This window comes from Eulemur rufifrons, chromosome 13, assembly GCF_041146395.1.
Source record: "Eulemur rufifrons isolate Redbay chromosome 13, OSU_ERuf_1, whole genome shotgun sequence".
In the NCBI taxonomy this organism is placed as follows: domain Eukaryota; kingdom Metazoa; phylum Chordata; class Mammalia; order Primates; family Lemuridae; genus Eulemur; species Eulemur rufifrons.
Genome location: NC_090995.1, coordinates 13,183,579 through 13,471,936, shown reverse-complemented (window position 1 = coordinate 13,471,936; position 288,358 = coordinate 13,183,579). Strand labels below are relative to the sequence as shown.

The 288,358-nt window shown below is 44.0% G+C and overlaps 4 protein-coding genes across 55 annotated transcripts; 1 reads left to right on the top strand and 3 right to left on the bottom strand.

Moving 5' to 3' along the window:
• Positions 1 to 56,788: 56,788 nt before the first annotated feature.
• Positions 56,789 to 135,194, bottom strand: SCD5 (stearoyl-CoA desaturase 5). The gene is made up of 5 exons (XM_069485566.1): positions 134,960 to 135,194; positions 92,612 to 92,742; positions 83,517 to 83,722; positions 60,828 to 61,060; positions 56,789 to 56,979 (listed from the first exon to the last, which is right to left on the bottom strand). Exons 1-5 carry the CDS (start codon positions 135,192 to 135,194, stop codon positions 56,789 to 56,791), a joined length of 996 nt encoding a protein of 331 aa, XP_069341667.1.
• A 9,950-nt stretch (positions 135,195 to 145,144) lies between these two features.
• SEC31A (SEC31 homolog A, COPII coat complex component) lies at positions 145,145 to 203,105 on the bottom strand. Of its 50 annotated transcripts, none has more exons than XM_069485372.1 (29): positions 202,584 to 202,981; positions 195,391 to 195,473; positions 194,506 to 194,629; positions 193,025 to 193,223; positions 191,294 to 191,389; positions 190,246 to 190,386; positions 188,546 to 188,688; positions 187,557 to 187,656; positions 187,207 to 187,368; positions 186,838 to 186,990; positions 183,859 to 184,092; positions 182,824 to 182,898; positions 180,748 to 180,786; positions 180,179 to 180,256; positions 177,775 to 177,850; positions 177,126 to 177,304; positions 175,768 to 175,894; positions 174,426 to 174,571; positions 172,965 to 173,138; positions 170,670 to 170,843; positions 167,779 to 167,871; positions 166,854 to 166,977; positions 164,799 to 165,140; positions 156,312 to 156,350; positions 154,341 to 154,399; positions 153,032 to 153,295; positions 150,541 to 150,660; positions 147,392 to 147,463; positions 145,145 to 145,404 (listed from the first exon to the last, which is right to left on the bottom strand). In XM_069485372.1, exons 2-29 carry the CDS (start codon positions 195,467 to 195,469, stop codon positions 145,225 to 145,227), a joined length of 3,792 nt encoding a protein of 1,263 aa, XP_069341473.1. In that variant the 5' UTR covers positions 195,470 to 195,473; positions 202,584 to 202,981; the 3' UTR covers positions 145,145 to 145,224. The 50 variants fall into 50 exon arrangements, with proteins under 50 accessions (XP_069341473.1, XP_069341472.1, XP_069341479.1 ...); XM_069485371.1 differs by having other exon boundaries at positions 195,391 to 195,470; XM_069485378.1 differs by having other exon boundaries at positions 164,844 to 165,140; positions 195,391 to 195,470.
• A 10,342-nt stretch (positions 203,106 to 213,447) lies between these two features.
• On the top strand, positions 213,448 to 232,454 carry THAP9 (THAP domain containing 9). Its single transcript, XM_069485565.1, has 5 exons — positions 213,448 to 213,527; positions 219,552 to 219,747; positions 221,568 to 221,871; positions 223,059 to 223,209; positions 230,450 to 232,454. The coding sequence occupies exons 1-5, from the start codon at positions 213,448 to 213,450 to the stop codon at positions 232,422 to 232,424; spliced, it is 2,706 nt and encodes a 901-aa protein (XP_069341666.1). The 3' UTR covers positions 232,425 to 232,454.
• Positions 232,455 to 238,910: 6,456 nt separating this feature from the next.
• On the bottom strand, positions 238,911 to 274,425 carry LIN54 (lin-54 DREAM MuvB core complex component). Of its 3 annotated transcripts, none has more exons than XM_069485563.1 (12): positions 274,375 to 274,425; positions 269,732 to 269,855; positions 262,212 to 262,354; positions 254,789 to 255,005; positions 249,477 to 249,550; positions 249,125 to 249,322; positions 248,171 to 248,262; positions 247,236 to 247,307; positions 246,343 to 246,445; positions 246,030 to 246,167; positions 241,495 to 241,697; positions 238,911 to 239,302 (listed from the first exon to the last, which is right to left on the bottom strand). In XM_069485563.1, the coding sequence occupies exons 1-12, from the start codon at positions 274,393 to 274,395 to the stop codon at positions 239,101 to 239,103; spliced, it is 1,587 nt and encodes a 528-aa protein (XP_069341664.1). In that variant the 5' UTR covers positions 274,396 to 274,425; the 3' UTR covers positions 238,911 to 239,100. The 3 variants fall into 3 exon arrangements, with proteins under 3 accessions (XP_069341664.1, XP_069341662.1, XP_069341663.1); XM_069485561.1 differs by having other exon boundaries at positions 273,712 to 274,422; XM_069485562.1 differs by lacking the exons at positions 262,212 to 262,354; positions 269,732 to 269,855 and having other exon boundaries at positions 273,712 to 274,422.
• Positions 274,426 to 288,358: the final 13,933 nt, after the last annotated feature.

Sequence of the window (288,358 nt, the reverse complement as noted above, 5' to 3'; positions counted from 1 at the left end):
GGTTTGCAGATGGTGCGTCACGGGGCTTCTGGCCTCCACCACTGCCTGGGCCAGGTCCCACAATCAATCTCCTCTTATGTATCTACACGGATCCTGTTGGTTCTGTTTCTCTGCAAGACCCGATTCCACAATCAGCAGTAGAGGTGGCGGCACAGTTGGCCGATGGAATTAAGCGGGCAGAGTTGTCACAAATCCCACCGACTTGCAAGCGTGCTGCTGCGAGGATCGGCACGCTCGCTCACTCTCCTTGAAGAGACTAGGAAACATTTTCGCAGAAAGTGGTGACTGGCATGAACTCGAACTCTGAGCTGCTCCGCACACTGTCCCTGGCTACTGTGCCCCTCAGTGGCTCTCCAAAGGCCCCAGTGTCATTCCCAGAGCAAGGATGCATCGGCTTTGTTCCTGAATAACCTCTACCAGGCAGTCCTCTCCCAGCTGTCCCTTGCACAGTGCACATGCCAAGCTCCCATCCCCGTGAAGGTGGGTCACACAGCGAAGCCCTCTTCGTCTCCCAGCGGGTAGTGAGCGGCAGGGGCAGAGGTGAGCATCGTCATCCCTAGGTACACACACGAGGTCTCTCCTAAGTTCCTGTGTTCCCTTCACCATAACTAGACCAACAGCCTCCTGCCCACAGTGTTTCTAGATGATGAGTGAATTCAAGAACTATTCTGGAGGTAGGAGGTGAAAGTAGAAAGAATGCTGGAGGCATTTCATTCTCGAAAACACAGCTGAGACACGGCCTGCAGTGCACACACACCTTTGGATGAATAGGAACCTTTTCATTTATTTCACTGAGGGAATTTATGTGTTTGGAATAAAGTCAATCTGGGCTTGGTAGAGGAGAAAAAAAATTATTGCACTGATAGCAACTGTAGATTTTGTTATAAAAGAGAGGTATGTAAATGCAAATGCATTCTGGGGATGCAATCAATGCTAAAATTGAGTAATAAAACCAGAAGGGCCTGCACTGTTTCCGAAGTCTAGTTCAGGGATTTTTCTCTACTCCAAGTGGCCACAAACCAGAAAATCTAATTAAAGATTGGGAGGAGGGAGAGACAGGAGATTTACCAGAGATAAAGATTTATGAAAACTCGATAATCAGGACAAAGAAAGTGGTGAGACTAGCTCTAATTAAAGGATAGCATTCCATTGTTGGTTTTTCACTGTTTAACAAAGATAAAAGAGATACACAATCCTTTTTCTCAGGCAGAAAAATGCTTAACAGCTTCTGATTACAGTTATGAAATGACACTTTCCACCGTGGACAGACATTAGTCTGTTTTCCCAAGTCCCCACAGGACAAGTCCCAAACTCAGCTCCAGGGAGGCCATAGGGTCACATGTACACAGGTGCCGCCTTGTGAGCAGGCAGGGCGGCAGTGGTTCCAGCCATTGCGCCCTGGGCTCTAAAATCACCCTTGCCCATGGCCTGGTAGGGAAGGAAGTGGAGACAAGCCACAAAGCCCATTTCTTAGGCAAAGGAAAAAGAACTTATACAGGGATTGAGGCAGAGGAGACAAGGGCAACTATATTTGAATCCAAAGGAAGCATAAAAATAAGCAGAGTGAATCTCTTCTGGCAATCGATGCTAGACCCTAGCTGCTACGCTGGCCTGCGACTTAGAGTGGTCAAGAGTATTGTGTAGCCTTTGGAATCAACCTCCCTGGAAAGTATTGCCTGGGGAAATAATAACAATGATAAAATAATGACCACAACGGTGATAATGAGATACTGGTAGCAGTTGATACAGTATGTACCTAATATTCTGCCAAGTACTTCACCTGGATTCTCATTTATCTCTCGTAGTAACTCTACAAGGAAGAGAATATTCTCATTGCCAGTTTACAAATGAGAACATAAAAGCCTACGGAGATTTAATATCTTGCTCAGGGACACACAGCTAGTGCTGGAATCCAAGCTCTTGGACTGTTATTGCCACATTCTGCTCAACTTCATTATCCTTTAGGACACTCACCACTTACAAAAACCTCTCAATTAATTATAATGCTTAGACGATGTCCTAATTAATTAAATTTAGATGGCTTTGCTTTTGATCCTTACTGATAATCTTTCTAAAATCTATCTTGCCTTCAGTAAAGACAACACACTGAGCATAATTATGGCTTTCGCTGGTGACCGAGGGTCTTCTGTGGAGAATCATGATCTTGTCTCTTCTGGGATGTCTTCCTGATGTAATTCTTATCTGTCTTTCTAGAACCAATTCCACTGTTGGCCAATCTAGGAAGGGTTCCCCTCACTACCCAGACCTGGGGTTTTTTTGTGTGTTTTTTTTTTTTTTTTGGTTTATTTTTTATTTTTTTACAAAAATTTGCCCATAGCTCCTATTTTTTTTTACGACAGAGAGTAAACCTTAGGTATTTCAGAATCAGACGTCTGGATGTTGTGGTGCCTTTGTCACGTGTCATCTGGGCTCACCTGAACTGTGTTTCCCAGAATGTCCTTACCTGTACATTTCTGGGGAGAGTGGACGCAACAGACATTTTCACACGAGATTTGGACATGAAAAGAAAACAGCAGCCATCAAAAAGAATGTTATTTTGAAATAACATTTAGATGCCCAGAGACGGCAGCTTTAGACTGTTTAACCAGCTCTGCAGCTGCGTAAGTTCAAATCCCTGCAACCAGCGTGTGTGTATGTGTGTGTGGTGTGTGTGGTGTGTGTGGTGTGTGTGGTATGTGTGTGTGTGTGTGTGTGTGGTGTGTGTGTGGTGTGTGTGTGGGGTGTGGGGTGTGTGTGTGGGGTGTGTGTGTGTGTGTGGTGTGTGTGTGGTGTGTGTGTGTGGTGTGTGTGGTGTGTGTGGTGTGTGTGGTATGTGTGTGTGTGTGTGTGTGTGGTGTGTGTGTGGGGTGTGGTGTGTGTGTGTGGTGTGTGTGTGTGGTGTGTGTGGTGTGTGTGTGTGTGTGGTGTGTGTGTGGTGTGTGTGTGTGTGGTTGTGTGTGTGTGTGTGGTGTGTGTGTGTGTGGTGTGTGTGTGTGTGTGGTGGGTGTGTGTGTGTGGTGGGTGTGTGTGTGGTGGGTGTGTGTGTGGTGTGTGTGTGTGTGGTGTGTGTGTGTGTGTGGTGGGTGTGTGTGTGGTGTGTGTGTGTGTGTGGTGGGTGTGTGTGTGGTGGGTGTGTGTGTGGTGTGTGTGTGTGTGGTGTGTGTGTGTGTGTGGTGGGTGTGTGTGTGGTGTGTGTGTGTGTGTGGTGTGTGTGTGTGTGTGGTGGGTGTGTGTGTGGTGTGTGTGTGTGTGGTGTGTGTGTGTGTGTGGTGGGTGTGTGTGTGTGGTGGGTGTGTGTGTGGTGTGTGTGTGTGTGTGGTGGGTGTGTGTGTGGTGGGTGTGTGTGTGGTGTGTGTGTGTGTGGTGTGTGTGGTGGGTGTGTGTGTGGTGTGTGTGTGTGTGTGGTGTGTGTGTGGGGTGTGTGCGTGCCCATCTACGGTTCTGCTCCTCTCTTTGAACCCGGACTGACACTGACAGGGAGGGCTTGAAAGCTTGGATCCAGTGAAAAGCTCACCTTGGGATGGTAAGGCCTCATCCTGGTAATTTATTCATATCCACAAGCCAGACGCGAGGAAAGAAGAACGCAAGGAAAAGAAAGGGCCAGCGGGAGTGAAAAGGGGTCAGGGGAGCAGGAAAAATGAAAGCAGTTTGTGCTAATGTGAGGCCTATTTTGTGCCAGGCCCTAGGCCCGGTGCTAGAAACACAGAGCTCGATGATAACCTTAGACCTGACTCTGTGGGGGAGGAGGGCTCTTGGAGAGCGACCTGTAACAGCGTAAGTGCTACATAATTGCAACAGGGAAGAGGAAGTCATTAATTTCATCCGAGGGCCCGGGGAAGGCTCTGCAGAAGAGGCAGCCCTACGGCAGGGCTTCTAGAACTTGCGCAGGCATCAGAACCACCCGCAGGGGCTACGAAAGCAGACTGCTGGGTCCCACCCTTGAACTTCTGCTGCAGCAGGTGTGGGGTGGGGACCCAGAGTTTGCATTTCTAGCAAGTTCCCCTGCGATGCTGCTGGCCTGGGGGCCGCACTTTGAGAACCGCAGCTCCGGCGCAGGAAGGTGGGGAAGGGCGCGGCGGGCACCGGTCCGGACGGCCCAGGTGGGGGTCCGGGCAGGGGGGGGACAGCAGTTGGGGGGGGTATGCAGAGGAGGAGGAGGGAGCGGGAGCACAGAGAGCTGCTCCCAGCCGGGCCAGGGGGAGGCAGGCGAGCGGGGCAGGCCGGAGAGAGTTCGGTTATGGAAGCCGAGGAGAAGTTTCTAGAAGGAAGGGGTGGTCGGCTGCCTCGAATGCCGCCGGAGGTGGAGGCGAGGGCCGGAGGGAAGCCAACGAGTAGACCGGTCGGAGCAGGCCCGGTGGGGCCTGGGGACACACGCGGAGGACGAGGCGGCGGCGGGCGGGCAGCTTTCTCCCTCCTTCCCTCCTGTCTTCTCTGCTGTGACAAAAATGCCTGAACCCACGGCCGAGAGAAGCCCGGCCGCGAGACACGGGAAGGTGCGCGGTCGTGAGCAAAAGGGGACTCAGCAGAGGTCGAGGGGAGTTGGCCTTTGGAAACAGATCCGAACACGCTTTACCGCCCGGGAGAGCAGCGGAGGGAGGGAGGGAGGAGAACGCGGGGCCCGGGGGAGCACGGGGAGCACGGCCACCCTCGGCCACGGACGCACGGGCTGCGGCGGGGAGTGGGGTCTCCACGTGCTCTGTGAAGGTCAACGGCAAAGATGTCCTCTTGGGAGAGGGGGAGGGGAAGGAGGGGGGAGGGGAGGGGAGGGGAGGGGGAGGGGAGGAGGGGGAGGGGAGGGGGAGGGGAGGGGAGGAGGGGGAGCGGAGGGGGAGGGGAGGAAAGGGGGAGGGGGAGGGCGGGGGAGGGAAGGAGGGAGGGCAGGGGAGGGGAGGAAAGGGGGAGGGAAGGAGGGAGGGCAGGGGAGGGGAGGAAAGGGGGAGGGAGGGGGAGGGCAGGGGAGGAGGGAGGGAGGGGGAGGGGAAGGAGGGGGAAGGGGGAGGGGAGGGGAGGGAATGAGGGAGGGCAGGGGGAAGGGGAAGGGGGAGGGGAGGGGAGGGAAGCAGAGGAAAGGGAGGAGAGACTATCGTCGTGCAAGCCAAGGGAAGAAAAGCTGCAGGACAAAGAGGTGGTCAGCAACGTGAAATGTCCCGCGAGCTCAGCAAGGACCAGAACTGGGAGGGGGACACTGGATCCGGCAACTCAGACCCAGGTCACTGGTGACACTGGCAGGAAGGGTCTGAGTGGAGCTCTGGGTCGACGACCAGATGACGACTGGGCGGAGGAAGACATGGGAGGAGCTTTGGCTGTGAACAGACGGAGTTCAGAGAAGAGCTGGAACCACAGGTCTCTTTCCTGAAGCAGCAGCAGCGACACGGAGCAATGGGTTTGCACGGGCCGAGGCCTAACGCCGGTGAGACGTGAGCAAGACGAGGACGAGGTAACACGTTTGCTCATCACGCCGGCAAGCTTTCAGTACAAATGACACTGCTGGTGAGAACGTGCAGACCTGTCTGCAGGCATCGAGTAGGCAGGAAGATGCAGCCCAGGCCACACTCAGGGATAAATCGGTGGTTTTAGATATTTTTATTAGCGTAGAGAAAGAAAGGAGGGAAGGAAGGAAAAAAGATGCATTCTCGTCATGAATTTAGAACAAAAAAACACATAAGGAAGCTATGAGGGGGAGAAAAGTAAAAGTACCAATCAACGAATTAAAAAAAGAGCAAAATTAACATAAATGAATCCTCCAGCTACTTCTTAAACCACTGCCTCCACCACAGAAAACTAACATATCACATGTCTTAAAAAAATATGGCAAAGTTGTGTTAGAAAGTATCCACCGTCTATATTTGTGCTGATTGGGGGGGCGTGTATAGAGGTACACACATACATCTACAAATATATATATATATATATATATATAAACTTTATTTTTTTGAGACAGGGGCTCGCTCTGTCGCCCAACCTAGAATGCGGTGGCATCGTCATAGCTCATCATAAATGGAAAAGCTAATTTTAATGCTAAATAAATTATTCTAGAATTTGGAAAAATATGGAAGCTACCCAAACATTTTTGAAGACAGATCACTTCTGATGCCAAAAACTGATAAGCATATCTCCAAAAAAAGAAAACTATGGGCTAATTTTATTTCTGAGTAAAAATAAAAGAGATCAACTCTCACAGTTTTGAACTGAGGCAGTTTTACAATTCTTTAACAGATTTTTAATTTTTTTTTTTTTTTTTACATAGCCACAGTCTATGCCTTTAAACAAACAAACAATCAACAAAAACAAGACATCGATTATTACTGTCCTCGTATCTTATGGGTAGTTTTATCTGTTGGTACTTTGGAAATACCTCTTTTGGCCCCATGATCTCGGTATATGGATTGCTCATCAGGCAGCCTCCCCAAAACACGCCAGTAAATACTGTGATAATATTTCTAAAGGACCACAGTTTAAGGAGTATTTAGCCAAATTTGCAAAAACCAGGGAAGATTAAGTCCAAAGCACATTCAGACTCTCAATGAATTATAAAGTCACAAAAATGTTCTCTGATCAATTAAAGAATGTAAATCAGGAAAAAAGTTCCCTATCGGCACAGGTTTCGATACCAACAAATCTGGTTTGTTTTAGAAGACCATCTGGAACTTTCACATTACTGAATTTAGTTACATATTCAAAACCTAAGTTGGTGCCTTACCCCTAATCCCCTTTAAAACCTTGGTTTTGGCGAGGGTAGTTCTGCCAGGCAAGCTACTTTATAGAACTAGAACTGTCACAGTTAGTGAGAAATTGCTATTCTAAGGAATGAAATCATAATACATAAGAAGAATAAGCCACCACAACTGAGTATGAGTTACTTCAGAATGGTGAGGATGGGTCAGGAATTTCATTAATATATGCATTTTTTAAAGAAAGGAAAATATCACTTATATATTTAAAAGGTATTGAGAAAGATTCTACACACATTCCATATTGTTTTTAAAAAGCAACTTTAAGAAGATTGGGAATAGAAGGCTATTTCCTTGACATCATTTTTAAAAAGATCTATCCAAAACAGCCAGAGACTGGGTGTGGTGGCTCACACCTATAATCCCAGCACTTTGGGAGGCCAAGGCAGGAGGATTGCTTGAGGCCAGGAGTTTGAGACCAGCCTGAGCACAAAGCAAGGTCCTCATCTCTACAAAAAATTTAGAAATTAGCCAGGTGTGTTGGTGTGCAACTGTAGTCCCAGCTACTCAGGAGGCTGAGGCAGGAGGATCGCTTGAGCCCAGAAGTTTGAGGCTACAATGAGCTATGAATGTGGCACTACACTCTAGCCTGGGTGACAGAGTGAGACCTTGTCTCTTAAAAAAATATAAATAAAATGAATAGCCAGTACCATTCTTAACTGTGAAACCATACAGACGTATTCCCTTTAAAATCAGGAATAAATTAAGGGTGGATTCTGTCAGTGTTTATTCAGCAATGTCCTGGAAGTTTTGGACAATATGGTGACACATGAACTAGAAATAATAGGTATGATACTATAAAGCAGAAGGCCAAAATCATGTTTCCAGGTGATAGGCTTGTTTACCAAGCACGCCTTCATCTCATACCTGCAAAAGGTTTAAATGAAAATCTATTAGATTTAACAAGAGAGCCGAGCAAAGTGGCTGGATACAAAACAAACATCTAAAAATCAATAGCTTTCCTGGGCACTAGCAGTAACAATTACAAGATATAACAGAAAAAAGAACCTGTTCCCAACGTGCAAGATCAAACACATGGAAGGAGAACTTTGCTAAGAGATAAAAAGACAACCCAGAGAAGTGGAAAGACAGTAAAAAGCTGTCAGTTCCGCACAAATCACAGTTTATCTCTAAATGAGGTCCAGGGATCACTGCCTCAAAAATCCTCTCAGTTGCTTATTAGAATGCAGGTTTCTGTGCTTCAGCTCAGCTTGCAGAATCAGAAGGGAGGGAGGGGAAGTTTTCAAGAAACCTCTTCTTTACATGCTCCCCAGGTGATTCTAACACACATTAAAGTTTAGAAACCACAGCTTTATGTCGGTTTCGTAAAATTCCAACTTCATCGGGAATGAGAGCAATGAGGGAGGCTGCCCTAACGTAGCATGTTAAATATATCATCCACTAAACATAAAGGGTATGAGAAACATCAGTCATAAAAGGAATGTAGTCTTGTACAAAAATCAACAGATCAACAGCACAGAATAAATAGTCCCAAGACAAGCTTCTACGTAAGTCACAGAAGTACAATTATTTCTCTGTCAATTACTGCATCACCAGAAAACCACTACATCCTTTTTCACTCAGCGTGGAGAATTTGTTTGGAATGTCTGATGCCACGTGGTTGTCTTAGTCTGTTTTCTGCTGTTATAACAGAATTCCACAAACTGGGTAATTTATAAAGCATAAAAGTGTACAGGCCGGGCACGGTGGCTCACGCCTGTAATCCCAGCACTTTGGGAGGCCGAGGTGGGGGGATCGCTTGAGGCCAGGAGTTTGAGACCAGCCTGAGCAACGTAGCAAGTCCCTGTCTCTTAAAAACAAAAATAAAAACAAAAAACTAACAGCAGCAACAAAAGTAAATATTGATACATTTGCGCACATAAGGCTAAACTTCTATAAAATTAAAAGATGGGAAAATACTTGTAAGCAATATGTATTTCTACTCACACAAAATAGTAAGTGTAGTGGGTTTAACTGTACTAGGAGAAAAATAAACTATAACCTAAGAGAGTTTATCCCAGAAAATATATAGCTATTATTATTATCAACATATTACAGTACATAATGAGTCGAAGAGACACCTTAGGGTAACTCAAAGGATGTTGAAAAGACATCTGATAAAATTCAGTGCTCATGCTTTACAAAATATCTAGGAAAACTAGGAATTGAAGGATTCAGTAATGAGTTTGTCTCTCTCAAACCATCAGCCAGTATCATTCTTTGGTGTGAAAGGAGAGCTTTCCTAGTAAGCAAAGCTGGGATAAATGACTGCTATTGCCATGAGTAATGACACTGTTTTGGCAGTTTCTAACCAATCAACAAGATAAAGGACAGAAATAAGGGGTCTAGTTATTAGAAATACAAAAATGGAATTATTATCTGCAACAGTAAGACCAGAGAATTGATTAAAGTATTATTGGAATTAATGAGTGTTCATATAATGAGTTGGATAAAAGATGAAAAGCCAAACAGCTTTTAATTATACAGGAAAAAAAAGGAAACAGATTTACAATAGCAACAAAACCCATAAAATACTGAGGACTATCTGTAATAAGAAATGCGCATGAACAAGCCCCACAAAACTCTACCAAGAGACACAGAAACTTGAATAAATGTTCCTGGAGGGTACATTAGAATCCTGCGAAGAAAGCCACTCTTGCCAAATTAATTTAGAGATATCACAGAATTCAATAGGATAACTTAAAGAGATTAATTTGGAATTTGATAGTGTTTCTAACATTCACCTGGAATAAGTAACTGTGGAAACACACACCTACGTATCTGAGTCTCTTTTTAAAATCTACTTAACAATCTTGAAGAAAGTTAGTTTTATTTGGAGATACACAAAATAAGTCATTCAATGTCTCCACCCTGTTCTTTGAGCATTTTATTACTTGGGAGGCTTCAAAACGGAGGGGTGTTTTCTTAAAAAGGTTTTGCTTTATTTTCCCCTTGAGCATTAATATTATTATTACTGTTTGCACTTTATTTCTTTTTATCCTGGCTAATTTCCTTTAGGGAAATGTTAAATAACTGCAAAGCTTTGCAAGGATTCAAAGAAGGACCCATTGAAACCTTTTAATTTACATAGTAAAGTCCATTTCCAGCCTAGCAGTGGTGGCTCATGTCTGCAATCCCAGCACTCTGGGAGGCTGAGGCGGGAGGATCGCTTGAGACCAGGAGTTCAAGACCAGCCTGGGTAATAGGGAGATCTCATCTCTACAAAAAAGTAAAAAAAAATTTTTTTTTTGTAGAGATGAAGTCCATTTTTATACTGACACAAAGATAGGCTGATGTGTTGTTGTGTGCTGTGTTACTGACAAAAATTTTATGTAGTTATGGCGTACAATGTTTTGATATATATGTATACATTGTGGAATAGCTAAATCAAACTAATGAATGTATGCATTACCTCACATACTTATTTTTCTGTAATGAGAACACTTAAAATCTACTGTCTTACCAATTTTCAAGTATACGTTATTTTGTTACTAACTCTAGTCACCATGTTGTATTATACGATAGATCCTCCCGAACTTATTCCTCCAACACAGGTTGATTAGAATCCCAGCTCTGTCTCTTTACCAGCTGTCTGACTCTAGGCAATTTATTTAATCGAGATGCACTCCAATTTATTTATTTATTTATTTATTTTGAGACAGAGTCTCACTCTGTTGCCCAGGCTAGAGTGCCGTGGCGTCAGCCTCGCTCACAGCAACCTCAAACTCCTGAGCTCAAGCGATCCTCCTGTCTCAGCCTCCCGAGTAGCTGGGACTACAGGCATGCACCACCATGCCCGGCTAATTTTTTTTCTATATATATTTTTAGCTGTCCATATAATTTCTTTCTATTTTTAGTAGAGATGGGGTCTCGCTCTTGCTCAGGCTGGTCTCGAACTCCTGAGCTCAAACGATCCGCCCACCTCGGCCTCCCTGAGTGCTAGGATTACAGGCGTGACCACCGTGCCCGGCCCAATTTATTTATTTTTAAAAAGCAGATTAACGTACCTACCTCAAATATTTGTTATGAGGATGCAGACACGTAATTATTACCTTGCTTGGTGCACACTTTTAGGTTAAGTATGAAATGTACGATTTCCTTAAGTACTAAGCTTGACAGTTGATAATCTCTGATATTTCACTTTGACACTTCTTGTTTTATTTTTATTGTGAGGGTACATCCTCATTCTTTCAAACAAATGGTTTGCCTTGTGATTATCTTTCAAAATTCTTTTACAGCAATTTTTGTGAAACCATGGATAAGTCGAAAATTCATGTTATTTTCAAATATGAGTTCTGTCGTTGAACCAACGCCGCACAGATAGCTCGAAATATCAATGAAGTGTTTGGGAAGGATGTGGCCAATGAACGCACAGTACGTCAATGTTTGAGAAGTTCCATTCTGGTGAGTTTCATCTTGGAAGTGAGCCAGGTGGGCGACCAGAGACCAAGGTGAATAATGATGAGCTGAAAGCTGTAGTGGAAGCGACCCCATCTCAACCTGTGTGTGAATTAGCAGCAAGGTTTGACATTACTGTTCCAACAATATTGGACCATTTGAAACAAACTGGTAAAGAAGCTGGATAGACGGGCAACACATGAATTAAACAAGCGTGAGAAGAGAAATCGTCTTGAAGCTTGCCTTTCTTTGCTGTCATGACATAAAGGCGAACCATTTCTACACGGTATCGTTACGTGTGATGGAAAATGGATTCCTTCTGATAATCTCAAGCGTTTGGCACAATGGTTGGATAAAGATGAAGTGCTGAAACACAGTCCAAAACCAAATATTCATCATAAAAAGCTAATGGTGTCTGGCGGTCCAGCGCTGATATTATCCACTACAGCTTCATGAAACGTGGTCAATAGATCACAGCAGGTGTCTACTGCAACCAGTAGACAAAATGATGAGGATGCTTGCGATTAAGCAGCCGAGATTGGTCAACGGAGACAGGCCAATCTTCTTGCAAGACAACGCTCCCCCATGTCGCACAAACACCAACACTCAAACTACAGAGGCTGGACTTGGAAACTCTGTCATCCACCGTATTCACCAGACCTTGCACGAACTGAATTCTTCCAGGCTTTGGACCACTTCTTGCAAGGAAAAACATTCAATTCTCAACAAGCTGTGGAAAATGCCTTTTGCAATTTCATCGCCACTCGCTCTCCAGGCTTCTTCTCTGCTGCGTAAGCAAGCTACTGTTCAGATGGCAAAACTGTGTCGACAGTGTAGGTGCATACTTTTATTAATTATACTGCATCTTGTTTGAGATATAATAAACTACACTTTTGATTGGAAATCAGACATTTCATATTTAATAACATAATAGAAGCTTAGTATGATTTAAGTCATATACTTCCTAAGCTTCTATTTCTTTCTCTGTATTTCCCAAGACAGTTTGCCTATATAATATTTAGCCCTTATTTGATTCAATCTCAGAACATGCTTAGATCATGGTTAGTTGCCCACACGTGTGTCTGCCACGCTAGAGAGACCAGGCGATGTTTCCTTCACCCACATGTCTGCACAGCGCCTTGTCCAAAGCTCTCATTTCAGATGCCCATTGACGTGAAAGAAAAGAAAGAGGAATAGAGAGGGAGAAAGGAAAGGAAGAGGACTGTGGCTATAATAATGCCATGTTTGCGCTGTATTTTATTTCATTATGTCTTAAACGTAATAAAATCTGAGTATTTTAGAAGAGGCGCTGAATTAGTACAGAGAGGTGAATGGACATGCACAAATCAAACTAAATCAGCGAGGGGCCAAAAGCAAACCACAAACCAATTTCTGCACATTTATTGCATTCCCGCAGCGTATTGAAAGGATCGCGGGGTTCTGGCTCTTAATTCAACAGTGATCGTCTACCTACCCACAGTTTATAGTGAAGATATCTTGATAGACTAAAACAGCTGAAGTCTCACGTATTTTAAAAATCAAGAAATACAGACTGACGGTCCTGCAATAGTAATAGTAGCCCTGCCTTGCTCTGCAATATTACTCTGTTTTACCGCACAGGGTCCGGACTCCAAGGCTGTATTTACGTGCAGCGGGGTGGAATCACAGCCACCAGAAGAGAAAGTTCTTTATATATTTATTCTTTACTTACACATACAGAACAAGTGCAATTTTCCTAAATGTCTAACTGCAATGCTTATAATAATTTTAATATTATCAAGTTCACAGTCTGAGTCTTTAATGAGAAGACACCGATGGAAAAAAAAATAGCATCTAAGAAAGCCCTCTGTGAACTATAATCAAATGCAAAGACACAGGAAGAAGCGAGTGTTTAGGAGGAGGGAGGCTTTATGAAAAAGGTGGGCCTCAAAACAATGGGCAAATGTAAATAAACAACTGGCCAGGGAGGGCATTTCAGTGTGGGGACCGTGGAACTGAAAGTAGGAAGGGACGAGGCTAGGGAGAGTGGGCAGCAAAAGTCTTAACACGAGAGAAGAACCGGATGAAAAGTGTGGGCAGGTAAAATGGGTTCAGATCACACCTGGCCTTGAACACCAGGACCAGCAGCTTGGATGTGGGTCTGTGAATGAGAAGAGGATCAGGAGGGCTCCCGGGCAGGGAGGAGCCATAAGAAAGGGAAGTGTGGGGACAAGGACAGGAGGCTAAGCGTGAGGCCCCAGTGCCCCAGAGGCAGGAGGCTGGAAACCAGTGTGGAAACCACAGCAGTGTCTGCACACAAGAAATCACAATCACTTAATCATCATCTTAGAGAGCCCTTCCTTTCTTTAATGTCTTTTAGGGTGACAAATGCAGAGTTATTTCTTTTTTTTCTTTTTTTTTGAGACAGAGTCTCACTCTGTTGCCCGGGCTAGAGTGCCGTGGCATCAGCCTAGCTCACAGCAACCTCAAACTCCTGGGCTCAAGCGATCCTCCTGCCTCAGCCTCCCGAGTAGCTGGGACTACAGGCATGAGCCACCATGCCTGCCTAATTTTTTCTATATGTTTTTAGTTGTCCAGCTAATTTCTTTCTATTTTTAGTAGAGACCGGGTCTCGCTCTTGCTCAGGCTGGTCTCGAACTCCTGAGCTCAAACAATCCACCTGCTTTGGACTCCCAGAGTGCTGGGATTACAGGCGTGAGCCATCGCGCCCGGCCCAGAGTTATATGCAAATAGCAAGCGGTAGAACAAGAGAGCAGACAGCAGCCCCAGGCCGGGTCAGTTCCAGCCCTGGCCTTCTTGGAACCGTGTACTTTCCAACACGGTGATCAGCATCATAGATGCAGGTGAAAGACGCACTAGCGGGGCTGCAAAAAAAATGTGAAAAAGAAAGGAATGACCACCAGTTAAGAGAGGAAAAGACACAGTACTGAAAGGACTTCACTATGTGTCCAGTGGCAAGACACTGTGGGCTGAATATGACCTTTGCGTAAACAGCACTTTGCAAACCCTTTCACGTGCTATACTAGCGACTGGTGTGTGTTAGCACTTACTATGGGCCAGGCTCAACTACCGCTCACAACCACCCTGGCAGGTAGCGCTGTCGTCCACTCTTACAGATGCACAAAGGTCATCACCTGCCCCGTGTCACACAGCCAGGACTGGGCCCAGGCAGCTTAACTCCAGGACCTGTGCGTCTCACACCGCACTCTGCTGCTGCTCCACCTGCCTGCTCTTCAAAGCAACCTATGGGGCAGGTAAGGCGAATCTTATTATTTGTTCTTACCTGCCAGGACCCATCCCACGTACTGAGTGTGCAATGGCGGATGGGCCACAACCCCTATTCTCAAGTACAGTAGACAGACAAGACTATCCACATTTCACGCATGAAAAATGGAAACTCTAAGCTTAAGTAAATAACTTAACCAGGCACACACCCAAGAGAGAGGGGAAACCAGGTCCGGACTTAAATGCTGATGTCACAGCTGCGAATCTAATGCTTATTCCAAGCAATAATGAGCAACTTCTTTTTCTGGCCTACTCTACAAAAACAAAAGAAAACAATTACTTCAAAACCCAAACCATCTAGTCTAGCCAAACTTCTACAAGAAGAGCCTGATCTTGCAAGACGAAAACATCAAACTGATGCAAAGAGCACAGGCTCCCACCGCCCATACAGCACATACTGGTTCCACAGTGGAAAAATGCACCATTTCCAACATGAAATGTCCTGTCACCAATAACTATTTTTCCTGAAGTTATTTCAGATGCTTTGGGTAAACCTCTCACCTGGGGCCACTTCTCTCAGGGAAAACCCTGTGGGCCGAGAAGCTAAAGATCGCCCCAGCCGGTACCCTGAAGTTCTTCACCATGGTTTTCCCTCCATAGCACGCGTACCATCCACTACGCCATGTCCTTATTCACCTATTTCTGGTCTGTCTTCCCCACCTATTTTGTTCACTGCTCTATCGCCAGCACCGAGATCATGCCCGCACATAATAGTGCCTCAATAAATCACACTTGAATGAATGAATGAGTTGAGTGAGTAAGTGATAAAGGCCAATCAGGACTAGGATATCTGTGAGGTTTGTTAACACAGCAGGGAGAGTCCTCCTCAGGAGGGAGCTGTCTCAAGGTGCTCAGTCTTAGGGGGACAGAAAACGCCAGCCAGGCCTCGACCCAGTCTGTATCTGCTCTTTGTCTTCACCGTCCCCTTCTTCGAGTGGCCATTCCTTCTGCTCCCGTAAGACTCAGCTTGGGTGTCACCACCTCTGGGATGTCCCGCTGATGTCTCTCCCCCTATCCAGGGCAGCTGCCCGTTCAGCCTGCAGAGCCGCCAGCCAAATAAACCTCTTTTCTTTATAAATTAGTCAGCCGCAGATATTCCTTTATAGCAACACAAAAATGGACTAAGATACACTCCATAAATGTCTTTCGGATATATAAATGGAAAGCACTCGACATGAGAGTTGGAAGAGCCTGTATTTTTCCTTCTTTGAAGCTCACCCCTGTCATATACAAACCTACACCTTGGCCCCACTGAGCAAGTGGGCCCTGTTTCTTTTTCTTTTTTTTTTTTGAGACAGAGTCTCGCTCTGTTGCCCAGGCTAGAGTGCCGTGGCATCAGCCTCGCTCACAGCAACCTCCGACTCCTGGGCTCAAGCGATCCTCCTGCCTCAGCCTCCCGAGTAGCTGGGACTACAGGCATGCGCCACCATGCCCGGCTAATTTTTTTTTTCTATGTATTTCTTTTTAGTTGTCTGATTAATTTCTTTCTATTCTTTAGCAGAGAAGGGGTCTCGCTCTTGCTCAGGCTGGTCTCGAACTCCTGAGCTCAGACGATCCTCCCGCTTCAGCCTCCCAGACTGCTAGGATGACAGGTGTGAGCCACCGCGCCTGAGTGGGCCCTGTTTCTAAGGCAACAGGTGGGAAAACAGCTCAGTCCCCAACACCAAAGATAAGCCAGAATTTTCCTCTTTAAAATAAGCTAGGGGTCCACTGGCCTTCACGTGTCCATTTCCTGCCCATCTGCCCGTAAGCACACCTGAGACGCCATGACAGAACATGGAAGGACATGGGCTGCCTTGCCGGCCTGTGACGTCACCCAGTCAGTAGAGCATGACGGAATCACAGACCGTGTCTAGTGTCTGGGCCCCACACCCAGACATTCGGATTTAGCAGATCTGGGGTGCACCTGGAGTCTGACAGCTCTTCAGGTGGTTTTATTGCGTAGCCAGGGTTGGGAACCTCTGCCCCCCTGGCTCACCTGCCCTTTGCTCCTGGCTTGTGGTGCTGTCCAAGGTAGCAACTCGTCAAGAACTTTGTCACTCCAGTGGCAGCCCAAGCCGGCCACGGGCAAGGGTCAGTGGTCTGCCTGAACAACCCAGCGGAGGGGGCTGTACCTTAGGACAGTGTAAGAAGCCAAATCACACAGGTAATTGGACTAGAGGAAACCACACCTTCATATTCAATCTAAAACTGTGCTGTCCAATAGCCACGCAAGGCTACTCAAATTTGATTTCATCAAAATTAAAAATTCAGTCCAGAAGAGGATAGATATTAATAGGTACTGTCACCTTGATGGGCCAGATGGTCACTGTCCCAGTTACTTAACTCTTTGGTGGCAGCACAGACGCAGTCACAAGTAACATGTAAGCAACGGGTGTGGCTGTGTCCCAACAAAACGACACTTGCAAAATCGTTTGCTAACCCCAGCCCTGCAAGGCTCGAAGACAAAACAAAAATTACCTAATATGATTTCTATACACAAGGAGACAACGATTTAATTGGAAAGACAAGGTAAATACGCAACAAGGAAGCAAACCAGGAGCCGGGTGAAACCAAAGTGAGCCTTAAGGCACAACATCAGAGTTGTGTTACGTCTGCCTGGACAAACATGTTGAGAACTCACGTAAAATATTCACAGACCAAAAGTGGAATGGAGTCTCGTCCTTCTGTGATGGCTGTGGTCATGCTAAGCCTCTAAGAAATAAATTATGTGATTTCCAAAGGGCTTTTCTGGCCTTAGACACTCAAAAGGGGAATAGTTGTTATCCAGAACAATCAATCCCAAACAAACACAGTTACGAATAAGAAGGAAAAAAAAGTCACCCTGAGCCAGGGACCATGCTAGAGACCTCACAAATATTGTCAAATAGCTAACACAAAGCGCCATTTCTGAGCTGCTGTTTATGGCTAAGTGGACATTCCCTTGTTCACTGGCCTGAGCTTAAAAGGTCATCGTGTGCCACTGTTTGATCACAACCGTGTCCTTTCTGCAGATCGGTTAATGGGAAATTTCTGTCCTCATTTCATATGCATACATACACAACTGAAATCTGGGTACAAAATGACAGCCTACTCCTTTTCATACACATCAGTTTTTATATCACGTATACTGAAATTAAAATAGAGAAACACCAATCAAAGTGTCATGGAAAAGATCATCAGCTTTCTCAAGAACAATTCTATTAGCTGCTAAAATTACAGGGAGAGAAATATGGTTCTTGTGAACACTGTGCTGTCATTGAGAAGACAGGAAAAATTTTCAAAATGCCACACTTTTGAAGTCTAGGGTAGATGGGAACATGATACCATAGAGGAAGAAAAACTATGGCCCAAAAGTTAATTCTGCTGCTACTGCGTATAGGTATATTTTAGTTGTTTGTGTTTCTATATAAATACACTTTAAGTTTCAGTGAAAACTAGAATTTAGAAATTCCAGGAGATATGTTTCCATTAAGAAACTCCAGGATAATTACATTACAGAATGCCTCTAATTTTAATTTACAAATACTCCAAGTCCAGTAAAAATATTTCTATGTGGATGGCTTTACAATGGTATCAACATTTCTCAATTAACACCCTATTCATTAATAAATCAATAGAATGAAAATAATTTGGAAGACGATTAGCCAGCACAGTTAAAAAAATATAACACCCATTTTAGGTGCAGAGTTTTAATTTATGCTTTAGAAATTCCAATTATTGCCATTTAAAATATTTCTTTGGCAGCTAAGTCATCATAATTGTAAAAAAAACAGAAATCAACTTTGTTAAATAAATGAAAAGTCTATTTTTGGAGACATTTATGTTTATATTTGATTATCATTATAATTCATTATATTAATAATTGTTTCAGAGTTAAATAATACCATTTAACCACAGGCCAATTTCTCCTACTGCCATAGTTAAACACGATTACTTCTTAAGCTTTGTCTACACTTGTCTAACAGCACTACCCAACTTTCAAGGTTTTTTCAAAGATAGTTCATCTCGTCCCTTTGTATTCCACAGATAGAGTCTGGGTCACTGTCCTCACAGATGGAAGATTCTGGAGCCTTGAACAAAATCTGAACAGCTTAAGGATTTTTAGTGTATCAGACGCAGCTTTTGTACTTTAATTTTAAAGAAGAAAAGCAAGCACGCTGGCAAGCTGTTGCCTCTTTTATCTTACCTGACTAAGTCTATGGACAAGTGCTAGCCTATATTTAGTCTGTCCTTTAAGGAAAACTGAAATCCACTTCCAAAATGAAATTAGTTTTACTTTCTAGATTGCACTGGAAAAAAAAAAAATTTCTAGCCTCACTTTTGAGACATTTCCTTTTATATGAAATTCTTAAAGCAACATTGTTTCCCATTTATAGTATTAAACATATGTCATTTTAGGCAGGAAGTGATTCTGAAAAGACAATTTAGGTTGTAGTAAACCGTAGGGGGCTCATGAGACGGACACATCTAGATCGTTTGCCACTATTTGCTACAAACCAGGATGCAGAAGTTAGGAAGGGGTTAGGAGGAAGACGGCTCTGGAGACGGAATCTGTGCACAGTCACCGGGACACTCACGTTTCTCTGGGCCCCAGGCTGCCTTTCCAAGGGCAGGAGCGGTCAGAGACCACAGGCTGGCAGCAGTGAGGTCTCCTGTAGCCCGAATGTGCAGTGACTCCCCTCTCACTCATCGGGCCGCCTCCTACGCAGAAGGTAACTGCTGTCCGCTTATTTGTGCACCTGTGCGATGCTGTGCAACGCTGGAGCCTCACAGGTCTGCAGATGTCCCTGGATGTCGCGACATCACACTGTGTGAGCAGTGGCACGCGTGGGCTGTCACCAGGCTGCCCAGGGTCAGATTCGGTCTCTGCTTCTTCCTGGGACGTGGGCACTGTGGCATGATGGCAGCACCGAAATCAAAGGACCAGGAGACACAAGACAATCGGGTAAGCACTCGACGATGTCACTCGTTGTGACTGGCTATTCGGTACGTCTCACATCAGTGCTTTCCGGAGTGGTCTCAAGCCTAGTTTCGTAGGCTGTATTTTACATCATGATCCAGTATACACACCTACACTTGCACAATCGTCACACAAATAATGCACACGCATATCTAATGCTTGCTGTGCACACACGGGGCAGCGCAGAGTCAGGATTGGAACCCCGCGGTCCCGTGTCTCTAGTGAGTGCTCTTGGCCACTCCACTCCACTGCCTCGCGGCCTTGCACTTGCTACGCACGGAGGAACCAAAAGTCTCACCACCCACTAGTAACTCTCACCAAGCAGGATGCATAGTGACCACTTCTGTTCTATTATACATTGTGTTTCATTAAGAAAAGCTGATCCTAACTTGTTACATTGATTTCATGACCCCAGGCATGCAGTTTGAAGAATACCATAATAAGTGCTCCATGAAAAACCTTTCAGAAAAGACTAACAATAATAAAAAAGTTAAGTAAGTGTGTGTACCTCATCTCAGAAGCTTTAGCATGCTATTGTGCATTATAAATCTCCAAATGAAAAAAAAATTATATGAAGCATTTCCTAAATTTGCTCAAGCATCCTGTTACCTTGTGGGATGGACACTCATTTGGGAAGTGTCACCCTTGGGTGTTAATACCTTCAGGACAGAGACAAAGTTCATCTGCTAATTCACACAGGCTGGGCTGAATGAGAGGATCTGGGTTTGGAACCCAAGGGAAGGGAACCAGACAAGAGGGCCCAACAGAGGCAAAGGCTTGGCTGCCCCTGCAGTGAGGGGTATCCACTGGTCAGACTTTTTCACAGGGGCTCTGTGACTGGCATCAAGGGAGAAGGGGACAGTTGTGTATCACTACCTACTTCCTACCTTTCTCCAAATCTCCCCACCTTCCCCCCCTTGAAAAATGGCAAAGTGCAGAAACCGACTCTAAAAACAAATCATCTACAATGTACAAAAGAGCAGATAATGCTCAGAGGCATGGACACAGACACGAGGCCAAGCATCTGAACAACTGGGTGATGCTTCTTTTGGGGGCCAGCAGACATGTGGAAATGACAGAGGGAAACCGTTTTTAGAGCGGAGTTGGACTTCAGCAGAAAGCACCTTCTTCACAGTAACAGCACAAGCGCTTTTGCATAGCAACAGCATGGCAGAGTCAAATCTTAATTCTCATCTCAATCAGTGCTGATTCCCACCTTCTAATTAAGGCATACTTGCCATCCAGTGCTGAATCTCTAGGAAATGGGTGGCGAGAATTTAGAGCTGAGCCGTCCAGTATGATAGCCACCAGCCCTGTGTGGCTATTGAAATTAATTAAAGCCAAATAAAATTTAAAATTCAGTTCCTCAGTTTTACCAGCCACATTTCAAGTGCAGATTGGGCAGATTATAGAGGATGCCCAGTACTGCAAAAAGTGCTCCTGGTCAGCACTGATCTACAAAAGGCTATGTCTAGATGCGAAAAAAGAAACTGTTCCTTTCTCACTTGGGAAAAGAATTCTAAGCCCTACCTACCAGAGCTGGCTTGACTCAGAATAGCGTCGGGTTGAATTTGCAGGCTGCTGCCAAAGATTCTACTATTATCTCAAAATATCGTTCCAACTGTTCTATCTAAAATCTCTTTGCATTATGACTTTCCATTGCCACGAGTTATCTTTCAAAATCCAAACATACCAGCCAATGATATTTGGTGATAACAATAACTTCTTAACGTTCCAATAATTTATGAGCTAGTTTGAAAGTGCTCAGAGCAACTTGCGAAAAAAAATATAAGGATACACGGCATCCTTAGCTCCAAGAATTAAAGTTTATATTAGAGACATATTTCTGTTGTGACCCTTAGGAAAAAGAAAATATTTATGACACACCTGGGTCTAGTCCTACCCTTTTCACGAACTTAGACCCACATTCAGTAACACTTGGACTTTGTATCATGTTTTGGGCATTTTAGCACAAAGCTCATTTGACCCTCGCAAGAACCTAATCACACTGAGTGCTGCAGATTTATCTCCGGGAAGGGGGAGACTGACAGGTAATACATTATCTGGTCAGTGTTTGTCTTGCTTAATTGGTTACTGAACTGATCCCAAATGGCCAGATTACAGTGAAACCAAATGGCTAAGACTGCAGGGGCCAGCTAGCTTTTCCTCCCTCGTGGCTCCAGGCTGCCCTGCTAATCTGGCCACTGTACTGCAGAGCTAAGGGTCATCTGGAAACAAAGCAAGAGGACAGACAAGAGTGTGAAGCAAAGTCCCTTCCCTCTTGATAATCGCAAAGCAGGTAGAGTGAGCACAAAAACCACTGCAAGGTCACCGTGAACATGATTGTGGTAGTTTTGTAACAAAGGCTAAATACAAGGCATTATTGTGTTCACACACACACACACACACACACACACAATTGCTCCATAGAGCAAACCATCTCCCCACTAAAGCAACATGTAAGAGGCATTTGGTGAGAAACACACGCATTAAGCAACTGCTATGAAGACATTCTAATGCTGATTTAAATACTCCGAACAGATTGCACTCAGCAAATGGCAGCTTATCATAAACATACATTTTTCAACTACTTGAACATGCTTGCCCAATGTCATAACATTTATCAACGATTCATTGTTGTTAGCTAAACTTCTCTACCCTTTTATTTACCATGTCCAGTTTATGAGCTTCCAACGTGGGGGGCATGCAAAACATTTATTCAATAACGTATAAATAAAGGACACACCATTAAAATTCCTATGCTTACGCCTTGAAGATTAAACTCACATTTCTAGTTCATTAAGAGATGACAGCTATAATCTGGGAAACGTGATGTCTCTAGGACACACGAGAAAAAGTTTGGGATTTAATGCATGAGCGCTGAGACTGTAAAATTCTTTGATCTGCAAATATCACATACATGGGCCTAACAATTTTTCCTGGAAGTAAAAACTTTAGTAGGTCAACTTATTAACTGCCACCATGGAGTTTATACATCCACACCCGACTATCCTTTCGACGAACCACAGGCCAGAGTGGAGCTACAGCCATGCACCAGTAAAATCTGTCTTTAATTCAAGCAAAAAGTGAAGCAGCAGAGACTAATACCGCCGTTTAGGCTTTGTTGCTGTAACAGATCCAAGAGCTGTTTTGTTTTGTTTTGCAACATGTCATTAGTCTTTGTGGTTCCCAAACAGGCCCGCGCATGTGGGCAGGCGGAATGGGCTCACTGGGGGAGACGGGCTTGTACCCCACCAGGGCGACGTTCTCACAATGAGTCCCAATCCCGGCTCAGCTGGAATAAACCTGATAAAAGCATCAGGGCCAAGTCTGGGCTACGATAAAGTGCTGTGGAGACAGGGGTCAGCAGAGGAAAGGGATGAGTAGAGAGGGAGGAAATATGAAGTTAAAATGGGAAAACCCTCATTCTGCATTTGATTCATTAAAGAAGGGGAAAACCGCTCCACAAGGGCTCTCTCCATAACCCAAAGCTAATCCCTTTGTTATTGCAATGCACGACCACAGCGGCTCGGCCACCCACCCTCCGTGGCCTCCCCCCCCCGAAACCCGAGAATCCCATTTCTTCCCAGGAATGCACCCCGAAAGGAGAGCAAGACCGTGCACTTGGAGCGGACGGCGGCGCACGGGGCAGAGCGAGTTGGCGCCTCCTTCCCGGGTCCCCACGCCCCAGCGCGCCGGGCTTGGCTGACGGCAAAGCGCGCGGCGACCGGCACGGCGACCGCGAGGTCAAACTGGGGTCGCCCCTCACCGGGGTCCGCCGGGTGACGGGAGGATGGGCGGCGCGGGGCGGGGGACACCTGTCCGCGGCGGGCGCGGGCGCAGCCGGCGGGTGACACTGCGGTGGCGGCGGCGGCGGCGGCCACGGGGCGCGCGGCGCGGGGTTCCGGGGCCCGCTCGGGGGCGCGCGCCCGCAGAGGGCTCCGGCGGGCGGGCCCGCGCCCCGGCGTCCCCGGGAGGGGGCCGGAGCCGAGCAGGGCCCCGCGGCCGGGGGTCCCCGCGCCAGAACCCCACGGCAGCGCCCCGGGCCCGGTCTCCGCCGCCGCCGGGCCGGGCGGGGGAGGGGGCGCCGCGCCTACCTGCTCGGGCGCGGCGGGGCCGCGGTCGCCTGGCGGGGCCGGGACCGGCGGCGGTGTGGCGGTGGCGGTGGCGGTGGCGGCGGCCGCGGGGGGAGGGCGCTTCCTTCAGGAAGGGGTGGGATCTGCCCGCCCGGCCCCCGCCCGCCGCGCCGCTGGCCCGCCCCGGCCCCGGGGTCCCCGCCGCGAGGCCGCCGGGGGGAGCCGGTCCCCGAGTCCCGGACTTACGCCGCCCCCCGGGGGCCCCCGGCAGTCACCGGGCTCGCGGCCGGGCGGGGACCGGCGAACCGCCCCCGCACGAAGCCCCCGCGGACGCGTGTGCCCGGCGCCGCCGCCGCCCGGAGGGAGGACGGGTCGGAGGCCCCGCCCGGCCGGTGCTCGTTCCCGGCCTGCGGGGTCCCGCGACCGGCTCCGCGCTGGCCGCCCACCCAGGGTCCCCGCGCCGAGCGGCTCGGACCCACTTTCCCGCCGCCGCCCACCGCTCCCGCCCGGGGCCCCGCCCGGGTCCCTCCGAAACCCGTTTTCTCCGGCATGTGAACAGCCGCCCGACCCCAGCCCCCAGGCGACCGCGAGGCCCCCGGCACCGTGTCAGTGACCCCTAGCGGCGCCGCGGGCCGACGCCGTTTTCACCGCACGCCCATCACTCACTCGGGTTCCCGCGCGGGTCCCGGCGCCCCACGGCGGGCTCTTTCACCAGCTGCCTTCGTCGGGCCGACCTCCTTCCTTTCGGGGGGCTTCCTTCCCCCCAACCCGTCTCCCACACACTGTTACTTCTCCAAGCGCACGTTTCCAAGCGTCTTCTCCAACTGAACTATTCAAATCCTACAATTCAACGTTCGGTTCCAGAACTCTCCCTTCCCCCCACGTCCTGTGATCACCGTCCGCGCACATGTGCATTGATTTCTTGTTTGTTTCCTCCCGGCTGCTAGACTGTGAGCTGCCTGAGGCCAGGCATCCGGCCAGCTCCCGTTTTCCCTGCCTTAATACATGGGACTGTCACCAATCCCATTAAAACAGCAAAAACGGAGAACTGAAAATCGAGACTCCAGAATCTAGTCTCGAATTCTCTGCGAGTGTATGCTACATTTTGTGGGGGATCGGCCTATGTGTATTTTTCTGGGGTGCGTAGCTATCACTTTCATCAGACTCTCAAAGGGGTTTTGCTCCCCCGGAGTTTGAGAATGGCTGGAGGCCCATTCATGAACCCCCACCTCCGATGCTACCCCCCCAAACTCCCTATCCCCTGGTCCCCATGAAATTCGTTTCTCTCTGCAGTGACTGCAAGAGCCCACTAGCTAGATCTCCTTCCAGTTCATTCTTTTGAAACTTCTAGATCCATCTAGAGACTTGGTGCTCTCTCTCCACCCTGTGCATCTAAATCACCAGTGGGGGCTTTAAAAAAATAGAAGTGCCTGGGTCCACCTCAGACCCCCAAGTCAGAGCCTGATTGGAAGTTTGGGGCAAGCAGGACATGGGCATTTTCACAAACAGCCACCGGTGATTCTGACAAGCTCACGCCCTGTGGCTGCCTTTTTTTGGGAATAGGGTCCCCAATTGTAAAATGTTCTGACTTTCACTTTTCTCTGTGGGAGGATTGAGAACTCTTGCACCATGTTTAATTTACTTGCACATTTTCATTTTCACTTACAGCCAGACCTGCTTTTCCTAGGAAACCAACTTGAGTTTGTGAGGACAGCAGGCTCAGGGCCATTCGCCAGCAGCACTGAATCACTGCCACCGTGATCTCCCAAATGTCCCTCCAAACAAACCCAAGAAGTGACACGAATTACATTCCTGGAAGCGATATGAACAGCAGCCGAAATAGGATGTCAAAATGCTGGCCATGAAGGAGAGTTGGTTGCTATGAGCAGATTCTGTTAATGTCATGAGAGTTCTAGTGAAGATTCCAGAGAGAACAGATAAACAAAGCACAAGCTTATCTGTGCCTTTCTTTTATAGGTCTTGGTATTCCACCCGTTAAAATACGCTGTCCACCATGTACTCAGGATGACCTCTGATCTTTTAAATCATATATGGGTGTAAGACTGAGATACTATTCCAGAACAGGTTGTCTTTTTAAAAAATGCATATAAAGATTCAGCCTGTACCTTTAAAGGATCTGTTGACAGTGTTCCAACATGCTTCAGGCTGTAAGCAAAGGGCCAAGCACAGAGTTAGGGACTCAGCGTGCAAGAAACAGGGCTTAAGGCCCAGAGACAGATGCCAAACACAGACTTTGTGGAGTAGAAAGGGGATCCATGCTCAGGGGCATCATCATTCTATAGGACCACAACGAGGCATCCCAATTTTGACCCCATGTTGCTCTACACGTCTGCCGACCTGACTCTAGCAAATAGCTCAAGTGTCCATCCATCTGAGTAGGGGGGGTGGTTTCCTAATGTAAGTGAATTTGTTATCTCACTGAAACAACTGCGGAACATTTAGAATTACAAAGAAATTTTATATTCTTGCTCATTTCCCTTCTCTTAGGCAGCCTATTTGTTGTGGTTATGATTCAGATCACTTCCTTTATTCATTTGGGGGGAAAAAAAATGGAATCGAGAAACACAGCTCATAAATAACACTGCCAGAGATGCTGGAAATCCCTGCTGCTGGTCAAATTGCAACGAATCCTGTACTAATAAAAATCTCTGTATAACGAAGTTATTGCCAACCCTTATCTGACAACCGGCAATTCAAGTGGTCTCTGATAAAACAACAAAATCATACAAAGTCATTGACATGGCCATTGACATTGATATTTGCCCAAATCTACCCGTTAAAGAAAACCTTGTAAGGGGCGATTGGCAAGAGAATGAGACTACATCTGGTAACAGGATGTTACGTGGGAGATATTATTTCATCCCCATTTTGACGGAGGCCGCAGAAAATGGTTGTCAACTTTTCTCACATTCCAAGTGAAGTGCTGGGTTGCCAGGGAGGATTTGCAAAGGGGGGTTCCCTTAACTTCTTACTCACCTTAAGGTCTAAAAGGGTTGAAGTTGAGGCTGACCAGATGGCTGTGGATCAGAGAAGGGTTTCTGGGAGAAGTCGGGTGTTCTAAAAAGCCCGTCCTCTGCACCCAGGGCAAAGAGGGCGTTTCTTTCACCTTAAGTCTGATGAGAGGGAATTCAGGCAGACTTCTTGGAGAGCTCAGCACATGTCCCCTGGTTTGGGGAATACCGTGGACTGGTGTCCGTCTCATGCCTGAGAAATCCTAAAGGACCAGCACTGGCAACAGTGGGCTGAACCTTGGGTGGGGACTGTGGGGTGGGGGAGTGATTTCCTGCCACAGAAGACCAGTCAAGAGAGTGACGGAGTGTGCAGTTGACTTGGATCCCACCCAAGAGGACTGCTTGGAAAGACAAAGAGACCTTGGCCAGAAGAAGCCAGAGGTTTGCCTACAGATGCCCAGGGCCCAGGAGAAGAATCTAAAGCATCCAGTGAGGGAAAAATGAACTTGCCTGTGCCGAGGGAATGAGTGGGGGTGGGGGAGGCCCCCCTGCCAGGTGACAGTAGTGAGCGTGGTCTGACAAACTCATCAAAGCGCCCATGAAACAAAGTCTCAGCTGGAAAGCTCTGCCGTGGCGAGCTCCATGGTAGCTGGAGCCAGCCCAGACCTCTCTGGCTCCTTAGCTCCCTCTTCCCCCTCTGTGATCCTAGAGGAGCTGGGCGGCCTAGTGAGGGGACAAGAGGGGACAGGTGCCAGGCTGGAAGAAATCACAGGAAGCCTACCATCATCCCTCTTTCACACTGAAGGGTGGAAGGTTTTTAAAAAAAAATTTACTGTACCAGACATATTCATTACTGAAACAAGACTGTATTTTTTTTGCTAAAAGTAATCAGAGGCCTTTTTAGTATTTGAGAATCACCTACAAAGTCACACAAAGCCTATGCATTCATTCATCTAAGGGGTGGGAAAACTAGTCCCCCAGAGCATATTTGAACAGCTGTGATGGAAGAGAATGAAGCTGTTTTCTGACTGTCCCCATGAGTTCAGCTGGGTCCATGTATCAGCTGTGCATTCAGATATAACGCATTCCATATTCTACCTTAAAACCTCTGAGGGTGTCTCCTTCTGGCACTTACCTGAATTAGTAGTAAGTGATGTGTCAAGAAATCCCCTTTGTGTGCACACAAATTATGATTTAAATTTTCCAACAAGAAAGTAGAGATAAGGATACTGGATTACAAGAACCGAGAATCGAAATGGTGATTTAACCTTCTATTAAATAGCCGTCCGCGGCAGTTTCCTCATCTCTAAAGGGCTCGGACAAGATGATCGCCAAGCTCTCTGTCGTCAGAAAATTCTACCTGGAGAGGCGCACCACAGATCAAAGACCACCCTTTCAGACCCTGCTGCACCAGGAGAGCAGCGTATCTGCCATGAGGGTACCGCAGGGGGTCGGAGCGATAAGGAAAAAGTATTTGCCAAATGAGGGACTGACAAGTGCTAGATATTACCCTTGCCACCTTCCTCCTTCAGTGGGACAGCAGAGTCACAAAGCTGTCAGTGACTGGTGTTCGGAGGGAAAGCTTCACATAAAAACCAGATTCTGAAATGCCCCGTTAACTCCATTTTCTCTATTTTAACTAAGAGATTATTGTTTGCTGCAAGAGAATAAGCCAGAAGAGTGTGAACAATTTTTATTTCAATCAATCCTGTCCTTGAACTGTTTGCCAACATGCATTAAGATTATGGAGGGCATCCATTATTTACGTGATTAAAAAAAAAAAAAATTCTAGAAAGCAACGTCTGAGCCCCACCGAGGCTTTGCAAAGCCTTTTGGGCTCCTGCAGTCCAGCCACCATCTGTCTTGTTCCTGCCCCGCACCTCAAGGGCAGTAGAGATCAAGCAAAGCCCTGGGAGCTCAGGGCGCCTCCTAAAGCTCGGGGCATGTGTATGCCCCACCTGGGGGACCAGAGCTTACCATGGGCACAGAAGACCATCTCAGCAGCTGGCTCTTCCACACAAACAGCAATCAATGCGGGGGACCAACCACGTAGCTAAGCATAGCACCTCCCGACTCAAGCAGACAGGGAACGGCTGATTCATTCTCACAAGTCCCACCCACCATCACTGAGATTAAGCTGGAACCTAACTCAGTACACACTGTAGGGAAGAGGTCACAGGTAGCCCTAGAGGTGTACCAAACTTGCCAGAACCAGTCTAGAATAGGCCAAACCCTTCCTTTCCCAGGGCCATTGCACTCCCTGCTCTCATGCCTGGAAAGTTCTTCCCTTGGCCCTTCATGAGGCCAACTGCCTTTCTCTGGTCAGATCTCAGCTTCATCGTTCCCTGCCTGCCCAGGCTAAGACAGCTGCTCCCGTGTTGGTTTCCTTCACAGCACTTATCACAATCTGTGATTGTCTTGTTTATATATTTGTGGACTTAATTTAGTGTTGGTTTCTTCTGTCAAAATACAGGCTCAACAAGGTTAGGAGGCGGTCTACCTGTTCAGAGTTTTATTCTTGCTGAGGCTGGTTTCGAACTCCTGAGCTCAAATGATCCACCCACCTCAGCCTCCCAGAGTGCCAGGATTACAGGCATGAGCCCCTGCGCCCGGCCTGCTCAAAGTTTTTATAACATGATAGTTAAAAGCACAAACTCTGAAGAGAGGCCGCTGAGGGCTCAATCCCAGACCAGCTTATGGGCTGAATTGTGTCTTCCCAAAATTCACTTGTTGAAGTCCTAACACCCAGTAGCTCAGACTGTGACTGCTTCTGTCCAAAAGGCCTTTTCAAAAGATGATTAAGTTAAAATGAAGCCACAAAGGTGGGCTCTAATCTAATCTGATTGGTGTCCTTATAAGAATAGGAAGTTAGACATGCAGAGATGCCAGGGATGGGTGTGCACTGAGGAAGAGGCTGTGGGAGGGTGGCCCTCTGCATGCCAAGGACAGGCATCATAGGAAACCATTTCTGCTGGCACCTTGATCTTGAACTTCCCGCCTCCAGAACTGTGAGAAGATAAATTTCTGTTTAAGCCACCCAGTCTATGCTATCGTGTTATGGCGGCCCTGGCAAACTCAGACATCCACCTGGCTCACTGTGGGACCTTAGGTGAGTTCATTAACCACTCTGTGCCTCTGCTTCCATCACCGTACGGTGGGGACAATGATAACACCTGGTTCATAGAATTATGTGAGAACTAAATGAGTTAACCCCGTACAAGTAACTTGGACCAGTGGCCGGCACATGTATGCACTACACGAGTGATGGCATTATGTCTGTGCGTGTTCCGTGTAAATGTGTTATCTCTGCAGGTCTTTTATTCATTGTCATTCTTTTATCCAACAAATATTTACTATGTGCCCAGCAGGGAGCTAGACACCCTCAGCTGCCCACTTGATACCCATCTCAGCACGCCTCCACCCCCCTTTTTCTTGCCAACAAAACCTCACGTTGGTTCAGAGACGCAGTGTGGCCACCCCAGCACCGAGACGTTCTTAACAACTCTACTCCCGCGCGCTCCGCACCAAGTCCCCAGTCTTTCTTGCACAGGGGGGTCGGTGCCACGTGCCTGGGTCGGCCCGCTGGGCAGCCAGAAGCAGCTTCTCAAGAGGAGCTGGAGCTAAGAACTCACTGACGCCGTCCTTCCTGTGGGGAGGGGGGGGTGTGACCCGATCCCAGAGCTGCTGCAACATCTGGGGACCCTGAGAGGAGGAGGCTGAGGACGGACAACAGGCTCAGGATGGTGTCCCAGAAACACAGGAGGTCCTGAGGCTGAGGACATCGTGCAGCTGTGGCACCAAGCTGAGAATCGCTACTTTCACACATCTTGTTACAAGGGGTCTTTAAACGTCTCTGTGTAACTGTTTTTTTAAAAGCAGCTTTATTGAGGTATAATGTAATTCGGACACCAGGAAATACATCCCCGTGTTAAGTGTACAGTTGTTTTTTTTTTTTCATTTTTTTTTTTTTTTTTTAAATTTTTAAAGACAGAGTCTTGCTATGTTGCCGAGGCTAGCCTCGAACTCCTGGGAGCAAGGGATCCTCCTGCCTCAGCCTCCCCGAGCAGCTGGGACTACAGGCACGTGGAACCACGCCTGGCCAAGTGCATGATTTTAGTAAGTTAACAGTTGTGCAACCACCACGACAATCCATCAGCCTGGAGAGATTTTAGAACATTTCCATCAGCCTGAAAAGGTTCCTCTTGCCAGTTTGCAGTGAATCCCTGCTCTCACAGCCCCAGGCAACCGCTAATCTGCTTTCTGTCTCTATAGGTTTGCCTTTCCTGGACATTTCATAAGGCAGTTTTTTTTTGTTTGTTTGTTTTTTTGGTAGTATTACGTATTCCTAACGGCTACTCATGGCATACGGATTTGCAACTGGTAATGCATGCCACACTCAGGAGACGGTGAAAATAAAGGAGAAAGGGTAGCCAACCACACAGAATGGTGGAAAGAGCCCAGGCTTGTCCCAGCTAGTCTCCTAACCAGCTGTTGGCCTTTTGTAAATTTTTAAACGTCTCAGAGTTGATTTTTTTCCTCCATGAAATGAAGGGATCCTGATGAATGATTTTTAAGCTCCCTTCTAGCCCTAAGATCCTAAGCTATTTCCTTAAGAAATGAAAGCAATGTCTGAGTTATTTCAGATGAAACTCTTTGTCATTCAGCAAAAACTTAAGACCACCCCACCCTTCTATAAGTCGAAACAGTCACGTGAAGGTGGATAATTCTAAATAGGAGAACCGAGGGTGTTAGGAAAAGTCTATCCAAGAAAGAGATCAGAAAGGTTATTTATGCAGAAGAAAGTGAATGAATTGTTACAAAAGGGTCATGTCTCTTTGGCCCTCTTGTCAGAAGCGAGGATGAAGAACGCTGAGCACATGTTCTATTTATATATCAATTTACACATTTTAGTGGCTATGTATGAACATTTCCTTTGCAAAAGGAATGCTATGAATTGGAGTGTTGGAGACCATTTTATAATTGTAGAGAAATAGGATCATGTTTATCCTTAAAAGTCTATTAGTTACTACCAATTTTAAAACGGTGCAATAATGGTATTGTGGCTATGGCTAAGAAAGAGTCCCTGCGACTGTCCTGTATCCTGACTGTAAAGATAGTACATGAATTATGTACATGTGTTAAAATTCATGGAACTATACATACTGCAAAAAAATGGCAGTTTTATGGTATGTTAATTTAAAAACTAAAATAAAAAGAGATCTTATCTTTTACAGATACATACTGAAATATTCATGGGTGAAATGATACACTATCTAGTTTTTGCTTCCAAATAATGAAGTACTGGGGTGTAGATGAAAGGAGACTGGCCATGGGTTGGTCATCGTTGAACCTGGGTTCACTGTGCCCTCCAGGGGCTCATTATGTTCTCTTTCCTCTTTCTGCATGTGTTCAAAGATTTTCATTATAAAACGTTAAAAATAGGCCGGGCTCGGTGGCTCATGCCTATAATCCTGGCACTCAGGGAGGCTGAGGCTGGTGGATCATTTGAGCTCAGGAGTTCAAAACCAGCTCTGAGCAAGAGCGAGACCCCGCCTCTACTAAAAGATAAAAAGAAATTAGCTGGACAACTGAAAAATATAGAGAAAAAATTAGCTGGGCATGGTGGCGCATGCCTGTAGTCCCAGCTACCTGGGAGGCTGAGGCAGGAGGATGGCTTGAGCCCAGGAGTGTGAGGTTGCTGTGAGCTAGGCTGACGCCACGGCACTCTAGCTGGGCAACAGAGCAAGACTCTGTCTCAAAACAACAACAAAAAAAAAAATTAAAAAAAAAGTTCATAATAAAAAGTGTTGAGCAAGAATAAAGTTTCGTCCTGCTTCCATGCTTAAAAGCAGCTTATTTCTGATTTCTAGACCGATGGCTCTCTCTAACGTAAGGCGCTGCCTACATGGGCAAAGTGACAGGAAGAATATATCATCTCTCTATAGAACTTATGCACATTTCATGATAGAAAAAAGGATTCTGTACTATGTGTATGAGCCAGCTGGGCTGACCACATTTTAAAAATTACACTAAATCAGAACTAATAGCTACCATTTATTGAACACTTGCTTGTGATAATCATCAAATTAATCCTTCCCATAAAAGATCTCAAATCTTTACACCTTCCCTAGGAGATACTGTTCTCATTTTACAAAGGAAGAAACCACGCCTCGGAGAGGACAGATTAGCAGCTAGCATTAGTATATCTAGCAGAGCGACGTTAGAATGCAAGTCCAGATCTATTTCCAGCGACGGTGCCCTTCACCGCTGGGCGGTCCGGCTTTGGACACCGTTCCGAGCAGGATGCCTTTTCCAGGTTCTGCACGCCCATCCCCACTTCCGCCTACTTTTCTTCTGGCAGCTTCTATCTTCAGGGGCCTCCCCAAGTCTCCTGGATTTGCTCTGCCCAAGTTTGGCGAGCCAAACGTGTGCAGAGTTTATGTCCCCAAAAGCCAGGGACTATCTGGCACAGAAGTCCCAAAGTCCAGCTCCCTTGGCTAGACTGGGACAAGCTCTGAGGTCTGATTAGCACTCCACGGCTCCCTGGGAGAGGAAGCAGAAGCTTCACTCGAAATCTCAGCCTTGCTCAGCTTTTCCCACTTCCCTGCCCTACATTCCACTCCCGGTTCCTCCAGGGAGTCCTTCCCTGGTAAACCCCGTGCTCATGAATCCCCGTCTCAGGGAATGTTTCTGGGGAGCCCAACCAAAGACCACTTCTTCTGCCTGTTTAGTTGCAGATTCCTTGCTAAAAATTCCTCTTCTTCTTCTTCTTTCCCCAGGAAACATTTGTGAGAATGCTTCTGTGTTTGCATACATGTAAGTTCACGTATTATGTTTGCGTATGCAGTTACTGTAGTGACCGGAAATAGAAATGCCAAAAGAGGGACAAATAAGACCTTCTGTGAAGATCACCTTGACCCACAATGAGAGGCTAGAAAATGTGCCTTTCCTGCCTCCACTCAAGTCCTCTACTTTATAAAACAGGACAATAATAACAACTACCTCCCCTTGTTATTAAGAGAATTATATTACAGATATAAACCCCTAGAACGTGATAAGGATTTAATAAATGATCATTATTGCAATGAGGGGAGCTTCAGATTTCCTTCCCTGAATGTCTTTAGTAATGACATTGGGGCCAGAGAGATTGCAAGGAAGCTGGAGTACCCAGGTGCTGCTGGGGCACACGTGCATCCTCTAGGAAGAAATCTAGGCCGGGAGAGGCAGCTCACGCCTGTAATCCCAGCACTCTGGGAGGCCGAGGCGGGCGGATCGCTCGAGGTCAGGAGTTCGAGACCAGCCTGAGCAAGAGCGAGACCCCGTCTCTACTAAAAATAGAAAGAAATTAGCTGGACAACTAAAAATATATAGAAAAAATTAGCCGGGCGTGGTGGTGCATGCCTGCAGTCCCAGCTACTTAGGAGGCTGAGGCAGGAGGATCGCTTGAGCCCAGGAGTTTGAGGTTGCTGTGAGCTAGGCTGACGCCATGGCACTCTAGCCAGGGCATAAGAGGGAGACTCTGTCTCAAAAAAAAAAAAAAAACCAAACACAAACACCAAAAAAAAAAAAATTATGCAAAGATGTTCAGTGCAACCACATTTGTTAAAAAAAAAAAAAAAAAAGAAAAAAGAAAGAATGAGAAAAAGAAACAATGAATATCCATAGTAGGACACTTTAAGTAATTTAATATCTAATCAATTAAGATATTTGGAGCACTTAAAACTGAGAAAGTCCCAGTAGCAGCGTGGGGAAAATAATTATGATGAACTGTTAAGTGAAAAAGAAAGATCTTTATCTGAAGGATGACTACAACCTTGTAAAAGTTGTATAAATATATACAAACAAGGACTAGCAGAGGTTATCAACAAGTGAAAACAGGTTATTTTATTGCAGTGATAACATTGTGGATAAGTTTTTTTATTTTAGCTTTCTACTAGTATCGCTATAATATTTTGTGTGTGTGAAGTTAAATCATGTTTTTAAATAAAAGAGAGCGGCCAATCTTCAACTGTAGAACTGTCACGTTTTTATAGAAAAATGGTCTCTCAAGGTCTGTTGTAGCCCGGGAGTCTGGCATCACCAACTTCTAGAACAGCATCTGAGACTCCCAGAACAGGTCAGAAGCAATTGCTTGTGCTTAACGTCTGTCTATGTTGTCAAAACCCAACGGAAAGGCCGGGCGCGGTGGCTCACGCCTGTAATCCTAGCACTCTGGGAGGCCGAGGCGGGTGGATCGCTCAAGGTCAGGAGTTCCAGACCAGCCTGAGCAAGAGCAAGACCCCGTCTCTACTAAAAAAATAGAAAGAAATTATATGGACAACTAAAAATCTATATAGAAAAAATTAGCCGGGCATGGTGGCGCATGCCTGTAGTCCCAGCTACTCGGGAGGCTGAGGCAGGAGGATCGCTTGAGCCCAGGAGTTTGAGGTTGCTGTGAGCGAGGCTGACGCCACAGCACTCACTCTAGCCTGGGCAACAAAGTGAGACTCTGTCTCAAAAAAAAAAAAAAAACCCAACGGAAAAATAAAAGTCACACGAAGACAGAATCAATACCAGTTGTGAAAAGGTTGACCCCTAACTATAAAAGTACTTTCTAAACATTTGCTGAATATCTGCCCTATGCCAGTCACTCTTCTAAGTACTGAGGACACACAGAGGAACAGGACAAAGTCCTCGCCCTCAAGGACGTTCAAAGCCCAAGAGGAAAGGGAGACAGCAAATAAACAGCCACAGCAAAATCTAGTAAGTACCAAGACAGGGCAGGGAACGGGTACTGTGGGCTGAGAGTTAGGGCGTGTTGGGTGCAATGACTAGGAATTACTGCAAACTGGCTGAAACCAAGGAGGGCTTATTATAAGGATGTGGGGAAAGCCACGTGACCAGGCCAGCTTGAAAGGCAGGGCGTCCAAGCAGATGCTACATGGAGCAGAGCTGAATTGCTGCAGCCTAACCCTGACCGAGTCTCGAAACTGTGAGCAAACAAATGGTGGTTTCAAGCCGCCAAGTTTTTGAGTAGATCACTGCATGGCAACACATAAGTGAAACAGCTCCCAAAGTTGAAGCTGCTTTTCTGCTGGAGGTAGGGGGAGAGCTCTCTTGCCCCTGGGGCGAGAGCAAGAAACTTACTCTTCCAGTTTCTAAGCCCTTCTGAGTTGGGTAAGAGAATTCCTGAGTTCTCTGACTTTTAAGTGTCTCATTCTCAAGAATCCCCTCTCTTTGACAACTGACCAGTGTTTCTAGACGGTTCTCACGGTCTTTGCCTCTGCTCTCCTGCAGAGTACGCTGGCTAAACATCCAAGGCACCGCCCAAGAAAGTGCGGGAGGGAAGCCGCCGTGGCCTATCTTGTTTAAGGAGTCTCCATCACAGCTCCCTGGGTGTGTCTTTAGCCCCAGAGATGCACCAGGGCTCCGTGAAATTAGAACCCCACATGCGCTGCTCTGGTAGACAGGGCTGGCCCCTCCGACGGCCACACTCAGTACTCGACTGACGTCCAAAGTGCCCTGTTAATGCCCAGCAAGCTCCCCCAAACCTTCATGAGCTTGTTGCAAAGCAGCGCAGTCTCCCTACCTGGGTTGTTGCTTCCCAGGCCTTTCAATTTCTCCTGCTCGCTGCCCCAGCTCCCCGCTCTCAGCATGGCCATCCGGCATCTTCCATGGAGAGCTCTCTTCTGCTGCAGTGGCTGCCGTGGTGCAGTTTCCTCTCCTGGCTCTGCAGGGCTGCAGCGGGCAGCGCATTTCCAGGGAATCCCGAGGCTGCGGGGGCACGTGGGAAAATCGCTTCCAACAGTCCCTGCCTTCAGGTGGGGCGACGTGCGTACGCACGCGGGGTGGTAATGGATAGTTTAGGACGCAAGAACCACTCAGGAGGCACTTAACTGTCTAGAAGACAGCTGAGGTTATCTCCTGATTCCCAATCCACCCCTCTCCTACCCTCATTCTAGACTCGCCAAGGCTGGGACTGAAGCACTTAGTGGAAAACTCCGGCAAGCTGAGTCGGTCGTCTGCACACCTGAGCCTCCTAACGACGCTGGGCTAGGCACACGCCGACCTGAAATAGCCCAGTGGTGGAGGGGAGAGTCTTGAGCAAACTGGCACCACTAATCATCCACATTGGCACATTTTTGAGAGTAAAGGCGTTTGCTATTGATAATTATGTCACGGCAATAGTTACAGACTGGGACAGTTCCAGATAAACTAGGACACATGGTCACCCCATATTCGGGAGGTGGGATGGGGGAGTGGAGGGGTGAGGCAAGACAGCGTTAAGAAGGAAACAGTATCCTAAAATGTATCTCCTATGTCCTTTGGGAGCTTTTAGACCAATGGTTCTCACATTAAAATTGTAAGGGGAGCTTTTACGATAATATCAGTGGCCAGGCATGGTGGTGCTTGCCCGTAGTCCCAGCTACTTGGGGAGGCTGAGGCAGGGGGATCCCTTGAGCCCAAGAGTTCAAGGCTGCAGTGAGCTATGATGGTGCCATTGCACTCCAGACTGGGCAACAGGGAGAGACCCTGTCTCTTAAAAAAGAAAAAAAAAGGCCGGGCGCGGTGGCTCACGCCTGTAATCCTAGCACTCTGGGAGGCCGAGGTGGGCGGATCGTTTGAGCTCAGGAGTTCGAGACCAGCCTGAGCAAGAGCGAGACCCCATCTCTACTAAAAATAGAAAGGAATTATATGGACAGCTAAAAATATATATAGAAAAAATTAGCCGGGCATGGTGGTGCATGCCTGTAGTCCCAGCTACTCGGGAGGCTGAGGCAGGAGGATCGCTTGAGCCCAGGAGTTTGAGGTTGCTGTGAGCGAGGCTGACGCCACGGCACTCACTCTAGCCTGGGCAACAGAGTGAGACTCTGTCTCAAAAAAAAAAAAAAAAAAAATCAAGCCCTAGACCCCAGCCTAGGCCAATCGCAGGAGAGCCTGTGAGGGTAAGGTCTGGGCACGAGTATGTTTTGAATGCCCCCAGGTGATTTTAATGTACAGTCCAGGCTGAGAACCATCGCTTGGAACCCTAGGGAGAGCACTTGAACTCATATGGGTGCAGGCTGAGCGGTCCATTTAGAGCCAGAGGCCTCAAACGTACCTGTAGGATTTGACACATTTGACACACGATTTAGATTGTCTTGCATTGCATAGGACAGAAAACCCTGGAGATCAGGAGATTTATTACTTCCTGGAATATGGAGGCTTAAGGTAGGGCGGGTCCAGGCTTGCTTAGTTCAGGGGCTCGACCTCATCAAGGTCCTACGTTCTTCTGTCCTTTCCCTCTGTCACTCTAACTTGTTGGCTGTTCTCTAGGCTGGTTTCTCGCATGGTCACACACTCCTAGGTCTCCACACTCCCAGGCATCAGACGCAGCACGGGGTCTGGCAGGCCTGTCCCGTCCCCGTGTCTTTCCAGCAGCTGGAAGACTCTCCCAGAAGCCTCTCCTCTCCTCCCTTCCCTCCATCCCCAGCAGACTTCATCTCCTGTTTCGTTAGCCAGAACTGGGCTATCTGCCCACCCCTAAAACAAAAACTGGCCAAGAAAATAAGACCACTGTGATTGGCTTGGACGGCTCAGGGCTTACCGCTGAGCTGGGAGAGGGTCCTGTTCCCCGAGGGAGGGGCGCATGGAAAATGTGTCGGCAAGGAGGGACGGCGTGTAGGACGTAGCAGCGTGTGCAGCCCCAGCCAGCGGTGCCAGGAGTCCAGCCCATTTGCACACGGAAATACCCACCCTAACGGGGTTGCTTCGGGGATCAAACAAGACAGTACATGCAAAAGTGCTATATGCTAAGTACTATTTTTATTTATTTTTATTTTTATTTTTTTTTTGAGACAGAGTCTCACTCTGTTGCCCAGGCTAGAGTGAGTGCTGTGGCGTCAGCCTAGCTCACAGCAACCTCAAACTCCTGGGCTCAAGCGATCCTCCTGTCTCAGCCTCCCGAGTAGCTGGGACTACAGGCATGCACCACCATGCCCGGCTAATTTTTTCTCTATATATTTTTAGCTGTCCATATAATTTCTTTCTATTTTTAGTAGAGACGGGGTCTCGCTCTTGCTCAGGCTGGTCTCGAACTCCTGAGCTCAAACGATCCGCCCACCTCGGCCTCCCAGAGTGCTAGGATTACAGGCGTGAGCCACCGCGCCCGGCCCTAAGTACTATTTTTAAATGATTTTTTTTTTTTAATTTTCATTTTACAGAAGGGAAAAAACGAAGGCACGGGAGAATGAAACGTTGTCAAGGTTACCCCAGCTGTCCTCGTCAAAAGCAAGCTGACTTCCTGGCCTGTGTTCTCCGCAGATGACCAGCGCTACTTAAAATGCTCTTCAAGCTCTTCCTATGATCTGGTTGCCTGAGGCTTAGTCACGGGGTCTTCCAGAAGGGGCATGAGAATGAAGGACGATGTAAATATAACATAGAAGCTGGGAAAAAAAAACCTATTGTAAAATTAAAAGTTTATTTTAAAAAATTTGGTATGGTTTTGCTAACATGTGTTATTAGTTCCATTAGTCCTGCTACTAATCACTACTAACTGCCACTGTTAACTATTCCTGTTGTTGTGTTGCTTAAATAAATAGTATTCATGTCACAGAAAGTAAATGATATAGACTAGTATGCACTTTCAACCAAGTGCTTATTTTACATATTTTCTTGTGAAAGTAATAAAACATGTATAATTAATATATGTTATATTATTATGGGTTTGCTGGTCTGTTATGGCTATGTCTGGAACAGCTCTTTAATCAAATGTTAATAATCATAAACTCTCCGAGTCAAGAAGAATCTAAGAAGACATGACATTTGGATGCAATGTCATATCCTGGGTGGAACTCTGGAAGTGAGAAAGGACGTTAGGGACAGACTAAAGCAATCTGAATAAGCTATGGACTTCAGTTAATAATAGTGTGTCAAGATTGGTTCATTCTTTGTGCCAATGTACCCTCCTAACGTAACATGCTAACAATGGGGAAATTGGGCGTGGTGTCTCTGGACTATTTTTGCAATTTTTCTGTAAATCTACAACTATTCTAAAATTACAAGGTCATTAACAATTAATACAAAAATAAAATAGAAGCTGAATGGGATACTGTTGGAGAAATGCCACTCACGGTGTGTAGAGAGAGGAAGGAGGAAGGGATCAACATACAGTATTTGCTTCGGCAAAAGGAGAAGAAGAAACATTCAGCTAGGGATGGAGTCAAAAACCAAAAGGAGACCCTGAAACTATATGCAGATATCAAAGGACCCCTGGCAGAAGTAGGAGAAGAAGGACACGATTGCTTCGTATCTGTCAAGCTTGGAAAGGGTTCAATGCCCATGCTCTTGCATGAAGGGGGGTTTTGATTCCTAGAAGTTGATTTGTCAAAACACAGATGCCACCTTAGGCTGCTCTGCCGTTTCTAGGGCAGCTTGGCATCTTATGTTAAAGCCTTCAACAGCTTGGGGAGTCTTTGCAGAGAGGCTGCAGGACCGAGATGTCAATGAAGCTGAGATTCTGTTGAATCGTTTTGGAAATCACTTAGTTCTTTGCAAATGTGTGTATTGCTTCCCTTCCCCTCCCTCCCCACATGAAAAATCTTTTCTCCAGTCCCAGTGGTTTGTGATTTCGGTGTGGGCATAATGACAGATCTGAGAATTTTGAAACCCAGACCACGAAACGAAATACTCTGTTGGTAAGCCACAGTGCCGACGACACTGGAAACCAAGCAACTACATGTACCAATGTTGACTCTCTGCTTGGACCTTACTCTGCCATCCCTAGATTTCCAATTTACAGTTAGAACACTAAGCCTGGACAATAGAGCAACTGAGACATTCTTGGTAAATGTGTTCAAATAAGCAGAACTACCCTTGAGCAAGATGACCAAGAGGGGCATGTTTCTTTGGGGGCCTACCCACTTTCTCTTGTTTGTCTCTGTTCTCCGCTTCTGTTCCCTTTTATCGATGAAATAGTAAGAGTTCTCAGCCTCCAGCATCCCAGAGTCCTTCTCTCTGCAGCTCCTGTCCCACTCACCTCCCACCTGGCTCCAAAACGATCTGCCCCAGCCCGCACTCCATTCCCTTTCGGCATGGCTGACCCAAGCTGGGGGTTAGGAGGGGCTGAGTGAGCAAAGCAATGTTCTTTTAAGGCATGAATGACTGAAGATATTCACCTTTGAAGTGAGATACTTTTAACCCCAATAAAACTGTAATTGGTGGAATTTCAGGCAGTGACACAGAGAAAAGAAGTGAGAAAAATCTGGGGCCACTGTGGATGTCACCACACAGGCCACCACAAACTCGGCCTCTTTAACGTCAGTTCTAGTATCCACTCCTCGCCTGCAAGAGGCGAAAGCACAGCAAGGGGAAACTCTTCCAAACTCACGAGCCACCTCCCTGAGGGCTCTGCCTCCCTTTTCCCTCCTGTCTTCCTCTTTGCTTGTCCACAAATCACGTGGATCTCTGGGCTGTGTCCTTAGTGAAACCAACATGGATTTTTTTTTTTTAATTAAAAAAAAAATTTTTGAGACAGAGTCTCGCTCTGTTGCCCAGGCTAGAGTGCCATGGCGTCAGCCTAGCTCACAGCAACCTCCAACTCCTGGGCTCAAGCGATCCTCCTGCCTCAGTCTCCCGAGTAGCTGGGACTACAGGCATGGGCCACTACAGCCAGCCAATTTTTTCTACATATTTTTAGTTGTCCAGTTAATTTCTTTTGATTTTTTTAGTAGAGATGGGTTCTTGCTCTTGCTCAGGCTGGTCTTGAACTCCTGACCTCGAGCGATCCTCCCGTCTCGGCCTCCCAGAGTGCTAGGATTACAGGCATGAGCCACCGCGCCAGGCCCATTTTCTTCTTCAAATTTTTCGTAACCGGTGGCTATGACTTTAATAATCAGAACAAAATTAAGTGCTCATCTAATGGATGCTTCTAGAAGGCTCACACCCATATCTGTACATCTGATTGCTTTAAATCCTATTTGAACAGGTACCTCTATTGGTGTTTAACCAGTATTGCCCGTCAAAATGTTTGTCTTTCCAAGCACACCTATGGTTTGTTTTTATTGAGGTTTTTTTTTTTTTTTATCTCTTTGCTTAGTTTTCTATCAAAAGACAATCTTCAATAAGGTAAAATACTTTCAAGTTTGCTCTAGTACCATGGAGTTCTAAACATTTCGTAATTCTCCCTTCCAACGATGTTGACATTTAAAACTAGTTGGTGGCTCTAGTCTAGTTTGCCGACAGCAAACCACACTCGCTCCGTGCCAGGCTCTGCTCTAAGCTCCTTGGATACATTGGCTTGTGCCAGAACCCCCTTCCTTCTCCCAAATTTCCACTTTGGATGATAAATTAAGTGTCACTCTGCCTGTGAGATCCCACGATTATCCACATTTTTTAAATGAGAAAACGAAGGAACAGAGAAATTCAGGAACCTGCCCAAGTCCACACAGGGAAGTAAGTGCCGGAGCCAGGATTTGAACCCGAGGCTCCGCGGTCCACACTTTCTCAGCTGCTACACCACGCTACCTCGCCCTTGAGTCTGAGAGGAGAACACGGACAGGTATAAATACTACAAGGGAAATATAACTTTTTTTCCTAAGTGATTACTGATTAAGTTCTTCAGGTGCTAAAGCCTATTTTGCATCCCACAAGCAAGCGTGCTAGAAAGTAAGACAGATTTAAGGGATTCCCTTACACCCCCCCAAAATGGGACATGGAATGACTCTTAGGTGACAGGCAGGCAAGGACATTAGGCGTCAGGCAAGGACATGGCTGGAAAATCAAAAGGCTGAAGGGACCGATAACCCCAGTACACAGATCAAACCGATCCCTGACTTAACACCCTTCGTCACCTCCTCTGCCCCGAGGACCGAGCCTAACTGTTCTCACAGGGACTCAAGACCACGCCTGTCTTTCCAGGCTGAAGGACTTGCTTTGTGTGTCGGGGACATCTCATCCTTTCTTTGGGCCCTTCCTGCACGCGCTGTTCCTTCTGCCCGAAGAGTTCTCCTTTTCCCACCACCTGTGCCAAGAAAGCTGTGAGCAAAGTCCCACTTGCTCAGCGAGGTGTTTCCTGGTCCCCACGCCAGGGACCCCCGGGAGGTCAGGTCCCTGGGTCTGCCTGCCCCCCCTTCAGGACACTACGGCTCGGGGGCAGCACACGGGGGGGCCTCTGGGGGTGTTTGTCGACGGGATTCCTGCCTGCCGGACAGACGAAGGGAAATGGGAGACTCATCCTCTTCCTCACACGCATATCTTTTGGCTGAAGAAGTTTACAGTTGATGAAAGCAGCAAACAAGAACATGCAAATCACAACACTACAAAATGAACAGACTGGTATGAATGCCGTGGCTGGAGCTGTACTGCTTATTTAGTTAAAAACAAAGTCAGGCTCACGCCTGTAATCCTAGCACTCTGGGAGGCCGAGGCAGGAGGATCACTTGAGGTGAGGAGCTCGAGACCAGCCTGAGCAAGAGCGAGACCCCCGTCTCTACTAAAAATAGAAAGAAATTAGCTGGACAACTAAAAATGTATAGAAAAAATTAGCCGGGCATGGTGGCGCATGCCTGTAGTCCCAGCTACTCGGGAGGCTGAGGCAGGAGGATTGCTTGGGCCCAGGAGTTTGAGGTTGCTGCGATCTAGGCTCACGCCATGGCACTCACTCTAGCCCGGGCGACAGAGCGAGACGCTGTCTCTAAATAAATAAATAAATAAAAATAAAAACAAAGTTACTTCCAATTATTTCTCTTTGAGGGAATCACTAATTTTCTGACGTGACCGAACTGTAAGACGTGTCTTGGATTTGCGAATCCCTCTCTTAGGGGGCGAGGGTTTGTGAGCGGCCAGTCTGTTTCTATTACTATATCCCAATCCTCCTGCTTAGATGAGGAGAAAAGTGCTTCTGGCTGGGATGGGGACAATACGATGGCCACACCGCCAGGCTGACCTTGGTTATTCTATGCAGACACATCCAATAATAATCCCAAACCACGTCCGCTAAGTGACAAGGTCGAATGGCAAAGCTGGGCTGGCTCAGCACCCCGGACGTCCCTCTTCTCCTTCCTGCGGTGGAGGGAGCGTAATTTCTGGCCTCGCTTATTTGGGTGACCAGAATTGGCTTAGTGATGCTATTTTAACAGCTCAGAGGTTTCTCTTATGCCAACGGATTGGGTTTCTTTGTGTCGTCGGTGCTATTGTTACACTCACGCCCGCGTCCCCAGCCCTTTTCAGATTTTCCGCTGTTTGCACACAGGTTTCCTTCTGCGCTGGAGTCCCTTGCCGAGATGTCTCTGTCCTGCAAGCAGATGGAAACCAGGCTGACACAGGAGAACCGAGTCTCCTTTTTCTCGGAGTGAGCTCGAGGTTCCTCGGCAGTTTGGGTTATGAATCAATTTCCCGGTGTTTGGCGGCACAGCTGACACCCACAGCCACACGGCGACACCGAACAGAGCTGTGACAAAACCCTCAGAGATTCCTCCCGTCCGAGGCTCCCCTCTGTGCGGCCACCTGCTGCTCCCTTGGTGGGCTTGTTATTTTTAAACGAGAAGGAATTATCTTATGGGTTAGATTTTCCGAGGTAGCAGTTTCACTGAGGTTGTTATCCTTTTTTTAAAAAACGGGTTTGTTATTTTGGAACGAGACAGAAGCAGCGGGAATTCCACAAAAAAATAACCGTGAAAGGAGAAAAGTGAGGCTCAAAGCACACACCGAAATTTAGAAATCGTTCACACGTTTACCATCAGATCTCGATGCCGAGATATTGGGGCACGATCGCCAATTAATCTTTCCAGTTGCTTTGTCTGAGCCTATCTTTGAACGCTGGCTCTATGGGAACAGTTGTCAAGGAAACCTGCACGGGGTGGCTCTTCTGTGAGTTCATCCGGCTGGTCCCTGACTCTGCAGCATGGGTGTGCGGTGGGCTTTTCTGGAGCTTATTATAGTTTTGTCTTCATTAATATGAATAATCACCAGAGTCACTTGGTGATTCGGGGACATTCTTTTATAGCTTGTGGTGAAGTGTTGAAAAACCGAGGCTGTCGTTTTGTTTGCCAGCTGGGTTTTCACTGACGCGCCTCCTAACAAAATTCACTAGCGTTGCATGCAATTTTGCCACCGCCAAAGACTTTTGTCTGTGCATTTAAAATAATCTCCTAATAAAAGTGTGAGTCATGAAAACCGCTTAGCTTTTCAATTCTGCAAAGATGAAAATCGTCATCTAGATACGATCCATAGTCTCTATTTCCCCACAGATATCAATATAAGACGGGAGGATTAAGAGAATCCTCACCCTCTCGGTGTGAATCTTTAAATGTCTCAGCACAACTTTCAGATTTCCATTTGCTTAAGCCATTGTCTTCCGACGTAAAGGTCGTAAACAGATAATTTCTCGTTTTGTTTAGGGAAAATCCACAGTGGTCTATTATTTGGCTCTATTCTAAATTCAGCTATTCTCTAAAGTCATCTTTTAAATGAAATGAGGTACATGGAAAAATAATTTTGTTTCCAATATAGTAAGAAATTAGCCGATCATCTTCCATAGCTCAGCAACTTTGTACTAATACCTGTGAGCTGTTAAGTTCAAAGTTAAAGTGAAATAGCTTAGTTCTAGCTCCATCCATCTGTCCATCAATCCATCTACCCTCCATATATCCCACTCATTCAACCAACATTTACTTAGAGGAACGCCTCCAGTGATACGAAGTGTCACTTTAATTAAAGACCATGTGATATATCAGATTGAACCGACTGCTATATTTGAGCTTCCTGCTGTTGTTAAGAAGTTATGTTTCTCTGGACATGCATGTACACACACACACACACACACACACACACACAGTTTCATTCCGTAGCTTTTGTGAGTGGATGTCACTCAGCTAATCGACACAGCTCACGTCACGGTGACGTCTTAAAAGGGCCTCTACTGAGACAGTGGCTGGCACAGGAGCAGGGCTGGCTGAATGCCAGTCCACCAAGGGGCCTCGGTGGGGGGCATTTTGATGTCACCGTTCTCAGGTCTTGCCCTCAGCTCCACAGGCTCCGAAATATGACGCTGTCGGTCCCCCTTGAGGAAACACCACTGCGGCCTTGCTCACAAGAGACTGAAGAGCAGAACAAAAGGCTGCCGGATTCACGACAATGACGAATGCAACTGACGTGTGGATATAATACTCAGTGGCTCTCATCCTATAGGGGAAATCAAATTGTAATAGAAGAGTGTGTGCTGGGCATGAATCAGAGCAGTTAGGGGTGGCCCAAAATACGTAAGTGGAAGTCCCTGGGTGGGAAGGGGAGCAGGAAGAGAAGTCTTTACGAGAGCCGTCACCGGGAAGGCGTTCCTATGTGTGTGCCTTTCCTTCTCCTCTCTCCTTCGTTCAGCCTGGCAGCCAGCTTGGATCATGGACCAGTGTAAGGACGGAAACCAAGGCTGGGGGGTGGCGGGGCCGGGTGGAGCGGAAGACGGAGGAGTCTGATATCGTGGAGTCACTATTCTATCCTGACCCACCTACATAAGAAACCTCTGTATTATTTAAGCCACTTTCCTGGGTATTTCACGTACAACCGATCCTAACTGATACAGGTGAGCGGTTCACACAGACGTAACCGTCTCCTGGAAGTGGAGGACGTAAGACAGTGAATTGCTTCGAGTACAGGGGGAACGTCCGTGGGCTCTGGGTGGAAGGAACAGTGAGAGAGAAATGGCAGTTACGGGACTACATACGTGTCGGGGCGAGAGGGCCAAAAGGATTCATCTATTCATTACGTGAAAGAACCAAGAACTGACACGATAAGAATAAATCTTAGCATTTTTGAAGTTCCAGAACTTCAAGTTCAGCCATACTTCCCCTTCCTCACCTCCTTACCTAAAATGCTACCTGGACAACAGGACCAGATTCTCTGAACCCCAAAGAAAATACACGGTTTGATAAGAAGTATGTTTTTGTCAACAGGTCAGAATCCTTGGAATTAGAATGGCCCTAGAAAATGCGGGCTGTGTGTTCGGGTTCTGTGTGACATAGTCACTTTTAATAACTAAGATAATTTTGTGTTTAGGATTTGCTGGCGTGAGTGCCACCTTGAGAGAATTAGAAAATACGTGGAGCCCTGCAAAAAGAGGACTAAAAATGACTAACCTAGATGTTTCCCCAAAGCGATTAGGCGTCCCATGTCCTAACCTGAGCGGTTCGGAACCACCCGCCTGCGGAGCACCGGCTCCTAACTAATCTCCCTCTGCAGAGCACAGATCCGGGCCGGGAGGGCCACCAGCCCTGGGAACAAGTTTGCATTCCACGGTTAATGAATAGACTTTGAACCTTTCTGGTGCTATTTTTGCCTCACTGCTTCAACGACTTCGGATGTTTTCCTCCAACTGATTGGGATTAAATGTGCTTTTCTAAGTTCCTGTTGAGGGAAGCCAGAGACCTGCACTTCTCATCACTGTCACTGCTTGTGCTCCAGGGTCCAGCGGCTTCTCCCGCCCTCTCCCGCTTTGCCTGCGGTCCCAGGAGCCCATGGCCCGGCCCGAATGAGCTGGTGTGGGTGCGGGTGTGGGCGATGGGGCGTGCTGGGGGGGGGGACCCCGGGGGCCACAAGAACTGTGGTCTCTGCATTCCACTTCCCTTTGTCACAAACATGGACAGGGCGGCCCAGAAGGGTCCAGGGGCTTCTCCTCCCCAGGACACGTTAACCCATGTGAGATTTCATGAAATGAGCATCGGGGTGCAGCAGTCAGGGGCCTGACAGGGAAGACGGCACAATCAAACCGGGTAACTTGGGGAAAGTTTAATAAGCCACGTGCGAGTTGGATTCTCCAGGAAACAGATGCCGGGGTGAGTTAGGAGTGTGGAGTTAGGATTCACTGGGGTTGTGTCTGTGGACGATAAGAGGGGGAGGAAGAGGAAGGAGCAGGAAAGCCGTCAGCTGCAGATGCAGACGGATACCTGGGGGAAAAGGAGAGGGGGACGCAGGACTGGGCAGGGGAGCCCCAGAGCGCCAGGCAGATGGGACAAAGTCTTAGCCAACCCAGCACGAGGCTGGAGGTGGAGACTGCCAGGTAGAGGGGTCCCTGCTGTCCCGCAGAAGCGGTCAGGCCCCCGGGCCCTATTCAGTCATTCGCTGGGGCTGCTCACAAAGAGTGTGGCCAGACAGCAGCAGCTACAACAGCAAAACAGACCTCGAAGGCGGAAAGCAGTCAATTAACCCCTGTCTTGCTGCTGAACGACAAGTTCTCTCTGGAAAGGAGACGAAAGAGGCGCCCTCCCTGACTGCCATGTGGCTCCTCGCAGACGCAGGGGCAGGGCAGACAGCAACAGCTGCGACAGGGCAGAGCTGGGAAGAGGGCCCCCGTTCCCCTCACTAAACAGACTGTCACCGAGGGCTGTAGCCGCCCTGCAGAGACGGAGTTGGGGGGGACACAACCCCTGTTCTTGGCATAATGTGGGCCCCTCGGCCTCCTGGGGCACGGAGCAGGCTGGGGGGTCGGTCAAGCACAGCCAGCACATGGCACAGCCTTGGAGGTGGGACAGAGTCTCTAAGGGAGACAGAGACCCCAGCCTGGAGACGGCAGGAGTCAGGAGAGACGTTTCTTTGTCTTGCAGAGCTGCTCCCCAGCGAGTCACCTCCCAGCTTCCAGACAGTTCCTCTCCACCCCCTCAGTAACTCCACTTGCCAAAGCAAGGGCCTTAGGAACAAATGACACACACACGCACAGAGAGAGAGAGAGGAGGGAGGGAGTGGGGGGTGCCGCTTCAGAATCGGGGTGCTCACTCACACACTCGGGCACCTGCACACACCCTGCTCTACTTTCCTAGGTCTCACATGTGAGGGTGAGAGGTGATAAAGGGACCAGAATTGGAAACCAGTGACATTCCTGAGACTACTTACGCATGTGGTCCAAATGTCCTGATGCTTTGCAGTGGCCTGTGGCCATCTGGACACTTGGCCCCGAAGGTCTTGTCACGTCCTACCGAGGGCTCCTCTCTGTCACCAGCTCACTTTCTCCAGCTGCTGTAGGCATTTGTCTTGCGATGCTACTTCACAGACAGTCAGAGCCACAGCAAACGTTCGTTCTGCTTCTGAGGAATGGACAATGCCCGGCAAATTACTCTTGGCAGCGAGCAGTTAAGGTAATTTTTTAATGACACAAATAGGATTCAGCCAACGGTGTTTCCAAACAGGCCTGCTGGCGCTGACCTGGGAGCGGAAAGACAGTTTCTCTCCTAACTTAGTTTGACTGAGTGAGACATTTGATTTGAGCCTCTATTAAAGGGAAATAATATATTAAATTGTTTTGATGATGCGTGGCCTATTTTCAGTGAAAGAATGTAACTCTTTTTGTCTATAACGCTGACCCTTTCCCTCTTCTACCCCCCAGTTAATAAGTTCCAGGCCACTTTCTTAAGTGAAGGCTCAGGACTTACTAAGTCACTTACTCTTCTACAACGTTTGCAAAAGTAATTGGTAAAACATGTTTAAATGATGTGAGTGTTGGGGTAGGTTTAATTCCCTTGCAGGTGAATTTGTTTCCTTCTTAAGGGTCAGAAACAATATCCATTTCCCCGCTGTGCTTAATCCCACGCACTTGCCATAGTGGGAGCTGAGTAAATGCTTGTTGATTGTTCAAAAGAAAGGTGAGACATTCTCTGGTGCTGTTTTCTATTAGGAAGTTGACATGATGCTCATTCTGCAGGGCAGCCCTCCCTGCGGAATCAACACCTGCAGAAGAAATACTGTAGTCCAGGGTGGAGAGGAAGATGTAGTTGGCATAACACTCAATAAGGGGGTGGGGAACCAGGAAAGGGCAGAAGGCATTGTCTGCCTTTGTCTTCTGATAGACTTGTCTGGGATTTGGAAACTCCTACATTATATTTTTAGTCCATAAAACAGTAGAAGGAAGTTTAAAATAAGACTTTTCCAATTTTCCGTCTATGTTATAACAGTTTGCCAAGGGCTGCTGTAACAGATGTCACAAACTGGGTGGCTGACACAACAGGAATTTAAGATCAAGGTGTCAGTAGGATTGTTTCTTCTGAGGCCTTTCTCCCTGGCCTGGTGGAGATGTCTGCGTCTCCCAGGGACTTCACACAGTCTTCCCTGTGTGTCTGTGTCCTAATCTCCTCTTCTTAAGAGGTCACCTGTCAGACTGGATGAGAGCCCATTCTAATGACCTCGTTTTAACTTGATTACCGCTTTAAAGACCTTATCTCCAAATGCAGTTGCATTCTGAGGTACTGGGGATTTAGGATTTTAGCATAAAAATTTGGGAGCACAAAATTCAGTCCATAATACTGTCCTTGCCGGCTTCCCTTCTTAGCATACTCTTGTGGCTCAGTGGGGGACCCAGGGAGGAAGGCTCAGTCTTCTAGTCCTGCCCTCTCGAAGTGGCCGTGTGGTCGCACAGGCCTGACAGTTAGGTGTGCGGAGCACGTGGGCTTCTTGACAGTTGTGTGAGCCCTTTTACAAGTTGACGCCTGCTCTCAAGGCCTGCTTTTTGGAACCTCATGAGACCAACCTGGCTCAACTTTTATGTGAGTTGTGAGTTGTCTTTCAGTTGCCACGGACGCCCAGGTGGAAGGTCACGTGACCTGAGCACACCCAGATGAGCCAAGCGTGCAACCGTGGGCGGAACCTAAGGGCTTGGGCCGAGCGGCGCAGGGACTGAATTAAGGAGCGGACACTGCACGGCAGGATGCCGGATCGAATCACATGGCGCCTGGGCATCACCCCATGGCAGGATCCAGTCCGATCGTGCCTGCTGGAGTCACCTCATTGCAAGATCCAATCAGATCGTGCTTCTTCACCCCATGCTTATAAAACCAGCCCGGCGCTTTTGTTCGGGGATGCATCCGTTAGGAACTGCCCCACTGTGCTCCTTCCTGGTGCCACGTCATAAAAAACCCTCCGCTGTAACCAGCTTAGCTGTGTCTGAGAACTCGCTATCTGCCAAGTGAACAAATCCCTCTGTTGGGGAGGTAACATTATCAAAGAAAACCTGTGATAAACCCTTCTGTAAAGTTGGGAATTGTCTTCTGATTTATTCACTTCTAAAAGTTTGGGTTTCTAGGTCAACAGTTTTCTAAAAGAAGAGCCTACCCGTATTCACAAATAGCAACAGCTCAACAAAAACTTGGGATGTCCTGCTGTATGCTAAGCTCTCTGCTGGGAGCTTAGGATACAACTGTGGGCATGACAAATGCGGGCACTGCCTGCCTGGGGGTTCCCATTTCACAGGGGAAAGACACAGTGATGTTAAGTAGAGTTTATTTCTACATTGCAGTACATTGCATCCATCCATCCCTCCATCCTTCCATCCATCCATCCTTCCATCCGTCCATCCATTTTTTCATTCAGTAACTATTTAGTGAGCACCTGCCCCCTCTCAGGCCTTGCTGTGTGGGCTGGGAAAACACTGGTGAATAAGACAGTCATGGTCTGCACAGCTCTTAAGTGTGAGATGTGAATTCCTAGCATATTGTTTTATAGATACAGCTCAATGGATTGATAAAATTGAGCCCAATGTGGTCAACATTAGGTGTAGTTTGGGAAAATACCATTCTGATGAAGTTCATTTATTTCTTTCATTTTTTTTTTTTTTCTGGTTATTCTTTCTGAAAATAGTACGCTGAGCAAAGCTTCGGAGGTTTGAGGTGTTATTTGCAGACTGGTCTGCGGAGGTTCTACAGTCCCGTCAGCGGGCTCTCAGATCTGACACGCTTTCCTTTGATTTCCTTTTTGATGCAAAAGAAATTTTTAAAATGCACTACAATCAGTGGCATAGAAATTGCAATAAGGGATGTTCTTCTCAATTAGAAGTAACCCGTAAGTACTGTATATTCACCATCCAGGCGCATTCATCTATTTAGAGCTGGAAAGAAGTGAGATGGGGGTTAGGAAAAAAATAGATAAATATGCATACTTTCAAAAGAGTAATTATATTTTTACACCTCTTCAAGCTGTCCTATTTTCTCTTTCTCCTTTTTATGTGGCTGTGCTGAATTTAAAGCAAATGGAAAAACAACAGACTGAATGTTACAACAAATGACATTGTATCAAACAGATTAACCAAGACAAGTTTGTTGGGGAGGTTTTAATTATCTGAGCTTTGTGCACACTCAGCCGAATTCTGGAATTCTAACGTGGAGCCGGGAGCTTTGGCAGCCAAATCATTATGGCATGTGATCGTGACTGACCTTATTTTGAAGTGACTTATTATTTCTAAGTATTATAATGCTGCAATTTCCTGAACACAGCAATGTTCATTTTATGGACATCTTTCAGATGGGAATTAAAAAAAACAAAACAATACAAAGCAAAACACAAAAGCTAAACTGTTTAGAAATATCTAGCCATTAAAATGACAGGCTATGACTATCCACCAGCTCCATGATTATATTACCACTTACTACTGTTTACATAAATGTCAACATAGGGCCAGTTTGCCGAACAACACTCTAGTCTTAAGCCTCTTCCCCCACCCCCCGCATCCCTCCCCCACGTTTTTTTTTTTTTTTTTATAAGGATGCAAAGCTAGGATAGCTTCTGGCCATATCTTTTGCTTGAGTAAAGCAGAATCTAGCACTTTCTAAGCTTGTTTACTATTGATTCCTGTAATTTTTTTTCTTTTTTCCCTTTGTAGAGACAGGGGTCTTGCTATGTTGCCCAGGCTGGTCTCAAACTCCTGGTCTCAAGCCTCCTACCTTGGCCTCCCAAAGTGCTAGTGTTAGCGGCCTCCAAGTGGAGGTGTTTCCAAGTTCTTGGTGAACATCAGGAAAAGAATTTCAGGACATACCACGTAAGCCAAGAAACTGACAGTTTTTTTTTTTAATTGAAAGTAAAAGTGCCGTTGCAGAGGGGAAAGGAGGCAGGCTGGGGAAAAGAGCTGCTGCCCTAGGAGGAAGTGGTTTTCAGTCTTTTGGAGTCTTATTAATTGAGGGGAGGAATATTCAAGGCTAAGGGGTTGGCTTTTACTAAGAATTTGGGTAGTAATTTCTAGAATTGGGTTCCCTGCTATTTTTATACTATGGTTATCTTGGAACTGTCATGGCAATTTCAAAGGCAGAGAAATTTTAAAACCGCAATGTAAATGATATTGCAATTAGTCAAAGTTCTTAGACAGGTGACAGGGACAGCTGACAAGTGTCCTGAAGCCAGTTCTTACCTGTGGTTATCAGCCCTGGTAGCTAGCTTCTGCCTGAGGGATGTTGACTACACCCAATCTTCAAGGCCCCGCATCCTGTTTCAGCTCCGTCTCCTAATTTCCTACTCTTACCACTAGGATTACAGGCGTGAGCCACAGTGCCTGGCCCATTCCTGTAGCTTTTGATCAAAGAAGAGATCTAAGCAATCATTGGCTCTTGCGCTTAGGTATTATAGATACAGGAGCAGAAGTCTGCATGTTTTTCCTTAGGCATATTTTTCCTTTCCAACAAACAGAACAAAGTAACAATCGAAATATTCCTGGGTTGTGAAGATGTGGGCCAGAGTCACGTAAGGTAGAAACAAAACCACATCAAACGGCCTGTTGGCTTCAATGTTTGAGGACTGACCCAAGCCCCAGGCTTTAAATGGACAGAGAGGTGGCGAACGGGGCCCCATATAACATCGCTTAAAGATTCTGCACATAAAGGCAAAATCAAGGGCTTCACTTGTAACAGTGATTTGAAATCATCCGGGCCGAAGTATCACTTTGAGATCCTTTTTCCTCATGGCCGGCTGTGGTGCAACTGTGTACACATCCCGACCGTGTGTTACAAATAGCTCAGTCTGGCAGCAGCTGAGAGAACAGTGCAAACACGTGTGCTCATTGGCCGGCACGTCTGAAATAAGCACTTTGTGATGCCACAAACCTAAGTGCCCTTGAGTTGGCTCTAACAGGACTGTTCTTGTGTTCGTGGGCAGCAACTGCAGGGCCAGGAAGGAACTTACGTGGGTCTTCCGCATTCCTCTGCAGCAGGTGTGCGGGCCTGTTTGCGGGCACTGGCTCCATTCCATCTCACTTTGAGACACTGGCTGTCGCTGGCTCATCCCCCGCCAACGGTCTCAGCACGTACCTGGTAAGGGGCGCCCCCCCGCACCTGGCCCCCCAACAGCACAGGGGTCTTTGGCTCTGCCAGTGCTTCTAGCAGAAAAGCAGCGTCTGAGATTTCTCTTAATGACAACAGGAAAGGTTGCTTCCTAGAGCAGTGAAACCCGCGAGGGGGAGGGGGACGTCCAGTTAGCAGACACAGAGCTGCGAGCAATTTGCACAGGTGGTTGAAGGCAACGTCGTCTTTTTTCCATGGTAAACGCAGGTCAGGGCGTGTAGGGGAGGGGACTCTCTCGGGGCAAAGTTCCCCGGGAGTCCCGGAGGAGGTCACGGCGGGCAGGACGCGGCTGACTGCTGTTCCAGATGGGCAGTCGAGGCACCGTGCGAGGGGGAAGGGACGGGAAGGAGGCTGCGTCTCCAGGGCCCACAGCAGCCGCCGGGCGGTGGGGCGGCCGCACCGCAGACACCGGAGCCCGGGCTGGCCTCTCGCTGCGCATGCGGAGTCGGGACGTTCCCAGGGTGGGGTGTGGGCACACGGCAGGGGACAGGGGAAGGAGTTTCCAGTTCATTTATGGCACATCCTTGACGCAGAGGAAGGGGAAGGAAAGAATATTGACTAACACCCTGAGCTAAAAATGGGGAAATTAAAAAAATAAAAAGCATTATAAAGGTTATTTCTTTCCTTCCTTGTTTTTCACACGAGCCGCCACTGAGAACACAACAAGCTTTCGGTCTCCTCCGTAACTGGGGACAGGAGAGACACGAATACGCGAAGCTCCCAGATAATCCCCAAAGCTCATTCTGATCCGTGGGCCTCAGCCTCTTCTCCCCTCTCCACCCATCTTCCGTCCCAGCTCTCCACGAGGAGAAGGGGAAACTGAGGAAACGACACTGCGGGCCAGACTCGTCCTCGGACAGAGGCGTGAGGAGGGCCGCGGCCCCGAGGGTCACGCAGAAGGTGGGACCGTGCGCGACACGCTGCTGCAAGGGGGCTCTTCGAACAGAGGGGGCAAGTCCTCAAAAATGCCCGAGCTGGACAGGAAACACCATCCAATCAGGTTCCTGGACGGTGAAACGGAAGCTCTGAGAGGTTAGGGCCATCCGGGTAGTTGGCGGCGAGGCCAGGCCGGAAGCGGGCGCACCTCACTTCCGGTCCACGTGTCTCTGCGCCACACCCACTTCCGGCGTGCATCTGAGAGGCGCCATAGTCCTCAGCCCGCGTCGCTGTCGTGCGCCGGGCTCTGTGATGACGCCTCCGGGCGCATCCAGTGCACGCAAGCGCCCGTGTCCCCACCTTGCGGGCGAGGACAGCGAGGCTGGGAGATGCTTAAGGTTCTGGATTTATTTGGACCAGCTGGGGAATAGCCTCCTTTTGTGAGATTCCAAATAGCTGTTCCAAATGTCATCTTTTCCACTAGTGGACAAGTAAGTTTCGTGCTTCTGGGAGCCAGAGGTTCACATAAACATTCCCAACACGGCCATTGGACGCCACGCCGATACAGACTCATTTGGGGCTGTAACTACGCTCCCCCAACCCTCCACACAAAGCCTTAGCAACGTGGAACTGGAATATGAAGCAGCTGAACAATGCCACCGTTGTGTCCAAAGCATCCTTATAGGGTGAAATCGGGTCTGGCACCCACCGATAGCTGGAATCCCACTCGGAATCCCAGGCAGGCTAAGGGGCACAGCTGCTTTAGGGCAAAAGGTGGGCAGAGACGTAAAGGGTGCAGAGGCAGGGCTGAGAGAGAACACGAGTCCATCTCCCCCACCTCGGGTCACCACTGGTGGGGCCTGCTGGGCCTGAGGGGGCAAGATGTCCTTCATGCTCTTTTGAGTGACATGTAGGAGTAGAGGTTCCTATTTGTCAGCTAGCAGCAGTGCAAGTGACAGAGTTGGAGAGTGAGAAACGGGGAACGATACCACTGGGTGTTCTGCATTCCAGATTAAGCTCGCAGGCGTCCCCCTGGTTATGCCTAAGACAGATGGGATGGGATGGGAGAGGCCTGGTCTTAGGGGCTCCTGTTAGCCCCGGGCCCGAATCACATGTGTCATACGGTAATCATAAAGCGTCGAGCACTCTTGAGAGAACATTCTCTAAATAGCATTGAAGTATCTGGACAAGAAAACCAACGAATTCATAATCATTTATTGTAAATCACTCACAGTTTACACGTCATTAATGGCAAAATAACACTGTTAAACACCTGCTGGATGAAGAACTTCAGTATGACAATTTCCAATTGGCATCATTTCTTTTTCTAAAATTTAAAAATTTAAATTTTAAGTCCTACATCTTTCTGGAAAATATCTGTCTTCAAAGTGCACCAATACCAACACTATAAGGCCTTTCTTTCGCTCTAACGTCTAACACAGAAAGCACGCTGTCGCATTAATTCAACATGCTCTTCACAAGGCAACTTAACACACAAAATTTTTTTATAATTCAGAAGCTACATCATGATCACTCGCTATTTTGTTGCAAAATCAATAAAAGCTGCATGCAGGTGAAATGGTAGACAGGGAGTTCTAGATAACTGTCGGTTATTAAGTTCTGACGGCGCGATGTGGAAAATTAAGACGCTTATTTAGCAGAAGTAGCTAAAGTACATGCATCAGTGGCTGGGATCAATTAGAATATAAATTAGGTGTCTAAACATTTAAATGAGAGCTTAATTTGATGTCTGGCATGTCTGAGTTATTCACCTTTAAAATGACAATAGCAAAGAGAACAAAATCAAACAAGGCATTGATTTATAGGGTGGGCGGGTCATGGGACTCAGGACACAAAACTCTGAAGCCAAGACGGTGGAGCATTAACAAGCTGGTAACAGGGCAAAAAAGGAAAAAAAAAAAAAAATACAAGAGCCATTTCCTGTATTCTCATTAAGTTTTCAATTCTCTTAAACAAACAAAACACACGCACACAATAATCGCAAACAGAAACATTCTTTAGGCACGACATAGCCCCTCTTCTGTCTTCCACCCTGCCTCTCTGCTCCTTCAGATAGTGTGTTTCAAAGCAATGCTGGGTTAATCGGTAGAAAACAAAACAAATGCTCTCCTGAATCCCACTGAAAGAATATTAAATTCCTTCATCCTGTCAGGGTTAACATCATGTACAAGCACATGATAATGTATGTTTGACATATTGTAGCTACAGCAATTAAGTCGTATGTCCACACTCTAAATGTTAAATCATAGTAATAGTGACTTAAAAATCGTTTTTCATTGATAGTTGTATTTTGACATTTTGAGACAAACGAAAGAAATTCCCAAACCACATAGATTCCGTTCTCTCCCTACCTACGAACCCCTCCCCACGATCCGATGAACAAGAGAACCACAGTAACGAGAGCCGTGAGCCGTGGTGCCCGCGGCTGACGAGTGGGCTGGCTGTTCCCGGTTCAGGCGCTGCCATCCCCAGTCCTGGCTTTCCGGGCTTCGATCATCGTCTTGGTCGCCCGTTTGCGGTCAGTGGCCAGTCCCAGCCAACACATGAAGTCAATGAACCAGGTGGTTGGGTTGAAATTTAAGCCAAATTCACTTGCAGAGTAGTCAAAGGGAAAGGTGTGATGGTAATTGTGGAAACCTTCACCTGGAAGACAAAGCGGGCATTGAAATGACTCAGTCGCCGCCTCTCAGCACAGATCTTTCCACCACCCAGGTTTTTAAGCGTCTACCACGTGCATGACATTGTGCCAGGCCTTACGGGGAGCACAAGGCTGGTTCCTGCTCTCAGGAAGCATTTGGTATACTTAGCTGGCTAGACACACTACCTGTGAACACGAAAATAGTAGTAAAGTTATCAGTATAAAGTCACAAGATTAATTTGCCTGCGTGAATTATAGATACAATACCATGATTTCAGGGCTGTACTTAAGCTAAATGCTAAATGGCTGATCACAGATCACCATTGTGATGCATGCTCATAAAAGGAAGATAGTCTCTGTGTGCTGGGGTGATTAAAAAAGACTTTTGGGGAAGGCTCAGAAAAATGAGAATTGTTCAGATAGGTAAGTAAATTAAAGAATTGGATCTTTAAATATCCAAAATCTACCTACATATTATTCTACCCACCCCAGTAAGTAGCTTTTACTACTGTCCTTTCTTTTCTTAGGTATATTCATGGGAGCTCTCAAGGCTTCTTTGATTTGACTTTTAAAAATTCTTTTATTTATTATTAAACTTGACAAACAAACTTTGTATATATTTATCATGTATAATATGTTGTTTTGAAATACATAGACATTGCGGAATGGCTAAACTGAGCTAACTGATATGTATATTACCTCATTTTTTTTTTTTTTTTTGTGCTACGAACACTTAAAATCTACTCTCTCAGCGATTTTCAAGAATACAATACATTGTTACTAGCTGAAGTCACCATATTGTACCATGTCTAACTGAAAATTTGTATCCTTTCACTAACCACCATTCTATGGGTTCAACTTTTTTAGATTCCACCTATAAGTGACATCATGCAATATTTGTCTTTTGTGCCTGACTGATTACACTTAGCATAATGTCCTCCAGGTTCATCCATGTTGTTGCAAACGACAGGATTTCCTTCTCTTTAAAGGCTGAAGAGTATTCCATTGTGTCTACGTGACACATTTCCTGTATCCTTTCATCCATCGATGGGCACTTAGGTTGATTCCGTATCTTGGCTACTGTGAATAGTGCTGCAGTAAACATCGGAGTACTAATGAGTCCATTTCCTTTGGCTATATACCCAGTAATGGGATTGCTGGATCGTGTGGTAGTTGTAGTTGTAGTTTTGGGGGGCACCTCCATATTGTTTTCCATAATGGCTGTCCCCATTTCTATTCCTGCCAACAGTGTGTAAGGGGTCCCTTTTCTCTACGTCCTCTCTAACACTTGTTATCTTTTGTCTTTTTGATAATGCTCATTCTAACAGGTGGGAGGTGATAGCTCACTGGTTTTAATTTGCATTTCTCTAACGATTAGTTCATTTGATTTTTAAAAAGTTTCATTGAGATATAATTCACTTACCATACAATCCGCCCATTTAAAATATACAATGTAACGGCTTTTTTAGTAGATTTCATGGAGCTGTACATCCATCACCACAATGAATTTTTTTTTTTTTTTTTTTTTTTTTTGAGGCAGAGTCCTGCTCTGTCACCTTGGCTAGAGTGCCGTGGTGTCAGCCTAGCTCACAGCAACTTCAAACTCCTGGGCTCAAGCGATCCTCCTGCCTCAGCCTCCCGAGCAGCTGGGACTACAGGCATGTGCCACCATGCCCGGCTAATTTTTTTCTATATATTTTTGGTTGTCCAGCTAATTTCTTTCTATTTTTAGTAGAGACAGAGTCTTGCTCTTGCTCAGACTGGTCTCGAACTCCTGAGCTCAAACGATCTGCCTGCCTCAGCCTCCCACAGTGCTAGGATGACAGGCATGAGCCACGGCGCCCGGCCCACAATGAATTTTATAACATTTTCGTTACTCTCCAAAAGTCCCTCTTTAGCTATCACCCCAGCTCCCTCCCAACCCCTCCCAGCCAGGTTTTCTGGGCAGTTAATATAATGAAATCACTACAATAGTCTGTGTAACCGGCTTCCTTCACTTTGCATAATGTTTGCATTCGTGTTGTAGCAAGTGTCAGAACTTCATTCCTTTTTATTGCCGAACAGTGTTTCTTTATAAAGATATACTACGCTGTCTTTATCTGTCTATGAATTGACGGACATTCAGGTTGTCTCACTTTTTAGCTATTATGAATAACGTTGCTATGAACATGCGTATACTAGCTTTTGTGTGGACATATGTTTTCATTTCGCTTGGGTGTAAATCCAGGACTGGAGTTGCTGGTTCACACAGCAGCTGTCTGTAACTGAGGAACTGCCAGGCTCTTTTCTTCCTCCTTAAGGGGCTCCTGGTCACCACACAGTTCTCGTAGTGACCGTATTTTGAAGGATTTTACTCTACAGCGAGTCCATCGAGATGGATCCATTTGTGGTCTGCAATTTTCTTTTTCATTCAGGTCATCCCTACCCTGCCCCCACCCCATCATGTTCAGTGTTTCTCCTGGATTAAAATGTAGGACAGAGAAGTTTCTTCCCCCTGTTTTCCGAAACAGGCCACGGATGTACTCCCCACTCTCCAGCACAGTTGGGGCAGCAAGAGCCTTCCAGGGACCTTTCTGAAGCAAACTCACTGGGAGTCCAGTGCTGACTTGGACAGACTTAAAACCAACATCCGGCTCTTCAGGGCTGAGGTCATGGCCACGCGCCTTGGGTTTCCTGGTCCATCCATCCCTATATAAGATGGTGGTGTCCGTCTTGCCCCTGCTTCTGTCTACTGTCAGAATCAACACTGGACGTGGCTCTCCTTCTAGAAGATGAAGGGTTGGGAAACTGCTCTTCCTCTTTCCCAAGGCATTTGCTCCCTGCTTATAAAACTAAATGTGCTGCCCATCCCACCTTGTACTGCTGTTGTCAATGCAAGTCGACGAGAACTTTAGGATCCCTGGGGGCTTAATAAACAGATGATCCTAAGGAAGCAGCCGCAGAATCTCATCGCTGCGTGACACAGACACTGTTTCTACTTAAGAGTAGGAACTTTCCTTCCTGGGTTTGATCTCTGTGCTCAAGGCTCAGCTTACCAAGAAGCCCGAGTTGCTTCTCTAAAGGGACAGCTAATATTTATTAATCACTTACTGCCTGCCAGGGGCAGTGCCAAGTGCTTTAGCGGATGTCAACTCCCATAATCCTCATGCCTCTCAACTGCTGTGATGATCCCATTTCAAAATGGGGACGTAAACACACAGAAGGGACGAGCAACTTGCTGAAGGCCGTGGGGCCAGCAATAAAAGTGCACCCAGAAGGTTTATTTCACGCTAAGCACTGCTACAAACACTCGTCTAGCCCTGCAACGACTCCAGGAGGCAGTAAGTGCTGCTCTTATGCCCGCTTTGCAGATAAGGACGCAGAAAGTTGGGCAGCCGGATAACTTGCCCAGAGATAAGCAGAGGAACCAGGATTCAACCAAACTCGCTGGACGTCACAGGTCCCCCTCTTAGCTGTTTTGTGGCCCCATGAGATGCCAAGTCTCACTTCTTCCCATCATCTCTCTGTTTAAAGGCCTTTTATCCTTAAAGTCTGCCAAATGTCTGGACAGCTGAGGCTGGAAAGGTCAGGGCAGTCTGAGAGAACATTTGCATGGTGATACTAAATAGCTGCCAATTATCGACCCCCCACTGCGGGCCGGGCGCTGCACCAAGCAGCTCACGTATTCCCGGGAAGCAGGCATTGCAGTTCCCATTTCACAGATAGGAAAACTGACTTGTCCAAAGGCCAGGACTCTAAGGCCAAAGCCGAAGTCCAGTCCCCTCCACCCACTGACCAGTTCCACAAGACCCTCGAGAAGCGGAGAACAAATGGGCTGCCGTCCTCCCCACGGGCTCTCGCCCCCCCTGCTCACCAATGGCGCCCAGAGTGACGAGTGGGTTCTGCCGAGGGCTGATGTGCCTGTCGTAGGGCCGGTTCCCGTACATGTGGGCGGCGCTGTTGACCAGCCAGGTGACGTTGAGGGAGATGGTGTAGCGAAGGATGGACGCCAGGAAGTAGGAGTTCCACAGGCTCTCCCCCCAGACGTACCAGGGCACCAGCGTGGGCACCACGAAGCACATGAGCACCACGGAGGCCTTGTAGTACCTGGAAGGCAGGACACCACGTCACCAGGGGACACCTGCTGACGGCAAGGGGCGGGCGGAGCAAGCTACAGGGACAGTCAGAGACAGCCCAGGGAGGAATGGTGCCAGCCAGCGCCTTCAGCTCTTTCAATATAAGGAGAAGCCTCTGTGTGTCACTCTGTGGGGGTCACAAACCCATGTACCTGCACGGGCCGGGCAGGTAGAAGGGACAGGTGGGACGCTACAGGAGGTGCTGGGCCCTGCTGCATGCTTCAGAAGAATTCCAATATAACCAACATTGTGCTGGCTAAACCCAGGTACCTTAGAGCTGCGTTGATCCTACCAGCCACCAGTCTGAGATCGCTCCTAGAGATTGCTTTCATCAATCAACCTGATAGTCTGGTTTTCTTGGATCATTTCAAGAAATAATCAGTGTTTCTTGAATAATGGTAGGCACATGAGTTTTTACTGACTTGGCTTGGTAGAATGATAGATAGCCCCCCCCACCTACCAAAATATATGTTCTCTGTCCATCAGAGATTACATTCCAAACCAGCCTAAAAAATAAATAGTAATTACAGAAACAGGCACGGCCCTATTAAAAGTAATCATTAGGAAGCAAACCATTCGTAGTTTGATTTCTGGACCTCAGCATCTGGCAAACATTTACTGAGCACCTACTAGGTGCCAGGCCCTGAGCGTTACTGATACATGAGCTAAGTGCTGGGGACACAAAGACAAATTAGGAGCAGTCCCTGCCCCAGGGTTCAGCCCCGTGTGGACCACCTTGTCACCAGGCAGGATTGCCTCCACGTGGGGACAGGAGAAGGGCCGGGATGTGAAAGTGTCCGAAGCCACCTAATCATAGCTAGTGCCTACCTGGCCTCCCATAGCCTGAGAAGCTTCCAGAAGGCCTCTGTTAAGGTGCATGTGTGTCAGCTGGTAGGCACAGTGTGAGGGCCTGGAATTTGGTAGATTAAAGACTTGGGCTTGAGTCCAGATCTGACTGCAGCTGTGGAACACGCCGCTCTCCATTCCTTCACTCTCCTGTGCACAGTCACACGGTCCCTACAAAAGCGGAGCAGGAGGCCAGGGCTGTGTCTGTCAGGGCACGCTGGGACGTGAGTTCAGGTGGCCGGCACGGGCACGTGGGAGGGAAGAAACGGGACGGAGGGAAAGCCCAGCCCAGCCCATCATGCTATTATTCTGCCTTGCAAATGAAATCGTGTATGTCAGTGCGCTTTGGAGATTTCTAGCTGTACATAAGTGTTGGTTCCCTTATCGATAATTACTTCACTATTAACCCACCAACTGCCACTTTCCAGGCACTGGGATACAGGATGGCCGAATTTTTACTGCAAAGTGGGTGCCTGGGAGGTCTGGTGAGTGGGCTGTGTTTGGAGGGACAAAGACTGAAGACAACTAAGGGACTTGTACATGGTCTTAGGCTCTCCAGAGTCGCGTGCAGAAGGGTTTCAGGGAGTGCTCTCGGGGCACATCTGTAGGGAAGGGAGGAAGGCACCGTCGGGCGGAGGGAGAAGGTCACCCTCAATGCGTTTCAGCTGATCCGATGGGACACTCTGGGTTGGATGAGCTTAAGAGTCATCTGAAATGGAAAGGTCTCCCCGCGTCGTTCAGCCACTGGCCTCAGGGTGCCCCCCCTGGGAGGACAAATGCTTGGATGAAGCAGCTCCCTATGGGCAAAGGCGATTCCCAGAAAGGACCCTAACCCTAACCCTAACCCTGGCAGAGGTCTAGACATCTGGCATATTCTGGTAGGCAAGACAGACGATAAACAATAAAAATAAACAAAATACAGAACATGTGAGTGGTATGTGCTGAGAAGAAAAAATTAAAGCAGAGAAGGAGAGTACGATACACTAAAGGCAGGTGCTGAGGTTGTAAAGAGGATGTGTAGGGAAGGCCTTGCTAACACTAGGGTTGTTGAATAAGAATTTGAAGGAAGTGAGCATGTAGCCACGTGGCTAAGTGGGGGCCGGAGAAGCCACAACCAGGAAAGCCCTGGGGACATTCGGGGACATTCAGGGACGGGCAGGGGGGCCAGAGCAGAGCGCAAGAGGGAGTGTTGGAGGACACAAGGCAGCCAGGTCTGCAGGGGCTCGGGGGAGGTGCGTGATCCAGGCGGGAGAGGACAGTGGCTTGAGCAGGACCGTTGTGGGGGTGGTGAGAAATGGTCCAATTCTGGATGCATCGCCAAAGTAGAGGGACAGGACTTAACAGACTGGATCTTGGAGACAGAGGGTGGAGTCAAGGGTGACACTAAGGGTGGAGATGGCCTTGGCGGACACGGGAAGAATGGAGGAGGGGGAGGAGGGGCTTTGGACGTGGTAAGGGGGAGATGCCCACTAAGCACTCAGACGGCGCTGCCAGGCAGGGCACGTCGACACGCAGGCCTGGAGCTCAGAGGTGCTCCGGAGAGAGGGGGCGACGGGAGTGGAAATTTGGACTCATCAGCATATTCATGATGTTGCTTGCATACAGGTTCCCATTTGAGTTCCACAGTAGCCCTGTGAAGTAGTTTTTTTGTTTGTTTGTTTGTTTTTTGAGACAGAGTCTCGCTCTGTTGCTCGGGCTAGAGTGCTATGGCGTCAGCCTCGCTCACAGCAACCTCAGACTCCTGGGCTCAAGCGATCCTCCTGCCTCAGCCTCCCGAGTAGCTGGGACTACAGGCATGCACCACCACGGCCGGCTAATTTTTTCTATATATTTTTAGTTGTCCAGCTAATTTCTTTCTATTTTCAGTAGAGACGGGGTCTTGCTCTTGCTCAGGCTGGCCTCGAACTCCTGAGCTCAAGCGATCCACCCACCTCGGCCTCCCAGAGTGCTGGGATTATAGGCATGAGCCACCGCGCCCGGCCTGTTTTTATAATCTCTCCTTTGCAGGACCTTTGCAGAGGTGCAGAGGGGTCACGGGCCTTCCCAGGGACACACTGGTTAAACGGAGCACAGCAGGGTCCAAACTCAGTTCTTGAACCCCAGTTGTCTGCTGACTGAAGTATAACCTGCTGCTCACGCAGCCAGCTGGGACGCGTTGCAGGGGAGAGGTAAACTCACCCAGAGATAAACTGGGTTGGCGTGTCTAGCCCAGCCCTTGCCCCACGAGCGGCACATATTTAAGTAAAAGTATTGTCACCTCAAGGCCGGAAGTAGACAAATCCACTCCAGCTAGACTGGGCTTCTTCCTGTTCCCTGACTGCACTGCATTCTCTCTGTCCCCTGTTTCTACAGCACCGTTCCCCAGCCCTCGCTGGCTTCACTCTCCCCAGAATCAGTCTAAATGTCGCTTCCCTGCACAGGACAATGCCTATTGTCCTCGTCCCTCCTCCCTCCGTGTTCACACCTGATAGTGCTTGACAGTCACCTCCCTCCCCTCCATCTCCATCCTTTCTTGCTGGAACGTCCCGATTTGTTCAGGAGTCCAGCTGTCCTCCTTGTCCCTGTCCCTGTCCCTCCCCAGGGCACAGTCCTGATGCGTTTAAGGCAACTGAGGGGATCTCATTCACTTTGTGAACCATTAATTCAGGAATGCGCATGTGACACTGCTGTGGCCAATAAGATATAAGGGGAAAAATGGCTATAATTTTAAAAAGAGGAAAATAACAAACGTTGGCAAGGACGTAGAGAAATTGGAACCCTCATTCATTGCCGGTAGGAACAGGCAATGGTACGGCCACTGCGGAAAACAGTTTGGTGGTTAAACATCACGTTACCATGTAACCCAGCAATGCCACTCCTAGGTGCGGGTCCAAAAGAATGGAAAGCAGGAACCCGAACAGAAGTTTGTGCACCTGTCTTCACAGTAACAATCCTCACGGCCGGGCGCGGTGGCTCACGCCTGTAATCCTAGCACTCTGGGAGGCCGAGGTGGGCGGATCGTTTGAGCTCAGGAGTTCGAGACCAGCCTGAGCAAGAGCGAGACCCCATCTCTACTGAAAATAGAAAGAAATTATATGGACAGCTAAAAATATATATAGAAAAAATTAGCCGGGCATGGTGGTGCATGCCTGTAGTCCCAGCTACTCGGGAGGCTGAGACAGGAGGATCGCTTGAGCTCAGGAGTTTGAGGTTGCTGTGAGCTAGGCAGACGCCACGGCACTCACTCTAGCCTGGGCAACAGAGTGAGACTCTGTCTCAAAAAAAAAAAAAACAATCCTCACGAGAGTCAAAAGGTAGAAACAACCATCAATAGATGAATCGACGAACAAAATGCTGTGTATATAGACAATAGGATACTATTCAGCCATCAAGAGGAATGACATTTTGATATATGCTACAACATAGATGGACCTTGAAAAGATTATTAGTAAAATAAACCAGACAAAGAAGGACAAACACCGTGTGATCATGCTCATATACGGCACCCAGAACAGGCAGATTCACAGGGAGAGAAAGGAGAACAGATGTCACCGTGAGCTGGGGTGGGGGTGGGGGTGGGGGTGGGGAAGTTGTTGTTTAATGGGAACAGGGTTTCTGTCGGGAATTTTGAGAAAGTTTTGTGCACAGTGGTGACGGTTTTGCAACATTGTGAACACACTTAATGTCACAGAATTGTAGGCTTATATATGGCTAAAATGATACGTTATGTTTTACAGCAATAAAGAAGAAAGATACAAGGAAATCTTTTCCCCATCAATAGACAGAGCACGAGGGCAGAAACAGTTTCTCTGTCCCGCAGAGACACCAGCCCGGCTCTGGCCACCCGTGTCTACGACGGGGACGAAGCCCGAGAACCAAAGCGGCTCCTCAGGCTGAGAGGGCAGAACGAGGGAAAGGAGTTGCTTTATCCCTGATGTCTGACTTTGGGATGTGAGGGGGTTTCTATTGTCGGAGCCGGTTGCGTCAAGATTTTCTGCAGAGTAGCATCCTAGTGCCCTGCAGCAGACACTGTGATGCGTCACCCAGGTCCCCTCTTGGGCTTAAAGGACTTATTCTCCAGTTGCTGCAGTGCTGTCCCTGGTACAGAGCCACCTTGCCCCCGGGTCATGCCCATCCCCTGAGCACTGCACATCCAGGGACCCACCGGTCGGGGGAGGGTCCGTTGCCCAGGCTGAGTCCCTACAGGGGTGGCTGATGCCTCTACTGAGAGTGATCAAAGCCCAGCTGCCGTCCCTCCTTCCTCAGGTGCGGATCCCCAAGGGCCCGGCCGGCAAGCGTCCCACAAGGTAGTGTCCACCTCAGAGTCAGCTTCGGGGGTCACAGATCTGTGGCTGGGATGCCCTGGGGGGCTGGTGGAGTCCCCCAGAAAGTCAGACTCTCCAGGACACTCCCACGCGGTCTGCACTCCTAAGTATTTGTGGAATGACTAAATCAATGATGCTTTGGTTAATAAGTGATGAGTTCTTGGCTTCTCAGTAAAATAAACACACCACAGTGACTTCAGCAGGCAAGGAGTGTGAGAGGTAAAATCCCAGAGTGTCTCCAGAACAATCCCAGTCAATGCACAGCCTGCTTCTAGGGTCTTATCTCTTGGATCGGCGCCAACGTAGGATTGTGTCCACAAAGCCAACCACGTCCTTAAAGACAGGGTCAGGATCCAACCTGTTAGGCAGCAACAGATTTCACTGTGAGGCTTCCTACCCCCAGTTTACACGAACGATTTCTGAGCACAAGCTTTTAGATCATTCTCTGAGCTGCCAAATACGGTGACGTTTTGACAATATTGAAGATTAACGGCCACAGTAACAGGTTCGGTCTTGGTGCGGACTGTGAGTGGCTTCCTCCCTGGCTTGTGGTGAACACTCAGGTCCTGGCCTGGGAGGAGACTGCTAAAGTCATCGACAGGGAAAAGCCAAGAGGAAGGATGAGAGAGGCTGGGGGGTGGCTTCCAACCCCAGAATGAGCCAAAGACTCCAGTGGATCCCCTGCACAGATCTGAAAGCAAACTCTGGAACCAGACCTGAGACCGAAATGCTGTGGTCAGAAAGCACAAAAGCAGAAGCGCTCACACTCACTGCACGGTCATTCTAGAGCAGCTCTCTGCAGCCTGTAAGGTTAAACGGACAGGTCTACGACACAAGCTGCAAACCCTTCTGCTCCCCACCGCCCCACAAGCTCTCACCACACCACCACCACGATTGGAAGATGCTTGCAGCACTTAGCTCAGGACAAGGAGTCCACTTTTACACAACCAAACGCCATCGCACACAACCACGCCCCAATCCAAGTAAGCTTTGGCAACGGTACACAGTTGTACATACGGCGTTAACCTTAAAACTTCAACCCTTTGAAGAATATCCTCATTCCAATAGACTGGATCAGAAAAGAGAGAACCGAAACCGTAAGAATGGCCTTGAGACCAAAAATGTGGTCTACAGAGAAGAAAGGATTTGGGATTTCTTTTTTTTTTTTTTTTTCCTCTCTCCTCCAAAGCTGGGTGTGATAAGCAGCTTAAAACTCTTATTTTTCTTTAGATGAAAAAGAATTTGTTATTCTCCGTCTGCGAGCATTTTCCTACTGCTTTGCTAACCCCAAGCACGGCAGCCCAGAGCTGGTGGCTTGTGAGATCTTCAGAGTGGAATCCATTAGAGCAGGAAGGGAGGGGAAATGATCTACCAAGTTCCTGGGGGGGCGGGCTGAGGAATGTGAAAAGAAGCAAACACCACAACAGGCGACACAGAAATGAGACAGAAATCACAGCCCCACAAATGCTCTGGAATGATGAGCGAGGAGCTGTCACCGGCATTTTGATTAAGCGTGTTTGGTTTTTGTGATTTCACTTAAAGCCTCTCCAAAATTCATGTTCTCTACAATTCTGCACCTTGTAGGGGACCAGGGAAAGTCCTGTGGATGCTCCCCAACATTCAGATACGCCCTGGCAGTCCGTGCGTGGAACGAACATTCCCTCTACCTTCCTCAGTCCCTTTCGGCACTGCCCACAGGAAGGTGGAACAGGCATGCATTTCGATGCCCATCTGAAGGTGGAAGCCCATTTATGGGGTGGCTCCGTGGAGTTTTGCAGAAAATCTTCCAGACTGTTCGAATTTTTAAGTTGAAAATGGCCTTTGCCTCTCCTGTGTACAGTGTCATTAAAGTGAAGCCTGCATTTGTGATTGCTGTGTTTGAAGCCTTCTCTGAAAGCCATAATTAGACCACTCCAGATCTGGCTTTGACCTTCCGATAGTCTTTTTTTTTTTTTTGAGACAGAGTGTCGCTTTGTTGCCCAGGCTAGAGTGAGTGCCGTGGCGTCAGCCTAGCTCACAGCAACCTCAAACGCCTGGGCTTAAGCAATCCTACTGCCTCAGCCTCCCGAGTAGCTGGGACTACAGGCATGCGCCACCATGCCCGGCTAATTTTTTTTTTCTATATATATTTTAGTTGTCCAGATAATTTCTTTCTATTTTTAGTAGAGACGAGGTCTCGCTCATTGCTCAGGCTGGTCTCGAACTCCTGACCTTGAGCGATCCACCCGCCTCGGCCTCCCAGAGTGCTAGGATTACAGGCGTGAGCCACCGCGCCCGGCCCCTTCTGATAGTCTTGACATCACTTACCCTGTGCTGTTGCACGATAACCTTTCCTGTAAAAGAAAACCTTTTAATCGGACCATGTGGATGTATAATCTGCACCTTCTGGATGCATTTTCTTCCCAATGAGGAAGCAGAGAGGGGCAAACCCTGGCTCCGCAAAAGCATCTTCTTCAGAACCTTGCAACACAGCAAGGAAAAGACATATTTTTCTTTTCTCTTTGCCTTTGGCTTTACTTGCTTTCGAGGTCTGAATGTGGAGGTTAGTTGCATCCACCCACTTGAAGTTAATTTGTCTTTGTACAAGCAGGTTACGTTAATTCACTAAGCCGAGGTTCAAAAGATAAATACCATCATTTCAGAATTTCAACACAAAGAGCCTTACTTCTACCTCATTAAGAATGAAGTGCTTAGAGCAAATACCCAGGCATGCTGGTTGCTAAGACGGGTGCAGGGAACAGTAAAAAGGGCTTTTCTACTTTTCCAAAGCTTCGCTGCCATCGTAGTGGACAGCAAGTTCTTTGCGGGCAGGGCTTTGTCTACAGGTCCTTGTACACAAAATGTACCTTCACACGGCGGGTGCCTAGGAAGCCGCTGGATTGTTGAACTTCGCTGGAAGGAATTGAGGGTGAGGATCTATTGTCTTTGGTGAAATGAATTTGGTCAGTTCCCCCTCCCAGTTGCTTGGTACTTAGCACTTCACTACTCCTTGCAATGGAACTTTAAGTTGATCAGACAGGTGTCATTCTGGGTCTCTCTCTAGGACTTTTTGTCTTTGTCTCTCTCTTTCTCTGTCCTCCCTCCCTCCCTTCCTAGGTATCCATTGTTCTCAATAAGTTCTATGAACAACGGACCAACTCCTGAGGGTATATAGAATCGAGTGACTAAAGTGAACAATTAAAATCATTTGCAAAATAATTTTTTAACAAAGTGGCTGCGTTTCCACTTTCTGTCCCCCTTAAAACTATATCCACCTTCACCCTCCTGCTCTGAGGCCAACTGGTCTCTGCAGGAAAAACATAGAACCACTTTGCTTAATCTGGGACCCACGCAATTGTATGCAAACATTTTTGTGTATTTCCACTTTTTTGAGGCCCAAAGTCTACGGCTTTCATCAAATTCTCAGAGACAGTCGATCCCCAAAGGAAGGAAAGCCCAGTGCGTTTTGAGGGTAGCCACTGTTTTCTTTGATCATGCTGTGATGTTCTTTGTTTACTTTAGAATCTGGCCTAGGATTTAAGCAAGAAAATTTAATTCAATTTAAAGAGTGGTCTTTTCAAAAATGACGTGGTCATACCTACTTTCTCTGGCAGTACAATTAAAAAAAAATGACAGTGACACTAGATAGTAGTGTGTGTTTGAGTGTGTGGGTTACATGTGTGTATGTGAGCACTTCCCTGATGGTTTTAGCCTACATATATGTGGATCTTGTGCTGAAAAGACAATGGACAGAATAGAACCCTCCACTCCACTCAAGGAGCTAAGTCTAATTCCAAAACTCTAACGGCTCCATCAATAACAAGCTTCTCCCCAGCATGCATCAGCCTCTATGTGGGCAAAGAGCCAATGGCGTCATTTCAGCCACCTTCGTCATCAATGTCACCTGACGCAGCTGCATTGGTTAGGAGGGCTGACCGTTTTTTCTCATTGAGGGCAAAAATGAACAGGCTGATATAATAGTTTCCTCATTTTGCATGTAAAAGACACGGCCCCCAGGCATGACACGGCCCCCAGGCATGACAGGCACTTTCTGAAGATCACACGGGTCCCATTCCTATAGTCAAGCAGCCTTGTTCTTCCAAAGCTCAAAAATCAGCTCAAAATTGATTTCCTCTGGAAAGCCCACCCTGCTAGTTCCTTAACTGTGCTTATTGCACCATGTGATGTCCCTTCAGTAAAACCGTGCTGTAAAGACTCAACAAGACGTCATGTTAGATAACTGAGTTTTCCTCCTAGCTGACGGTGTACATGTTCAATTATCCAAACTTTTTTTTATTGCATGTGGCAATCATGACTCAGTTTCCTGCCTTCTAAATGAAAGATTATGAAACAAAACTTGACCTTCGCTGATAGTGATGAGCACCTTAGCCTGGCTTTCCAGAAGGCAGGGCTTGAGGCAAAGGCTTATGTGCTACTATTTTATAACAGAAAAGTCTTTTTTTATGTAGGTTATAGCTACATTTATTGCATGGGAAACTAACACTGAGAAATGTTTTATTAGTTCATTAAATATTAAATGTTAATATGTTAATAATATAAAGCTCTTATAGTATATAGATCACATATAAAATATATAAGTGTATTTGTTTATAATATAAAATTAATATTAAATCTATCAATTCATTCAAATAATAATAAACCTATAATATACTAACATGAATAACATTTTTATGAAAAATAACCATATTTTTCCATGCAACAAAAAAATTTCGTGTGAAGAATGGCATCGTTCGACATGTGTGCAAATCTCTCGAATGTCTGGCTTTCTAGAAGCAGCTGGATTCTCACATCTGCTTCTGCAGTCAGGCAGTTGCAATATGCTGTTTTGGTTGAAGTCTGCAAAGAAAATCTGCCTCGCACAGATGTGCGGTTGGAGAAGAGAGGAACTCAGACCTCTGAAAGGGTCTTGGGGACCCCCCCACCCCCCACCAAGTCTCTGGATGACGTTTTCAGAACTGCCGACCTCAGCTTCCCAGAGGTGAGTTTCGAAGAGTGAACAAGAGCCGGCTCGGTGGAGAACTCAACAAGAATATTCTAAGTCAGTGCTTTTCAAAAACGTCACCGAGCATTCAAATCACTTGGAGTGTGGGATGGGGCTTGGGATGCCGGGTGACACTGATGCCCAGGGTCCTGGAACTACACTTTGAGGGACGAGGATCTGAGCCAAAGAAAGAGTACAAGCAAAGGCTCAGTGTCACGAAACAGCCCGACGTGTGCGGGGGAACGGCGTTAGCAGAGGGTGAAGTACAGGGCACAAGTACCGAGAGACACAGTAACCATGGCCAAGCCACAGAGAACAGTTGCCACTTTCCCCAAGGGGACGTTATTAAAAGGTTTTGCGTAGAAGACGACTCTGACTCACAAGCAGGCGTAATTTCTTATTTGGAATAATGCAGAACTGCAGTAAAATATAAAACATACAAAGTCAGTAGGCAAGAGAGTGAAGCGGAGGCAGAAGAAAGATATTATTCCCTGCGAATGTCATGACAGCATAACTCAGCAGAAAGAGCACCCACTTTGCACTAAGACAACTGCTTCCAGAGTTCACTTCTGCCATTTATAAAACGTAACTGAGTCCACTTCTCAGAGCCTCAGATTCCACCACGTATAAAAGGCACAAGAGATAAGAATTTTATGTGCACATCAAACGTGGGTACCCAATACACTAAAATCAATATGATAAAGAATATTATAGAAATAATTTAAAAAACCTGGCAGCTATTATTATCATTCTAAGATTAGACGCAGACTTATAATGAGTTTATTAGAATTTTGTATTTTCAAGAGCAATAAGATTCTGAATGAGCATCTGGGGAGAATCCTAAAACTAAATGTTTTGCCTGTTTCTACGCAAGATAATGTCAGATCAAAATTTCCCATAGCCATAGAGGAGGTGGGGCCACATTAGACAGAATTAGAAGAGGAAGACCTCAGGCCTCCGGTTCATCATCTCTCTTCTAACACACCTTGCACCCACACTTTTCATACAAAATTTGAACGATGCAAATCTGAGCTCCTCCACCTGCTTCTCTTTTTCCTGTTAGTTGGTGCAGGTAATAAGAAAAGAATACATTTGCATATTAAATAGAACCATCACCGTTTCAAAAACTTCTCCCTGCCTGAGAAGTTCTTGCATTAGAAGGTGCTTCCTAATTTCTGTTCCTCTTTTTCTCTGGGAGCACTTGACCTTCAGGATCCAGAAACCCCCTCACCACCACCTGGGATTCTGCGACTCGTAACATTCCGTTCTTGCCCTGACGTGTTGGCTGTTACAGTCAGTTATGTTATGCTATGTTGCCCTCTCAATCCATTGTAGCAAAGATTGACTTTCTGATTGTTGGCAAGTGAAAGTTGTCCTTATCACAAAAATCCAGTTTCTTATCAGGGAATAACTAGTTGGGCAGAATTTTAAAGTCTGTATCATACATATATATACACACAGATATATGTACATATATATTTTTTAAAGAGAAATAAACAGGCTTTCGAGTTCTGGCCAACTAAGAACCATACAGACGGTTTTTCTAAATCTCTTGATAGTTAGGACATCTGAGTAATTGTTTTTCTCCTCTTTAAAATGGAAGACTGATTAAGCGCAGGCTCAGACGAGAAAGCCAAATGGCAGAAGAGATGGTACACTTCAGATGAGTCAATGAGCCTGTTTTGACAAATCACATCTCAGCGGTGAGGTTCTTTCCATCTGTGTGGCAGGCTCGTTATTGTTTGATAGGAAAATGGGCGGAGTGAGGAGAAGTGGGTGGCCTGGACAGAGAGCCGGTGCAAATCCAATCTCTGATAAGAACTGTCCTCAGTTGGTAAGTTGACAGCGATTTCTCTGTTCTCTCTTTTACCAGGAATTCATCCTCTTTAATCTTTGTAATTTTAGTATTTTAGCCTAAGAAGTTGACTCTTAGAACATCCTTTGCAATGAGGTGTCCTTTCGCCAGGAAGTTAGCCTATGCTAACTTTTAATTTTTTTTTAAATATTTTTGATCCCATGAAAACATTTCTTTAGGAAAAGCAAGGAGAGAGAAGGCGAACTTTCAGTTTCCAAGGCTGGGTCACATCCAATATCTAGACATTGGTTCTCCGCGGGGACCCCGCTGCCTCCTGCCCGCATGCCTTTGGGCAACGACCTGGATGACATCCTTTCCAGGTTGGTGGCTCTCAGTGGCAGTTCGCAACTGGTCTGGCCAACTCAACAGTTCCTGCTGGTAGCCTAGGGTGTCTAGGGAGGGAAGGCCAGGTGTGTGGGCATCCACTCACGGTCCCTCTCTCTGTCAGTGATTTCTGTTGACAATAACAGCAAAAATTATAGAACTGTCTAGAAATCAACCAAACAGGAAACACGTAAGACCTGTACATAGAGAATTTTTAACATTTACTGAAATACATAAAAGAAGTCTCCACAGAGGGATGAACTCTGTTTCTGGAGAATGAGAGCGGTCCGAAGGCCCCCACCCTGCGGGTTACACAGAACTGTCACTTCCACGCAGATGTCTCCACGTACCTTGTTCTACAGGTCCCTCTGCTCTTGCGAACTCCCTCTGTTCTTAATGTCATCATCTACTGCAGTGTGTCACTTTCATATATGGATGGAGGTCTCTGGCTATTTCTTAAGCGTGTGCCTTTTCTTCCCAATTAAATTGTAAGATTCAGGCTGGGCGCGGTGGCTCACCCCTGTAATCTTAGCACTTTGGGAGGCTGAGGCAGGAGGATCACTTGAGCCCAGGAGTTGGAGACTGCAGTGAGCTATGATGAGGCCACTGCACTCCAGCCTGGGCAACAGAGCGAGATCCTGTCTCCAAAAAAAGTTGTCAGATTTATAAAAGCGAGGGCTATCTCTTTTCTTTAGCCTCTGTATCTTTTATACCCCTTAGTGTACAAATGCCTCTACTTACACATTTTCATTTAAGGCAGTTTGCAGGTCTGAACAAAGCAGGTGGGAAAGGGCACTAATTCTGCCCACCCCCAGGAGATGGTATTAGTGGCCGTAAGTGACCCTTTGGCCACACGTTGTGTTTTAGTCAGAGGTGTGTCAGCTGGGCTTGTGCTCAGTTCTGAGATATTTCATGAACCGCAATAACATCATCAGTTTGAAAAGTGTCCACACAGTGAGTGTCTTTCCAATGCTGTTAAAAAGAGGCACAAGATTAGGATGCAAACAAAAGTAGAAATAGATTTTTCAAAACTGGAAGTCCTGAGAGAACACAAGATGTCGCAGGGTACTCCTGGCACAGCAGGCAATATTTCTGAGGCTGAACAGTGAATAATGATCAAAAAGGAATGGGGATTGGTAAAACGAAAAAAGAAACTTTGAGGTTTTGGCTAAATGTTAGCAGCAGTGAACGATGTCCCCGGGCCGAAACTTTGTTGATTCTGGTGAAAGCCAAGAGGTTATGAGGGAACCCAAGAAAGGTGCAAGGGATGTTGGTGACACGTTGGCTTTTAGCCAAAGGTGGCTCCACCGGTTGCAAGTTGCCGGGTTCAGGAACCTTCCAAATCAGTGAACCATCAATTGGTTGGCGAGGTGGCAATAAGGGTATCATAGACATTGGAGGCCTACGTGGGAAAATATTCACTAGAATGTAAGGAAGAGAAGAGAACTCCTGGTTTTAAAGCTTTGACAGGACTACTTATGTTTTTATATAGAAAATGCATCTGGAAACTGGTAGATTAAACTCCTTTGGTCACTATGGACTCATAAAAAATGGACATATGAACAGCATTTTAGAACCTAAAGTTTTCAAAAGTGGGATATCTTTTATATAATACTGTGTGTATCATTAATAACACAAACATTTATTGCAGGCCGGGCGCAGTGGCTCACGCCTGTAATCCTAGCACTCTGGGAGGCCGAGGTGGGTGGATCACTTGAGGTCAGGAGTTCGAGACCAGCCTGAGCAAGAGCAAGACCCCGTCCCTACTAAAAATAGAAACAAATGATCTGGCCAACTAAAAATATATATAGAAAAAAATTAGCCGGGCATGGTGGCGCATGCCTGTAGTCCCAGCTACTCAGGAGGCTGAGGCAGGAGGATCGCTTAAGCCCAGGAGTTTGAGGTTGCTGTGAGCTAGGCTGACGCCAAGGCACTCTAGCCCGGGCAACAGAGTGAGACTCTGTCTCAAAAAAAAAAAAAAAATTTATTGCATATCTGCTCTATGCTTTCAAACATATTAACTAATTTATTCACCCAATAATTTTGTGAGGTAGGCCGGGTGTGGTAAATCATGCCTGTAATCCCAGCACTTTGGGAGGCTTAGGTGGGAGGATTGCTCACTTGAGGCCAAGAGTTCAAGAGCAGCCTGGGCAACATAGCAAGATCCCATCTCTACAAAAAATTTTTAAAAAAACAGTAATAGTTTTGTAAGGTAGATATCATCACTATCGCCATTTTATAGATATGGAAATAAAATCTCAGAGGGAGAATGGCACAATCAAGATCATTTGATTCCAAAGCCCTATTTTACCTCTCCATAGCTGCCTCTTTGTGTTAACTAACTGCATCAATAAATAACCCACAGGTAGGACAGATTATACTTTTGCCTGTGCTTCACACAGTTTTAAAAAAATATGGCTTGGTTTTTGAATCCACAACTGTTACTTTATATAATGTTATTACCAAGTTCACTGTTGTGTGTCTCTCTTCTGACCATCACAATACCTCCAGGGATGTGGAAAGAACATGTGACATCAGGCAGACCTTTCTGGAGTGGTCTCAGTGAGTATTTAACAAAGCTAAGAAGAACAATCCAGAAGTGTGACTGTTCGGTATACATCCTTGGTGCTAGTCACAAAGCATCTCCTACTCTGCCTCTTGGTTGAGGGTCCTTCCCTGTCCCTGGACGTGCTTTGTACTGATAAAGAATAAAGAATACAGCTAAGCGTTCAGCCCAGGTTTGTTCAGCAGGGGTTTGATTTCTCCAGTGCTCCCGGGGAAATTGTGTCAATAACAAAACCTTGTATCTCTCAACCTAATCATGTCTTGACACATCCAGTAGGCTCTAACACGGTGAGACAGGCACCGAGGAATCAGAATACATTATGTCAGGGGAAAAGCTCCCTGGTAGCTCTGACATGACAGCCCACACAAGACTCATCTAAATATTCATTTTGGGTAATGGAACAGCCATCAACAAATTCATGACTTACGACAATATTTTCACTCCGACTGTCAAGTGACGAGGGGGTCCCGGAATACGTTGCCGTCAGCGGTTTGCATCAGTGAGAGAGGAAATGTACTTACATTGCACAAATATGTATGAATCACACGCTTTCTGATTTAAAAAGGGACTCAGCCTCATTTTATATTTTCACAAAATCCCTTTCACAAGGACATTAGCCTGCACATCATTTCATAGCAAGAACTACAAGCTGGACAGCAAATGATGGATTTGTTTCTAGTTAACCAGTCCATTTCTTATTTTATTTTATTTTTTAATTTTATTTATTGATTTTTTTTTTTTTTTTGAGACAGAGTCTCACTCTGTTGCCCGGGCAAGAGTGCCATGGCATCAGCCTCGCTCACAGCAACCTCAAACTCCTGGGCTTAAGCGATCCTTCTGCCTCAGCCCCAAGTAGCTGGGACTACAGGCATGCGCCACCATGCCCGGCTAATTTTTTCTATATATATTTTTAGTTGGCCAGATCATTTCTTTCTATTTTTAGTAGAGACGGGGTCTTGCTTTCGCTCAGGCTGGTCTCGAACTCCTGACCTCGGGCGATCCACCCACCTCGGCCTCTCAGAGTGCTAGGATTACAGGTGTGAGCCACCGTGCCTGGCCTATTTTATTTTAATTTTGAGACAGAGTCACACTCTGTTTCCCAGGCTACAGTGCTGTGGCATCAGCCTAGCTCACAGCAACCTCAAACTCGTGGGCTCAAGCGATCCTCCTGCCTCAGCCTCCCGAGTAGCTGGGACTACAGGCATGGGCCACCACGCCGGGCTAATTTTTTTCTATATATATTTTTAGCTCTCCGGATAATTTCTTTCCATTTTTAGTAGAGATGGGGGGTCTCACTCTTGCTCAGGCTGGTCTCGAACTCCTGACCTCGAGGGATCCTCCCTCCTCGGCCTCCCAGAGTGCTAGGATTACAGGCGTGAGCCACCGTGCCCGGCCTTGAAGGACTTTTTACTCCAAGAAAATATCCAAGGTGGATAAGAAGACTATTCCCTGCATAGTCTAGGAAAAGAGCCAGGAATTGATAATATCTAAATATTAGTGAGCATGATATCTCCTTGCACCAAAATTTCCTTTGTAAAATTTAACCTTGTTTTAACTTCTATATAAATATTTAAATTTTACATAACGACTAGCTAAGAATCAGCTGCTATCAGCTTTGCTGGTAAAGTAGTATTTTGCTAGAGAAAGAATAATTTAGTGCAAACACAGGCTAGTCTTCTTTTGACTTGGTTAGTGAAGACGCTGAGGAGCCAGGCTATTTAGAATTCAAGTCCAGAATCCAGGTGCCACCATTTACATAGTGGAGTTATTGAAAGGATCAGAGATAATGTGTGTAAAGACATAATGTAAGTACACAGTAGGCAGTTAATAAATGGCAGCTGTTACTGGCTCCTCAAGCGAATCAAAGATGCATGAAGATGCCTCTATTGCCATCAGCAATGACATTAAGATAATACTTTACAAGCAGCAGTTCCAGAATCCACTGACACCTGTTGATTAATACATTTACCACACTAGTGAGTGAGGGACTTGGGTTCCAGAAGTGTGAGAAACTGTCTCCTCATCTTGCCAGGGGAATTTCTTACACATAGAAATGGGTGGTTAAATCTGGGGAAAGAAAAATGGCTGCTGATGCAGCTGATGTATTTTTACACACACACACACACACAGGCACACACACACATGCGCACACAAACACACAGGCAAATTCTCCCAAAGTTCTAGCATGAAAAGTACCTCTTACAGAGGCAAACAAATGACATTTTGATTTGGAAATTTTTAAAAAATCAAAACAAACTGTTGAATTATGTACCATACCGATTTCTCCCCTGCCCAAAGTTTTAACCACTAAAATAGGGAAATTTCGGTGTCGATGCTGCAACCTCAGTATTGAATCATCTCTGTCCCGCCTCCCAGAATGTAATTCAGCTGTGTAGCTGCAGAAATCAAATTCCCTTTAGACAGGCCAAAAGCTTGATAATAGTAGTTAAAGGACATTTTACCTCTTCCATTTACTTTTAACAAAAGGGATCTAATTAAACACAGTTCATGCCTCCTTAATTGATTTTATCAAGTCCTGATACCTAAAAGATTCGGAATTTTAATTTTTGACAGCTACAGCTGGATGCTGGGAGAATTATTCAGAGAAAAAAAATTATTTCATTCTCAGAATTGTTACGGAGCCAGGATAAAATGCAGTGGCTTGAGATAAGGGCAGAGTATTGAGACTCCAGGGTGCAGGCTGCTAACCAAGCATAGACTGCCCCTTAAAAATGGAAGATACAATTCAGAGAGAAGAAATATTTACATTCATAAGGAATGTTTGCAAAGAATAAATCAAAGCAAGATGATGAAGTGAGGAGGACAAAAAACCCTCATCTCCCAGCCAAAAACAAAAACAAACACAGAAAGAGTCTGGCTGAGCAATAGCTTTTGTTCCCTTATAAAACCGAGAGCAAGAACATCGTGGCGTCGGGAACACAGTGTGACAGATGAGGACACCGTCTCGGTGCAGAGAGGGGGCACAAGAAAAGGAACGAAGCTCCCTGGCAGGTGAAAAGGCAGAGACTGCAGGGAGAGAAAGAGGGAAATAGACAAGAGGGGGTGAACCCCAAGCAGATTGACGGGAGGGAGACGGAATAATGGGAGAGATTGGAGGGGGAAGAGCACAGAGCCCGGCCAGGCAGTGGGCAGACGCGTGGTGGAACTTCCTCCTCCCACATGCCCAGACCCCAATCGGGCAGCTCCGGAAAGCTAGAGCAAGCACCTTCCAGAATCTTCTTCTCATCTTCACTATTCCATCCTCAGCACCTGGAACAGCGCCTGGCATACAGTGGGCACTCAAAACACAGTGGTTGAATGAGTGAGTGATACACGGAGAAGAGAGAAAGCGGCTGATTGACGTGAGAAAATGCCACATGCCTCGTGGCATCCAGTGAAGCTGTGAGTTGGCAAAAAGGACGCCCGGGAGCTGGGCTCTCTGACAGCATGGCGGAGCGATGCCTCCCTGGGGCCAAGTCTGGTTCCCCTGTTGCAGGATCCGTCACCAGACCACGGGGAACTGAGGGGCGAGGGAGCAGCACAGCGTGGTTGTGCTGAAAAGCCCCCGTCTCCCCAAGTCTGTCCCCAAATCCCAACCACAGATGCTGGAGTGTCTCCCCCACCGTTGCTTCTGGCCCCTTCACCTCCCAGTGCCTGCCTTGCAGCCAAACGCGAGGTCGCGCAGGTAGCTCCTTGCGAGGTGGCGCTCAGCTGCGGTGTCTGCGTCAGGGCACCGAGGGGGCGAAGGGGGAGGCTCTGAACCCTCAGTTTCTGTCTCTGGCACCTGTTTGAGGAAACTCTCCAGGTGACACTTAGCTGATCTGTGTGCACAAACATCACACCCTGGGAGTGCAGGGGAGTCGGCTCCAAACCCAGGTCACCTCCCACCAGGACTGCTGCCCTCAGAAAACCACACCGGAGCAGGGGACTCGGCCCAGCAGAGGGGTGACACCGGAATGACGCAGCGCTAGGACCCAGGCACAGCTGGGCACCCTTCTCTGTGACTTGGGAAGTTCCGCTCAGCCCAGGGTGGCAAGGACCGGGACCTGATGTGACGATGCCACTAACACCGGGATCCACCTTCCAGCCCAGGCCCCCACGTGGGATGACTCCCTTCCCGCGAGGACCGTGTCTGCTCCGCACAGCCTTGCTGGGAGGACTGGGAAGCTCCCTTCACGAACTCGAGAACATCTGAGCTGTTGCACCGCCTCTGTGCCCTGGGAGCTCGCTTCGTCCAGTCCCGTGGCTCTGAGCCTTATTCTGGATTACGGATCTCTACGTGCTCTGGGCTGGAGAATTACCAAAGGACGCGAGTGCTCGCCCGCACATTCCAGAACTGCTGCAGCCCCTTCCAAACAGCAAGGTAGAACGAAAAGAACACTGAGCAAATAATGTGAGACTCAGGTGCTCCTAGCCCCAACTTTCTATCTATATTTGGTTTATTACTTTCCTCTTAGAGTGTATGATATATGTTAAACATTTTCTGTGTAATAGGGTGTTTTGACATCTTAAAAACTTTTCTGGCTGAGGAAAGACTGCCCTTCCCTGGGCTGGGCAATTCTTGGAGCTATCAGAGAGCCCACCTGGGGGCATGTCCTTGCCTTCCTCGTGCTACAGCCAGACCAGGCGGCGAGGGACCGCACCTATAGCTCAGAGCCTGCAAGTTCTGGGAGGACCAGGCCCCTTGTGAGGCCCGGAGCTCAATAATACGCAGGCCACGATGATATGAGTGGATGGTTTCTGATCGCACAGTTCCCTTTAGTCACTGGACCAGTGATGAAAGATGTTCTCGGATGACTATTCAGGGAACTTGCCGAAATAGTCTTTGTTCTTCTGCCTGCGTTTAGAAATAGTCTTTGGACACATGTACGGCCAGTACACACATAATGAATCCGATTATGACATTTTTTATGGGAAAAGATGAAAAAAAAAGGTTTTCCATTTTTTATGGTCAGAGAGACCCAGACGGACTATTATACCCGGCTCAGTTCTCATTAATAAAACAGAAGATCCTTTGCCTTCTCATCTGAGCGCTTCAGATTAATCCGAGGGCTGAGTGAACCAAAGCATCACTAATTGTGTGGCAACATCATTTATGTCACAGAATTGGAAACGACATACGTGTCCAGCCGCAGCGTGATGGTTAAATAAGCTATGACACGCTCAACTGGCGGACTCTTCTACGGCCTCTGACAATGGTGCCTACGATATAATTTAAAGTTTAGGGCGAGACATAAAATTACATATGCAGTATGACTGCCGGCATGCAAAATATATCAAATAATGCATAAAAATAGGAGGCACTACAGAATATTAACAGTGTGTATACGTTAGGACTGTGGGTTTTCTTTTTACTTCTCTGAATTTTTCAGTGTTTTCCCTAATGACCTTCAATATTTTACTCTCATAGTAAAAATCAAAATGAATAAATTGTTGAATTGTTAACTGAACACATCTTGTTATTTTCTGCTTTAAAACCTTTGGCTGGGCCGGGCGTGGTGGCTCACACCTGTAATCCCAGCACTCTGGGAGGCCGAGGTGGGAGGATCGCTGGAGGTCAGGAGTTTGAGACCAGCCTGATCAAGAGCGAGACCCCGTCTCTACTAAAAATAGAAAGAAATGATTTGGACAGCTAAAAAATATATATATATATAGAAAAAATTAGCCGGGCATGGTGGCGCATGCCTGTAGTCCCAGCTACTCGGGAGGCTGAGGCAGGAGGATCGTATGAGCCCAGGAGTTGGAGGTTGCTGTGAGCGAGGCTGACGCCACGGCACTCTAGCCTGGGAAACAGAGTGTGACTCTGTCTCAAAAAATAAAACAAAAAACTTTCGGCTGTTGATACTGATTGTGTCCACCTACAAGAGCCGTACTGAGACGCACAGAGAAAGTTCTGCAGCGAAACCAAGAGACCCAGAGGTGGAAACACACAGAACCCTCCAAACTAGCAACCACCCGTGTAATAATAACAATAACCACTGATACTCTCTAAGCTCTCGCCACGTGCCAGGCATTTGCCATATATTTTCTTATTACAACTTCATAAAAGCTGCAGGAAATAGGTATCGCCGCTGCTCCCACTCTATGGACGACATGGAGACTTAGCGCGGTTAATTGATCGGCTAGGAAGTGGGGAGCCCGGAGTGTGATGGGGGCAGTCTGTCTCCGTGGTCTGCCCCTCGCCCACTGTGCTCTGCTGCCCCCCGCGGTGTGAAGGAAGAGGCCGAGGGGGCAACAAGCACCTCCTAAGTCAGGCTTGCTTTTGAGTAAGGGCTCTTTTTTTTTTTTTAATTTTTCTAAAAAAAAAAAAAAAAAAAGATTTTGAGACAGAGTCTCACTCTGTTGCCTGGGCTAGAGTGCAGTGGCGCAATCATAGCTCACAGCAACCTCCAACTCCTGGGCTCAAGCGATCCTCCTGTCTCAGCCTCCAGAGCAGCTGGGACTACAGGCATGCGCCACCACGCCCGGCTAATTTTTTCTATATATATTTTTAGTTGTCCATATAATTTCTTTCTATTTTTAGTAGCTACGGGGTCTCGCTCTTTCTCAGGCTGGTCTCGAACTCCTGAGCTCAAACAATCCACCCACCTCGGCCTCCCAGAGTGCTGGGATGACAGGCGTGAGCCACCGCGCCCGGCCAGCAAGGGCTCTTACGTTGGACAAAGGCACAGCCTCCACTTCCCTGCGGAGGCTGAACGGGAGACTCTGAGCAGACAGGTTCTCGGACGACGCCCACCCGTCGGCGGAGATGGTCTCTAGCAACCTCTTAGTCACCGTGTTATGTCAAGGCTGTAACCATCACGTGGTCCATGAGTTGTCCCTCCCTGCACAGAACTCACTGCCTCGGGGAAACAAGCCCATTTACAGACGCTGTCACCGTGGCCAGCTCCGCAGACCCAGACCACGGCGTGTGAGCAGCCTCAGCGCAGTTATAGGCGATCTTTGCTCACGCGCTGGGTGCCAGCAGTTGGACCCCGCAGATGCTGACTGAGGGGCCGTGCTTGGCCGACACCATCGGGGCACGCAAGTGCTTTGAGGCTCTCTGTTATGCGGAGTCACCGTCTCTGCAACGGAAAACCCCACTGGTGTGACATGTCCTTGGTGGGGGTGGGGTAGGGGGAAGCCATCACGACAAGAGAAATCCAGAACAGAGCAGGACACCTGGAGGGAGTCCAGGGCTGTGGGAGTCAAGTGGAGTCAAGAGTGTCACTAAAACAAAGCCGGGTCCTCCTCCCTCGGTCCCCGGGGACCCGCGATGGGGGTGTGAGGAAGCACAGGCCCGATTCCAGGAAACCAGCTGTGCCAGATTAGTCCGCAGGCAACGACAAGGGGCTTAAAGAAAATCCATCACAGATAAAACCCAGGATTCAAAACAAACGTGCCAAGGGGGAAAATCAAGGAGCAAAAGGGAGTTAATAAGCAGAGATAAATCCTGAAGATAAGACCAGATCATTAGGGGAAAGGAGCAGAGGTCGTTGCACCCCACTGGCTGTGCTCTCAGTCCCTGTCCAGGCCCCCAGGGACGTCTCCCTGTCCCCTCTGCTCACTTACTTTCTCTGGAACCGGACCACAGGGTCGGCGAGCAGGTCGGTGAGGTCCAGCTTTCGCCCCTTCTCGATGACGTCCCGGTGCTTGCGGACGAACAGCCAGCCGATGTGGGAGAAGAAGAAGCCCCGGCGGGCGTTGTGGGGGTCGGCGTCCGTCTCTGAGTACTTGTGGTGGACTCGGTGGTCCCTGGACCACTCGAAGATGTCATTCTGCAGGGAGAGCCAGAGTGGCAGTGAGGACACGGGAAAGCGGCCCTGCCTCCCCGCGCCACCGTCCCCACTGCTCACAGCGACCCACAAGCTCTGTCTCCGAGGGGGGTCTGGGCGGTTTCTGTCAGAACAGGAGTAAATCCTGGCTCAGCAGAGACCCCAGCCTGCGTGGGGGACGTGTCCCCGGCGGGTGGCTCGGGCTTGCCGGGTGAACCAGCGGGGACACCTGAAAGCACGTTCCGGCGGGGGCTACCGAAGTCTCCTAGGAGACCACTTATGTCACGACTGTGGCATCCCTGGCTGTCAGACTGTGGCGACCCTGAGCATGGAAGTTTCTTCACCCAGAGCCCTCTGCCTCCCTCCTGCACGTCGCTGGTCCTCATGTCTCACCCTTACAGAGTGCAGGAAGCCAGAGGTAGAAAACCCCAAAAGCTGCTTCCAAAAATCTCTGCAAAACACCAAGGCACACGTGCATCATTTTAGGACTACTCTAACAGAGTGTGACAGAAACAGAGGGGAGGCCCCTTAGGCTCCTTAGGTGTATTGGCAACACCCACCTCGCGGAGAGCCAGCAGGCGGCACCCACCGGAGCCCCGGCACGGGCTCGGGGGCCCAAGGAAGGAGGAGCATCAGAATCCCCCAGAGTCTGCAAACCCACAGAGCTGGGCGGGCCTGGCGCACATGGCGGGACACACCCTGCTGACCCTCTCGTGACGGGGGACATCGGGCGGGTGTCAGGGGCTGGAGGTCCTGAGTGAGCTCTCAGGGGCAAGAACCGATGGCATTCAGGCTGTTGTAATTAATGAGACCTTATCTGTTAGCCACGGACGGGTGAAATCTACGGGCCTTCAATCTGCACTTACTTTTTAAAAATCTGACAATGCTTCCAAAACTCTGAGAAGACAAATTAGGTGGAGAGTTAGTGCTTTGGATAGGAAAATTAATCTGAAAATAAAAATAAATTTAAATAGTGCATCAGCCTTTTTTTTTATTAATAGGACAATGGTAATAATGTTTTATTCCATCATATTCCATGCTGGGTAATGTTCTCATCAGGAAGCTGCCGTTTCATAGATATCGGCTTCATTCTGCTGACGAGAAGGGAAGGAATTGTTTTATTTTCGAAGTTCCAACAGTTCTTTTAATCCAAAGGGGGTGGATTGAGTTTTTGGTTTCTCTGGCTCTCCCAATACTGCTAGAAGGCTAGATTGCCTTGTTTATCTCGCAGCACTGTTGAAATTTTAAAAATTTTGCTTCACCCTTGGGTAATGGGACAAAGAAGAGAAGAGGTAGAAAATCCTTAAGAAATAACCTGCTCAGTTTCAAATACGAAGAGAGAAAACGGGTGCCTGGTAGTGTGTGTAAGACAAAAATTATAGCCTGTCTTCCTATAGTCTGAAAGAGGTCTTTAGATTTGCCAGTGTATTTGAACACAGTCGTTGGAAAGAGTGAAAGCATTTTATTATTTATAATCAAAGAATTTGGAGCTGGGAAGGAATTTCAAATGTCAATCAAGACTCTTGCAGTCCGGGAAATAATTTATTCCTTTTGCATTAGTTTCTTGCTTTTTTTGCAGTGTGTATCTGAACATGACATAGAAAGAAAGAACACTCTGTCCCCTCTCCACGTATGGCGAAATGAAGACTTAGAAGACATTTGCTCAAGTTCGCCTAGTGAGTCAAAAACAGTAAGGGAGCAAAGACAGCCCTCCTTCCGTTCCTGGTTCTCATTCCTCTCAACAAGACAGGTCCCTTAGTCCTCAAAGGGAGGGGCAAAGTCTTCTATAGAAAACTATTGTTTTCTTGTTAAAAGGTTATATGGGCTCTTTAATTCAACGCCATACAATTTTATAGAAACCCTTAAGTGGAGAGTCCCAAAGAGCTAGAAACATCATTCTCACGGAATGAAGCCTAACACAGTAACAACAAAAAGGCATGGCGATGAAGACAAGTCGGAACAGAGAGATTATCTTCATTCCTATTACCTGGATCCCTTCCCAACAGAAGCCACTTGGCATGAAGGAAGGCTTGGGTTACTTTCCAAATAATCGAACACACGATGAAGCCAAAAATACTTTTAAGATTTTTTTTTTTTATCCTTTGTTATCGTTTTGTTTTTAACTGTAAAGCCGAGTGCGGTGAAAAAGTGACTCACAGAACAAGATGTGAGTCTACAATAGGGCAGAAAGAGAGCGAGAGAGATTTGGAAACTGCCCCAAGGGTCTTTTTTCCTACCTATCTGCATTTGGCTTCTACTCCAGGGGTGGGTGGCGGGAGAACCCACCTGTTGACAGGTGTGTGTACCGAGGGTGTGCTTTGGTCCCATCCATGTGTGCTTTAGCGACAAGCAGAAGGGAAAGCTGAGGATTGGTGAGGAGGGAGAGACGGCAGAACTGGACCTCAGAGGAAGGCAGTGCATGGAGACCCTTGTAGCCTGAAGCCCCCCGGAGCCCCAACGATACCCCGATCATCTCTCTTCCCTGCAGTGCTTACGTGGCGCGGATTGCTCTTGTCTGAGACTATCTGTGCCACCCCATCATCCTGGCTTCACAGAAAAAAAAAGAAAAATCGAGACAGAGACGATGAACGCCCACCAGCGGGACTGACCCTCGAGCAGGGGGTTTCTGTCTGCTGGCGTCTCACGCACACGTTTCGATAGGGGCGTGATGTCGAGTTCAGCGGCAACGCCTGAAGCCCAAACACTTCCACATGGTAACAAATCAATTCACAGATCACTGTATTAAATGTGCAACTTAGAGTTCATGCATCATCTCAGGTTCTGGTAGATCATAGGCAGTCCCATGACCTTCAGAAGTGGACGCTCGCCCCATGTTGGTTGATTATTCCTGATGAGGAACTGGAGTGTTGAAGGTGCTATGTTAGTTCTAAGAGCCCAGGGCATAACTGAGGCAGGGGCAGGTGAGGAACAGGAACAGAACGAAGCAGGAGCACCCAGCTCAGCTGGTAGGTTTGACTGTCAGAGGAGCCGTACCATCACCCTGCTTTGTAATGTCCAGCAGAATATAACGTAACCCACATACATAATGAAAAGCTTCCTGGCAGCCACACTTAAAAAGTGAAAAGAAATAAGTAAACTTAATTTTAATAACATATTTCTTTTGACGTAATAGAACCAAAATATCATCATTTCAATATATAATCAATATAAAAATTATTAAGGAGGTAATTTACATTATTTTTTTTTGTCCCAAGTTTAGGAACTTGGTGTGTGGTTTTCACTGTAGCACACCTCAGTGTGGACTAGGCTCAGCGCCCACGTGTAGCTAGTGGCTACCACGTTGGGCAGGGCAGGTCTAACTCATGGCTTGGACACTTTTCGATGTGTCTGGTATACTTCTTTTTTTTTTTTTTTTTTTGAGACAGGGTCCTGCTCTGATGCTTGGATTAAAGCTCAGCTGTGTCATCACAGCTCACTGCAACCTCAAATTCCTGGACTCAAGCGATCCTCTTGCCTCAGCCTCCCAGGGAGTAGCAGGGATTACAGATGCGCACCACCACATCTGGCTGATTTTTCTATTTTTTGTAGAAACAAGGTTTTCCCACGTCGCTTAGGCTGGTCTTAAACTCCTGGCCTCAAGCGCTCCTCCAGCCTTGGCCTCTTCAAGTGCTAGGATGACAGGTGTGAGCTGCTGCGCCCAGCCTAATTTTAAAAATTTTTAAGAATTCAATGCTATTGACTGGTGAGAATGTGATATTGGCATAAACTTTGTGAAGGGCAAATGGGCAACACGTATCAAAAACCTTAAAATTGTCCATATCTTTTAATCTAGCAATTCATTTTCTGGAATTTATCTTAAGGAAACAATCCTGGTTGTGTGCAAAGATTTAACCACAAGGATGCTAAGTGCAATGAAAACTTGGAAAAACCCTGAATTTCCACATAACAGGATTTGATCACATATCTTGTTATATACTAAGTAATTAAATACAGTGTGTGTGTGTGTATACATACACGGAAAGTTTAGACATCCGTACACAGAGAGTTTATGCATACGTACACAGAAAGTTTCTGGAAAGAAATAGTAAGAAAAACGTCTTAGAGTTTAACTCGGGGGCCTGAAACTGGGAGGTAGAGATGAGGAGAAATACTGGGCACATTTTACCTTATACTTTGAAATTATTAAAAAAAGGTCTAGCCTGGGCAACATAGCAAAACCCCACGTCCAAAGAATAAAAAAATTAGCCGGGCATGGTGGCGTGTGCCTACAGTCCTAGCTGCTCGAGAGGCTGAGGCAGGAGGGTCACTTTAGCCCTGGAGTTGGATATTACAGTGAGCGATGATGATGCCACCGCACTCCAGCCTGGGTGACAGAGCAAGGCCTTGTCTCTCCAAAAAAAAAGAGTTCTAATTAACAAAAATGGGTATTGTGATATTGACATGGGAAGATGAAGGAAAAGTAGTTAAAAGTCCTGTAGTTTTCAAAATACGTACAGTATCAACTCATTTTTAAGAAAAATATATGTTTAAGCATTGGAAAAATAAAGAAAATATAGGAGCCAACCTGTGTATAGTGGTTCTTTCTAAAAAAGTGAGACTATGGGTGACTTTTAATTTTTTCTTTTAGTCTGTGTTTTTTAAATTTTATCATAGCAGGTTTTTCTTTTGTAATACAGGGGAAACAAGTTATTTTGTGAAAAACCCTCTATATTCCTGAATCAAAACAATCAAGCTTCTCCCATGAGGCCTAACGTAGGAAAAACTCTCTGAGGCAGTAAGATTCAGGCAGTTAATACACCTTCACATCACCTTTCTTTTGTCTCTGTTCTCGTTAGCACTAATCAACCAATTACACTTTAACCGGTGGGGCAGAGCCCTCTTTCAACCCATCTGCACCTTGCACTTCGATGACTTCCCTCTCCACCATCGATAATGTCCCTAAACGGGGTCCCCGCGGAGACTGCAGAAGCTAAAATTGATCATGCGATGACTTTTCTCCATACATGAGGCCTTTGCGTGTTCTCCGGGATTTGAGCAAAGGTAATTAATCTCAAAAGCTCCACTGAAGCGGGTTAGGAAGCAGCCTGCTCCTTCAGCACTACTTTTCCCCAACTTCCTTTTATGCTCCCAGTACATTCTTGAATCTAGTCATCCAAATGGCCATAGGGGAAACTGTCTCTTGAGGCCCACGTAATTTCCACTGGTTCTCCCATTCCACAGATCTGAAACCAGAGTGGGTGACTGGTTTTCCCCTAGTCTGGCTAGAAACAGACGTTTGCTCCCGACCAGACACCAGACAGTTATTCTGTCCTCTAATTCCATTCTGTGGCTGCTTGAAGTTCCGAAAGAGAAAGCTCACCAGTGGGTCTCGAAACACAGCCGAAGGGAGTTCCTCTTGCATTCATAACACGTCTTTGTTTGCAGACAGGCAAGAAAAAGAAACTGGGACCAACACATCAACACGGCAGCTTGAACAGGCAGGTTTTAGGGTGGACAATGTGTGTGCGTGGCGGTGGACGGCAGCCTTTCTGGGCAAGGAGTCGTCCTCCTAGGGAGGTCAGATAAGGGAAGACACCGGGGGCCCCACTCCTTGGCAACTGCCAGGCTCATCAGGAGTAGACTTTATCTCTGTCCCTGCGGTCTGAACTTAACCTCCTCCAGTTCAGACGACACTGCGCCATTCAGTGGAGAACACTGGGTGCTTTCCCCATTGTTGATACCGGATCAGCACTGATTTCCCTCCAGATAATGCTAACAGTCCGTAAGAAGAGCCCAGAAAGTCCCCAGGAGGGGTCTGGCAGAAGTCTACACCTCCTGGCAAACTGTGGCTTGGGGAGGACAAGTTGCCACTTGCTGCCTTGCCTTCGTGTGGCCCTCGGCCCGTGTGGGTTTTAGAAGCTGGGCAAATGTTGCAAAGCCAACTTAATGGTTTAAAAAGTGTTTGCTGACAAAACAAAGATGGCAAAAAAGGAAAAAGCGTGTTTCCTATTTTATTACTCTTTTGTTTAAATCTCTTACAACGAGAATCAATGAACCATTTGCAGGGCCAGAAAAAAAGAAAAAAAAAGAAAGAAAATCATAAGGAAGAAAAAATACATTTGCTACTGATGAAGTGGAAGTGGATCATCGTAAAGGTCTTCATCCTCATCATCCTCACGTTGATCAGGCTGAGGAGGAGGAGGAGGAAGGGCAGGGGGTGGTCCTGCTGCCTCCGTGGGGCAGAGGTGGAAGAAAATCCGTGTGTAAGTGGACCTGCCTGGTTCAATCTCATGTTGTTCAAGGGTCCACTTGGACAGTGAGTCTAGAACGTTCAACTGTCAGTTGTTCTAGTGAATTCTCCAACCCGAGGAGATCCTGGCTAGTCAGAATTACAGGGGGAGCCTTGGGACCCACCGCTATTCTGCAGTCCTTGTGCCGGGCGTCTGAAGCCGGGGCAGGGTGTGCAGGACCAAGCCTCTAGCTTATGGGATGTGGTGTTAACTCTGGGTGCTCAGTGTCAGAGGTGCATTGAAGGACACAACCTTGGGGTGGAAACAGAATTGGCACGCAAGACTCTGATCCCACGGGGCCTTCTAGACCATATAATGAGGTTGGGTTTTCTTCCAAATGTAATGCTAAGCCACTAAGCGTTTGTGTTTGATTGTTTGTTTTGCTAGAGAGTGGTATAATTTTCCATTAGTTCCCTCTGGCGACACATATATGGAGAGGAGCAAGCATGGAACCAAGAAGACCAGTTCAGCAGAGTGGCCAAAATAAGAAGCATGATGATTCAAGATATTCATAGATTTAGCGGTAGAACTGAAGGGATTGGCTAAAAGATTGAGGAGGGACAATTAGGGAACTGGAGAAGTCATGGATGACACCCAGATTTCTCGTGGGAAAACTAGGAGAACAATTCTAGGGGAGAAGGTCGAGTTACAACTTGGGTTTTGGACATGTTGAGTTTGAGAAGTCCAAGAGACATCCAACCAGAGATGTCACGTAGGCAGCTAGATTTTTAACACACTGTTCCCAATCACTTACGTCTTCCATGAGACTGATTTTCTAACTACGCTGGGACCCCATACAGTGTGTTAAGATCACCCCTCTCGCCTCACCTTTGCTCAAGGTGAAACGCCTTTCCTTTCTTCTTCTCCTAGACAAATCCTTTCCACCTTTCAACATTCAGCTCAGAACTCCTCCTGCATGAGGCTTGCTCCAGCTATCCTCACCTATATTCATATTTCTGCAGCCCTAAGAGCCAGGGTGATGCTTTTGAACAATTTAACTCCACGTATCTCACAAAAGTCTGTGTATTTATTTCACAAAAGTCTAGCCAGCTCTATCAGACTGTAAGCTCACCATTCCTTTTACATCACTTGTGTTCCTCACAGGCACACAGCAGTTTGTGCACCTTTACATTCAAAGGGAATTAACTAGCAGATTGACACAAAAAGCTATGAAAGATTCAATAGGAAGAAGATGAAAATAATCAAATGTTTCTGCCTTCTAAAAGAGTTTTTAAAAACAAGGCTGCAAATTTCCCTTTGGCATCTGAAACAATAAATGTTACCATTAATTCAAAGTGTGGATTCAATGACTCCTATAGATAGTTTTATCTTTGGAGCTTGAAAAAGCATTGAAACAAGAGCTCTGGTTGGTGTTAGTCGGAACAGGGATGGGACGATTGAAACGTCTGAACTTTGATAAACAACGACCAATGATGAAAAACAGCTCACGATCTAATGAGGGGGAAGAGAAGAGGCCGCCAACGGGAGGCCCCACCGTGTCTGGCACACATTTCGTTAATAACATTTGTGGCTGCTACTAAATTAGGTGGTGTTGCAGACATCATTGAGGACAGAGAAGTAACACAGATGGATCTAAAGAGGTTAGAAATATGAATAGAAATTATCACAATGAGATTTGATTTAGGGAAAATGCAAATGAAGGCAGCTGGGGAAGACATCATCCAAAATGCAAAAATAATCAGTGGGTTGGAAACCTAGAAAGCAGACAGGGAGGGAATCAAGAACAGGCGATGACAGTGTGCTGTCTCAGCCCAAACGTCGGGTGACAGGTACAGGAAGGAATAGCTTGTCAAGAAACTGCATCGCAACAGTTTCCTTTGACACTCATCAACATTTTTGGAGATGACGTGGGCAAATAAACAAACAAAAAGAAGCTCAGACATTTGGGCCTGAGTTTCTTCCGTTGCTGGAAAAGGGATTAGACTCATGGATTCTAAGGTTCCCCGGTTCTAACTTCCTGTGGTTCTAGGAGAAAAAGAGATTGGGTGGCTTAAGAGGTTGGCTGTCCCCAGCACTTGCAAAGATCTTTATGAAAAGAGGACAGAATGCAACACACATAGCTTGAAAATATGTTTCAAGATTAAACAGTCTTTCCACCAGGACCGTGTAGGACAACCTCAGGAGCATGTCTTACCAGAGCAGTGGCTTTGGAGTCGGGCTAAACTGTGTTTCTGTATTTTGCATGTCCTATTTTTCAGCCATATGATTTGGGCAAGTTCTTTAACCTCACTAAGCCTTGTTTTCCCCCTCTGTAAAGTGGGGGTATACACAGAACATTTAGCTCGTGGGGTGTCTGTGAGGGTCAAAGGTGATATGCCCACGGCACACTTGTCACAGATCTTGGCTGCTGGCTAGAGGGGGACAAAAGTTGAGGTTTTGGGGAATGTTCACAGCAGGGACTCTGGGTGGAGAAGCCTCCTTTCCCCCTCAGCAGTGCAGCATGGCCTGGGGCACAAAGCCCCCAGGGGACATTTTACTGTACCTAAAAGCTACAAGGAGATGAAAACTTGGGACAGATCAGGAGCTCTTAGGGCCTGAGCGCTAAGCCTAGAACGGGGTCGGGGGGCGTCTGTCCATCCTTCCCTTCGCGCACTGCCATCTGCACTGGGTCCCCACGGCAGAGAGGACCCTCCATCCCCACCTGGAAAGCCATGGAGTTGGCGACAGCCAGGAATATCCTCAGAGGCAGCTTGGCCTTGTAGGACCTGTGGCTCCACAAGCGATGGGCCCCGGCCGTCACGCCCAGGGCGGTCAGCAGGAAGCAGAGGTAGGCTGCAAGACACAAGCAGGGACAGCGTCAGCAACGGTCACCAAGCTGTGAAACGTCCCTCATGCCTTTTCCCTCCTGAACAGGGGCCCACTCGGAATGACGTCGGGGGAAGCATCTGCAACATGAAGAATTGAGAACTGAAGTGGACGCGGCCTTTTTATTGATTTATGGCTTTCCAATACCGGGCAGAAGCAGAGAGAACTTTCTTTGGGAAAATTTGACCTTTGCATAACATTTTTTCTTCCCTACATCAAACAAATCTTTTGTTCGCTGATGAATTTGCCAGTCTGACGCAAAGCCACAACGATTGTCAGTTGCGTTTGCCGTTCAGTCTCAGGTCCACTCTCGGTGGCGTTGAGGTCGATGTCTACGTTGCGTCTTAACTGCACCCAGGCCAGGGTGAGCGTCACGTGAAGGGCACATTGCTAAGCGGCAGTGCCCGTCATCGTAGCTCCGCAGACCTTGGTTTGCAGGAAATGAGCCCAGGCTTAGGAGCCATGGAGTCTGGCTAAGGGCCAGTAAGAAGGAGGAGACACCTGACAGAAGGGACAGCGAGACTCGCCTTCCGGAGAGCCCCACGGACACCAGCACCGTGACCTGAGACGCCAGGGTGGCCAGGGGGGCAGTTTTGCAAAGCCAGCCTACAGCGGAGCTTGTTAGCAGACACACACTTACATACGGTATCTCTCATCTGCACAGCAGCTGTTGTGGTTCTCATTGGACAGCTGAGGAGCAGACTCCCTAAGAGGCTGGTTGGTAAATGCTGCGTAGAAACCCAAGTCAGGGTGGTTCCCAAGCCTCTGCCCAGAGCCCCCGTGCCACCCCAGGTGACAGTGGGAGTTTGCCCTTAGCCTGGGAGGCTTGGACAGGTTATAAGGGCATGGTGCGGAAGAGCCCCACAGGGACTCCAAAGTGACTATCCTTGAGACTATGACAACTGCTCTAGCGGTTTTAAATATAACGCTAAGTGTTTTCCTTGGATTATCTTATTAAACACATAAAACCCTTATGGGGTTTGCATAATTATCAGCCCCATTTCACAGATAAGAAAACAAAGGCTTTAAGAAGTTAACTGAAGTGTCCCAGTGTCACCAAGCTAGGAAGGGTCTTTGCTAAGAGTCAAACCCAAGTCTGGGCTGGGCGCGGTGGCTCACGCCTGTCATCCCAGCACTCTGGGAGGCCGAGGCGGGAGGATCGGTGGAGGTCAGGAGTTCGAGACCAGCCTGAGCAAGAGCGAGACCCCATCTCTACTAAAAATAGAAAGAAATCATATGGACAGCTAAAATATATATAGAAAAATTAGCCAGGCATGGTGGCGCATGCCTGTAGTCCCAGCTACTCGGGAGGCTGAGGCAGGAGGATCGCTTAAGCCCAGGAGTTTGAGGTTGCTGTGAGCTAGGCTGACGCCACGGCACTCACTCTAGCCTGGGCAACAGAGTGGGACTCTGTCTCAAAAAAAAAAAAAACAACCCAAGTCTGTGGGAACCAAGAACTGGGTTTCTGACCACTCTACTCCTCTCCGCCTCTGGGAGACATCAAGAAGGTTTTAGCTTCACTTCTCTGCACCTCACCATCATCCTTAATATCAGATCTCAATCTAAATTCGAAAGTTAGCTGCTTTTTTCTTGGGGAAAGAGCCCTAAACCAGGCTCTAGGAAGGCTGGCTTCTAGCACGCAGCACGTACGGGGCTTTCCATAAAGAACTGCCAAAGAACAAGCGTTCCGCTGTGAGTACATCCCCAGAGCAGCTGAGAATGTTCCCGAGCCAGGACGAGTGCTCACCACAGCCCTGCTCTGGAAGAACTACCAGGCAACGTCGGTGCCAATACCCAGATTTAAAGGGAGCACAGTATTACATCTTCCAAAAGTTAAGTGTTTGACTAATCTTGACCTCAAATCTATATTTATATGATTCTGAAAACAAGATTTCCCCTTAGCCTTTAGATCCATGAGTCCTTGAATACCTACGGTTTTCATGAACTTGACAAATCCTTCCTTACTTGAAAGGTTAAAAGCAAAAAAAAAGAAACCCCACCAAAAAACAATGATTTGCCCACAAATCATATAAAATGCAATAAATAAAAAGCTCTGGCCTCCTTTCTTATTGTAATTTAACCTTGGTCATGAGTCCATGAAATGGACAGTTATTTTCCACGTTATCCCTGTTCTTCTTGTCTCTCCTAATAATTTTTTTCAGCTGCCAAGTAGTTAGGGAACAAGTAAACTCTAGAATGGAAAAATTCAGCGTGACTCTATTTTGCCAGTAGATTAAGACACCGGACTTTGGGTGCAATACAATTAATTCCAAGACTGCATGAAAAACAATGGCCAAAAGGATCACTCTAGTCCTCATTTCCTAGTCAGGCCCTTGCCATAGACTGTGCCATTGTCTGGTCCTCTAGGGCATCTCCCATATTGTAGGGATCACTGGCATGGTTGGTACGTCCTGACCGATGCCCTGCAGCCTCGCCAGACAGCCTGGAGCAGGGGACCCGGCTGAGCTGAACCTGGATTCCCGTCCAAAAACCATGAGAAAATAAATGTGTTTTGTTCTAAACTGCTAACGTTTGGGGTAATTTATTATGCTGCAGTAGAGAACTAATACAAGCCATCTGTGGACATCGTCCTTTAAGAAAAGGAAGGCACATCTTAAATCTTGGTTGCAGAACAGTCTTCCGTCTAGAGGGACAGGAAGCAGATTGGTGCTGCGGGGGGCTGGGGAGCAGAGGTAAGAGGAAGAAGGGAGTGACTGTTAATCGGTGTTGGGGGTCAGGGGGAGAAAAAGGTTTTGAAATTGATTTTGGTGATGGTTGTACAATTCTGTGACTATGATAAAAACCAATGAATTGTATACTTCAAATAAGTGAATTGTATGATATATGAGTTACAGCTTAAAAATCCATTATTGGCCAGGTGTGGCTCATGCCTATAATCCCGGCACTTTGAGACACCGAGGTGGGAGGATCAACTGAGGCCAGGAATTCCAGACCAGCCTGGGCAATATAACAAGACCGCATCTCTACAAAAAATAAAAAAAAATTAGCCGGGCATGGTGGCGCATGCCTGTAGTCCCAGCTACTCGGGAGGCTGAGGCAGGAGGATCGCTTGAGCCCAGGAGTTGGAGGTTGCTGTGAGCGAGGCCGACGCCGCGGCACTCTAGCCCGGGCAACAGAGCGAGACTCTTGTCTCTTTAAAAAAAAATCCATTATTTAGAAAGACAAATTATTCCTGAATTTGTTATCTATATTTTCTCAATGTAAAATAAATCAGACATGTCCTAAAACACAACAAAACAAACAAAACCCAACAGTTTAACGAGGGTGCCCCCAAGAGCATCATCACCCCTGGACACTTGTCACCACCAGACAATCTCATCACACCTTGGACCCTCGGATCTTCCACAGCCATCAAGGAGAGCCTCTGTGTGCTCCTGTTCCCATGACGAAGCCATCAAGACCCACGATTCGGAAACACCTCGTTGCTCACGCTTGGGTCACGCTTAGGCCGAGCTCTGGCTGCCGGCGACAGGGAGGGGGGCAATCTACAGCTCCTCTGGCTTCCACGTGAAGGCAGAGTCTCCCCTCTGGCCCGATTCCCTTGCTGGGCACCGTTTTGATAATGATCGCAGTGACCCCTTCCAGACCACACGACGAAAACTGGTCCTAGAGAGATGCTGAAACTAAACACTAAAACTCCCAGAATTCTGGACCTGATCAGGAGAGACGGACAGCCCCCTGCAAGACCATCCTGCCGCTTTGGTCTCAGCCACGGAAGCAAGATGATGGGGGACTGTCATCATTCTGAAAGCACTGCCACAAGACACACGCGTTGTGCCACCGCGTGGCTCCGAGGTCTGCCACCTCCAGAAGTCGCCCCGCGGCAAATGTGGCCACCCTGCCCAGCACCAGGGAAAGCGTAACTGGAGTGCAGAGGCCAAAAGACGAACCACCACCGGGACCGGTCGGAGGAGGCACCTAGGAATTGTGCAGGCAGATTCGGGCGTGGATCCCGTAAAGGAAAACGCCTCACGCCGCAAGGACAGCTGCTGCGGCATCCAGTTCATCTTAAGAATTTCAACAATTAGTCATGCAATAAATGTTTTTGTTGTAAAAAACACTTAAAAAAAAAAAAAAAGCCATCCTGAGTGCGAAACAGAAGGATGCGGTTGGCAGAGCTCTCTAACCCCAGCTCAGGATCTAGATCTCTATATAGATCTCTATCAGAGTGAGAGCTAACAAATAGCAATAGTTGCCATTGACTGGGAGCTTTCTGAGTGCCACTCCCCGCCCTACGCACTTGATACAAAGTAACACATTTAATACTCAGCACAAGTCTAGAGGGTGGGTAGCATCATGATGGCCATTTTACAGCTGACAACAACTAGACAAAAAGTGACAGAGCCAGGATACATCTGAACGCCCTGCTGACTGCCTGGCCCCCCCGGAAGCCACCTTCGCTCTAGCAGGTGGAACTTGGATGGCTCATGACCTTGTAGCTCGAAACACAAGTTGAAGGTCAAAACCCTCGCTTGCCCTCCTGTCTTTACCAGCTTGCAAGTTACTCCCTTGCCAAGAAGACCTTCACCATCCTTCTGCCTCCAGATTGGGAACTGAGAGACCCTTGATAAGTTTCCTGTCCACCCTGAGCCTCAGTTTCCTCATTAACAAAAAGCCAAGGGTACCCCAAGCACCATTCTGCAGAGCTTTAAAAATGTATACATGTATTCTGGAACCTTATACTGATAAGACGGGGATTTATAACTCTGGTTCATGACTTCACGCCTTGGTGTGGGAAGATGCAGTTTTGTTTTTTTTTGTTTTGTTTTTGAGACAGAGTCTTGCTCTGTCACCCCGGCTAGAGTGCAGTGGCATCGTCTTAGCTCACAGCAACCTCAAACTCCTGGGCTCAAGCAATCCTCCTGCCTCAGCCTCCAGGGTAGCTGGGACTCCAGGCACATGCCACCATGTGCAGCTAATTTTTTCTATTTTTAGTGGAGACGGGGTCTTGCTCTTGCTCAGGCTGGTCTCCAACTCCTGCGCTCAAGCGACCCTCCCCAGCAGCCTCCCAGAGTGCTGGGATTACAGGCGTGAGCCACTGCGCCCAGCCAAGAAGATGAAATCTTATGAGAGAAAAAAGATCCCTTGATAAGAAAAAAAAAATGTGTTACACAGAAAGTTAAGAACTCTCAGTTGTCACAGGATGATGTACCGACAGCATATCTTATAAAACAAGTTGACCAAACTGAGTGGTTGGGGGAAGGGAGGGGAAGAGTTGTTTTCTTTCGTTTTTAAGAAAATGTCAAAGACTAACACGGTTCTGCTTCCAGTTCACTTTTGCAAATGTTTGGCGACCGGTGTGAGTGGCCACACAACAACAAGAAGGGCCATCTTTGGAGCCCGCCGACTGGTGAACGTTTTTACCAAAAAAAGTCAAAGTTATCCTTTTGTTATTTTTTTTTTATCTACCAATATTTGTTCAGGACAACGATCCCAAAGCAAGCGCTTAGAGAAAAAGCTGTCCCATGGCAGAAACTGGTTTAGACGGAGATCTTCCCACTATTCCCCCGTGGCTCCCTGCCCCCTCTGTTTCTTCTTCCTTTCTTCTTGGAAGCCTCCTCCTTCTCCTCAAATAACACGAAGCTTCTCTTGGGAGTCGGGGGGGTCATTTACTAGGCATGAGAACCAGACGCCTTGGAGCAACTCGTGGAGAATGCTGGCTCCTTTCAAACAAAGCAGAAGCCGATGGCAAAGGGTGGTGAGACTTAGATGAAAATATACACAGTTAGCCCTCCTTCTCCACGGGTTCTACGTCTGTGGATTCAGCCAACTGCAGATTGAAAATATTCCAGGAAAAAATGGATGGCTGCATCTGTGTTGGACATGGAGACTTTTTTCCCTGTCCTTGTTCCCTAAACGATACAGTATCACAACTATGTACATAGCAGTTACACTGTAGTAGGTATTACAGGTAATCTAGAGGTGATTTAAAGTATACAAGATTGCATAGGTTATATGCAAATACTGCACCATTTTATATCAGGGGCTTGAGCATCTGTGGGCTTTGGTACCTCCCCACGGAGTCCTCGAACCAATCCCCTGTGGATACCCAGGGAGCACTGTGTAAGGTAGTCAGCACATAATAATATCTCAATAAACATTACTGCAAATACCATTATTCTTACTACTCGGCAATCATTGCAAGGCTGAGACTGGGTTACCAGGAAGCAGAGGCTTCCAGAAAAAGGATGCCCTAAGTCTCAACAGAGACTCTTTTTTTCTTACCCTGGCCCTTAGCCTGCTCAGATTCTCTGGGATGAATTTGAGAAGGACAAACACACGCTTTCTGATTCAGGGTAATTCCCATCTTACACAACCACTGAAATCAGAATTAGGGATAATTGACTACACAGTGAATAATTTACTGCACTATGGGCACACTGAATTTCTTTTTCATTAATTATTCAGTTTTGATTTTCTCTTGGGAAGTAAGGTGTGTGTGTGTGTGTGAGAGAGAGAAATATACATACATTTTCTGTAGCTATAGCTCATGCCCATTATATATCGTGTATGCCTATTAATGTCTCTGCCTATAAATGGGAAGCTATGATATCAAAAATGTTGGTCCCTCTAAAGGAAGATGAAAATTAAAAATAGCACCCACACTGGTCCATTTTGGGGAAGTGGTGGGAAAAAAAAGAATAATTTCTGCCCTCATTGTCTGAATTATCTGGGTAGTTATGGGTTAGTATCATCTTTTTTTTTTTTTTCCTAATAAGCAATTTCTCTAATGGAATAAAGACAGGTGGTGATTGAAGCCCAGGAAACCGAGACTGAAGGCAAGAATCTGCAGGCACCGTAGCAGCGATGAAGCACGAAGACCAGGACAGCCAGACCCTCAGAGGCTGAGCCCAGAGCCCCGGTGGGGACTGGTCCAAGCAGAGAAGCCCCAGGCACCACCGTTGCCTTTATGTCTGAGCCAGAAGGGCTGGAAATTAAAGTGAAAAGTCAGGCCGGGCACGGTGGCTCACGCCTGTAATCCCAGTACTCTGGGAGGCCGAGACAGGAGGATCATTGGAGTTCAGAAGTTCGAGACCAGCCTGAGCAAGAGCGAGACCCCCGTCGCTACTAAAAATAGAAAGAAATTAGCTGGACAACTAAAAATATATATAGAAAAAATTAGCCAGGCATGGTGGAGCACGTAGTCCCAGCTACTCAGGAGGCTGAGGCAGGAGGATCGCTTAAACCCAGGAGTCTGAGGTTGCTGTGAGCTAGGCTGACGCCAGGGCACTCTAGCCTGGGAAACAGAGTGAGACTCTGTCTAAAAAAAAAAAAAAGTATTGCTCTCGTGGATTTGATTGCATTCCCTAGATGTCCTGGATGTTCATTTTTTCATTCATTCTATTTATCAGAAACAATTTTCCCCCCTAAGTCACTTTGACTAAAGAAAGTTTTACTCAGCGGATGAGGCTCCCACTCAGGCAGATCATCAATTCCGCCCAGGTTCCTGGCGCCCCATTTTCCGGTGGCTGCACGCTGTAATCCTCTCATAAATTTTCCTGAAGGCAGCCTGATTTTTAAGTTCCCCGGCTCCCTAATGAACTGTATTCCCAATTTGTCAAATATACCCAGCAATTATTCAATGTTGTATCATGTGCTACTGGAAGAAAAAAAATCCGAGGTACTATTTTTATGCTTGCCTTCCCGGCCGTGTCTGATTTATATTGCGCCTCCCTGTTAAGGCAGCATGGACATGCTGAGATGTCAAAGCGTTTTACAACTGCAGGATCAAACGCTGAAAAGAGAGGAAACCAAGGTCGGTATGACCGGCACGATGGGCATATGGGGTAGGAGGGCTGGGAGACACAGAGGTCATGGGCGAGATTAGACACATTTTAACAAAACCTAAATATTTGAAACAAGTTACAGAATGGACATAAATTCAATGTGATTAGCTAAAAGAATAGCCGCTACCTAGAACTATAGTTCCCGCTTGCAGGCATTGCCTAAAATCGTAAAACAACAAAAAATAAGAACTGTATATGAAATGCTAACCATTGCACAAATGACCTGATAAAAAACCACCAAAAGATTTCTACTTAAAAAAAGAAGTTATCATCTGTGTCTTGGTGGCTTTTTTCTTTTTTTTTGCCTGTAAGAAGGATCCCCCGCTGGGGAAGAGCCCCTCCCAGCATGCTTCCTTCCTCGCGTTCTCAGTCCTTTGTCACTCACCAGCTTAGACGGTAAAGCCACCCACCCAGTCCACCCTTCCACACCCACTCCTCACTCTGCCACCTTGGCCAGTTCCTGGCTACGGCTTTGGTTTGGTCTCTGGAGAGGTTACGGGCAGATGGTAGAGAAGCTACAGCAAACAGCTTCATATCCAGTTAGAGAGAAGGAACATTTCTCCACCGCAGTAGACACAACCACACTATCCTTCCAAGTTATAGATGCCAAAGATTATTATTACAGTTGGTGCTTATCGAACACTTAGGCTACGCTCTGACCCAAGACAAGCACTGTATATACCCTATCTCATTTCATCCTCACTATTTCCCCATTTTACAGATGAGGCGAAGGGACCTTTAGAAACTTGGCCAGGGTCACCCAGAGTCTGGTGGGGAACCTACGGCTTCAAGGCCACGTGCGGCCCCTCAACCAAATCCAGACTTCACAGAACAAGTCCCTTTATCAGAAGGATTTGTTCTGTGAAATTTGGATTCAGTCAGAAGGCACCACTCAGGGATCCAGAAGGCCACGTGTGGCCTCGAGGCTGCAAGCTCCCCACCCCTTTTAAATTCGTCCACAAGTGTGCTCTTTTTAGCTATAATAATTTAAAAATAAAATAATCTCACCCCTACTAGTTGACTGTTAGGTCACTCGGGGACCAAATGCAAAAAGCCCCAAACTGTGACTTTCCAGGCCAATTCCACTAAGCCCCTGTCCTTTGCTGATTGTGCCACGTGCAAGTCTTGCTCTCTGCACAGGTAAGATACCTGTGGTCACACCTGGGGTGGGGGTGGGGCTTGCAGGGGGAGGATGGGACAGGTGGAGCTCCCAGGCTGGAAGCGGAGAGGCCTGTATTTTACAGCCCCATTTCCGCCGCGAACCCCCTCTCCGCACAGGTAAGATACCTGTGGTCGCACCTGGGGACGGGGGTGGGGCTTGCGGGGGGAGGGATGGGAAAGGTGAGCTCCCAGGCTGGAAGTGGAGAGGCCTGTATTTTACAGCCCCATTTCCGCCGCGAACCCCCTCTCCGGACAGGTTCCTCCTGAGCAGATGGAACCAGGGAGGGGCCGGCGTGGTTCCTAACATCCCCTCCAGCGTTAAATCCCAACCAAGCACCAGGCCTGTCATGGCGGCGCGCGGGGCCGCAGGTGTGTGCGCAGCGCCCCCTGCCGGCGGCCTCCGGCACTGCCCCGCGGGAGGGGCCCCGCCTCGCCCAGCCCTGCTCTAGGTGTGTCTTCCAGGTGTTCGCTGAAACCACGGCCAGGATGCAGACGGGCAGAGGTTGGAAAGAGGACAGACGGTGGACAGAACAATTTAGGAGGTGGTCAGATGGCGGGGTGGGCATCGCTGGAAAGGCCAGTCTAGCTGATCCATGTTGATAATGAAAAGTCACAAGAAAGACTGATTTGTTTTTTTGAGCATGAAATAATCTTTTTTTTTTCTTTTTTGTTTGTTTTTCAGCTCATTATGGGGGTACAAAAGATCAGGCTATATACATTGCCCATGCCTCCCCATCCCCCCGAGTCTGAGCTTCAATTGTGTCCATTCCCTAGACAGTGCACATCACACTCATCATGTAGGTGTGCACCCCTCCCCTCCCCCCACCCGAAATAATCTTTTAAAGAGAGGCATGTATCTATTTTCTGCAAGTGAAAAATAAATTCTTCTGTAGATTCTGCATGTTTTAAAATACAAGGCAGGTACAGGTTCCGAGCTCATTGACTTCGACAAACCTGCCCTCTGAGCCCGCTCACCTTTGCTGCAAAGAAGCCCCAGGCCTTTCGTGTCTCAGCAGTGTCACCTGCCCTCTGAATGTCACCGGCCTCCACACCATCCCTCCCGCGGGCATCTGATGTGAGACACAGGTCCTTTCAGCTTGCACTCTGGATGAGCACACATAAAGCAGTCACACCCTGAAGACTTTCGAAGTGGTTTTAGAAATGAAAAACCCTGAGCGTTGAATTTGCAGCCCAAAGCAGGGCAGAGAAATGGAGCTAATAATTGCCTTGGTCCCCCTGCTGCACCCGCTCGCCTCTTCTGGAAACCTCACAGCCGAAGACCAGGCTGTTGCCAGCACCCAGCGCCTCTCCCTCCTGCTTAGCTCACCTTCCCTGGGAGCCAGGGTCGGAGCAGAGGAAGGATGGGGGCACGAGGTGTGTCCGGTGGGGCAGGTGGAAGGAGAGGCTGTCAGGGCTGGGTCTGGGCATTACGGAGTCAGTATCCGGAGAACATCCGTAGTGTCTGCTCAAGCCAGGCCCCAAGGGAAATCCAATCTATGGTCAAGTCCATTTTCCCAATACGCTTTGGAGGGTCTCATTCATCCAGCTCACACGGAGATACTGACCTGCTCATAACTTCATGAAGGACAGGACCCACCCGGCCTGGAGCCCTGTTCTCTAAAGCAAGGACTCCCAGCCCCCAACATGGGGGCCATTCCCCTTGGCAAGCTGTCCCAGCGTCAGCCACAGCTGCCTCCGCTCTGTCTCCTCCCTCCTCTCAGCTTCTGTTCCTCTTCTCTCTCCCCTTCCAAATGCAAGCCGAGCAAACCAATCCATAATCCTTCACCCCCAATCTGCTCCGGAAAAGTCTAGAACCAGAGCTGGCAAAGGCAGGATTCTGTGTAGTGAGCTGCACAGGAGAGCGAAAGGCTAAGTGCTAGAGGTGGGCTCTCTTTTCCTACCTCGTGCATCTGGGCTGGCCTGGGGACTTTGCCTGAAGAATGCACAAAAGTGACGCTGTGGGACTTCCAGAGGCTGGGCCTCCAGAGGTCTTCAAGCTGCCACTTTGGTCCCTTGAAACACCGCCTTGCCTGTCATGAAAGGAGGCCAGCGTAGCCCGCGAGAGAACGAGAAACCGTGAGAAAGAAGCGAGGCCGACAGTCACGCCACCCGCCACCTGCCAGCCACAGATGGTGGCAGCTGCAGGAGCCAGCCCAGGTGACGCCGGTGGAGGGGCTGGTGGGCTCCCCAGGAATCACGGGCACAGCGCGTCCGTGCTGCTCCAAGCCACTCGGCTTTGGGGTGTCAGGCAGCAACAGAGAACTGAAACGTACACTTTGGCCTTTTCTCTACTGTTTATGCAATAAGATATTAGAATAGGACTCTTTCTTTCTCCATTTCAACTGAGGCGCCAGTGTGATAGACATCAGATACCCCCGTGAATGCGAAACGAACCCCACACAGAGTCCACGAAGGCAGGTATCGGGACCTGGCTCCGTCACTCTCGGACGCCTCCTCCAGATCGAGGATATGAAAAGGGCTCAGAGTCTGGAGTGGAGCAGACGGGTGAGGCCCTCTGCGGGGGGGGGCCACAGTGTCCCCCTAAGACCCCCACCCCGAGGACAGATGGGCGAGGGTCGTACCTTCTTCATCCTCATCCCAGTCGGACAGCTTACGTGGACCGCTGGGAGAACTGTAAAATGTTTTCACTGCAGCTGGGAGGTAGCAGACACACAGGCCCCAGAAGCGTGCCCGCGACACCCAGAGCGGGCTGTGACAGCAGGGTGGAGGAGCATGAGGGAGCCAGGCTGCTTATCTGGGGTTTCTTGGGGACAGCGTGCCCTGTACATCAAATGTGGCCACTCAGAACACAGAGCTGGTATGGGGTCACACTGGGTCCTGTCTCACGGGGCCACTTAGAGGGGCAGGGAGACCCCAGCAGCCAGAAGCTGCAGGTGGGCACTGGATTGCCAGGGTCCTAGCAAGATATCCCGAGGGCCACCTGGAATAAAGATGCATCTTCCCATGTCCAGACAGCTACAGCAGAGAGATCGCCCATGGCGGGGGTCTCTGAAGAGCCCACGCCCAGCGTGTCACGCAGGCATGGAGAGAGGGAGGCCAACGTTTCGATACCCCTCTCCCTAACTCCCTACCTGCCCACCCAGGGCTGGGGTTCAGAAGCGAGCTAGCAAAACGGAGAACTGCAGGAAGGAAAAGCTGCGTAAGACAGAGGGAGACCCCAGAGAGGCTCTCCCAGCCCAACCCTTCCACCGAGACTCCCAGCCTCATGGGGGCTCAGGACGGGGACAGGGATGCGGCCAACGTCAGGTCAAGTTCTAAGGCAGATGCTCCTCTCGGGCTGGTCATTTCTGAATTGAGACTGAATCGACAACTTAGAGTGGCAGGAGGACAGTCTATTTCCTAAAAATGAGTTGAAAAGTCACACGTCTGCTGAGTTTTCACATCAAGCTTCCTCCGTTAAGTAAAATGGCAATGGGGGAAAAGTGATACTTTGATTACATTAATAATTGCTAGTTACATGTGTCTGTCTGTTCGCCATCTCTCCCAAATACACTTTTGAAAAGACAGAAAGAATAACCATTCTCATCGAGGTCTGTTCCCCCAGACAGTTACCCTATTTCTCTTCACTTACATTATCCTCCCACTCACACAAACGAGGGTGGTTTATAACTTCTCCCATCACAGGACTGCAGCTGCCCAGGTACAAGAAGTCCTGAGCTGCTCATCATTTAGGACACAGCAGTGACCAAGGCCATTAAGTTGCAAATAGGTTTCCCCAGGCACTTAGGGCCTTGGCTAGCTCTATCCCCAGGACCGTGGGAAGAGGTCAGCACAGGTGTCTGTTGGCTGGAGGCCACTGTCCCTTGTCTGGAATGCAGGGTTCATCCTGGCTGCCTGCCTCGGGGCTTTCAAAGACTGCAGTCTGTGGGTGAGTTTGGGGACTTGGTGCCGGGAAGTTGAAATCCAAGAGAGAAGATGGGTTGGCAGAACCTATGTCCGAACTTCCAGCAAGTAAATTTTTAATCAATAAAAGATGCCATCAATTATTTAGCATAACCAAACATGCTTGAAGCACTTAGGTATCACTTGCTACTTCTCGAGAATTCAATGCACAGCCATAGAGATGCATGATGCATGAAGACACGGCCCCACCGGGTATCGTCTTAGGAGCAAGACTGGCCGGCGTGGGAGGGAAAGGCATCCCCTCTCGAGCAATCATTTGCAGGTGATGTGTTGCATTTGTTCATGCACCGTGATAAAGCCAACGTGGAGAAATGACATCGATTTCTTTTCTGTAGAAAGGTGTGTGAGTCAGTGAGGACAGAGAAGGAGGACAGTGGTGCTGAGCTCTATTTCTTACTGTAGGACAAATGACGCACAGTGTCCCGGAAGTTTAAATCATGCTCCTGCAGTCACCACCCCAGGAAGAATCTGGCAGGCCGTCCTGTAAGAGGTGACACGGAGTGGACCTTGAAGACTTTGTCGTGGGCCAGGTCACAGCCTCACTGGCACCAAAGTCCGATCTGTGACTCCCTTTCTCGAAGACCCATTTCTTGGGGGTAGATGCACGTTATCCAGCCTCACAACCTGAACCAGAGGGACGGTTTCCTAACTCACAGGGACACGTAAAAGTGCACACATCCAGTGTATTCTTTCCCTGCAGGCAGACCTCCCTGGGAGGCCACGCCCCACGCACTGCCTCGCTGGGCGAGCTGGGCAGTCAGGACAAGGGGGGACGGGAATGGAAGGTGCCAGGCAGCCTGATGGCCCGTGTCACAGCAGCCAGGGTCTGGCCCAGGGGTTTTGAAACTTCGTGTTGGTACCCGCCATTATAAAGTGGTGACATCATCTCGTGAACCACACCCAGATACCCTTTTAAAAATTGAGATTACAGACCAGAGAGTAGAACGGAAAGTAGCAGAGTACCGCGCACGGCTGAGGGAGGCAGGGGCCGGACGGAGTGCTGGGGAGGAGGCTGCACCCTAAACGCAGGCTGAGCGGAGGCCGAGCCCGGCTTTGCCAACACCAGCCTTACGGCCTTGGCAGGTCCCGATGCTCTCTGTGCCCCAGTGTCTGTGTTTGCAAAATGGGGATAAGGACAGTTCCTCTGTCCTAGGGTTGTCGTGAAAATTAAGTAACTTAATATCTAGAAGGGGCATGAAGCAGGGCCTGGCGCATATTAGGAGTTTTCATTATTGTTAAAAATCGCCTTATGAAGCTGTTGCCCACAACCCGAGACACCGGGACTGGGAACTGGAGCAAGGCGTGCTGAGAGGGGCAGGATCGCCATCAAGGCACGGACTGGTTCCTATCGTCACTGAATCAGAAAACTGTGGAAGCAACACTCGATTGCAGGAGAGCAAGAGCCGGAGGGATTAGCCCCAAGGACGTCCCAGATGCCCGGGGTGAGGAGTGCTTTCCGGTCAATTAAGATCAAAGGTGCTTTTGTCGGGATGAGATGCTGGAAATATCTCTTCCGTGGGAAGAACGCTCATTCTCAGAGGTACACTTCGTTTTTTTCTTCTTCTTTGGCTTTCATCTGAGACAAGGATGACATATTTTGGGGTTTTTTTGTTTTTGTTTTTTGAGACAGAGTCTCGCTCTGTTGCCCGGGCTAGAGTGCCGTGGTGTCAGCCTCGCTCACAGCAACCTCAAACTCCTGGGCTCCAGCAATCCTCCTGCCTCAGCCTCCCGAGTAGCTGGGACTACAGCCATGCACCACCATGCCCGGCTAATTTTTTCTATATGTATTTTTAGTTGGTCAGATAATTTCTTTCTATTTTAGTAAAGACGGGGTCTCGCTCTTGCTCAGGCTGGTCCCGAACTCCTGACCTCGAGCAATCCATCCACCTCGGCCTCCCAGAGTGCTAGCATTACAGGCGTGAGCCACCGCGCCTGGCCTGGGTCGGGAGGAGTTTGATCAGTTTCTTGAGCCCATTTTAACCTTAAAGAGAATGATTTAATTTTCAGTCTTAGAGGGGAACCAGAACCTCGACAGAGCCAAACCAGGGGAAGGGAAGAGACGAAAAGGGCCCATCCGCCATCCAGAAACCAGACGGGAATCTCTTGCCCCGGAAGAGTTGACCAGGCTCAAATCTAAGGGAAATTTGACTCTGCAAGCTCAGGGCCTGGGGAGAAATCGAGGTGAGAGGCCACAAAAAAAAAAAACCTTCGTTATTTCTACCCAGTATTTTTTTGGATCAGCTGGATGAGGACATCAAATCCAGCTGTGTTTATTTCTTCTTCGCCACGCCAAGGATGCCAGGATGTGAAATGTAAGTTTAAATAACCGCCAGGCAATGGCATTCAGTCTGCACCTGCCTGGCTGAGACTTAACACATCTGCTGCAATGCCCAAGGTATGCGGGCAAAAATGTCGCAAAGCATCTTTCTGAGTCTAGAAAAGCGGAATTAAAAAACACGTTAGTACATCTGCAGATGGTAACCCACGGTGGATGGTCCTAAACACCCCTGAGGCCCAAGAAACCGTTAGGGGAAGAAGACAACAAAGTGGGAAGAAACAGAGAGAATTCAATTTGCTAGATTTATCATGAGGCTGCAGAGCCGGCCTGGGCTAGGAGGCCGCCGGTCACATCCTCTGGGAACAAACTTCTCCAGTGCAAGAGGCCAGAGGGAGGAGACAGCAGCGGCTTCTGACATTGTCACCACTGGCATCGGCAAGTGTAACGTTACTCAGTACGTGCCCGTCATTGAGGACATTGTTTTCGAGAAGCCTGCGGTCTGCTCTAAGGGAGGAAGAGACCGCTGCCGCTCAGCTCCTAGTGGGACCGGACTGACACGGGGCAGATGAACGAGAGGAAAGTACACAAGAGCCAGCTCGGAAGAAATCGCCAAAGCAAGATGCGTTCATACTTCTTAGACAAAGAAATGACATTGGCAAAGAAATGACAAAACAAAAGGGCGCTGGCCAGGGGCAGCGACTTCTAGGGGAGTCACCAGGAGATGTGTGTGGGGGGGGTGTAAGACTAGTGGAAAATCAACCTAAAAAGTATCTTTCAAAACCAGTTAATAGGTTAAAATGTTCTAAACTATCTTATTGGCAAATAATAATTGTTTGTGCTTCTTATTACAATGAGGTTTCTTGTTAATGGAAAAACTATGATAAAATAGAAATATATGTGTATGTCTATGTATACATGTATGTGTACATGCATGTATGTGCATGTGTCCATGTATGTGTATGTGTACACACACACGTGTGTATCTCCCATCTCTTGGGGTTAGTCACACCCAGGAAAGCCTAGCCCATGGGCCCATTCAGTTGTAACTAGACACCATAGGTGACCTGTTGGCAGCTATGTGGGTTCCATAGTGGACCTTGCTAATTCATGATGACACTTTCTCCCTGAGTCTAGACACTGCCACTGAATCATTTTCCATATAGCATCCTCCAGCCAGTCACTACCAACCCACGAAATTTGGATGATAAGATGAAATATCTTTGCCCCTTTGGGCTAGGAGTATATAGTCTAGAGTATTTCAAACTCTCCTGTCCATGATCCACAGGAAAAGAGACGTTTTGTGTTGCGTACACACACAAGGTTTCACCAAATAGCCCTTATTGGTGTGATGTATTCTAATGTTCTGTTTCATTTTTTAAATGCTGTTTCAAACTATTGATTTTCTTACCTGTATTAAATATGGGTTGTGATCTGCAGGTGGAAAAATCTTGCTATAAAGGAGCACCTTTGCAGGTTACAAATCCTAAGGTCACAGCGCACAACAGCGGGAGGCTGTGTTGGTTTTCCCGTTCGGACTCCGGGCACATTCCCCACCGAGGCCCACGAGCTCTGAGGTTCTGAGTGACCTGTGAGTGCCCGACTCTGGGAGCCATGTCACCAGGGCGCATCCGTGGCCATGGGCAGGACGGGACAGGTGACAAATCCCTTACTCCTCCCAGCCCGCGAGGATGGGCCGGAAAAAACCTTCCTACCACAGGAAAGATAAACTCCATACTACCCACGAGGAACCACGTGACTGACAGCATGGTGCCCACAAGAACTACCCAAACGACCTTCAGTTCGCTGACATCTCACTCCTGTGCTCCCACTCACTGTCTGGCCTCACCCCTCGAAGCCCTCCCTGACCAACCCCCACGCCACACCCCACCTTGCCCAGGCTGTCAGGTGTCTGTCCTCTGGGTGAACTACTATTACCCCGCTTGCTACATTGTATCTAATTTCTCGACCACCTTCCCTTATGTCCTTCTGAGGGACAAAGACGGTCTTTCAACTCCCTACTCTCGATGTCCAGTGCGATGCCAGCCTCACGACAGGTGCTCAAGAGATGTTTCTTGGATGACCCAAGACTGACCCAAGTGCCAAGGAGGGAAGGACTCAATGAATTTGAGGAAGAGAAAGAAACAAGAATTAGGGGAAGGGAAGGAGGAGGAGGAGGAGGAGGAGGAGGAGGAGGAGACAGATGAACACTACTTTATGCCTTAGCGTCAATTTCAGAACACTTATCTCCCCCCTCATCCTCACAACAAGGGAGGCAGAACTAGTTGTACTCCCATTATACAGGTGGGTACACTGAGGCCATAAGGAATCCTTCTTTGTGGATGGGAGAGAGGTAAAACAAAACCATGGAGAGAGAAAAATATCTTTTCTTTTTTTTTTTTTTTTTTTGAGACAGAGTCTCACTCTGTTGCCCGGGCTAGAGTGCCATGGCCTCAGCCTCGCTCACATCAACCTCAAACTCCTGGGCTCAAGCAATCCTCCTGCCTCAGCCTCCTGAGTAGCTGGGACTACAGGCATGTGCCACCATGCCTGGCTAATTTTTTCTATATATATTTTTAGTTGTTTGTATAATTTCTTTCTATTTTTTTAGTAGAGATGGGTCTCGCTCTTGCTCAGGCTGGTCTCAAACTCCTGAGCTCAAGGGATCCTCCCGCCTCAGCCTCCCAGAGTGCTAGGATTACAGGCGTGAGCCACCTCGCCCAGCCATCTTTTCTCTAGATTGGAAAACATCTCTGTTAGAAAAACACTCTTTCCCCTGACACTACAAATTGGAAGAATCCCTGAAAATAGGACAGTGACAATCCCAGACTGTGGATTTTAGCAAGAAACATGGCTCTGTCACACCACCTGTTCTGAAGCCAAAGAAATCCCCATGCATCTGCAGGCAGGAGAATCACTAGCGCAAGGCCTGAAGTGTTTAACTTTAATTAAATGCAATTTTAAACCAAGAGAATTTGCTGGTGTATGGGAATTTAGTGTTCTATAAAGATTAGGAAAAGCAGAAGGCAAAAAAAAAAAAAAAAAAATGCAGGCAACATCTCTTTGAGGTTGACCTTGACTTAAGATATATATATATATATCCATGCAGAATCGGGCAAAATCGTGACCCTCCAAGACGATGTCTGTGGCCCTCAGCAAGGTGGATGGCGAGGTGGGAATAGGTGGAAAGGAGAAAGCCTTTTAGGAGCAGCCAGCTGGAATGTTCTGACCAAGAGAGGCACCATTTTACTTCCCCTAGGTTCGGATGATTTGAAGTCCTGCACAGGCCGAAAGCTGTCGCTATAATTCAAGGATAATTGGAGCAAATGGCTGCGCAGCACCGGAAAGAGAGAGGGCGGAGGAGACGGGCTCATCAACCTCTGAACTGCTCTGCGAAGGGCGAGCTTCACCTCCAGTCGCGGGGGGACTCGTGCAGCCCCCTCGTCCCCAAGGCAGGCCTCGCCTGAGACCACACTGGTCAGCAGGTCCCTGGAGGTCGGCGTGTGTCAGAATCTCCCGGGGTGGGCGGTGGGTTCTCTGGTGCAGCCAGAGTTGAGTGGCACCGTCCCATCCAACCGTCCCACGTTACAGGTGAAACATGGAATTGCAGAGGCTAAGTGACGTGCCCGAGGTCACAACAAAAGCTGGTGGCAGGGCTGGATTCAATGCACAAAGCGGCAGGTCCAGGGGTCCTACAATCGGGCGGACCCCAGCAGGGGTAGCGGCTGTTTCCTGCCTCCCTCGGGACTCTGGTCCTCCTTGGGCCGGGTCACACGTGGGGGAGGCGTCCAGGTGTGAATGTTCACCCAAATCATCCTTCCTGAACCCTATTCTCAAAGAAACCATTGACTTAGGCCGGGAGGACGGCTTCAGAAAACCAAGGGACCAAGAGCATTTCCGCTGGGCTTGCCGAGCGTGTATTAAACGCATCCGCACCTGCTCCCGCTCGGCCTCTTCCCTTCCTGCTGCAGCTTAAGGGAAGCAGCCGGGAGGATCCGGCTCAGAGGGGTCAAAGGCACACAGTGCATACTCCCTTCTCCTGAAGCCCTGGGACAGTGCTCACACCGAGGCTGGGCCGGCTTCAGCCACGGGAAAGCCACGTGGCTGCCAGCCGTGGAGGGTTCGAGATCTGCCAGGCACTGAAGAGGCAGGTGAGGAAAAGCCCCAAATGTCACAGCATCCAGGCTCCCTGTGTCCTCCTCGTCCAGCTCAGACTTGCCTGAAAAATGGGACTGGGGCAGGCGCAGGGACAGGGGTCTGTTCAGGGACGTGGGGCCTCATCTGCCCCCTTTGCAGGAACGAGAGGGCCAGAGGGAGGAGGGCGAGCGGAGGTGAAGGGGCACATCAGAGCAGGAGCGAGAGCATCTTGAGAGTGCGGGAGGAAGGAAGTGTGCAGCTATTAAAAATAAATTAAAAGGCTCTGCTTTCACCTCCTAAATTTTCATATCACAGACAAAGGCCCGAATCTTGTGAGCAAACTCAGATGCTGGGACTAGGGATGGAAAAGGGAGATGGGGCGGGTCCTTTCATCACACTGTCGAGGAATGCCACGGCCTGGTCACGTGGCTGCCACGGGAGGGGTGGGCTGGGGGGTCCACGGGGGGAGAGGGGCCTCTCTGCCCTCCCCAGCGGCCGCCCTCCTCACCCCGTGACAGGCAGGAACCTGCTCAGGGCTGCCCTGCACAACCTCCATGCGGACGATCCTCGCGTTCCGGAGCGGAGTCTGCCCGGGGAGGCCGCGGTGGCTCCTCTTCTATTTTCAGGTCCCCCTTACGTGGATGGCGGCATCAATGCTAAGCCCCAAGGAGCGACTTAGAAGTGGGGGTGGTGGGAAAGGGGGGCCGGCCCATGCCAGTCTGCAAACCTGCAGGGCCCGGGGATGAAGCTTTTATTTTTAACACTGGGATCTGCGAGGCTGACCTATATTTTACTTCTTGCATTGACAGAAGTGACAAGCCTCGACAGCCAGGGCACAGGACTGAGCAGACGCGCTTTGAACACTTTGCTGGGAGGAAGGGTAGCAGTAAGACCCCAAGCCCCACCGTGGAAGAGACGGTGGCTTAAACAGAAGGTGCCAGAGTGTCTCTGGGTCAGGGGTACACTCACGGAGCCCGAGGGGAAGAACCTGACTTAGCTTCACCTTCAGAACTCAGAAATCAGACCACAGCCAGACCAAACCCTGCAGTTAACAGTATGGGGCGGGGGTGGGGGGGTGCAAATTAAAGGCCCAGGCGAGGAGAACATCAGTAGATGCAGAGAAAAGTAGGAGCGGTGAGAGAGAGAGAGAAGGAAGGGCTGGTCAGGATTCCAGGAGAGGGGTGTTAAATTGCCAGATTTCAGAAGTAGAACCTTTCCAACACACCAGAGCGCCCTGGCCAGACAGGCAGAAGAGAAGGCGTCATTAAACAATGCGATCAAAAAGGACTGCTTAGCACCATCAGATAATGTTTTTAGAAATTTCTCTCTGCTATCATTCCATGTTTTATTTCTCCCACTCATTTCTCAAAACCTAACCCTCTAAATCGTATTTGTCTGGCCAGCCTCACAGTGACAAGTCTTCAAACGCATAACACCATGTGGAATTTAATTTTATGTCTGAAACGCTGAAGGTTGACACAGCTGTGCTATTTTTTTTTTTTGTCAAACCTTCACCTTCTAATCTGCCATCCATCCAGTCAGTGGACGGGAAACAGAGAGGAATCACTTCAGATTATGAGAAATGTTAGACCCTGCACCACCAGGGTTTTTTTTTCCTAAGTCAATCTGTCATCTAAATGTAAAACAGTGTAATGGTTTAGTGACTGTGGAGGAGGAGCCCCGTGGCTCGGTGACAAGAGGCTTGAGGGGGAAGGGCACAGGCTGGGTCCCTCCACTGGCCGTTCACACGCACTGCACACCAAACACGTATGATACGGAAACCGGTGTCTTTCTCCACGCTCTTCTGGAATCCTCCATCAACGGCACCATTTCCACTTGGTCACCCAGCGAAAATCCCCGGCGGCGGCGGCAGGGGAAGAACCTGACCTTGGATTCACCTTCAGAATCAGAAATCCGTCCACAGCCAGAGGTGGGGGGTCGTCTAGACGTCCCCCCCTGCCCTCCTGGACCGGTCAGGACGGGCACAGTGCGGTGACGAAAGAAGCAGATGACGGAGCCCTCCCAGATGGTCACTCGCTAGCCATGTGCCCGTGGGCCAAGTCACTTAGCCTCCCTGTGCCTGGACGTCCTTATTTATAAGGGTGTGGTGGCACATGCCTGTAGCCCCAGCTACTCAGGAGGCTGAGGCAGGAGGATCGCTTGAGCCCAGGAGTTTGAGGTTGCTGTGAGCTATGATGACGCCACCGCACTCTACCCAGGGTGACAGAATGACACTGTCTCAACACACACACGCACACACACACAAACCTCTTAAAGTTGTTGCGAGGAGCAAATGAGTTAAAACACCCGACACATGTAGAGCCACACCTTGGCACACGTTGACCACCCGGTGTTGTCTAGGACTTCCTTTTCCCCGCCCCACACCCACGCAGTCATCGGGACCTGCCAAGTTCAAAGTCGTCTCCCTCCCATGCTCCTCCTGCCTGTGGCTCTCACCCGCTCTCACCTGGGCTCACACCACGTCCCCTCTGTGTCTCTGTGTCCGCAGTCCTGCCCCTCAAGTCCATCCACAGAAACACCACGCTGAGCCGTCAAGACACGAAACCGGGCATTTCACTCCCGTCCTCCGAACCCTCCCGTGGCACCTCCCCCTCCACAGGGGGACATCTGAACTTCCCAGTGTGACGCATGTGGCACCTGACCCTCCCCCTTCTCCCCCTCTCCGCTCTCAGCCCCTCCTCTCTCACTCCCGTCCCCTCACAGGCCAGTTACTGCGCAGCTGCTCACCACCCCCATCTTGCTGTCTCACACACGCCCGCCTTTGTGCGATTCCCCCGTGGAAAAGTCCTTCAGGTCCCAATTTCGTCATCATTTCCTTCAGACAGTTCCCAGAACCCCAAGCCCGGGCAGGCCCCTCGTTCCAGGTTCCCAAAGCCCCGGCTTCTCCCACCCCCGCCCACCCGAGCCCACTGGTTCCCTCTGCGGGCTGCAGGGCGGGTCTGTGTCTGCCTCTCCCCTGGTGGCCTGCGGGGACCTGTGGCACTCCGTGGCTAGTGGACGTGGCACCCTGATCTCTGCCCTCACTTTCACGTGGCATTCTCCCCGCCTCTGTGTCCGAATGTCCCCTTTGTAGAAGGACATGTCATATTGGATTGGGGCCCATCACAATGACCTCCTTTTAATTCGATGGCTTTGTAAAGACCCTCCCTCCAGATAACGTCACATTCTGAAGTTCCGGAGGTTAAGACTTCAGCGTGCGAATTTGGGGCACATGATTCAACCCGTAACACCAGCTCCTCCTCTGTCCTCAGAGCCACTCTCTGCAGCCGCGGAGAGTCGGCTGGGGTCAGGGTGACGGGGTGTCTGTGCGGGTTCAGGGACACGTGGGCCCCAAGCGGGCAACTTTGCGGGGTGTCAGCCCACAGGCGAACACAGTGAGGAGCCCAGGAAAGGGACTGACAGCTCCGATCCGCCGAGAGGAGCCCCGGTGGGCACAGCACAGGGGGCCACTCACGCCTGGCTTCAGCTGTCACAGCTGCAAAGACACCTCCCGGTGAAGCGACAAGCACGTCACCTGACCATCAAGGGCGCACGTGGGCCTTGGGATCCAGCTCGCCCCAGCTCCGGATGCATCACCTTGCGGTTTGACGCGTCTGCCAGCCAGTCCCCCCGCCTGGGCCAACCACCAATCAGTCGTGCGTGGGGTGAGAACGCGCCGGCCCTCCTCCCCACACCCCTGCGCTTGCCTCCAACCCGTCTCTTCCTGCCTAGCCGGGTCCTGCCTCGCATTTGCACGAGTTCTTCGCTAACACGTGGTCTCCCCGAGAGCGGGGAATCCAGCCCGTTTGGTCCGATCCTGCATCCCCAGCGCCCACGGGAGCACCTGGGGTGGGGGGGGGGGGCGCAGGGTCTCCCACGTGCCATTGAACGCCGGCACCAACGCCGCCCACCCCGCGAGCCGGGCAGCCCCTGCAGCCTCCTCCCTGCTCCTCCCGGGCTGCGGCGCCCAGTGGTCCCCGCCGCACCCGCGAACGCAGCGGCTGGCGCATCCCAGGTACATGCTCTTCCTCACCTCAAAGGCGACTCTGAAGTCCAATACGACTTGCATGTCTTCCCCAAACAAGCTCCCCGCCCCCCCAACGCAGCTCGCGGTCATCTCCCATAAACCTTTCCCCGGCCACCCCTCCTCCACCCTCCCCAGCTGACCCCTCCCGGAGCCGTCATAGTACGAGCTAAGTGCTCCTGTCCCAGCATCTAAATCATGTCTGTCTTCTCCTACTAGGCTGGGAGCCGCTTAAGGACACAAATTTTCTTCTTTTCCTGTTGATTAGCACAGGACTCGGTGCCTAGCAGACACCATTGCTGGTAAAGGCAGACCGAGCTCGAACCTCACACTCTCCCTCTGCCTCCTCTGATACAGTCAATGTCGGTCTGTTCCTTCTCAGAATCTCTGGCGTCCACCCGTCTGTTCCATCCGTGCATCCGCTGGTCCTTTTCTTCCCATTCCCTCAGCCCCCATCCTCACCCCTACAGCGATGTCCCGTTCAATCCCCCCGCCTCCCCTCAATCCAGCCACCAGAGGAAGCATCCCGTAGCATTATTTTGCAGAAAAACCTTGGCCTGTCCCCCACGGCCTACAGGAGGATGTCGACACTCCCTGCCTTAACCTTCAGGGTCCGGACAACCTGGGCCCCTCACCCCTCCCTCGTCAGTTTCATCTCCCACCATCCATGCCCTGAAGGCTTCTTCTAAAGTCAGTCCGCTCCTTCACTCACCCCTGTCTTCTTGCCGTTCTCCTCCTCGCCTATTCATTTTCAAGACCCTCCCTGTTACCCAAGTCCTGCCCTCAGTGAAGCCAAGTTCAAGTTCCGCCCCCTGTAGAACCTCTGCCCCATCATCCCAGCCCTGGAAGCCAGGCTGCCTCTTGCATGGCTGCGAGGCTCGGTGTCTGGACCACTGCCCTGGGGCCTGTGCCCCCTGGGATGGCCACGCATTCTTGTGCCACACAGTTCCTGCCCCTGCCTACATCGTCGGCCTCCCCAGGGCAGGGCCCGCGCCCGGCTTCGTTCCTGTTTATAACTTCAACACCTACCGCAGCGCCCTGAGCAGCACAGGCACACACAGCAAGAGTGCGGGTGAAAAGAAGCCACCGGCCACTTGGAGGACTTAGAATATTCGCCTTCCTTCGCTGCAGAGCCACCACAGGACCCGCAGGGAACCGACGCTCCCTGGGACGGGCATGCACCTCGCCAGCATAACGGATGCTTTTTGACGGATTCCAATGCTGGGGACTCTATAAATATTTTAGCAAACGAATGAATTACAGGCTGGCAGGTGTCCCCTGGTTATCAAAGCCTGGAGGCAGGAAGAAAGGTGCCGGAGCCATTAGCAAAGTCAAGAACTGGGGCCACCGTTCTCATAAAAATCACGAGAGCAGGAGACTTCTGACGTCTCCCCTGCTCGGGGGGATCGTCCTGAGGCTCTCACGGCTGACCCCAATCTTGTCTTCTCTCTCCTAAGGTGAGTCCCATGTGTTCTGTCCTGCATGGTCTCCCTCCGATTGACACCAGGATTCCGTCCACGCCAAGGGGGGAGCGCTTGACAGCAACGGACAGCAGCAGCTGAGCCGTTGCCATGGTGACGGTGGTGACTTCAGGAAATCCATCTGTTTCAAATCGCTGCCTAGATCCTCCCGAACTTCTTTTACAGCTCACGTAGCTCAGGGCCCCGGCAGCCTCCGGTCCCACAGCACCTTCCATCAGCCTCCTTCCTATGCCCTCTTCCGAACTTCGAACCTCCCCTAGAAACCTGACACTCCAGGGGCTAAAGGACGAACGAGCTCCAGCCTCCGAACACTCAGCAAAGTGACACCAGCCCGAGCACCTCGACATCAGCTAACCCCCACGTTGCCCTGGCAGTGAGAGGCAGCCTGTTGCGGGTGGAGAGGGTTGGGAGGCTGGAGGGAGGGTCGGCGTTGTCACCTGGTCCTCCTCCTGGATGCCACAAGAAACAAAACTGTTTATTTGAAGGTTTCCTTTCACTAATTCAAAAGGGAAAAAAATATATAGTGAGACTTCAATGAACAGAAAGGATAGAGCTGAAAGGCACAATCTGAGGTCAGAAGGTTCAACAGAAACATTGGGAGGAACATGGGACTCCGGGTGGGCGTGGATTCCCTCCTCCCCATTCTGCTTCCCTCCGCAGCTCCCCTGAGGTGAACACGGCCCCACGGCCTCCTTGGCCCTCGTCTTCTGGGCTGCTCCCTGCCTTACTGTCACCATAGGGCCAGGGAAGTCACTGTCTGCTCCCAACAATTACACCGTGCCATGGAAGCCCTGAGGCCCTGTTCTCAGGGAGGACAGCTGTGACAAATAATGTCCCTACCTGCTTGGGGCTGAAATGTGTCCCCTCCAAATTCATATGTCGAAACCTAACCTTCAGTATCTCAGAATGGGACTACATTTGGGGACAGGGTCTTCAAAGGGGTGATTTCGTTAAAATGAAGTGTCAGGGTGGGTTCTAATCTCATCTGACTCGCGTCCTTATGAGACGAGGAAATTTGGACACAATAAAGAGACACCAGGGGTGACACGGAGAGAGGAAAGACCCTGGGCGGCCACCTGGAAGCCAAGGAGGGTCCTTAAAGGAAACCAGCCCTGACCACGTCTTGACCTTGGACTTGGAGCCTCCACAACTGTGAGGCAGATTCCCGTTGTTCAAGCCACCTGGTCTGCGGGAGCTTGTTAGGCAGCCCTGGGAAGACGACCCACTGCCCTTTCTCTCCAGCTGCCCCCAGCCGCAACCGTGCAATGCCAGGGATGACTAAACAAAATGTCACCTCCAGATGCTCGATGTCCTCTTGATATTCATACAGCTACTCCGCCATCTTTCATTAATGTCGCATAATATATCTTCTCCCATCGTCTTTCTTTTCATCTATTTCTGTCTTTGTATTTGTTATTAGTTTTTGTTGTTTTCTTTTTCTTTTTCTAAGTTTCCGCACAAAGCATCGACGTGTCTTTCTATGGAGAGAGAGTTTCTTTCGCCAGCATGTAGTTGGGTGTTGCTTTTTCAACCGATCTGACCGTCTTAGTCCATTTCGTGTTGCTATAAAGGAAGACCCGAGACTGGGTAATTTATGAAGAAAAGAGGTTTATTTGGCTCTTGGTTCTGCAGGCTGCACAAGAAGCATGGCGCCAGCATCTGCATCTGGTGAGAGCTTCAGGAAGCTTCCGTTCAAGGCGGAAGGCAAAGGGGGAGCAGGCGTGTCACATGCAAGAGAGGGAGAAAGAGAGAGAGGAGGGGGTGCCAGGCTCTTTTAAACAACCAGCTCTCGCGTGAACTGATAGAGCGAGAACTCAAGGCGGGCATGGAGCCATTCACGAGGGATCAGCCTCTATGATCCCAACACCTCAGCCCCTCCTCCCACGTCCCCCTCATAGCACTTACACAGCCTGATAAATTGTTGGGGACTGTTTGCGCCACAGGGGCAGGGACTGTGTCTATTCCATTCGTTGCCTCTCGTGGTGCTGGGCATCCAGTAGGTGCTTGGCGATCACACGGGTTGTGAAGGAATGATTGCGGTGCATTCCACAGACGAACAAATGCAGTGGCTCGTTTCCATGAGTGTCGTGGGTTTACTGGCGAAGGAGACTCGACGGACAGGGTGACATTTGGGCTCCCACGGCACTGCGGTGCACGCCGTGGGGAGCGCTGATGTCTTCCATTCCTGATCCCGTGGGCCCTGGCCAGCACCCAGGACAGGACACAGGACTTCACACTCCCGGCGCCAACTTCAGGGGAGACAATAGAGCCTTTCTCTTCTGCTCCCGCCTCCCGCATTCTGCAACTGCACGCACCCTCCCTGCCCGCATCCTTGGTGCTGGGCACTGGCCCTCCAGACTGGTCCCTAAACACCGTATACAATCCTCTTTTCACTGCAACAAGGATGGCATTGTTCGGCCCTACACCCCCTCCCCATTCCTCTCCTCTCTCCCTCTCTCACTTCTCACCCCCTCCCAGGCCATCCCCCCTTTCTTTCTCTTCTGGATGCAAGAACAGGTTCCCAGGGGCACGCATTGGTCATTTCCCTACTTCAAACCAACTGCAGCACCCAAATCCTTCTGCGGGAGGAGGGTGGGATGGGATTGGGTCAGTCCTGGGTGAGTGTCCGCCAGCTAAACCCAATAGCTCCACCTCGTCCTCCCCAGAGGCTCAGAAGCTCCAGCCCCAGACGTATCGAAAAGAACAAAAGTACTCACATGTCTAACAGAATTTTCCAGCCACGACGCTATTAGCATTTTGGACTTGATGTGGGGAGCTTTCCTGTAATCGTGAGGTATTTAGTAGCACACTCCTTTCTACTCACTAGATGCTAGTGGCAACCTCCCCTGCACTGGTGACATCCAAAAATGTTTCTAGACCTTGCCAAATGCCTCTCCGAAGGGGAGGGATCACCCCTGGTTGAAAACCACTAGTGTAAAGCTTTAAGAACTCACATGGAAATATATCCTATGGAAGTGCACCTAGGAAAGTATTCTGAGGAAATTATTAAGGGTGTGCGGGAAGATGAAGCTGCCAGGATGCAGCATGGTTGATAACAGCGATAGTGCAACAAGAGAACCACCTACATTTCCAATGACAGGGAGCTAAATGCATCCAAATCTTGGAATACTATGCTGCCGTTTAAAAGCAGTCCATGTGTGATCCCCATCTATGGGGGTGCAAAGATGTCTATGATGTGAAACAACAGAAAGCAAAACAGGATTATAGTATAATTGCAGAGAGAGGAGAAAGTCTGGGAAGCTACTGTCCAAAATGTTAATAACATTTATCCCTAAAATGGGGAGATGAAAGCAATTTTCTTCCCTTTGCTCGCTTGTGTTTTCTAGGCTGTCTACAATGAACCAGTACTACTTAATTTATATCATGTAAAATAAAATTCCTCCAGAAGAAACAGCAGCACCAGGTTCTGCGCCCTCGCTCGGGTACAGAAACCCACAAACCACTTCTCCCTGGGAGAAAAGTGACCGCCTCTCCCCCGACCCTTCGCTTCTCCGGGTACGTCAGAGGGAGTCGTCGTCTGGGAAAAACTGTCACACGGACCCGAGGTCCCGTCTGCTTCTTCCCTCCCATGCTGCCTGCTCCTCCTCCACCCACTGTCCCCAGGATTCCAGTCACAGTGACTGGCGTCAGCTTTGAGACTGGAGGGATTTGCAATTCAGCTTTAGAGGTACCGGCCGGGGTGGAGAAGTCCCGAAGCCCGTTCGTGGAACCACCCCTGCCCTGCCTGGCCGTCCTCTGAGTGGTCCAGATTCTCCGGGCCGAGGAGATCAGACCACCCTCCACCCCCCAGTTCCCTCCCTGCCACTTCGCTGCCCATCGGCCCCTCGAGATGGGGCGAGATGGGGCTGCATCAGTCGGGAAGGGTTTGATGGACACTATCACTCGCCACACCCAGCTGCCACCCCCAGTGGTCACTCCTATGTCACTCGAGCCCTGGCTGGGATGGATTCTGAGTGGGGCTGGCACCCTGGATGCTCAGGGCTCCGCTCCGTGGCCCTGGGGACCGTCCAGGGAGGCACCGCACGGTGTGAGGAGGGTCTGTGTGCGCCCAGGGCAGACACGGGGGACGGGAGCGGGAACATCTGGGAATGTTCTTGTCATCCTGGCCCGAGGCGGTGGCGCCCACACTCTGCTGTGGACGCCACGACCCCTGGTTCTGGGCAGGAGCCCGGCTGGCTGGATGACGGCCGGACGGTCCTCCCGTTCAGCCCACACGCCGGGCAGTCCGGCACCTTCACCGACCAGCCTCGCGCTGTCCCTGTGGGGTCAGCAGCACGACCCCCACCGCACAGATGAGGAGCTGCGATGGCGAGAACCTAAGCCGCTTGTCCCGGGTCACACAGCCCGACAGGGAAGGCCCCGAGAGTCTAAAGCTTCCTCCCCACGGCCCTCTCTCCCTGTCTGCCCCCGAAACGTGGGTTCCCCCAAGAACTGCGCAAAGTACCTTTCCAACGGCACCAAATACCCAGTGCCACCAAGATAAGCTTTGTGATAAGAAATGAGTCCTCGGGGCTGGCGCCCATGGCTGGGTCAGGCCCCTGGGACACAGGTCTGAACGGAGTCCATACCATCAGAGAGTGCCGGGGACACACACAGGGGACGTTGTTTCTGGGCAGGGACAACTTCATGGGTGTGTGACCGGCGCAGTCACACAGGGCTCCCGCCTTAGAAAGGAACTCCCGCCCACCTTTGCGAAGGCAACTTGGTGTCACCCCTCCACACAGGGGTCCTTGACCACAGCCCCCTCCAGCCACCCTGCACCTGAGGCCTACTTCTGTCCTGGCGTTGGTCATGCTGAATATAATCAGCCTAGGTCCTCTCCCCTTCCAGCTCTCGTCTTGCAGGTGAGTGCGATGGCCTGCGCACCTGCGTACCCGCACACCTGCCCACACCGGGCCCACGCCCACAAACGTGCGGAAAACGGACTTTATCCAAACATCTGAACCTCTCCGCCTGCCTGGCTCCCAGCAGGTGCAGAAAAGCACATCCCCGAAGGGCTCCTCACTGCTCCTGAACCTGAGCACAGGTAACGACACCAATTTGCATATTCGGCGCCACCACAACAGTGCCTGGAGAACCTCTTTTGCACCTTAAAATACTTCATCTCTTTCATAAACCCAATTAATATCCACCAGGAACGGCCCTGGCCAGGGAGAGACTCGGGAGATTAATTAGAGCTTTAGCTGTTCAGCAAGAATTTGTCTGAGTCCAGAATCTCTCCCTCCAACCTTCAGGCAGAAGGAACACCTGGCCACCCCGGGGGGTGGGGGGGAGGCCGGAGGTCGGCTTGGACACTGCCTCTCCAGGATTTCTGCTTCTACCACGCCGAGCCCGTCCTGCACAGGGCCCAGGGTCTGTTTGCTTTTGGTGCCTTGCATCTCCTCTTCCCCAGGAAGACCCCAGTCAGGACAGATGCCCGGCCGGCTTTAGAAGGCGCTTGACACCCCCCCCTCCCTGCTCACATCGCCAGGCTCCTTATAGAAGGGGCCCCCTCTCTCTCACCCTGTGATCGCCCTTCCACTTCACTGAGGGGAGACACGGCAAGAAGCCCCCGCAAAATGCCAGCCGCCTCAGTCTGGAACTTTCCAGCCTCTGGAACTATATGCTGATGAATTTCTGTTCGTTATAAATTACCCAGTCTGTGGTCTCCTGTTATCCCAGCACAAAACGGACTGAGACAGGGGACCACCCTAGGTGAAGGCGGTCACCACCCCTCCTCACCCTGTGGGCCAGTAAAGCCACCGTGTCACGCAGCCACCGTTGACAGGACGTGGGTGAGCATCACCTCCCGCCCCGCCCCTCGGTGGCACCGTTAGCACCCAGACCAGGCTGGCTTCCCACCTGTTATCAATGGTGATCGGGTCAGAAATATCCACAGAAGATGCCTGCAACTCAGGGCAGAGGAGCCTGGACCCAGGATGCCCCTAAGAACCCTTCAGTCCCCGCAGAGCTGCACCCTGTCACCAGCCTGCCTGGGAAGGGGCCGTGATCCGCGTGGGGAAGTTGTCTGCCCCTCCCCCGCCTCTCAACACTGATTTCCTCAGGACAGGGGTGGGGGCGTCAGGGAAAAGCTGCCCCCAAGGGTTTCTATGTCAACAATGTGGCCAGGACTGCCAACCAATACTCAACGCTGGGGGATGTACAGATGCAACTGTCTGGTATTTATTTCAACCTAATCCAAAAGGAAAAAAAATAGCTATAAAGGACATTTCAAGGACAGCTGATGACATGTGACTGTCCACTGTGGATTAGACAAGATCAAGGTTACATTTCTAGATTTTGATAACTATGCTGTGGTTATATTCCCATTCTTAGGAGATACACACTGAAGTATTTAGAGACAAACGGGCATGATGTCTCCAATTTATTCCCAATGGTCCAGAAAAATAATACACATACACACACACACACATACAGAGAAAAATGATAAAGGGACAAGATGTAAACTGGAGGATCTGGACAGAGCGGGCATGGGAGTCCCTGTACCATTCTTGCAACTGCTCCATGAGCCTGAAATGATGCACCAAAGTAGAAAGTTACAAAGAAAATAATCTGGGTGGGGGGTGGGGTGGGGGTAACAGACTCCATTCTCTTAACTTTCATAGATATTTGAAATTTTCTATAAAAAAATTCCAGCCTCGTCCACACAGCAAGACTCTGTCTCTACAAAACAATAAAAAAATTTAGCCAGCCATCGTACAAGGCAAGCACCTGTAGTCCCAGCTACTGGGGAGGCTGAGGCAGGAGGATGGCTTGAGCCCAGGAGGTTGAGGTTGCTGTGAGCTATGATCACACCACCGCACTCCAGCCTGGGTGACAGAGTGAGACCTCATCTCTGATAAATAAATAGATATATAAATAAATACCCTGTACCAAGCTTCAAATGATGGCTTGAGTGACACTGGCCCCAGGCTGGCCAGTGAGCCTAGATGCCACCGACATCATGGGAACACAGATGATGAGTTGAGATCTAACACCTGCCTCTGCGGTGGCTTCTTCCACATCTTGTCCTCCCAACTCCCAGCACCAAAGCGACATAGCTTTATAATTTTATCTCTGTTATTTTTCCCTGATGATAAAATTAATATCAATTCTTTTTGGGGGGGAGGGGCAGATCTTACACCAAGGTGGTTATAAAATAAATAAAAATCACCTTGTAGACACGCATTGCCTCTATCACAGAAGGAGCTGCTAGTAAGACAAGTGAGTGACTTAAAGCCCCAGAAATTTGATGGGCTCTGAGAGTTTTCCTTCCACGGTTTGGGGGTATAAATTTAAGCCAGGATGATAGACCGATTCTTTTGAAGTTCCCATTAAATGAGAACGGTGAAAGGGATAGACGCTGAAGATTATACGGGTTATATAACAAGAGGAGGCACAGGCAGAGGTGATATTAAGAATATCTGACAGCCCTCGGGCACCGACCAATCAGAACCAATCGGAACAGATGCAGATTTCAGCCCTGCAGCTGGGCCGGGCGTTGACCCTTTAGCTGCTGGATTGCTGGTGACGATGCCAGGGAAGGTGACGGCTATTTACTGTTTCCATATTTTATTGTAACAACTGGTAGAGCCATAGTGGCACGTGAGGACTGAATCCCAGCTCTGTGCACGAGGCAAGATTAGCTCTAATAACTGTGGCTTCTTCCAGCCCCGAGAGGCGCCCGGCCAAGCTAGGTGGACATCCAGTCCACGCTCAGAGCGTAGTGACTTAACCACCCCCAGATGGGCTTGCAGGAGGCCAGAAGACGCCGCTGCAAAATACGCTACTCCGGCATACGGATTATTTTGACCTGCAGGCAATTGAGAGGTAGATGCAAGAAAAGCTCTCTGCCCTCCCCTTATTTGCCTAAAAGCAGAACATAAACTTACAAAGGCAAAAGTGTCCCCCTCCCCTCGACCAAGAAGGACAAAGGATGATCTTGGAAGACAAGGTTAGACCCCGCTCAGCCTGCAGACACCAGATATATCTAGGCAACAAGCCTCGGTCGCCGGCCTTATTGTATCTGCCGTTCCACGGTTTGTTTTCTCCAGAGACTCAAGGTCCTTTTCCTTTGTCTTGTCACGTCTCTAAAAATTGACTTCTCTTTATTGAAAATGTTATATAAGCTTGAACGCAGAGGCCTCTTCTTTGAGAATTACTCATTCCCTGGGCATCTTCCGTGTCTCCCTGAGGTATATATGTTAATAAACTTGCATTTGTTTTTCTCTTGTTAAACAGGGGTCTGTCCCAGCTAAAAACCACAAAGGGTAGAGAGAAATGTCAAGACCCTGCAGTAATCTGAGTGCAGCTCAAACATGTTAATGACTCACCCACACTCCAAGCGCAGCAAGGGCAGACACAATGGATTTGGGGGCGGGAGAGGAGATATGTGGGCATTATTCACCCTTGCCAATAAATATCTCCTTTTGCTTGTAGAGACTCCGGGGCAAAACAAATGCTTTCGGGGACACGCAAGTGAGTCATCGGCCGAGAATAGATGTGAGCTTTGTTGTAACCATCTGCAAAAGCTTCTTCCGAACTTCTTTATTAGAGGAGTGGATTGATAAACTACTCCACGAAACAATTAAACTTTACAAATTCACTTCTAATGTCATGCATGCAGCTTTGAAAGAAGAGCATTTTCCGTTCTCTGTGCTTATCTAGAGAACAGTAAGTTGGTTACAGTCTGGGGGAGGGGACCACAGCTGTTCCTTTGAGTTATGGAAGATAGGTGGGTAGAGACCTGTCTTTGTTTTCTCACACAATTTGGGACACGGGGCCCTAAGTAATTAATTACTTGCTTGATACATGCTTTCGGTTGACAATGAGAAAGATGCTTTTGGAGATGGCCTTGGCCATTTCAGTAAGAGGTTGCATTTCTAATCTCTTCAGGGAACTAAGCTACAACCAATCCAGTCCAAACAGCAAATGTATGATGATGGTCCTATAATAGACAGTGATACAGAAAGAAGATAAATCTAAGCCTGAGTTCTAAACTCTATTCTCGTCTTGTTTCATTTTCGAGTTCGTTGGTATTTGGTTCTTTTTCCCGTTTAAGAGGCAACCTTAGGACACGTCTAGCCCGGAAGACTCAACAACCACCGGAAGCAACACGGATTAAGCACATACTGTAAGGAGGCCTTTCATGTGTATATTTGACTGAAAAGTTTTATAGCATGTCTACACCGTAATCCTGCTCCGCGCATTTTCCTGACATCTGCACTTTAAAATAAGGTTTTCCAAACTCTCTGGCCAACAGCTATTGTTTTGTTTCCTGATCAAGCAGTTTGCTCCTTCCTCCTAAGTAAGATCTTTGTTCCTAGATTGTGCCAATGAAACCTCACCTGCTGGGTGAGGTTAAGTGAGGCGCTGAACTTACACGTGCCTCTTTTTTTTAAGTAAGATTTGGGCAAGAGAACAGAAATCCGGTTGTGACTTCATCCTCGAGGTTCTGGGTCACCCAAAAGATGAGGAAAATGAGCAACCAAGAAAAACGTCAGTCTGGGGAAAGTGTGTCACCGTGTAGAGCCTGGTAGAGAACGCACTCTAAGTCTGCGGTCCCTGTTGGGGACCAGGCCACAGAGCTCGCTGCCCCTCGGCCCCCTCCCCTTCCCCAGCCCATGGAAAAATTGTCTTCCATGAAACTTAGGAAGTGGGGGGCACAGCGGGAGGTGAGGGGCGGGCAGGGAGGAAGCTCCACCTGTATTTGTAGCCGCTCCCCATCCCCCACATCACCACTGGCTCCGCCTCCTCTCCCCACCCCCAACCCCGCCCCACCCTGAGCTCTCATGGTGGAAAAATTGTCTTCCATGAAACGGGTCCCTGGTGCCAAAAAGGTTGGGGCCCCCTGTTCTAAGTCACTGGCTTTCCATCTTTTTCTCTTTAATTCTGTTCCAGGGACACTCCCGCAAGGGTATTTAATAATTGTTAAATAAAAGCCACCCAGTTTTGGTATCCTGTTCCGGCAGCCTGAGCAGACTGAGACAGTGGCCAGCCCTGGTTAGGCCGAACCACCCGTGGTAATCCAGCCCCTTGTCCACGATGGGTTTAACAGGAGACAGGTGACGCCATCCTGCAGGTGAGCCCTGAGGCGACATCAGCTGTGAAGATCAGCTGTGAGGCCACCAGGGAAGATTTTCTCTCCGATAAAGTGAGACTTCAGAAAGGGCAGCCTCTCTCTTCTTCCTCCATAGGATGTTCTTATAACTCCACGTGCTGCCTGGAACTCTGGCAGCCGTCTTGTAACCACGAGGAAAACTGAGTACGACAAGTCCACTCGGGCAGAAAAGAAACCTGCTCTTTGAGGACATTGTTGGGTCATCCCAGAAGTGTCCTACCTTAAGAATTCTTATCAGCGACATAAGAAATTTTCCTTATCTTTTAAGCCATTTGAAGCTGAATTTGTGATATCTACGGCCCAAAGCATCCCGACTGATACAATTTGCTTCCCAATCCTGTCGAAGGCAGCCCTCCCCCCAGGCCACCCCAGTGTGACCGGTTCATCTGTTAAATAGACAAACTGAATTCCCAAGGGCCAGGCACAGCGTCTCCTGGTTATTTTGCCCCAGCTCTATTCATGAAAACAAAATTAATTTTCTAGTCCATGAATTAAACATTGCTGCTGCCGGCTGAAAGATTTTAGCAACAGCCTTTTGTTGGCAAGAGAAGCAGGATCCCGACATGTTCTAAAATCAGCTACAAGGAGTCAGAAGGGTAGGAGGGGAAGCCAAGGCGGGGAGGTTGTTAAAAGGAAAAATCGCAAAATCCCACTCAAGTCTAGCCTTTCTAAATTGCCAGCTCGAGGCTGGACTTGGGGCTGGGGAGCGCTTCTCTGACTTGAGTGTGCAGATAGATGAATCACCTGGAGATGTCAAAATGCAAACGCCGATTCCTGATTCCATAGGTCTGGGGTGGGGCTGAGGCTGCCGGTCCGGGGACCACACTTTGAGTAGCAAAGCGGCTGCAGCTGCGGGACGGTCTGCCTGTTTGTTCTAAAGCTCTGGAATGTCTCCAGAGAGAAGCCTGCAGCCTGCCAGGACCCACAGAGCCTTCCAGCCTTTCTCAGTAAACATCGGAGCCCGCGGTGGCCCGGCACCTGCAGCAAGGGGGAGAGGATTGAAAGGAGGGAGGACCCGCCGTCCTGGAATGTGGGCCGCTGAGAACCAGCTGCCTCAAGGCGGGTTCCAGGGAAAAATCGAGGTAGGAATGGGACCAGCCCCTGCACACGCGAGCGCGCACACACACACAGCCTTTCAGACGCAGGGAAAGAGCAGAGAACAGAGGGAGAAAAGGCGGAGGAGGATGGACTCCGAGTGGTATGAGTTTGTTACACCCTTAAGGTGCTTTTTAGTGGTTTATTCCCCAGGACGGAGTCTGAGGCCGTGACCTCAATGTCTCGCGGAGCCACCTCTCCTGGCCTCCCCCTGCCCCGGGCAGTCAGAGACAGTGCCCCCCCCCCCCCCCACCGCACTGTCTCTGCCCAGTGTCCCCTGCATAACGTCACGCTCACCCGGTCAGAACCCGGGTGGTCTAGAACCCGGGCTCCCGACTGTTCCACCGCACGAGAGATCTCTGGGCGGAGAGGAGGAGGGGAGAATCAGGGGAGGCTTCAGGGAGCCCCAGGGCAGCCTCTCTCTCCACAAACCCCGTTTCCGTCCCGCTGAATCCTCCCTGCCCCTAGATCGGAGACCTCCAGCCACGTCTCCCACCCGCGTTCCTCTGTCTCCCACCCTACTCTCCCGCCAGGCTGAACAGTCGGCTTCCTGAGCCACCGGACCCTGCCGTCCCTCTCCCCTTGCGATCTCTGGCTGTGAAGGGATCCCGCTTTGGGGGTTGTCACCTGTGCACCTGTCTCTCCAACTGGCCTTCAGGTGCCATGAAGCCAGGGGTGGGCGGTAGGTAATGGGTGAGAAACAAATATTGTTGAATAAGGAAGCTGAATAATAGTTCTCAGCCCAGCTGCGCATCACAAACACCTGGATAGCTTAAAAGGAAAAAATAAAATAAAATAAAATAAAAGCCAGAGCATCTCTCTTGGAGATTCCGGTTAGTAGGTCTGGGGAGGGGCCCGGGCTTTGAACATTTGCAAAGCTGCCCAAGTGATTCTGATGCACAGCCATTTTCAACCATCACTGGAGTGAGAAAAAAGAATGAATTAGTAGACGAACGAATGTACGAGCACACGGAAGACTGACGATCGTCTCGCCATTCGTGCCACACAGCGAGCAGACACTGGGCGTTTATGTTGGAGGCAGCTGGCACCTGTTGTGTCCACCAACCCATCGCCAAGGGGGATAAAATCAGAGACAAACCGCCTTTACCCAGGACCAGGGCTTCCCGACACCCAGGCACTGGCTGGAGGAAGTGTCAACCTCCAAAGCAAGAGCCCCCCCGAGGGAACCAGCGAAGCACTAAGCATCCGTGTGAGCAAGGCAGGAAGGGCTGACGTTCACTCTTACTGGGTGTACACTCATTGTCCCCAAGGCGTGGCACTGCCACACGGGACAGAGGGGCAGGGAGACTGCATGCCGGACACTACAGAACGTCAAAAGAAATGTTCAACCAAAAAAATGCCACCCGAGGACACTCTCTTCTGTAGATCCTTGGAAAAAAAATAAACAAAAAAAAAACCCCGACTATGGCCGTGTCACCCTTTTGCAAATCTGTCACTGGCTTTTCCAAGCAATTATGATAATTTTATGCAAGACACAAAACAAGGGAAGACGAGAACGAAACCATTACAGCAAGGTCGTGATCAAATATTTGGATTGGAAAGCAGTGTCTTTCATGGGAGTCACCAGTACTCAGATTCCCAGGCAGGTGACAAAGCCACTGCGGGTTTCATGACCAGCCCCTCCCCCCACCCCCCCATCCCCGGAGGTAGTAATAGCAGATGGCATTGAGCGTCACCTCTCTGGCAAGCACTGTAACATATGTCCCGATGCTTAAACTAGCAGTCAGTGTTATTGTTCCCATTTGACAGATGAGAAAACCGAGGCCCACAATTTGTAAAGGGACAAGTCTAAAGTCGGATTCATTGGCAACGCCCCAGGATTCCAGCGCGGGTTTCTCTTCTGAAGCTTTTCTGTCATTTCATAATCACAATGCGGCCTGCAGTGACCTTGACCAGTTTTAGAAAAAACTGAGTTAATGATGTTAACCTCACCCTATATTTATACTTGTTGGGACCATTATGCCGGCAAAAGCACAAAAGCACACTCTCTTCTCTCTGGTCTAGCTGCAACCCCAGCCCGAGGTCAGGCTTTTAGTGCTTACCCATTTATTAAAAATGCAAGAGTGGAAACAATGGGCTGGGAATTACAGGGAATAAAGGAACATTCATTTAGTTTTTTTAGTAGTTCAATTGAGCATTAAAGATTTTTTTTTTTTTTTTTTAATGACTCAACAGGACAAGGAGGGGGAAAAAACAAGTCAAAACTGAGACCCTAACAGATGCAGAGAAATGCCCTGGCCTGGTTCTTGCAGCAGCCCACAACTAGCTGTGCTCAAAAACCCCAGAGAAAATGCTAAAGACAAGGTGAGTTGTCAGCTGAACAAAAAGATGCTTAGCTACAAAACAGTCATCTTTTTGGGGGAAAATAGAAGGAAGACGGAATGAAAGAGCAGGGCATGAGAAAGGGAGGAATACAAAAGGGATTTGTTTTCATCTCTCTTTGGGAACTTGGAGAAAGAGCCCTTATTTCCAAAGCCAAAGCTAATTTTTCCATGCAAGAGAGGCGAGGAAGCCAAGTTCTATGCCAGCTTTGTGGAATTTATTGTGCTGTAAGAAGGGCGTTTTTCCCCCCCTCTGCTATTATAAAGAGCCAGTGTTAGGACCAATAATAATAACAGCAGCTAATAATTACATAACATCATCAACCAATGGTCAGGCACTGTGCTAAGTGATTTCATGTATATTATCTAATTTAATTCTCACAACTTTATGAACAAGGAACAGTAATATGCCCATTTTAAAGGTGAGAAAACTGAGGCTCAGAGATGTTCATTTGTCCAAGGCCATTGAACTGGCAAGCAGAAGAGTGAGGATTCACGTTCCGATCTGCCTCTCTACCGAGCCTTGCTCACTCGAGAAACCTGGAGGCAAGACGGAAGTCCATGGCCAAGCGTTCTTGGTACTCTCCAACAATGGGAGGGCAGGATGGAGAAGCAGCACAACCCTACACCGACACCAGGACCATCCCAGCTTACGAATGCAGGTTGCCGACGCAGGACAGAAGCGCACCTTGAGCAGATCTCAGGATTTGCTCGGCGGGTCGGTGCCTCCCAAACCCAGCTTCGACTGACCTCCCGCCCCCCACACCGCCTTGCTCATCTCCGCCACCTCTCAGGTCCTTGCCACGGGCGGAACCCCTCTCAGGATGGTCCAGGGGCTCTGGCAGCCAGCAGGGCACCAGAGAACCCTGTGTCTGCCTGGACAACGGCCACATGTGCCCTGGGGCGAGCCAGAAGGACAGCTGACCCCTCAGAGAAAGCGGGCCAAGTTACCGCTTTTCCTGCCTGGCACTGTCACTGACGTTGCCTCCTAAGGGAAAAAGCCACGATGTCACCATGGGACACATTTAGGGGACTCGGATGACATTTAGGGAGAAACCAGAAAAGGCAGTGATGTTTCTGGAAGTCCACAGCCCGATGCCTGCAGACAGCAGGGGAAGCTCCGTAGGAAGCAGCCCCAGGACTGTCACCTCAATGCCAGGACTGCTGGTCATCACGCCCTGCTCTGTGCATCTCGGGGCATGGGCTAACTGTCCCTGTGGCCAGAAACCCTCAAAGCAGACACTTCTGCGAGCTCAAGCCTTCGGATGAAGACTTTTCCTCTAGCTGGAGTTTGCTTTCTGTCCCTGGGACTCACAGACTCATCCCTGAGGACCCGGGCGCCCCAGAGCGTCCTGTGCTGACAGCTGCCCACCCTGAAAGCTGGCAGGGGAGGGAGGGAAAGCGGCTTGCTCTGGCCCCAAGGAGAGTCGCTGGCGGGAGGGGGAGGCGGCGGACTCGACCTGAGGGATCTCTCATGGGCGACACTTCACCACCACGCAAAGGACTCCCCGCGCTCTGCACACCTAACACGTCCCCTGCTGGCTGCGCTGCACGGATGCCTCTTGTTTCCAGGGCAACCTCACCTGGGGTGGAGACTGGCAAGCGACGGATGGGCTAAGCCTTTTTCCTTCACAAATCAGGTCTCTAAGGTGGACGAGCAGCCCATGGGGGATGAACTTGGCTCTCGTGCTAGACAGAACCGTGGGTGGGGTGCAAAAAGCCTCCAGTGAGGAGAAGTCTGTGGGTCCAGGCTCCAGGGCTTTCATTGAGAGTCACCCTCGGTGATGGGTCCCCCTAGTCCCTCCAGGGGTGCCATGGAGCCCAGCCAGCAGTGCCGCTTAGCTGGTCCCTCCCTGTCCCTCATTTCTTCCCTCAAAAGCCATCTAGGTCAGATAGCATCCATTGTCTGGAATGTTACTAAGTCAAAATTCTGGAACTTAAAACTACAACACTTGCTCTTTTTCCTTTTTTTTTCAGGGAGGCAATGAAGAGGTCTTTGCCTTTGGGCGGGAGGTGCAAGGATGGGTGTTGGGAACGTCACCCCCAAAGGGGAAGCCGGATTCCCCGAGTGTGTCCATGTCCCCCTGGAAGCTGGAGGAGTCTGGGGCCTCAGCGGGCGTCCTCTGGCCAAGGTCTTTCAGAGCAAAGACTCCACCTTCACCACGGAGCCGTCTGGAAAGGGCAGGGGTGACCTGGCAAAGCCGGGGAGGAGGGCCTCGTCCTTGCGGCTCCTGGTTCGATGCCAGAATCTCGGGGCTCAGGGGCCGTCAGGAGTTCGGCCTGTGGAGTTCCAGGCATGTAAGATAATATTTTAAGTGCTCGCTTTTCCCTGAATGCTCTGAACACGGCAGCTATTAAAGACAAACCCCAACCCCCTAGAGGCCGGTGAGCTCTGACGTCCAGCGCCCAGCGGCCTCTGGAAGCCGGGAGAGGCTCCCGCAGGCTCCGGTTGGCGGTGCCAGGCACGTCCACGAAGCAGAGGCTGAGCCTCACACAAGCTAATCATTTGGAGATAAGCGAGGAAGGAAGGCGGATGGCAAATTAAACCAACACGTAAAGGCAGTGGTGAAAAGGACACAGAATTGAGGAGGTGCAGTGGGGGTGGAGGGTGGGCGAGGTAGGAGATTACCCAGAGCTCTGGGGGGACTTCAAAGGCTCGAGGGATTGGCGAACACCCTGCCCCTGTCACCGTCCCTCAGCTCCGCTGTTCCCTCCCCGAGCCACACCCCCCACAGGTCCCCACGTTCTGGAACCGGCAGCAGGGACCGCAGGGTTGCCAAGGAAGGCTTGGACCCCGTTACCTCGCCAGGCGTTTGCAGCTGGCGCTGCGCCAGGGCAGCAGCTTTGTATAGAGAGGTCTTTATCGTTAGCATTTTTTTCTTTCCTCCCCTGGAAATAAAAGTAGGTTGTGTTGCTCCGGCCCCACCTCCCTTCCTCGGAGAGCTGGGAAACAGGAGCGGAAAGGGCTCCCGTTCACCTCCCGGGTTCTCAGCCCAGCGTGTCCAGACCTGCGCCTTTTGTCCTGGCGACGGCCGCCGAAAGACAGGAGCCAAACCCAGCTGTGGGGCCAGGGGAGCCTTGTAAGGTGGTTCAGAGATCGGCGACGAGGGTCGTGCAGGGCAGGCACGGAGCCCCTGGGACTCTGGGGGTCGGATCCCGGGCTCCCTTCTCTGCCGGCGAGGGCGGGGGTGCAAGGAGGGAGGACGGCAGGAGAGCCACAGGTGCGGAACAGACCCGCAAGGGCCAGGTGGGGACAGGGCTCGGGGCCACCGCCGGAGCTGCGTGCTGGGGGCAAAGCGCCCTCGCCATGGGCTCGGTTTGCTCGCTGGCAAACTTTGGGGGCCGGAGAACTGCAGCTGGGCACAGAAGATCACGGAGGAAACAGGGACAGGGGCCTTGGAGAGGCAGGAAGGGAACCGATTGCTTCCATCTGGTGCGCAAAAACCAAGACTCAATCCTGTGCCGGGTCTCTCCTCCCTCCGCTCTCCTCCTTGTCCTTAACTCGGCCCCCGGGTGTGTGGCTCGCGGAGGAGACGGGGACAGATAGCCCCAGGCACGTGCACGGGCGACACCCCCACCCTGCCTGTCCTCCCTCCCCAGCCCGATTTAGCCAGTGCCCAGCCCCGGCCTCTCTCCCTCCGCGCGCCTCGGCGCACGGCGGCGGCGGCGCCGCAGGACCCCGGGTCTCCCGCTCGCCGTCGGGATCCCGCAGATGCGCTCACTGCGGGGGAGGCCGGAGTCGGGAATACCTGGACAGAAACACCTGGCCGTCCCGGCGAGGGGGCCGGGGCGCGCGGGGGGCGCCGGCGGGACTCACCCCAGAGCAGCGTGAGCGCCTGGGCTTCGGGGATGAGCGCCAGGGAGTACACGGCCGCCAGGTGCAGCAGGCTCATCAGCACCACGTTCCTCCAGACGATGCTCTGCCGCTGCCCGCGCGCGCCCGGCCGCTGCTGGCCGCCGCCGCCGCCCTGCGAGCCGGCGGGCCCGGCGCGGAGCTCCTGCCGGCCGTCGCCGGAGGGGACCCGGCCCGCGTCGGCGGCCGGGCCTGGCATGGCTGGAGAGGGCGCGGGCGGGCGCTCGGCCCGGGAGCTCCCGGGTGGGGGCGGGGGCCTCTGCCTTTCGCGGGGACCCTCGCACCCCGCGTCCCCGCCTTCCGGCCCCCTCTCTCCGGCGCGGCGGTCAGCGCGGCCTACGGCTGCGGCTCCCGGCGGCCGGCAGCTGTCGCCGGGGTGTCGCCCATGCCGCCGCCGCCGGGCCGACTCCGCGGCGAGGAGGAGGAGGCGGCGAGCGCGCGCGGGGAGCGGGAGCGGGAGGAAGGACCCGCAGAGCCGCAGCCAATCAGCGCCGCCCGTGGGGCTCTTAAAGAGAAAGGCGCCCCCGGCCCGACCGCAGCCCCCGGGGCGGGAGGTGGCAGCTCCGCCCGGGGTAGGGGGGAGGGGCGAGCGGGAGGTGGCTCCGGGGACCCGCAGCCTGCAGCGCGGCTCCCAGCACTTCCGCGGCTCCCCAGAAATACCTTTCTCAGACTATCCCTTGTGAGACGCTTTTTTCCTTTTTTTTTAATCTCAAGCCACAGGCCACCTGGGTTGGAGAATTTTAAATACTTGCCTGGAGTCGCAAGGCAAGCGAAGGCCAGATCCAGGATGACAGTCCCTGTGTCCGCCAGGGAGCAGCTCCGTGAGCCGGCGGAGGGATGGAGGGCGGCGCTCGGCTCTTAATTAGGCCGCCGTGGAGGAGCCAGGCACACAGCAGGTGCTCAATCAGTGCTTGTTAGGTGATGCACACCTGGTTTGTAGCCAACGGGGGCCCTGCCCACCGCAGCTCTGTTGATGGTAGATTCTTGCTAACCAGCGCACGTCTGCGCCGTGTCCCTTGGCCCTCGGAGATGGGACAATACCTTCAAGTCAGCACCACCGAGGATTGGGCTTCAGAAAAAAATCACCCAGAACGTTCCAAGGAAAATTGTGAAAAATTTGTGTCTGCCTATTTCTCCCCTCCTAAAGCAGCTGATTTGAAGAGCTCTCCAGAGAGGGCCCTCGATGCACGGAAAATGGGACGAGAGTGAGCTGAAGGTGGCCCGGCAGGTGTGGCACCACCGGCAGGCGAACAGGGCTCAGGACTGGACGCCGGGGGCTCCGAGTTCCATTTTTAGCTGAGTGTGACCCAGCTCAGCTTTCTAGGCACAAATTTCCCTACCTGAGAACCAGAACTAGTCTCTACGCTTCCTCCCAGCTTGCAAATTTTATAAATGTGAGTTTGAAGGGATGCCCTTCTGTTGACCAAAAAAGCTAACCTGGGGATTAACCATTGTTAGGAATCCTTTCCGGAATTCCAGGAGAGGGAAGGGAAAAAAGTCACCAAGAATTGACTGCACGAAAGGGCCGTACATGGGCATGACTGTTAGCAGACCAGCGCCAGCCAATCAGCCAGATAAAACAATGTCGAATTTAGAGCCCAAGCGAAGCGTGTGGCTTGTGGAGCCAGGGCGACTGAGCTGGTGTCGTGGGATTGCAATGACAGAATGAAAGGAAATTTGCCAAGGATCCGGATAAATGTTGACACTGCATCATGACCAGTTAGAGAACAGGAGGTTACATGGGAGAGTGTGAATTTCATCATTCTGCTCAACCTGTGCTTTAGAAGGAACCACTTTTTCTTCTGTTCTCTGATGCCCACGGCCACCAGACCCGCATGCTCCGGGTGGCCCTTTAGTTCAGCCTGTCCTTTCTCTCTGGGCAATTGTAAAGACTCACTCCACCCTCATTCTAACACTCCAGTCATTTGTTTGGCACTTATTGGGCACCTGCCGGGACTAGTGGGCACCGGGGATACGAAGATAAATGAGGTATGGTCCCTGCCCTATAGGAGCTTCCAGATAGGAGCAAAGATTGATCAAACAAATATAACCCCTTGGCGATGAGCTTGGAAGGGCAGGAAGGTTCAGCCCATTATCAGAAAAAAAAAAATTCTTTTTATTAGTCATCAAACATACATACAAGGAGTCCAGGGGAAGCAGCAAAATAGTTCTTTACCTCCCCCCCACCCCCCTGCCCCAGTACTACTTTATCTGTTACATAAGCTGCTCCAACTTGAATGAACATCTTCCTCTCTTCCTTCTGGCGGGTCAGACTGGGTCGGGCCAATCATTTCAGCTGGCTGTCCTCGTGGTGAAGAGGATGCTTTTGCGTGTTGAGGGATGGGAGAAGTGCTCTCTAGACTTTTCAGATCCTGCCGGTAAAAGGATGGCTGAAGAAAGAGGCTCCCTCCAGGTCCAGCCTCAGAGGGAAACCTCTACAAGATATAAGACATACTCTTGCTAATCATGCCTGTTCCCTGTCTAGTGTATTTTGCCACCAGGATCGCTGTCTCTTTTCTCTATTGTGTTAAAGACCCCAGGATATTTCCTTGGGTTCCGAAGCTCAGCTGTGGATGAGGACTCCTCTCATTCCAGGACGGAGGACAATGGGACAGTGAGCCTTATCCGGTCAAACAAATAATTACCCACAATGTGATAAGAGCCGTAACAGTGGTGTATGCAGGATAATGTGGAAACACAAAGAAGGGAATTGTTCATTCACACTAGAGGCAGGGAGGAGGGAGAGTGATATCTGGGTAAGAATTGTTTCAAAAATACGTAATTGTGGTAAAATACATGTTACCTAAAATTTACCATCTTAACCAGTTTTAAGTGTACAGTTCAGTAGTGTTAAGTATATTCACATTATTGTGCAACCAATCTCCAGCACTTTGTCATCTTGCAAAACTGAAACTTTATACCCATGAAACTCTCCATTTCAACCTCCCTCTAGCCTCTGGCATTCAGCACGCTACTTTGTTTCAATGAGTTGGGCTACTCTAGACACCTCATTTAAGTGAAATCATACAGCATTTGTCTTTTTGCGACTGGCTTGTTTCACTTACCATAATGTTTTGAAGGCTCATCCAGGTTACAGCCTTTGTCAGAATTTCCTTCCTTTCAAAGGCTAAATAATATTCCATTGCATGTATATGGATTTTATTTTATTTGTCTGTTAATCCATTGATGGACACTTGGGTTGCTCCCACCGTTTGGCCCCTGTGACTAATGCTGCTATGAACATGGGTGTACAAGTATCTCTTTGAGATCCTCTTTCGATCATTTTGGATATATATACCCAGAAGTGGTATTGCTGGATCTTATGGTTATTCTATGTGTAATTGTTTGAGGAACTACCGTACTATTTTCTATAGCGGCTGCACCATTTTACGTTTCCAGTGACAGTGTAGAAGGGTTCCAATTTCTCCACATCCTCACCAATGCTTATTTTCTGTTTCTTTAGGTAACAGCTATCCTGATGAGTATGGAGTGATACCTCGTTGCAGTTTTGATTGCATTTCCTTAATAATTAGTGGTCTAGAGCAGCGGTCCCCAGCCTTTCTGGCACCAGGAACCAGTTTCATGGAAGACAATTCTTCCATGGGGGTGGGGTGAGAGGTGGGGGGCGGGGGGCAGGCGGTGGTACCAGCAATGGGGAGCAGCTGTAACCATAGCTTAGAAGAAAATTAGTCTTCTCTGCTTCCTCCAGGCCCGGGAGGGCTGACGTCCCTCTTTCTGTACTAAATGGATTGGAAACATTTCCCATTAAGAATTTACACAGCAGTGGATGAGGGGAGACCTGGTCCTCTAAAATGAGTGTTTGTGTTGCTTTGGATGACGAGAGGGAGGGATTTTCCTTTAATGAAGACCCGGTCTTATTGCTTAAGACCCTTTCCACATTTCCTGAATTCTCCTAATAGAGTGCTGCAGGGTGGCAGCGGGACACTGGGCTTTGGAGACGGCCAGATTTGAAGGCTCTAAGGTCCTGACTCGTAAGCCAGATGAGAGGGTCTCCTTAATGAAAAACCCACTGAAGTATTGGAACCAACCCCAGCTGTCTCTTTGGTCAGCAATCTGCTGCCCTTTGCATCTTTCCAAATAGTCTTGAGTTTCGATATGTTTATTGGGTCAAGCACGGAGCTCAGCCCCACAGAGGAGAATATGGCTTCATGCTCAGGGAACTCACGGTCCGGTAGGGGAGGCAGACAGCGATCAAAGAATCACTAAAAGAAGCGGACACCACAAACTCTAGTACAGGCTACAGAGGAATCGCTAAACATCCCTTTTTAAGACGCAGTCATGGCATGTTAACATCTGTTATCACCTACGCCACATCCACCTCTGACCAACATCTGGCTGGAAACGAGGTCCACAAACCAAGCCAAACTCCTCCCCTCTCTGTATCTCTCCCTGCTCCCAAATCTCAGCTCTCTGAAATAAACGAACACCCCCTACCATTGCGACAAAGATTGTATTGACCAAAGTTTTTACCCACAAACCCTTCCGGCTCTCCAGGTCCCCTCCCCCCACAATCGCCCACCCGGTTTCCTTTTAGGATATTTTGGTTTCCGAGGGCAGATAAATGCAGAGAGGTTTTTCTTTCTTTCTCAGCACTAGCTGCTGTTATTGTTTCTGCTTCAACGACCTCTTTCTCTTCCCCGCCGTGTCAATTACCACAGGCTGCTCTTAAAAGGCAAAGGCCCCCGTTGTTCTCCAGCAGGGACTGGGAATTTGTAAATAGAGTTCAGGAATGTCAAAAAGGATGACCCAGATTTGCAGCACTAGAGGAAAAACTAGTTCATTGCGTGTCCTATGCAATCACTGGAAGGTAGCCTGTTCTTGACGTGGGGAACAGGTGTGCGGAAAGGTTAATTTCAAGGAAATAGATGTCATCAATGAGGAAGACTCACTACTCAGGGACCTCAAGGCCAAGCAAATAGATTTATCCCAAGTCCTCACGTCACAATCTCTCTGAAATGCCTGCCCATTCGTTTCCAACAGAGGAAAGTGCTGCGTTGATTTTTCTCCAGATTGACAATCAAATTAACTCTACAAGAGGAAAAAAGGTATCCAGATATAAACAGGCCTCAGTTGTCTGTCATCTTTCTTCAGAGATTTGGTGCTCACCGAAATTTATTTTTGATTCCTTCGGAAGACGTAAAGGTAAGACACAGAGACACGGTGGAAAGTGTGTTTCTGAGCTGAAGTGAAGTTGGAGATCTAGTCCTACCCCTCGCTTTACAGATGGGGAAATGAAGGTGACTTGACTAACAGTAAGTGGCAAAGACGACATTGGAACCCAGTCCCTTGACTCCCGGATGAGTGCTCCACAGTTTACAGCAGGTGGGATAAAGTTAGCTCGCAGTAGCTTTTTACTGTTACCACCCGAGGTTCCCTCTAGTCTAGAACCCTGGGCCAGCCGGCTCTGCTGTCCCATCCCCTGGGCACAGACCTTGATCAGGGGGCAGGCGTGAGACCCAACCAAAGCCCTCAGAGCTGTCTCTGTGAGCAGAACACAGGTGTCGTGAGGGGGTCTCTCTGCCCTCAGCACGTCACAGGCGGTGGAGATACAGCTCTGGGCTGCCGGGGGGCTGCCGTTCCCACCATGCAGAGAATCTGCCTGGAAAGAAAGCCAACAGTGTTCAATAAGCTCATCAGAATGGCCACGTTCCTCTTTTGTGGAAAATGCAGACAAACGGGGAAGTGAAGGGGAGCAAGATCAGAAACCGAAAGTCAGGTTTTTATTATGGTCACCGTTAGCCTGACTTTGGGAGAAAATATGGTTTCATGGGAAAAAGATGGGGGTGACTGGACCGAGAGCTGGGGTGGCATCCGGATTCCGCTGCTTACGAGCTGCACTTGGCAACTGGAATCGCTAACTCAGCCCCCGGGGCCAACGTGAAGACTGAGAGGAAGAAATCTAAATACCTACCTGAGTGCCCACCCCAGGCTCACGTCAGATCCCTTCGATCAGTGTGCCCAGGCAGTACCCACCAGGAGGGAAGGAACTGCTCGCGCACGTAGGCCTGTTAACATGGGTTTGTTCTCGCCCCAAAATCCTTAAGAAGAAAAGGTAGTCAAAGAAGGTCAGCTGTTACTTGCAGATATATCGATAGGGAAAGCGAACTATTTTTAGGCCACTTTTAGGGAATGGCAGCTTCCCTGACTACTGAAATCTGTTTTCACATTCCGTTCCACCTCACATCCCAATCTTAAAGTGGATCCTTCCTTTACTGGACAAAGTACACGATGAAATACCTTTCATCATTAACCAGATTATACTTACTGGTCAGCCTTAAGACCACTGATGGCTCCCTTAATTTTATATTATATTCAGTACCCTTTTATTGTTCAGAAGAAAAGGTCTGGAACTGTCTTCTTCTAATCAAATTTGAACCCATCCTGTTCCTATGATAGGCATTGCCTACCTACAGACCCATCTGTTTGAACGTGAAGTCTCTACTGAACTGTATAAAGCACTTTATAAATACTTACTGAAGTAAAGAAACCAAGTTAATTATAACATTAGGATGTCACGCTCCAGAGCCAGGAAATATAATAGCCTGTAAAGGTGTAAGAGAGAGAATGTAGAGATAATGTGATTTAAAAAAAAATGTTTTCTTAGTTTTAATTTATTAGCCATGAGACCACAGCCTCAAGAGCTATGTGTTTGAAACACACATTCCATTAGCTTTAACTTTGCATATAAGAACTAAAAACCCAACAAGTTCTTTTATCTCTTTGAAATGGGAAGGTTTCCTCCTTCTCACAAGACTTCTGAGGCCAACCCCTTCCCATCTGTACAAGCCCACGGTTACACAAAAGGTGGTTTTAGAAAGTTTGTGGAATTGTGAAATTTTAAGGCACCAGCAATCAAAGCAGAGACAGGCTCACCATAGGCTTCTAGGCCTTGTCGAATGTCAGCCTAATACCGAACTCAAATCCGACAAGGAGTACAGATCCATTAAAAGAAAGATATCAGGCATTTCTGAGTAATCACGGTTGTACAAAGTCATTCTAGGTGTTTCAGATGTAACTACGGGAGTGTTGTTTGCTAAATAAATACTTCGGCAGATCTCTGGAAAACATCAATCCACATAGCAAAAAATAGGCACTATTGCGAATCGAAGTCTATTTCCTTTTGTTTGACTTCATTAACTGTTCCAAGATCCACTTCAACCACCCTAAAACCCATGCATCCTATACCCCCTGGGGGGGAAAACAAAGGCAAACAGCTGGAAATTAAAAGATGGTACAGTTTGACCCCAACCAGGCATATAGGCACACTAGGCAACATGAACCCGAGAGAGAGACTTGGGTACCAAAGCGCTGGGCAGAACAGATGCTACAGAAATTAGACGAAACAAATAGGATGCCAGAAAAAGTGAAGCTAATTTGATTGCCTTGTCTCTGTAATTTACGTTTGTTGAAAGATTTGAGACATTGATCCGTAAGATCAAATAGGTAAGAGTGTCTGTACACACAGTCCCTCTTATTCTTATTTTCTGAATAATTTGAAGATGCTGACATCGTCAGCATGGACGAACACCCCTACAGCTTCCTCAGAGGCTCTATTTGGGGGTGCAGCTACCACAGCCGCAGAACGACCAGAGAGGAGGGGGCAGGTGTGTGCACGAGTGTACCCGCGTGTACGTGCCATGGGTTGAAACTTCAGGACAGTTCTACATGAAGTCTCCGCTGTGGCAGAGGAGCCAGCAGATGGCTTTGCAGTCACTCGTAGATGAACCCAAATGTGGTCAGGAGATAAGGGGTTATCACAAAAGTGTCTACCAGCCATCATCCCTCCCTTGTATCTTTCACGCAGCTGTTGCATAATCAGGTACAACTGGTTGCCGGGGATCCCGCTCCATCTTCCTGTCCTTACGAGAGCTTTCTGAATCCAAAGGGATACACAGGCTCATTGGACTCTCCAGTCAGGTGTAGAGCAGCTTTGTTCTCACCTTTTTCTTGCCCCCCACACTATTCAAATGAACAACTGCCTCCATCAGCTACATACCCCATTGCCACTCAACCCAAAGAATGGCATAAAGAAGGGGCAGAGGACCTGGTGTAATATTTAAAAAAGCCCCACATTCTGATACATCTGGCCAACACCTGGCCCCACCCATCAGCTTCCCGCATAGTCCTTCCCTTGTTTTAAAATTAAGTAGGTTAAAAAAAATAATAAAAGCATATGAAGCAAATCGAACAGACCTAGGATTTGGAAAGAATGGCTGGTCACTACCTATGAAGTAATGACAAGGGATAAAATACAACTCCAACTTTCCAAAACGGAACCACCATCAGTTGTACGATTCCTGAGATCTTTATACAAGGACAGCCTTCAACAGAGGTTCCTGAGACGCCCAGGTGTACACTGTGATGTCATCTTAAGGTGAAAACGTTCAAAACAGCATTTACAAAATCAAGTTGAAATTTTTTTCTCTATTTTTTAAATTTCTTAAAAGCTGTCTTTTTTTTTCTTCAGAAAAACAAACTGTCTATAATCGATTATCTTCATACTTCAGAGATAAAGACAATCTTGAGTTCAGCTCATCTTATTCCACTCATTCATATGAAACTTCTCCAAGGTTCTAAGCCACATGGAAAAATGGCTCCACGGTGAAAAAAAAAAAAAAAAAAAATCACAATGTTTTACTGAAAAAAAAAGATGACAGCTGGTCAGACAGCAGTAGCAAATGGCTTTGGACACTCACACCCTTAATATGTTTTTTGGGATTGGCCAGGTCTCCACTGCCTCCTGTTGTTGTTGCTCATCTTTTGGGAACTTGTTTTTTTGTAAAATGATGCCAATCATGCCATTGTCACCTCAGCCACAAAACAAACCTTAACTCTAAGGGCAGTGAATAGAAAAGTTACTAGAAGCCAGTCCACTGTTCTTGAGCCGACTCTACAGTTCAGGGTCAGGTCCAGAAGGTCCAGTTGTCACTTCAGTGAGTAGTGGAACTGACTCACGCTCCCAAATTCACAGGGCACCAATGAGCAGGATGACAATGTAACAGTTTGTAAGTCTAGACACTCCAGTCTTGAGACCCTAGTATATATACATGCTCCCAAGGTGCTGCTTTTTTCTTTTTTACTGACAAACCTATTCCGATTGGCTGATCTTTTTAAAAGGGTGGAGGGGGTTGTTTGTGGAGTAGGGACTGCAGTAAGGGAATTGGGAAGTTCTTGCAAACTATTTCACTCAGGCTGCAGAAAAACCTGATGAACTACTCTTACTCCAGTGTTTACTTATGTAGTTTTTTTTTAACCTTTTTAAGTAATATTGCATAAGCAATGAAAATTATTGGTATCTATTTCTCCTCCAGATTCCACGGGAACCATTATCTTTTGTTTACCACATGTTAAGACAGATCATAATAAAATTACTTGACAGAAAAAGTGGCTGAAAAATATCTGGCTTTGATTCAAAGCTGACTGAAATTAAAGTTTTCTTTCTGAACTTTAAACCTCAGAGCTGTAGGCAACTTTCTTTTAAACGGGTGAACAAATTTCTAACTATAAAATGGAGACAATTCGGTCTTAAAACTCAAAGAGAATACCGAAAACATTTATTCATAGAAAAAAGCTCAATGCCTTCTACCCGAATGAAAATGCTCAGTTTTTCCCTATATACATTTAAACCAAGTAATCCTATTTTTCATGAATATTTGCTAAAACCTATGAGAGGTAGCTTGTAGATGTAGTTATTTGTTCAAGACCAGAGCGAAGCCAAAGACATAAAAAATAGGGATTAAACTAAATTGCGAACAGCTGTTTAAAAAAAGACTGCAAACACATAAAATAGGATTACACACTTTAATGTGATTGACACGGAGGAAGCAGGGAAGATATGAAAGAAACTCAGCTTTAGCTCTGCTTTATGCATAACCAGATGCTCCCTTTCCACAACGTATACCGAGGTCTTAACAACCGTATTTTATCAGAATGTTCCAGAAACCACGCTATGTGTAATCCAGGGAAAACGCTACTTGCAGAGCAGGAAAATCATCACGGGCAACCAAGATTAAAACAAAAAGCAAGCACCAGGGTTTTGCGCGGTTCTAAGGTGGGTATACCTGCAGAAATAGTGTAAATGCTCTTGACCGGCTGCTATGGAAACATGCTAATGAGGATTGGTCCATGTTTTATCTTTTTTTTTTTTTTTTTTAAAACATGTTTCTTTGGAAAGACGGCAATGTTGAATGGGAGTGAAGCTGTCCTTTTTAGACGCCGAGCTTATTGGCCTGGGTGAGAACGACTTTAAGAACCGGCATGAAAGCAGAGGTCTCACTGAAGTTGCTGGTGCCCACTATGTGGGTGTGGATGGTCAGGCCTTCTGAGTAGTTCCGCGTTTCGATGCTCCTCGCGATGCCGTGTAAGCCACTGGTGATGGTCGGTGAAAGCTGAAATCCAGGTAGAACCACGAGACAGAATTAAATTAAGGGAGAATTTCCCATGAGACCCTCTATAAACACAGATATTTAAATGGAACTTGGAAAAAATTATAAAAATATAGAAGCCGTTTAGCATTTCTAGAAATAGTTTCTTGGACTGAGCAACAGTTATCAAGTAAAACCATGAAAAAATGATTTTACGTAAAGAAGTTATTTGTGAATTATACACGTATAAGAAACGAGGTATTTTCTTACAGAAAAGCAGCCAAATTTCCTCCCCCAAACTACAACGCTAACATCTCTCTCCATTTAAGAACTTTAATTCTTCGGCCCGGCGCGGTGGCTCACGCCTGTCATCCTAGCAGTCTGGGAGGCCGAGGCAGGAGGATCGTTTGAGCTCAGGAGATCGAGACCAGCCTGAGCAAGAGCGAGACCCCCGTCTCTATTGAAAATAGAAAGAAATTAGCCAGACAACTAAAAATATATAGAAAAAATTAGCCAGACATGGTGGTGCATGCCTGTAGTCCCAGCTACTCGGGAGGCTGAGGCAGGAGGATCGCTTGAGCCCAGGAGTTTGAAGTTGCTGTGAGTGAGGCTGATGCCACACGGCACTCTAGCCTGGGCAACAGAGTGAGACTCTGTCTAAAAAAAAAAAAGAACTTTAATTCTTCAATTATTTTAGATAGAGCCTCGTATCTTTCAAAATTTTTCCTGTGCACATGAAGGAGATTAAAGTTTCTTAATCATATCTCAAAGTAAGGACCCAATTTACTTTAAACCTGATCTCCAACAGAGACCCTGAGCTTTTGCTCCACTGCCATTAGTAGGGCAACAGGCACGACAAGAACGCGACTTACCAATTACTAACCAACTGCCCGGTATCATCTCTGAAAACCCTAAAACCTGCAGTTCTTCCCACGTGACTACCTGCCACCCGTGCACCACACTTACGCGAGAAGACGTCACTCTAGCTCTGCCCATGGACCACACTACTTCCACGGTGACATCAACTTCCTTTAGTGTGGTTCTCATGAGAGAAATGATTATTGTATCTGAAGAAACTGAGTGTGGGGAATGGGGTAGAGGAATGCTGAAATGCAAAAATATAAAAAGACAGTCCCAGTTCTTTTTCTCCTCACCTATCCTGGTGCTTTCGTTAATAAAACAAGACAATTCTGAAAGGAGTGGAGAGGTGGGGACAGAACAGACACAGTCAATGACTCCTCACTGCTAGCTATCCTCAGTTACAGCACCTTAACCTGCTCGTCTTGTGGCTACGTTTGGCTCTGCTTTTGTGTAACAGGGGATCTAGAATAAAAACATCAGGATTCTTAGACCATGAGAAAGATGAGAGATTTCGTCTCTGGCAAAGCGTATCTGTCTACTCCCTAATTCCTGATCCATGAGCCGTATAAAACGAACAGCAGGTCAGTTACCTTAGGGCCAATACAGGCAAGCTTGTACTTCTACTCTTTGTTATGAGACACATTAAATTTCTTTTCTCTTTTTTTTTTTAAATAGGGTCTTGCTCTATTGCCCAGGCTGGAGCACAATGGTGCAACCACTGCTTACTGTAACCTTGAACTCCTAGGTTCAAGCAATCCTCCTGCCTCAGCCTCCCGAGTAGCTGGGACTACAGGCATGCACCACCACACCTGCCTAATTTTTTAAAAAAAATTTTCGTAGAGATGAGGTATTCCCAGGTTGGTCTCAAATAATCCTCTCACCTTGACCTCCCAAAGGGCTGGGCCCATAGGCGGGATCCACCGTACTTGGCCTCTCTCTCTCTCTGACACACACACACACGCTCGGCCTTATTCCCTCATCCCAATGAATGAAATTTATGATTTGGACAGTTAGAGCAAAGCCCATTCAGTAACTGTCATGACAACTTTGCCCCCAACCATACTAAACGAGAGTGTTGACGAGACACTTATTTTACTAGCAACTAAGAATAAGTGATTATCATAAATCCTCCATTTTCCCCCAAACTTACTGTCTGTTCCCTAAGTTTATCATACAGAAACTCCAAACGTTTGCTGGCATCATCTAGCTTCCTCTTGGTTTGCTGCAGGAGAGGAAAAACAAATGTTATAGCTGAGTGTTGACTTTCATCCAAAGAACTTGCTCTATCTCATTACACAAAACGTTACACTCAAGATGTTGAACAGCTTCATTTTATAAAGAAACGGAGGTAACTAGGACTGAGAGACTTGGACAGATTATTAGAACAGAGGCCAGTAACCTAGTAAGGGTGGTGTGGGATGGGGAGAGGGTGAGGCTTCCTTCCAGGGTGCGACACAGAGGACGGATTAGATTCCAAGTGACAAGGTGTGCGCGTGTGCAACTGTGCTACAGTCACAAGCGCTGGGAGGCAGCAACGGGGCCGTGGACCACAGAAAAGAAGGTCTAAGTACAGCTGCTGTCGTTATGGGAGCTAAAAGGCAAACGCACAGAACTGTGGAATCTTGTGTTAACTTTTCAAAAATGCTACTTATACACAGGCAGTCCCGGGGTTACAAACGAGACACATTCTAAGAACATCTTTAGGGCAGAGTTGTACGTAGGCCGATCCCTGATGAACAGTCCATCTACGGTACTACTGTTACTACTACTGACAACAATACTCCAACGGCGCGCACGTAGTAATAAGGTAGTGTATAGTAATACCCCTGTACTGTAATAATAAGTTACAAAAACTATGGTGCTTTCTTTTAATTTAAACAAACAGAACATAAAAACAAGCTCATACAAAAAGTTTAGTTGGAGAAACTTCAAAAAAAGAATATTAAAGGTTGACATTCGCCTAATGCCGCATCAACAATAGGCTGATAGGAATGTTACGCTTATTTTAATCTTCTAAACAAATCAACAACGCTCTCCACGTCAGTAATGAATTAATCCCACGCTGCTCAGGAATAACTGATGCTCTCCCTGGAGCACTGCCGTTCACACGCTCCACACTCTCGCTCCAGCCTTTGCAGTCGTTCCGGCAGTGAAGTGACTGAAGCCCGATGCTGTCCCGGTGAACAAAGGTGTCTGGCCTCTCCCGAACGCTTTATTGTTTCTGCTTTTGTTCCCCCTGTGATCACCTTTTCTCTTCGCTGCAGGCTCACCTGGACTTGCAGCGGACTTTCCCTTTGGAAGGACGGTCATGAGGGTGAACACGGACTCACAGAATCAAATACAGAAGCTGAGACGAAAGTGATGCCGTGCCCAAGTGACGACACAAACAACGGGACCAGCTGCGAGCGCACAGGGCTGCCAACAGACCGCTCGTGCCATATGCAAGCCTGTGCACATGCGCGGAAGAACCTACTTCCTGAATTATTAATGTAATCATTTAATTATAAATTATCCTTATGGGGAGCCTTGGAAACCCATGTGTAAGTAGAGAACACTGTAAGTTGGGTCGTCTGTAACGTGGGGACTGACTGTGCTTAGATGTATTTAGTATGTTTAATCCTGCCTGTTTCTAAGCCTTTAAAGCACTGAGAAAAAAAGAGAAAATTATCTTCTGGCAATTTAAGATTATTGAGAGTAGTAAAAATAGGTTCTTAAATTAAAAAGTTTTTCTCAAGAGAACTACAAATCGCTGAGGAAGGAAACTGCAGGTGACGTAAACAAATGGAAAAACATATTGTGCTCACAGACTGGCAGAATCAACATTGTTAAAATGCCCGTTCTACCCAAAGTGATTTAGAAATTCAACGCAATCCCCACCAAAATACCAAAATCATTTTTGACAGAAGATCGTATGACAACCTAGAGGAGATTAAATTCTACAAAAAATTTACTGAGCTGCACCATACGTTGTGTGTCCTCCCATCCTGTCTACGCTGACTCATACCTGGGTAAGAACTGGAGTCGGGCCACAGTCTTCCTGGCACTCCTCCAGTTTTGAATGACTACGGCCTGTCTCTCTCTAGGGTGTGCACGGGGCCAGCATGTGTCTGGCCACCAGTTTCATTCGCTCTCTGGCTTCCAGCTTGCTCTTCCCATCACTCCCAGAATGCCAGGCCTCTACGCCTGCTGCTTTCCTGAGACTATCAGTATAGGGAACTGTTTTCCACAAGACTAGCAGAAGGCTGCACGTATTAGTACTCAATGTCTGATGAAACAGCAAATTCCAGGCCAGGCGCGGTGGCTCACGCCTGTAATCCTAGCACTCTGGGAGGCCGAGGTGGGCGGATCGTTTGAGCTCAGGAGTTCGAGACCAGCCTGAGCAAGAGCGAGACCCCCATCTCTACTAAAAATAGAAAGAAATTATATGGACAGCTAAAAATATATATAGAAAAAATTAGCCGGGCATGGTGGTGCATGCCCGTAGTCCCAGCTACTCGGGAGGCTGAGACAGGAGGATCATTTAAGCCCAGGAGATTGAGGTTGCTGTGAGCTAGGCTGACGCCACGGCACTCACTCTAGCCTGGGCAACAGAGTGAGACTCTGTCTCAAAAAAAAAAAAAAAAAAAAAGAAACAGCAAATTCCAGAAGCTGTTTTTTTTAAAGCAGACGAGCAGCCAATGGTGAAATAAACATTAAATGTTTGTTGACAGAACGTGAAATTTCGTGTAAAAAAAGACTGGCTTGGTGGAATTTTTGTCTTTGCCAATACACAGTCATCCTCTAACTAAACTAAGTATTATAAAATCAGTTGCTTTAAATAGGACTGTGACTCCAGTATCTAAAACATTTAACTATCTTTGAGATCTCTGCAAAATACAGAAGATGATCTATCTACGCTGAAAAACTTCAATGTAAGCTCAGGAAGAAAGCCTAAATCTGAGTTTCTTATATACCACTATATGTTCTGTTTATCTAGCTTGGTAGTTGGCACAAATTCTGGAGCCAGACCGTCTGGGTTTGAACGGGGGCTCTGAGCTTAGGTGTTACTTAACTGCTCTTTGCGTTAATTTCATCATCTGTAAAATAAAAATGACAAATCTACCTACCACAGGGTTATTGTGAGGGGTAAGTGCCTTTATATATAAAAAGCAATTAAATACATTTCTATATATAATGTAAACTATGTAAGTGCTAGCCTTATGACTTTTATATATGCTTTTTACGACTTTACGTTGTAATTATAGAAGAGTTTCACAAAGGATGACTTTACTTAAGCAAAATATGAGAAGAAATACATACAGGATCCGTGGCCGAAGAAAGGCAGCGCTGAATAAGATCCTCGAATGTGGTCTTTAGGATGAGGTGCTCGTCTGGAATAGGTTTCTTGGTGATTTTTTCTGTTGGTAAAGACTGCACATGCTGGAAGAAAGAATATCACGAAATAATCAGAAAGAACCGGAAGGTACCTCATACGCCAAGTCCTGAATCTACGTGAGAGAGAGAAACCAACAATGTTGTCGATAGGCCTGTTCAAAATCACGTGAAAATTTAATGTGTGAAGTCATCTGGGATAGGTAAAAATGAAAAGCAGGTATCTAGAAAAAGGTATCAGCAATCCTACAGCTTGGATTTTCAAAGGCAGGATTGGATATTTGGGGAACACACGTCGGTCATTATTGGCTGGAACTGCTGGAACTGATGGGAAGTCAATGTGAGCCAGCGGGAAATAAAAACAAGGTACTGGAAAACACAGCTGGCTAGTTGTGTGCCTGCCTGCTCTGCTTGCTGGCTCATTTGTGTACATCCTGGCATTCTTTTATCCTTTGTTTTATTCTTAGAGGTTGTTAACTGGGCTGTGCTCAAAACTGCAAGATTAAGCCAAAGATTAAGCTAGAAGAAACCATGATGTGGCCGAGTGTATAGATGGAAGAACAATGAAGGAATGTTTACATTTTTAAGTTCTATTATTAATAGTTCATTATGAGTTCATTCATTCATTTAAAAAATATTGGGCATTACGTATGCACCGGGCACTGGCTAATGGAAAACGCAAAGTTAAAAACATCGTAAATGTCTGTAAAATAGCAACTGTAGGAAGCTAACACTTATTGGGACCAAAAGACACCATAACTGGGATTCGACTGAAAGGAGGGGAGTGCTCTCTTCAGGAAATTATATCAAAAGGACAAGTGGGAGTTAATCAGTTAAGTGAGGAGGAAAGAGCATTCCAGACAAAAGGAATAACATGCACAAAGGAAGGATCATGGTATCAGGGGACTAAAAGGAGGCCAGTGTAGCTGGAGCAGAGAGAGAGCAAGAAGGAACAGGAACCGAGGCCTTTCAGACAATGTTAAATATTTTGGTTTTTATCCTGAGAACAATAGAAAGCTACAATGTTTTAAGCAAAGAGGAGATAAACTCAAATTAGAGATGGATCAAAGCAGATATTGGCAGACCAATTAAGAGGCTCCTACACTGGTGACGATCCGAGATAAAAGGTAGCATGGACCAGAGGAGCAATATAGAGGAGAAAGGATTCAAGAAATATTTTAAAGTAATATCAACAAGATTTGGGGGATAGATTTGAAATAGAAATTAAAGAGAAAAGAGTATATAAAGATGATTCCCAGGTTTTTGGCTGGATTCAATAGGAAAGATTATGGCGCCATTCACTGAAAAAAGAAACAATGAAAGAAGAGTTTGGAAAGAAGAGTATGAATTAAGTTTTGGACATGCTGAGGTTGCCACGCCTCCAAGACATCCAGCAGGCAGGCAGCTGGATGTACGGCCTGGCTCAACACTACGTGTCTCTCCCTTTTAATGGTGACTGAGGTTCCCTCTAGGTAACTGCAGCGTAAGAACCCAGGTTTAAATAAAAGTGATTTGCTAAGTAGCTTGCCAAAATAACACAGAGTCGTAATGACAAAAAAAAAAAAAAACCTTTATAATTTACATTTTTATTTTTAAAGAAAGAACCAAGTCTTCTCACCTTCATCAAAATATTTGTTGTATTTGTTTTTATAATGCAACTTTTAATACTTAAAAATTCTTCAGGCATAACTATCTCTTAACAGTAAAGTGTACTCTTGTAATGTGGATAAAATCTTTACAAATTTGAGTTCAGTGAGTCAAAGACAAAAGCAGACAGTAAAACTAGTTTTTTTAGTTGGGCAGGAGTTTGTTTCATCCTCTCATGTTGAACTTTGATCCGAACTTTACTTTTCATGAATGGAGCAAAATATTTATCTTTGTATGTCTAAGCCAGTTATATGGAAATGTGTTAGATTTTTCAACATCTAGGACTTTGCCAACTAGATGTTTATGTGTGAAAAGCAAGTAAAAATCTCTATCTCCATCCAAAGATGAGGCTTTATTATTAGCTTTTGTATGTACACAGAACAATACATTTTTATTTTATATTTGGAAGTGGCTTTTGCTTAGCAACCTATGATGCAGTGATGATTCAACAGATCTTAAACTGTGGCTACATGTGACTAGGGCAAGTGAAATACCACAATTGCCAAGTTATAGCAAACATACACTATCAAACATATGAAACCTCTTCTAGAGAGTTTAGTGTATGTGGCCATGTAATTGAAAAATAAACTATATATATATATGATCAATCTTAAAAAAGAAAGGGTTACCATTTTGTTTATTAAGTCATCTGAATTAAAACCAAATTTAGACGTTCATTAATAATGGAGTAATCATAAAGGCTAACACGTGAAAGAAAATGCACTGAAACACAGCCATCTCCCCATCCCACTTCCGCGGATGTACTGGCTACCTGGATGGTGTTTCCAATAGGAGCCCCCGGGGCGCCTTCGATGTTGGGCTTTGAGAAAGATGGCGGCAGGCCCGGCTGGCCGAGAGGCTGCTGCACTCCGTGGAAGGGCTGTCCCCCGGGAAGGTGCGGCTGTGGGAACGGAGCTTGGCTGGACAGCGGGGCTGGGGCTGAAGGCTGCTGCTGCAGCATCTGAGACTGGGGATCGCCCAGAGGGTTCATGATTGGTGACGTGATAGGGACGGGAGGCGTGAAGTTCTCAGGCATCTGTGAAAAGACACCAAGAGTAAGAATAAAAAAGAGAACATTTCCTCAGCTTGAAATAGGGAGTCAGTCTATTCCATGCTTAAATAAATTTTTTAATAGTAGCAGAATACTTATTTCAAATGAAATTTTACACAGAATTCTAATAAACATAAAAGTTGAGCTAATCTGGCTAAGAGGAGTAGGGAGCTCAAACCTGGACCTCCGTATTTGCCCCCAGTAAAGGGGAGCCAAGACCACGGTATTTTTGAAAGAAGATGTCCAGCAAGTCTGGAGAATTATATCCAGCAATACTGGAATCAGATGTGCCAAGTATGTGTGTTTAATGTGATCAGGATATATAACACCTTTTTCTAGATCACTAAGTAAATATTACTTGGCAATTCTATCACACTAGAGGTAGTATATTAAGTTTCTGATTATTACTAACCCAAAATTTATTCTGGGTTTCTTTGCTCATTTAATGTCTCCCCAATTTTATGTTATGGCCTCTCATTATTGTATTTGGAGGAAGGAGACCACAAGGAATAAAAAAAATAAACTAGGAAATGGCTGGGGCAGAGAGAAGAATCTTACTTTGTGCTCTGATGGCTCTCAACAGTTACTGACATCTAAATAATGTTCAATTACAAGGGTATTTCTTCACTTATATTATATGTAACAGAAAAAAGTCCAAAACAGAATCACCAAATTCATGATTACCATTGGAACCCAAAGACCAAAGTAACTCCTAAAAAACATCAACAATTCTGAAGCCTGAAATTTTATTTCTACTTTTTTCAAAGAGGCCTGTTGGGAATTTCTATTTTGCCTTCTAAAAGGGCTTTCATTTATACTAGCATCATCAGAGCAAGGTTTTGATGATACTGTTTTCTACTTTCTTTCCTTCCTTCCGGGGATGAGAAGACTCATGTTGAAATATTCTTTAAACACAGCAATCAGTAAGCTTTGCTTTTGAAGGATCAGTGAAGTGTGGTAAGCTCCAAGGGGCTGTGTGATTAACATATAATATCTGTAGACCCGTTGGATGGACGTCTTGTTCTCGTACCTTTTTCTTCTTGGGTACTCTGTTCAAAGCTGGAGGATCGTTCCAACCATTCTGAGGACCTGCAACAGACAACAGAGGACGTTTTCCTTTAGAATCCTGAAAGGAAGAAAACGCAGTCGAATCCATCATCCGACACTTTGAAATTCTGCCTTAACCCTGAGATGACTGTCACAAAGATTTTACCAGCCAAGTTGTGAGGATCACTGCGTGGCCCTGAATCCTCACTTTCACAGCTCTAATACTCACAAAGCTTTGGCTCGGTGGATAAGAGACCTTGACAAATTATTTCCATTTAAAGCAAAAGGACTATGCTAAATTTAAGGACGGTGAAGTCTTTGTCTATATTGGTATATGACCTTCAAAGATCAGTTTATTATTCTCTCCTTGACAAATGAAAAATAAATCACCTGTTATTATTCTCTCCTTAACAAAGAAAAAATAAATCACCTGAGTCTGTTAAAAAAAAGAAAGGGCTTCTCATATATTCGACATACAAAAAAAGGATAAAAGTAGCAACCTCCTGTTTGTCAAGAGAGCAATTCAACATAAGCAAATCATTCACAAATGCTAAACATAATAGAAACACTGTTAAAAAATAACAGAGCTCAACTGCATAATAGCAATAATTTTTATCACCTTCACCTTGGAATTACTTATAAAGTTAAAAAGAGCATTCATATATCTGCTATGATTTTTTTTACTGCTGCAAAAAAATTCCAGGCTGGCAGCAAATATAAAACTAAAATACTATAAAATGTAGTAAATTTTCTCTCAAAAAATATACCAAAAACCCCCAAAAATTCTCAGAGTGGAAAATGGACATCAGTAGCAGGACTCGTTAAGTAGTTTAATGTCATCATCTTTAAAGACAAAAGGAATAAAACATGCTGGAAATAAGACAGGATAATTTCTAAATCACGATGTATTTATTTAACATTTTACTAAGTTTGAGTTTCTGTTCGTTTTGGGGTTTATTTGGTTTTTTTTGAGACAGGGTCTCACTCTGTCGCCCTGTGCAGTGGCATCATTGTAGCTCACTGTAATCTCAACCTCCTGGGCTCAAGCGATCCTTCTGCCTTGGCCTCCCGAGTGGCTGGGACTACAGGCATGCGCTACCATCCCTGGATAATATTTCTTATTTTTTGTGGAGATTGGGTCCTGCTATTGCCCACGCTGGTCTCAAATTCCCGGGCTAACGTGATCCTCCTGCCTTGGCCTCCCAAAGTGCTAGGATTGCAGGCATGAGCGAGTAATTCTACTCAGCTGGCTGAGTTTTGATCTTTTATAGGCAACTAGATACTGGCTAAAGAAACTTTTGTGTATGTGTATATGTTTGTAAAGATAAAAAATTACTCCCCTTCCAATAAATTAAACATTCTTTCAATACTTTAACTTTACCTATTTGATATGCATGATATTAAGTCACAAAATTATTAATACTTAGCAAACCAAAGACCTTGTGACTCATGCATAAAGTCACAGAAACTGTAAAAAATACAGATCTTCTAATCACTATGTACTCATGTGCTTTGATTTTTAAAACAGAGCTCATTTCCTACGAGTTTACTAGGAAATAGAATGCCAAATATGGTTCAAAACACTCAAGAGTTAATCATAAAATGTTAAACTATATACTGATTAACAAATTCTTAAACTTCCGGTCATATACAGATTAACCACTCAAACCTCTCCCATCACTTTCTAGTCTTACCTGTATCTAGGACAATCTTGGCATAGTTGTTTTATGTCTATATAAAATACATAGTTTTTATGACTTAAAGCTATTTGTGTCATCATATAAATTCAATCAGTTCTAAAATTTGACTCAATCAAGAAGCTCAATAAAAATTGATGCTGATCAGATTAAGGATTATCATCATCTTTGAAGTTCACATGCATTATTAATGTCCATTCATTAATCGTATTCAATGATTCAAAGATTCCCAAAGGTATATTTTACAACTAATTCACCTTCCAACATAGGTGCCTGGTCTTGGATAGACTGATTTTCTGCAGATAAAATGTAAAAGTTACTTAAACAATATTATTGAAGACATTCTAAATTCTACTTCTCATTTTATAATTGTTTCTTCTCCATCAACCCCCAGAAAGAGCAAACTAGTTTTAAACGAGAACAAACTTATTTTTTAACCAAGTCACATGAAATGTCTTCTATCTAATTAAGAAATTAATCAGTTTTTGGATAAAGTGAATTTATTTGAGTTGTGTCCGATCCACCAACTCTTAAACATCACTTTTTTCTTACTGTGCTATCTCTTTTAAGAGAAAATTTTATCCCTTCCTACTTAAAATAACAATATCTCCCTAATTGTTTGTGTAGATTGTTTTTCTAATATTTGACCAATGAAGCTCAGAAATATCACCGAGAGGAGTACTTCACGTATTATACCTAGTGTGGCCATTTCGGTATTGTTCAAAGCTGTGAATCCACATCAGCTGGTGATCTTGTTAAAATGCAGATTCTAATTCATTAGGCACAGCGAGAGGACCTGAGATTCTGTCTTTCCAGAGCCATCTCCCAGATGATACCAATGCTGCTAGCCCAACACCCTCTTTAAATAGTAGGGATTTAGAGAAATGGGGCGATTTCTACACTGTCCTGCAAACTCCCGCCTGCGTCTGATGAAGATAAACATGACTGACAACCTTAGTGTGATAGTCCCACTTTTCACTGCTGGATTTGAGGAGGCCTCTATTGTCTACATTCTGGAGAAACTGGAATTTCTGGGGTTACACCATGAACGTATCAGTAAGAACAGGCCCAGCAAATATGTAACCATCTCACATGATTCTTTCTGTAAGAATTTATAGATTTTTCAGATTGTTTAGCACAAGTCTCCCAGAAATCACTACTTCTCTTAGGAGCACCAAAGTTTCCAGCAGTGGAGAAGAGGAAAAACAAGCTGACAACTAACACAGCAATTCTAATCGTCAGACGTCTGGGGTCGGGTCAAGCCAGACCCAGGCTCAAATGAAAGGCACGCAGTTGGAGGTAGGTCTTATGCACACATAACTTACGTGAGTTCAAGGATCTTCAGTAGGTGAGGGAGGAACCAAGAGAACAGAGCAATTAAAATAGCGAGTTCAGTTCAGTCTGAGCCCTGCTCGAGGGGCACGAGCCTCAGAGAAATTGTGAGGCGAGAAGGTAATCCCACAGCCTGAACGCTCCCTGCGTGGAATGCAATCCTAGTGTTTACTGATCGGGATTTTTCATAGACTGTGGCTCTTCAACACAAGCTAACCTTTTCATTTAGGTTAAATGAAGAAAAGAACGACCAAGGATAATGGACTCTAAATGATCTTCTACTTTCATCGTAAATGATGGCATTGCAATCTAACTCCCCGTGATTCCACAGCACTATGGTTAATAAATGCCTGTTGAGTCGCTGTGTGTGCATTACAACAGGAGACTACGGATGTCCTCTCTACGACCAGACTTCAGCTTCCGGGCGGACAGGGCCAAGACATTACAAACCTAAAAGTACTAGAAATCTTTGGGCCTGATTCTTTTTTTTCAGGGAGGAGTCACAACAACATACCCTCTCTTCCCTTGCCCCATGAAAGGATGGTGAAAAGATGAGGATTTTTTTTTTTTTTTTTTTTTGAGATAGGGTCTCGCCCTGTCACCTGGGCTACAGTGCAGTGGTGTCATCATTGATTTAATGTTCAGTTTTGTCTCAGCTTTTGATCTTTTTGTTTTTATGGTTTTAAGTAGATTATTTAAATTTGAGTTTTTATAAACAACTGACCTCTACTTTTTAGAGATACCCTTTAATAGCAACAGCAGGTAAAACAAGCTACACAAAGAACATAAATATCTATAGAAGACGGTACTATGGAGATTCATTACAGATGTGAAAAATTATACTCTTGGTCAACATTTAAAAAAAAAAATCAACATAGCATAGTCTAACCTTGAACGTTAAATCTCTCACAAAACTGTGAAGAGGAGATAATTCTTTTTTCACTCTTTCAAAAAACTATAAAGTGGGGATCTCTCACTCTCTTTTTAGCACACGAAATGACTTTAAGGGCATGGAAAAATGGTTCATGGCGTAATATTAAGAAAAAAAGATGTAAAATTACATGTGTATGTGTGTGTTACGATTCCAATTCTTAAAGAATGTATGCACACAATGAGATACTATTAACACTTCACACCCATTAGGACGGTATTATTAAAAAACAGAATACAAGTGTTGGCACGGATGTGGAGAAGCTGGAACCCCGTGCACTGCTGGTGAGAAGGTGAAGGGTGCAGCCGCTGTGGAAAACTGTGTGGCGGTTCCACAAAACATTAAACCCAGGATTACTATTTGATGCAGCAATTCCACTGCTAAGTATACACACAAAAGAACTGAGAGCAGGGACTCAAACAGATATTTGTACACCCACACTCATCACAGCAGCACTACTGACAACAGCCAAAATGACCATCGGCAGAGGAATGGATAAACAAAATATGGCATGTACAATGGAATATTATTCCGTCTTAAACAGGAAAGAAATTCTGACACATGCTCCAACAGGAAGGAATCTCGAAGACGTTACACCAAGTGAAGGAAGCCAGACACAAAAGGACAAATGTTGCATGATTCTACTGAAACGAGGTACCCAGAATAGGCAAAAACACAGAGACAAAGTAAAACGGTGGTTACCAGAGGCTGCGGGGAATGAAGGTTATTGTTTAACGGGTACAGTTTCAGTACGGGATGATGAGAAGGTTCTGCGGATGGATGGAGGGAGGTGACGGCTGCACAACACTGTGAACGTACTGAACGCCACAAACTGTACCCTTAAACACGGTTAAAATAATAAATTCTATGCGCATTTATATAGAGGAGTTATATTGGGGTGGCAGAATTATAGGTAACTTTTATTTTATTCCTAATACTATTATGTTGAATCTTTCAAAATACTTCCTACAGTGAAAAATAAAAATCAAGGGAAATTAATTTTAAAAATGAATATGGCAAGTCACTGGATACTATAGATGCTTATGCACCTTAGTGTAGACATTAATCCTCCGCAGAATCTTTGGGAAGGAAGAAGGGATTGTGGGTCGCATATGCGGGGGGGGGGGTGCACCCATCCTCACATCAGTCCCACCCCTCGCTGGGAACCCGCCTGGGTGCTCTTGCAGGAGGATAATGGCAGAATCTGTGCACCGGCTAACATACTTTTCAGTGGACTCAGAGAAAAATATTAGTGCTGATGGCATGGAGACTTTGGCTAGAAGATAGTTCAAGATGGAGAGAATAGAACAGAGCCTTCAAGAGAAGGCATGTCAACCATACAGGACTTGTCTTTCCCTATAAGCTTAGCACATCACACTTTTTAAAAAAGTCTCACAAAATTAAAAATTGATATTTAGAGAGACACAGATCCTTGAAGTCATTTTCCACGGGCACAAGATAAAACAGAATTATCCAAAGAGAGTAAAGAAGGCCACCACGCCCCTTTTCGGTACCTGAATGGTACTATGAATAAGGTATATTTATGAAAATTTTTTTTAAAAATTCAGAATACTGGTTCATGAAAATATGCAGTATTATTCCCCTTTAAGACTCTTCTATGTGAAGAAGTACAAGATTATGATTATATATGTATATTAAATTTTCTGTTGTTTAACAAAGTCAATAATGTTCACCGAAAGATAGCTGGCTCCCCGATAGCCTGAAGGATACGATTCTAGGGTATTTGCGAGTGCTCTCTCCCTGAGAAACCGGCACACATTAAACCAGGGACCCTGCCTCCCTTTAAAAAAAAGTGACAGGCAGTATCCCATTTACCCAAGACAGTAAAACAGGGCAGGCATCCGGCCGTCCCGCACTGCCATCATGGAAACGACATTGTACTCTCCTAACTCAGGCTGTCCCCACTTCCTACTCAGAACTAGGAGGGAGCCTGTTTTGCTTGCCCCTGCTCCTGCTGTGCTGCCCACAATCTGTCCTGTAAGGCCACCTCCAGATTCATCTCCCTCAAGTACCATTTTGTTTTATTTTTTATGTTTTTTTATGTCAGCTTATTATGGGGGTACAAAAGTTTACATTATGTATATTGTCAAGTATCACTTTGACTACACCACTCGGCAGTTCAAAATACTTCACTAGAAACTTTTCTGTAACTGTGTGAAGCATTGACTATAAACTTCTTACCCTACCACTTACGTCTCTCCAAAATTTGGCCCAAATACAAATTTTATGTTCTCATTTATAGCAGAGTTATCTGCTGTTCACTAGACACACACTGTCCTTTTCTACCTCCCTACTTTTGTCTGGGACAATTCTGGTTGCAGACTAAACACGTACTCATTACGAATTTACTGAGTGTTTTACTGATTGCAACATTAGTTTCTCTGAGCCCTGGGCACATAATTTTGTGGTTCACTAACAGAGGGCTTGAGAATCTGTCGTGTCTGTCGGAAATTATCCACTGGACAACTGGAATTTTTAAATCCTGAACAAAATCATGATCTAAAACACATTAGAACAAAGACAAACTTTTCAGTCACAATTATTTATATAACCTAAGCAAAATTTTTAGGAAATCTAAAAATAAAATATGGTAAAGTTGTAACTATTGATGAAAATGCAGAAGACTGTTAACATGCAAGAGGGAACAAAGCAGCTAGGCACGGTACATGCTGAGTACTGAAAAATGTTTGTTTGCTTCTTCTATTAGTCACTCTGTTTCTCAGCCAGGTTAGAACAGTCTGTTATTCTGCATACAAAGAAAGAATAATCTCATGGCACTTTGCTTAAGGAGAAAAAAATACCCATGCGAATAATTTAACTTAGATTATAAAGTAACAAATGCCTAAAACAGTGTTGCCAGATGATTTCTTTAATTCCGATGCGGACAGCTTTCTACTACTTACATTGGGACTAGACTACCTGGTATAGAACAATGAACATGGGCTTTGAAGACTGAGCCCTGGGTTTGTATCTCAGTTTGGAGAATATCACTGTGTAATCCTGAGAACATTACAAAACTCCTAAGAAACTCAGTTTCCTCACCTGCAATTTTTAAAGACATTATTATTGCTATTTCTCAGGGTTGTAAGACTTAAATAAGAAAACACATAAATAGTAGAACTTGTCCAACATTAGCAATAAATGTTAATTCCCTTCCCTACTTCTCTGCACCACTTTTTAAGTGGGGATATACTTGAACCCAGGCTACTTGTTTCACTCAAGAACTCTGATTATTATCCAACTATTCAGAATGGATACTGTCTTCATTCATCCAAGTTTAAAAAAGTTAATTTCTGGAACTCTAAAATGAATTAGCACTCCTCTCTAAAATATCAAACTATTAAGGTATCTGTAGTATATTATTGAAATTTTATCTGTGTAGTTAAGGGTGATGCATGTAATGTATGTGTGTGTATGTGTGTGTGTGTGTGATTCTGCATGCATTAACGACAGGGATGTGTTTAGCTCTTAGGGTACAAACCTGTACAGCATGTTAGTGTACTGAATACCGTCGGCAATCGTGACACAACGGTAAGCATTTGTGTGTTTAAACATATCTGAACACGGAAAAGGTACACTCACCTCCTAAGACTGGAAGTTGCTCTGGGTGAATCGGTGAGTGAATGTGAAGGCCCAGGACATTACTGTACACCACTGTAGATTTTATAAACACTGTACACTTAGGCTATACTATATTTCATTATATTTATTTAAAATTTTTTTCTTTCTTTAATAACCTTATTATACTATAACCTTTTTACTTCATAAACTCTTTAATATTTTAACTTTTTGACTTGTTTGTAGTAACAGCTCAAAACATACCTTGTATAGCTGTACAAAAATGTATTTTCTTTCTTTTTTCTATTTCTTTCTTTTTTTTTTTACTTTTTCAACTTTTTTGTTAAAAACTAAGACACAAACACACACATCAGGCCTACCTAGGCCCGCCTAGGCCTACCCATGGTCAGGATCGTCGATATCACTGTCTTCCACCTGCACATCTTGTCCCACTGGAAGGACTTCAGGGACCATGACACACAGGCAGCTGTCATCTCCTATGGCAACAACGCTGCCTTCTGGAATACCTCCTAAAGGACCTGCCTGAGGCTGTTCAACAATTAACCTTTTTTAAAAAATAAAGTAGAAGGAGTACACTCTAAAATGATTTTAAAAAGTATAGTACAGTAAATATAAAGCCAGTAATAGTTGTTTCTTATCAAGTATTATGTACTATACATAATTGTGTGTACTATGCTTTTATACGACTGGCAGAACAGGTGTTTCACACCTGCATCACCACAAACACATCAGTAATGCATGCTGCACTGTGATGTTGGGATAGCTATGCTGTCACTAGGCTACAGGGATTTTTCAGCTCCACTATAATCTTACGGGCCATTGTCGTATCAGTCCATCACTGACCAAAACTTTGTTACGCAGCACATGACTATATATCAGAGTAGGGGGAAGGAAATGTGTGTGTAATTCTGGGATCAACTATCCATGAGACTTTAAAGTAGTAACATTTAAAAAATATTTTATATCCATATTTATGAAGTCATATTAGAAAAGAATACTCCTGTGATAGATTTTTTTTTTTTTTTTTTTTTTTTTTGAGACAGGGTCTCGCTTTGTCGCCCTGGGTAGAGTGCAGCTGCATCATCATAGCTCACTGCAACCTCCAACTCCTGGGCTCAAGTGAACCTTTTGTCTCAGACTCCCTAGTCGCTGGGTCTATAGCTGCGTACCACGATATTGCTATTTTTTCTATTTTTAGTAGAGACTAATTTTTCTATTTTTAGTAGAGACAGGGTTCTCACTGTTGCTCAGGCTGGTCTTGAACCCCTGTGCTCAAGCAATCCTCCTGCCTCGGCCTCCCAGAGTGTTAGGATTACAGGCGTGAGCCACCGCGCCCAGCCTGATAGATCCTATTTTATCAAGTACTTTTATTAATTAAAGTTATTGCTTACACATAAAAGGAGGGAAATATATATTGGACTCCCCCAGAACACCTTCAGTATTAGGAGTAGAGCAAGTCTCACCTTATCTTTTTTGCCCCTCTAGTTCAAAACCATCAGTGATGAACTGACAAGAGAACTGCTTTTAAGTACTAAAATGCAGAGAGTTCTAATTTTAGTGAGATTTTCTACAATTGCAGCTTTTTAAAAAAGTGCTTACTATGTGGCAGTAATTGTCTTCCTGCAGTCTTTTAATGTGTTAATGCATTCAGTCCTCTTAATGAGCAGGTACTAGTCTTACTCTCTGAGAAAACTGATGCTTAAGAAGTTAAGTAACTTACTCAGGATCACAGAGCTAGAAAGCAGCGAAGCTGGGATACAAACCTGGGCAGTCTAATTCCAAAGCCTGCACTCCTGACCGCTATGTGAGCAGTTCAACCCCATGTGATTGATTCTTTTTTTATAACACAGACTTCTGAGGCCCCTTTTACTATCCGCAAGTGAAAATCAAACAATATGACCTACTCATAGAAATTAACACAATACATAATGCTCATGCTGTAACATAAATGAGCGATAAAAAGAATTTACAAAAATGTGTATTTCACTACCATAAAAAATGATAGGTAAGTGAGGTGATGGAAATGTTAATTAGCTTTATTTAATCATTCCACACTGCATACATATATCAAAATATCACACTGTGCCCCCAAAATGTATACAATGATGATGCCAATCAAAAATATTAATAAAATGTATATTTCACTATAAAAATATTAATGACATTATGATATTAATTAGAAATGTTCAGGCACAACTACACTAGTAGACAAAAAAAAAAAGCAAAAAAAAGCAAAAAAAAAAAAAAAAAAAAAAAAAAGCCTAAACATTCACTAAATGCCTGAGAGGGCTGCACTGCCCCAACCGGGAATTGTGCGTTACTGGACACTCTCTTTCTATTGTCTCACACGTTCTCTTTGTCAGACTTGTACTTTCTCACTTTTTTTCTTTGCCAAACACATCGAGATCACTCTGGACCCTTATAAATGAACATAATTATAAAATTTGTGCAGCCTCACTAAGACTCTACACTGTTTAATTTTCATGAACAAATTTAAGCTGCGAATAATTTTAAAAATTGAAAACTTAATAAGAACACGGTGCGTACCTTGGCTCAGATAAAGAAATCAATGTCAACTAAATCCGATTCCAGTCACGAATTATCCTGCCAATTCATTGCTTACCACTTATTTTAAGTTCAATGGCAGATTATACACTCTGACCCCTTTTGAAGCTCTGAAGCTCTCCTCATTTGGCAAATAAAGTTCATTATGGGGGAAAAAAAAAATCACACTTTTATAAACAGTACTGGAATTTGTTATAAAAACTCAACCAACACCTCACACTATGCAGTTTACCACAAATGATAGCCCTCCATCCACCCATCTGTTCATGAAAAAATAAAAAGGGGGAGCCGAACCCGATCCCTTTCAAGCGCAGACCTGTTCTTTGGGACGCAGGCAGCTCACTGGCAGCAGGCAGTGTACCTGTTGTTCCAGGAGGCAGTGCGTAAGCTGAAGATGACGGTGGAGCTCCTGGCCCGCCATGCTGGAAGGACGCTCCAGAGGAAGGGGGAGGAGGGAAAGCAGCCGCGGGGCTGGAGGTGGGCGAAGAGGCCTGGTGCTGTGCTGCATACAGCTGGGACTGCCCGGAATAGGCAGGAGCAGGAGGGACGTAAGGGGGGTTAGGGTAAGCGTTTGAAGCAGGAGGGGCAACAGGCTGCTGGGGCCGGTACATAGCCGACCCCCCTGTTCCGAAGGAATACTGCTGGGCTGGTTGACAAGCTACATCAAGGGGAAGAAACAGAAATTTTAATTAGTTACAAGTTTATTCAGAAAGCAGCAGAAAACAAAAAAGTTATCTCATTCTGCGGAAGTGATTTCAATAATTATAACAGTAAATTACAACCCCAAATTAACATTTATCATATGTTACGTTTTTGAGGCTCAGATGCCCTAAATATACTTAAAATATTAGGTCCAATATGTGAAAAATGCCACCCCCAAATTGCTGCTGGTTATGAAAGCCTTTGAATCATCAGACCCAAGAACTGTTAAGACTGACCCTCTTCTGAGACTTTTCCTGTTCCTGTGAAAAGACTATAGTGGCCACCGGATGGAACCACGCAGGAATCACACATTGAAAGCACCCCGCTTTACATGGAGTTTGGTGGCAGCTCAAGACATCTCCCCCATAGGAACTGGAGGGTTAGCACTACTGTTATGAATCAAGTATCTTCTCCAACATCCAGTAGAATCACCAGCTACTCCAATTCTGAGTTTCAGCGCAGTTCCACATTAAGGTCAACTCTACGATCCCTGATGAAATGATTACTACATAATATTTTACATATTATATATAGTTGGTTAGTAAACCATCAGGCAGGGCAGCCAGCTAATGTTTTAATGCAAAGATCTGAACTCAGATTAGGGAGATCGTGATACCATCACAGTCTGCATGGCCAGGGGTGTGTAGGAACCACCCCAGAGTGAACGCAGTGGAAGTGTATCTGTTTCCTAGCGGTACTCTGAAGACAGCATTCACATTAAGCGCTGGACTGAGAGGTTGCACCAAATTTGCATTCGTCCACTTTAGCCTAAGTGTAAGTGGAGTAAGAACATCCACTTTAGCACAGAACACACTCATGAAGATTAGTTCTCACTAGGTAATGACCTCTTGTTTTAGCAGCAATTGTTTAGTCTTATAATTTTCCCCTTTGAGATTTTTATTTTATTTTTTGCTCTTAATTTAAATTTTGAAATAGCGGTGATTTTTCACTTTCTAAGTGCAACTATTTTCTAAAACAAAAAGCCAATGGTGGATACATGTTATCAAACATTTGTCAAGACCCATACAGTGTACAACATCAAGCGTGCACACTAGTGTAAGCTTTGGGTGACAATGAGGCGTCAATGTAGCTTCATCGATTGTGACAAATGCACCACCCTGTAGTAAAGATGCCAACAGTGGGAAGGTTGTATATAATGTGGGCACTTTCTGTACTTACTGCTTAATTCTGCCTTGAACCTAAGACTGCTCTAAAAAACCCAGTATGTATGTATGAATGAATGAATGAATAAATAAATAAATAAAATGGAAAAACAACAACAAATGCCCCTCGAAACCATTTTTCCAAAAATGGTTTGTGTCATCTTGCCTGAAGGAAAAGTGTATGCACAAAATAATTTCTAAAATGCTATTTTTTTATACCCAAACGATGGGACATCATCTCTGTTTAACAGGTCTTAGTCATGGCTCAGGAACAGTCATCAACTGTCCTGAACAGAGTGGTGTAGGATCTGCTTCCTCGCATGTTGATCCGGGATGTCCCTTAGGCAAACCATGTTTCTCTACGGCAGGGATGCAGAAGTCCTACCCAGGATGGTTTTTCCTTTGTCAGAGTTGATTTGACCATGACTTTGGGGCTTGAGAGTAAATGGTGACTATATTCGATAAGAAACGCCATTACGAAAGGACTTCGGGGTCACATTACTTACGCTGTGGCTGTGGGTACGGTGGTACCTGGGTGTGCACATGCCCTGGAGACGGGGGGAGCTGAGCAGCAGCGTTTGGGTTAATGTTTCCATGCATTATGAAACCCGGAGGCGGAGGATTTTCTCCCTAGAAAACGAGAATATGATAAAAAGGAGGATTACATTTGGAACCAAGAATCTTACCAGATGGACTTATAAGCTTTAAATGGAACTCTATGTTTATTAAAAAGAAACTTTACTGCATAAGAAACACTGCATTTTGCATATCCTCTCTTCCTCAGGACACCATGCTTGCTTTTGTTTTCCTCTTTTGCACTGAGCCTGTTCTGTGAGAATACCCTGTTTTCTGAGCAACACGTTCTGAGTGATTTACAGATCAGACAGATCTGAAGTGATAACTGCATGAATGGCAAAAGATGCCAACAGCCTCATAAAAGAGTGTCAGTGATATTTATAGTAAGTCACCAGGATTTTCCATCTCTACTAATTTCCATTCACTACTCCACACTCTAGAAACGTAAGTATAAATGCCATCAAGGGAACTTTTGTTTCTCTTCAATTTCTGCAATGCTAAAAAAAAGAAAAAAAGGAAAAAAGAAAAAAATCTTCAGTGAAATCAGATTGAAACCATTGTCAGAACTTTGGCTGATGTATTCCTAGCTCCAGTCAATTTAGAACTGCAAAAGGAGAGGAGGGATAAGGAAATAAATTAATTTTGTTAAAAACTGTTTTTTGCATCCTAAAAGCATTAAAATGCAATGAGCAGGTGGGAGGTAGCAATGGGGGACCTTGAGGAATGGGGGTAGAGAATATATAACACTCCCTTTCTCTCTCTCTCTCTCTCTCTCTCTCTCTCTCTCCCCCTCCCTATGTGTGTGTGTGGGGGTGAGCAGAATGTTGCTCAAAGAGGAATAAATGAAGGATATACCTGTGTGTCAGAGGGAGAGGCTGCAGGTGGATGGCTGGGAAGGGCAGTGGGAGTTTTGTTACTCCAGGTAGTGACAGTAGGGGCAATTCTAACCTGAATTGAACAAAGAAATACCAATCACAGAAAATAAAAAATGAAAACATTAAAAGAAGAAAAAGAAATCCAAAAGGTAGTAACAGCCAGATGCAAAACAAAAAGTACGAACAGCAACATACATTAGTCAGGCAATTGCTTTCAAGGGGGCTGGGATTCCAAAACACAGCCACAACAAAATAGGGGGAGGGAGACAGGAGAAAAAACAATGTGAAACCTAAATCAAAGCATTAGAACAATGCCATTCAATCATCAAGGAAAAGTGAGGTCTTGTAAGTAGGGAGGGAAAGAAAATATCCCAGGGGAAAAAAGTAATTAAGTAAAATGATTTTTGATGCATTAATACTACTTATGCTACTACTAATCTGCAAACATACTGCTATAAGCTCCCTTTCCTGGATTTCATTAGAGCCACAAAAATCATATTAGTCCCATATGAGGCTTACAAATCACACAATCAGAGATTATTACAGCTGAATATTAAAGATCATGCAGTCTAATTCCTACCCTTTACCACTGAGAAAAGCAAGGCCCAGAGAAGCTAACGGGCTTGCTGAGGTCCACACAGCTCGCTGGTGAGTTCAGGTCTCCTAATTTCCAGGGCAGTGATTTCTATATTATACCATGTTGCTTACCCTGGAGGCCAATGGTTTTCAATTTTTTTTAAGCCATCAAAATCCTTTAAGTAAATCTTTGTAGAAACTCCAATATATATTTAAAAAAAAATACAGTTGACCGTTGAACAACATGGGTTTGAACCACACAGGTCCACTTACGCATGACTGTTTTTCCATAGAAGTCACACCGAGTGTGCCCGCCTCTCGTGGCTTCCCGCTCATCTCTTCCACCCCTGTCCCCCTTAGGACAGCAAGACCAGCCTCTCCACTCCCTCCTCAGACTGCTCAACAGGAAGACAGTGAGGATGAGACTTTTATGATGATCCACTTCGACTTCATGAAGAGTAAAATACATTTTCTCTTCTATATGATTTTCTTAATAACATTTTCTTTTCTCTAGCTCACTTGATTGTAAGAGTATAGCATACAATACATATAACATACAAAATATGCGTTGACTGTTCATGTTATCAGTAAGGCTTCCTGCCAACAGTAAGCTATCAGTAGTTAAATTTCGGGGAAGTCAAAAGTTACATGAAGATTTTCAACTGTGTTGGGGGGGGACTGGCACCTCTAATCCCCATGTTGTTCAAGGGTCGACAGTAAAAGCAAAGCTGTGCTGGGCAGAGTGGGAGCGGAACTCCTAACTCTGTCCTCCCTTACATCCTTTTACCCCTGCCCACTAACACTACTGTAAAACCACAAGCCACTGTCTTCATTTATTCAGTGTATCATAAGCTTCAATCAGGAAAATCACTGCTTTATTCATGATTCAATTTGTTTTTCTGTTCTTAAAATAAGTCTCTCTTAAAAAAACACCAAAGGTGTTTTTACCTTTTCCCAGAAAGACAAGATAAATCCAAGGACATAAAGAGTAAATATTCTCTTCTGCCAATGTAGAGCTTACCTTCCTTCAGTACCCTGAGAGACATCCTAGTCTAACGCAAGATGCTTGGGAGTTCTGATCCCAGCCTGGGCACTAACCAGCCATGCAATGCTGAGAAATTCAAGCCCTGTGACTTAAAGCTGTGGTGAGTCGCTTGACATCTCTGCCTCTTAGTTTTCCTAGCCATCATCTCATCTGTCTAGTATAATCTCCAAGAGGGTAAGAAATTTAATCTATTTTATTCACCAACATACCCCCAACATCTAGAACAATGCCAGGTACTCACAGTAGGGTCTCAATAAATATTAGTCAAATGAATGAAAAAAATTAAAATAGAGTATTCTAGATAGTTAACAGCTTTACTCAAATACAATCTACCCTGATTAAGTACCAAAAGTACAACAGACAAAAGAGCACTGATAATTTTTTTTAGTTTTTCATGATTTTATACTTACTTTTGCTATAATGAAATGTAAAAAGACACTTTCAATCCTATCAGCAATTTGTTCTATTTAAAAATAGGCAGAGTACCTGTTAACTTTGCTATCAACCAAGACCATTTATTACTTATGAAAAAAATACTATTTATTTAAAGACATGAAGGTTATCTGCTGGTCTGGAAATGTAAAAGTTTCTACATGAAATAGTAAAAGATAATAAGAGGGCACATTTTATGACAAAAACATTTGGTAATTTAAATTAATTAAATTAAATTAAAATTATTAATTCTTTTCATATTCCACATGACCTACAACTTCATAAATCTCTGGTCATTCACTTTTCTCTAATATCCAAGTTGTTCAAAAAAAAGTCTGTATTCTGGATATTCTTTATTGTGCAGATACAGAAGACAGAGTAAACCTATTCTAATAATTCAGAAAACGATACTCAAAAAAGACTACATTCTAAAAATATTTTTAAAATTAACCAAATCACCGACAAGATTGTTCCTACTACCTTACTTACTTACAGCTTGTCAGATGAGTCAAATAGAAGTTTCAAGAACAGACGTACGTGTGTAAGTGAAGTTTAAGCGACAGAGAAATAAGAAGAAATCTCCCAAGAAAGCTTAAAACTAATTTATATCTAAAATGTACTGTTTGACCAGATTAAAGGGATGGTTTTAAAAAGGAGATCATAAATACCACTTCAAGAATCTAAAAAGTCTAACTATTAAAACAATATGTTGTCTAGTTTTATCATATCAGAGCAGGTCCCTAGCCCAACAAACTAAAACCATCAATTTGAACAGAAATGTATAAATGTTCCTACTTCATTTGGACCATCTCACTCACATGGGGATAATATTGTTGAGTTTGAACTCTTGGCATCTGTGGGTGGCCAGCAATTGGTCCAAGCCTGCCTTTAGGCAGCTGCTGCTTCTCGTAAGAAATTTTTGGTGATTCATGTCCTGGTACAGGCTCTCCTTGTGCTCTGCAAAGTCTGTCACGAAGCTGCACAATATTTGGCTATAAGAAGCAACGGAAAAAAGCAAAGCAAACTGTTAGAGTTCATCCAACTATATGGCAATGTGTTGATTTTCTTACAGTTATCAGATCATTCAAGAGACCCCTTTTTGTTCTTAATGCTGTGTATTACACAACAGACCCTGACACTCGAGGATTCAACATCATGGTTTCTAACACTCAAGACTGGCACCAAAGGTCCATGGCATGTACTGCAACTTGTAATTTAACTGAGGCCGGGATTTGAATTATGCCCACATCACTGTTAGTAGGAAAGATCAATGTCATTTATCAATCACTGCTCTTTTGATGTTTTCTTGTGGTTATGTAATGCTCATCAATCACAAAACTACTTTTAAAAATACAACTAAAAAAGGCCACCCAAAAGAGTCAACTGTTAAAGATGGTGATGGAAGAAAATTATGTTCTAAGAAAGAGATGAAACTTTTAAAAGATTTCTGACATAAACTTTAAAAGATGTCAAATTCGGATCTATAGCTCATACAGATCTATAATTATATAGATTTACAAAAGTATGAGTTGAACATGTATGGGTCCTAAGTATTAACAAATAACAAAAAAAGCAATGTGTTAAAATGTTTCAGAAAGAATTTATTTTAATCTCTTTAAAAGTTATACATTACTAAAAATTTGTTAAAGATTTAAGGGGTCATTTAAACGGTTTAGGTATATATACCTTATTGCCTTTTATGGGGGAAATTATATACTATTAATACAATGCTATCACAAAGTCTCAGGAAATATTCCCCCAAAAATGCAGGGTCTGCTGAGATAAATACAGAAAGTAAACATCAAAATTATATTTTTTTGCATAAAGAATGTATTCTAAAGTCCAAAGAAAAGCATGAAGAATAATGTATAGAAAATGTATGTGATTATAAATGGCACTGAAAATAGTTTAATCCTAAGACTAGATGATCTAAGGGTCTCAGATTAAGACAGTCTTAAGATAAAGGGTCTCATATCTCAATATAACGATGAGACCTTAAATAAAAAGTCTTATAAAACTAATATGCCAAAGTCACCATAAAGAAATAGACTATGTTTCTATTCCACTAATATGCCCATTAACAACTTAGAAAGATATGAGCTGGATCCCATAGCTAAGTGTGTATAAAACCAACTAGAGAGTCAAACATCCACAGTCCTGGAGTGTATTATATATTTTTACTTAATGAACTTTATCGATAATTCCCTAAAACAGACAAAATACTGAAGACAACTGACTAAAAAACATACATCAAAATTAGAATAAAGTTAATAATAAAAAGTATAAGAAGAGAAAGTACCTGCCAGGCTCAAAATCGAGCTCCATCAGACACAAAATGCAGATATAAATATTCTACGTGTGGAAAAGTTTCCTCAAAGCCCTCCCCTACCTTCCACCCACACTCCATTACTGGGTTTGGGGCCCCTTCTTTTGTGTTCCCATAGCAACACTACCTTTATTCCAATACTTATCACACTTTGGAATCTCATGCTTAGTTGACTTGTTGGGTTGGATTGAATTGAAACAAGTATCTTGAAAAAGCATCAGTTTTATTATATACCAAATAAGAATAATAAATTGGGAATGTAATGTAGTTCCCTCTGCCTTGAATACTTAAAAAATACCCTTGCCCACAAAGATGGTCTCAGACTAAAATGGCATACAGAATGAATTTCTGTGATAATACCTGGGGTGGCACACATGTGAATTTAAAAATGTTAACAACTGTTTGATTAAACATTAACATTTATAGCTTTTCAACATAAAAGACTCCCACAGAGAACCTTATATTTAATACAAAGAATCAACATTCGGTTTTAGAAATAAAAAGTTATTTTTTTCCCCCATTGATTTTCTTAAAACGCTACATCCCTCAGGACAAAGGAATCTACCACACTACAAGAGCATCTCAGCTCTGACGCAGCTTGTGTACACCTGAAACGATCCTTGACAAATTGTCAGTGACATTTACCTACAGTCAGGTGACAGGAATTCAACTGCTCCACCACACTCCACCTACCATGACGGCACGCTTACATCCGATACCGAATGCTGTCTACTGGACTCGCCTTACTCATACATTAAAAGCAAAAAGAACAAAGAACTCTGGTTACCTGGGTGGTGTTGTCGGGAAGAAAAGCCAAGGCTGCGGCAATGCTGCCCTGGGCTGCCAGCAGGCTGGCGTACTGACTCATCTTCTCAGCCAGCAGAACCCCGACGGGATTAGTGTCCGTGGCTTGGGTGAGCTGTACAGCTTTTCGCAGGATGACAACTTTCTCAATCAGATCCTAAGTGAAAAAAGAAGGGAGAGTGAGAGAGAAACAAACAGAGATATCAAGACCATGTGTATGAGAGGAAGCAGGAAAAGATACAGAGGTACTAAGATTTCCAAAACTCACTAAAAGCACAGTACCTGTTGTCGTGTCTCTTAGAAAAGTGTGGCCACTATTTAGGCCACTCAAAAAGTAGGAAGGAAGAAGGAGGTCTCTTACTCATGGACAAGGCACAGGTTCCCACCTTCTCTTAAACATCCTAAAACTACCAGATACTTGTCTAGTGAGCTAAAAGAGGCAAATGTCCAAAGTGACAGTGATAAGCAGATGTCCGAAGGCTGAAACTGTGTCCTGGCAGGAATGGGAGGAACGACGAAAATACCACACCATCTATCCCATAAAAATAGTACGACAGTGAGGGGACCACAAAGGCATGTGATCTCCAAACAGGCTTACTGTTGTAACTCAGAGTTTCTCCTGTTGCTCTTCAATACTGATTCTTTCAACAACGGGTAGGTATACTTCAGGTAGAAGCATAAAAATGTCCTACCTATCTGCCTTTAATAAGTACACAAATCCAGAAGTGTGAAACAGTGTTTTTCTCTCAGGACTTAGAAGGAAAAACCTTGATTTCTTACCTGATTTTTAATTTCAATAGAGTGGCCTTCATAGCAATGACCGTACTGAGAAAAATCTCTTTCCAGAGAGAAAGAGAAGTATTATACCAAAATTATCATAAAACTGTTGATTAAACGCTGAGGGGAAAAAGAAATCTAAACATAGAGTTACTCAGTGTCTGAGAACAGTCCCATATTTTTTACTTCCTCTCTTGTGTATTGCTGGTGTTACCTGGGATTCCATATACCTCTCACTCTCATCTTCCCTTAACCATAAAGATTATTGTTACTGGGGATGCCTCCTATTCCTTTATCTACATCAGTTCTCTCTTTGCTCAAGGCAGGCAGGGCCACTGGCGGCAAAGAGAGAGAAGCATGAGGAAAAAGGTTGGTAAACCCTAGGGCTGTTCTCAGTCCCCTTGCCACCTACTTCCCCCGATAAACTGCCAGATCACAACTTTGATCTTACAAACAGCCGCAACCCCATTTTACCGGCCCATCATCTCAAATTTTGCTTCTCCAAAGACAGCAATATATCCATGTAATTATCTGGCAAAAGGACTTCTAGACTGTAAATTAGTAGCATGAAACCAATGAACTTGCAGAACAAATGAATTTCTAGAATGTAACTTGATCATAAGTAGGGTAATAAAACGTAAGCACCTTTTGCTTCCAAGATTCTAACCTGAAGGGACAAAGGGTGGCTTCCATCTTGAGCTTTAGTCCAGCACGCAACCAGTTTCTCGACATTCCCCGCACAGATATAGCAGAGACACGCCTGAGACTGCAGGAGGCTATCTCCTTCACTTTCAAGCCTGGTTCCCAGAAGATCTACCAATAACGGGAAAACAGAATCAGGTTATACCCAAGGCATTCTGTGTATGAGGTCACGAGCACCTCAATAATACTTTCAGAGGCATAGATTACCCTTCATAACCAGTGAGTAGCAGGGAGAAACGAAATCACTGTAAAGGCTCAGTAAACATATGTTAAATGAATGCAAGTGGGTGATACATTGTATATAATAAATGATTTCACAAGACTCTATATGTAGCTATTGAACTGATTTCCATTAACTATATTAGAAAAAACAATACATGAAAACAATATTTGAACAGAAAAACCCTAAAGACACATTTGGAATAGATTTATCAATCACAGCTAAGTCTACTATAAATTATTTGTGAACATACAGTTAATACCTTATAATTTTTTGTATTCTCATAATACTTTCAAGGTAGCAAATGCTTGTTTGCTCTTATACCAGCAGCCCTAAGCTTCTTTTCTTACAAATAGCTATTTATTCCTCAGCCACCAGTTTAGCCATGGCCTATAACAGTAATTTCTACTTAAATGTTATAATTATTACTTTTATCATAGCTAGCATTTACTAAGTGAGAGTTACCTATGTGCCACTTTACAGATGAATAAACTGAGTCTTAGTAACTGTTCCTCGGTCACACAGCTAGTAAGAGGCAGAAGCAAGATTCCAACTCTGGTCTGTCTGAAACCAAAATCACTAAACAGTATTTTTATTAAAAACGAGTAGGTATGGAGAAGAAATGTTTTTTCGTTTGTATGTTTGTTTGTTTTTTGAGATAAGGTCTCACTCTGTCACCTGGGCTAGAGCATAGTGTCATCGTAGCTCACTGCAACCTCAAACTCCTGGGCTCAAGCAATTTTCTTGCCTCCACTTCCTGAGTAGCTGGGACTACAGCACGCACCACCATGCCCGGCTAATTTTTCTATTTTCTTGTAGAGATAGGGTCTCGCTCTTGCTCAGGCTGGTCTCAAACTCCTTACCTTAAGCAACCCTTCCACCTTGGCTTCCCAAAGTGTTAGGATTAGAGGCGTGAGCGATCGTGCCAGGCTGAAGAAATGTGTTTAATAATTCTGAGAAAAGTATGCAAATGAGAACTTCTTTTTCTTATGTTTATAAAAAGTTCTAATAAAATTTGCCATTAATTTTATTTATAATCTGCCATGCCACATATTTAATGCAGTTAAATATAAAGCTCATCTCTTACCGCAAAGGGCTGAAAATTCATCTGGTTTAGCATAAGTCAATACTGCAGCTAAAGCCTCTCTCCAATTTTTAAGATCACAGGACTCAACAATCTCTTTCCAGTTCTTCATCACCACTGCAGTGATAAGCTGGGGAAAGGAAAACAAAGGGAGAATTAAGTCTTTAGTATATAAATAAAAATTAATTCTGGATAAAAAACAAATCTTTGAAAACTACTATTGACAGCATTTCATGTCAAATAAAGCCACAGCATAATGAGGTATATTTCTGAACCAAATGACATAATAAACAGTATTATTTTTTCTCAAAAAAAAAAAAAAAAAAATCACCAACGTATTTCATGAAGTGCTGAGAAGGAAAAGTATAGGGTGCTATCAGAACATTTAACAGAAGACATGATCTGGTCTGACAGATCAGGAAAAACCGCCTGTACATGTAGACTTTTGAGATGTGATCTAAAGGACAAACAGGAATTAACTTCATCAAGAAGGGAAAAGCATTCTAGGTCGAGGGGCAGGTGCAAAGTCCCAGGGAGAAAGGCAGCCGGCGTGGCTAACGGACAACGGGGGAGGGTGACACGAGGTGAGGCTGGGGAGACTGAGAGCAGTCAATGCTGCAGGGACTCAACACCGGTACAACTTCTATGAAAAGTAATTTCCATAAAAATTACTTTTTTATCATGTGGAAAATAACATCAAGCAAGAGGCGTAAAAATGTTTAGATCCCATATTCCAGAAATTCTTCTCCGAGGACTACAGCCCAATTAAATAATCAGAAATTTGTACAAATCTTTAGGTACAACAGAGATGTTTGTCACTGTACACAACGGTGTTTATATATATTAGCAAAATATGGAAACTCCCTAAACATCCCAAAATGGTGGAAATAACCTTACCATAAAATATTATAATTAAACATTTTTATAAGTCTTTAATGATGTGGGAAAATGCTTACAATATAAGTGACAATACCTATAAATGAAATCACACACACACGTATACATACATATATGATCCTGATTCCGTTAATTAAAAAATTCTACAAATATACAGAAAGAGGTAAAGATATGCATCTATCTACTGGCAGAATTAGGGAGTGCTCAAATTTTTACCTTTAAAATTTTCTATTAAATTTTTCTAATACTAAAATATTTTTAATTTTTAAAATTATGTGTGGAAAACAATAAAAACTGGAATAATCATGCCAAACTGCCAACAACTATTTTTAGGTCAAGAAATTATGAATGGCTTTTTAAATTCTTTATTATTTTCTGCATTTCAATTACCTATAATAAGTGTGTATTGCTTTTATACTGAGAAAGATAAATATTGTTGTTTATTTATTTTTAAAATAACATACCCTGGTAATTTTGCTTTGGGATTTTGCAAAGTACTTTTTCTGGGTCCGAGCCAAGAGTTCTTGTCCACCTGCTATGGCCAATATAATGGCATCAGCCATGCGGTTATCATGCAAACAAAGGTCAACAGCACTCTCAAAATTACCCGTCAGCAAAGCCTGAGTAATTAAGCCATCAATATCTGCAACAAGGAATAATACATCCAACTTAAATAGAGTTTTTTGTTACCAAAGACAACAAAATACTACACATATCAATTTGTATAGACATACAATTGGAGAACATAATACTAATTTCTGATTACTGACAGATTAATTTCTAGCACAAGCTCTTGGCATTTATGGAAGAGATCTATAGCAATATATGGAGATACATGTAAAATAACACATTTTCCAGACTCCTTAAACCGGATTATTAAAGATGAGTTGGGTGCCTGAACACACCACCCTTCCCAAGGCATTAATTACATACTCTGTACTAAATGAAAACTGAGTTCTTTCTCAACCCTCTACCACCTCTGACAAAACATTTCTAACTTAAACTCAGGGATTGTTTTCAAATGGTTAAAAAAAAAAAACAATTGGAAATCAAAACCAACAAAAAAGCCAGAGACCTAAAGAAAAAAAAAAATCAAAACCAACAAGCACTTACCCCCACTGATGGAAATATTAAATGTTCCTCCAGCTGATGGTAGAAATTCAGATTCTTGTTTTTCTTCTTTAATGCGCTAAAGAGATGGGAAAAGTGGCAATTTAGCAACAATGAAAGTGTGGAATAATTTACTAATAAAACAAAATTTATTTAAGATTATTCACCTACTAACTAGATGACATGCCAAGTTATTCTAGAAAAGTTCTCAGATCCAAGTTTACACTAAGATCTATGACTTCTGTAAGTATTATGAATAACTGATGTGCAATCAATCATAAATAAAATCCAAAGCCATCAGGAATACTGTAAACTAAAGTGGACATACTCATTACCAGTATCTCAGAAGTTATTATTGAAGCTAAAGAATCTTTGTTTTCTTCCTTACCTTAACTATGAGTGGCTTGAAACATGTATAATATACATTTTAAAATTATATTATATTTACATTTTAAAACAACCTTATTTCTACACATCTAATAATTCCTGTCCACCAGATTTGATTTGTAAGGTGTTTTTTTCTAACTGAATCAAGGAAAAAATCATGAAAAAAAATTATTTGTTGTCCATAGAATAAAAGCCACATAAATAGACTATTTATTATGAATATACTCTAATTATACATTTTGTGTTCTCTCAAATTAGTCTTACCTGGAACAACAGATCAGTCTGCTAAAAGTATATATAGTTTTGTTATAAACTTCTGAGACTACCTGAAAGACTTGATTAAAAATTAATTCAATATTTTCTTTCTTTAGAAAGAAAGGCACTTTGCCAGTAAATAACTTTAAATGCTTTCTCTTCCATGCATAAAAATTCCAAAGAAGAAAAAAATATATCAAAGAGATTAGAGAGAAATTTTTAAAGAAGAACATAACTCTCTTATATGAGATATATTATCTTTTTTCTATGCTTGTGTTACCTACACACCTGAATCTAAATGCCTAGTATCCATTTTGGAACGGGGTAATTTTAGGGCAGAGTACAGCATTGCATCATTTGTAAGTAAAGCTTAATTAATTAATGCTGACTAATACAGGAGAATATCTATAACCTTAATCCCTTTCTCCAACTAAAGATGAGCATTTTAGCACATACAAACTAAAAAAAATTGAGAATTTAAGTTATTCACAATAAGGAATAAATCAGAGATATTGATCTGATTATATCACTAACAAACTTCAAAAAAAACCTTTGTTTTTAATGATTTTTCAACTTTGTTTTCTAAAAACAATTAGTAAATCTTTATTTATGGACTTTTGAAATAGACATCAGGCCAAAAAAACGCGCAATTTATTATGCATTGAGTATCTTCAATATGTAAGCTATTAATATTTAATAAACAAATAGTATCATCAAGATAAAGAAGATTTTTATCTCCTTAAACACAATTTTTTCAAGAGATCAAAGTACAGATTAATGACTACTATTTTGGTAAATACATATTATTGCCTATTATTCATAAATGTACTCCCAAATGGTCTTCTATTTGATAATAGTTAATCTAGTTGTACATAAATAAAAGTACATTTCTTTATGTATCCTACAATTCTGTCCAAATATTCCCAAAATTTAGTTCTAATTTTTAGTAAGATTTTATACGTATCCTTTATTTCCTTGTTAATTAAACTCTAAAAGATCTACTTCTAAGGAAAATGATTTTTATAATCATCTTGTAATAGTCTAAGTTTACTGATGAATTATTTTTATAATTTAGATTATAGAAAACATTCCATAGAATATTCCCATATCATAAAGAACAATGAAAAAGTCAAAGATGAGATGAGAAATAAGAATTTCTTGATTAATTTCCCAAGATGAAATAAAATTAGAAAACAAGAAAAGTATGGAATTATTTATTAATAGTTAAAAAAAGCCTGGAAAATTAACAGGAAAAAAATTAATGATACAACTCTGTGTTCAAGGACTCTTTTTAATTAGTTATAAAAATTATGAACTACAACTAAGGACACATTAACAGTAAATCATGACACAGTTTAGTTTAGTGAAATATTGTGTATTTGGACTCCAAGATCAGGACTAATTCAGAAGCCTACGCTACTGATAGTGGGCCCAAAATATTAATGTGGTAAGAAAAAACTTCATACATGCAATGCAATGTGGATTTCTGAATAAAATCTCTTTTCAGTGTGACATCTTGATGGCCATCTGACCCAATTAAGAGACATCAACTATTAATTTTAAACCACATAATCCGGAAGTGAGGTTCGAGTTCAAAGATGACACTTCTGTCAGTATAGGTAGATTCCTACCCTAAACATCTCTAAGAAAACAATTTATTCCAACTTTATTTTGCAAAAGTAGTTGAGAAAATTTTCCTTATCTCAATGTGAGATACACAAATATCACAAATTTGTCCAATATAACATGAAGAAAAGTTAAGTACCTCTCCCAAGAGCTGCTCTTCGGCAGCATGGCTCTCCTCCCCATCACTCTGTGCTACTTGGTCAGAATCTTTAAGAGCCTTTGGTACACAAAACAATTACAGAGGAAGTTGAAGAATGTAGCATTAAAAGGTTATTAGTGAACAAGGAAGACAAAAGACCCAACCATTCACATTCAGAGCTAGTTTAATCCTAAGAAGCAACACTGAGTAAATTTACTATGAAACACCATTACAGGAAAAGCAAAGAATAATAATTGCTAACACCTTTCCTTTCTTCCCTACCAAATGTCCTTCAGCAAAAAAGATCTTTACCGTAAGTACCTGAGTAGTCACCGATTCCAGTTTTTCCTCTTTTACAAAATTCAAATATGTATGCCAAAAGAAAGAATTGCTCTGCTAGCTAAACCTATGCCATTTTAAGATGAGAATTATTAACTTATTAAAATACCCAGAATCAGCATTTATTTTTTTACCATGAAGCATAAAACAAATTTCTCAAATTAGACTTCCTTCTTTGTTATGAGCTAACTAAACTTTGAGAAGATAGCTATTATTAAAGGCCTTCTTACCACATCAGCTCCATCCACTTTGTTCAAGGCCAAAGCAATCTGAAATAAAAATAACAACTCACCTACTAAATGGAATTCTATTTCAGGGCATGCAGCAAACCTTCACCTCTTACTCCTTTCTCGTTGGCAAAAATCCACAAAAGTTCGTATCAAGGGGAGTACGTTTAAGAAAAGAATAAAACCTGTGCAATACTGGCTTCCACAGTTCCAGTTTCATTCATGTGGAGTTCTACTGCTCAGGTATCATCCCACTCTGCCGTTCAATCACAAAACTAACCTCAAAACAAATGTGTTCTCTTCTACTTTGCTTTAAATAAAATAACAAAGTTTTAAAAATATTTCTTCAGGTACTCACAATGGAAAGAACTGTTATTAGAAGCATACTGACAATCAGATCCTATTTCCTCATTTTTTGCTATCGGGCATGCAGTAAAACTTTCACATTAATCTCTCGCAAACGTAAAAAAGTTGCAGCATTAACAAGTTTAGACTAATAATAAAGTTAAATGTAAAAACTCTAACGGAGGGAGCAAAGATACACGGCCACTAAGCAGTGAGGCTGTGGTGTGGTCCGTCCCACATTCAAGGAGCCCTGACCTTCAGCGTGTGCCTAGTGGGCGCGGTATCCAGTCTGTACCATGTCTGCAACATCCCTGTAATGCTACAGAAAACCCGAGTCATTTCCAAAGGATGATGAAAGGCTAAAACAAATCACACGAGTAGAGAATCTAAAATATCGCCTTCGAGGTTTCCAAAGTCAAAGCATTTTTACTGCTATTGATGTTGACATCAACATTGTAGAATAATAAATAAACCCCTCTTTAAGAAGAACACTATAAACTGCAATATGATGTCCTCTTTTGATTTTTTTATTCCATATTTGTTTTTTAGTTTTGGTAGAGACAGGAGTCTTGCTATCTTGCCCCAGCTGGTCTTGAAGATCTGGCCTCAAGTGATCCTTTGGCCTTGGCCTCCCAAAGTGTTGGGATTATAGGCATGAACCACTGTGTCCAGCATCGTCTTTCTAAAGGAAAATTTTTTTTTTAAGTCAACCTATTAGGCAGATCACTTGGACTTTTTGTTTATTCAGGTTCACTACAATAAATCGCTCCTGTTCCCGAAATATCTACTATTTACTTCTTGTTACCTGGACCAACTCAATATACAGTTTAGGAATTACATGCTATGGGCAAAAGCACAAGTAGGGTAGAAAATTGTGATAGCCTGAAATAATGCCCTAATTTTTCATGACTTAAGTTGTAGTAAACTTGGGGTGACCTCTAATAGTTTCCCTCTCTCTTTTCCCCAGGGCCACTGGTGACATATCCTACTAAAATCTCAGTGTGATTTCCAGTGTTTGAGGCCCATAGTGTCTAATCTTTCAAGGCCCAATTATTCCTGATAATCAAGCTTGAATTAAGCAGGGTGCGGTGGCTCACACTTGTAATCCTAGCACTGTGGGAGGCTGAGGTGGGTGGATCACTTGAGCTCAGGAGTTCGAGACCAGCCTCAGCAAGAGCGAGACCCCCATCTCTACTAAAAAACTAGAAAAAAATTAGTCGGACAACTAAAAATAGAAACAAAAAATTAGCCATGCGTGGTGGCTCGCGCCTGTAGTCCCAGCTACTCGGGAGGCTGAGGCAGGAGGATTGCTTGAGCCCAGGAGTTTGAAGTTGCTGTGAGCTAGGCTGACACCACAGCACTCGTCCTGGGCAACAGAGTGAGACTCTGTTGCCAAATAAATAAATAAAAACAAAGTTACTTTTAATTATTTCTCTTTGAGGGAATCACTAATTTTCTGAAGTGACTGAACTATAAGACAAAAACAAAACAAAACAAAACAAAACACCTTGAATTAAATGTGGTTCTGGCAGCTTCTACATCCAGGTATAATGTGGAGTTTTGCATTTAACAATATGTATTCAAAATATTGGCAAACACAAATTCTTATTAAATGTTTATTGGCTGACGTGAGATAATCTGTGTAGAACTTTATTTAAAAAAGTACAATATATAAATATTTTATTTGTATTAATGTAATATAAACACAGCCATTTAACTTTCCCGAAAGTTTACCTTCTTTCCTAGGTCTTCTTTCTTGTATCCTAGAAGTTCAAGGTATTTTCCACGAGAATCATCCTCAAAGTTTACCTTTTAAAAAAGACATATTCTTGAAACAAAGATCTACATTTAAAGGCTTGATTTTTATATGAAATGATCAGATTCTAAGAATTAAAAATACTTAAAGTCTACTATGTCATTCTGAAGAGTCACTGTTAGAATCCAAAAATCAGCTATTTAAAAAATAAGATTTTTTTAATGGTAAGTATGTAAGTAATTAATTATCCTGGTTGAATAAGCTTACTTTTGAATTATAATTTTTGCAAGTACAAACTCACTCTGGTCCAAAATTTAAATGAATGCAAAACTCACATTACGTGGAACATATTATGTCCTAAATAATCACTTTGTCAAAACTAATACTTCATTACAAAACATAAAAATAAACCCTACAATTTTAGAATTTAAACTTATTGTATTTAAGATTGCTTTTCCTTGGAAAATTCACTAACTGCAGTTAGACATTCCAGTGGAAGCAAAATGACAAACCAGGAAATTCTATTGGCTATTCTACTGTTAAAAACACAACTCAGCAAAAAGAATGTTTTTCCCTCTAACTCCTCTTAAAGACAGGATGACAAATACCTCCAACCTCTCTCTCCTATGCCTCTTTCCTCTTTTCCTATTTTCTGTAACTGGATCTACTATAGATAGTAAACATTCTATGTTTTTATTATAGTAAGCTCTATGTTCTAATTTTAAAATAGATATGGTGAATGTTATGTCTCTCTCCCCTAAATATATCTATTATATTGCTTTTTGTTTACTTATTAAAAAAGTATTTCATATTAGGCTTTTCTAAGTAGAAAATGAAGAATTCTTAACATAAGGAAGTAGGTTGTGTGCTCTTTACAAAGTTTCTTAATTTCATCATAAATTCCAGAAATCACACTCTTCCATTTGTTTCTTTAATGGGAAGACAGTAGAATATAATGGGAACAGTTAAATTTGCAGATGATTAAATAAAATGATTTTACATATCAACTTTACCTTCAAAAAGGACCAGACATTTTTCTCAAACTCAATCTGAGAAGCATCAATTTTTTTCTGGCAGTAAGCAATATATCCTTGTGACTGCACCACCTGCTGGAGCTGGTCTGACCGGCTGAGGAATTCCTTTTCTGTTACGACTTGGCTAATGAACACATGGTGCTGCTGCTGCTGCTCAGCTCCCTGCTGAGCCTGCGTTCTGACATTCTCAAATGTAACCAGTTTGCCTCCAAACTATGAAAGAACAAATGAACAGAATCAGTTTTAACCACAGGATATGGCCCAAAAAAGTGCTTATTGTAAACCCACTAAACGAAAAAACTGTGGCCTAAACATACATCAATCTGGAGGACATTAGCTGATACACCGTCCCATGCTCCACAACCTCCTTTCATTTTTGTTCTTCCTCTCCACAATCCGCCTTCTAGATGAAACATACTATTTACTGTGCCCCACAATTTCTCAGACACTTGTTTTTACTACTTTCCACACCCTCAATACCACTACTTTTCTGAGGCCCTGGCAAACATCATCTTTCATTCCAGATGCCCTCAGCATAGTATACATTTCTTTTGATTCAACCATTAGCTTTACGTCTTTGTCTTGCCTTCTGTTCTAGGCCCTAAGTTTCAAGGCAGGCTCTGTGTCTGCTTTATTCTTATGTAATTAAACAGCTAATAACTGATTAATATACTCATTCATATAAAATAAATATAGAGAAAGAAGGAAACATAGGACCAAATTTCGTTTTCACACTTAGTAACGTTTATACAAGGATTAAGGGCTTTACACAAAATTATCCTATTAAATGTCAAGGTGTTTAAGGTATTTCATATGTCAGGCATTGCAGGAAATACCAAGACTTAAAAAAAACACAAATCACTATCCTCAAGGAACTTTACATGAAAAAAACTAAACAGGGACTCAGTACCTGTTGGCAGTACTAAAAATGGTATTTTGATTCCTCATCTATACTCAGTTCCAAATTCCTTGAGCAAGAAATGAGGGTTATTTATTCTTGAATGCTAGCGAATAGAAGTGGGGCAATGGAGGAGCAAGATGTTCACTTTTCAGTCCAATGATAAATACACAGTGACACCTTGCATTTGACAGGCACCAACCGCTCTAGGCATCGGGAACACACCTGTGATCAGAGTCTCTGTCCTCAGTAGTTACATTTGGGCAGGGAGCTGCTTTTCTGTACAGTTTGAATTTTTTTAAACCTCCATACATGTGTCATTTTATAATAAAAATGTTTTAATTATTTAGAGAAGAACTAGTTAGCTGAATGATTAAGCTTCAGAAAAAGTGGTGAGGAAAGTGGAGAGTTGTAAGCAACGGGAAAGATTCAAAGGCAGGAGTGCAGCTAGCAGAGAAGATCAGACAGGGTGGATGGGATTAATTCAATCCAGAGAATGGATTTATGAATGACATCACATATAATCGAGTGTCTATTCTAGGAAAATAAATCTGGAGTAAGTCGTATGGATTGGAAGGGAAAAAGACAAGAACGGAAATGCAATCAAGCTATTTATTAGAAGTGTTTAGTTCAAAAGATAAAGAATTAGGCAGAGTAGTAGCAATGTAAAAAGGAAAAAATAAATCCAAGAGATTTATAAAGAGATCAATACCGACACTTGAGGCATGAATATGAGAGGCCAAAGAAACAATTCGGAGCCTGGTACCAGAAGAATGACAATAATTGAAATTGTGGTAATTGCAGAGATGATGCATTCAGTTTGGGGAAATGAGAATATACAGAATTATATGATGTGACTGTTATGATGATAAAAAATGCAACTTACTAAATGATAAGTTTAGTATCTAAATTTTAGGCATGATTGGCTGGGCATGGTGGCTCACGCCTGTAATCCTAGCACTCCGGGAGGCCGAGGCGGGAGGATTGCTTGAGTTCAGGAGTTCGAGACCAGCCTGAGCGAGACCCTGTCTCTACTAAAAATAGAAAGAAATGACCTGGACAACTAAAAATATATATAGAAAAAATTAGCCGGGCATGGTGGCGCATGCCTGTAGTCTCAGCTACCCGGGAGGCTGAGGCAGGAGGATCGCTTAAGCCCAGGAGTTTGAGGTTGCTGTGAGCTAGGCTGACACCACGACACTCACTCTAGCCCGGACAACAAAGCGAGACTCTGTCTCAAAAAAAAAAACAAAAAACAAATTTTAGGCATGATTACCAAGAGACTCCCATTCTATCATTATGTATAGTAGGGATTTGATTAGACTGGCAGTGGAATAGCTAAAAGTTTTATAATTATGTCACATTAGACAAGTTATTTAATTTTTCTATGCCTCTCTTTCTTCACAAACAAAAATGTTTTTTACAATTAAAAAGAAACACTAGAAGGAAGAAGAGAAGGAGAAAGGACATTTCCCCATCATAAAGAAGAAAGGAGAGAAAGAGAAGGAAGACAAGACTTTTTAAAAAAGGAGGAACTGTGGGTTTCTTTTTTTTTTGGAGACAGGGTCTTTATCTGTCACCCAGGCTAAAGTGCAAGCAGTGGTGCCATCATAGCTCACTGTAACCTCTACCTCATGGGCTCAAGTGATCCTCTCACCTCAATTTCCCAAGTAACTAGGACTACATATGCGTGCCATCATTCTTGGCTAATTTTTTAAGTTTTTTGCAGAGATGGGGTCTCACTATATTGTCCAGGATGGTCTCAAACTCCTAGCCTCAAGTGATCCTCCCACCTTGGCCTCCCAATGCACTGGTATTATAGGCATAAGCCACCAAAAGTGGCCTGAACTGTGCATTTAAAAATAAATTGTTATGTATATTTTATCACAATTTTATTAATAAAATAAGGAAAAAGAGAGAGTAGGCCCCACCTTCTCTGATAAACCATTCTGAATGATGAAAACACACAAACACATCTCAAACCCAAACTGCTTCCGTCTGAGTGATCCTACAACGCTTTACTACTGTGCCCACGGACCATACAAACAGAGTCAACCTACTGAAAAGGAAGCACCAACGGGCCTTCGGATCCACCTGGGTGGCTTCTTCAGAGGCAGCACTATGCTGTGCTGAGCTGTCTGCTGTGGAATTTGTAATGGAGGAAGGGGCTGTCCTGTGCCAAAGGGATCAAGGTTTCCAAAAGATGACGAAAGCTAAAAAAAAAAAAGAAAAAAAAAAACAACAGGTGAGAATCTGTAACTTACACAAACTATGTCTCATTTTTTTTCAGGTCATATCCAGGAAATTTTTATCTCATGATTATGCAATTAACCAGCGTGGTTGATCAGTAAAGTCATTTTCAAAATAATTATGCAATAGGATTTTTTTTTTCAGGTGTTATAATAAAAAACCTTAACATTTTCTAATACCTTGTCAACTTGTTTCTGCCTTAAACCATCTGTGCTCCCTCCCATGATAGAATAAACGCTGATACGCCCGTCAAAGGAAGCAGCTGACAGGACAGCGGGATTTCGGGGACACCACTGAATATCAAAGCACCACTGTGTGTTGGTGGGAAGTTCATACAACACCTAGATCAACAAAAACACAAACAGCGAAACTCAGGAAAGCATACGGCACTTGATAACCAAAACACCTGAATTAATGCGGCCAACAAAGTACATCTAAATTAAACAGTTTCTTTCAGAGAGTATCTTTGGCCAGGAAAAACAATACTACGATTTTTAAAAGTGTAATATAAGAATAGTCCTCCCTATACCTCTCCCGTGTTTGGGTTGGAGCAGAGAATCTTTGCATCTTTTCCGCAGCTCAGTAACAATTCAGGATCTGCCATGCTCCAAGCAATTGCCAAAATCCCCCTGTCAAAAACACAAAGGGACAAGGAATTTTTAATCCTGAGAAAACCAAATCTCAAATTATTTCCAGCTAGGCTTTGGACAGGCACTGTTAACAGAAGTGTAATTTAATACAATCTTATTAAAATTGAAAGCAGGATGAACTAATTTACCAAAAATGTTTGCTTTTAAATTACAATAAAAACTTAGAAATAGGGCCGGGCGCAGTGGCTCACGCCTGTAATCCTAGCATTCTGGGAGGCTGAGGCGGGTGGATTGTTTGAGCTCAGAAGTTCGAGACCAGCCTGAGCAAGAGCGAGACCCCGTCTCTACTAAAAATAGAAAGAAATTATCTGGCCAACTAAAATACATATATAGAAAAAATTAGCCGGGCATGGTGGCGCATGCCTGTAGTCCCAGCTACTCGGGAGGCTGAGACAGTAGGATCGCTTGAGCCCAGGAGTTTGAGGTTGCTGTGAGCTAGGCTGACGCCACGGCACTCACTCTAGCCAGGGCAACAAAGCGAGACTGTCTCAAAAAACAAAACAAAACAAAACAAAAAAAACTTAGAAATAAAACAAATTTTTAAATCGTTACTTGACATCAAACGTTACAGAGAGTCACCTTTGTAAGTATGATGGCCCCAGTAAAGACCAAATTGTAAAATAAATTTCAAGGGTTGCACCAAAGTGTTGTGGTATACTAGAATTTTGATCTATTAATTATCTGAAATAAGTAGTTGAAAATCCTCTAACACATTTTCGTTTTGTTGTGCTACAATGTGGCTACCATTTTTGGGTGTAGAAAATTGGATGACGATTACTTACAATAAAGTGGATTCCCTAATTCAAAGGTAAGTAAACATGTTTTAGAAAATAAACAAATCAAGTGTCTTACAAGAGCAGCATGATACCTGGCATGGTTTTCCAGGACACGAAGTGGCGAGGAGGCGAATCGGAGATCCCACATCTGGATCACTGGTAGCCGGTCATCCTCAGAGGCAAGGACCATCTGAGTAGCAACATCAGGGTGCCACGCCAACCCAGAGCAATGCATCTGCAGACAGTGAAGGCTCACATTTTATCAACCCAATCACTTTATGAAAAGCCAAAATGAAACTTGAGGAATATCCCTTTATTGAAACAAACAGAAAAATCATCAGTTCAGGCTCAGTTTATTTTAAAAAACAAAATGAAAAATGACTAAATTTTATTGGACAATCTTAAACAATAGTCTTTTTAAAAATTTTTTGTTGTGATAGGGTCTCACTGTGTTGCCTGGGCTAGAGTGCAGTGGCATCATCATAGCTCACTGCAACATCAAACTCCTGGGCTCAAGCAATTCTCCTGTCTCAGCCTCCCAAAGAGGGTGAGACTACAGGCATGTGCCACCACGCTCGGCTAATTTTTCTATGTTTTGTAGACATGGGGGTCCTGCCATGTTGCTCAGGCTGGTCTTGAACTCCTGGCCTCAAGCGATCCTCCCACCTCAGCCTCCCAAAGTGCTAGGATTAGAGGCCTGAGCCACTGTGCCCAGTCTAAACACTAGTCTTAAAAGCAAAATGTTCAAATGATTTAAATTCATCCAGCTATTTCATACACACAAAACTATTCTGGTTCAGAAGAATTCTACACCAAAAATGAGTTTTACTGTCAAAACTGTAACTAGAGAAAAAGTTTTATACATACTTAAAATATAATACTTTCATAAAAATGAAAATAGATAAAAGATTTTAATAACAAAAACTCCCATTCCTTTCCTCTTTTTTATTAGAAAAATGAAGGCAAAATGTCTTAAGAAACAACTACCATTTAAAATTTTCATATGGGATAAATTAACATTATTATTGAAAATTACCTGGAAGTTCAGATCCAGATGACTACAATGCTTACTATATGCTTTATTCCACTCAAATTTGTTTTAAAACTTCTGATTCATTTGAAAAACAATACTCTGAAGAAATATTCTTAATTGTTTTTTGTTGTTATTGTTTTAAAATTATATATGTAATCTCTGACTGTAGGCAAACTTGTTTTAGAAAATGTCAAACTACCCAATGTAATTAAAAACAAACAAAACAAGGCTCTTGTGTCAAAATTATTTCATAGCACCTAATAGCAAAAAACTTTAAGAAATCTGTAAGGTTGAGAATTTAATGTATGCTACGGCAGTGTCTGCTAGGCAAGTGAAAGATATTAGCTCACTTTAGCAGCACCCAACCAAAAGAAGAGATGACCAGGAGTTTGGGAATCACAAGTTCATAGTCATAAAACTCCCAGCAGGAAAAATTTATATATTTTAGGAAAAGCTAAAGATGAATGAAAAAAGTTGGGGCAACATTTTAAAACAGCTAGCAAAGCAAAACAACCAGTATATCACTGAATAAGCCCTTTGATTAATCAATCTCTCTCTTCATCATTAGTAACATCCAATATAGTTTATTAGGAATTTCATTATTTTCCCTAATAAAAACATTCATTCCAACATGACTGATTAATGAAAGGCAGGATTTGACTTTACAGAAATCTGATGTGTTGTCAACCCTGACAAACAACATAAGAATACCTACAGCAGAAATATAACATGTTCATCACAAATCAATCATATACTTACTCTGTTACTATGATCGCTGACTTTGATAATTGGCTCATTTTTCCTAAGATCCCATACAGTGGCCCGGCCACTGGGACTGGCGGATGCTAAAATATGTTGAACTTGTCTGTTCCATGCAATACAGCTGATATCTTCTGGGGGCTATAAGGAATAAACCATTAAAAATCATTTCTCTGCTATAACCAAATTATAGTCTGATCCTCCATATTAAGGAACAGATTAAAGATCTGATCCATTTATTTCATAAATTTGCTTTATATTCCTACATTCTTAACATGTACAACAATACAGTTTAAAGTGCAGGTAATACACCATTTCAAGTATTTTATCTCGTTTAATGTTGTCTCATGCAACAAGCATTTATTGAGCTCCTGCTATAAATCAAGTGCTGTTTCTTTATTTTGCAGCTGCTACAAGATAGATCATGAACCACAAAGTAGGTGTTAGTGAATATGACAGACGAGAAAGCACAGCAAAAGTTATGGCCCGGACCACTAGAAAAATACCTTTATAAACTATAAAGCATATGCTATCCTTACGCTGCCTCTCAGACGTGAGGGCCAGCTACAAGGGTTACTCAAACTGGGTGGCCTACAGGACATAAACAAACTCAAGGAAGAACAGCGAAAGTCTGTTCTTTATCCAATTTACTGGAAATACATACGAAAGGGGCTGATTTTTTTTTTTTTTGTTTTAAGAACATTGGATGTTGTTAAAATACAGAGTAGCTACCACACAGAGAAAAAAATATACCATAAGAAAATTATTAAGGATTTTTGTCCATTTTGTTTATTACTCTATGCCTAGTAAAATGAACAGTGTCTAGCAGATGGTAGGTTCTGAATAAATATTTACTATTAAGGGATTCACTGATACTTTGAAGAAACATATTTACTAATACTTTACTACACTGAAAAAAATCAATGACATATAAACATGATTTAAAACATATATGTTTTGAGTGAAAAAAACTTAAAACTGAAATAAGTTAGTTTAGAAGAACTGCTTTTTGATTCTCTGATTACATTCATCAAAATCAATATAATACCTGTGTTTTGGCTCCCGGCGTCATTGGAGTTGCAAAATTGTTTAAATCCCAAATGTAGATTTCAGATTCATTAGCACCAGAAGCTACCAGATTAGTCTGCAATAAAAAATATTAACTAAATAGCACTTAAGAATAATTAAGAGAACTCAGAATAACTCAGTTCAGAGTTGGAAAGATGTTAGTTTTAGCACATACAATTTTTCCATTTAATTAAAAAAGCAAAACACACATGTATGAACTCCTAAATAACTGTACATAATAATCTTCACCGAATGTAAATAGTTTTTAAGAAAAACATATTATAAAACTCTATGGAACAAAAACAAAATATGTCCATTGACCAAAAAACTAATTTTAGCTGGGTGTGGTGGCTCACAGCTGTTATCCCAGCACTTTGGGAGGCTGAGGCAGAAGATCATTTGAGCCCAGGAGTTCAAGACCAACCTGGGCAACACAGTGACACCTCATCTCTATTAAAAAAAAAAAAAAATTACATGAATAAATTCTTAATCAATCACGGTACCATGTGGGGATTATTGCTTGTAGCTTTGCATCACTGGAAGGAGCTTTAATTGTGAGAGACAATAAAAGTTCACCAATTATTGCTGGATCCTAAAACTATGGCATTTTTCTCAGGATACCTTAAAGCCAGCTTCCAGAGCTAGACCAATATAGGAATAGTAAAATCTCTTATCTTAAATTTTCACATATTTCCAGCTCACTTACACTCAATCTTGTTCCAGGTAGCAATATTTCTAGGTTATCTCTGTTGCATAACTTTAGGGTCAAAAAGATCCTAAAACTGTTATATAAAGTAGGTATAAAGTAGGAAAATAATAGGCTTCATACATTGACCTTTATCCTTTACTATTCACTCTCATAAATTCTCTAATCAACTGACATATAACTAAGAAAACAGAAGAATTCTATGTTGGTAGCTACCTATAATAAAAAACACTTTTATCAAAAATCAACAGCTGTTTAATAAAATTAATAAAAGAATTAGCTATCTAATCAAAAAGCAGACGCTATAAACTATAGAAATGCAGTTTTCTATATTTTTATACCCTAAGTATCTATTTATAAGAAATAGAACTATAAATCTTTCTTAATATTCATTTCTTTGGTTGTTAGAATCCAGTATCCCACTAACTCTGGATCTTTAACCTATGCATTTATATAATTAATATTCAGTGCTGAGTATGAAGGCAACAGTGGAATCTTAATTGCCTATTTGTTAAATCTGCACTATATTTATGTCATTTCTAATTATTTCAGAGTAGTAATCATTATCATAAATACAAAAATTTTCAATTAATAAAACAGTGGCTTGATCCAGACACCACCAGCCTAATGCTGACCTAGCACAAACTTTTAAATGGTAAGGTTTCCAACCTATGGGGCTCCTAATGTTTAAAAAATGTCTAATCAGATGGCATGACACATCCAGACTTCTAGAATTAAGCCTATTAACTGGATTCCCTCCGTTGAGTTTAGGGTATCCTACTAACAGATTACAACCAAACTAGCAGCCACCAAACTGAACCCACCATTAACCAAACTGAACCCACCATTCTTCAAACAAACATACTTACTCATCAACCTGCAAAGGAACACGTCACGTGTTCAGCTTTTAATTCCAAGACTCAGGCATAGTAGATTCACATACTTATTTCAAATGAGCAGCACATATTTTAAGAATTATGAGTGAAATGTCAAACAAAGCCTAACCTGGAAAATGTTCACATCCAAGGCTCTCACAGGGCCAGTGTGCTTGTCATTCTGGGCAATCACAACTTCCTTGTCTCCGGCTATAATTTTAGAAGGATCATAAAGAATAATGTTTCCATTTTCACCACCTGCAATCAGAACTCCAGAGACATCTCCTTTGGAATCCATCTTATAAGGCCCCCAAATTAACTTGTGGTACCTTTAGGAAAAAACAAGTAAAATAACTCATTCTTGAAGTCAAATAAATGTAGGAAAAAAATTGAAATTACACATTTAACTGTTTATGTTTCCATAAAAACGCTGAAAACATTGTTTTCCCTCCACTCCTGGTAATTGCGCATGACTTTGGTGAAATGGCATTTTATTATTTATAGTCATATCTGTATATTTATTTGATTTTATAATCCCCATAGAGTAAAAACTCGTGTAGAGGTGAGGCAGTATAACAAAGTACACTTCAGTGGTGTAGCAAAAGATATCGGTTTGAGAATAATTTTACTGTTTAGAAACTGTGAGATTCTGGGTAAGTTAATCTTCCTAAATTGCCTTTGGTTCATCTGTAAAATAGAGCAAATAAACCACTTCCCTTGAAAAATAAACTATTTGACTACAGAAGTCGTCACCAAGTGGCCTGTTAAATAGTAAAAGTGTTAAAGGAGTCATCTGAAATTTTCTAAGAAAAATAATGTATTCTGACAGCAGAAAAGTGACATCAAAATTATGTCTATTATGACAAGTACCCTACTGGTGGAGAATAAAAGATTATAGTCTATAATCTGGATGGAAATGAAATATGAAGGTGACATGTGTATATGGTGTATGATGAGATAGATAACGGTGAGTAGAAAAACTCCTCTAGACAAAAGGTATCTGGGGTTCCCATCACAACATGATGGCTCTGAAGAATATGAGAGGTCCCATGAAACTCCATAATTGGAGCTCTAGTCTCTTAGCTAAGGCACAATCTCTTCAAAACCTGCTAGGATATTGCAACAATAAAGCTTATTTTGTTACTTAAATGAAACCATCCTTTCTCTGCATTACAATAAGGCATAAGTATTTGAAAGGGTGATCCAAATACTTACTGTATCAGAAACCATGTCAACAAAATTCTCTGTGAAGTATATTTCTAAATATAGATAAGTGCAAAGAAGAAAATAAAAATAACCTACCATTCAGAGCTAATCCTATTATTAGTGCCTTAATAAAACTACTCCTTTTTCTAGTCATACCAACCTTTTTTTATAAACAGTTGTAATAAAGGAGATAGAAAAAACAACTCTACCAGCAATAAAAAAGGCAACAGACCATATAAACACTTCCTTACTTCCATAAAAATTCACTCATATGCTTTCTGAACAAAATATTTCATGTCACTGATGATATTCCTTGTAGTTTCTAAAATTGGCAAAATTATATACAAACTGAGCATTAATCATAACATATAAATAATCATGTGAATTTTGGGCTGAGCCTCATACCTGTGAGAAGAGGAGAAAGTGGCACACGATTTCATATCCAAGGATGGATCAGAAAGGTCTAATTCAAATATCTCAAGGGAAGCATTGGTACTAAATGTTGCATCCAATTGCTGAGCAGATGTTCCTGTACAAAATACATTTATGGGTAACTACACATGCAAAAATAAAAGGCTCAGAGAAAACCATACAAAACAGAAATGAACCGCATGTTTTTCAATTATCTTGCTCATGAATGCTGCATTAGGGGCTGAAATCTCAGCACATATGCCATTGAGCAGATGCTTAAGCCACTATAGCAAGGAGATTCTGGCAAAGGGCTGGGAGATGATGTTTGTAAGAATGGCTACTGCAGATCTTTTTAAGCCTGTAGATATTTTAAAAGTGGTCTGTAAAAATGGTCCCATGATTTACTATATTTGCTTATAATCATACATGATATAACTCTCTTTTTATATTAAAATGCTAATATCAACATTGCTCTTCATTCATTTACATTGATATTAACTGTTTTTTTACATGTCATCCATTATGATTAACACAGGAGGAATAACAATGAAACACAATCCCTGTGAAGTAGGGAAAATAACTTAATATGGTAACACATCATGGTCAATGCTCTGATGTACGAGGTGCTACATGAACACAGAGGAAGGTCATGCCACTGAACTCAGCTTATCGAAAGGAGATACCCTCCCAGGGAAAAGAGGCTTTCCAGAGAAGACATAGCTTGAACTGAATCTTAAAAGACAAGTATGCAGAAAGTACACAAAAAATAATAAAGGAAAAAAAAAAAAAAAAGACAAGTATGAATAAGCCAGATGTAGAAGAGAAGAGGTTAAGTTACTCACTGGCTTACTCATACTATCTTCTGTCTTTTGAACTCACCTGTAGCTAGGTAAATGGGGTGATTCTGGGCAGGGCTCCACGCCTGCATGGCTGTACGATCTATTTCCTTTAACTTCATCCTGCTAAAGAGAACATTTTATATAGCAATATACTGAATACGTTCCACAGAACACAGAAACTTATCTCACATAAAAATATACTGGACAAACCAGTACATTAGTAATGGCTACAGTGCCAATAAATCAAATTGGCTAAGGTGTCATTTATGGGAAATGCTCAATATAAGAAAGAAGACAAACTTGTTATATATATATATATATATATATATTTTTTTTTTTTTTGAGACAGAGTCTCACTTTGTTGCCCAGGCTAGAGTGAGTACCGTGGCGTCAGCTTAGCTCACAGCAACCTCAGACTCCTGGGCTTAAGCGATCCTCCTGCCTCAGCCTCCTGAGTAGCTGGGACTACAAGCATGCGCCACTATGCCCGGCTAATTTTTTCTATATAGATTTTTAGTTGTCTATATAATTTCTTTCTATTTTTAGTAGAGGCTCAGGCTGGTCTTGAACTCCTGACCTTGGGCGATCCACCCGCCTCGGCCTCCCAGAGTGCTAGGATTACAGGCGTGAGCCACCGCGCCGGCCCAAACTTGTTATTTTGAGCAAACATCAAGCTATTCTAATTGTTTACAGATTATAGTCCTTCACTTGAAAAATCAGTCTAGAAAAATACCCCACAAAAACACTACAGGATAATAGCTGAGGAATTAACTTTGCTATCCATGTGCTTCTCACACAAGGATGTATCAGGGGTGAGGGTAGCAACATAATAAACAAGGTGCATCTTCCTGGAGTAGGATTACTCAAGGTTGAGAGCAGTTTTAAAAGTTAATCTTAAATTAAAACACCTACTATAGAGATGAACATAGTAAGCCCACAGATTTTAAAGATAAAGCAGAAATGTTTCAAAAACTTGTCTCTTCAAGCTACAATTCCACATACCACTTGTTTATATCTTCTCTCCATCATTAAAGTTATTTTGACAGGAAAACTCAGGAGATATTGTGGTATGTATTTTTTTGAAATCTTTGTTATTTTTACATAAATATATTCACACGGCATAGTACTCCCTTGTAAGATGTACCATAATTTAACCACCTAGTCGGATACTAACGAACAGCAGAGCTGCTTTTTGGTTATTTTTACAAACAACGCTGAAATAAATGGCCATATGCCCGTGTTATTTCATTCACGGGCAGGGACAGCTATAAATTTCCAGAAGTAAAACTGCTTGGTTAAAGGATAAGTGCAATTTTAATTTTGATGAACATTACCAGGTTGCCCTGTATGGCACCTGCACCTTTTCACGTTCTCGAGAGTTAATATGTGACTGCGTGCTGTCCTACAGCCTTTCCGGATTGTATTGTCACACTTAGATTTTCACCAACAAAACGTGAAAACTGTTAGCTCTGTATAGTTTTACTATAAATGATACAGAGCATCTGTTTATATGATTATTGCTCATCCCTATCTCCTTTTCTGTCGATTCATATCACTTGCCTATTTTTCTATTAGATTGATGGACTTGATCTTTTGACTTTTCTTATGATATATATATTTTTCACCTTTCATAGGATTTTGGTTTTTTTTAACACAAGCTTGATTTTTTTAGAGTTTCAGGTTCACAGAAAAGTTGTGCAAAAACTAGAGTTGCTACAAACCTTCCCCTAAGCCCCCCACAGCCTCTCCCACCACCACCATCTGGCACCAGAGTGGTACATTTGTTTCAATCCATGAACCAACATCAACATAGTATCACTCGAAGTCCATAGTTTACATTAGGGTTCAGTACTCTTAGTGTTGTACATTCCACCGGTTTTGACAAATATATAATGGCCTGTATCCATCATTATAGTATCATACAGAGTAGTTTCCCTGTCCTAAAATCCCCTGTGTTCCACCTACCAACCCTCCCTCCCTCTCTACATACGGAGCTTATACAGTGAGTTCACGTGAACTGTTCACGGGACCTAAAAAGAAGGGGTTGCTGTTTTCAGGGTCCAGAGTTCAATACATATTAATCAAACCCTCTTTGTTGATTTAATTGTTTAGGTCTTCCATATCCTTATTTTTTGTTTACTTGATCTGTCTTGGACCAGGCAGTAAATTAAAAGTCTCCTACCGTTAACACATTTGTGTCTATTCCTCCTGGTATCTCCTGAACCCTCTGTTTTATGAAAGTTATTTTGTTATTTAATACATAGTTATTTTGTGCATCATAATGTTAAATATTCACCCTCCAGTATACATTTAAGCTTTATGAAGTATCCTTCTTTGGCTCAAATAATGACTTTTGGCCGGAATTCCACCTTTTATTTGCTTTTACATGCCTGCTTTTGCCCTTTTCAACTTTTGAACCACTCTGTTTTCACTAAGCTGTCCTGAACACAGCAAAAAAAAAAAAAAACCAGACTTTGCTTGGTGATTCAATTTGAAAATCTTTCCAAGAAGTTAGCTAAGGTCATTTAAAATGTACTGATATGAGCCTGGGCAAGAGCAAGAGCAAGACCCCATCTCTACAAAAAAAAAGAAAAATCAGCTGGGCGTGGTGGCATGTACCTATAGTCCTAGCTACTGAGGAGGCTGAGGCAGGAGGATCGCTTGGACCCACGAGTTGGAGGTTGCAGTGAGCTATGATTACACCACTGCACTCTGGCCAGGCAACAGAGCAAGACCCTATCACAACATAAAAAAAGAAAAAAAAAGTACTGATATGGCAGATATGGTTGGTCTTCGTTTCACCGTATTTTGCTCTTTGGCTTAACAATTTTGTAAAAAGTCTTTTGCTATTGTCTATTTTCTCTTCTGTGTAGTTACCATTTTTCCAATAATTAGGATGATTTGCGTTTTATTCTAATATGTGTTTCTGGTTCTATCTTTATAACTATAATTTTAAAAAATTTAACTTAGTACCATTAATTCTCTATTTCTTTACACAGTAACTACTGTCTCCCTACTATAAGCACTAATGAAATTAGCTTAGATAATCTCACTGCCCCTCTTGTACTACACAACAGTAGTCAATAGTATTATCTTTCTCAGTGTTTACCTTTGTACTGCTAAGTATGCTTATGCTTCTCCTAACTGATATGTCAGCTTTAAATGATGTCCTTTGACTCCCAGCTATTACAGATGTGGCAATCCACTAACTTACTCTACCTCCAATTTTCTTTCCACTTCTCTTTTTATTAGTTTTATGATCAACTCCTACATTATTGGACATTTAACACCTATATTTTATTCTTTCTTACTTATTTCCACTTTGGTTTCAGTCTCTTATCTGTAGTTAAACATACGCAACACTTTCCAGCAGTACTCTTGCCAGTTTCCTCATTCATCTCCAGAGTTCATCCGCTAACAGTTTTCTTAAGAGGGCCTTGAGTCTTACCAAGTTCAAATTGTTTATACTTGAAGATTTTACAGATGACAAAATTAAGACACAGTAAGTTATATAATTTGTACGTGCTAGCAAGGAGCAGAGCCAAGACTTGAACTCAGAAATTTAGCTCCAGAGTCCAAGCTCTTGTTACTTCCAACAAGTTCAGGTATTCAATTTTTATATCACAGAAGAAATATTAACGTTTAGAAGAAATAATGAATGGCAAAGCAACTAACACGCATGAAGAGATTAAGAGGAAAAGAAATGCATTTTAAAAATTGCCTAGGTTAGGAAAAAGTAGGATTAGGAGGTTATATCACGTGGTTAAAAACATGGGCTCTGGAATCAAGCCTCAGTTTGACTACTGGCTCTGCTACTTATTAAATATGATGCCTTGGACACATTCTTCAACCTGAGCCCCAGTCTCCACATTTGTAAAATGGGGATAAAAGTGACTACCTCATGGGATATTGTGAGCTTTAAATGATCTATTTTATAGAGAACCAAACGAAGTTGTCTAGCACACAGCTTAGTGTATGTTTTGCTCTGTTAGCTATTTTTAAAAATTACTGCTATCATGAGATTAAGCAAGAAAACTTCACATCTAGTTTCCTAAAATTATTCTGGGGGAAAAAAAAAATCCCAATTTTCTAAGAAGTAAAAAAAGGGACCTGTTTTCTTTATATTAATGCCCTCTTCTTGCTCTTAGCCAACTGTGTGACCAAATGTTTATAATAAATTCAAGTTCCAGCTCCTTCATGAAAACTGACATGAAGATTCAATCCTAACAAATCTAAATAATCTCTCAACTGTTTATAACTGTCAGTACCATACTTTAAGCACTTTATAATAATGTGTCATTCTATTTTGACTACTTTATAACATTCTATTAACATATATTGTTTATATATTTTCTAATTTCTCTTTTTTATCAACTATGTGTTATCTTGTCTCACTAAGTAGACCAATAATGTCTTTTTTTAATCAGGTATTACAACTTTTATCCCTTTTTGCACTCAAGATTGCTCAGCACGGTATAAGTATGCAGAAAGTTTTGTTTGATTGATTTTAAAGGCTTATATTTAGGGGAATATGAAGGGACTAATTTAGGAAACTAATGAGCTAGAAAGACTAGTTTCAGATAAAACTTTTAAGTTTTAAATTCTTAAGTCTTTAAACGATCTTTTCCTATTTAAAAAGTAGGAGAAAGTACTGTTAGGAGAAAAAAGGTTATGAGATGCCTTCAGAATAACTTCTAAAAATGAAAAACAAAGTAGTTATATTTTTAAAAAACTGAATTACAGTATCTCTAAGAGCAAAGGTAAAAGGACTACCTAATTAATGAATGCTTAATGTGTAACATTTATTGAAAGAGAAAAAGACAAATTTGTAAGAACATAAGTAAGATGGCTAAGTGGGAATTCAAAGCATTTATGAAAGGTTATTTCTTAGCCCTAGTACTCAATATTCTACTGGAAGCAGTTCTACTTATTAACCTGAGTATAGGGCTTCAACGCCATCTGTTTAAAAAAAAAATCACTATACTACAATAATGGCCTAGCACTATGGTATAATATACAGTCTGAATCTAATTAATTAATATGAGTTTATCTACCTACTGCAATCATTCTCAAAATTACTAAGAAAGCTATGGAAATACAGCTTCACTTGAATATAGATTAATATGTATTTCCTTCTCTTAGAAATGACCATTCATTTAGTTGTAGTTTTCTTGAAAACATGAGCAAGAGGGTTTAGATCAAACCACATATACTTCCCAAGAAAGACTTGCTTTAAAAGCTTTGTACGGTTTTAAAAAATATTGCATCTAATTAGAATTCAGACTATGCATACTTGTTTCATTCAAGATTATTTTACACAGAATATAACCATTTTGAAAACATCCAAAGAAAACTTCTAGGACAGTGGCTTGTTCATATATATCATCTACAAGACAATATCTACAGCACAATTAAAAGCAGGGGGTCTGGGGCAGATACTCTCAGTTTAAATCTCACCTCCCCCAAGTCCCCCTCTGACTTCGGTCATGTAACTTTACCTATGTGTGACTTGGTCCCCTCAGTAAAATAAGGATAATAACAGTCATCTACACCATAGGATTATTGTGACAATTAAATGAGGTATTAGAATGGTTAGAACAGTGCCTGGCACATGGTAAATAAATGCTCATCAATGATGGCTACTACAAAAATCACAATTTAAAATGGCTATCCCAATGCATCTTTGAGAATACAGCTATTAATGAAAATTTATACTCCAGACCAGAATTCTTATTTTTCATCCAAATTTCTCCCCATAATAATTGTATCCAATTAAGTGGAAATCTTTCTCTTTCTGCTCGTTTTCAAAATGTAAATTCTGTGAAGCAATACTAAAACCCAACACTACAATTTGAAAAATATCAGTTGTAGGATGCTATACACAGAGCTGACCCATACCTCAGAATGTTAAGTAGAAAGAGGTAATAGAATCAGAACCTCTGACTCCCAAACTAGGTATACAATCCCTAGCTGGCACTAAAGTAAAAGTCCATCTTGTGTGGGCAAAATATCTCATTATGGATCGGGACAGTTGTTCTGGAGGATTTGTTTTGTATTATCAATACTCTAGGTTCATCTTACTCAACCTAAATCAAACCAAAGATGAAAGCAAATGTGTACCAGTTACTGAACTAAATGGTGGCATACTAATCTGCAGTATAATAAAACTTTTTGAGCTGAAATTTATCTATCTAAACATGCCATTTCTAAAAACAATGTAATCAATGCATCAAGCAATGTAAATCAATTTAGTAATATCCCCTTGCAAGAGTTTTTAACTTGGGATTTGTAAACCTCATGAAATTATGTACACATATAAAATCCTATGTGCACATGTATATGTGCATTTTTCTAGGAAGATGATCCAATGCTTTCATTAGATTCTCAAAACAGAGTGAAATCCCAAAAGGCTGAGAATCGTTGCTCTTTACAGTTTACAAATTTCTTTCTTTTCTTCTATGTTATTAACTTCAAAAAAGAACCTGCTATATAAACTTAAGCACTGTAATTCTAAATCCATCCCAAATTTCACTTTTCCCAAATAACCATGGATCGTGTAAAAATAAAATCACAGCTACAAAAAACACCTCGAATTATCCAAAAGTTCTTAGAGTCTACAAATCTTTCCCAGAGTTCTAGTTAAGGAATAATCATAAATAGGGAGCACAGAAGAACCACTGAAAAAGGAGAGTACATTTTAGCCAATTCTTGAATAAGCCGGGATGTACAGGAAACGCAGGATACTGTGACAAGGGCGAGCCTGTAATTACCAACTAAATACAGTTACAACTGCCGACAAAGGCAACCAAATGTCACTTCTCTATAGTTAGAAAAGAGAGTTTAGGAGGAAGGATTTGTCACAGACCATCACAACATCCTAACTTCAAAAAGACCTATGTAAAAATTAGTTCTCTGAGATCAAAGAAAAGTTTATAACGCCCACAAGTCCTGGCAATATTTTGATTTTATTTTACAAACGCTCTGTAATTTAACCACTCACTAGCAAAAACACACAACGCTTAACGAGACTTCTTTCGAAGTACAAGGTGCGACTGGCGACCATTGTCCTTAACATAATCCAATCCCGGTTAAGTGACAATAGCCGTCAGTTCCAACCTATGGACCTTTCCATCTGGCAACAGCTCAAGTATACACCCCAAAATCCCAACCAAATTAAAGTCAACCAGAGCAATCCCGAGATCTGTTTCCCGTCCTCGCCCTCGGAGACAGCACCTCTTTGTGCACCAGGGTCCGAAGGTCTCCCGGCCTCAAGTCCAGTCACAGCCCGGCTGCGACGCCCCCCGGCGGGACGCCCGGTCGTGAGCCTCCGGAGAGCTCCCGCGCGGCGGCGGCCGGTGCGGACGGGCGCGATCGCCGCGGGAGTCCGGAGGCCGGGCGTCGTTCCGCCGGGCCCGAAACCCAGACCGGGGCGCGCCGTCACCAGAGACCGGGCCTCAGGCCGGCGGGAGCCAGCGGAGAGCGGGGCCGGAATCTCAGACTCGGCGGGCTCGCCCTCAAGCACCGGAGGCCAGCGAGGAGGGCAGGACGCAACGGGCGGACACACCTGGCGGGGACCCTCGGACACAGGCTCCTGCGTTAGCGCGGCGCCCGTCGGACTCTCCCAGCATCCGCCGCCGCCCCTCCTCCCGGCCCAGGGCCACCTCCACGTTCCGCTCCAACGTGGCAGCCGCAGCCCCGCCCGCCGGCCGGCCGGCACTTCCGGGAGCGCCGTCTCTCCCCGCCCACCCGGCGCACGGCCGGCAGCGGGACTTCCGGGAGCGGCCGCGGCCCGGGGGTCTCGCCCCGGCCCGCGCCTGCGCCCGCGCGAGATCGGGGCCTTCTCGGAGGGGCACCGCTCAGGAGGCCGAGGTGGTGGCGGAGGCGGTGGCCGGGACGAGGGGTGAAGGGACAGTCCCGGCGGGCGTCTCCGTCCGGCCGGGGAACGGCCGTGGGCCACCCGAACGCCACGTAGCACCAGTCCCGTGAGGCTCAGCAGCCCCTGGCGACATGGCCGGCGCTGGACAAACCACGTGGAAAGTCGGGCTGCGAGGGCCTTATTCCGATTTGTGACTGGCTTCTTAAAATTGCTTTCTTAGTTCTGCATTATTGCATTTTGAGCACTTCTGTAAAACGAAACGATGCGGTCATATACAAAGGCCGTCGTGGACATACGTGTCTTGTTGTTCCAAAGAGGCATTGACAGGGTGTGAGGTGTGTCAACTCCAGTTAGCATCCTTTCACTTTCCCTGAGACATGTTCGTCCTTTATGTCAGAACCATTCCTCGTTTGTCTATAGATTTGCCTTCACCGAGTTCCTCTGGCTACATATCTATTAACAGAACTGCCTCTTGAAAGCAACAGTGTCAGCATTCCCAGTTAGCTATGTCTTCTGTAACTGTAGCCCCCAAACCTGGGCCACTGCCCTGCCTCCCCCCTCCCCCCACGGAAAAATTGTCTTTCATGAAACTTAGTAACCAGGGCCCTACAGCAGGTGGCGGGCCAGCAGAAGCTTCCCCGGTATTTAGAGCTGCTCCCCATCGCCAGCCATCACCACCTGAGCTCCGCTTCCTCCCCCGCCACTCCGTGGAAAAACTGTCTTTCATGAAACCAGTCCCTGGTGCCAGAAAGGTTGGGGACGGCTGTTCTGTAACATTGCATCCAAATCTTGCAAAGTTTTTTTTTTTTTTGCACAGCACAGTCTCAAACTACTGTGCAAAGGACTGCCTGTAATCCTTCAAATCTGGATACAAATTGCACAGTAACACCCTTTTCTGAGCTGGCAGCTTCACCAGACAGCTTAATCAATTCATGCCAACCTTAGAAATGATGAAACCAGCCTTTACTGGCAGTAAAATGTTCTTTTTCAGTCTCCTTTTAATTATGATTTTCTTTTGATGCAGCAATGAAGGTCATCACTTTGGCCTGAATGGTATAGTTAAACTGATTGGGGTGTTTTATTAGTCTCTAATCCAAAGTAGAAGTAAACACTCCATTTCAACCATGTAGTAGCTTTCTGTTCCTACAATTTAAAAGATGTGGCTCTTGCCTGTAATCCTGGCACTTTAGGAGGTCAAGGTGGGAGGATTACTTGAGCCCCGGTGAGATCGCATCTCTAAAAAAAGTTAACTAAAAGATATTGAAGCAACTTTTTTTTTTATATTCATCAGACTTTTTCAATATGGTTTGTATTGTAGCTTCATATACCCCTGGGTCTCGACCTATCTTTGCTTTGCTGTCACTTTCAAATCTTCTAATCACATCCAATTTCACTTCCAGCCAGCCCTTTAAATTTCTTTGCTGCCCTGTCATCTTTGTTGACCAATTCCCTCTCTTCCTTATCCATTTTTGTAAACTGTCACGTAAATTTAATCTCTGGGAGACAAGGAAGCAACACAACAATACACTTTGTGCTTTGCTATCTGTGCATGAACTGAATAAACGGATGTTCAGTGGCCAATCACCAACCAACTTTGAAAGAAGTGATGTTACGGGTCACTGATCATGATGCACATCTTTTATTTACATAATGATCTGTGGACTACAGTGCTAGCAGCAAAGTTTATGCAACTATTCTCAATTAATACTGTGGTAACCACTATTCATGCATATTAGAACCGTGCAAAGCAAGAAAAAACTACCTCTGTGTTAAAAAAAAAAAAAAAAACAATACAGAAACTCATATTAGTTTGCAAAATAGTCAACTTTTAATTCAGTTTAGTTAACTACTAACCAAGCATCGTCCTGGATCAAATACAAAATGAAGCTTTTCTCAAAGAATGCTAGTCTCAAAACAATGAATTCCTCACTAGAGTTAGAAGAATCTTTGGAGATAAGTTGATGCAGAATTCTTCAAATTAGTGTTTGCAGACAGTCCAAAGACATTCTTTTGAGAATTCAGATCCCCTCCCCTCATTTCAATAGTCCTGAGGGCTTCAAAGAGCAAAGTTCTGGACAAAATAATAACCACAAGGTACAAGGCAGTACGTGCACTCGATCTACTCCACAGGAGCCGGCATGTCTACATTTCAGTAAAACAGGAGCATCCATTCCATGAGTTGTTTTAGTTTTGTTTTTGAATGCATTTATTTCATAAATCTTTTCATTAAGGCCCATAAACAAAGCTTGTATCAGCTTTTATGTCTGTATAAACTTAAGAAACAGAAGATCAACATTAAGTCAACATAAGTAGTCACAAGAATTTTTCCCCTTTAGACAGGGTGCATATATACAAGCGAACTTCAAAGTTCATAGAAAAATGGAATTAAAAGATAAAAAATACAAACATTATTTCTCAACATAAGCTCCATCAAGTTCAGGACTCTTTATACCAGCCCTTTAGTCCAGGGAATTTAACCGTGTCAATGCAGTCTTTTCTCCATTATTAACTGAAAAAAAATGAGTGGCCTTTAAAGTTTCTCAAGATTAGCAAACAAAAGAAGTCAGAAGGAGTCAAATCAGGATTGTAAGATGGATGCCTAATGATTTCCCATTGAAACTCTTGCAAAATTGCCCGTTTGATGAGAGGAATAAGCAGGAGTGTTGTCCTGGTGAGGGACTCTCTGATGAAGCTTTCCTGTATGTTTTTCTGCTAAAACTTTGGCTAACATTCTTAAAGCAGTCTCATAATAAGCAGATGTTACCATTTTTTAGCATTCCAGAAGTCAACAAGCAAAATGCCTTGAGCACCCCAAAAACTGCTGCCATGACCTTTGCTCTTGATGTGTCTGTCCTCTTTTGCTTTGACTGGACAACTTCCACCTCTTGGTAGCTATTGCTTTGATTGTGCTTTGTCTTCAGAACTGTACTGATAAAGCCACATTCCATCTCCTGTTATAATTCTTTGAGGAAATGCTTCAGGATCTTGACCCAACTTGTTGAAAATTTCCACTGACAGCTCTGCTCTTGTGTGGAGCTGATTTGAACACAACAGTTTTGGCACCCATCAAGTGAAAAGTTGGCTCCATTTTAATTTTTCAGTCAGGATTGTATAAACTGATCCAATTGCAATGTCTACGGTATTGGCTATTGTTTCTGCTGTTAATTGTGGGTCCTCTTCAATCAGGGCATGAACAAGATGAATTTTTTTCTAGAAAATTTATGTCTGCCATGGAGGGTTTCATTTTCAACATCATCTCATCCCTTCTGAAAACAAGTTATCCATTTGGAAACTGGTGATTTCTTTGGGGAATGGTACCCATAAACTTTTCATAAAACATCAGTGATATCACCATTCTTCCACTCAAGCTTCATTATAAATTTGATGTTTGTTCTTGCTTCAATTTTAGCAGAATGCATGTTGCTCTTTTCAAACTGATGTCTTATCCTTCTTACTGCTTCAAACTAGATCCTGTTCAGACATATCAGAACAAGTTAATATGAGTTTATTTTCAGTACAAAAAATTTTGAAATCCATAATTTTTTCATAACACTTCCTGTGAACGTTTTGAAGAATCATCTCATATTTCTCAAATATGAGAAAACACCCACAATAACATGCCTAATAAATGACAGAACCAGTATTAGATTTAAGATACCGAGCTTCCTACCACCTTCTTTTATTTTTTTGAGACAGAGTCTTGCTCTCTCACCCCAGCTAGAGTACAGTGGCATCATCATAGGCTCATTGCAACCGCGAACTCCTGGGCTAAAGTGATCGCCCTGCCTCAGCCTCCCGAGTAGTTGGAACTACAGGTACGTGCCACTGCACCTGGCTAATTTTTGTTTTTAGTAGAGATGGGGTCTTGGTCTTGCTCAGGCTGGTCTCAAACTCCTGAGCTCAAGCAATCCTCCTACCTAGGCCACCCAGAGTACTAGGATTACAGGTATGAGCCACCGTGCCCCGCCTCCTACCACCTTCTTATCTACTGTTTCTGAACAAAGCTTAAGTGATAATAAGATAGTCATCAACTGGCATATCTGAGAGTCATTTTAGAATATCAAATAGTTTAGCAAATTTAAACCCTGGGACATATCTCTAAGAATTTCAGGGGCTTAAAACAAAAATGATTATCAAAGTTAAAAGTCCCTGGCTAGGGGTGGTAGCTCACACCTGTAATCCTCAAAGGCCAAGGTGGGAGGATCGCCTGAACTCTGGAGTTCGTGAACAACCTGAGCAAGATCAAGACCTCATCTCTACAAAAAATAGAAAACTTAGCTGAGCGTGGCAGCATGCTCCTGTAGTCCCAGCTACCTGGAAGGCTGAGATGGAAGGATCACTTGAGCGCAGCAGTTTGAGGTTGCAGTGAGCTATGATGATGCCACTGCACTCCAGCCAGAGAGACAAAGAAAGACTCTGTCTCAAAAAAAAAAAAGAAGAAAAAAAGGAAAACAAAAGCTAAAAGTCCTCCCATCCATCTCTCCCTCCAATTGCCCTTCCTTCATCAAATCTCTTAATTTGGAAAATTATATTGTCTTTGAAATCATATTTATGTTATCTTTAAAAGCTGAAGAAAAAACAGAATTTAATTCATAGTACAACACATTATGTTCAAATGCCAATTTTTTGCTCAGATATTACCTTTTCTGTATTTTTATCAAACCTAATAAATTTATAAACCCCTTACCTTGTTACAGAAATCTTCAAATTCTTGATCAAATAAATCTGACAAATGATGTTCTCTAAGAAAAACTCTTTAATTTTATTCCTAAAAGGAAAAACATTCAGACAGGCAAATCAATGTATGGAAACTACATTGTATATATGAGCCTCATGATTTTCTATTATGTCCTCATCCACATACATTAATCACAACAAATCATGATGTGAACAGCAGTGGAAAAAGTTTAATCATTGGACATTTATACTTTCTTCTTAGTTTGAAATTAAGCTCTAGTCACAAGATTTTCATTGCTTAGCCCTTTAAAAATATATAAAACAAATGCATATTTTTGTAAATTTCAAGTCTCTAATGTAGAACAAGTAAGACTTCCAATTTTATTACGATTAGGAGGAAAAACTCAGAACAAAGATCATCTCAAAGTGTATCATTATATCTACTTTGTAAACATTCTCTCATGCTAATTTGGAGGTGTCTTCTCAGCATCAAGCCTGATATACAAGGTATCTTACTGTAATATATTACAAAACTGGTTATGTTTTGCTTTACATATTAAGCTTTTGTTATTAGATAAGAAGTTTCCAACTATCAGAAGCAGCACTAAGAGGCCAGGCACGGTGGCTCACACCTGTAATCCCAGCACTCTGGGAGGCCGAGGCAGGAGGATCGCTTTAGCTCAGTAGTTTGAGACCAACCTGAGCAAGAGTGAGACCCCGTCTCTACTAAAAATAGAAAAATCAGCCAGGTGTTGGGGCATGTGCCTGTAGTCCCAGCTACTCAGGAGGCTGAGGCAGGAGGATTGCTTGAGCCCAGGAGTTTGAGTTTGAGGTTGCAGTGAGGTGTGTTGATGCCACTGCACTCTAACCAGGATAACAGACCCAGACTCTGTCTCAAAAAAAAAAAAAGTATTTAGTTAACACGTGGCAGCCAATCTCTAAATGGAGTCCCCAGTGATCCCCCATCTCCTGATACTGGCACCCTTATACAGTCCCTGTGAACAATAAAATAGGGCAGAAGTGATGATTTGTCCTTTCCAGATCAAGTTTTCAAAGACAGTATTCTACGTTGGCCTTTTTGTCTTGGACCATTTGCTCTGGAGTAAGCCAGATGCTCTGGTTTGAAGACACTCAGGCAGCCTATGGAGAGATTCAGATGGCAAAGAACTACTAACATCTTCAGACAACAGCGAGCAAGGAACTAAGGGTTGTCAAGTGAGAGAGTTTGTAAGCTGATGCCCTACTCCTCCAAGTCAAGTCTTTAGACAGCTGTAACCTCCCGAGAGACCACCCTGAGCCACAACCACCTGGCCCTGACTTCCGGATTCCTAACCCACAGAAACTGTGAGATATTAAGTGTTTGCTTTAAATTACTAAGGCTAACTAATACAGAGGGTCACGATCCATACCTAAAAGGTAAAATGTACAATGTATGAATTAACTGAAAAGATTCGGACTGTCTTTAAATTTAGTCACCAATAATTTCAAGACCCCAAGGCTTTCTAAAGGAAAAGACAGAGAACTCAAAGGGTGGAAAACTCAACAGGAATATGAGTTAGTTATCGCAAGACAACAAATGAAAGGTTCTAGTAGAACTAGCCAAGAATCTGACAAAAGGGGAGGTGCTCAATGAGCAAGATAACAGTCCTAGAATGCAAAAAGTCTGTATCTGCTTTCATAGGGCTACTGTGAGAAATATTGTTTAAAAAAACCAACTCTCAAAAAGAAAAAAAAAACAGAACAACTACCTCTTTCTGTATATACCATATATAAAAAACTTAGTACAATGCCTAGCCCATAACCATTAGCTGTTATTCTATCCCATGTGGCCAATTAATGAGATTATATACCATAAAATAGGTAATTGGATTTCACCAAGGCCTTTATAAATCCATTGGACGATCTTCTAATTCCAACTCACTGTTATAGTTCTAGGAATACAATTAAAACAGAAAGATATACTTACTACCTTCCCTGCATGTTTTGAGTAATTATCTTCCAAGATCCATGAATCTTGCCCCAACATCTCTGAGAGTATAATTCCTGAAAAAAGATACTTTCTTTTAAATTACTTTTAATGATGGTCAATGCCTTTTGCAAATAACACTCAGCTTACATATCCTCATTTAAGTATTTAATAATCACAACGGTTCATTATGTGAACAGCAGTGAAAGTGTTTAATCACTGGATATGAAGTTACTAGAAGAAGCAGAGATATAACAAAATGATCAAATTGAGAACCTCAATGTCAGCAGTAAAACAAAGTAAACAAAGCAACAACAGAAAAGCATACAAGTTATAAGCAAATGTAAAGATATACAAATAGAACTAAAAAAAAAATGTTCCATCTGTAAAGGATTGCTCATTTCCCCATCCAGAAGTACATTAAGAATATCTACAGCAATGACCCTTTGTGTGCCTTCTGTAAAGAAAGCTGGTTGTCTCATTTAATTGGTCTATACCATTCAAGCATGTCTGTTCTGATAACAGCAGTTTTCAGTAACTCGGTTTGCAATTCATCATTACAAGAATGTTGTCAGGATAATGTGAGAATCACTTTGTTTCATCCTTATAAGAGCCACAATAGTTGGAATCCAATTAAGCCCGAAAGAAAACAGCCCTCACTTCAGATGCTAAACTGACAGCATTACTTTCAACTCTAACCTAAAAAAATGGCAAATAAGTGCCTGCACCTGCAAACTTTTGAATCCTTAAGGAAAAAGAGACCACCGCCATGAGATACCACTTCACACCTGTGAAAACGTGGAGACACTGGAAGCCTCACCCACTGCTGGTGGGAATGTAAAATGGTGCAGCCACTTTGGGAAACAGTCTGGCAGTTCCTCAAGAAGTTAACACACTGCCACACTAGAAAAAAAATTTTTCCCCCCGGGGCCATGGTGTTTTATTCAAACAAAACGATCCTTTCTAATTTATTATATTTTATTGTTTTCTGTGCATGAGTTATATGCAACACAATCCACATTTTTAGAATGAAATTGTCAAAATTAATTGTAACAACAAGAACATCAACAAGTGAGATTTCCATGAACCAACTGTAGGGCTTTACTTCACAAGGCCGTGGGCTCAAAGCTGGCTGAGTTAAATACCACGCACAAGTCAATGTGACAAACATAGTCATCATATGACCCAGAAATTCTATTAGGTATATAATCAAGAGAAATGAAAACGAATATCCACACAAAAACTTGTATACTAATGTTCATAATACGCCCCCCAAAAATTGGAAACAATCCAAATGTCCACCAACTGATGAATGGATAAATTAAATTTGGTATATCCATACAATGGAGTATGATTCAGCAATAAAGTGCTGATACATGCCGCAACATGGATGAACCCTGAAAACATTCTAAGTGAAAGAAGCCTGTCACAAATACCACATATCTATTTATGATTCTACCTATACGAAGTGTACAAAACAGGCAAGTGCACACAGAAAGTACATTAGTGATTCCTCGGGAAGACAAGTGGTGGTGGCGGTGGTGGGGGGAGCTGCTAATAAGAATGGGGTTTCTTTCTGGAGTGACAAAAATGTTTTAAAATTGATTGTGGTGATGGTTATACAACCCTGCATATACTAAAAATCACTGAATTGCACACTGCTTAGTTGTATGATTTAAGAACTGTATCTGAGGCCAGGTGTGGTGGCTCATACCTACAATGCCAACATTTTGAGAGGCTGAGGTGGGTGGATCCCTTGAGGCCAGGAGTTCCAGACCTGCCTGGGCAACATAGCAAGACCCCGTTTCTACAAAAAAAATTTCAAAAACTAGCCGGGCACAGTGGCACAAGCCTGTAATCCCAGCTACTCAAAAGGCTTAGAAAGGAGAATTGCTTGAGCCCAAGAGTTTGAAGCTGCAGTGAGCTATGATCAGGCCACCGCACTACAGCCTGGGCAACACAGCAAGACCTCGTCTCAAAAGCTAACAACAATAATATCTGAATAAGACTTACAAAAACATAAGGCAACCAATTTTTTCCTTAAAGATAATATAGAAAACAATAACATTATTTCTATTTAGCCTCATTCAGGTCTTAACTGGTTGAGTACTAGGAAAAGGCACTAACAGTTCAACCAACTGACAGTATTTAAATCCAGCTTCTACTCCTCTGCACACGTCTTACAGCCAAGCAAGCATTTGCCCCCCACCTCCCCCAGTCACCAATTTTTCCAAAGTTACAATCCTTATGCTATGTGACTTTTAAGAAAACATAAGCAAAAAGCTGTTAATTTCATACAAATAAAATATAAGCATACTATGATGGAAAACAGGCGTTAAATAATACCTTGATGTGAATCTTTATGACTGGAACCTGGACAAAATAAACACAAAGAGGAATAAGAAGCAATCACGTTAGGCCTAGAAATTTGGAATCATTTCTATGAGCTAGACAAATGAAAGTTTAAAACACTTCTCTGTTTTCTTTTTTTTTCCCGATTTAAGCCTGGAGATGGACACCTCGCTAGTTTTCTACAAAAGACTTCCAACGTTCCGCAGGAGAGAAAAAAGGTCACCGAATATGCTGAGGGTCTTCTTTCTCAAAGATAAAATAAAAACTATGCCCTACGTTGGCTCGTTTTCTTTCTTCTAAGAAAACTGTGATCTCATACCTTAAACATAAGCAGCTTAACTGAAACATTGTTCCAGGCGCTTCTCGCTCCGGAAAGCTATCCGTCATGCCCCATTCCCAACCTCATCACTTCACCGCCCCTTCTCTCCGGCACCGAACGCTGCTTTGGACGAGTTCCCAGCAGGCCGTAAGCTTCCCAAGGACCTCACCTGATCGCCTTCTTAATTCCCTCGTTGTGGCAAAGTGGGTTTCAAAAAAGGGTTCGTTGAATTAAAAGGCAGCGTTTCCTATCAACATTCTCAGCATCCTCTGCAATCTCACACCTCCAGCTGGCCATGCCAAGAGCCCCTGCACCATCTCTGCAGCAGAAAGCTACGACATAAAATGCAAGATGAAAACGCATCTCAGCAAATCCTTCCTTTGGGGCTCCGCTTTGTCGCCCACGTTTCCAGGGCCGCGCGTCTACCCCTCTCTCACATCCCTCCCTCCCTCCGCTCAGTCTCAGACACCGCACCCGGAGACCTACCGGCATTTTCCCGGGTTCGTCTCGGTTCTGGTCCTGCCTCTCTGCTCCCCATCTTCAGGCACAGCCCCGCCAGAAGCACGATGGCGGCGGATTAAACCAGAACGGGGCAAAACAGGAGGAAAAAGCCGGGTACGGCGAAAACCACCATCCATCCTGCATTGGAGAGGGAGGAGCGGGCCGGCGCGCAGCTCTCTGCCCTGGCCTTTCCGATTGGCTGCCGCGACACGCCGTGGCCTGCGATTGGCTGCGGCGCCCGCGGAGAAGAAGGGCAGGGGTCCCGCCCCGCGAAGCCCCGCCCCGCGAAGGCCCGCCTTACCTGACGAATAAAGGTCGTCGCCGCCGCGTCAACGGGCGGAGCCAAGCTGCCCGTGATTCATGCTGTCGCGGAAAGCCCGAAGGCGGAGCCCCACGTGAGACGAAGATGACCCGAAGTTGCTCTGCAGTGGGCTGCAGCACCCGGGACACCGTGCTGAGCCGGGAGCGCGGCCTCTCCTTCCACCAGTGCGTGTGAGAGTAGCCCCGGCGCCATCGCGCTCCCCGCGGCGCCGGTCGGACTGTAGGCCCGGGAGGGGCGGGGCGGGTGGGGCGTCGCGCCGTGACGTGACGTGCGTGGCGTGGGGGCGTGGGAGCGGAATCGGGGTGCTTTCTGAGCGTTGAGGTTTTTCTCCTGCTCACGTTTGCCTGCGGGTTGCTGAGTCTTTCTCGCTGCCTACCACTTGCCTAATGGCCTCCCCCGCCCGGACATCTCGCTCGTTGGCCAGGCTGAAGTGCAGTGGCCTCATCACAGCTCACTGCAACCTCACAGCCCTGGGCTCAAGCGGTCCTCCAGGCTCAGCCTCCCGGGTAGCTGAGACCACAGCCACAGCCACCATGTCCGGCTGGTTTTTCTGTTTGTTGTAGAGATGGGGGTCTTGCTATGTTGCTCAGGCTGGCCTTGAACTCCTGGCCTCAAGCGATCCTCCCGCCTCGGCCTCCCAGAGTGCTAGAGCCTAAAGGCTTTTAAAGAGAGTTACTCGAAAGGCGTCCTGCTTTTGTTACGGGAAGTGTCACAGCGGGTGGTCCCGAGGACAAACCGAGCGGCACACGGAGAGTCGGAGAATCAACGTTTATTCGCCGGCGGGCTCGGAGGGGTCTCGCCACCAAATTCTGAGCCCCGTCTACCTAATTTTTCCCATTTTTATTAAGTTGGGGTGATCCAAGGGGAGAGGGTCTCAGGTGACAATGCCCACCAGGTAATAGTTTAGTGCCTGCACCAGGCAATAGAATTAGTGTTATGCTGATGTGCCAAATGTTAGGTCAGTGATATGTTAATGGACCAGGTGTTAGGTTAGTGACATGCTAATGTGGGTCCTCCGTGAGGGGCGGGGGTCTCAGGCGGCTGCTGTGCCAAGTAATAGATGGGAGTTTTCCTTATCACTTTCTTATGGTGGTCTTACTATTTAAATTGAAGAGAGCAGAAGGGAGGGCAGTTTAGGAGAACTGTTGAAGGCGTGAGCTTCCATTAGAGTGCGTGGCATCTTCATGAGCGTGAATAAGATAAGGATCCGTTTTCGCCTGGACTGCCTGACATGGCAAGGTGGTGAGTGCTACTAGCCAAGCTCTACCGGGCAGGTCCGATTTTGACTGCGTTTGATCGTGGCAAGGAGATTGCATTTGGCTCAAGAGTGGGGCAGAATTTCAACAGTCTTATCTGAACTCACATCTATGGTCCAATCTTGTATGGGTCATTAAAATGAATGCTCAAGTCTTATGGGAAGCAGCCTGGGTGTCCTGGGTGTCGCCACTCACGCCTATAATCCCAGCACTTTGGGAGGATGAGGGCTGAGGGGGAGGATCACTTGAGGCCAGGAGTTCCAGACCAGCCTGGGCAATTCACAGCGAGATAAGTCTGTACAAAAAATAAAAAGATTAGCCGGAGTGGTGGCACCCACCTGTAATCCAAACTACTTGAGAGGCTGAGGCAGGAGGATCGCTTGAGCCCAAGAGTTTGAGACTACAGTGAGCTCTAGATCAAGCCACCTTCAGCTTGAGTGACAGAGTGAGACCCTGTCTAAAAAAAAAAAAAAAAAAAAAAAAAAAAAAAAGACATACTGGGAAACAGAATAGTGAACAAAATAGTTCCTCACGAACAAAGATAGATGGACCTCAAAAAGAGGTAGCCTATTAAAGTATTAATGAGATGTATTGAGTTAAACGATGAGAAAGGACTTTTATGGGAGGATCAAAAAGAGCTTTATGGGGTGGAAACGGGGGTTGGAGGAAAGTAGCACTTATAGGAATAGCCTGGAAAAATGTAAAGAGATAGAAAGTACAGATACAATGTAGAGGAGTGGAAAAGTACTTTGAAAAAATTTAGATGCCAGGTTAATTAATTTGGACTACAGTATGGTAGGCCTTTTGTAGTCATTGATACATTTTTTAAAAATAGCGTTGATTCCTCCACCTAAACTGTTACAATTGTATCCTTTCCTGCCTTCTCTGCACCTTTTCCCTGATTAGTTACCATTCTCTTTATTTCAAACTGCTCTCCTGTTTAGTTGCCTAAAGCCAGTGAGCATGCTTACAGTACTCCCATTTTTAAAGAGGGACACGCACAACTCTTGAGCCTACGTGCACCTCCACATCACTCTACTAACCTCCTTTGCTTTATAATAGGGCTCCTCAAAACAGGAGCATATATTTACTTCCTTAAGTCCCGTTGGGTTTTCGGCCCTGGTAGCCAGACAGCTGCCGGCGCTGCCCTAATGAAACAGCACTGACAAAGGGTCACTAGTAATCTTGCCAAATTTACCAAGCACTTCTTGGTCCTTCTTGTGACCTGTTTTTAACTTTTAATGGCATTACTACTGCTCCTTGAAATTCTTCCCCACCCAGATAGTCTGCTATGGTTCTTCCGGCCTGATCTCTTCCCCCCTCGTTCCGTTTTCCAGATTTCCTGGAAGCAATTTTTCTGAAATGCAAATTTTACCATACTGCTTCCTTGAAAGAAGGGTTTTAGTCCCTTGGGGCTCTTCGGTGTCTCAGAGACAGAATGCAGCCTCCTCTGTGAAGCCTTTGCCTCATATATCCTCTCCCACCTGAGTTGCATTCTCTCTGTATTTTATTATTATACATGTGCGCTGAATGATAACATGTCCATGAATGGGAAAGAGTCATCTTTGTCATCCTGACAGCTAGGAAGTTGCAAGGAGAGCATAAAGACAGGAAAAGGAGTTAGAATACTATTGTGTTAGTCCTAGCAACAAGGTAATATGGATCAGTACTAAGGGTCAGCAAAAAGGTAATAGGGGAAGGAAAAAAATTAGTCAACTTCACATGGCCTGAAGCATCTGTCTTCAAATTTTTTGATCTTGGAGCTCTCACCATAAACCAGTTTGAGTATATGCCCCTGATATATGTACAGTGATTATTAAATTCCAAAAATGAAGTACCGTACTAGTACATATTGTAAACACACCAAAAAATGGGGCAAAAACTTATAAAAACAAATCCTAATGTTTAAGTCTCGATAGATGCCCTTCTGTGGAGTGAGTGGATTTCCTTGTCATGACCACTGGCCTAAAGGGTGGACTGAATTCATAGCTTATGGTATATAATAATTAGTCCCTCTGTGATCTGGCCTCTAGCTAACTGTCCCACTCATCTGCAAGCAATCCTTCCTTCCTCTGTACTCCCTTTTCAACTCTTTTAAGCCTCCAGCTTCTTTTTTTTTAATTTCTAGACCACCAGGGAATTAACTTCTTTTTCAATGCTTTATCAGTCCGTGAGATCCAAGTAGTTATTTTCTATCTCTGTGTTTTTGCATTTGCTTTGGGTGGTCACTATGTGCATAGAAAACTCCTACTGAGGCTTCAGCTCTAGCTCTGGAATCATCTCCTCTGAGGCCTTCCCCAATAGCAGCCAGCACCCTCACCAGAGCTGCAGGAGTTGCCAGGACTTAGGCAAGAGGCTCTAGTGGAAAAACCTGAATCAAAATGACTCGAAATGGTGAAGAGCGTTATTGCAAGAACACAGGTGCTCTGTCAAAAGCATAAATGACTAAATGTGAAGTGGGACTGGCAACTTAAAAATTAAAGTGACCCTTTAATTTATCTTTCTGTTTGTGTCAGTAAAGAGATTGAGACTTAATGTATTTCACAACCAAGGAAATATAATTTGGAGGAGTATTTTTGCCTGCATTGTTAAAATGAATTATTCTATTTTTAAATTTTTCATTATACAGTGTTTCAGGCGTACTGACAGGCAGAAAATAATATATTAACAATTCCTGTGTGCCCGTCATTAGTATTAAGCAAGTGTTAACCTTATGCTTAGTTTCAGATTTTTTTTTCTTTAGAACAGAATTAAGGTACAGGCATAATTAAAGTCTCATTCCTCAATCTTTTTTCTCCCTTCCCAGAGGTAGGCACTGTAGAAAGGTTTTGTTAGCCACTTTTCTGGAACATATTTGATGTACAAGGAGCTAAAGGTAGATTCCCACCAGTAGTATAAAAAAGGCATGATCAACAAAAAAATGGATTCTATTACGGTGTAAACTAATTTATTGTTGTGTACATGTTCCCAGATTGGTTTGGGATTTTCTTATGCTAGACATGGCTTTAGACTAGAGAGACGTGAATTCCAATTTCAACTGATAATTTCCCGGTGGCTATCTTTGGGTCTGGTCTTAGTTCCATCTTCCGTAAGCCAATAAAAACCTACCTCACAGAGTTTTCGTAAGACTAAAATCTGAGTCTCTAAAACATACATATAGCACAATGTAAATGCTTTAAAAGTGGTAATTATTATTATTACCAATTTAATTTTATACAGAACTCAAAGTAGTCGTGCTAGTTAGACTACATTATATCCCAGCCTTTTTTCATGACATTTTACACACAGGCAATACTTGTTGAATATTATACTTTGGGGCAAACCGGTGGCGTCGTTTGGGGCTGGCTCGAACTAACTACTCAAGGGCTGCAGATGTCCTAGGCCACCCATGAGCTAAGAAGATGGACAGCTGTACTCACCAGACATACCAGTCGGGAAGCTTCGTATCAGAGGACCAGGGTAGAAACATGGCTTGGTAGACGGGTAAACTTTGATGGTTCCTTGCATGGTTGGAGACTGTACCCCAACCGTGGAAAAGCCACTTTGCAAACGTGCCATTAATTCCGAAAAGAGACAGATTGGCCTCAGCTTCATTGGAAACACCATTCCCTGTTTGTTCTCTCTTGATCAAGTAGCATCATCTTCCTGGTACAATGAAATGAAAATACCGGAAATGGAAGTAGTTGTTCCTAGGAAAGAACAAACTTCGGATCATACTTTCCAGCTCGCAAAGTGCTTCTGAATGCATTCATAGCCTCCTGCACTCTCACTCTAGCCCTGTGAGGAGGCTCAGAGATCGAGATGTGTCTAATACCTCATAGCTGGGAAAAGGTCATTGAGGTTTAAATACAGGTTTTCCAACTCAATGTTCTTTCTCAAAGCGATTAAGGGAATGTCTCAGAATTATGTTTCCCCATACTGCTGTATTATTTCTCTACCAACTAGCTGAGGAAAATAAAATTTTCACCAGTCTCCGTTCCTAACTACTGTGGCTTTAAAGCCTGAATTAGAATGTACAAAAGGCACACAGCTATAAGGCTCCCTATGAATCTGTCTCTAAGATAAGTCAAAGAGGAGGGCATGGAAAGAATAGTTTTGTGATTTCCATTATGTTAATTTCACAAGTTTCTAAACATCATAATTTGGCTGGGCTTGAAAAATAGAGAAATGCAAGGTAATTTTTATACTTAAGGCTAGGAAAAAGTAGTGCCTTCAAAAAAAATAGTAAAATTGAGTACAGTGACTGTACTTGTTTTCTACTGCTACGTAACAAATTACTTCAAAATGCAGTGGAAACATCGTCTCACACAATCTGAGGGTCAGGAATTCAGGAGTGGATTAGCCGGGTATTACAGGGTATCTCATAAGCTTGCAGTCGTCTGAAGGCTGAACATAGCTGGTAACTTCCCCCAGAGCAAACCATTCGGTACAGAGAGTGAGGAGGAAGTCCCTTCCGTGATCTCGTCTGTGGTCACCCACTGTCACCTCTGCTTTTCCATTTCTTAGCAAATCACTAACACCAGCCCATGCTCAAGGTGGGTGGGTGAGTGGGTAGGGGGAATTAGGCTTTACTTGAAAGGAGAAACACCAAAGAATTTATGGGCCTGGTTTAAACTTGCCACAGGAAGGGAAAAGATACATATGTTCTTTAACCCTTCCAATTTGAGCAGGTTCTGTTAAGTGTAGGGAGGGAAGACAAAATGTAGCAGGATGTAGATGAGACTTGTCCTCATACAAACTGACACAGACAAAATCACCTAGGTAGTGAACTTCTGGATTCAAAAAAATCCAAGGATTTTGAAAAATGAATCAGATTAGTAAATTGATTGACCGGGCTTTATATAAAGCAGTAAAATCATGAGTTTATATAATGCGACTGTAGTGTTACTATAATATTTTCATGTTAATGGACCTTTAATATGATTGCTATAGATTTCCAACTGATACCATACAGCGCTCAAAATGGATCAGGGCTGTCAATCGTGTGGACCCCAGAAGCAAAAAGATTTGGATTCCAGGACCAGGTGCTATACTGTGTTCCAAACATTTTCAAGACAGTGACTTTGAGTCATATGGCATAAGAAGAAAGCTGAAAAAAGGAGCTGTCCCTTCTGTTTCTCTATACAAGGTACTTAAATGTAGGTGTAAACAAAAGTAAATTTTACAGGGCCTTTCAAAATGAAAATAGTTCACATTATAGCTCAAATCTACAGACAAAATCGAGAGTCTTAAATCCAATAATAGATTTTAAATGCTTCGAAAATTAGTTTTTTTAAAAAAAATTAGAATCTTTTCTGGAACTTTTAAAAAAGTATATAAATGCAAATCATTTGTCTAGACATGTGTAAATATTACTAATTAATCGCAGAAATCAACTAGTAGATAAATGGCCTTAGAATTCAGGCTTTTTCTTAAGTATGAGACAGCTTTTGTAATACTTTGAAATTATCTACCTTTTTTTGGCTCCTACTGATAATGTTATGGATCTTGACCAAAAAATACCTAATAATTAGGATTGATGTAGGACGAAGTATACAGAAAATAGGAGATTTCTATGAGTAAGTCACTAGTATTGGTGTGACATTCTTATGTTTCTTGTGATTGTTTTTATTTTATCCTTTACCCCTTAACCACAACCGTTATACATGGCTTTCTGCACAATCTGTAATAAGTCACCTAATTGTTCTGTCCTGACATTAGCCTTACTTTCCTCTTATTCATAAGTCTCCTTCTTTCAGTATTGATCTGTCTCATTCCTCTATTCAGAAGTATGTATTTAGTGTCAAATTCAAACTCTTAAGTTCCGAGAGCTTCCTGTTAATTGATTTGTGAATTTTTAACCGCCCTGGATTTTCTTTTCAAACCACATACACTTACCCACTATTTCTGTGATAAACTTACCTGCTTTCATGCTTCTGTGTAAAATCAATTTATTTATCAAGACCTACAGTAGTCTAGGCATTGTATTAGGAGATTTACATAAATTATTTTATTGTATCCTCAGAACAACATTGTGTTATTAGCCACATTTTACAGATGAGGACATAAGGGACTGTAAAGCGTCCGTGACAGCTAGTAAGTGAGAGAGTTGGGATTCAAACCCAGGTCAGTCTTCATTCCAAAGCTGTGCTCTGTCCGCGTGGCTTCTTTTCTGTGCAAATAACTTCCCTGTCTTCTCCATTCAACCATGGTATTATCCCTTCAAAGAACAACCCAAAACCCACTTCCATGAAGCCTTCTCAAATTATCACCACCATTCTCTAGTACTTTAGTGATTTCAGAAACTTTCAACATCATATTAACACTTCCGTATAGCTCCCCCGACACCTCCCTATTGTCCTATAGACCAGCGGTCCCCAACCTTTTTGGTAGCAGGGACCGGTTTCATGGAAGACAGTTTTTCCCTGGGGGGTAGAAGGGGATGGTGTGGGGATGATTCAGGCACATTATATCATGACATTTACTGTGCAGTCAGACCTCTCTGCTAGTGATGGTCTGGATTTGCAGCCGCTCCCCAGCGCCAGCATCACCGCCTCAGCTCCACCTCGGATCAGCAGGCTCATCAGGTGTTAGATTCTCATAAGGAGCCGCAACCTGGACCCGTCACATGCTCGGTTGACAGGAGGGTTCGTGCTCCTATGAGAGTCTTATGCCTTGTGCAGTGATGCCAGCGACAGGGAGTGGCTGTAAATACAGGTGACCTGGCCTGCCTGCCTGCCTGCCCCCACCGCCTGCCGTGTGGCCGGGCTCCGAACGGGCCACGGACTGGTACCGGGGTTAGGGACTGCAGCTATACGCTATATATTTTTACAAATTCATAGATCATGACCTTTTCTTTCATAACTAGCCATAGCAACCAGGTGAGTGCTTTGTATTTACTAACACTTTTACAGATAATCCTAATGTGATGATTTCTAAAATAAACTTAATTTTCTATTTCTGTCGTAGGTGCCTCAGGGTGTACACCTTAAAGGTAAAGCAAGACAAAAAATCCTAAAGCAGCCACTTCCAGATAACTCTGAAGAGGTTGCTACTGAGGACCATAACTATAGTCTAAAGACACCTCTAACAGTAGGTGCAGAGAAACTGGCTGAGGTGCAACAGATGTTACAAGTGTCCAAAAAAAGGCTTGTCTCTGTAAAAAACTACAGGATGATCAAGAAGAGAAAGGACTTACAATTAATTGATGCACTTGTAGAAGAGAAGCTACTTTCTGAAGAGACAGAGTGTCTGCTACGAGCTCAATTCTCAGGTATTTCTCCTAGTAACCTGAAATATTTACAAAATGCCTAGTTTTTCTGAAATACCCTTAAATATATACTTTGCTGTTGCCTGTGAAAACATGCTTTTACGTGGACAGTGAAAATTCTCTGTAGTGTGAGCAAGAATGAAAAGCAATTGCTAAAATTCTTTTCTATTTTATGGTTTCCCAATTATAAAAGTAACATGGTTATTACAGGAAAAGCAAAGAAATGTTTAAATGGTAAAAATAATGCATAATCACACTAATCAGAGATGAGATCGTACGGTTTATACAATTTTGTATTCTGTCCTCTTTTTATAATACCTCTTACCCACGCTACTGGTAAACAGTTTTAACCGCTACGTAATTTATTGCCAACGTCTTTTTGCAGTGGACTTGAACTAGATAATTTGCAAAATTTCTTTGAACTTGGAAATTGTATGTATCTCCACATTTTTTTTAAAAAAGTATACTATAGAGTAGATATATAAATCTATGGAAAGACTACACAGTCCTCTTTGTGAACTGGGATATTTCAAGAAGGGCAAAATAAGAACTGCCAACATACTCTTTGATGAAAAGGCGGCAGAGATCTGGGCTTAGATTCTGGGAAAAGAGAAGGATGTCCTGTTTCCAGAAACAAGTAGGTATCTCTGCAGGAGGAGAACAGTTTGCGTTTCTTTAAGAGGGGAACAGAGGTAATCAATAGGAGCCCCCACCAGAACAGTGGATTTTTCTTTTTTTTTTCCTCTCTCAATCGTAGGCAGTGGTCTACCAATTTGAATAGTACCCTGTCCCTAGAAATGTTTCTCATATCTGATTTTCACTCTCAGATGAATGGTAACCAGGGAACAAAATAAAACAAATAAATGTCCTCATCATCCAGAGACTTAATTTTATACAGTTATTTCATTTTCTTCCCTGTTCCTCTAAAAAATCTCTACTCGGGCTGCCAGTGATTCAGGTTGAAACTTTTTTCTTCCCTCTCACCAGTGAAATGATTTAAGATGAACACCATAATTGGTGAAGGAGCTGAAAGTGGATGTTAACTTCTGAACAAACTCAGTTAAAATGTGATTGTATTTATATTTGAATTTTGATGCCCAGTAAATTTTATATCCAAATGCTGTGATCTGTACTTGAAAACGTTGCTATTAACATTTTATCACAAAGAAGAAATACATTTATTTTAACAGATTTTAAGTGGGAGTTGTACAATTGGAGAGAAACAGATGGGTACTCCACAGAAATGAAACAATTTGCATGTACCCTCTACTTGTGCGGTAGCAAAGTCTATGACTATGTAAGAAAGATTCTTAAGTTGCCTCATTCTTCCATCCTCAGAACGTAAGTGAATTATGTTTTAGATGTTAAATAAATGTATTCTTCTACTGCATTTTATACATTAAGGCTATCAGTACTCATACTCTCATTGGTTAGTCCATTTTCAGTTTTTTAAAAACTTCTAGGTGGTGTTTGCATATTATCACACCAGCAATATTTCACCAACAAAATGAAGACACATAGTCTGACAAAATGTTTGCATCTCCCAGATATCAGAGACACTCTGGGTGACAAAATTTGAATCCTGGAATATTGGAATTTCTAGTACACTTCAGCAGTTTTAGTATCTGACTATCCTGGAAAATCTAGAACAGTTCTGGATAGATTACCATGGGTCTGGGCAAAGCACAGAAATGTACATTTTTCATAAACACTGCAGTTGATGCCAATGTAGGTTGTCCAGGGACCAGATTTTGCTTAATAATTTTTTAGGATTTGTGGTCAAAATATATAGATATATTTATAATTCTCTTAGTGTGAAGCAAGTAACACATGACTTTCTAGTAATGTTTTATAAATTTGATTCTTAATACTTAATTTTTACCGTTTTTACCACTGGTTTTACAGAATTTTTTTTTTTTTTTTAAAGAGCGAGACTCTCTAGTCACCCAGGCTGGGGTGCAGTGGTGTGCCTAAACTCCTGGTCTCAAGGGACCTTCCTGCCTCAGCCTTCTGAGTATCTGGGACTACGGGTTTGTGCCACTATGCCTGGCTAATTTTTAAAAAATTTTTTGTAGAGATGGGGTCTTGCTCTGTTGCCCCGGCTGATCTTGAACTCCTGGCCTCAAAGTGATCCTCCCACCTCAGCCTCCAAAATACTGGCATTATAGGCATGAGCCACCATGCCTGGCCTACATACTCTTTTTTTAAAAACGTGAATGAGAGCAGTGGCTCACGCCTGTAATCCTGGCACTCTGGGAGGCCGAGGCAGGAGGACTGCTTGAGCTCAGCAGTTCAAGACCAGCCTGAGGAACAGCAAGAGCTATTTTTCTACTGAAAATAGAAAAAATTAGCCTAGCATGTTGGTGCATACCTGTAGTCCCAGCTACTTGGTAGGCTGAGGCAGGAGGATTGCTTGACTCCAGGAGTTTGAAGTTACAGTGAGCTCTGATGATGCCACTGCACTCTAGTCAGGGCACAGAGCGAGAATCTGTCTCAAAAAAAAAAAAAAAAAAAAGTATGAATGAAGATTTTACTCGACATACTAATAAAATAATACTACTAATAAAAAAATTTAGAAATAAGAGAAAAGGAAGGAAAAATCCATTTGTTGTTTGTATACATTATATGTAAACCGTTATTGTTCACATTTAGAGGATTTCCTTCCAGTCTTTTTTCTGTGCTTAGATTGACTGGTTTTTACATAGTTAGGATCTTTTGCATATAAATTTCCAAGCTGCTTTTTATCACCTCATTGTATATGCTTTTTATCTGTGTTATTTTGAACTCTACAGACAAGTTTTAATAGCTGCATAATATCAGATAGAGTTAGCCTACTAACTCTGGCATTCTCCAACTATTAGACATTTGTATTGTTTCCAATTTTTGGTTGTAATTGCTGTTTTATATATTGAGGTGAACATTTGTGTATAATGCTATCTTCCATAATATGATTTTATCATTCAGGATAGAGATTGTACTTATTTATAAATGTCCACTTTCTGCTAAGCAAGAGACATTTTTATAGACACTTTGTTGACATTTCTCAACACCTTAAAAAAATTTTTTTCTTACTGATATATAACAGTATATATTTTGGGGGTACATGTTTTGATACATGTACACAGTGTGTAATGGGGCTATCTATCACCTCAGACATTTATCTTTTTGGGGGGAGGGGAATCCTATGCCTTTTTTAGTCCAGTACTTTGTTCTGCACTGGTTTTAAAGCATTACTTAGTAGTTTTTCACTGTGGTTTATGTAAGATATTTCACATGACTTCTCATCTTTTTTTTTTTATGGTTTTCTTCATTTCCCATAGTTGTGCATCAAATCCTGGATTAAATCTTCCTGCCTATTCCAGCTCATACTTAACTTTCTCTTCATGTCATTTTGCATCTTGTAACCTTTGCAGTGACATTATATATTTAGATTTATGATTCCAGTACTCAGACAGTTGCGTATTTCTTTGGGTACTTTGGCTATAACTAAGGTACATTGTGATGATAATATATGCTTGTTACAAAACATTCAAACATCATGTAAATACCAGAAAGTGAAAAACACAATACTTCTTTCCCCTAATCCCCTGAGATAACTACTCTTAGCAGTTTGGTACATATCCTCCTAGACCTTTGTAAAAAAACAAATCTCTTTATCTATCAGTAACATTTTGTTTTAATGGCTGTATATTATTCTATTATATTAATGGTATCTAGATTTTATCCAAAAATATCTAAGTGGTCAAACATAGTTGTTTTGGGCTACATTTCCATTCATTTTCCCATTAACAACTTATCTGTTTTTAACAAAGCTGTGCTTAAGTATTAGATCTTTATAATCATCATATTTAATATTCATTTATTCAATAAATATTTACGGATCAGGAGCGGCCAGTGAGGCAGGAGGAAAACCAGGAGATTGCGATGGCCTGGAGGCCAAGTGTAGAAGTATTTCAAGGGGGGAGTAGTCCACTATGTCAGATGCTGCTGGGAGATCAGGTACGATGAGGACAGAGACTTGACCGTTGGATTTTTCAAGATGGAGGTCATTGATGACTTTGACAATCAGTTGACAAGCAGTTGCAGTGGAGTGGCGGAGAGGTAAACCTGGCTGGAGTGGGTCCAGAGAGACTGAGGGTGAAGCAGCAAAGAAAATGACCATGGACTCTTCCCAGGAGTTTTGCTGTGAAAGAGAGCAGAAAAACGGGTCTCCAGATAGAAGGGAACATGCATGGAGGGGAGGGTGTTCCCCGAGATGTCAGATGGCCCGGCATGTTTGCGTGCGCATGGGAATGATCTAGTGGGGAGAAGCAAATTGGTGATGAAGGAGAGAAAGGATAATTGTAGGAGGATAATATGCAACACTGTTGTGGAAGGAAGTCTGACCTTAATTAGATATGGGAACAGTTCATTGAAACAGGAAGAAAGGCAGAAATATAGATTAAATAGGTTAACAGATTTGGTGGTAGGAGAGTAAGATTTGTTATGTTGCCACTCTGTTGTCCAGGCTAGTCTCAAACTGCTGGGCTCAAGGGATCCTCCGGCCTCGGCCTCCAGATTTGCTGGGACTATAGGCACATGCCATCGCACTCGGCTGGAACATGAGTTTTTGTTGGATTGCTTCTATTTTCTCAATGAAATAAAGTTATTGGCTGAGATTTAGAGAGGGAGGTATTATAAGTTTGGGGAGAAAGAAGAAAATGTGACTTGTCACCTCAACGACCAGAAAAGTAAATAACTAGAAAAATGTAGCACCAGATTTGTGGTCAAAGCGGTTGTTTTTTCCCTCTGTAATGATGGAGAAACAGTTAAGACGGTTTACAGCTAGATGATTACTGAGCAAGCCAGACTTCAGTTTTTAAAAAACCCTTGGTTTGGTTAGATAGGTATCTCACTAATTTCTAATTGTTGTACATCTTTCTTGAAATTCTTAGCTACATCAGACACCTCTCTAATTTTCTCTGTACTGATGTTGGATCCTTTTTCAATTCTCCCTGAATTCTTTTTGTCCAAAACCTTTCCAGAGCTGCATTTTTTTATAATTCCAGTGCTTTGGATCTTTAAGGTAGCTTGTTTTCACAATTCTTTTGTAATAATATCCTCAACTTTCCTTGTTGTAATAATAGTGATACATTTAGGATGATCTTGATCACAGAAAATGCTGGCACAGTTGTTCCTTATTTATATATTTTTTATGTTTATATTGCCATTTAGTAAACCGACTCCCTCTCTAGGTTAAGTGCTACGAGAGAATCCAAAGTAAATAACAGGGGGAGGAACTAATAGTCTTACAGGAAAACACTTAGCTCAGCCTTGGATCTCTACGAGTATATTTTTCCCAGGCAGAATTTTAAGCCACCCAACTGACTCCCTATAATCATTCCATAACTAAGGTATTAGATATTGGTTTGTTAATTTAAAATATCATGTTGGTGAGAATGTAAATTCAAATTGGCTTAACTTTCTGAAGGACAATTTGGGAATATAAATTTTAAATTGACCCACCCAATTATGTACAACTGAAATCCAAAATTTGTTTTTAACTTCTCATTAAAGTTGAGTTCATTTAACCCCATACATGCATAAGTGAATTTACCTCTGCATCCTACTTCTAAGACCTACACAAATGACATAAATATATGTGTGTGCGCGCGTGCGCGCACACACACACACACACACACACACTGTGGTGCTGTTTATATTGTCTAAAAATTGAAATGTCCTTCAATACAGGTTGGTTAAACTATTTGTGGTTCGATTATACTGTGTACAGATTTAAAATGTTGCTGTTGGTTAATATTAAGGACATGTAAAAATGTCTATAACAGTATATTAAGTGAAGAAAAACAGGTTCAGTACAATTTTTGAAAATCATATCTAGGTATGTATACATAAAGACATATAGAAGACTAACTGGTTTTTACTTCTTTATATTTTTCTGTATTGTTTAGTTTTTTCTTTAAAAAAAAGGAATGTCGTTTTTTACGATCAGAATTTTTTTTTGTTTGTTTTCCATTTTCAGGGGAGCAAAGGGGCTTAAGAGAGAAATCATTCGTTTCCCTGCTATTCTCACTCACAAACTTGGTTTGGTTATACCTAACTCTTAGTTATGAAAACTTTAAAAAACAAATCAGTAAATCCACTATCTTTCTGCTTCATGTTCAAGACATTGATCTAGTAGCCGTGGACATTAAGATATCATTTAGATTTCCCTTTAAAAATCAAGCCCTGCAGAATACAAGAGTTCTTTTTACCTCATTTTAAAGAAAACTTTTACATAGGGGCATTAAGTAGTTTGTTACAGACAGTACATGCAACACAGTAAGTTTGGTATCATTTGAGAATCCTAAAGCAAAGAAATGGGTCTCGCTGTGTTGCCCAGGCTGGTCTTGACTTCCAGGCTCAAGTGATCCTCCTGCCGTGGCCTCCCACAGCACCGGATTACAGATGTGAGCCACTGCAGCTGGCCTGCCGTATTTCTTAATGCAAATAATTGATGCTTGCTACTTACAGTCACAGTATGTCTCTTGCATCCTAAAACTGTGTCTTTCAAACCCATTAGTGCATCATGAAATCAATTTAGTGGGTCATAATTGCCATTAAATTGTGTGTGTAGAAATATATGTGTAAAAATAGGCTGGGTGCAGTGGCTCATGCCTGTGATCCTAACACTTTGGGAAGCCAAGGTGGGAGGATTGCTTGAGGCTAGGAGTTAAAGACCAGCCTATGGAGGAGGGAGACCCCATCTCTACAAACAATAGAAAAATTAGCTGGGCATGGTGACAAATGCCTGTAGTCCTACTTACTTAGGAGGCAGAGGCGGGAGGATCGCTTGAGCCCAGGAGTTTGAGGTTGCTGTGAGCTGTGATGACGCCACTGCACTCTAGCCTGGGCAACAGAGCAAGACCTGTCTCAGAAAAAAAAAAAAAAAAAAATTATAGTTGTCTCTTAGTATACGTGGGGGATTGGTTCCAGGACCCCTGCCCCCCAATACCAAAATCCTTGTATACTCAAGTCTTGCAGTCGGCCCTCAGAACCTGCATATGTCAAGAGTTCTCTTTATACTCAGGTTTTGCAATCCAAGAAGTGTTATAAGTGGACCCACACACAAACCTGTGTCATTCAAAGGCTAACTATATTCACACACACACACACATACACAAAATGTGTATGTGTGTGTGTGTATATATATATATATATGTGAAAGTTCATGGTACACAGTAAGGGTGCATTTGGTTTATAGAAACTTCTAGGTTACAGCTAAGTTATTTAGAAAGTCCCATCTTGAAATACTTAGGGAAGTACATTACAATCTCAATGAAATAGAGGTCAGCTCTCCAGGAAGAAACCTTGGCTGCCTAAGTATAGCCCCCAAATCAGAAATTTAAGTCAAAAAAACACATCTGAGTTATAAAAGTATACATCAGTTACTGATGAACACACCTCAGTCTCTCCCTCAGGATCCATTTAATCTTATACTTACGTTCTTTATAATTTGTTTAAATTTTTGTTTTGTGAGGGACGGGGTCTCACTATGTTGCCCAGGCTAGACGCGAACTCGTGGCTTAAACAAGCCTCCCACCTCGTCCTCCTGAGTAGCTGAGACTGCACGTGCGCACCACCATCCCTGGCCCATTTACTCTTATTGCAGATCGTTACTACATACGGCTGTTTTCTTTCCTGATCTATAACAAATTAGGGTAAGTAGAAGTAAGAAGAACTGTGAACACAGACAATAATAATAATAGGAAAGGATAGTTAGCAGTCTCAGAATGGCAGGGGTAGGACGAAAGAATTGCCAAGGTATTAGCGCAGGTCGGTTGTATAGGGTGCCGGCTCCTTAACTGTCCCTGATGGTGACACTGTGAAGAGTGAGGAGAGCCCTGAACCGCAGGGCATCAGGAAAGCTGGGCTTCACATCTGCTCCTGACTAACAGCACAGCGTGGGCCAAGTGGCTTAACCCTGTTAGGGACTGGTCCCTCCGCCCCCCACCCCGCACCACCCCCCACAGCCACGTACTTAGGGGGGCCCTTACAGCAGGCGGTGAGCGGCGGGCGAGCATATGGACAGCGGCTCTGCATGGCTCGTCTCCCCGACTTCCATCCATGGAAAAACTGCCTTCCACGAAACCCCGGTCCCTGGTGCCAAAAACGTTGGGGACCACTGGCTTAACCTGTCCCAGTTCCCCAATCTGTAAAATGAGGTGGACGTACTAGATGGTCTCAAAAGTCCCTTCCCCTTCAATAGATTTTCTCATTTCAGTGAATGGACAGGTAAGACTGGTTTATGATCTCCATAAAAAGATCAATTAAAACAAACTGCATAGTTGGTTTGTTGCCTTTTTAAAGAATCAATGAGAGATTTAAAATACTGCTTTGTGTTTCTAGGTTCCTATATTGTCTTACTACTTTTATTATAACTATATGAATATATGCTTGAAAATGTAGCATTTGGTAAGCTTACATTTCGACAGGGATGTGAGACCACTTTAGTACCCTTTAAGGCATTTGCCCTTTTATCTTTCTAATCTTTTTATTTCTCCATTTAAGTTTTATATTGTTCGCTCTTTATGTATTCTAGGTGGCTATCCAAATGCCAGCCCAGTCCAGGCTTCGATAGCAACGTTTTTGCTTTTCTCCAGCGAAGAGTGGAGGGCGGAGACCAGCTGTACCAGTATTGCTCGCTGATCATAAAAGGCGTGTCCCTCGAGCAGCAGCTGCAGTGGGACCCCCGCAGTCACAGTTTGCAAGGGTTTATGGACTTCGGTCTGGGAAAACTTGACGCCGACGAAACACCCCTGGCCTCGGAAACCATTCTGTTAATGGCAGTGGGTATCTTTGGCCACTGGAGAACGCCTCTGGGTTATTTCTTTGTCAACAGAGCGTCTGGGTGCCTGCAAGCTCAGCTGCTCCGTCTGACGATCGGCAAACTGAGTGACATCGGGATCACAGTCCTGGCTGTCACCTCTGACGCCACGGCTCACAGCGTTCAGATGGCCAGAGCGCTGGGCATACACATGGACGGCGACGGCATGAAGTGCACCTTCCAGCACCCGTCCTCGTCCGGCCAGCAGATCGCCTACTTCTTCGACTCCTGCCACTTGCTGAGGCTGGTGAGAAACGCCTTCCAGAATTTTCAGAGCATCCGCTTCATCAGCGGCACAGCGCACTGGCAGCACGTGGTGGAGCTGGCAGCGCTGGGGGAGCAGGAGCTGTCCAAGATGGAAAGAGTCCCGAGGAAGCTGGCAAATCTCAAACACCACGTCCTGAAAACCAACCGCGCCGCCCAGCTCTTCAGCGAGGGCGCGGCCAGGGCGCTGGAGTACCTGCTGTCGCTGGGCCTGCCTCGCTTCCAAAACTGCATCGGGACCGTCCACTTTCTGCGCCTAATGAACAATCTCTTTGACATTTTTAACAGCAGGAATCGTCACGCAAAGGGACTGAAGGGGCCCCTGTTGCCCGAGACGTACGGCCGCATAAACCAGGTGCTGATCGAAGCCAAGACCATCTTTGCCACCCTGTCGGACGCCAGCAGTAACCAGATCCTCAAAGGCAAGCAGAAACTGGGGTTCCTGGGGTTTTTGCTTAATGCCGAGAGCTTAAAGTGGCTTTACCAAAATTACGTCTCCCCCAAGGTCATGCCCCTTCCGTACCTTCTAACTTACAAATTCAGCCAAGATCCCCTGGAATTGTTTCTGAAGATGCTCGGGCAGGCAGCGGTGACCGGCCCCAGCCCGACCTGCGTGGCATTCCAGAGGGCGTACCATCGTTTGCAGGCCGCGGGCGGGTCCCAGGACGGGGCTTATCTGGGCGAAGTCAGTCTCTTTGACATGTCAGTGGCTCGCAGGAAGGACCTGGCCCTCTGGACGGTTCAGCGCCAGTACGGCGTCCGCACCGCCAAGAGCCTCTTCCACACGGAGGGCCTCTGCCAGGACTGGTCCGCCTGCCCGCTGAGCGAGGCGCTGCTGGACCTGTCGGACCACGGGCGCAGGCTCATCTGCTACTCCGGTTACATCGCGAATAAGCTGGCGGCCCTTTTGCCCTGTGAGGACTGCGTCAGGGCGCTGTACGCGTCGGACCTCAAGGCCTCTAAAACCGGGTCCCTGCTGTGCGTTAAGAAGAAGAACGGTCTGCATTTCCCTTCAGAAAGTCTCTATCGGGTCGTAACTACGTGTGAGCAGGTGGTGCGGACCCATTCTAGAATGGCAGCTTCTGAACTGGTCCCCAAGCAGAGGGAGCATCTTCAGCAGAAAATCCTACATGAGCTTTCTGGGAACGTTTGTCTCTTTGTGGACTTAGACGTGCATCTCTTCGACGGCGAGGCCTGTGCCGTCAATCACTTCGTCAAGCTGCTAAAGGATATAATAAAGTGTTTCTTAACCATCAGGGCGACAGGTGTAGCTCAGTCCCCGTTAAGACATCATTCGGGAAGACGTGAGATGGAAACTTTACCAAGCAAGCACTGGTCATCCTTACAGGATTACAAATGCTCAAGTTTTGCTAATACTAATAAATTCAGGCATTTGCTGTGTAACGATGAATATCCATTCAAATGAGAGGCCTAAATATATTAACACTTCTATTAAGAATACCTAGCCAACATTTTTTTTTTTAAAGTTCGATTTGCCATATTTTATAAATTGACCATTCTGCACAGTGGACAAGTTTGTAATTCTGACTTATCAGAATTTCTAATAATGCATATCATAAAATCTGCTCATACTTTGGTATGTCTTGCAGCATTTGTGAGTTTTCCAAAATGCAGAAAGCAGTAAGTCAGTGGGAACTGACTCTCCAAGAGGTGTTATTTTTGAACTTACTACTGTAAGACTGAGTAACATGACCGACATACTTTTAACTTGTTCAGTCGGCTTTAAAAACAAGAACAACTAGGAGTCACCAGAACATTGACGGCTTTTATGAATAGACTATATTTCCTGAAAGAGCTTTCGTTTACAATTCTTAAAAATGTTCACAGGATACCTGTAAAAGCTTGAATATAATTTTTACTTAAATATGAAAATTAAGTTGTGGTTCGAAAATGAAGCTAAAGCAAAATATCAAATCCTGCAAAAATCTCCTCATCCCAGGGTACCCTAAAATAGAAGTATTTTACACTTTGTTAGGCAGAAGGTAAAGTACAGGAGCCATGAGATTATTCCCTGTGCTGCAACCAAGCTGCACGGTGCAGTCTAGGAAGAACATAGGTGATGGGATTTTCACTATTCATTGTCAAAATATGACTTTAGAATAATATAATATGGTGGATACTTACTTGACTCTTGTTGGAAGAACCCAGTGCTCGTTGGAAAATAGGGAGAGAAGCCTTTAATTCAACCTCTCTTTCCACAGTCTACTCAGGTTTGCAAAGAGGCTAAAATAATGAAACACATATTCAGTGTTGAGTGAATAATGGAATATCATACCACATAATAAATTGGAAAAAGACGGTCACTTGAGACAATGGATATGAAAACATTTGTCAGTTACATAATGGATCTTTTCAGAAATTTAGGAGAAGCTTAAATAAATAATCTGAAGATGGGAGCATGCTAAGGACAAATTTCTCCATTCACTCCTATACCCACATTTGAAAAGATAAATAGAAAAACATAGGTACATATAATTCCACAGATGGAAGTATTTTAACGGATGGAAGAAGAGACAACACATTATTCACCTGTGTTGGTAAAACCTCTGCTCTTTTTTGTCATTGAATAAATGTTCACAAAGTATAGTTAATCTTAATATGCAAATTTAGAATTATAAGAGATGAATGATTCGGTAAAAGTATATTAATTGAAATTCCTCTTAAAAAGTATATTTTGATATATTTGTTTCTTCTACCTCAAACAAAGGTTTTTGTTTTGAAACGTAACCAGTGTTGTACTACAGTTTTTCAAAACCGATTGTTGAGAAGTCTGCATATTGTGCTTTTTGTTTGCAAATAGAATTGAGCCTGTTTGTAAATCACCACTTTTAACTTATTGCTTATATAAACCCGTTTTCTACCTGATCTTTATGTAAAGCAAGGTTCACATCTGTAGTGTCAGCTGTTCCTTGGTTGCATTTGACTTATGTATTAACATCATCTGTGTTTGAAGAAATTAGTATTTTTAAGTGCTGGATAAATTGGGCAAACACTGAAGATAAGAATATTTCCTTCACTGCCTTTAGCCCAGTTAACTGCTCCTTCACTTGTGAAAGGGTTTAAAGTCTTATATCAGATTTACTTGATATGCTTTACAGTGAAATAAATTATTCATTCATATTTGATTCATTCATTTGTAGGGTAATTTGGTTACAATTTCTACTCTGTATCTTTGTGTCATTTTCTTTTCTTCAAAGAAAAATGTTCCCTCTAAAAACTTATCCTTCCTACTTTCCAATAAATAGTGCTGGGACACCTTGATATCCACATGCAAAATAATGAACTCAAAATGAGTCAAAACTTCAGTGTAAGAGGTAATGCCAGCTGGGCATGGTAGTGCACGCCTGCAATCCTAGCACTTTGGGAGGCCGAGGCAGAGGATTGCCTGAGGCCAGGAGTTTGAGACCAACCTGAGCAACACAGTGAGACTCCCCAGCCCTATCTCTACGAACAATATTATCAAAATTTTAGCCAGGTATGGTGGCTCGTGCCTGTAGTCCCAGCTGCTTGAGAGGCTGAGGCAGGAGGATCTCTTGAGCCCACGAGTTTGAGGTTGCAGTGAGCTCATGATGATGCCACTGCACTCTAGCCCAGGCAAGAGAGCAGGAAGGTAACACTATAAAACTCTGAGAAAATAGAACTAATCTTTGAGACTTGGATTGTATTAGATGGTGGGTTCTTAAATAAGACACCAAAAACAGAAAGAGCAGAAGAAAATAAATTGGACTTCATCAAAATGTAAAACTTGTGCTTTGAAGGGATACCATCGAGACAGTGAAAGACAATGTACTGAATGCAAATCATAAATACAAAGAACTCGTAACTCAATAAAGGACAAACAACCAAATTTTTTAAATGGGTAAAGAATTTGAATAGACCTTTCTCCAAAGGAAATATATACAAATGGCCATAAGACACATGAATATAGGTTCACATCAGCCATGTAAGAAATGCAAATACAAATCACCATGAAATGTCACTCCACACCCACTAGGATGGCTATAATAAGGTAAATTAAGTATTAGCAAGAATATGGAGAAATTGGAACTCATATCCTATTGGTGGGAATGTTAAACTGTGCAGATAATGTAGATGCTTTGGAAAATAGCCTGGCACATTCTTCAGAAGGTTAAACACTTACCTGTGAGCCAGCAATTCTGCTCCGGGGCATATCTAGAGAAATGAAAACAGGTCCACACAAATTAGTCGTACAGGAACTGCACAGCAGCATATAGCCAAAAAGTGGGGAAAAACCTACATGTCGACGGATGAATGGATAAATAAAACTGCTAGATCTATGCTATGGGTCATACGGTAAGTGCATGTTTACCTTAAAATGAACCGTCAGAACTTTTTGCAAAGTGACTCATTTATTCTAGTAGTTTAACCTCGAGTCTATGAGTTTAACCTTGCTAAACTCATTTATTCGAGTAGTTTTCTTTTACATGGTGTTTCTATCGAAGCAATCACATCACCTACAAATACAGTTTTATTTATTCATTTCCAATCTATGGGACTTTTTCCCCCGTGCTTTACTGCATAGTGAGCTCCAACACAGTGTTGAAGACAAGCGCTTCGCTCCCACTCTTAGAGGGAAAACTCACTCTTCACCATTCGTATGATGTTAACTAGAGGCTTTTTTGCAAACGCTCTCTATCAGATTTATTGTTAATAGGTTGCTCAAGAGTTGCTTTTTTGTTTTTAGAATCATAAATGAGTGTTGAATTTTGTCAGATACTTTTCTCTGCACCTGTTGGAGGAAAAATTTTTGAAAATAATTCACATACCATATTTACTCTTTTAAAGCATACAATTCAGCAGTCTTTCATATAATGACAAAATCATTTACTGCAACTTTTGAGATAATCGTTTAGTTTTTCTTTTGTGCTGACACAGTGAATTAAATTTATTTTTTTTTTAAACTATCAGATCAACCTTTTATTACTGGGATAAATCCCACTTGGTCATGTATTCATTTTATATCTTGCCAGATTTCATTTACTTATATAGTAGAGTTACAGTAAAGTCCCTATGACCTTATCATAAACGGTACCCTGAATATACTTGTTTTGTTATTGCTTTTGAATAGAAACTAAGAATGTTTTGAATGTTTTAAGTATTTTCGTAAAATTTACCATCTAGGAAAAAATGTGTTTTAAAAAGCCTTTACAGCCTTCTTCTTATAAAATCACTTGGATGGAAAAAAGCTCACACTTTGTCTACAGATAATGATAAAATGTGCACTAAAGAACCCCTAACAAGAAGAAAACAAATCTTAAATAATTTGTAACATAGAAAATAACTCCAGTAGTCAAGACTCTTTAGTTGCTTTGGCCACACCAGAACTCCTATGTAAATGCTCATGAGGAATCCAGTAGGATCAAAGGCAGGGCTGGAGGCCTTGGTTCGAAGTTTCATTTACATATAACAAGCATTCATTTTCTTAACTATTTGTGTTACAGAACAATAAAAATAGAAAGCTTTTCTACAGGTATTTTTATTCACATTTTACATAAGACTGAGAAAATGGCAGTTGTTCAGTATCAAAAAATGGGGGGATGAAAGCTGCCCGCCCCTCCCCCATCCCTGCTCTGCCTGCTGCGGTCCCTGTAACAGTAAGGTGGCACTTCCCAGAGTCCCGAGCTAAGACCGACAGGTTGCTTTCAGTTCTTCAGAGAAAAGGAAACTAGGAAAGGTCTTCATAAGAACATCACACATTAAAAGAAAAGAAAGTAGATTTTCTTCTCTTAAAAGAAACAGTGGGGAAAAAAGAAGACATATATTTTCATTCCAAAGCAATTTATGTTCATGATAATTGGGCAAAATGGTAGAATTTTTTAGTTGTGTGTTTTCAGAAGTAATGTCAAATTTACTTGAAGCTCAGATAATTTAAAAGGTTTCTTGCATGTTAAATGATTAAAAGTGGTGTTATTAGACTAAAGAAAAAATGCAAAACCTTTTTTTATAGAATAGTATAAATGTTTATTTTCTGTATGATTTACTTTGCTGTCCTGTTTTTACAATATAGAAAAGTGTATTCTTTGAATAGCTCTAGTAAATATAAATTTAATCTTTCTACTTTGGGATGTAAATAGAGCTAAAAAATTATATACCCAACCCTCCCCAAATAGTCTTTTAAAATCATTGAATTAATGTGGCCATTCATCTCGTTCAGCAATTTGACGCAAATGCCTAAATATAAAAAGTTGTTTAGTAAGTACTACACAGGAAGGAAAAGTCTTAATATTTTAGATAGCTTCGTGGAAATCAGAAAAACTAGTAGCATTTGATTGCACCTTCAAATTTTTACAAGCAAAACATTCTTAAGCAATGCCATCATACATAATCTACAATTGTAATCAAAATTTCACAAACATTTTCTGCACACTGTATATAAATACACATCACAAAGGTGCAATTAGAATTAACACAGAATATGTACAAAATGAACAAAGTTCAGGTTTAGACCAAAAACTTATTGCATTCTTTTGAAAAATAACTTGATTAGATATTATTTTATCCTCTTACACTAATTTACATTTATACAAATTTTAATTAAACATATTAGATTGAGGTGCTAAGAATGTTTGCACTATCTACATTTAAAGTTACTGCACTATAATTTTATAAATCCAAATTTCAAAAGGGAGATACTTTAATGAATAACGGAATCCTCTTTTGGATTACTTAATTTCTATTGCCTATATCTTGCATGTTCATATGAACATATATACACACACTTAATACATACAACTATAGAGTCCTTGTAGGAAACGTAATAATCATATACTAATAATTACTGAGGATTAAGGTACCTAACAAAATGCCTGAATTCCAACATGGTTTTTTGTTGTCATAAAATCAAGAGTCCTATTATAATAGGCTCCTAAATTCATAGGGTTTTTGAATTACTGAAAATGATTTAGATTATTTTAGTAATTATAGAGAAACACTCATACCTGCAGCTTACCAAAACACTGGCTAAAAATAATGCCACATTTCCCTTATAAAAAGACTTTTTCCCACTATAATTCTGAAAGCTTTGTTAGGAGGCCCATTTCAGTAAATCAAGTAAGAGTCAGGTATTGGTTTGAAACCTCTTAGTTCAAAAGTCTACGAAGAGAACTATTTGTATAGATGAAAAATCCTTCTCCAATTCATCTTGTACAGCTTCAATATTCTTTATTTCTTCATCTAGGCCAAATTTTATACTATTTGATAATTACGTGAGGTTCTATAATACCACTATATAATAATACGTTTACTTCTACTCATACACACCTCTCATTTTAATAGTACCCAGTAATCACTTTGACAATTTATTATCATTTCAAGTACATATCACCTCTTTGAAGGAAAATGGAAGACATTCCAGAGCATTTGTTAGCCATTCCTTATTATAGAAATAGATTGCCCATCCTCTGAGAATTTACTGTCCCTTAATATTTTATATGTTTTTTTAATTTTTTTTTTTTTTAATTTTAAAAGTGTGCCTGGGGATTGCTTCCCCTTCTGACATTCCCAAAGTGACAACAGGATATTATTCCAGGATCCAACCTAAAACGCTCATTTTTCTTTAAAAGATAAGTGCTTTTCCAAATGCAAAATGTCATCTGAATGTTTCATAAGGAGTTGCTTCTGCTGGACATTCTATCTGAATATACTCGAGATCTAGTCCTAAGAATGACTGGACAGTAACCGCTGCTGCTTTGGCTTCTTCTACTGAACAAAGTCATCCAACACCATCCATTATAAATTATAGTAATTTATAAATGTTCTTTGTCAATAGAATCAGAAGGATAGAACATCTAACTCTTAAGAAACCCAAGCAAATTAAAAAGCTATATAATACAATAAAGAAAAATGCAATTTAGAAGGGGCAGAAGCAGATTTGACTAAGATTTAAAACATACTAGTTTCCTCATTTAAAATGTTTTCTCTTTCAATATTATAATTTCAGGTCTCTTAAAACAAGGACTGAATTAAAATACAGTAATTGTTAAACTATCTTCCAGAAAATCAAGTGTCCCTGCACCTTAAGTTTTCTGTACAGTTCCATTCATCAGTCTTTTGTGCAAGAGTCAGCAATTCATGGCACAAGGGTCACTTTTTGCTTTTCCCGCGGAGTTGATGACACTCATCAAACATCGTCCGAATTCCTCGAGTATCATCCGTTCAGCTGCGGCCTTTGACTTTCCCTTCTTGTCTGCCTGCTCTGCCTGAGCAAGGAGGCAGTTACACGTGGCCTCAGCTACTTCCTTCGTTACGAACGTAAAGGGCAATCTGGAAGGATTGTTGAGAGACAGAGAGAAAAAGGTGATGCCAGCGCTGAATCACAAGCAAAGTGGGTTACTTTTTCATCTGGAAATCTCTATTGACACTTTCAAGACTCGCCAGCAAAAGGAGCATCATCATTTACACAATGAGCACAAGCACATCCTAAAGAGCTTTCAAAAGTTAGATTTGGTTTTATTAGCGAGAATATTTTTAACATACTGTTCAGGACCTACAACATTTAACATAAAATATATGACATATTACCTAGACCAGGCTATCTGGTTAACTAAAAGATGCAATTCTGCATGTAGACTGGATATTTCTAATGTTAAAGTCCTCCAAATTCATGAATGTAAGTTCCACCAGTGCAGTCTTTGTTTTATTTACCGTTCTTTTCTCCAATGCCTAGACTAGCGCCTGACACACAGAGATAGTGCATGAACATTTGCTGAATGAATGAATGAGTAATATTGGGAATTGAAGGAGCTATCTCTTGGGCAACACTGAAAATAAAGCACCTTACCATAGTTGCTAATTTTGTTTGGAAAAAGCAAACAAGAAAACACACCAAAATTCTGCATTGTTCCATCATAACAAATAAAACAATGGAGAAACCAAATATTGTTCTATACACAGAGCTGCATTCATAAATACCTGAACTATTTATTATGAAATTAGAGCAATCCATCCGTAGGCTTGCTATACTGTAGCCACGTCAAGACTTAAAGCCTGTAAGAGATTATTAAGGCAACCTAATCTAACTACGAACTCAACAACCTGTGAGCAGTCATTAATAAAAGTACACTGTAAGAATAAATAAATGAAGTCTGAACTTAAGGCCACTGTGACAAGAGAAAGTAACTGAGAATTCAGGCTGCCATGCACGTGTACAGAAATCTTTAATGTACCAACAAGCACTTTAAATTAGAAAATATTCATATTATAATACTGTTAATATTACTGTAACATTGATAATACTATATAATAAAAGTGCTCATTACAAAATATTTGGAAACTATAGAAAAGTAAAAGGAAAGAAAAAGAATTCAAGGTTTGTTACTTGAAATAAAAGCTTGTTAAAATGCTGGTGTAACCTTTACACAGTTTTTTGATTATAGTATGCAATTTTGTATTCTTTTTCACTTCATATCATGAACGTTTTCCCAAGTTTAAAAACTAATTGTACATATTTTACTGTAGCAGTATCTTTAATAATCTGAAGGGTTATTAAAAGACCTGAAAGGACCCTATGTTATAACCCTGGTTAAGGTGTCTGCCTAGTTCTACTTTTTCCAGTCAAGAACCATTTGCTGATTATATTCCAGTTGTAAGAGTTCTCTGGAACTAGTATCTGAAATATTTTATACAAGAGAAGCCCTACTTTTATCAGTAATGGGTCTTCGTTCAACTTAGGCATTGTATATACAATATACCACGTGCAAGGTTCATTCCATTCAATAGCTCCTCCAATTAACCTCTAACAAACTTTCTGATACGAACCCAAGTCCGAATTGCAAACCATGTTGCATCAGGCCCTGACAAATGCTGGGGATGAAAACGCTTTGTTCTCCACCACCACCTGGTAAGGGCTGTTTTAAGGCTAAGAAGACAGAGGCTCAGAGAGCTGAAGTGCTTGTCTCATTCATAAACTACTCAGTAGCACGGACAGTATTTAAACTCAGGTCTGCCTGGCTTTGAAGGTCAAGATTTTCTACTCCGCAGCTCAGTAGCCTAGCGAGAGAGACTGCAAGAAGGAACTGCGATATTACAGTGTGACCGGGGTCCAGTAGGATGGGAAAAGTGCGCCAAGTACTTGGAAAAGCCAAGAGAAGGTAAGAAAGTGCAAAAATACTAATAGTTACAATATCAGTAAAAGGGATAAAAAATTTGGTTTTCTTAGGGGGTTCTCAAATTACATACTAACTTGATTTTAGCAGGGAGAAATCCAATTAAATTAAGCACGGTGAACTAAAGTATGTACTGTGTATTTTAGAATTGCACAGTATATTTTACAGTGGTTTTTCTGTTACCTTTAAATTCCTTTACAAGTAACTAAAGATAGAAAGAAAATGCAGAAATCAGGTTTGCAACAACCAAAAAAGTATGAACTCAACTTTGTTCCCCCAAAAGAAACTTTACCAAAAATATTTGAGAATGTTAGAGAAATACTGTAAGAAGAGATAAAAATATTGCCTTACTTTCCTCCTCCGCTGTTCAAAGCCGGTGTCGGCCTCGTGAGCAAATCCGAAATTTGAGAGGATAACTTGGTCTTTGCTGCTGTCTGTTGCTGGACCCTGACTTCAGCTGCATCTGCCAAGTGCATCAGCGTCTTTCTTTCCGGGCTTTCTTCAAAATTCTTACAGCCGATACATTTGCATATGGAGGAACACATTATTTTTGCCTAAAAGATTTACAAAAGAAAAGTTTCCAAGTCAAAACCAAAAATCAGTACTACGAGTAGATTCCACGATCACGTCAACAGATGATAGCGTTACCTGCTCAGCTGACGTAGGGTTAGACGGAAGCATCTCTGCTGACAAACGTGGAATGGGCTACGGGCGCCACGTGCGTGGCTCAGGCCATCTCAGCCATGAGAGTGGCCCTGCAGTGTGTGTGCTCGAGCCCTTCCGTGTCAGTTTCCCCACTATCAATACAGATTTTCCTCCAGATATGGAAACATACGTTCTTCATAAAGAATATGAGTGACACGTTAAAATATACTTTTAAAGGGTTACTCAGGGCCGGGCGCGGTGGCTCACGCCTGTAATCCTACCACTCTGGGAGGCCGAGGTGGGCGGATCGTTTGAGCTCAGGAGTTCGAGACCAGCCTGAGCAAAGAGCAAGACCCCATCTCTACTAAAAATAGAAAGAAATTAGCTGTACAACTAAAAATATGTAGAGAAAAATGAGCCGGGCATGGTGGTGCATGCCTGTAGTCCCAGCTACTCGGGAGGCTGAGGCAGGAGGATTGCTTGAGCCCAGGAGTTTGAGGTTGCTGTGAGCTAGACTGACGCCACGGCACTCTAGCCTGGGCAACACAGTGAGACTCTGTCTCAAAAAATAAATAAATACATAAATAAATAAAGGGTTACTCAGAATCCAGCCACCTCAACCAAATCACCATCACCATGAGGGTGACCTCCCATGTATGCAAACACAGACACAATCTCGCACTAAAGGGAGTTCACAGATGCTCTCTTCACTATGGTGACCTCCCTCTTCAGATTCCTCCAACCCTTCAATAACCCACATTAAATTATGCCCTTTCATGTAAAAATATGTAAAATACATAAAATCATAGATTTACGTACATTTACTAACAAATACAGAACTCTCCTTCACTTGTTAGTTTGTTTTACAAGATCACATACCTACTTTTCTTACACAGCTCACAGAATCCCCCGCAAGTCATCCGGCATCGCCTGAATTCACCCTATTTAATGGCTGGGTATCAATCCCGGGTACGATGTCCTACATTTTACTGGGCATTCATTTCCCTGCTGATGGGTGTTTGTTTCCAGTTCTTGGGTAGCACAAATGTGCATAGAAAGACTTTTTTTTTTGTATTCAGTACGCTTTTATTTCTGAGCTAGATTTCTAGAACTGGGCTAACTGGTCAAAGGGTATGCATATTTTAAGAGATGTGGCCAGACTGCTTTTTCAAAAGGCTGTAATATCTCACATCTCATTAGCAACATATAAACGAAGACTTTCCCATTTTCCTTCCAGCAATGGACATTATAACTCCTTTTAATATTTTCTAATCTGACAAGGAGGCATGTTGTAAGATCTCATTGTTCTTTAATTTACATTTCCTTGACTCCTACTGTATTTGAGTACTTTTATCAGCTGTGTTTTCTTCAGTGAACCCATGTCAATATAAATAAACAAAACTACTGTCCTTTCTCTCTATGGCACCTAGCAAGATAAATGGACCACATTATGAATACATTTACAAACACCAATAAATTCCAGATACCAAAGGAATAAATGGATATACATTTGGGTTAACTGGGTTGCTGTGAGCTCATCTGGGAATCTAACAAAAGCAACAATTAATAAGCATCTAGTTGTGAAGAGATAAAATCCCTGACCTTGGGGTAGGCGAGACATACAAATAATGGCAATTTAGGTTACATTTTAAGAAACATAAGAAAGAGACTAATAATGTCTAACAGGAGCTCATGAGGCAGAAATTACAATGACAAGCAACCACTTAGCTTTGCTCATTCAACTTCCCCTCTGGGGGGGTGGGGAGACATGGGGAGGAGAAAGAAAGTTACAAGAAAAGACACGACAGTTTAAATACTGTGGCCTGCCACGCAGCCAATGCACAAGTCTGAAGGCATGTGAGAGGAACATCAATGTGCTGTCCAGAGGCAAACCAAATGGACCCAAAGCCAATTCACCTGGAGACCAGAGTGTCAAAAGAACAACAATGCAACACAAATGGTACCGCAACGTCACAGCCCATTCACAGCCAATGAGCCCCTGCTATTCATAGTTTACTGTAGTTCAAGTTTCTCCATATTTTGGTACATGACTTTTTAGAATGACAAATTAGCTACTAGACACCGTGTCTGTGCTGACACAATTTCATTCAAAGAGACAGGGCAGAGTTTTCTCTTGTGACACTTTCACCCAGTCTACTGCTTTTCCTGCTTATTCACAGATTTGTTAACCAGTTCAATGCAATGATTAGTCCATGCGTGTCTGAACTGCACGTGCCCGGCATGTGTCGACTGACTGTTCAACGCCATGTACATGGAAAGGCAGCCTGACCTTCTGACGCAGGCTTCTACCAATTTCCCTCCTCCCTCTTTGTGTGGACGTGGTTTAATAGCTTACGAAAAACAATTCTGTGTTAATTTCAGCATATTCATGACAACTTTTGTATGATATAGTTTAACAACACAAGCCAACCATGTCATTAGGGATTCAAATAGAAGAAAAAGTCAAAATATTCCAACACGAGATGAAAACCTGGCTTGTTGGATTTTGAGATGTTATTTAAGACACTTTCGGCCAGGTGTGGTGGCTCACACCTGTAATCCTCTCACTCTGGGAGACCAAGGCGGGCGAATTGTTTGAGCTCAGGAGTTCAAGACCAGCCTGAGCAAGAGCGAGACCCCGTCTCTACTAAAAATAGAAATTATATGGACAGCTAAAAATATATATAGAAAAATTAGCCGGGCATGGTGGTGCATGCCTGTAGTCCCAGCTACTCGGGAGGCTCAGGCAGGAGGATCGCTTGAGCCCAGGAGTTTGAGGTTGCTGTGAGCTAGGCTGACGCCACGGCACTCTAGCCTGGGCAACAAAGCAAGAATCTGACTCAAAAAAAAAAAAAAAGAAAGAAAAAAGACACTTTCAAAAATAATCTTGACTTTATGCAATTTTCACTCAAATGGACCGTGAGAACTAACAAGATGTTACTCTACTATACTTACGTCTTAAGAGGAGTATTTGACCCTTTAAATAAGTAAATTAGAAAAGAATATTCCCCAGAGAATGTGGTACACAAAATCTTTTACAGGACTAAAAAAAAAAAAGTCTCTGAGAATAAGATTTGACAGAATGAAAATATAATAGAAGAGCCAACGGTTGGAATACCCAAAATACTGTCGATAAAGAGTTCCAGGCATACCCAGGATCCAGTCATGGTAACCTAGGGTTAATCTCAAGTATGACTAGACTGCTGCATTTAACCTTTGAAAATAAACTGCACAGCTGTTTGAAGGAAGAAGGGCATGATTTACATGGCACCCGTCAAAATGAGTTCCAACTAGATTCTCCAGAGAAGATGCCTCACCCACAAATGACAACACCCCGTTGAGTGGATGATGGAGCGGTGGAAATGGAGACAGTCGCCTCAGTGACCAGCAATGTTCCATGCTCCTCCTTGCCTGTTTTTATGCCTATAAAGCAAACATCTTGACATAATTTAGTTTTCCACACAGAGCAGTGTTCTTCAAAGAGGCATTACCGGCGTTTTGGTCAAGATAATCCTTTCCCTTCAAGACTGCACCCTGGAATGAAGACTATTTTGTTTTGGAGACAGAATCTCACTCTGTTGCCTTGGCTAGAGTGCAGTGGTGTCATCATAGCTCACTGCGGCCTCAATCTCCTGGGCTCAAGGGATCCTCCTGCCTCAGCCTCCCGAGTAGCTGGGACTACACTCAGGCACGCAGTACCACATCCGGCTAATTTTCCCATTTTTTGTAGAGATGGGGTCTCACTCTTACTCAGGCTAGTTTCAAACTCCTGACCTCAAGTGATCCTTCTGTCTCAGCCTCCCAGAGCACTAGGATTACAGGCGTGGGCCACTATGCCCGGCCAAGGCTATTTTTGTACCCACATACGTTTCTAAAAAGCTCACGGAGACTGGTAGGCAGTACTGCCCCTCGGTTAAAAACGACTGTTAGAGGGTTTCCCGTCCACTTTGATGTTATTATTTTTATTGAAAGTCAAAACACTAGTGCTCTGATTTGCATACTTCTGGGTACAATGACCAAAGAGCTACAAACTGGTAAATCGCCCAGTGAGACTGCAAGCTGTAGTGACAAGTCCCAGGGGGCATGCCTCCGCAGCCTGCTTGAGGCCTTCCTCAAACATGGGCCTTTGGACCCCTATTTTCAAAAGGCAATGGCAATTTTCAAGTAAGTTTTTGTAGTACATCCTTTCTCAAAGTGGTTTCAAAAGATGGTTAGATCATTTTCCCCAGCCGGCAGCTCACCTCGTAGCATTCACAGTAGTTTTTGAGACATCCCGATCGTTTGCAGTTACAGCCTTTGCTGTGCCGGCGGTCTGATTCTCCCTCCTTCCCTTTCCCTATCTTAGGCTTAAAGGCTTCTGGATTCCGGTCGAGGCATGCCTAGCAAAACAGATCAAATATCAGTTAAAGTTAAATCACGGTAGATTAAAATCTAAACTGCAAAGGGAATTAGTATTGTTCTTTGTAAGACAATTGAGTTATTCGAAAAACAGGTTTTTGAAAAAGTTATTCAAAAAGCAAGATTTTTGTCAGTTAGAGGAAATAAAATAATCACCTTTATTGCTTTTTGCCTTTCATTTTCGTGTTCCAAATTGTTATAACAATTAGTACAATTGCAGTTGTTGCAAAATTCACCATTTGCAAAGCAATCACAATATCTGGAAGGTCAAAATCAACATAAGGTAAAAAGTCATCATTAAACAAAACTATTAGTTATCTGATTATATATGAATATATATTAATACATGCACGACATGTGGTAAAGCATTGCAGAAATATACTCAGAGCTACCTAGTTACAGACTTCACATATACTGGTAACCACATACTAAGGCTCGAAATTTAAGTCACCAAGTCCTAGAATTTTGGCCTAAAAACTGAGTCCAAATAGTAACAGCCATTAATACAAGAACTATGTGCTTTTATGTGGCCCCCAAAGTAAGTTATTTTAAAATCCTGAAAAAGGAAAATCATTGACTATATTCCAATCGTGGAAACTGCTCATTGAGCTCAAAAGTGCTTCTTTGCATTCTTAGCCCCAATCAGACCAATGATTTTAACTGTTTCATGTACAATCTTTGTGTTTAATGCTAAAAGGCACATTAATCACTCAATTACATTTAAAACCACTCACAGTATCACCTCACTCAGGAGACCAAATGCAGAGGTCACGAATGAGACCAAACTTACATCATTAAGGGCAGAAACCACGTCTGTCTCCACTGCTACCTCCACACCCCCACTGCAGTGACTCATGTCAAGGCTAAAATTATTTCTTTATGAATGAATGAAAGCGTATTTTTACACTGCCATATATAGGCCTTCACTTGCATGTTTAAATTACTTAGACATATGAAATTGGTCTGTTAAGAATTTTTAGTTAGCCCCCTTTATTTTTAAGAGCAGTTCTAGTTATATCAAATGAGCAAACAGTAGCAAAAACACTTACAATTTCAAACACAGAGATTTTGTACAATTACAGGGCTTTCTGGGCCGACTGGCAGACTCTGACGGGATTATACTAGATGGATACAAAAAAAAAAAAAGATACACAGTAACTATTTAGAAAAAACTTAGGAAAGTCTCCAACCTATAAATTCCTCCAAAAATAAAGCTTTAACAAATGTATCCATCCCTAATAAAAGCTTGCTTTCTTGCTTTCTTGTTTCATTTAATTAAGTTCAAAGGCAAGTTGTAACGTGTAAAGAGAGACAGCCAAGGTATGAAATAAGTTTTTTTAAAAAGAAGTTATCAACGGCTACTAAAGAAAACTCCATAAATACTCTTCCTTCTGCGAAAACAAAGGTTGAAATCTCCTCGAAATTCTTGGGATTCAACTGTGAAGGGCAGGGAAGAGGAAGGGGGGCGAGGAGGGGAACGGTGGGGGGATGCGGACTGTTCCACACCGTTTTCTGGTAATTACCTAAGCACTGCTTCTAAGCGATCCGGTATTACAAAGGCAGCAATTAATAAATTAACAAGCAAACAATAACAACAACAACAACAAACAAGGACCTAACATAACAATTTAAAAATAGTTAACATCATCATTTGAAAAACATATTCAGAATGAGAGAGAGAACAGGAAACCAAGCATGGCAAAACCGGTGAATCTGAGCGTCAGGTATTTGGGAGTTCTTTGACTATTTTTGTAAATTTTCTGTTTGAACTATTTCAAAATAAAAAGTACCTTAGAGGCATGCACACATGGTTTTAAGGCGAAAAAATTATATAGAATGTATTTTTAGCGGCATGCACACACGGTTTTCAGGGAAAAAAATCAAATAGGATGTATTTTGGAATATATATATTTAATGGAATATATTAATATATTTAATTTAAGGTGCTCCAACAACTTAATTTACATATTTCCAAAACACTCACCCGTTGAACGGAAGCCTTGCCTGGGTCTGGATACCAGATGTTGCAGTAAAGTTAGAGTTACTTGCTATGGACACGTATGATGACTGCTGTAGCTACATGTAAAGAGAGGGAATTTTAGATCATATTGGCAAAAATAGATAACGCTCTCAATAGGATGATCAGTAAGAAGCACAAATACAGATCACTAAAGATATGACACCTGGAAATGGATTTCAGAGTTTATTTTCCAAGTACAGGTTGGTGGCATCGTGTTCACGTGTAAGAAAGAGCTTTGTTACAGTCATAGTCTGTTCCAAATTCATTTGGTCTCTGCTGATTTTAGCTTCGACTTATTTTTTCCCCTATCTCCATAGGCTTGCCCTCCCACCAAGCTGCTCTCAGCTCCAAACTGTCTGACTTGTATATCTGACTTGTGTTGTGTATTTCTAGATGCTAAAGATACATAGAAATAAACTCAAAGGTTTTGGTTAACATTTCAAAATTCTGGAAAGAGCCATCTGAATACCAAGTTAGATGTTTCTGAGCAGTTTCAGAATGTGCTAGTGCTAGACATCGTAGACCCAATTACCACTTTTTTTTTTTTTTTTTTTGAGACAGAGTCTCACTCTGTTGCCCAGGCTAGAGTGAGTGCCGTGGCGTTAGCCTAGCTCACAGCAACCTCAAACTCCTGAACTCAAGTGATCCTCCTGTCTCAGCCTCCCGAGTAGCTGGGACTACAGGCATGCACCACCATGCCCGGCTAATTTTTTCTATATATATTTTTAGCTGTCCATATAATTTCTTTCTATTTTTAGTAGAGATGGGGTCTCACTCTTGCTCAGGCTGGTCTCGAACTCCTGAGCTCAAACGATCCGCCCACCTCGGCCTCCCAGAGTGCTAGGATTACAGGCGTGAGCCACCGCGCCCGGCCCAATTACCACTTCTGAAACCCAATGACTTTGTTTCTCCGCGTACCTGAGTGACGTACTGTGCTGGAAGCACCGCGTAACCCACGTTCCCCGTTCCCGGAGCGGGTGCCAGGACGGTGCCCGGCGGCAGGTTGGTGAGGTTGGGCTGGATCTGCGGCAGCGGCGTGGCAGGCATGATGAGTCGCTGCTGGGGCTGGCTAGTTGTCACTATTTGTGACGTTGGATTGAGTGGTTTGGGAACAACCTAAAAATAAAGGAAATACATTAATGATCACAAAAATAAATTTTACAGCTGCTCGATTCAGTGTGAACGTCTTATACCTAAATCTTAACTTTGAATTGAAAAAGTAAATTGTCTACTTGGGAGAAACTGAGAAAAGAAGTTACGTGGTACTCACTTGTTTGACAGTCTGAGCTGAGACGATCGGAACCGACATCCGCACTGGAGTTGTGTTGACAACCACCGGCTTCGCTTTTTAAAAAAGAAAAAAAATATGAGTAATTATTTACAGAAAATAGTATTTAAAACACTTATGAATACTTAGGACTTCCAGACTATCCTCATGAAAGAGCTTAAAGAATTCCATTTGTTTCCTATTTTGAGTAATCTTTAATTGGCATAGTTACCTTGCAAAATTGCTTATCCCATCTGCCAGAGAACTTGTATCTAAGGTAGCTATAAAGGGGTTTGTTCCGTGAAGTTTGGATTCGGTCGAGGGGCTGCACTTGGGGAGCTCGAGGCCACAGGTTTCCCGCCCTTGGTCTATCTGCTTTATAAGGGAATATCTGTAGGTTCAAGACATTCTACTGAAAATACTTCCATCTGTATTAAGAGAATTTTGCATTCAGTACTAAATCCAGTAGAACGAAATATCATGTAAATAAGAGAACTGCCATTCATGAGCTTGGGTAACAACACTCTTCTATACCACTACTTCTAATTGCTGTTTCTATTCAAACCGGAGAAAATATCATTCTTGTGTAATTCAATATTTACAGAATACAGAGTAAAAGGCAGCAAAGCAAAAAAGGGAAGACTATGGGCTCTAAGTCGTAAGACCCGGGGGTTCAAATCCCGGTTCTGCCGTGACGACTTGAGTTCTCTGCGCCTGGGTGCTCCCCTGCACCACGGGGAATATGGACCTCACAGCCTATGAGGATGGAGGAGGGACGTAACTCATGGCAACTGATCAGAACAGACCATCGCCTGGCAAAGGGTTCCCTTGACTGCTGCTGTTACTACGATCATGACAACCACAATGGCACTGCGGTCACTGTTCCAGGGAAACGAAAGTACAAGAAGCCTGCTCTCAGGAGATGGCGTTCTAGTGGAGCGGAGTAGGCAAGCACCTAAATAAGACAGACACTGTTCAAGAAGCTGAATGAAGAGCTATGGGAGTTCAGAGAAAGAGACTACGCATCTGGCAGAGGGTGGGAACACAAAAGAGAGCAGGGGCACTGAAATGGGCCCTGCATGGGGGGCAGGGCGCACGGAGGGCACGCAGGCCGGAGGGCGTTCGTGCAGAGCAGAGGCAAGGAAGGGGAGGCTTCACCCTGGGAGGCTGCAAAGCATGTTCACAACGTACTGGTGAACAGACCAGTCCGGGTGGGACCTGGGGTCACAGTGGACAAACACGGGCAGAACGCAGGCTGCGGACGTTTGCTGAGGACCGTGACTGCTAAGGTAGGGATCTCTGCGTTAAATTCTCTATTTTGGATTCAGCAGGCAATAACAAGTTTCTGGGGATTTTTAAGTACAGAAATATTGGACTACAACGGAACGAAGTTGCATCTGGCAGCCGTGTGTAAGAGAATGGAGTTGCAAGAAACCAAAAAGTCAGACGAGTGAAAAATGAGGGTCCCGTCTGGGGTGGCAGCCCTGGGAGTGACAGGACAGAGCGGACGCGAGAGAACTGGCGGAGGGGACGGGATCGTGGCTTATCAACCACTGAACGGCAGGAACAGTGCGCGTAAGGGAAGAAAAAACAAGTCACTGGAGAGCTTTCAAGTGACCAGGAGAACGACGGCTGTCAGAACTAAACTGTCAAGGATGAGCTGGCTTGAAGGGAGGACGAAAGCTGACGTGCAGAAAGGCCGCGATGGAATTCAGGAGAGAGGCTGGACCTGGACCGGGGCGTTTGGATTACGACTGCCTGCCGCCACTTCCACACCCTGAAGCAGGGACTCAAGACGACAGAAAGGACAGCTCTTCAGCTTTCATTTAGGCAAAAGCAAGGCCGGGAGCCTGGTCTGAAAAGGACGGGTTGAGACAATGGGATCTCGATTCTGAACGATAAATGAAAAACAGCAAGTTTCCTTGGGTAGAAAGGCTACTCTGATATTAACAGATTTTTTAACTTTTGGTGGGGACTGTAGGGCTGAAGACAAAAAAGTTGAGAGTCCCAGAAGAGAATATTAAAGAGGGTCCTCTGATCTAAAAGGGAGCAGGCCACTAAAGCAAGGGGACACGCCAGGGAGGAGGGAGAGCAGGAGCGTTCTAGAAAGAATGCATGATTCGCGGTAACGGCTGCACAACTCCGTGGATATACCAAAAACCAATAAAGGGGACACTTGGAAAGGGCGAATTGTATGGCAGATATGAATAATTTCTCAACAAGTTTGCTATACAAAAAGAAGGTGCGGCCATGAAATAAAGGAGCAGGGACATCTGATGCCCAACTCGAAGTCGCTGCTGTTCTGTTCTGATTCTCGGCAGTTACACCCAAGCATTAGCGAAGTTACAGTAATCATGGCAGACTGGTCTCAGCAGTACCAGAAGGAATTAAAAGGTGAGCCTGAATTTGTGCTTGGAACACGGGAGAGTGGACTCCCTGAGCCACCTGCTCCTTGGAGAGGAGAGGACGGTCCCTGTGCCCTGAGAACACAGGGCAGCCACTGGGAGTGACGCCAACCCCCAGTGGAACGTTAAGAACTTCCTGGTGGTCCTGAGAAATACCAGGGAAGGGGTGTGATCTTCCCTCAGTCACATTAAATGGGGGACAGGCCCTGTCCGCCCCCATGCGCACGCACCAGTGGATGTGCTAATGTACACACACAACCCCCCACCCCGCCACTAAGAAAAACAGAACTTAGGAACTCAAGTTTACACAGGGTTTTTGGCATCTCTGTGCTGAGTGTTCACTGAGGCCTGGGGAATGAAGAAAATACAAAATAAAGTGGTCCTAAAACAGAGCAGCATAAAGTATCTAGGGAAGGGGAGAGGATATCACTAAGTCACAAGTCTGTATTCCTCCTCCTCCTCACCTTCACACACATTACTAACTACTGCTGCTGTGTTCACGGCAGCTGGCATGAGCTTTCATTTCTTAGTCTTTAGCAGGAACTCTGAACAATCCTTTAGAACAGCCTCCTTCCAAACTCCAGAAACCACACCTGCAAGTGTTTGAGGCTTTTTAATTTCTTAGATTGACTTCCTCCCTCGCCAAGATGATAGATTATACTCTGAACAGTTTAGCCAAGCACTCTTCTGGGTCCTTCTACGCTGCCTGCCATTGAGCCCGGAGTTAACATGATGGAGCCCCTGAACATTGGTTCTTGTACAGCCTTCACGGGAAAACCTTCAAGAGGAGCCCAATTTCCCGATTTCCCTTGGCATTTCAGTAAATCCCTCATACTTAGGTCCTTCGATTGACACACTTGATGAACTAGAGCAACTATTTAGTGCATCTCTAATAAAAATGGTAAATTTATCTTTTACAATTATTCCTGCGAATAATATATATTATATACAGCTAGATCTTTCATGGGACAGGGAAGAAAGACAACAAGAGAAAAACGTAAGTGGCTCTAAGGGCGATGCCATGGGTGGTGTGCGCGCAGGTGGGCGGGAAGAGGGTGCAGAGAGTGAGGCGAGGGAGGCGGAGAGCCAGAGGGCAGAACAGAGGCGAGGCTGCAGGTGGACGGCAGGGAGCAGAAGCGAGATGAGGGATTGCCAGGAGACAGACAGAAGGGGAAGGACACAGGCAGAGAGACAGACACAAAGCAGGACAAGAAGGCAGAGACAACACTGCAGTCTGCAACGTCCACCCCTTTCCTCCAGCCTCCCTGGGTCTTCAGCTCCCTGTTTGACTTATACCAAAGGCTTATGCTTGCTAATGAGTAAATTAATATTAACATTCATTAGGATTGACCATTGAATGGATTCTTAGCACACGATACACAGAGAAACACACACACATAAAATATAACCAATGTACTAACGATGGCCGTGTATCGCCGGGATGCCTACGCAGACTGGCCTGGCAGCACTTCTCCCGGTACCCTAAGTTTAAGCACCGAGAGGATGTACCACCTGATTCCCGTAGTCAACACGATGCAAGTTTCATTTTTCCTCTCATTAAGAACATTATGACAGTGACTTTCTTCCAAAATCAGTTTAAAGAGAGATTAGAAGATATAATTACTTGATGTGTCTAATTTAATAGAATACACACTAAAATACTGTTTACTCCATTTTTTCTCTTCAGTAATTTGAAAATGAAATAGTTTTTTTTCTTCTGCAGTTTCTCGCAGGTGACCTAGCTATCAGCAAGAGGTGGCTCCAAACCTCTGATCTCTTAATAAAAATGAAAGAGGAACCAACTGGTCTTTACTTCTATTTACTTCCAACAAACAATAAGTCATTCACCTGCTATCAACTGCTTTTTGACATTGTTGGAATATAAAGTAGTATCTTCCAAGGAAAAACTTAAGCCCTAAACTATAAAACATCCTGATCCTTTTATACCATTCAAGTTTTAAATATGGAGAAATGTTATACACGTGTCTGTGTACCGGGTGGTAGGAAGGGGTAAACACAAACATAGAAAATAGAGAAGCAGGCCGGGCGCGGTGGCTCACGCCTGTAATCCTAGCATTCTGGGAGGCCGAGGCGGGTGGATTGCTCAAGGTCAGGAGTTCGAGACCAGCCTGAGCGAGACCCCGTCTCTACTAAAAATGGAAAGACATTATATGGACAACTAAAAATCTATATAGAAAAAATTAGCCGGGCATAGTGGCGCATGCCTGTAGTCCCAGCTACTCGGGAGGCTGAGGCAGGAGGATCGCTTAAGCCGAGGAGTCTGAGGTTGCTGTGAGCTAAGCTGACGCCACGGCACTCACTCTAGCCTGGGCAACAAAGTGAGACTCTGTCTCAACAAAAAAAAAAAAAAAAGAAAATAGAGAAGCAACAAACAAGAATATCCTCTAGGAAAAATATAACTGAGCAAAACAGAACATTTTAATTACTTTTTATTCGCAATTATAGGTCCAAAATAAGTAAAAGCTGAAAATGATATTAAGTCCCTACTTGTCATTTATACCTTTGCCTATTTGTCATTTAATCTGACCCAAACCCTATCAAGGGGAGTCATAGTTTAGAAAAAACAAAACAAATAATTTGGTTACATTTAAATCTGTCCTACTGGCATAAAAGGTAGGTTTTTAAACCAGCAATAAAATGGCTAACCACAAATTAACAAATGATGGTTATTATCTGGTACTAGAGGATGCTGTGTACCAACTTTGAGCAGAATTAATACTACCGTTACATAAAACTCTGATTCCATTTCTTTGCCTTCTGTAACAGCCACTCTTTCAGACTCTCAGCTGAAATGCCACACTTAACTAGGATTGTACCATGAAAAGGACTGATGTTCTTTAATGATGTTAAAAGCATTAATTACTATTTAAAAAAAAAATGGTTACTAACCTTGCTGCAGAGGCTGAGTGTTTGTACTGGGGTTTTGACTAACTGGCGGGGTGGAGCTACTGGCTGTCGTGGCCGTAACCAGCCGGACATAATGGAACTTGCTTCCAGGCACTTGGATCTGCTGGACATTGGGAGCCGTCGCCAGGGGAATAATCGTCTTAAACTGGGATGTGCTCACTCCTCCGACAGTGATGGTCTGCACAGTGGACTTCACTGCCTAGTGAACGACACAACACGGCTGTCGTTAATCTGGGCTTTGACTTGCCTACTCCTTGGAATTTATGACCATCGCTCGGGTAATAAAGTATACTCCTGTGTTTCATCAAGAGCTGTGCAAAGGAACAACCTGTTCAAAGAGAAATGAAAAGAACAGGAATGAGTACAGGAGGGAAACCAAAATTAGTGAGTTCTACCCTTCTCCTCTAGTAGATGACCTCCTTGGTGGTCCAGGTCGTATGACTTGCTAGGAAGAAATTATGACTTAATTTGTAAGAACTTACACAGTTTTTTTTAAATACCAGCTAAAATTTATAAGAAAAGGATGCTTTTAAAACTCCCAGAATTAAGCCCCATATTTAATACAGAGAAAAGAGGATACAGACAGTTGGTGATATTACTACCCACCGAATGAACTATGACAAATTTGATATTCCCATGTTCTACAGGAGAAAGAAGCCCAAAAGAAAAGCCCATCTTCTGCCTCTATTAAGTCTAGTCAATTCTGAACAGCTTATAATACTCCCTAGGTACAAAAGTATGCATGTAAGCAGGAGGCTAAATTCCGTCCAAAATTACCCCAATTTTATTTGTCTAAGGCAACTCATTTGGGGTGAATCAGGTCTGAGGAAATATAATGATTTTAATTAGTTAAAATGATTTAATCTTTTAAAAGTTGAGGGTTAATATTAATCCTCTCCCATCAGTCTGACAGAAAGCAATAGGACCTCCCCAAAGACTAAAATGAATCATCACAGGCAGAGCAGAACAGACTGAGTCTTGTCACATGTCCCTAACTGATGTCTAACCAATGTATAACACACTGTCGTACAAAGCAAAGTTCAAACCAGAGTCTCTAATTAGTTATATGGTATTATTTTATAAAGAATTATATCCCCACCTATTGTATAAAAAGCCCTCATGCTAAAAGACAACTGACATACGATGGAAGAAATTTATATTCACTACGTGGATAATAATTTATGAAACCAGAATTCTGAAATTTTGGAACATTTTCATAAAAGCCCAGGGGAAAGAAAAAAGAATGCCATTTAGTCTGGGAACTCTACGGTCAATGGAAATAAATAATTCACATATTGCCAATAGGTAGAGGCATCAAAAAGCAGATTCAAAATAAAGTTAATAACAATAGGCACTGCAGTCAGTGAATTAAATGAAAACAGAAAGCAAAAGAAAAAGGACAGAATGTATAAACATGGAAGCTACTGAAAAATCAAGCAACCTATGAGACAAATATGTACAATGGTGCGAGAGACACAGTCCTTGCTGTATTAGTTCAAAATGGGGAAAAAACCCACTAAGAAACAATAATAGTCACATTTGTTGGGTACTTAATTAATATGCATGGAAGACAGCACTAAAAACTAAAGATTATCTGATTTAAGTCTAGCAAGCACAGTATGAGGTCGGTATGGCATGGTACAAGTACAGTGGCTGGTTTGGTTAAGTTTCCACAGTATACCTCTTCCTATTTCTTTTTTAAAAAATACATTTTATTGTGCATATTTAAGATATACAACATGATGTTATGGGATACATATAGATAGTAAAATGTTTATTATAATGAAGCAAATTAACATATCCATCATCTCACACAACTGCCCTTTTTTCTTTGCGGCAAGAACAGCTAAAATCTACTCATTTATCAGGAATTTCAAATACAGTACAATTTTATTATCTGTAGATCTCTATATTTATTCATCCCACTTATCTGTTACTTTATGTCCTCTGACCTACATCTCCCCGTTTCCTCTGCCTCCATCCCTTCCCCATAATCACTGTTTTATTCTCTATCTCTGATATTTGACTTTTTAAAAATAAGATTCTACATATCAGTGAGATCATGCAATATTTTTCTTTCTGGCTTATATCACTTAGTATAATGCCCACCAGGTTCATTCATGGTGTCGCAAATGGCAGGATTTTCTTGTTAAGGCTGAATAATATTCTACGGTACGTGTGTACACACACACACACACACACACACACACACACAGGTTCTTTATCCATTCATCCACTGAGGGACAGTCAGGTTGTTTCCATATCTTGGCTCTCATGAATAATGCTGCAATAAACATGGGAGGGCAGATACCTTCACCAGGTGGGGTACAGGTATCAACACAAGGTGGTGATTCATTTTCTTTGGGTATATTCCCAGAACAGGGATTGCTGGGTAGTTGTGTTTTTAATTTCTTTAGCAACCTCCAACCGTTCTTCACAATGGCTATACCAATCCCACCAATTCCCACTGACAGTATACCAGGGTTCCATTTTCTCCACACTCTGGCCAATATTTGCTTATCTTTTGACTTTTTAATAATGGCCATCTTAATGGGTGTGAGGTGCTTATTTCATACCAGTTTTGATTTGCAGTTCCCTGATGATTAATGATGCTGAGCACCTTTTCATACATCTGTTGGCGATTTTTATGTTCTTCATTGGAGAAATGTCTATTCAGGTCCTTGGCCTATTTTTTAACCAGGTTGTTTTTCTGCTACTGAGTTGTAGGAATTCTTTTATAAATTCTGGATATTAACCTCTTACCAGATATACGGTTTGCAAATATTTTTTCCCAATCCTTACATGCCATTTCATTTTTTATTTCATTTGCTGTACAGAAGCTTTTCTGTTTGATGCAGTCCCATTTATTTATTTTTGCTTTTGTCACCTGAGCTTTTGGTGTGGCATCCAAAAATTCACTGCCAAGGCTAATATCCAGGAGCTTTGCCCCAGGCTCTCCTCTAGCAGTTTCATGGTTTCAAGTCTTACATTTTAGGTCTTTTGTTCATTTTGAGTTGGTTTTTGTGTATGGTGTAAGATAAGAATCCAATTTCATTCTTTCACGGGTGGAAATCCAGGTTTCCAAGCGCCATTTATTAAACAGACTATCGTTTCTCCACGTCCTCTTGGTGCCCCTGTCAAAATTTAGTTGACCGCATGTTTGGATTTATTTTTGGGCTGTCCTGTTCCACTGGTCTATGTCTGTTTTTAAGCCAATATCATACTGTTCGGACAACTACAGCTTTGGAACATAATTTTAAATCAGGAAATGTGATGTCTCCAACTTTTTCTTTCTCAGAATTGTTTTGGCTATTTGGGGTCTTTTGTGGTTCCATATGAATTTTAAGATTGTTTCTTCTATTTCTGTGAAGAATGCCATTGGGATTTTGATAGCGATTGCACTGAATCTGTATAGGGCTTTGGGTAGGATAAACATTTTAACAATATTAATTCTTCCAATCCATGAGCACAGGGTATCTTTCCATTTATTTGCGGGAACATTCGGTGAAAAGGCTGAGAGTGTAAGGAGTTATTTTGATTACAAACTCTGAGGGGCACAGGGGAACGATTTCAAGACGGGGCTGGGTAGAAAAGGGGACAGAAGATATTGAGAGACTTAAGGAGATTAAATGTGGGAGATGAAAGGTAACCTAGGGGTCCAGGCCTTTTGGTCATACCCAGTATCAACAGAGATGTGAGAGATGTCCCGGCAGACTCAGGGTAGACGGTGGTCAGACTGAAGTGCTGGCAGGTGGCAAAAGGTTAGCGCTTGCAATTGCCTTTCGACTCCTATCAATGGGAACAAGGAGATCTCCAACAAATCCTTACTTTTCAGTCATTTTCTTAATTGACTTTTCCATGACGTTGAAATTGTGGCCCAGCATCATTCTTGAAATCACCTTCCCTTCACACTTTCTCTAGTTTCTCCTGTTGCCCCTCTCACCATTCATCCTCTCCCGCTGGCTCCTTTTCTTCTGCTAACACTTAATATTCCGTGGTTCAGTCCTGCTTTTCTTTCTACTCTACACACAACCTAAGGCTCCCTGGGTGATTTCCTCTACATCCATAGCTTTAGCCACGGCCTGCATTCAGGTTCCCAGCTGGCTCTCTCCTCCAGATAACCGGTGGGGACTTCAATGACAAACCCGCCAAGAATTAAACATCGCTCTGCCCAAACTAGCTATTCCTTCTATATTCCCTGTCTAGTGTAAGAGGTTAAGTATGGGATGTTTTCTACTATCTCAAAATTAGGCTGAAGGGAGGCCCCAAAGCTGAGAACTACAAGTTATAAACCCCCCCACACTCTAGAAAGGAGGACAAGACAGCCACGCCAGGCTGACTAAAAGACAACATCCCTATCACCCACCTCCTGTCTATTAAAAAAAAAAAAAAAATTAGAAATAGAGAATTTGTAAATGGAGAGAGCACTGGGGCTTTACACCTCAGTGAGAACAGAGGCAGAAGTTCTCCACGGAAACCTCTAAGACAGTCTGGGTGGACAACCGCAAGAAGGGGAAACTGACAACTGAATCACTGGCTGGCAACTTACTAGGATAAAGAGACTCTTCAGTGCATGCTGGTCTGGCCACCAGGACTGGATGCAGTGAGGGTTCTTGGGAGAACCTGACACACACCCTCACGCGTTTAGGGAAAACGTGAACACAGAAACTGGTCCCTGCCCGGCAAATTCTGCAAGAAAGAAGACGGACAGAGCTGTCGCAGCGGCCGGGCAAGGACACAGAGGACAGCAGTTAGGCAAGCTGCACTTGCACGGCTGGGTTCTACGGCATTCCCACTGGTCAGGCAGACGCTGCAGAAGGTCTGTGGCTTCTTGATGGGACCCTGCCAAAGATAGTGCCTTCCAGAGTAAAGGCTCTCGGCAGTAATGGGCCAGAGGGCGGACTACAGGAGGCAAGAGCTAGACAGAGGTTGCACAGGGCAGCTGGAGTGTGTACCATACCCCGCAACGGGGACACACCCCCAGGGAGCCTCCAAAAAACCATCCTGAGTACACAACTTTGAAAGTCCACCCTTGGACACTTGCCACACAGAGGGCACCGGGCAACTGGACTGCAATCGTCCTGGTCGTCTAAAACTTTGTCCTTTCTCCTCTGAGCTTCCTTCCAGTCAGAAAGGGGGAGGAGGGAGAAGAGTGGAGCCTCTGACTGGACTTTTCATCTGAATCTTAATCACCAAAATGAGGCTTGTTCTTATAGTTAAAAGAATTCTTGCCAAAAGGCAAGGAAGGATGATCCAACAGGGCGCGGCAAAAGTCAGCATGAGAAAGAAACGAAGCGAGTTCCTGTCTGTATGTGATCAGCTATAATCCATACCCCAGTCACATCAGTCCATAATGCCACCGTCCACCCTATTATTCAAGTCAGAAATCTCAGAGTCACCCCAGAATCCCCCCTTCTCTCAGATAGTGATGTCTGGTTATTAAGTCTTAAATCTCTTTCAATACATCTGTTCTTCCCTGGCCCTGAACTACTATCTAGCTCCAACCTGAAGTACTGCAACAATCTAGCTTAGTGACTCTCTCCCCTGGCCTACACTTTAGATTTGCAAATACGAAATCTAACACCTAGGCCCCAGCCTGGAGATGCTAATTTAAATGGCAACAGGTAGGGTCCAGCCATGAGTTTTTTCAAGTGGTCCCCTGGTGCTTCTAAAGTGCAGCCGGGGCCGAGACTCACTAACCTACCTGATCTCTCCCACAATCCAGGCTCACCTTCCTCCAAACTCTCTTTCACGGTGCCACGGAGCAGTGGTTCTCAATCTAGGCTGATTAGGGAGCTTTAAAAAAATCCTGATAGCAGGCCAAACTCCAGAGAGATGAAAACAGAGTTTCTGGGGACGAGAACGAGGCATCAGTGTTTATTCGGACTCTCCAGGTGATCCCAGGGTGCTCACAAGGGCAGAACCACCGCCCTAAATGCAACGGCAAGTCATAGAAAGCCTTTAAGGACAATAAAATCCAAATTCCCCTGAAGATGAGACCTTCTGTCTAACCTTACACCCTGCCAAAACAATGTCACTCCCTAAAAGGGACACACTTTTACATAAAGTGCCACCTCAATCCAGAAAGTCCTTCTGCTCATCCACAGCTAAGTCCAACCCACCTTTAAGGATAAGACCTTTCAGGAACAGCCCCCTCTGTATAAACCCTCCCGACACACACAGTAGAGCTCATCAATCCACTCGTGACCATCCTAATTCTGTAGGGCAGTTTTTAATGTTTCCGTCTAACTCCCTTATTGAGCTCCTTGACATTAAAGACCTTCCCCTTGAAATGTATAACACCAAACCGTAACCCAACCACAGCGAGTCCACTTGCTCAAGGCTTCTTGGGCCTGGCTCCAGGTCATGGTCCTCAAATTTGACTCAGAATAAACCTCTTTAAATTAAAAAAACAAAAACAAAAACAAAAACACCTTATCTTATTCATGTTTTATCCCCTGTGTCTATCACCATGCATGGCGCATAGTAAGCTCGCAAATATCTGCTGACTTCACCCCATTTAGGAAAAAAATTACCTATATTATTATGGATGTAAAATCCCACTTGAATAAACTGCAAGAGATATATATTTATACATTATATTCAAGCCTCATTAAAACAGAAACCAATAGCTGGACTTTTTAAAAATGCAAGGCAAATGTTTAATGTTTGTTCTATTTATGAACAGCAATAAATACATCAGGGTACCAAGGGCAGCACCTTACAAAATAATGCTTGGCTTCCCACCTAAATAATGTCTTTAAAACACACCAGTTCTGAAAATGTTATGCTAGTCTAATGACATCTGTATGTTTTAGGAAAGTGAGTTAGACTACTTACTTTACCTGAGAGTGAAATGATACAGGTACTTAGCCACCTTCAAATGAAAACAAATTATGAAAAGCTTTTGAATGCTTTCAATGAAAGGTACTTAAGCTTAAAAAACACTGACAATATGGTTTACCAGCATGTGATAGCAATTTCTAGAACTCTGGGTTCTGTCACCCAGCAAAAGCTCAGATCTCCATTAAAAAAAAAAATTACATTTAACATTTTATATTTACACAGTCACTATATATGTGCCTTCCCCCAAGATAATAATTATGTTAAAATATTCACACGTACATGATTACTTTATTCAAAAGGTTTTTGTTGCACCCACATCCGTATGGGCCATGGAAGTCATCTTAACATGCAAAATGATTACTATGCTACTGTGTGTTTAAAGTAAGTTTTTCATCTGTCAGACATCCTTGGTTATTAAATGAATCCGGTATTCACTGAATGTTTATTACCTGCTTGGGAATAGATGAAAACTGAAGGATCTGAAGTATCTAGTAAGAAAACAAAGGTATCAACCACAATATTTGGTATTTGTGGCTAATTATTATTATTATTTTTTTACCTTATTTGGCGATTTCAAAGGTGAGATGGCTATTTTATTTGGTGTCTGTGTTGTAGAATTTAAGGTTGATCCAATAACACCACTCTCGGATATTGTTATGGTCTTTGATGGAGTCCCGGGAGTAGACTGAGAGAGAACCCTACCTGCAAACAAGAGGCAGCACGTCAGTGTGACCTTTTAACATAATAGTAGAAAGATCATGTGATGATGATCTACACCCACAAGGACTGGAGTGTGTGTGTATATATAATATGTTCACTATTTCATATCTATCAACACATGAACTAAAACGCTTAAGTGAGTCCCTAATGAACTGTAGCAACCTAGGCAGACAAAACAATGCTTCTTAGTAATACGTAATATCTTAGTTTACATAAAGTCTACAAATAAACAGTTCTGCTCATATTCTCATCAATGCTGCTAAGTTACATCTATCAGAAAGCAAGTTCAGGGCAACTAAGCAACGTGCCCTGTGTAACACAGCTCCTAAAAGTCAGGACTCAAATCTAAGTCTTAAAACTTCGATCTCCGTACTCTACTATCTATGGCTGGTCTTCCTATGTGAACATAAACCATGAAGGTACAATTTAAATCCACACTTATAAAACAGAGAGTTACTAGACTAACTTGAACACAGTCGGGTTTAATACTATCTGATTTTAGACTGCCAAAAGGAAAAGAAAAAGCTTTATTATAGCTACCCTGACCAGATTCCACACTGTGTTCCCTTCTGGACGATACCCTTCAGTAACACTGAAAAACTCGTGGTGGCACATGCCTGTAGTCCCAGCTACTCGGGAGGCCAAGGCAGGAGGATTGTTTGAGCCCAGGAGACTGAAGTTGCAGTGAGCTATGATGACACCACTGCACTCCAGCCCAGGCAACAGAGCGAGACCCTGTCTTGGTGGGGGGTGGGGTGGAGGACACCAGGAGCAATGGCTCGCGCTTGTAATCTCAGCACTTTAGAAGGCCAAGGCAGGAGGATTGCTTGAGGCCAGGAATTCAAGACCAGACCGGGCAACATAGCAACACTCCCATCTCTACAAAAAATTTAAAAATTAGCCAGGCGTGGTGGCATGCGCCCATAGTCCGAGGTACTCAGGAGGTTGAGGCAGGAAACTCGCTTAAACCTGGGAGTTTGAGGTTTCAGTGAGCTATGATGGCGCCACTGTACTGTAGCCCAGGACACAGAGCAAGAAAGGAAGGAAGGAAGAAAGGGAGGGAGGGAGGGACGGAGGGAAAGGGGAAGAAAAGAAAGTAAGGAAAGAAAAGGAAGGGAAGGGGAAGAGAGGGCAGGGGAGGGGAGGGGAGGGGAGGGGAAGGGAGGAAAGAAGGAAGAAAGAAAGATTATATATAGCGTATCTGGATGGTTAGGGGATTAAAAGTCATATTACGTTGAATTGAAATATTGGGAATTTTTATCCCAGGCAAGAAAGGAATACAAAGACATGACAGATCTCCAAATTCTCGAAAGACTGTGTGACAGTTGTTAGTGCCATTCACCAAGTGTTCTAGTTCTCCTCCATGCTGGGCACATAGTAAAACTACACTTGCACGTCCTGCCCACCCCCACGCCCTATCTGTAGTTATGCTAGGGCCATTTGACTACTGCTGGCCAATGAGTTACAAGTAGAAGTGACACGTGTCATCTCTGGGCCAGAGGAGTTACTACTACCTAGGGAAGACCTTCTAAAGCTTTCTTTTCCTCTGCTGCATCTGAGATACGGGGTCCTTTGTCAGCCTGAGTCCCTGACTGAGCATGATGCAAAAAGCCCCACTCTGCGCCCACCACGGGCATGTGGATGACCATTAAGTGTGAATAGAAAAATAAAACCTTGAGGGTTTTCTTTACCCTTTTAAGATGGGAGATTATTTTGGCAGGAAGACCAAGATTATCCTGACTGATCCAGGCTGCCAGGTGGAAGGATTAGAATCAATCTGTGTCACACCAAATGCACAGAAACAGAAAAAATTTCAGCTCAGCACTAAGAAAAAACTTCTAACAACAATTTCCAACTGCAAAGACTATTTTAACACAAGTGAGTTTCTGGTCACTGAAAGTGTTGCAAGCAGATGCAGTGGCTAAAGAGGGAAGTTAAGCATCTAAGAAGTAGAGGAAGTACATAACTAAATTATCTAAAATCATTTCTACCCTTTAGATGCTCTGACTGAACTTATAGACACAGCTAGAAATGAAGGCGAGAGGAAGAAAGAGAGGGAGAAGAGGAAAGAGAGCGAGAAAGACGGGATTTTTCCCTTAGACAAAAATAAAGAACTAGTACTTAGCAGTTTCTGGGCAGTGTTGCCTGATTACGATGCCAAAGTATACACAGATTCTTCTTGAAAAAGTGAATCAAGTTTTATTCTCATTTATGAATTCTTTAAATATTTTAAATATAATTTTCAAATTTTTTTTGTATACATGATTACATCAATTTTACTGCCATTTTGCTGGGTTTTAAAAAACCTGAATACATCATCACTAGATAAAGTCAATTCCATATAAACTAAATGAACCTATATTAAATATTTTTTGAAAGCCACCCTGAAGTGCTGAGCCTGCCTAAAGGAACATGTTTGTCCATTCTGGTTTCCAAAACTAATACCTGTAAGATAAGCCTGACGCCCAATGACCATTAAGAAAAGAAATTACCAATAAAGGGACAGTGGCATGAAATGCTCATCATTTATAGGTATTGCTATAATCTCGCATTTGCTAGGAATTACATACCTTTCAGAAAATGTTCATACAGAAAATCCTCAATTCCTGAGGATAACTGATGCCAGAAAAAGGCCACTTAGAGTGAATAATTCACTTAAAACAGGAACAAAAATTTCACTGTACATAACAAAGAAAAACTAAAAGTTTCACTTACTTTTTTTGGCTTATATTTTTAAAACATTCAGTTTGTTAACTACCACTGCCACTAACCCTTAGGACGAACGAAGAAAAAATCAGCTGCTGAGTTTGGGGGAGAAAGTTTCTTCTGAAAACTTGTGTGGCAGCACAATAATAGATTCTGTCTGATGGGCACAGCATGATCGTAAGAACATCTTGGCAGGTCATTTCTGCCAAAATATTTCAAGATTTCATCAATTTTCCCCAAAATCTCTATATCCTTTGAAATTTAAGTGTTTTTTTTTTTTTTTTGGAGGGGTCTGCTTGGTTTTCACCCAGATAGCATTTCTGATTAATCTAACCTCCAAATCCTTATTTATCCTCAGCTCCACAGACAGATTCAAGCAAGTACGCAAGTTATTCAATTTCACCTTGAAATCAATTTACCAGCATTAATATTCTACTGTCAGTTATTCTCCAAGAATCAAAAGGGACACGTTCCAAAAAGTCACAGACGAGCTAGGCTGGGGCAAGAAGTCAGATTATCTGAGCAAGGCCAAATTCTATGTGAGATTAGTTCATTAATGAGTAGTTTTGCATAGCGATGATGTTTTGCTCCCATGAAACAACCTTGTATCATGGGAGTTCTGATAATGAGAACCTCTGTAATTCATTTAATGATCTCAAAAGTTTTGTGTGGTGGTTGGTATCTACATTTTACAGAAATAAGATGAACAAATAATATATTTACCCAAAATCACAGGGAAAACCAATGAAAAGCCACGATTAAAAACCTAAGCCTCCCAAAAGCTCCCATCACATCACCATGCCACCTCCGTGACATATATTCACTCGACAAGCCACAGTCACCGAACCACATCTAAGTGCCAGACACTAGAGAGAGGGAAGACGGTGCAGGGAGGGGTGAAAAGAGAGAGAGGCAAGCTAAGAGACCTACCAGCACTATAGTACAAACACACAATGGAACATTATTCTGCCCGAAAGGGGGACTTCTGATTCAGGCTACAACGTGGATGGACCTGGAGGACATTATGCTGAGTGAGGTAAGCCAGGAAGAAAAGGATAACTACCACATGCTTCCATCTGGCTGCGATATATAGAGCAGGCAACGTCACAGGGACAGAAAGCAGCACGGTGGCCGCCGGGGCTGCGGGGCAGGGAGGAACGGGGAGCTGGCGTTTCATGGGTACAGAGCTTCAGTTCTGTAAGATGAAGAAAGTTCTGGAGATGGTGGTACAACAATGTAAATGTACTTAATGCCAATGCACCAGACACTCAAAAATAGTTAAAATGCTAAATTTTACTGTGATTTTTAAAAACTAAATTTTTTTTAGAAAAGAACTAGATGACGCACAAAAAACAAACAAAAACTACCATCAAGAAAAGTCCCAGGTGTGGTAGAGGAGACAGCCAAGAAGACCAAGTGTTGCAATAGAGTGTGAAAAGGCCAGCGTGGGGTGCACCCGGAGTCCCCGTCACTCGGAGGCTAAGGCGGGAGGATCGCTCACCCAGGAATTCGAGAACAGCCGGGGCAACATAGTGAGACCTTACCTCAAAAAAAGAAATAAAGAGCCAGTGTGAACTTTAACAGGCGTTTAACTAAAGATAAGGACTTGGTAAGTATCATCAAATTTTATGGTAATATAAAGGACAGGGTCAGAGGAAAAGTACCTGACTACACCTAGAAGTCAAAAACTTCCAAGATGAGCATCCAAAAGACAAGATGGATGAGTCAGCCCTGGGGAACAGCAAAGAAAGGCATTCCAGGTAAAACGAACAGTGCCAAGAATCTAAGTCCTGAGAGAACATAATCCATTTGGTGATCTCTTAAAATAAGTTAAATCAGTAGGTTTGGACCTGACAGAAGGTGAAAATAAAGAAGGAATGCATTAAATCACAAATGTCTTTCATGTTAAAAAAAAAAAACACTGGTGTTTGATCTTAATCCTGACAGATCCAGGCCAAGAAATGGAAAGGCCAAGAAAATTTTAAGCAAGGGTGTGACAAAATCAGATCTGTAGTTTAGAAAAATCACTTACATACAACTATTAAGTTTATCTTGACCAAAAGATAGAAAAAGATGCCCATCTTCAATGAGAAGCCCAAAAATCATTAAAAAGCAACCTCAATGTACCCTGAAAGAGCACTACCTACAAAAAAACATGCATGTATAAAGACTGCACCATTAGCAATGACGGAATCTACTTGCGATATAATTAATTAGACAGGACAGCTACTTTGGTGCTTTAAAATTTGGCTTCTATGAATTTTAAAAGGCTAGGAGGAACTAGTTAAAAATAGAAATTATGCCTCTAAAATGAGCTTAATGCCAACAATGCCAGTGAAATTCAACAGATGTCTATCTCTGCATTTTGTAGGGCTATTGAGTCTGTCTGCAATTAAAAGGTAAAGCTACCATTAGTCTGCAACGTATTATAAACAACCCAAAGACCAAGCAACGGCATCCATGACAGTCCATGACAGTCAAGGTGAACTCTTCACGTTAAGCAAAAATTCATTCAGACTCTCTGCAAATACCACAGTGGTTTAGCATACAATGCTCCCCTCCCCCTTAACTAAAAATCTCAGGGACTCTTTCAGACTTACCACAGTAAAGAACACTGCACCGAGGCCGGGCGTGGTGGCTCACGCCTGTAATCCCAGCACTCTGGGAGGCCGAGGTGGGCGGATCGTTTGAGCTCAGGAGCTCGAGACCAGCCTGAGCAAGAGCGAGACCCCATCTCTACTAAAAATAGGAAGAAATTATATGGACAGCTAAAAATATATATAGAAAAAATTAGCCGGGCATGGTGGTGCATGCCTGTAGTCCCAACTACTCGGGAGGCTGAGACAGGAGGATCCCTTGAGCTCAGGAGTTTGAGGTTGCTGTGAGCTAGGCAGACGCCACGGCACTCACTCTAGCCTGGGCAACAGAGCGAGACTCTGTCTCAAAAAAAAAAAAAAAAAAAAAAAGAACACTGCACCGAGGCATTCATTCCAGGTAACCCCCTCTGCCTACCCAAAACCTCTCAGGGGACTGGTGGCCGCCTTTTCATCAATGCAGCCAAGCCGTGCTCACTTTCAGCCGATCGCAACCCACTTCCTAAACCAGCTCCAAACCCAAATCATACCTGCCTCCCATGACAGCCCTCAAGACAGCAGCCTCCCGTACTGTCACAAATCTCTTCTGAGGGCCGAGAGAGAAAGAGAACAGTTACTCACTCAACAATGCCCTGACACTATAATCTTCCTGTCCCTTCTCTCACTTGCTAAAATGAGAAGCCTCCTCCTTACATACAATCCAAAGCCTCAGGAAAATGACAAACCACTGCCATTGTCTTCAGAGTTACCTACTGCTATGTCTGAAATCTATTAAAGGCAGTAGTAGGTTGTTTTAAAACACATGCTAGGGACGATCGGTTAACATTTGAAGTTCCCTCATCAAGAATATGCATTCTAGGGATGGGTAATTAATCTGAAAGTCTCTAGTCAAAAGTCTGCCATCTGAAGGTGCTTTCCATATAAGCCTTTAGCTCAATGGAAATTAGAAATGGTCTTATAATTGGTGAAAAGAAAAATGCAGCGTAGCTCTGAATCAAAGACCAGTCACTACGGCTGTGTGATTTTTCTCTAGAAGAACTGAGCTGCTTGCATAGCTGCTTGCCAGACAAGGGGTAAGATAGTCGGACTCAACCAAGACATTAGAGAAAGAAACAGGGGAGAGAATCCACGATGTTTGCAAGGGAGTGATCATGACGTGTCATGGACTCATCTTCAGTACGGAAGAATCTGAGGACAGGAAGGGGTTGATTACTGGGAAAGTGGAAGAAGCGATGGATCAGAGATGTCAAAGTCAAGGATTACAGTGTCGAGAGTATAAAGGCAAGTAAACTGGAAGAATAAAGAGAATGGAACCCTTGAAGTCAAGAATGCTGAGGTGATACAGTTACTGGTGATGACAAATTTTAAAGTATAAAAGAAAAGAAAACCGGGCCACACTAAGGAGTATGCTGGTAAAAGTAACAGATCTAAAAATCTGTCATCACTTAAGTAATTACTATCACTGTGACAATTTTCTGTTCATAGAGAACTACATATAGAATATATTAAAATGCTGAAACCAAAAATTCAAGTAGAAACCATGAAATACTATACTCGTGTGTATTAATTTAAATCTATTAGACTCAGCACGTGTGCTCTAGAGACAAATTGCCTAGGTTTCAATTCCAGCTTAGCCACTGGTTAGCTGAGTGCCTCCACTTCCATGCTGGCAAATGGGTTGTTATTAGTGCCTACTCCATAGGATTGCTGGAGAATTGTGTAAGTCACCGTACGTAAAGAGCTGAGGATGGTGCCTGGCACACAGTGAACGCTATATACGTGTTAGCTACTATTAATGTTCTTAGAGTTTAAGACTTTGCTACTTTCATGGTAAACTTCTACCAAAAACTAAGGAGACTAAAGTAATGGACTGATTTTGAGATAAGGCATTTTGCTTGAAACATTCATTTAATAAGAGTAACATTTCTTATTAACTAGTTTGGTTTATAGTAATATGCTATACTTGTTTCACTAAGACATTTTAAGGTGATAGAACAGGCTTTTTTAAACCTAAAAGGAAGATAAACACGTAGCTTAATAAACTATAAAGAAATATGACCTGCAATGACCGGTGGTGAGACTTGAGTTGTCTGTCCTGTAACTGCTTTACTATTAATTGGTTTTGCAAAGATCAGCTTCGTGATTACTGGACCAGAGGTTGGTGTTCGAGGCTTCTTAGCAATCTGAAACATATAAATATCTATGAAGACCATTTGTTTCTATAAAACACCTATTAAATAAAAAATTATACAAAGGATTCATACACGGTAGTACGTGTAAAACCAGTGCATTTAACAAAATCTAGGTATTAATGTTGAAAATATTTAAAATGTAGCCATTTATCAAAATATTAAAATGATCACATCCTTAAGCCCATATATAATAATACCTTTGCATTTTATTATAAATCTTTATTTTAGTCCCTTGGATATATTCATATGATGAAAATCAGATCTATGATTAATAATTATTAATAAATAATACTGTTTAATAATAAAACATTATGGCACAGCAATACTTTTCAAAATAATAAATTATTCAATAATAAAAAGATAAAGTTAATAAACTACAGTACAAATGATGAAGCCACCTATATATACAATTACATTGGCCCCTAGATGCAAAATATAAATACACATCAAAGATAGGCTTATGCTTAGATTTTCAATGCTAGATCTATATCAGGTGTAGACAAAGGAAGAATTGAACAAGTTCAAGTCTTAGGATACAAAAGAAACAAGTCTGGTAGAACAAAGACTATTATAAAGGCAAAGGCTCTGAAATATTATTTGCTAAAATACTGTTTACTATACTTTAAATTCCATGAAGGGAGGGTCTCTATTTTATTCATCTTCGATCCGAAGTTACATATTGGCCAACTGTTGACCTGAACTAAAATTCTCCATAAGTCAAGTGTTTTTATATTGAAATTACCACCATTTGCAAAGACATAGCTGCTTCTGAAAGAAGCAGAAATTTAAACCAATTATAAAAACCAAAGAATTTTAGAGTGAACATTAAATATTAGAACATTAAATATTAATTTTATCTTTTGGCAGATATGAAAATTGAAACCCTGAAAGTACTATCTATTATAGGAAATAATGACTCAAATGAATGAACATGACCAGCTTGAATAACAGAAATACACCAGAAGCTAAAACAGATCATAAGACTAGATGTATCAGCTCTTTGTGCTTCAAATTATAAATTAAACTAAACAACAAATTATCTTACACTCAGAATATATTATTTTCTTACACTCAGGATATATTATTGACAAAACAAAATGCATATGAAATACAAATCACTTAAAAAAATGTGATCATTACTATATTTAAAAATACCCAGCTTGCAAAACTATGACACACCCAAATAAATTTATAATTGTACTTTAGAAAAGTGATGTAATTTAGAGACATACAGAAAAAAACATTTCCCAAGTGTGATTATTGACCTAAAACTCTAAAGTCAAAATTTTACCTATATACATAGCATTAATGATCTCAAGAAGTAAAAGTATTGATAGTCTAGCTAGATCTGCCAGAAATCCATATCTAGCAATAATTAACCTTAGCTATAAAGATTATGGGCTTAAAGTATTTCCCCATTTTTAACTGATTTTCACAATCATATGAGTATATGAATACTTACCAATAAGGGAAAAAAATACAAGCAATACAATCAAAAGCACATTAATTATTCAAATAAACAATTTCATCTTGCCCTGTGGTTGGTTTTTAGTGGTGCATTGCTGAAAATAAAAACTTCCCATTCCATTAAGGAACTATGATTTTTTTGCATTATGAATTCAAGCTATCTTAGAACAATATTACTTTATTAAGTAAAACAAAGCATAAACGATCATTTTTAACAAGTTTATCTGATCAACAGATTAAAACAAAAATAAAAAATTTTAAAAACTTTACAAATAAGGTAGCCAAATATGTCATCAAATAATATAAGCAAGTAATTTTTGGCACTGTGTTGGATAGATTCAGGAGCTAGTAAGGAGTTATGTTGTCCGAAACAGTCAATTATTTACAATTCTTATATACGGTGCATAGGAAACATGGGAAAGTGTTTTTATATCTGTAATTAAATGTCACTATACCTCCGCTACTGACTCGGGCCTCAACTGTCACCTCTTTCCTTCCCTTTTTCAAGATTGGCCTCCTTCTTCCACCCTTCCCTGTTGTCCATACCCTAACAGTCTCAATACTCTGATTAAATTTAAGACAACACTGAGGACTGTCTAGGTAAAAAAAAAAAAAGGCAAACAATAGAGAATCTTGTACTCCATGTAATACTAAACTAAATATTCTGGTGTCTAAAAAGAAAAAAATATAGATGCATAGTTTTTTGGTTTCTTTCTGTGCTTCAGAGCTTTGTACGTTTCTTCTGAGTTGGAAAGATGTGAATTGCCTAAAATAACTGGACAAGTGCAAGAATATTCCACATGCATTTCATTTTTGTTATTTTTTTAAAAATAGAAGTTCTTTTTTAATATATAGGATCAGGTTTTAGGAAAGTAACAATAATAAAACAAGTTATAAGAATTAGACCCCAGTCTTTATTTTTATTGTCAATACTTGGGGAATTATAGCAGAGAACTAATGGATACAAGTACACTGGTCATTGGAACAATTTGTATACCTTGCTCTCATAAATGAAAAAAATGACACTCTGATTCATGTTATCAGTTTCTTTTGAACATGATTATGATCCAAATTGCCAAAGCCAGATAAACTCTGATAAGCCCACTAAAACAAGTTTCAAAACTTGAGGACAAGATGCTTGATGGTGATAGGATATTTCACTCAAGAGATCCTCAGCAAAAATAAGTATAAGGAACTGAGAGATAAGTGAGAGATGACAGTGAGCAAGAAAGACAAGAGCGTTAAATGTTTAACAGTGGCAGCAGGGACATGTACAGATTACAAAACTTGAAAAATCTTATAAAGTTCTTAAATGCAAAGCCCACGGAAAGTTTCTAATTCTTTTGCTAACATAGTAACCAAAACATTACTTCTAATTATCAGCTATGAGTGGGTAGTTTCCCAAAACCTTCCTACTTCTTTATACATTTCCTTTGCTACTTTAATTCATGCCTTCTCTCTTCTCAAAAGCAACTCTTTCAAACAGGGAATGCATTTTTGTTTCCTGGTCATAAATGGATCATTGTGTTTCTACAAGTAGTGGTGGCCTGAGAAAGCCTATTTGGGCATGAAAATCTGGAAATCACCTAATATATGTTCTGGTAAACTTCTAACTTGGGGTCCTAGTCATATTAATAATAGGTACCATTTTGAAGGATCCTCAGTGTTTTGAGAACTGTACTATGTATTTCATCATGATCAGTCATCTTAAGCTAAAGTCAAAAACTCAGAGAAGTAACGTACCCAAAGGTCCAGAACTGGTAGGATAGCATAGCGGCAACTCAAACCCAGTTGGCCCAGCTCTAAAGCCTCTATACATTATTATCTTCTATCATATGTCACTGTCTTTCCCATACTGCAAACCCGAATCATAGTAATCAAAAGTAAACTCCAAATGAGCAGCACACACTGGCCAGCATGCACTACTGATAGCTCTGAGGGTGTCTCAGAGCACCAACGTTTTCCCACCCTTTGGCCATCTGTTAACCGAAAAAAATTTTAACTCCACGATTTCTTGAAAGACCTGCAGCCAGTCTGGCATCTTTATACCAGCAAAACATCCTTGTAATCAAACTACCATGAAGAATAAAATGCATTTTAAAATGAGTCAAAGGCTATACATACATTAATTTGGAATTTAACCAAAATCACGTTGGCTCTAAGTTCTCTGGAAAATCTTCCATAAGCATTAGACATATCAAACTTACAAAAAGAAACCACACAAATTACTTAAAGCAACATTCAAAAGAATTCAGTAACAAGTACGCATTTAATAGCCCTACAAACACAACTCTGAATCAGTTCAACTTTTTAAACATGCATTTTAATTAATAAGCCCCCTTTTTTGTTTTTTTTTTTTTGTTTGTTTGTTTTCTTTTACCTGTACTGTTTTTAACTGTTGGGTCTGTAACACAGAGGGCTGAGTTGTAGTATTAATCAGTTGACTTCCTGGGGTCAGTGCTGAGACACCAATGACAGGTTTCACCTCGGGCCTCCCTCCAATGGTAACTACTTTAATCTGCTGCGGTGGCAACTTAGCATCTCCTGACTGGGCCTGAGTGGTAACTTTCTGAGCTTGGGGTAGTTGGCTATGGGGCAGTGCTAAAACAATTGGTGAACCAGACTTGCCCAAAGTTGTTAAAATTAACTTCTGTCCATCTGGCTTAAGGGTCTGATTGCCAAGTTTAAGGTCAGATGTCTGTGATACTTTGTTTAAAATAATCTGATTGGCTGAGATGGTCACAGGAGTCTGAGCACCAAGTTTTTGAAGGCCACTTGGAAAAGCTGGTTTCACTGTGGTATTGGAATCTGCTTTAGTAATTGTGGTGTTCACTGCAACTTGGTTAGTGTGGTTACTGTACACTGTGATTGGCTCCGTGGAAATGGGCGTGGCTGTAGCGTCCCCGGTAGAATTTATGTTGACAATTTCTTCCAGTTCTGTCTCCATGGGAATTGGGGATGAAACAATAACAGCCTCAATACTATCATCATCCACTAAAGTTATACCAGTGTCCATTATCTCCTCTGGAAGCAAACTATTCACCTCAGCTGGCACCACCTCCATGATCGTGCTCCTGCTAGAAAGCTGATCGGGCACTGCAACAAAGGTGAAAAATAGGTAAGTTGCTAGGTTTCAAAACAGATGTACGAGAAGAAAAAATATGCAAGAAAAATACAAATGACAAAATAACCACTTTTTATTGATGTATAATTAAATGAAGGATATTTCTGACGCTTTTATTTTTAACTAGGCCTACATTCATGTATTTATTTCTTATCTGGGTTAAACCGTTTTAACACATCCTCAACCTTCAAAGAATCTGAAATATACGTCCTATGGAACACAAGACTAGAAGCAAACATTCTCATCCATCCTGCCTCGATCCAGAAGTGTCCCGCATTCAGGCAACAGTAGGTCATGTAATCACATGAAACTCCTTTCCACTGCCCTCTCCTGAAATTTTTTATCTTCGATGTGCCTGATCATCTTATTTCTTCCCAGTTTTTTTTTTTTTCTCCCTTTCATTGACAGACTTGAAAACTGCTGATTCACACAAGGAAATAAAGGTTTAAATATTAACATATTGGAAATTATTTGAAAATCCCCAATGAGCTAGGTCCTAGCACGAGGGTACCAGGGCATTTATAAAAATCCATCCAATATCCCAATTTCATGTTAAAGGAGTTTCTCGAGTAATCCATCTCAGCTCATGTGGTCTTGCAAGTTTGATCAATTGCCTTTATACCAAGAAAACTTTTATGTGGAAAAAAGACCCTCCTCAGCCATTTAAAAGTGTCAAAAAGGGAACCATTTAAGAGGTGTACCGCCAGTCCTCACGAAGGGGAAAAAAACGGTAATAATAAGAAAGCACGGTGGACAAATTAGCACTGTGATGCTTTCAGCCAAAGGTCATGCAGAACTTCCAGTAAAGGAAATCAGTTCTGTTATCTTCACGTATCGAACACAGCATGTCATGTTTATGATGAACTAAATAGCAGTAAATGATTTGCCCAGAGAACAAAGATCCATAGAAACCTAATCAGCAATTTTCTTCTCTTCCCTTTTTTAAAATATAAAAATACAATATGCATCCCAAGATTAAGAGTAACACACATGAGTGGCAAATTATAATTATCAGCATTGGCGAAGACTACTACTGGCAAAATAAACCATCATTACTGAGCACTTACTATGCATCCATGATGACGTAATTATCCTCATGACAACTCAGATATAGGTGCCACCATTATCCCCATTTTACAGGTGAGGAAATATAGAAAGGTCAAATAATTTGCCCAAGGTCACATAGCTACTAAATAGTAGAGCCAGGACTCAAACTCAGGCTTTTATGATGCCAAAGCTAACAATTTTAATCACCCAATTATATTGCCTTAAATTTTTACCACTGATGTTTTTAAACGGAGAAAAAAATAAATCTACTGTAAATAAATCTACTCTTTTACAGTCAATCTCCTATCCCAAAATCTCACCCTATACAACCACTGATCTATTTTATCATTATAGATTAGTTTGCCTTTTTGCTCATTCTGGTTTTTTTTTTTTTTTTTTTGAGTGCCCTGGTGTCAGCCTCACTCACAAAAACCTCAAACTCCTGGGCTCAAGAGATCTTCCCACCTCAGCCTCCCAAGTAGCTGGAACTTACAGGCATGCACCACCACATCTGGCTAATTTTTCCATTTTTACTAGAAACAGTGTCTCGTTCTTGCTCAAGCTGGTCTCGAACGCCTCACCTCAAGAGATCTTCCTGCCTCAGCCTCCCAGAGGGCTGGGATTACAGGCGTGAGCCATCACGCCCAGCTTTTTGCTCATTCGAGAACGTCATATAAATGGAATGATATATTATGTACTCATGACATAAAGCAATCATATACTATGAGTTTTTTCTCTCAGCATTCTTTTTCTATTATTTTTTTTCTTTTTGGGAGATAGGGTCTCGCCCTGTTGCCCGAGGTAGAGTGCAGAGGCATCATCATAGCTCACTGCAGCCTCCAACTCCTAGGCTCAAGCGATCCTCCTGCCTCAGCCTCCCAAGTAGCTGGGACTACAGGCATGCACCACCACGCCTGGCTAATTTTTAAATTTTCTGGTAGAGGCAGGGCCTCGCTATTGCCAGGCTGGTCTTGAAATCCTGAGCTCAAGTGATCATACCAGCTCAGCCTCCCAAAGTGCTAGGATTACAGGCGTGAGCCACCTCGCCTGGCCTTAGCATGCTTCTTGAGATTTATCTTTATTTTTGTACTTATTAGTAGTTGTGTTCCTTTTTACTAATGAGTAATATTCCATTATACAAATGTACCACAAAGCGTATATGCATTCACCTGTTAATGGACATTTAGAATGTTTCTAGTTTGGAAATATTATGAATAATGCTGCTAAGAACATTCAAATTCAAGTTTTTTGTGGATACATTTTTTTTCTTTTCTTTTGAGTAAGTACCTAGAAGTAGAACTGCTGGATCATAAAGTAAGTGTATTTTTAATTTTGCATGAAATTGCCAAACTATTTCCCAACTTGACGGTTACCATTTTATACACACCAGCAATGTGTAAGAGTTTCAGCTGCTCCACAGCCTTGCCAACAATTGGTACTGTCAGTTTGCTGGTCTTTTTAATTTTAGCCATTTTTGGATGGGCTCGGTGGCTCACGCCTATAATCCCAGCACTTTGGGAGACCAAGGCGGGAGGATCCCTTGAGGCCAGGAGTTTGAGACCAGCCTGGGCAACACAGTGAGACCTTCTCTCTACAAAAAATACAAAGATTACCCAGGCAAGGTAGCATGTGCCTGAGGCTGAGGCAGGAGGATCACTTGAGATCAGCAGTTTGAGGCTGCTGTGAGCTATGATGACACCACGGCACTCTCGCCCAGGCAATAGAGTGAGACTCTGTCTAAAAACAAACAAACAATAAAAAAAAAAAAAAAAAACCAAAAAAAAACCTCGCCATTCTAGTGGGCATGAAGCAGCATCTCATTGTGGTTTTAATTTGCAATTCCCAGATGACTAATGATGTTATGCATCTTTTCATGTACATACTGCCTATTTGTGTATCTTCTTTTGAAAAGTGCCGGTTAAAATCTTTGTTATGTTTTTCTTTTTAAAAATACTGGGTTTAGGCCGGGCGCGGTGGCTCACGCCTGTAATCCTAGCACTCTGGGAGGCCGAGGCGGGTGGATCGATCGAGGTCAGGAGTTCGAGACCAGCCTGAGCAAGAGCGAGACCCCGTCTCTACTAAAAATAGAAAGAAATTATATGGACAGCTAAAATATATACATACAAAAAATTAGCCAGGCATGGTGGTGCATGCCTGTAGTCCCAGCTACTCGGGAGGCTGAGGCAGGAGGATCGCTTGAGCTCAGGAGTTTGAGGTTGCTGTGAGCTAGGCTGACGCCATGGCACTCACTCTAGCCTGGGCAACAGAGTGAGACTCTGTCTCAAAAAAAAAAAAAAAAAAAAAAAAAAAATACTGGGTTTATAGTGTTCACATTGAGTTGGACAACTTGTTTACATACACGGCACAATCACCAGTCACAGGAACCTGCAGCTCAAAGGCATCGCGAGGGTTCTGGGGCCGAGAGCACTAGCACGCCTTGACCTTCGGCTCCTGCTGATCAGAAGAAGCACTGTGGCTCGTACGGGCATCCACGACACAGGCGTGCAAAAATACCAACACCACATGCACACTCGGCAGGGAAAGTCACAACAACAGTACACAACAAAGGCCCCGCCCACAGTCACAGTAGCTTTCTTCCCCTGCGGTCAACCTTGCCCAAGCCCCCCCAGCTGACTCTGGACACCGCGCCCTGCTGAAGGATGACTTCTGTGCCCACATCCAACAGAGCCGTGGGAGTTCGATTCCTTCCTCTTCCTGAAGTTCCCCAGCACATTTAGTGATGCGGGCATGGCCTTTGGTCCCCCCTTAGGGACACAGAGACCTCAGCCCAACCCCTACTCATCTTTCTCCTTAAAGCACCTGAAGTTAAAGAAGAGGAGCAGGGAGAGGTCAGGTCACAGAGGAGACGGTGGCTCCACACCAATAAACAAAGACTTGCGTTTACTTTCATTTTCAAGCACCCACCCCTGCAGCTCGAACAAACTTCTAAGGTTTTCAACCCACCCGAAGCTACAGCCTCACCACCGACACCGTGTTTCCATCTCCGAGGACTCCTCGACTCAGCAACCACAGCCACACGGCCGCTCAGCCGTGTGCAATAACGGGGCTGAGTGTGCAATCACCAACGCCCCATTCAGACAGCTTGTTTCAACGCTACCCGTCAGCTAAGCCTGTGAATATTAACAGCAGGACTCTCACTCCCCCCGTCCCGACTGCCCTTGCCCACGACCTGGGTGAGACCACTCACTTCCAGATGCCAGAGGGTCTTTTCGTATCTCCCGACCTAGCCCACAAAGCCCTCATCTTTCCTTGTTCGAAAAGCCACGCCTCTGCTAGCACCCCCTCCTCACGTCCAAAACTGTCCAGAACTGTGAGGGGTCTGGGATTTTACACCTTCTCTGCAAGCTGACAAAGTAGCCTAGTGCTGTTTCATGGAACCTGGCAGAAGACACACTAGTCCTCGGTCAGAGACAAAGGTCCTTGACTCACAGCACAGAAAGGAACACGAGCATCAGGTGTGTAGCAGTTTCCCGAGAGCCCCCAAGTCCCACAGGGAAGACATGGAGGGGCCCAGGTAAATGCCACAAACGCAGTTGGCCTGCACCGCAACTGAGAACCCCTGAGCCCAGGGAATCCAAATTTTTATAATGGGCTGAAGCAAACCCGCCCTTTGCCCAGAGGAAGATACCATCTTTATTACACTGGACAATAAGCAAACCTGCCCTTCGCTACAGCAAGAGACACTGTCTCTATTGTCCAAAGAAGTTTGCTGTACAAGCAAGTATCCTCGAAAGGAGCACTTAAAATAGCTGTCACTGCTTCACCTGCAAGAGGGACAGAAACGCAAAGACCCATGAAGAGCTGGGCACAACAGTGCACACCTGTAGTCCCAGCCACTCAGGCAGCGGGAGGATCAGTTGACACCAGGAGTTCAAGGCTGCAGTACACTATGCTCACACCTGCGAACAGCCACTGCACTCCAGCCTGGGCAACAGAGCCAGACCCCCCACCCACCCCCAATCTCTAAAAAAAAAAAGACCCATGGAGAATTGTCTCCCAACAGTGTATCTCCCTACTTATTTATCTTAGCAATGTTGAGCAATTCAAGTGCACAGGTCTTACACATATCTTGTTAACTTTATCCTTATTTCATGTTTTTGATACTGTTATAAATGGCCTTCCCTCGCCCCTGCATTTTCCCATTATTTACTGGTATGGAGAAATAAAACTGATTTTTATATATTGTCCATATATCCTACAACCTAGTTAACTCACATATTAATTCTGGTAGCTTTTCAATGTAGATTCCTTAAGATATTTTACAAAGACAATCCATGTTATCTGCAAGTAACATCTGTTTTTCTTCTTTTCCAGTCAGCATATTTTTTATTCCTTTTGCCTTACTACACTTGCTAGGACCTCCAGAAAAACGCTGACTGTCAGTGGTGAGAGCAGACATCCTTGCCTTGTTCCCAATCTTATCTGTTAGGTGTAGCAGGCTTTTCACAGATTTCCTTTACCAGGTTGAGAAAATTTACTTCTGTCCCCCGTTTGCAGAGTTTTTTCTTAAGGGTAACTGGATGTTTAATTCTGTCATATGCTTTTTCTGCAACTAGTGAAATAATCATATGGCTTTTCATTTTTTTCCGTCTCTGAATTATATTGGTTTTTCGATGACTAAACCAATTTTGCATTCCTGAAATAAACCCCATTTCTTTGTATATATTGATGAATTCTATTTTGCTAATATTTTGTTAAACATTTTTGTCTATGTTCATGAGGGATACTGATCTGCAGTTTTCTTACAGTGTCTGCCTAGGTCCAATGCTAGCCTAATACGATGTGGTGGGGTGGGTGCCTTCCAATTTTCAGGAAAAGTTTGCAAAGGATTGTTTACTTCTTCCTTAAATATTTGCTAGAATTCACCAGTGAGGCCATCGAGATACAAAGCTTTCTTGTGGGAAGGTTTTAAACTATATATGTATATGTGTGTGTGTGTATGTACACACACACACACACACACACACATACATATATAGTTTTTTGGTTTGGGGTTTTTTTTTTGTTTTTTTTTTTTTGAGACAGGGTCTCGACCTGTCACCCGGGCTAGAGTACAGTGGCATCAGCCTAGCTCACAGCAACCTCAAACTCGTGGGCTCAAGCGATCCTCCTGCTCAGCCTCCCATGTAGCTGGGACTGCAGGTGTGTGCCACCCACCTGGCTAATTTTTCTATTTTTGTAGGGGTGGGGTTGTCTCACTCTTGCTCAGGCTGGTCTCAAACTCCTGGCCTCAAGCGATCCTTTACCTCAGCCTCCCAAAGCGCTAGGATTACAGGTGTCAGCCACTGTGCTTGGCCTTCATTTTCTTGAATAGAGGTAGGGTTATTCAGGTCATCTCTTTCTTCTTGAGTGACCTTTGATATTTGAGAATTTGGTGTCTTACAAGGAATTTGTCTATTTTCTGAGTTGCTAGACGTATTAGCATAAAGTTATACATAATATTCTTTTATCTCAATGTCTGTAGGATCTGTAGAATATTCTTTCTTCATTCTTCATATTGGTAATTTGTCTTCTCTCCTTTACTTCTTGATTAGTCTGGCTCAGGGGTAGGGAACCTGCAGCCGTAAGGCCACATGTGGGTCCTTTTGACCGAATCCAAATTTTACAGAACAAATCCTTTTGTTTTTATTAATACATTTTTGTCATTTATATTTTTATTTTATTTTTAAAATGAATGTATTTAAAATGCCAAAGAATAAAGTAAGTTTCAACGAAATAATCCTCCCACATTGACCAGCACAATTAGAAGAGGAAACCTTAAGGGCTAAATTGACGGCCGCTACGCTCATGATGTAGTTCTAACTTCCCCCACCTGACTGGCACCACGACCACGCCAGGCTGGTTGGCAAGAGTTTATGGGGGTCTAGCACACCAGTCCGTTATCAGCTTTTGACAACGGTGCACTGTGTTTCTGTTTGAAGTGGAATTTGTGAATAGCTGCACAGCTCAACAGTATTTTCTTAATTCTATCTGCCTAACAGCTCATCATGTCCAAGAAGACCAAGAGAACACTGAAGGAAGAAAACAGATTTTTTAAGGAGGATTGGGAATTGCAATGTTATCTTGTTTCTGCTAAAGATAAGATGATTTGCTTGCTTTGTGATACTGCAGTATCAACATTAAAGAAACTCAATGCTCATCAGCATTATAACATTCATAAGGACCACACATATTTTAAATTAGAAAGAGAGTTGCAAAAGGTTGTATTGTAGAAATTAAAAGATGAACAGCAAAGGCAAAGACAATTCTCTCAAGCAACAGTAAGACCTGGAAATAATGCCACTGAAGCAACTTACAAAGTTGCTTCTATACTTGGGGGGAAAAGGGAAACCATTCAGTGATGCAGAAAGTGTGAAAAAATGCATTGTCAAAGTTGTAGGATGGATCAGCTGATACTACTGATTTGGTGCAGGTTATATACTTCATGTGGGTCATAACAGAGGATTTTCTTTGCTATGAAGAGTTACTCACTTTGGGCACTCTTGCGAACAGAACACGGTGAATAGACACTTTCAATGACTTTCAAGGTAAATGTCATGAAGTTGGACAGAATTTGGTAAATTTAGTGAGTGTATGTACAGACAGTGCACCCTCCATGACAGGAAAACAGGAAGGGCTTATTGCACAGATAAAAAAAAGTATTAACAGATCCAGATGCTCTCATTTCTTTTCATTGTATCTTGCATCAGCAGAATCTCCGTGGTAAAGCTACTATTTTCAAGTGACACTTTGCAACAAGTTGTAAGTATTGTTAACTGTATTGGTGCAAATGCAACACTGTATCAACATTAGTTTCCTACCACACTAAAGTTTAATGACGAGGTATTCAGTGCGGATTTGCTATGTCATTTTAAAGTGTGTTAGCTATCACAGGGACAGGTGTTAGCCAGAATTTTATCTCTGCAAGGACAGACAGTTAAATTTTACGAAGGACAGAATCAGCAATGTGAATTATTGAAAGAAGATTTCTAGAGGAATGCAGTATTTCTGTGTGATATTATGCCAAATCAAAACAACTTGAATATTTCTTTGCAAGGTAAAACTAAGTCTATATATGATATGTGGCAAAAAGTCCAAGCATTTCAAAAAAAACTATCTTTTTTCAAAACACTTTTTCAAAAGGAAATTTCAGATGAACATTTTCCCCAGTTAGCAAAGGTCCCTGATGAGCAGGACGATATATGCGAATCATTTGAAGATACTCAGCTGCTATAGATCTATTAATTGAAGAATACAATGAAAGGTCCATTGACTTTGAGAATCAGGACATCACACTCAAATTAGCATTTCACCCTCACGTAGTTGATGTGACCAAGGCACCTAAAGAACTGCAGATGGAATTGATTGAGCTCTCAGTAGATGACATTTTAAAACTACTGTTTGGGCCAACTAAAATATATATAGAAAAAATTAGCCGGGCATGGTGGCGCATGCCTGTAGTCCCAGCTACTCGGGAGGATCGCTTAAGCCCAGGAGTTGGAGGTTGCTGTGAGCTAGGCTGACGCCATGGCACTCACTCTAGCCCGGGCAACAAAGCGAGACTCTGTCTCAAAATAAATAAATAAATTAATTAATTAAAAATAAAAATAAATAAAAAATAAATAGATAAATAAAAATAAAAAATAAAAAAAATAAAACCACTGTTTGATGCTAAGAAAGATCCAACTGAAATATGGGAAAGTGCAGTAGAATAACCATGCCTTCAGCAACATGCCCGAAGAAAGCTTTCTTGCTTTTTCAGCCACTTATTGCTGTGGATCTACATCATCCTACCTAACCCAAGTCAAGATGTCCTTAAGGTCACAAACGACTGATACCCATCTAGAGCAGTGGACCCCAGCCTTCTGGCACCAGGGACTGGTTTCATGGAAGACAATTTTTTCATGGATGGGCGTGGGCGTGGGGGGTGCTGCAGCAGAGCTCTGCAGCCCTCGGGTTGGGGACCACAGATCTAGAGGATCATCAAAACTGCGGATCTCCATGCTGCAACCAAATATTCAAATGCTTTCCAACAAAAAGCAGACACAACAAGGTCATTCAAACGTTAGTTAAAGTTAACAAATAGTTTTCCTTTTCTGCAATTATTAAGTACACAGTAGATTTTTACAAAATAACGTACATTTTTAAGTATATCTAATTGAAGTTTCTTGAATGAGGCCTTATTTGATTACAGCTAAATTAATGCAGCCTTCCTACATGAAAACATTCCCCACCTGTGGTTTGGCTGCAGATTTATCAATTTTATTGACCTCTCCAAAGAACCGTTTTTGGCTTCATTGATTTTCTCCATTGTCCATTTTTTTTATTTAACTGGCTATTATCTTTACCTCTTTCCTTCTGCTTACTTTAATTTGTTCTTTGTGTAGAATCTTAAGAGGGAAGCACAGATCAGGGTTCACCAAACTATAGCCTGTTGGCTAATCAGGCCCATGGTCTGCCTATGTATTGCTTCCCGCCTAAGAATGGTTCTTTACATTTTTCAACGGTTGGGACGGAAACCCCCAAAATGTAAACGACTTAGATGGCTCGCAAAGCCTCAAATATTTGCTATCTGGCCCTTTACAGAAAAAATTTGTCAACCCCTGGTTTAGATGATTGATTTTAAACCTTTCTTCTTTTCTACAGTAAGCCTTTAATGTGAAAAATTCCCCCCAAAGCTGCTTTAGATGCATCCGATTAATTTCAGTATGGGTTTATTATCATTCGGTTCAAATGTTTTCTAATATTCCTTGTGATTTTATCTTTGACACATGGACAATAAGGAAGTATGCTATCTAATTCTAAGATATTTGGAGATTTTCTAGCTATCTTGTTACTAATTTCTAATTTAATTCTATTACTATCCAGAGAACGTAATACTCTGTAACATTTTCATCATTTGAAAGTAGAAACTTATTTTACAACTCAGTATGTAGTCTATCTTGGCAAACATTCCACGAGCACTTGAAAAGAATACGTATTCTATAGTTGCTGAGGGTAGTGTTCTGTTAATGTCAATCAGGTCAAGCTGGTTGATGGTGTTATTCATATCTTTGATATTCTCATTTTTTTAGGGTGTTAAAAATCCCCACATATGGTGATGGATTTGTCTGTTTCTCCTCTTTTATGCATTTTTGCTTCATATTAATATATTCTGAAGCTCTGTTATTAGAAGAACATGTGTTTTTATTTGTCCTGTTAAGAGAAAGACTAAGAGTTACAGGAGTAAGAGTCTCCCTTTGCACTAGGAGCAAAGTTCAAACTTGTAACAAGAAAAGTTGTGATTGGTTTGGCCAGACTCTATGCAGTATGAGGCTGTGTGGAGTTCCAGAGCCAGGACACCTCACAAGCCACTGAGCAGACTGTAGATGACTGCGTTATGATGAGACGTCCTTATCTATTTCAATCAGGGGCAAAGGCAGGGCATGGTGGCCTTTGCTAAAAGAAACTCTCAAAAGGAGCTTGTGGGCATGGCAGGAAAGGGTTTGGCCATCTAGTTACATGAATCATCACCCTAATTTTATCCCTTGGGAATGGAAGCTATGTATTAAATACTAGCCCATGCAACCTCACGGTCACTGTGCTGATGACCACTCCAAGAAAAGAGCGGATCTTCACAGGCCGAGAGAGCTGGGTAGCTTTAGTCCACCTCACCTGTATGAGGGTGTGGCAGAGAAAGAATCCAGAACGTATGTTTAGTTCATGTAAGCTCTAAAGGCAAAGTATATTCCTGGAAGCCAATAAAATGAGATGTTTCTCCCCCCTCACAATTGAATGTTGAGTGGTTTAAGTCCAACGAGAGTTAAAGTGTAGTGATTTTTAAATTTGTCTTAACTGTTAAAAAAAAATATCTAAAATAGCACCCCATCCTCATTTCCACTGCCCAGGTACTCTATCCCATTACTCTGGTATTTCCATGATAGCATCTAACACAAACAGAGGTATCCAGTCTGTTTACAGTCTTATCCCTCCCCTGCTGCTTTAGAATGCAAAACTACACGGGGGGCCGGGCGCGGTGGTTCACTCCTGTAATCCTAGCACTCTGGGAGGCCGAGGACGGCGGATCCTTTGAACTCAGGAGTTTCAGACCAGCCTGAGCAAGCGCGAGACCCCGTCTCTACTAAAAATAGAAAATATTAGCCAGGCATGGTGGCACATGCACATGGTGGCACAGTAGTCCCAGCTACTCGGGAGGCTGAGGTAAGGAGTCTGAGGTTGCTGTGAGCTAGGCTGACGCCACGAAACTCTAGCCCGGGGAACCGAGTGAGACTCTGTCTCAAAAATAAATAAATAAATAAATAAATAAAATAAAATAAAATAAAACTACATGAGGATAGGAACTTGTTTGCCTTCATCACCACTGCATCCCCATCCCCAGTACCTAGAACAGAGCTCGCAAATATTCACTTAATATAAATCTCAACAATGAAAAAATTAATCATGGAGAAGGGGTGTCATCTAAAACTCTAGAATTATTTATGTTGGGCTTTGAAAATAACTTTTATCTATTTGAGTAGGACAGGTATACATAATGCTCTGGGACTTAATAACACTTTAAATAAACCCACATCACCATAAGACACACTAACAAGCTGAGAAACTCCTTTCTAATAAGTTTTAAAATACTCAGATTTAACTTTTAACCAATATCCTCTGCGATTACATTCTATCTTAATATCGGCAAGGTTCTCTTAGTTTTTAACTAGTTTATAATTTTTATCAGTCTTTTAATTAATAAATACTTATTGCTTCTCAACTTTGTGGAAGGCACTATGGGAAATTAATCAAAGACCGTGCCCTGAAAGAGCTTAGAAATCAATAGATGAGTGGCATGGCCACCGTTGTACTTTGGGAGGATTAACCTCATCTCAGTATTTTACTGCCTGGAGGCAGGGAGACCAGTTAGAAAGCTGTTACAGTAATTAGTTCAAGATAGAGATAAATAGAAGGTCTGATTTAGGATAGTAACAATGAAAAAGAAGTCAATTAAGTATAAAATAAAAAATATGATACAAATACTCTAAGCTTTTATATTTTTAAAAAAGAATGTCTTATACTAAATAGGATATTACCACTGCAGAAACACTCTTCCTTTACTGGTTACAGGAAGAGAACAAAAGGTGAACAACTGTTTTCATTCTTGCACATAATATAAAGTGGTGACATATTAATGCATTACAGATGAGCAAGTAATTTGTGAGACGTTTAGAAAAACATAATCTGGAGTGTTTAAGGACTATATAGTTGAACCTTGAACAACATGGGTTTGAACTGCACAGGTCCACTTATATGCAGAGTTTTTTTTCAATAAGTATATTGAGGCCGGGCACGGTGGCTCACGCCTGTAATCCTAGCACTCTGGGAGGCCGAGGTGGGCGGATCCTTTGAGCTCAGGAGTTCGAGACCAGCCTGAGCAAGAGCGAGACCCCATCTCTACTAAAAAAAAAAATAGAAAGAAATTATATGGACAGCTAAAAATATATATAGAAAAAATTAGCCGGGCATGGTGGTGCATGCCTGTAGTCCCAGCTACTTGGGAGGCTGAGACAGGAGGATCGCTTGAGCCCAGGAGTTTGAAGTTGCTGTGAGCTAGGCTGACGCCACGGCACTCACACTAGCCTGGGCAACAGAGTGAGACTCTGTCTCAAAAAAATAAATAAATAAATAAGTATATTGAAAAACTTTTTTGGAAATTTGTGACATTTTTGAAAAAGCTCACAGATGAACCACGTAGCCTAGAAATATCAAGAAAATTAAGAAAAAGGTATAGCATGAATGTATAAAATATATGTAGATACTAATCTATTTTATCATTTACTACCATAAAATATATATAAATCAATTATAAAAAGTTAAAATTTATCAAAACTTACAAACACACAGACCATACATGTCGCCATGTGCAGTCCAGAGAAATGTAAGCAATGTAAACATGAAGTATTAAATCGCAACTGCATAAAATTAACTGTAGTTCGCACTGTTCTACCATAATAATTTCACAGCCACTTCCTATTGCTATTGCAGTGAGCTCAACTGTTGCCACTGTCCATGAGTACCCAAGTATCTGTTTAAAATGCCATGTGACATTAATCATCTCTGTGTGAGCAGTTCAGTAAATTGCACATGGCAGTAAAAAGTGATCTCTGGCAGTTCTCATGCATTTTTCATCATCTTCAGTGCAATACTGTAAATTTTGAATAACACCAGGGGACCCGTAGGAAATGCCACTAGTGACACTGGAAGTGCTCCCAAGAATCAGAGAAAAGTCATGACATTACAAGCAAAAGTTGCATGGGATGCACACAGATTGAGGTCTGCAGCTGCAACTGCCCGCCATATCAAGATCAATGAACCCAACAGCATAAGGACCATTGTAAAAAAAGAAAAGAAAATTTATGAAGCCGTCACTGCAGCTATGTCAGCAGGCATAAAAACTTTGCACTTTTCCCAAAATACCTTTTCATTTTGTATCGAAAATGCAGCTTTTACGTGGGTACAAGACTGTTATAAGAAAGACAGACCTATGGACTCTTATTATTCAAGAAAAAGTGAAGTCGTTATAATGACAACTTATAGCAAAAGAAAGGTGAAGAATCTAAAGCTGGAGAATTTAATGCCAGCAAAGGATGGTTTGATAATTTTAGAAAGAGGTTTGGCTTTAAAAAATGTCAAGATAACAGGAGAAGCAGCTTCTGTCGACCAAGAGACAGCAGACAGCCTCCCAGAGGCCAGTAAGAAAATCCCTGAGGAGAGAGGACATCTGCCTGAATTGGTTTTTAATGCAGGCCAAAGTGTCCTATTCTGGGGGGGGGGAGGGGGGGAGTACAAAGGACATATATTAGTGAGGAAGAGAAGT

What these genes read in the sequence shown, in the direction of transcription:
- SEC31A (XM_069485372.1), bottom strand. Translation starts at nt 195,469, where the DNA reads ATGAAGTTAAAGGAAATAGATCGTACAGCCATGCAGGCGTGGAGCCCT. An exon ending in GGCAGAAACAAGTTGACAAG is followed by an intron (nt 186,991 to 187,206) that starts GTATTAGAAAAT and finishes TTTTTTTTTTAG; the next exon opens with CTTTCGTCATCTTTTGGAAA. An exon ending in GCCACCCTTTGTCCCTTCAG is followed by an intron (nt 173,139 to 174,425) that starts GTTAGAATCTTG and finishes TTTTTCACTTAG; the next exon opens with GATCTGATTGAGAAAGTTGT.
- THAP9 (XM_069485565.1), top strand. Translation starts at nt 213,448, where the DNA reads ATGACCCGAAGTTGCTCTGCAGTGGGCTGCAGCACCCGGGACACCGTG. An exon ending in CTTCTGTTTCTCTATACAAG is followed by an intron (nt 219,748 to 221,567) that starts GTACTTAAATGT and finishes TTTCTGTCGTAG; the next exon opens with GTGCCTCAGGGTGTACACCT. An exon ending in CATTCTTCCATCCTCAGAAC is followed by an intron (nt 223,210 to 230,449) that starts GTAAGTGAATTA and finishes TATGTATTCTAG; the next exon opens with GTGGCTATCCAAATGCCAGC.
- SCD5 (XM_069485566.1), bottom strand. Translation starts at nt 135,194, where the DNA reads ATGCCAGGCCCGGCCGCCGACGCGGGCCGGGTCCCCTCCGGCGACGGC. An exon ending in CCAACTCCATGGCTTTCCAG is followed by an intron (nt 83,723 to 92,611) that starts GTGGGGATGGAG and finishes CTCTCCCTGCAG; the next exon opens with AATGACATCTTCGAGTGGTC. An exon ending in GTGGTCCGGTTCCAGAGAAA is followed by an intron (nt 61,061 to 83,516) that starts GTAAGTGAGCAG and finishes CCTGCCTTCCAG; the next exon opens with GTACTACAAGGCCTCCGTGG.
- LIN54 (XM_069485561.1), bottom strand. Translation starts at nt 274,395, where the DNA reads ATGGAGGTGGTGCCAGCTGAGGTGAATAGTTTGCTTCCAGAGGAGATA. An exon ending in CTCACCACCGGTCATTGCAG is followed by an intron (nt 262,355 to 269,731) that starts GTCATATTTCTT and finishes TCTTGTTTGCAG; the next exon opens with GTAGGGTTCTCTCTCAGTCT. An exon ending in AAAGGCAAAAAGCAATAAAG is followed by an intron (nt 246,168 to 246,342) that starts GTGATTATTTTA and finishes CTGTTTTGCTAG; the next exon opens with GCATGCCTCGACCGGAATCC.